This window comes from Cygnus olor, chromosome 17, assembly GCF_009769625.2.
Source record: "Cygnus olor isolate bCygOlo1 chromosome 17, bCygOlo1.pri.v2, whole genome shotgun sequence".
Taxonomy (NCBI): domain Eukaryota; kingdom Metazoa; phylum Chordata; class Aves; order Anseriformes; family Anatidae; genus Cygnus; species Cygnus olor.
Window position 1 is genome coordinate 1 of NC_049185.1, and position 240,638 is coordinate 240,638.

General features: G+C 50.5%; 9 protein-coding genes and 1 long non-coding RNA gene across 16 annotated transcripts; 5 read left to right on the forward strand and 5 right to left on the reverse strand.

Moving 5' to 3' along the window:
* Nucleotides 1-4,824: 4,824 nt before the first annotated feature.
* MAJIN (membrane anchored junction protein) lies at nt 4,825-35,744 on the reverse strand. Its single transcript, XM_040577230.1, has 11 exons — nt 34,906-35,744; nt 34,291-34,413; nt 30,570-30,615; nt 28,798-28,873; nt 25,231-25,356; nt 22,649-22,680; nt 21,722-21,831; nt 17,994-18,048; nt 9,445-9,517; nt 7,396-7,540; nt 4,825-5,163 (listed from the first exon to the last, which is right to left on the reverse strand). Exons 2-11 carry the CDS (start codon nt 34,389-34,391, stop codon nt 5,118-5,120), a joined length of 810 nt encoding a protein of 269 aa, XP_040433164.1. The 5' UTR covers nt 34,392-34,413; nt 34,906-35,744; the 3' UTR covers nt 4,825-5,117.
* Nucleotides 35,745-54,718: 18,974 nt separating this feature from the next.
* LOC121079836 (apelin receptor A-like) lies at nt 54,719-56,390 on the forward strand. Its single transcript, XM_040577586.1, has one exon. It carries the CDS (start codon nt 54,784-54,786, stop codon nt 55,864-55,866), a length of 1,083 nt encoding a protein of 360 aa, XP_040433520.1. The 5' UTR covers nt 54,719-54,783; the 3' UTR covers nt 55,867-56,390.
* A 10,631-nt stretch (nt 56,391-67,021) lies between these two features.
* Nucleotides 67,022-118,457, reverse strand: MORC2 (MORC family CW-type zinc finger 2). 2 transcript variants are annotated; one of them, XM_040577287.1, is made up of 26 exons: nt 118,199-118,457; nt 112,588-112,641; nt 110,485-110,519; nt 109,922-109,990; nt 103,319-103,409; nt 101,471-101,579; nt 100,076-100,235; nt 99,882-99,993; nt 98,427-98,552; nt 91,306-91,385; nt 86,282-86,364; nt 85,264-85,349; nt 80,793-80,933; nt 80,100-80,254; nt 79,821-79,949; nt 78,487-78,592; nt 74,263-74,395; nt 73,848-73,922; nt 73,344-73,724; nt 72,800-72,943; nt 72,644-72,698; nt 71,703-71,844; nt 71,165-71,356; nt 70,972-71,065; nt 67,991-68,179; nt 67,022-67,282 (listed from the first exon to the last, which is right to left on the reverse strand). In XM_040577287.1, exons 1-26 carry the CDS (start codon nt 118,264-118,266, stop codon nt 67,214-67,216), a joined length of 3,078 nt encoding a protein of 1,025 aa, XP_040433221.1. In that variant the 5' UTR covers nt 118,267-118,457; the 3' UTR covers nt 67,022-67,213. The 2 variants fall into 2 exon arrangements, with proteins under 2 accessions (XP_040433221.1, XP_040433222.1); XM_040577288.1 differs by lacking the exon at nt 118,199-118,457 and adding an exon at nt 116,254-118,026.
* A 243-nt stretch (nt 118,458-118,700) lies between these two features.
* Nucleotides 118,701-123,640, forward strand: LOC121079693. Its single transcript, XR_005825137.1, has 2 exons — nt 118,701-119,638; nt 122,369-123,640. It is a non-coding gene; the product is annotated as an uncharacterized LOC121079693 (long non-coding RNA).
* A 14,926-nt stretch (nt 123,641-138,566) lies between these two features.
* On the forward strand, nt 138,567-165,726 carry SMTN (smoothelin). The gene is given in 22 exon segments (XM_040577289.1): nt 138,567-138,740; nt 145,664-145,824; nt 146,139-146,232; nt 146,395-146,473; nt 146,581-146,918; nt 149,101-149,203; nt 149,473-149,786; nt 150,036-150,099; nt 151,547-151,639; nt 151,969-152,087; nt 152,089-152,374; nt 153,458-153,549; nt 155,834-155,950; nt 157,277-157,435; nt 157,572-157,647; nt 157,956-158,120; nt 159,003-159,065; nt 159,231-159,294; nt 159,701-159,871; nt 159,949-160,072; nt 160,150-160,301; nt 164,691-165,726. Coding segments are annotated over 22 exon segments (3,036 nt in total). The 5' UTR covers nt 138,567-138,689; the 3' UTR covers nt 164,842-165,726.
* Nucleotides 165,727-166,434: 708 nt separating this feature from the next.
* SELENOM (selenoprotein M) lies at nt 166,435-168,473 on the reverse strand. 2 transcript variants are annotated; one of them, XR_005825138.1, is made up of 6 exons: nt 168,345-168,473; nt 168,211-168,246; nt 168,100-168,134; nt 167,426-167,504; nt 166,935-167,199; nt 166,435-166,813 (listed from the first exon to the last, which is right to left on the reverse strand). XR_005825138.1 is itself a non-coding variant. In XM_040577296.1 (5 exons), the coding sequence occupies exons 1-5, from the start codon at nt 168,456-168,458 to the stop codon at nt 166,987-166,989; spliced, it is 477 nt and encodes a 158-aa protein (XP_040433230.1). In that variant the 5' UTR covers nt 168,459-168,473; the 3' UTR covers nt 166,435-166,986. The 2 variants fall into 2 exon arrangements, 1 of the variants encoding a protein (XP_040433230.1); XM_040577296.1 differs by having other exon boundaries at nt 166,435-167,199.
* Nucleotides 168,474-170,868: 2,395 nt separating this feature from the next.
* INPP5J (inositol polyphosphate-5-phosphatase J) lies at nt 170,869-179,750 on the forward strand. 5 transcript variants are annotated; one of them, XM_040577290.1, is made up of 12 exons: nt 170,869-171,707; nt 172,732-172,842; nt 174,389-174,497; nt 175,219-175,335; nt 175,405-175,580; nt 176,133-176,244; nt 176,664-176,773; nt 177,071-177,260; nt 177,529-177,666; nt 178,046-178,138; nt 178,409-178,513; nt 178,607-179,750. In XM_040577290.1, exons 1-12 carry the CDS (start codon nt 170,869-170,871, stop codon nt 179,282-179,284), a joined length of 2,778 nt encoding a protein of 925 aa, XP_040433224.1. In that variant the 3' UTR covers nt 179,285-179,750. The 5 variants fall into 5 exon arrangements, with proteins under 5 accessions (XP_040433224.1, XP_040433225.1, XP_040433226.1 ...); XM_040577291.1 differs by having other exon boundaries at nt 178,649-179,750; XM_040577292.1 differs by lacking the exon at nt 178,046-178,138.
* Nucleotides 179,751-179,842: 92 nt separating this feature from the next.
* PLA2G3 (phospholipase A2 group III) lies at nt 179,843-182,791 on the reverse strand. Its single transcript, XM_040576928.1, has 7 exons — nt 182,362-182,791; nt 182,151-182,283; nt 181,941-182,075; nt 181,382-181,848; nt 181,155-181,284; nt 180,810-180,944; nt 179,843-180,572 (listed from the first exon to the last, which is right to left on the reverse strand). Exons 1-7 carry the CDS (start codon nt 182,789-182,791, stop codon nt 180,362-180,364), a joined length of 1,641 nt encoding a protein of 546 aa, XP_040432862.1. The 3' UTR covers nt 179,843-180,361.
* Nucleotides 182,792-189,018: 6,227 nt separating this feature from the next.
* P2RX2 (purinergic receptor P2X 2) lies at nt 189,019-194,754 on the forward strand. The gene is made up of 12 exons (XM_040577297.1): nt 189,019-189,196; nt 189,616-189,751; nt 191,002-191,073; nt 191,401-191,476; nt 191,581-191,674; nt 191,921-192,001; nt 192,468-192,606; nt 193,236-193,366; nt 193,452-193,542; nt 193,930-193,995; nt 194,066-194,143; nt 194,259-194,754. The coding sequence occupies exons 1-12, from the start codon at nt 189,069-189,071 to the stop codon at nt 194,277-194,279; spliced, it is 1,113 nt and encodes a 370-aa protein (XP_040433231.1). The 5' UTR covers nt 189,019-189,068; the 3' UTR covers nt 194,280-194,754.
* Nucleotides 194,755-195,721: 967 nt separating this feature from the next.
* Nucleotides 195,722-229,632, reverse strand: POLE (DNA polymerase epsilon, catalytic subunit). Its single transcript, XM_040577566.1, has 50 exons — nt 229,617-229,632; nt 228,413-228,476; nt 228,188-228,323; nt 227,958-228,038; nt 227,818-227,862; nt 227,164-227,256; nt 226,303-226,457; nt 225,230-225,371; nt 224,821-224,901; nt 224,406-224,513; nt 223,823-223,933; nt 223,458-223,543; nt 222,760-222,879; nt 221,775-221,907; nt 220,898-221,011; nt 219,968-220,180; nt 218,958-219,065; nt 217,688-217,816; nt 217,169-217,271; nt 216,928-217,074; nt 216,090-216,235; nt 215,054-215,202; nt 214,560-214,652; nt 214,099-214,243; nt 212,860-213,017; nt 211,185-211,380; nt 210,171-210,385; nt 209,779-209,881; nt 209,482-209,562; nt 209,267-209,389; nt 208,966-209,184; nt 208,443-208,652; nt 207,659-207,802; nt 207,119-207,259; nt 204,809-204,962; nt 204,617-204,723; nt 204,176-204,352; nt 203,556-203,779; nt 203,152-203,372; nt 201,023-201,227; nt 200,331-200,504; nt 199,853-199,978; nt 199,112-199,244; nt 198,800-198,980; nt 198,284-198,415; nt 197,962-198,155; nt 197,534-197,734; nt 196,460-196,585; nt 196,109-196,198; nt 195,722-195,891 (listed from the first exon to the last, which is right to left on the reverse strand). The coding sequence occupies exons 1-50, from the start codon at nt 229,630-229,632 to the stop codon at nt 195,778-195,780; spliced, it is 6,867 nt and encodes a 2,288-aa protein (XP_040433500.1). The 3' UTR covers nt 195,722-195,777.
* Nucleotides 229,633-240,638: the final 11,006 nt, after the last annotated feature.

Consider the following 240,638-nt stretch of genomic DNA (forward strand, 5'->3'; position numbering starts at 1 on the left):
AATGTTCTCCCTAATGCATCTCAGGATGTAGTTCACCACTTTTGCCTTTACAGGGTGCACTGCTGGCTCATGGCGAGCTTACTGTCAGCTAGCACTCCCAGGTCAGCAGAGCTACTCTCCTGCTGGCTGGCTTCCAGTGTGTATTAGTGCATGGAACTATTCCCCCCCTTATGCCAACTACATTCCCTTGGCTCAACTTCATGAGAGCCCAGCTGTCCACCCTGTTCAGGTTCCTCTAAATGACAGCCCAGCCCTCTGGTGTCTTATCTACTTCTCGTGGTTTTGTTTTAGCTGCAAACATACACAGTGGCCCCAGTATCCACCCCTGGGGTACACAGTAGTCACTGGACTCCATGCCACACCCTCTCACACCCCTTCTGGTCCAAGCCATTCAGCCAGTTTTCAGTCCACCTCACTGTCTACCTTTCTACCTGTACTTCATCAACTTACCTAGCAGGCTATTATGGGACACAGTTACAAAAGCTTTATTAAAAGGATGCTGGCAGTTGGTGGAATCTGCGGTTTCTGGATGACCAAGCTAATATGAACCCTGCTTTTAAACTCCCTAGGAAAATATTCATAGAATCACAGAAACACAGACTGTCTGAGGCTGGAAGGGACCTATGGATGTCATCTGGTCCACCAGCCTCCCCATTTAAGCAGGGCCACCCAGATCCAGATCCAGTTAGCCAAGACCATGCTCAGGTGGCTTATGAATATCTCCAAGGAAGAGACTCCACAACCTTTCTGGGCAACCTGTTCCAGTGCTTGGTCACCGTCACAGTGAAAATGTATTTCCTTATGTTCAGGGGGAACCTCCTATGTTCCAGTTTGTGCCTATTGACTCTTGTCCTGGCACTGGGAACCCCTGTGAAGAAACTGGCTCCATCTTCTTCCCAGTCTCCCTTCAGGTATTTGTACACATTGTTAAGGTCCCCCAATCAGTTCTTTTCTCCAGACTGAACAGTCCCAGGTCTTATAGGGCAAAGGCCCTTTTTTACGCAGCTGCATGCAATAACTTCAGGAAAACTGGGACATCATATTCTTGACTTAACCAATGCTAAAGATCAACTCATTGATGGACATCTTCCCTTCTTTATAAGTTTGTTATTCCTCTGGTCAACTCTATTCATTTTCTGGTCCTCACCATTGTCCATTTCATTGTACAATCCCCTAGTGGTAGGGGTCAAATCCTGTACTGAAGCCTTCACTAGTGTTTGTAGAACACAAGTAAGGAAAACAGGATAAATTGAACAAATTTTCCACACCTGTTCCCATTTTTTCTTGGAAGGAAAGCATTGTTTCACTCCACATGGGAGTCCAGGAATGAATACATAGGTATCTAGGGTAGATAATCAGTGGACCAGGGTGGAAACAAATAAAGCAAATAGTGTGATGTATTATCTGACTCATTTAGAACATACATTACCTCATTCTGTCCAGACAAATTACCACTGAGACAGTTAAATGACAGCATGTTCCTAATGGCAACGTAACAGCCAGTCAGTGCTATTTATTCGACTATCATTGTGCATGTATGTGTTTATGGTGTCTCAGCTCAGGAGATGGTAGAAGAATGACAGTTTATTGTAAATAGACTAGCATGTTGGCAAAAAGCTGCCTCAGTAAGCCCTAGGCTTCTGAATTTTTAACTCCCAGCCTTATCCCACTACATATGGAAAACCATATTTTTTTCATTTAGAAATTTCTGCAGTGAGCTATGGACTAATTGCCAGACGTGACTTGGAAATCAAACTTATATTCACATTTTTAAAGAAAATGTACAGCACTGAAGAAGCTTCCAGGCTGAAGTGTAACTGCATTATATGGAAGTTCCCGAGGCCTCCAACCTTAGATGTTGACCACACCGGGGGAACTTGGTGTGCTGACTCTAAGAGGAACTGTAAGGGGTGTGAAGTGGAGCAGAGACACCATGGCCAGGCTCTGTGATAAGATGGGAACTTGATTGTTCTTGTGCGCACTGGAACCGATAAGCTGCACATTTGCTACCCTGGGCCAACAGCCTGTCATGTTTTTGACAAAATGCTGTACTTTGTTGAACTTTGCCCATTATAATATCATTATAATACCAAAACACACCTCCATCCCAAAGGCTACCTGCCTCCAAGGTGCGACCACACTTCAGCTTGCACTTTAAACTTTTCTAGTCTCTACCTTTAAAAGCAAAGTGAGAAAATTTCACAGCAATTGTAACAAAGGCATGTATAACTAGATGTGTAAGATGTGTAAGAGCATAGTGATCTTATGACTGCGATCATGTTGTTTAGTCTGTTGTGGAACAGCTCATCCTTAAGCACGTGGCGCAGGGGGTATAAGCTGCTGAGCAGAGGAAAAGAAGAAGAAAAATGCAGAACTAACCAAGCCTTGAGACAATGCTGGTGGGACTGTGTCAAGGCTGGTGAAACTTTGCGGCTTGGCTTGTGCCCATGACACTTGCATCTGGAAAAGCTGGCCAAAGGGCAGCAGAGAAAGACAATGATGGATGAAGTAACAACCCTTGTAGAGTCAGTGTATCCCCCAACTCAACCAATGCACATGCACATTTGTAGACATGCTTATACAACACCAAGGTGGAGTCTGGTGGCCCTTGTGACATGTGTTGGCTCCACATGTCAGAACAGTTACTGGGTAGGAGAGGATAAAATTGGGACTTCCCCAGAGGAGAGGTGCAAGATGCACAACCGAGGTCTACGTTGCCTCAACAGGAATGCCCGTTCAAGCAGTGTGCCTAGCAACTCCTTTCTCTTAGGACACCAATGACTGGGAAAAGCACCGCGCTCGTATGTATCATTTTCATCACCCTGGTGTCAGTATTTATGTAAATAGCTCATAAAAAAGCTTGTTTACTTTACATATATATATAGCTCTTGTCTGCTCCTTGCTAAGCTGAACCAATCAGCTTCAGCCCCCGGAATCTAACTATAACACAAGAGTCACTCAACCTCCACCTAAAAGATAAAAAATGGTGTAAATTAGCTTAAGAGAGAGGATGTTAGGGAAGATACCATTGTGTAAGGAAAGATAAAGATACCTTCTGACTTCCGGGATCAGTTGACAGGCTGAACCTCTCTCCCCTAGCCACTGGGATGCATTTGGGTTATATTTGAACACTTGGTTATTCCAAGTGCCTCCCCAGGAAATTTAAAAATCTCTATAGAGTCACTTTATATCTTTTAACACATTTGTAGCCAGGCTGTGTTACTCATATGTTTCGTATTTGCAAGTGCTTAGCAGACAGTGAATTTATTTATCCTGTGTATCTGTTGCTTTAATAAATTGCACTACTCATTAATCTAGCTATGATAGTTCTCATTGAACGCAACCGAACTCTTCAAGTGTGGCCGTGGTAATTCATGGAACGTGACTAGACTGAGGTTGCATTATGTTATTTGTGAATCCATAATTTTGATAGTTCAGTACACTGAACATGACCGGACTTACAAGTTGGGCATCATTAACCTTTAAAGGAACATGAGCTCAGTATATTCCTGAGAGAATATTTTATATATATATATATATGGCCTAATATAAATATATATGGCCTAATTATATATAGATATATGGCCTAATTCTTTATAGCAAATAAATATGATGATAAAGGTAACGATGTCTTAGGCTACTGTTTAGTCATAAATAATTACACAAGTTGTAGTGTAGTGGTAAAAATCTCCTCCAGAGTATTTCCACCATTTTTGACCTCTTCAGTTCTGTGAACCACAGTACAGGAATTCATCTAATACTAGAAACCTCTGCTTCTTGTGTGGTGGGCACACCCTGCTCCTGTGCTTGGTATAAGTCTTGCACAGGCGTGTGAGCCACACTAGGCCTCAGTGTGATCTTTCTTTGAACTGGTCAGCTTCTTAGCAACAGGGTCCCAGGCAGAGCTCATTCTCATGAAATCTCTCATGGGCACTAATGAAGGAAACTGAACTTGACTACAAATCAGTCACTTTATGTGATAAATACGTTGCCTCATCTCTTTCTTCTCCATAATCAAAGGAAGAGTCATCTTCACACCATTCCTCTGTTATCTGTGGAGTCTGGTGAAGTCCGACTTCTTGACTCACTCCCTTTAACACCTGTTTTTTATACAACACAGGCCTTAGATGACTAGGCCTCCCCTCTGATCAAATCTGGGCCATGTGGTGTGACTAACTGACAATGACATGATTAAGTGCTAAGGGGAGGTGGACTGCGAACCTGATTCCTAAACAAATTGGCAAAGACCTGAATTCCAGAAAATTACTGATCAAAAGACAACGGCCTCGCAATCCTATAAATAACGATCCCAAGCAAGAACTCTTGGAACTCTCCGGAAACCACAATGGGCTACATTCTTGATCTCCCCCTGAGGTGGGATGCTTCTGAGGGTACCCCTGAGAGGATGTATATGTCAGAGCTAACCCTTCAAAGAACTAACTTGCCTGTGGACAAACACAGACAAGGGAGTAGGGTGAATAAGTCATTCTAGGGGATATTTTGGAAGCATGCAACTGGACGTCAAACCCCCCACTGGACCCTGCAAGTCTTGGGTGAACCTTGCCATTCAAAAACCTTTAACTAAGTCACTGTTTCTATTGCAGCAAATTTCTTCAGATCATTGTGTTAATTGACTAATACTTAGACACTGATTAAGTGCTATTAAAATAATATAATCTAACTTTGTTATTTGCTATAAAGGTATATAACAAATCCTTAATTGCTGCTACACTAGAGTCATGTAAATCTAATTCTGCTAGCTCTTGGAAAACGTTTTTTTTTTCTGATTGGGCAAGGATGATTAAAATATCACACAGTTCCAAGATGATGTTTGTTTTATTAGAAGATCATATAATGATTTTAAAATGTAAAAACACTTATCACACTTAAAGATCAAAATATTAAAGCTTTTTCCAAAAACTATAGGATGTGAAGACATACTATTTCTAACCCAACATCCTCAGTACACTACTTTTAAAATGTAAACAAAGGATAATTTAATTTAAAGCATTTAATAGCTGAGACAAGCAATGTGAAAAGCTGAATTACAAAAGAAACAGTACAATCTGACATTCACAGTAGAAGTTTACCTTTCCACAACAATTAACACTTCAAGTTCAGTTCTTTCCACCAAAAAGATGCTGTAGTGGAGACAAGAATATGCTAGGGAAACAAAAACAAAAGAGCACATTACACTTACAATACTTCTCTGAGAATAGCAATAACAAGGTTCTTTCTCTGCACTAGAATAACATAACTCCAAGTACAAAACTATTCAGAAGAAGACTGAAAAAAATAAGAGAGGAATAAAAGAATAACTCATGCCATAATGGTCTAGTCTCAATAGTTAAAGGGACTGACATACATTATGATTAATAAAGATTTTTATTTCTTCCAAATCTGTTACCTACCTATTACTGTGGTTGTTGGACTTGCGGTGTGTAGTGAATAGAATACTCTTATGCAGTTTCTACAGCTTGAGAGCACTCTTAGCAATGTCCAGCCACTGTTTGCACAGTTACTTTACATGGTCACTGTTTGCATGATTACTTGATATGGTCACTTTACCTTCTATTTAAAATGATGTATTTTGGAGTCAAAACTACAAAGGCCAAAGTTGCTAAGTGACCAAATAAAGGTCATACTTACCTTAATGGGACTGATCTTCAGTCCCATTCACTCCCAGGGCCTGGAAGGCCCTGTTAGAAGGGGGAATGTGTAAGTCTTAAAAATCTGGTTGTAGATGGCACTCGTTATGTGATACAAGGGCAGTGATTGAAGTCAGTAACTATCCCCTGTGGATTTTTTTCCCACAGACAGATAAGAAAAGGGACATTTATTAGGAACGTGCACCTTTCTACAAGAATAAAGCACATGAGTGGATGTTTCTTTGCCTTGAAGACATTAGTTTAACCACAGAAAAGGTGTATCTACTCTTCAAGATAATGTAGAATCACCTACATGTCCAGAATCAAACAGCCACAGATACAGCAAGGACATAGCCAGCACAAGTGGCTTCTCATGTAAGTGAATTAGCTCACATGATATTTATTCCCTACTATCTGTGTAATGATTTCTGGAGGTGACTTGGAAATTAAACTGTTGTTCACATTTTAAAGAAAAGGTACAGCACTGAAGAAGCTTCCAGGCTGAAGTGTAACTGCATTATATGGAAGTTCCCGAGGCCTCCAACCTTAGATGTTGACCACACCGGGGGAACTTGGTGTGCTGACTCTAAGAGGAACTGTAAGGGGTGTGAAGTGGAGCAGAGACACCATGGCCAGGCTCTGTGATAAGATGGGAACTTGATTGTTCTTGTGCGCACTGGAACCGATAAGCTGCACATTTGCTACCCTGGGCCAACAGCCTGTCATGTTTTTGACAAAATGCTGTACTTTGTTGAACTTTGCCCATTATAATATCATTATAATACCAAAACACACCTCCATCCCAAAGGCTACCCATATCCAAGGTGCGTCCACCCCTCACTGAGCACACACTCTGAGTTTCTCTGAGCCTATAACTTTAAACAAAAGCAAGAAAAAATTGCACCAATCGTAACCAAGATACGCATGACTAGAGTTACTCAAGCTCCACCTAAAAGACAGAAAATAATATAAATTGGCTTAAGAGAGAGAGGATGTCAGGGAAGATACCACAATGAAGGATACCTTCTGACTTCTGGGATCAGTCGACAGTCTGAGCCTCTCCTCTCTCTCCCCCTCTCCACCCCTCCTCCAATGGGATGCCTTTAGGTAAGATTTGAACACTTGGTTATACCAAGTGCCTCCCCAGGAAACTTAGAAGTCTATAGAGTCGCTTTATACCTTTTAACACATTTATAGCCAGGCTGTGTTACTCATACTTTTGGTATTTGTATGTGCTTTGGAGACAGTGAATTTATTTATCCAAAGAACCTGTGTACCTGTTACTTTAATAAATTGCACTACTCATTAATCGAGCTGAGATAGTTCTCACTGAATGTGACTGAACTCTTCAAGTGTGGCCGTGGTAGTTCATGGAACGCAACTAGGTTGACGGTGTTTTACGTTATTTGTGAATCCATAATCATGATAGTTCAGTACCCTGAACGTAACTGGACTTAAAACAGCTAATTGGGCATCACTCCCAATTACTTTAACCTTTAACACAACCCTATCACAGCTGAAGCTTCCTCTCATACATAAGCTAGTTCATTTATTGTTTTCTGTAGTATCTCTGCTCTGCAATGTTTTATGTAAAAAACATCCACCCACCAGAAGAAACAGGTCTCTTTTAAAAATCAGGAAATATGAGAACAGGAGGTTCTCAACCTCAACTAATGGAAAACAAATAATGGACTATGAGGCAGCTTTCAGTAAGAACTACATCTGATCATAGGTGCAGGTTTAGTACCTTCTCCAGAACTTTGAGAGACCTCTTCCTTTTGACTGCACAATTCTGTTGTTCCTGATTTGGTCCATCTGCTGCAGTAGCTGCATTTCACCTTCAGCCTGACTGGTTTCTGTACTTTGTTCCACACTATATTCCACAGGTTCCCCTGTAACAAACAGGATCAAGAACAAAAATATGAACTCACTCTCTCCATACTCACTGCATACTGACTGACAGACCTTGAAATTGATATGTACAAACACTGACTGACATCTACGAAGTTTCACAGAATCACGGAATGTTAGGGATTGGAAGGGACCTTGAAACATCATCTAGTCCAATCCCCCTGCAGTAGCTGGAACACCTAAATCATGTCACACAGGGACATGTCCAGAGGGGTTTTGCAAGTCTCCAGAGAAGGAGACTCCACTACCCCCCTGGGCAGACTGTTCCGGTGTTCTGTCACCCTCACCGCAAAAAACTTCCGTCTAACATTTAAGTGGAACCTCCTATGTTCCAGCTTGCACCCATTTCTCCTTGTCTTATCATTGGATGTCACTGAGAAGAGCCTGGCTCTGTCCTCCTGACACTCACCCTTTACATATTTATAAACATTAATGATGCCAACCCTCAGTCTCCTCCAAACTAAAGAGACCCAGCTCCCCCAGCCTTTTCTCGTAAGGGAGATGCTTCACTCCTTTAATCATCTTCGTGACTCTGCACTGGACTCTCTCCAATGCCAAGGAAAAGTTGTTCCATCCCCTTACCAGGGATGGAGGTGGAGCTGACCAGTCTATAGTTACCCGGGTCCTCCTTCTCGCCCTTTTTGAAGACTGGAGTGACATTTGCTTTCTCCAGTCCTCAGGCACCTCTCCCAATGCCCACGACTTACCAATGATGATGGAGAGTGGCCTAGCAATGACTTCCATCAGCTCCCTCAGCACCCGCGGATGCATCCCATGGATTTATGGATGTCTAGCTTGCTTAATCAGTACTTAACCCAGCCCTAATCAACAAAGGCAAACTCCTCCTTTATTCTGACTTCGTCTGGGGCCTCAGGGATACAGGGCTCCTCAGGAGTGCCTCTGGCATTATAGACAGAGACAAAGAAGGCATTCAGTAACTCCACCTTCTCTTTATCTTCTGTCACCTGGGCACCCACCTCGCTCATTAGTGGGCCTACATTGCCTCTAGTGTTAGTTTTATCTGCAATGTATTTGAAGAAGCCCCTTCTGTTGTTCTTGACCCCTCTCGCAAGGTTTAATTCTAAGGAGGCTTTAGCTTTCCTAGTTGCCTCCCTAAATACTGACAACAGCCTTATATTCCACCCAACTGGCCAGCCCCTCCTTCCATGATCTGTAGACTCTCCTCTTCCACTTGAGTTTGCCCAGCAATTCCCTGTTTAACCATGCAGGTCTCCTGGCTCTCTTTCCTGACTTCCTGCCTGTTGGGATGCTCTGCTCTTGAGCTCAGAAGAAGCAGTCCTTGAATGCTAACCAGCTATCTTGGGCCCCTTTTCCTTCAAGTACCTTGTCCCTTGTCCCACTTCCCCTAGCAAATGCTTGACAAGGCTAAAGTCAGCTCTACAAGTCCAGGGTCGTGTTTCTGCTCAGTACTCTGTTCCTGCCACATGAGATCCTGAACTCCACCATCTCATGGTCACTGCAACCAAAGCTGCCCTCAACCTTCACCACTTCAGACAGCCCCTCTTTGTTAGTGAGGACAAGATCCAGCAGCACTCCTTTCCAGATCCAGCAGCGCTCCTCTTCAAATGACTTCAATAAATACAGATTGTGAGGTAAATTTCCATCTCACAGTCCAGTCCTGAAAGAGCTATGCAGCCTATGTCTGTGAGTGGGAATTTGTTATGTTGGATGGGAGTCTCAACCAAAATAATTTGTGGACTACATGCTAGAAAATACCAAACACGATTCTTAAAGGAAAACCAATACAAATAAGAAAAGAAAACCAATTGGTTTCTTATTATAAGAAAACCAATATCTTGTAGTTTTTGACTTAAGATGAACAACATCAATGCAACATGTAAGAATCTAGGAATTTCTTACTTACATAAACTCTCTTGGTTACAGCCCATGGTAAAGGATGCTGGACTATGCTCACACTGAATTTCTTTGGAATAATTCTGAAAAGAAAAGCAACCCATAAATTGTGTTATACAATACAAAATTCTATTTTAAATGTGACTTTTGTTTATTTGCTTGCTTTAAGAACTTGGCAAGGTCTACTCTTGTTCTGTGTTTATTTTTTACTTTTAGTATGACAACTTTCCTCAGCAATATATTTCTACCCCTCCCTCTCCAGGACATTCACAGACCTAAAGTAAAGCTGTAATTCATTTAGTAGACTTTAAAATATTACATACTAAAAGAGTAACAGCTGGTATGATATAGATAGAGATTTTTTTTTAAATGAGGTGCTGTGAGAAATAACAGCCACTTGACAAAAGAGACCCCTAGACATTAGACCTGCTCATTCACAGTAGTAGTCAATAGAGTGACAGACAGTTAAGGGGCAGAAGTGAAAAGTGTCAGAAGCAGGAACTGAGCCAGAATATCAGAAATAAAAAGGGCCACAAACAACAGAATCTGCACGTATGCTTACTTAAAAGAGAGTGAAATAACTTTGTCATACAGAGAAGATAATATAAGAATAGATTTACTGCCTCTTGCACTAACCTCAGGTTCAAGCAAGATTTAAACTTTAGATGGCTTGAGATCTTTACAGTTTGGTCTCAGAGTAAGGAAGTGTGGTGTTTTTACCCTGCTGGGCAGCTAAACTCCACCACAACAGCTCTCTCACTCCCCCTCCTCAAAGAAAAAGCGGGGAGGGGAGCAAAATATGATGGAAAGGGCTCAAGAATTGAGATAAGGACAGGGAGATCATTCAACAATTACTGTCACAGGCAAAACAGACTCAGCATAACGAGATTAATACAATTTATTGCCTATCCCTAGCAGACTAGAGCAGTGAGAAACTAAAAACAAATTAAAAACACCTCAACCCCCCATCCACCCTCTTCTACATCCTCCCCCTGAATGGTGCAGAGGAATGGGGGAATGGGGAATGAGGGAATGGTCAGTCTATAGCACTTCGTCTCTGCTGCTCCTTCATAGTCACTCTTCCCCTGCTCCAGTGTGGGGACCCGCCCACAGGATGCCATCCTTCCCAAACTGATCCTGTGTGGGATTCCCACAGGCAGCAGCTCTTCAAGAACTGCTCCAGTATGGGTCCATACCACAGGGTCCATCCTTCAGGAGCAAACTGCTCCAAAAGGGGTCTCCCACAGATGACAGCTCCCCCCAGATAAGCTGCTTCTGCATAAGCTACTCTCCATTTGCTGCAGCTCCAGCTTCCTGTGGCATCCTTCAGGCCATATCCACCTGCTCCACCATGGGCTCCTCTACAGGCTACAGTGTGGAGATCTGCTCTGCTGTGGTACACCATGGGCTGCAGGGGGACAGCCTGCTCCACCACCGTCCAGGGGAACTTCTGCTCTGGCACCTGGAGTACCTCCTCCCCCTCCTTCTTCACTGGCCTTGGTTTCTGCAGGGTTGTTTCTCACTCCTCTCTCCCAGCTGCTTTTCCACAGCAGGTTTTTCCGTTTCTTAAATATGCTCTCAGAGGCAAAACCAACATTGCTCACTGGCTTGGCTGTGGTCAGTGTCAGGTCCCTATTTGGGGGACCTTCTCTAACATGGGGCAGCTTCTGGGCTCTGCTCACAGAGGCCACCCCTGCAGCACCCCTGCTACCAAGGCCTTGCCAGATAAACCCAGTACAGGAAGGAAAATTATCTTCAGTGACAGGCTGATGGTCTGTCAGTTCTCCTTCTTTCTTTGTTCAACTTCTACCAGTGCCCTTGGTAAGCAGAAAGGTGCATAGGCTGGACTCCAGTCATCCTGACCAGACAGCTGACTGTCAAAATTGAAGGCCTACAAGGTATTTGGATGAGTGTTGTAAATACAACCTATTTAACAGGTGTGTGACTGTGACACTTCCATACTCCTTCTGAATTGAAAGCCGATGTTGTAAAGTTAATGCTAAATGTACTTAGTAGACATAAGTTCTTCGTATTTAAGAAGATCCTTCACTTTTTGAGATACATCCTAAAACACTGAGTGGGTTTGGATACAAAATCATACACTGCTGATAAACAGAACAAGAACCCTGGAGGAACACTCAGATTCTCCACAGTTCTCTAGCCAGCTGGGAACTTCATGGTACTGAGAAAGTACAACAGCTACAGATACGTGTTTTTTTTTTCCTAAGAATAATCTTTCTTCTTATTCTGAACACCAAAAGAAACCAAATGTAAAGCATGTAACAGATGCATCTCCTAAAAAAAATGCACACAAGGGAGAGATCATCTGCCCACAATTTCATGCAGTACTCATGACATCTGGTCTTTTACTCATAAAACAACAATTTGTGACTGAACATCACTCTTGATATAACAGTGCCCTGACTAGTGCAAATGACAGGCACAAGTCATGGTGACACAAGCATCTTTTCTGGAGAAGGGTTACTCCCACGTTCTTCTCACCTGAATTGGTATTCACTGAACTGATGATTCACCATAATTGAAGTTGAATTGGGAATAGCTCAGGCTATGCCCTTCCACATTAGTTAACCCAGAGTGAGGTTATGGTGATGTCTGCCATCTAACACATGATTTCTAAGGACCCAGTAAGTTAACCTGGAGTTCCAGTGTTCAAGGATTCTAATGTTTAGGAAATTCAGCTACCATCAAGGACTGAAGGCACTCTCAGGACAGTGATTATAGCAAAGTGAGGAACAAAAAAGCACATTTCAGAGGATGACTCTTACCCACCAAAAGAGTGTTTGAAATACCTAAAGAAAGAAAACAGAGAGGGCAGTGAGTAGACACCTGTCACTAGTACTAAAAAGGTAAGCTGAGAAAAAAGTGACACAAGTTTTAGAGATAACAGAATCACTAAACCATATCACTAAGCTCAACATCTAAACGTCTCTTAAAGACCTCCAGGGATGTGACTCAACTACTTCCCTGGTCAGCCCATTCCAATGCCTAACAACCCTTTCGGTAAAGAAGTTTTTCCTAATATCCAACCTAAACCTCCCCTGGCGCAACGTTAGCCCATTCCCCCTCGTCCTGTCACCAGGCACGTGGGAGAATAGACCAACCCCCACCTCGCTACAGCCTCCTTTAAGGTACCTGTAGAGTGCGATAAGGTCGCCCCAGAGCCTCCTCTTCTCCAGGCTGAACAAACCCAGCTCCCTCAGCCGCTCCTCGTAAGACGTGTTCTCCAGACCCCTCACCAGCTTCATTGCCCTTCTCTGGACTCTCTCGAGCACCTCCATGTCCTTCCTGTAGTGAGGGGCCCAAAACTGAACACAGTACTCGAGGTGCGGCCTCACCAGAGCCGAGTACAGGGGGACAATCACTTCCCTAGACCTGCTGGCCACACTGCTTCTTATACAAGCCAGGATGCCGTTGGCCTTCTTGGCCACCTGAGCACACTGCTGGCTCATATTCAGCCGACTACCAACCAATACTCCCAGGTCCTTCTCTGCCAGGCAGCTTTCCAACCACTCATCTCCCAGCCTGTAGCGCTGCTTGGGTCTGTTGTGCCCCAGGTGCAGGACCCGGCACTTGGCCTTGTTGAACCTCATACAGTTGGCCTCAGCCCATCGGTCCAGCCTATCCAGATCCTCCTGCAGAGCCTTCCTGTCCTCGAGCAGATCGACACATGCACCTAACTTGGTGTAATCTGCAAACTCACTGAGGGTGCACTCGATCCCCTCATCCAGATCATCGACAAAGATATTAAAGAGGACTGGCCCCAGTACTGAGCCCTGGGGGATGCCACTAGTGACCGGCCTCCAACTGGATTTGACTCCATTCACCACAACTCCTTGGGCCCGGCTATCCAGCCAGTTTTTAACCCAATGAAGCGTATGCCAGTCCAAGCCATGAGCAGCCAGTTTCTTGAGGAGAATGTTGTGGGAAACGGTGTCAAAAGTCTTATTGAAATCAAGGTAGACCACATCCACAGCCTTTCCCTCATCCACTAAGCGTGTCACTTTGTCATAGGAGATCAGGTTCGTCAGGCAGGACCTGCCTTTCATAAACCCATGCTGACTGGACCCGATCGCCTGGTTGCCCTGTAAGTGCCGCGTGATGACACTCAAGATAATCTGCTCAATGGGCTTCCCTGGCACTGAGGTCAAACTAACAGGCCTATAGTTCCCCGGGTCCACCCTCCGGCCCTTCTTGTAGATGGGCGTCACGTTTGCTAGCCGCCAGTTGACTGGGACCTCCCCCGATAGCCAGGACTGCCGATAAATGATGGAAAGCGGCTTGGCCAGCTCCCCCGCCAGTTCCCTCAGTACCCTCGGGTGGATCCCATCCGGCCCCATCGACTTGCATACATCCTAGTGCTGTAACAGGTCGCCAACCATTTCCTCGTGGATTATGAGGGCCACATTCTGCTCCCCATCCCCTTCCACCAGCTCAGGGTACTGGGTATCCAGAGAACAACTGGTTTTGCCGCTAAAGACTGAGGCAAAGAAGGCATTAAGCACCTCAGCCTTTTCCTCATCTCGTGTAATTAAGTTTCCCCCCGCATCCAGTAAAGGATGGAGATTCTCCTTAGTCGTCCTTTTTGTGTTGATGTATTTGTAAAAACATTTTTTGTTATCTTTAATGGCAGTAGCCAGATTGAGCTCCAGACAAGCTTTGGCCTTTCTAATTTTGTCCCTGCACAGCCTCGCAACATTCTTATAGTCCTCCTGAGTGGCCCGCCCTCTTTTCCAGAGATTATAAACCCTCTTTTTTCTCCTAAACTCAAGCCACAACTCTCTGTTCAGCCAGGCCGGTCTTCTCCCATGCCGGCTTGTCTTTGGGCACGTGGGGACAGACCGCTCCTGAGCCATTCAGATTTCCTTCTTGAAGAGTGCCCAGCCTTCCTGGACTCCTCTGCCCTTCAGAACCACCTCCCAAGGGACTCTGCCAACCAGTGTCCTGAACAGCTCAAAGTCAGCTCTCCGGAAGTCCAAGACAGCGGTTTTACTGATCCCCTTCCTGACTTCGCCAAGAATAAAGAACTCTACCTTTTCGTGGTCACTCTGCCCAAGACAGCTCCTGACCACCACATCTCCCACCAGTCCTTCTCTGTGAACAGAAAGTCTAGCAGGGCACCTCCCCTGGTAGGCTCACTAACCAGCTGCATCAGGAAGCTATCTTCCACGCTCTCCAGAAACCTCCTAAACTGCTTTCTCTGGGCTGTGTTGTGCTTCCAGGATATGTCTGGGAAGTTGAAGTCCCCCACGAGAACAAGCACTGACGATTTCGCAACTTCTGCCAGCTGCCTGTAGAACTCCTCATCTGTCTCCTCATCCTGGTCCGGCGGTCTTTAACAGACCCCCACCAGGACGCTTGCCTTGTTGGCCTTCCCGCTGATCCTAACCCATAGGGACTCAACCTTATCATTCCCAGCCTCAAGTTCCACAACATCAAAACACTCTCTAATACAGAGAGCCACACCACCACCCCTTCTGTGCTGCCTATCCCTTCTGAAGAGCCTATAGCCAGACATTGCAGCACTCCAGTCATGAGAGTGGTCCCACCACGTTTCCGTGATGGCAACCAAGTCATAGCCTGCCTGCTGCACGATGGCTTCCTGTTCCTCTTGTTTGTTACTCATGCTGCGTGCATTAGTGTAGATGCACTTCAGTTGGGCCATTGCCTTCTCCCATGGCCTTGCCATTGTTCCCCCTGGCACACCTCTAACAAGCCTTATTTCAGCCCCATCCCCCTTCTTACCTAGTTTAAAGCCCTCTCAATGAGCCCTGCCAGCTCCTGGGCTAGGATCCGTTTTCCCCTTAGAGACAGGTGGGACCCATCTGCGGCCATCAGGTCGGGTGCCGAGTAAAGCGCCCCATGGTCAAAAAAAAACAAAATTTCTGTGTTGGCACCAGCCTCTGAGCCCCATGTTTATCAGGTGGGCTTTCCGTGTCCTCTCTGTACCCCTCCCTGCCACTGTAGGGATGGACAAAAACACCACCTGTACTCCTGCTCCATCCACTAACCATCTCAGTCCCCTAAAGTTCCCGTTTGATAGCCTTCAGGCTTCTCTCTTCAATATTACCACTGCCAGCCTGGACTATCAAAAGAGGATAGTAATCAGAGGGGCAAACCAGGTTGGGAAGCTTTCTGGCAACATCCCTGACCCTGGCCCCAGGAAGGCAGCAGACTTCCCCACGGGTAGGGTCAGGCCGACAAATAGGGCCCTCTGTTCCCCTGAGAAGGGAGTCGCCTACAACGATTACCCTTCTGTCTTTCTTGGTGGAGGCAGTCTTGAGGCATGGAGTCGACTTCCTCGCCCTAGGCATCCTCCTGAGTAGACTTTCTACCTCATCTTCACCCACTGGTCTCTCAAGCTCCAGGGCCTCAAATCTGTTGTGTAAGGGCACCTGGGAAGGTGGGGACGGTGGGGGGGGGGGGGCGTTGCCTGCGAGGTCGAGCAGGGACCTGTCTCCATTCCTCCTCAACTCCCAGGTCCCCTCCCTCAGCCCGACAGCAACAGGGCAGGGCGTCCACCCCCATTTGGGGTGTCTCACCCCGGTACCTCTCCTTCAGGCCTTGCACCAGTCTATCTCCCGCTCACACTCCCTGATGGCCCTCAACCTCTCCACCTCCTCCCTGAGCTCTGCCACCAGGCAGACCAGGTCATCCACCTGCTCACACCTCACACACACAGTATCTCTGCCTCCCTCTGATGGCAGCAACAGGCTCAGACACTCCCTGCATCCAGAGACCTGAACTGCCGCATTTTTGAGCAGGCAGTCAGTCTGGGTGGTTACAGACTTTCTAGAGAGAGCTCTCTGCCTAGTGTAGACCATTGCAGCCTAGCTAGTGGTAGACAGCCAGTAGATGAGTTGTTCTTATGGGCGGGGCGGAACGCTCTGCCCTGCCTTAGCACGCCCTGCCCGCACACACTGCTGCGCAAACTGCCGCGCCCCGCCCTTCTGACGCACTCCGCCCTGTTTGCCCGCCCTGGTCACCACGCTCCTGGTCGCTCGTGCTCCCTAGGGGCTGCTTTTGAACATCAGGGTAGAGGGGCGTTGCTGGCTCCGCCTACGCCTCGTCAGCCTCCCTTGTGAGGGCTGCCAGGTCCTGGCGGCTCCCTCGGCTGCATCAAGTGGCCTCAATGCCAGAAAAAAAGCCCTGCCCACCTCGATCCACCACTCCGCTGCAGAACGCGTCTGCCCCGGAGCCGATCACCTCGGAGATAAGTAGGTCTGCCTCTTTTAGAGAAGTTCTTCTATACTGACTGCTCCCAAAGAGTAACAGGCATACTCTTTACTATCTTGAAAAAGCTGACAAACTTGTCAAAAGTCCCTCTTCTGAAAGAATATTTGGGGCTTACAAAAAAGGTAAGGGTTGTTTCAATATCAGAGTTTAATCTGTGCAGGCTGAAGATAACCATGCAACCTGGTAACACCTGAAAATGCAAGCTATTGTATATCACTCCAGAAAAATTATGATCGTATTGCACCTTTGTGTGTGGAGAATGGTGTGGTGGAGTTCAGCTACCCATCAGAGTAAATCCACCACAGAGTTCCAAAAGGTTCTGGACATAGGAGCATCATGTTGTTACACAGAAACACATAGAAATCCAGGTATTTGATTCAAGTGTTCACCTCACAAGGAACAGTAGGAGCTGCATCTGTTCCTTTGATACTACCAGGCAAATTCCTTTGTGGACAATCTGATGAGGAAGTAGTTTACCTCCTCTGAAAAGACTCCCCTAAGAGCATGGGATGAAGAAAGGCCAGGAAGGTGATAGTATGGCAGGAATTCGAACTAAATTTAGAATAAGTATCAGTATCCTGGAAATAGATCAAGTGCACTGTGACATTTAGAAGGATGTGGAACACATAACAGAAGGAAAATGGGAGTGTTAGGGAGGAACATGTTCCCTAAAGGGTGTGCCCAAAGGTAGCTCTGTAAAAGCAGCTTTTTTGCAGACTGATTCTTGATGGCTAGGAGAGAGAGAATCTTCCCCTTCTGACAAGGTCTTTTGAGAACCATAGATTTAGGAAGCAACTGCTTCTAATTATTCCTTCTGGAATAATTACCTCATAAACCTGACCGCTGATGACATAGTGAGAAAACTCATGATACTGTTTAAAGAGGAGGTAGATGCCCACAAGGCCATCTACACAGAGTAGTGTGTGGTGAGCAGTAAGTATTGACACTGAAGTCTGTATCAAGGTCAGCACCTACTGCAGGCCCATTATGGGGCCCTATATGAAGAGGCATCTGAGGTAAAAGAACACAACTAGAGTCTTGAAGTCAAGGTAAGGCATTCTTCAGGTTCATATCTGAGAGGCTAAGCTTACCCCTATTGTTCTTAGTTTGAGAATCAGAAAAGCGCATGTGGTCTCTCTGTAAAACTCATCATGTGACTAATTTTCATGAGAAGCAATCAAAAATGTTCTCTATCACAGATGCAAGTGAAAAAAAAATTACCTGAAGGCACTTTTATACTTGCCATTTTAAGAATCAAGGACTAAACAAATGCTGTTGCGTCTTTCTGAGTATTCTGCAGCTTACCATTTCAAATCCATGCTTTGCTTTAATTATATGGTGAACGTTCTCAGCTCCAGGTCTAAAAATAAACCAAATATTACAAAAAAGAAGCAAACATGTAAATAGCCACCTAGGTATGTTATTATAAACCTCTAGCCTATGATATATATACCCTTAATATATATTTGTACTCATATTTCAAATTTTCACTTAAAAAATGAAAATATGGATACATTACAGTAGAGAAGTTTTCCAGTAGAGAAGCTTTCTGCTTCTCTAGAAAAAACAAAAAGCACTTAAAGACAACAGAAGTGTTAAGTGACATAGAAAAGGTGATGAGCAGTGAGTTCAGAAAGCTTGCAAATCATACAAGGTTATTGACATAAAGAAAAGGGCTGACAGCAAAGAACCATAGAAGGGTCCTACAAGACTTGTACATGGAGCAATACAATGGCAGAGAAAATTGTATAGAGAAGTATGAAGTGATGCATGTGGAGAAAAACAATCCGCTTTAAACAGATCAACATAGATAATACAAAATATTATCTATGAAGATAATTAATAATTACATTTCTATCCCTATTAGGGGATAGAAATTCTGACAGCTGAACACTCGGTAGTACCCTCAAAAAAAAATCCAAAGTTAGGAAAATGGAGGAATTACTAGCAAAAGAACAGAAAACAAAATTGAAAAATGGGATTATGGCACTGTACAAAGCCAAGGCTCTCCCACACCTCAAGAATACCATGTGCTGGCTTGGTCCCCCAGCATTAGATGGGGAATCTGGAAAGTTCCTCCTTTTCCGTAAGTTGGAAAGGCTCAGAGAAGAGGAACAAAAGCTATCAAACATACAGAATAGTTTTTCTTTGAGGAACAACTGAGCAGACAAATAAGACTTAACAGACGGGAAAAGAGAAAGTATTAGAGAGGATAAGAATTTTACAAAGTCCAAATAAGGAGAGGGAGAGTGGAAAGGGACTTAGCATTCACTGTCTCTCCAGCACAAGAGACATGCCAATTGAATTAATGGGAACTAGGCTCAAAATGAACAAGTGAAGGAGACTTTTCATTCCAACAGTAGATGACCAGTGGAACTCCTTGACTAACAAGTCCCAAGACCTTTAAAATATGAGTAAAAAATGGACGTGGCTGCAAAGGGAGACTGGAAAATTGCATATAGGAAGAGGGATCCTCTGAGGGTTATTAACTTGACAAACTGCATTAGCTTCAGGAAAGTCTCTAAACTGAAAACACTGGGAGAGTATTTAGAAGGTACCACAGACATTTGCTCTGTTCCTCTTCTTACCTGAATATCCATTTCTGGCACATGCTAAAGACAGGAAATTAGACAGACCCTTGGTCTGAACTACTGGGTGGGTTCCCAGGTTAAGATCTTTTAATTCCATAATCTTTTTCTTAAGGCACATACAGTATCCCCTCCCACAAAACAAAAATATCAAATTGACAAATTGAGAGACGGGTTTGTCAAAATAGTTGACAAATCATAATTTTTTCTTTCTTGTAGTTTAACTACAACCAAACTTGGGGAAGCAGGGGTCTATATATGACTTAAGTACACAATTGTACATTTTATTCAGGTAAGAGGGTCTGCATTGCATTCATTTGCAGATCTGCAGAGTTGTTGTGAGACACTGTGCATAATTTTGGTGTCACCACTTTGAAAGAGATTAAAGTATGGAATGCTGTTCAGAGAAGTGCAGTGTTTTTAGGAAGGGAGAAATAACTTACCACATGAGGTTTAAAACACCTTGTCTAAGAAGTAAAAAAAAATCAAGAGCTGGTATGATTGCAGTGGAAAAACACCTTCCTAGGGTAGGAAATACTCAGAATGAATGAGCAATTCAGTCCAACAAAGTAATCAGAAAAAATGGTAAATGACTTGAAGTCAATGCCTCACCAATTTCATTTTGAAATAATAAATAGACTTTAAAATGATTAATTGTTTTAATGTTCTTCTGCAATAGTGTAACTGTTGGGTCAAGATACAGGATTAAGAGGGAACTGCCAGATAATGAAATAACTACTTCTGAGTATGTATTTTATGGTTAAGGTCAGAAACGGCTATTGAATCCACTTCTGATTCTACAGAAATGAATCTACAACTCACATGTTGGCTAAAAGAGTTTAGAAAGTATTCTAGATCCTGCTCTCATTCTTCACAAATTTGCAACAGTTATTGTCTCTAGAAACACTTGGGAAAAAAAAAAAAAAAGGATTACTTTTGAATGAACAGGAAGAGAACTGGCTTCAGTCTTCACCTGTTCTAATTTCTGCATTAAACAAATTTGGAAATTGGTTAGACTATACAGTAAAAAGGGAAATGATTTGACATGGTCTGTAAGCCACCAAGGAAGGAGAAAGGTGAGCATAAACACTTCAGATTCCAACACTGGATTTGGGATAGTCTGTCATGTATTTGCAAATATTAAGTGCAGGCACTATTTTATTTTTAAAGCTAAACTCTAGATAATAAGGTGATATATTTTAGAGAGTAAAGAAGCTTGCTAGACTATTAATATTGTGCCTGCCTCTGAAAGACAGTAAAGAATTGAGTTTGAGATTAGCCATGGTGAACCAGTGTTGCACCTTGTAGTGAAGGAGGCCAACAACATCCTGAGCTGCATTAGGTGGAATGTTACCAGCAGGTGGACGGAGGTGGTTCTTTATTTCTACTCAGGACTTATGCGGCCACATCTGTGTGCTGTGTTCTGTCTGGGCTCCCCAGGAGAAGACTTGGACTCACTGGGGCAAGTCCAGCGAAGGACCACAAAGATGATTACAGGACTGTAGATCTTTTCATATGATGACAGGCAGACAGAGCTGTGACTGTTTAGCCTGGAGAAGGCCCAGTGTGGAATCTTACCAACATATGCTTGTTGAGAGGGAATGAAGAAGAGGAAGCTGTACTCTCTTCAGTAGTGTACAATGACAGAACAAAAGGCAATGGGCACAAACTGAAAAATGTGAAATTGATATGAATGTAAGAAAAAAAACTTTTTTGTGTGTGCAGTTGTGGTCAAGCACTGGAATCAGTTGCCCAGGGAAGTCGTGGAATCTCCACCCCTGGACTTATTCAAAACCTCACTGGACACGGTCCTGGGCAACCAGCTCTAGCTGACCCTTGGACCATGGACTAGGCAGTCTCAAACATCCCTTCCAACTTTCAATGATTCTGTGAAATCCAGAGATATAGACGCATTTTGGAATAACCATCAGTAGTTCAGTTACCAAGCAATCTGAACTGAAAGACGTGTGCAAACACAACACATGTACATTCTGTGAGACTTTAAAGCACTTTGAAAATAGTAAGCTCAAATGTGTTTTGCCATCAATCTTAGGCTGAGAGGCAGCATTCATTAGCTGACTCACAGAAACAGAATAGAAAATTGTTCCCAGTTTTCCCCTTGTCATTTTTGGCTCAGGTGTGCAAGCCAATACAATGTTTTGTGTAGTTTCTTAATTCTCATCCCTCTGTAATTTTATATACAACATTAAGACAAAGGAGTTAAAGGAGAAGATTTATGTCCCCTATTAAATGGCATTGGAACCTGAAAGCATATGATAAGTCTTCTCCAAATAAGGCCAATACTGCTTAAATTCTTTCATCTAGGAAGAAAACGAAAAAGAACAATGGGATAAAGGGCTACACAGCAATGATGTATGAGGATGGTCAATGGCACATGAAAAATATTTACGTACACCCTGGAAGAATATTTTGTAGTCAACTGACCTGTTGATACATGACTTTGGGTATGAGGTCTCTGCTTGACCTTCAAGTCTTCTCCTCTTCACTGTTTCTTCCATTTCAGTACTTTCTGACATCTCATTTCTTCTCTTGACCTTCAAAACATTGCAAACTTTGCATTGGTAACATTTGATTTTGACTTGTCTATTTTATAACAAAATTCAAAGTAAATATACATTTAAATTTAGCAAAATTGTTCACATATATATAATGAAAACAAACAAACAAAAAGATTCATGAATAAACTACTAGCTTCTTTATTCAAAGGGTTGATAAGCAGAGAGGCCATCCAGAAAATTATGCTCAACAGTTTTAAGCTCAAAATTGTGCTTTCAGGGCATCATATTTTCTCTGTCTTTAGAAGAGTGCCTTGATTTTACTAGGAGTGTAGTTCTAACAGAGATAGTGGGATTTCTTTGGGAGAATTTGGACAGGACATCTTCACTAACTCCATCTTCAGATACATATCCATATTGAAAACAAATCCTGAGCTCTCATTAAACAAAAGCATTCCAAATTAGCTTAACTTTCTTGTTTATGACATATACAGTACTTAGGAAACAATTATTCAGAAATGACCTCATACAGACTTTTACATTGAGGATATTGGACAGGTCAGTTCAGACCTGTAGAAAGTACGCTTAACTAAAGCCAGGAAGGTTCTGAGGTCCTGAGGCAGGACTTCATTTAAAGTCCACTGGAATTAACGTAAGTATTTCACCTGACTTGAATGGTTTTAGCTGAGAATTGAATGCCAATTGAAATTGCCTGACTGGTACCTAGGAATTGGAGAACTGTAGCATTGCCTATGTTTAAATACTTTTGGCTGTAATTTGGAATTTCTCTCTATATATATATTCTGCTTCTACAGACTGTTTAAAATATAATTCAAAACACACACACACAACTTACAAGTTCATAACTGTCATTGTTTACTTCTTTACCTGTAACAGAGGTATTACAAAATTTGGTGAATATTTACACTGGAGTTTCTTTAACCAACTTAAAAGTAAATTTTTGCATTGTACCTCACTTTCTGAGAACAAGGCAGACTATGCTGAACTTGCATATGATATGCTGAAATTGAAAAACTGTAAATACAACTCTAGAACAGCTGTAGAATTAGAATTCCTGACACATGTCACACGTTGATGGCAATGGGGACAATTGTTATTCTTGAAAAAGTGAAAGAAGCCTTCAGAAGAGAAGAATGAACTTTAGAACTGTTAGCGTCACACTGTGATCTGGCATCAGATAGAAGATGCAAGGACATGTGGAGCATAGGCTCCAGAAAATATTGACCATCTAACCTCTTATGCATGAGATCCATACACAGTTTCCTGAAGAAAAATCCCCGTGAACAGAAACCAGAAACATTGGTGCCTGAAATTTATGGCATGTTATGCTGCACATATTTTTATAATAGAAATGTTGTAGAAATATCTGGGGAGGGCAATTAAATACTGGAGTAAGTAAGGTGTACAGGGAAGTGAGTGAGTGAGTTCTCCATGTTTAGAAGTTTTTACATCAAAACATGTTATGTTTGGCGGGGGATGTTACAACACAAGCAAATGAGTGAGACTAAGAGATTACTATTTCATTTTATAAATGAAAGAAGACTATAATATCTAATTAGCAGTTGTAAGACAAAAAAAGGAAGCTTTCGTTGGGGACCAGTAACAAGTTAGAACAAGAAACTGTAAGAATAAACACTATTTTTTCACAACAGAGAAGGATAAATGTTAAGTCCCACACAGACCTTAGTTGGGGCCTGAGCCTGTTCAGTGAATTCATAGAAAATGTGGAAAATGAGACACTCATGAGGTGACAACATTTACTAGTTATACAAAAGACATTACCATTATTACTATCATTATTCAGAGAAACAAATGCATTCTTTCTTTATAAAAACAACAACAAAGAATGTGATGAAATGGCAGGTGGAGTTCAATGTCAGCAAGCATAGTAAAGTACAAGGAATTAAAAAATGCTGTCCACATGCAGTACTGGCTCCAACCCAGCTACTGACATTACGCAGTGAATGTTGGGAGCCACTGGTCATTACTTCATGAAAATACTAGCTGAAAAGTCAGCAGTGGCTGAAAAGGCAAATAGAAATCCAGTAAATTATAGCAAAGTAAAACAAAACAAAAGAGAATACATCGCTATTCCCAATTTCAAATCTATAGTAGTCATACTGAATGCAGTTTTGCTCCCCCTACTTTAAAGATATGGTAGACATGAAGGACAGAGCAGAACAAGGTATTGAAAAGCTTCTGTTCAAGGACGTCTAAGCACACCTGAACTTTTCAGTTTCGAACAGAACATAACTGAAAAGTCGTAGGATATGAATTCATGATGAGAACACAGAAAGGGAAGGTGAATTGTTATTATTGCGCCTACCTTAAATAAGAAGAAAGGGGCATGAAATGCAATGATCTAGCAGCAAGTGTAAAAACAACCAGCAGGACTTTTTCAGGCAGTGCACCCTGAAATTCATTTTATGTGCCAAAATGGAAAAGAAGGTTCCAAAAGCAACTTTGTAAGTTCAGGGAAAAACAGTTCATGAGAACAAATAGAGAGAGAAATTGACTTGTGAAGCCTTTCCAGTGTGAATTGATCGAGACTGGTGAGCTGTCCTGCAAAAAGTATTTTTGTATGCACGGGGATTTATATACTAACCCAAAGCATCTGTTATCAACCACACTCAAAGGCTAAATTCTGGCTAGCTGGATCTTCAGGCTGAGCCAGGAAGGTTATTCATACAGCTTCAGACTTGCTCCTCTGAGCCTTCAATATGTTTTGTACTGTGGTAGTTGATGCTTTCCATGAACCTGTGACAGGGTATGTCATTCCTGCTGTTTTGGAATGGGAGAATATTTGTTCAACAACTCAACAGTTTTAAAAAGACCTTCAGCTTCACCATGATTTTTAAATATGTCCTCAACACTTTTGAGGATAAGAAGGAAATTCACTGGAGAAGTTTCAGGATCTGCTTTATCATCTGGGAGTCCCAGAGTTAGCGAAAAACTATCCCAAGATACTTAGCTTCTTAAAATCAGCCTGAGATAACGCAAAAGAGAAAAGCAGCCTGCAGCAGCGATTCTAGAAGCATTATTGTAGAAAAGTGAAAGCTAGAGGCAGCTTCCTAAGCTTTTTTTGTCTGATGGGAAAAGGTGAAGAGGCATTTATCAGTGAAGACAGAAGTATTTACCTTCTGAGTATGCCATGGGCAAGATCTCCAGAGAATTATTTTTTTTTCTGCAGATGCTGCTAGAAGACTTCCTGTTCAGATGCCTATAACTGAGCTGGCAAACGTCATATGTAGATGTATATATCTGAAAGCTGCAGCAGAATTACTTCACCAGTGTTTCAATGAAAAAGCTAACCTCAGAGTAGAAAAGTATATTTTTATTTAAGAGCAATAATGGCACCATGCTGCAACATACTCATTTGTTTCCCGAAATTATCCAAACATAACCATACAGACTTACCAAAAGATAAATTTTGCTGAAATGAGTTGAGTTCTAGATACATAGTGCAAATGTAGGGATAAGGCAAAAGATGTACATTTTTGTGTTTGAATCTCATTTTTGATACTCTCTCCCACTTATGCAAATCTGAGAATGATGTTAAGACTTATAAACCTAGCACTAACATTTTAAAAGTACAGGAGTCCTGAGAATGCCTTACAAGCTTCAAAAATCATACTATACTGAACACATGTATAAAGCAGCAAATATAATCTGTGGGTACTAACTTTGTGAAAAAACACTAGTAACACATAACAAAAAACACTCATCCAGGTGATACTCTTCCATCAGTAGCTTGTATTAATATGTTGTGTTTCCTTAACTGTATTTGGCTCAAGTCCTGACATTCTCCCTCAAGCAACAACATGCCAGGCTCTTCCAACCCTATGAATAAAACCTAATCAGCATTCCTAACTATAAGGTAATTATTTTAGAAATCAAAAGGGACTAGGATTCATATGAGTAGCATCACTACATCTACTTCATAGTTCAAAATGAGGAAAAAGAAAAGATAACTGACATGACAGCCAGCACCTATGAGCTCATACATGCAAGATTGGGTGGTTCTAGACAGCAATTTCCTTACATGCTTCTGATACAAAGAAGAAACAGATAAAATGAACATTTTTAGCCTATTTGCTAGCTGAAACTAACATCTTGAGGAGTGGAGATGGAGACCAAGATTTGCCTAGATGAAACACTTACACGATCGGTTCCTTTAAGGTATGAAATTGCTCACTTGAGTTTTTCTTCAAGGACTTCCACAGCTGGTGATTAACTACAAGTTATGCTGCAGCTAGGAGTTCTACACATAACTACAGGACTAATCTAACACAGTAGCCCTCTGAGATTGCACTTGTCATCAAGGACAGTGCTAGCTTGTAATGTGGATGGGCTTCCAAGTTCTAGAATATAAATGTGTGAATCAAAGACTCCTCAAGCATGCAAGCAAGGCTAGCTGAGCTTTACTGAAGTAAACCAACAATAAGGCTGGATTTTTTTATCTACAGATCTTAGATGAGGAGAGCTACCCTCTGTGATCCCAGTTATGTTGTTTCAAAAGTCTGGGCAACTTGGGAAAGATTTATATTCCCACTAGTATTACCAAATAATGCTCTTCACGTACCTCAGTCATGCAGCTGGACTTTATCAAAGTGTCAAACATGGCACACAAACAATTCCAGAATGGTATCTGAATGTGCAGGTTTAATTTCACACCAATGCTTGCATAAGTCTCAGGAACACATTACCCTTACAGAATCTTGCACAAATTGACCATACAAATGAGATCTAATCCCACACTCTGCTGTCAAGAAATGACTGTCATAAAATAAAAGCCATTTAATGAAGAGATGAGCTGAAGAACATCTTGGCAAAAGTTAGAAATTGATCCCTACAGACAGAACAAAATGAGTAAGAGACACACACACACACATCCCTCAGAGTGCGCAGAGGCTATTATAAAGCCCCATGAGCAAACACCATCACTTAGACTTTTAGAAGCAGTTCTTAGGAGCAACCATCAAATGATCATGTCTGTCAAAATGGAGATAAAGAGTACATAACCTGCAGCAACTTCTGGGTGATATCCATCAGATTTGACATGGCTATGGAAAGTTGCATGAGAAGTGCTGTTGAAATGGTTGTGTGGTTAACATTTATCAAACAATAATTTGCTAGTTAATCTTCATTTTGTCTCAGCTTTCCAAAACCCTGGGGATTTTCAAGAAACTGGTGGAAGACCTTTTATCAGTTCATATATCCATGAAATAGGAATGTGAATAAACAGAAACTACAGCTAACATCCTCTGTGAAAACCATGTATTCTTCTAGTTCAAATAAAAATGTCTCAAGAATTCTGCATCTCAAGAAAATTCAGAGAACTGAAGGAACGGCAGACAATTTGTATTTCTTTCAATATTTCATGTCTGATGATGCTCTTGGCTGCTTTATCTTCTTGGCAGTAACAGGACTAAGTTGTGATCATGTGTATCAGGTTCTGACAGAGAAAAAGACGATGATCTCACTTTTGCCTGCTCACATGAAGTGTGGCAATACTGCAGTCTTCTAAGACTGAAATGGAATGCCTTGAAGGCAGAAACACATGGGTGTTCATTATTTGTGGGCATCCAGAACTATAGGAGGTGATGCCAAAGGCCATAATGTCATTCAAAAATTGACTCGCCTTAGGATCAAAAAAGACTTTTCATTGAATTGACTTACTTTTATCTTAAACAAGACCAACAAGACTTCTTTTTGTTTTTAAACTAAACCAACTAGAATAGAAACATTAATTAATGCTTGTCATTTAATTATTGTCAATTTAAATGTATATGATGTGGAATACGCAGCAGACATAGCTAAATTATGTCAAGTTGTGCAAGAAAGAAATAAAGGCTAGTGCACTCTGATGAAAAAAAAAATCTAGAAGAAGAAGGAGCCTCTAGTTGAGCTGCTAGCCAGAATAATCCAGTCTCAAGTGCTTCAGAATTTACATACCAAAATCAAAATCCCCAGGAAATAACACTCAACAAAACCAGCACATGTGAATATTCTAATATTACCTTCTTTATGCCTATACTGTGCAATGGCATAGAGCTTTTACATTATTTTCTGATAGCAAATCAGGCTGAGCCACTAAATGCCTCTGTAAACTTCAGGGAAGAAGGAAAAAATCTGCTCACTGGTCACAAAGAAATAAATAGGATGAGCAAAATAAGATGAATTCATTTGTTCTAGTTTTATTTCTATACTTCAAAGCTTATATTGAAGATGTGACCAGAATAACTAGATGACAACCCTATAGGTATAATGTGTTCAAAACCCAATCTAGTCTTCCAGCTATCTCAGATCTACCTCTAACTCATAATTACCTCTCCTTGTAAAACTCACTCCACAGGTATTTTTCACTTCTTTCAGCTCTCAGTGGGTATGCAAGCATATACTCACATTTGCACCCTCCCAAGAAACAGCTTTTGTATTAAACATTCATCTAGGCAAAGTAAGAATTCAGGAGAACACTACCCTATTCTCCTGAGGTCAAGCTCAAACTTCTTCCTGAACAGACTGAAGCCAGCTTTACAGAAGCAATCCTCCCTCAGAATCCCATTACTGTGATTTAATTCTAATGTACCTTACCAGAAAACTACTGTAGTCTTTTCTACCAGTGAGCCAAAGTTTCTGAGTCTGTAAGGAACGTTTTACATTTCATTAACAGCTTTAAACAATGCACTAGCTTTGTTTGCAAGTGCATTTGGTGAGTTTACTATGACTTCATATATATATGCTTTTGTTTTGTCTGACTAGATCTGACTTGGAATGCAAGATCATTAATCTAAAAACAATGCAAAACACCCTTCTGAAATCAATTCTTTGGTGAAGGCAACAACTGAGGTGAGTCCTCGGCTAATGTGAAGTTGTGAAGCTCAAAGTAACTAAAGATCTGCAAAATACTGTATGTGAATGCTGAATTAAGTAATGCCCAACATATTCATTGAATCATTTATTTTTATGAGGCTGAAAGGATACAGGGAAAAACAGTGAAGTGGTCTGTAGAAAATGGATGTAAATCGTCAAGATTTCCAAGGATTACTCGAATTGCTTCCTGGAGATAGAGAAGATGAAAAAAAAAAAAGAGGGAAAAATATTAACAATATAACCACAATTCCATTGTGAAGTACAGTTTCAAGGAGTGGGAAAAATTTAAAATAACCTTACAGTTTGCATGAGTTGTGGAAAGCACATTCTAGATACATACAGCTTTGCTTATCCTTTTCCCCTTCTTCTCCCCACTCCCTCTGTATCACCTTGAGTGCACTGCAGTAAGACTAACAGAAGTTGACGTGAATGAACATCTTCTTAAATTAACATAGAAACACTTGTTTTTCTGAAGAACATGGGCTTTTAAATTTACGAAGTTTCCTTTTTCCAGCAAAACACATTCGGTATTTATTTCAAAAATAAGAATATTCCTCTTTCTCTGAATGCTGAACCAATTCAACTTAGAGAAGAGGAAACTAAGGGATGACCTCACTGCTATTGACAGCTTCCTCATGAAGGGGAGCAGAGGGGCAGGCACTGATCTCTTCTCTCTGATCACACCGACAGGACCTAAGGGAACTGCATGGAGCTGTGACAGGGGAGGTTCAGGTTGGATACTAGATAAAGATTCTTCACTGAGAGTGTGGTCAAGCACTGAACAATGTTCCCCAGGGAAGTGGTCATGGACCCAGGCCTGTCTGTATTCAGGCAGTGTTTGGACAATGCTCTTAGATACATAGTTTAACTATTAGTTTGCACTATGTGGAGTCAGAAGTTAGGCTTGATGATCCTTGTGCATCCCTTCCAACTCAGGATATTCTATGATTCTAGTTGTAACAATTCATTTACAGAGAAACTGTAATTCAGCCCCAACAAATTCCTGTTTTACAAAAAGGAAGCTTTTTTTTTGGTATTATTGTTAATTATTTTTCAAAGACGACAAATAGTAATTTTCCATATCAAAATCAGCAAATTGTCTTCAACAATATTTACAATGCTATTACCATACTCTGAAGATTTTTTAAATTAAGTAATAGGAGTATTTTTTAAGTAAGCAACATATTTGCCTCATTTCCTTGGGAATGAAAGGGTCTTTCTTCTGTCTCAAATAGGGAAAAGATGAGGAGATCTCATCAGCTATGACCAAGCATGGTTGCAAAGTAATGGCATCAATACAAGAACATCCACTGGTTGCACTGGCTCCACAGTTACGACAAAAGCACATGCAATTTAGCATTAGGAAGAAAACACTCTGTCAATCCAGTTTTGCCACATGCAAAAAAAGCACATGCAATTTAGCATTAGAAAGAAAGCACTCTGTCAATCTAGTTTTGCCACAGCTCCTTAAAAAACAGGAGTGTTTCACAGCTAATGAAGCCTAAGAAGTTAAAAGTAGTGGTCAGGTCCTACACCAAGAGTGAAACCATGGGAAAATTCTACTTCAGAATGAATCTGAACAGGAATCAGAACAGAATGGTGTGTAACTAGCTCCACAAACATGAGTTTCCATTTATCCAATTCATTAGATTATTTGAAATATTTCAAATAAAAGCATTATTCTTTTTTTTCCAGGCCAATTGTGCATTTTGATGAAATTATTTGAAGTATTTTTTCACCCTTGTACTTTCCCAAGTTCTCCATTATTCTATTTAGAAATGTTTCATTTAACATGATGTTCACAGCCCCGTAGTGAATAAAAGATTTACACAGCTGAACATTCAGCTAAGGCCCCATGGACCTGCTTTATATCCTAGTCCTACCTCTAACTCCTTGACAGCACTTTCAGTGTTATCTAGTTCAGAAGCACTGGGAAACAAACAGAGAGAATTAGTCCCACCCCAGTCACAAAACAATGGAATTACATTCATTGGCAGAGTTCAAATGACAACAAAACATCATGAACAAGGCATATTCTCACTACATAGAGGAAATACTTAGCAGGAATTTGAATTCTTAAAATATTGTTCTTAAAAATTCTATTATTTCAGAAGGATTGTTTCTTTTGATTTGTGTCCATTTGTATACTGTATGCACATAGACAGAACAAATAAGAGGTCAGATCTTTTCAGTCAATCCCCACTAACTGTTATGATTTCTTTTTGACAAGGTGGCCTCAAACTAACACTTCTGTCTTCCAACCTATCAATTATCCATTCTACATTCTAGTCAAGAGACAAAAAGAAGCCATCAGAACTTGTCCCTTAATTCCATCCACAATGCAGAACCGTTGAAGAAATGGGCTTCGCATCACTGAAGTAGGGCCGTTTGATGCTGGTAATTGTGTACTGCATACATCAGACTTTGCTCTCACAATGTTAAATACATCTTTTGTAAACTATCTTCTCAAACATTGCTTGCTGCTAGGTATCAGCCAACAATAAAATATACAGTGAGAAATAAGGTCTTTAAAAAAATCAGAATCCATTAAAAAGTAAACAAATCACATAATTGTTACTTGGAAATAAGTAAATTAAGTGGAATATAAGTAATCATGGCATGCAAGTATTCTCTGATTTATGGTTTGGTAGTGCAGTCATTTTTATATCTAATACATTCAGGGTCCCTAGTCAGAACTTGGTCAGAGATGAGAACTTTCCTTCCTCTTCAGAAATGCTCTCTCCTTGTTTGACACTAACAAGTTAATGAAAGGAATTGCACAACATGCCACAATAGGAGGAAATGGATATCACCCATCCAAGTCTTACACTGTGGTCATGATGACTTCATTAAGCAGCAGGGAAATGAAAGATTCAGTAAGGTGATGAGGAGAAAAAGGTGGAAAAAGTGGAAGAAACCAAGGAACATTCCAGGGTCTCCTGGCACAGGTGTCAGACTTGCTATCTGATTGCAGGGGATTCATTTGGCTGGATTTGGGGGCACCTGGGAAGGGGTGATTTTCTTTTTAAGCCTGGAATGCAGAGATGCAAAAATGGAGTCATCTTTCTGACTTTAAAGAAAGAAAGAACCTTTATTGTTACCTCATTTTCCCTACGTATTTAGAAGACCTTCAGTGAAGATGACTTCACACTAGCAAAAGCCTGCACATGTCACAATCAGCTCTGTGATCAGCTGGGATCAACTCTTTCAAGTTTCTGTAGGAAATCTATCCTGAGAGTGGTCACAATCTTATTGCGGAGAAAACAAAGTTTCACTTCCCAAATCCCAAGGCTGGCTGATAATGTTTCTCTGAACATAAGACTATATATGCATGTAGGAGTTACAATTTTACATTTTACTCTCTTTTACGAATTAGGAATGAATCAGATGCTTTGCATAAGTACCCCCTATCACTTCATTTCAGTGTGGCAAAGGACACTGTGGCAAGGGCTATATATCTTCCATAGACATCTCTTGTCCCTGTTGCATGAACATGGTGACTTTCACAGCAAAGAGACAGTGAAGAAAAAAGATTTTTGAGTTGTTTCTCATGTTTCTCATCCAGCTTCAGAGCTACATTCAGAATCTCTGCCAGGTATTAAAGATCTTGAAAATAGTCCAAATTTAATTCAAGAAACATCTGCAAAAGGAGTTCTGCCTTCTGAAGAGGAAGATCACAGCTGCTCTGAGCTACTGCTAGATCAGATACACTGATTCTTCTCTCCAGTGCTTAAAGGCAAGATCATCTAATTCATAACACATTATCTTTAAGTCTTCTTCAGCCTAATAACAGTTACTTCCTGAATAAAACCAGGCTCTGGCAATGTCTTTGTGTATGTGATTACCCAAGGAAATTCACTTTTGTTGAGAAAACCACTCTTATAGACAGAAACCCAAGGGAGTCGTTCCATATGGAATTTTAGCCCTGCTGCATAAAAACAGGTTTTTTATGATGGCACAGGGCTTCTCTGTTTCTTTGATGCAAGCATATCTGCTGACCCAAAAGGACCTCAGTCTTAGTTCCTGTATGCTTGCCATCATCTGGAAAGAGAGATAATCTCAACAGTTTTACAAGACTTCCCAAAAGCCTTTGAGGGCATCACCCTTGAACTGCTGTCTGCTGATGATCACAGCCTTGAAGGATGTACACAAAGAGACAGATTATGCTAATAGAGCCACTGGTTTTGCTTATTTTAATTTTATTAATGTTTATGAATACTAACATTTATACTAACATAATAAACTATTAATATAGTTTATCAGAAGTTGACAGTAACAAAGTATAAAGTTTCAGACCAAGTTTCAGATATACAGAACACTCCTGTGGCAGAACACAATCTATAAACACCTGGTTTTGAATGCTATTCTTAAACCTGAGCAGTAGTATCTCCTTTTGCCAGAACAGCTTAAACTTCTACGATGATTAGAGCCCACAGCCTCAAGGATTGAGTCCCCTCTCAAATTAAAACCTCCAAAAACTTCTTGAGTGGGTTGGTCAAGGTTTTGTTCACTCACAAAAGGATCTGTTTATCATATCTGCATGTCTAAATTAGCAAATACAAGCAGATTCCTCCAAGGCAATAGCCTCAGGGAATATTATTTTTTCACCTTTTAAAGATCAACCTCCTTTCTTGTTTTACATCTTCCCCACCTGACCAGACTAACCAGCACACTGCGATTAAGTTACTTTGCTGTCTAGTAACTGTAACTTCCTATTTGAGGCTTACCACACAACCATTACCTCCCACAACTCTTATTCATTCATTATCCTCTGCACACCCAAAGGCTATTTTCCTTTCTCTTCCTTGAACGCCAGCAACACTGACAGACTAAAATACTGTCCTTTCACTATCATTTCTCAGGCTTGTCACTATGATACCTTCTATAAATTGAGAGAAGCAGTTATCAAAGAAGTCCTCCTCAGTTCCTCTACCTGCAGGAGAGGCATGCTGTTGTTTCAAAACAACAAGTTTGTCTTAAACATTTGAAATAAGAGGGGCAGTAGAAAGGGAACCTTCAGAGAAAAAAATCCTGAGAGTAAAAGAAACTACTCCCAGGTGCCAGGGAGAGTTTCTAAAGACTGTGTATATATCCACGAGTGCATTATTGCAAGACCAGCAAAAGGCAATTTGCTAACAACTGACAGCCTAATAAATAAGTACACATTGAGTATGGAGCTCCAAGGTTCTACAGCTTCTAAATTTGATTCTATGATTCTGCAGTGGGTAATATTGGTGGTAGGGGGACAGTTGGACCAGATGACCTTGGAGATCTTTTCCAACCTTAATGATTTTATGATTCTAAATTAAAAACAAAATTTCAAAACACTGGCAGTAAAAATAGACTATTTTTCCAATGAGGCAAGAAATCCATACAGGGAACTGAAATACAATATTTTTTTATGGCTCATGTTACTCTCCCATGCCAATGCTCAGTGTGTACAACAAACTAAAGCAAAACAGCAGCTTTTAAGTGACAACTTTCATAGGGAAAGAAGGCAAGAAATGAGGAGCCCCCAAAATTTGTATTAACATTCTCATATTAACTCAGTTCTACAAATGATTATCAAGCTGCAGGTTGACTTTTCAGCTTTAACTTTCTTACCTTTTGAAGCTACCATAACGGATTTTAAACTTATACACAAGTCTGCCTGCATGAAGAAACCTTGTTTCAGGCAACAGATATGTAAATGGTTTTAATGACATATTTTTCTTCCTCAGTGTACACCTAGGGAAGCAAAAGAATTAAAGGTAAATTATTAAAACCCTTAACCAGATTTCATTCTGTCACAGTATAAGAAAAGATTACATGCAACTAGTGGGGACGGGAGGAAGAGGGAGTCTGGCAAAGGGCAGGAGCATGGAAGGACAGCCCAGCACTGGAGGTGGTTCTGGAGCAGAGCCTTCTAGTGGAAGGAAGGGGCCTGTGGAAGATGCCATGCCCAAAGCCCTCCTGCCTGCTGAGAGGGGAGACACCATCGCCCTCCTCCTCCTCACCCTCTCTGCTGGCCTGCTAGGCCAACAGGGTGCCACAGGCCCCTTGGGCAACCCTGACGCGGGGACACCACCTCCACCTGTCCTGCCAAGAGAGCTTTCTGCAGGGGACAGGGGCTGACAGCCTGCTCCCAGGTGCCAGAGGCCTATCAGGCACCATGCCGGCTCTGGGCCAGCAGCGGAGTGAGGGGGCTGTCTGCCCCGGGAGGGGCTGCGCGGTGCCTACCCGTGCCGTCGCCTCGGAGAGCAGAGTAGAGACCGAAGCACCCGGCCCGGCAGCCCCCCTCAAGTGCCAGCAGGCCTCTTCGCCGCCGCCTGCCCCAGCGCCACCTCGGCCGCAGCGTTCGCTGAACGGGAGGAGCCGTCCGCAGCGGCCCGGACCGGCCCTTCGCAGCGGCGGGTGGAGTCGCTGCCGGCGGCGGGTCGGAACTGCGGCCGGAGAGGAGATGGCGCTGGGGCCGCCGGCCGGCGTGAGGTTCCGCACGAGGAGACGACCAGCGGCGCCCGGCAGGACGGCCCACCCGCGCCGCCCCGCGACACCGGCCCGCTGGCAGCCCGCCCCACGAGATGGCTGTCGCGGGAGTGTCAAGGGGAAGCGGTGAGGCACCCGGCAACGCTGTCCCCGGGGCGCATAGCAGGGAAGCCGCAGGAGACGTCTGAGTTGCCTCGGGGGAGGCTCGGGGTCACTTCCCAGCCGCAGCACCTCCTCTTCCCGTTCTCCCCGTCTCCTCTGCCTTGCCACAGAGTCCGGGCTCTGGGTCACCTGGGCTGCCTCTGGCCTCAGCTCCAGTTCCCTCACAGCCACGTCATGTTCTGCACTAGTTGCAGATGCTGCTGAACTTCAGAGCCAGCGGCATTTTGCTACTGGAAGCAGTTGTTGTAGCAGTTTGTGTTCCAGTGTGAAACAAAAGCACCAGAGGAGTTGTTGCCCCTTTATCTTGTGCCAGGTCTTAAAACCATTTTCAAAGGAGTGTGGGTTCTGCCTCGGTTTCTCAATGCAACATTAACTCTGGTGCCTAATGACAAACCCTTGACAGCAGCTCTGCCCTTTCTCTTCTAAATTTCAATGATGTCAGTTTTGTCTTTTGCTTTAGGAACTCTTCATGCAAAGATTCCCAGGTATTTTTTCATTCCTCCAATAAATAGAGTGTGCTTCCTTGGAGGGTGACAAAAATGCTACAGCAGAAGTCTTGTCTCATCAGGTTTTTTGTTTTGTTTTGTTTTGTTTTAAGGGAAATGACCACTCGAGCCTTTCTGGCAACCATGTTTTACAGACACAACTGAAAAGCTGTAATAACCAATGACCTAACAAAGCAATGATCAAAAAAGGAAACATTTATTACCCCATGAAAGCCTAAAGGTTATATTTATAGGAAAAACAATGACCAGATTAGTTTTCTGTATGTTTCAAGAGAACGCACATGCCAAAAAGGTACAGTAGAAATACAGAGTAATCTCCTTTAAAAATCAGATCCAAAAGTAGTCCTCTGGAGAAGTTTGTGTTTGCTTCCCTCCTGGGGAAACTGCCTAGGCATAGTGAAAGCAGACTGCAAATGTACCAGGGAGTGGCTAGTGTGAATGCAGGAAGGTTTATTCTCCATCCTATGCTCACAAGCTGTGCACCTGCTTTTGCAGCAGAAGGCAATTCTGCAGTATTAGATGCAGTATACCAATTGTGTTCAAACAGAAAATGGCAGACATAATCCTGAGCTGTAACACTCAGGTGTGGCATGACATTTCTTATGAAAATCTCAGGATGCCCAGGATCAGGCCCTCTCTGAATGGAACAGAGCATGAAGCGGTGTCTTTTGCAATGGCAGGAGACACCAGCAGCCATTGCACTAAAGACAATTCAGTGATCTCAAGTACTGTGTGTTTAGAGATGGAAAATGTATTATTCCTGGGGGACAAAGTGACAAAGAAAAACAAAGAGATCTAGTGACAAAAAGAACTTCTGACAGTTACCTATCTGTGGGTTTTCTCTTGTGGAGAAGAACCAGCAACCCAGCATGTTGAACACAGACAAGCTTAGACAAGTGCTTGTACTACTTTGGAGCTTATAGGGAGCATCTGCACTCCTTCTGCCTCTCAAGAAATGTCCATAGAACCCAAAACCTGTTCTCATTAAAAAAAAAAAAAAATAGTGATAGTGTTCATTTCAATCTATACAGGTATACAGAATGAGAAAGAAGGTCTTAAGCTTCTGGAATAACAATTTGCATTTAGTTATCAAAAAGACCTGTACAATCTTAACAGAATCAGTAGACAGTCATAAAAACTTGCTACTCTCCAACCATTTCACAAGGAGACTTTATTAAGGTTAGTAAAGTACTCCAAGATCATCTAGTTCACCTGTCCCCCTACCACCAATCTCACCCACTAAACCATGTCCTTAAGCACCACGTCCAACCTTTCCTTAAACACCCCCAGGGACGGTGACTCCACCACCTCCTTGGGCAACCTGTTCCAATGCCTCACTGCTCTTTCTGAGAAGAAATGTCTCCTAATTTCCAGCCTGAACCTTTCCTGGTGCAACTTGAGGCCATTTCCTCTTGTCCTATAGCTAGTTATCTGCAAGAAGAGGCTGACTTCCAGCTCACCACAGCTTCCTTTCAGGTAGTTGTAGAGAGCAATAAGGTCTCCCCTGAGCCTCCTCTTCTCCAGACTAAACAACCCCAGTTCCCTCAACCACTTATAAGATTTGTGTCCCAGACCCTTCACCAGCTTTGTAGCCCTTCTCTGGACATGCTCCAGGGCCTCAATGTCTGACCCCTGGGGAACACCACTTGTGACCGGTCACCAGCTGGATTTAAGTCCATTCACCACCACTCTCTAGGCCCAGCCATCCAGACAGTTTTTTACCCAGCAAAGAGTGTACCTGTCCAAGCCATGGGCTGCCAGCTTCTACAGGAGAATAGTGTGGGAGACTGTGTCAAAGACTTGGCTGAAGTCTAGGTAGACTACAACAACAGCCTTTCTCTCATCCACCAGATGGGTTACCAGGTCTTAGAAGGAGATGACGTTAGTCAGGCAGGACCTACCTTTCATGAACCCATGCTGGCTGGGTTTGATTCCCCAGTTGTCTTGCACATGCTGTGATTGCACTCAATATGATCTATTCCATAACCTTCCCTGGCATGATTCACTGACAAAGGTTAGTAACCCTTTGGAGTTAAAAAGGCACTTATGCCCTTCTTAACACTGGCTATTGTCCAACTTTTAATTTCCTGGAGTATTTTGTCATATTGTCTTGTTGAGTCCATATTCTGAAAATTGGGCCTTCCTGAGAGGCAGTGGTGCGTTATGATATTCTCTATACTTGCCTGTACAGCCTTACTACTGAGGCACATTCCACTCAAAGACATTTCCAAAACATTTATGAGCAATTATAAAAGAAGGGTTTGGATTCCCAGATTTCAAAAAGGAGTAATGTTTTATTACAGGTTAGCAGCCTTTTGACAGTCATTCCCAGGTGATTTTTTCTCATCCAATTAAACCAAAGTGTTTCCTTGAGCTACTTATGCCCCTCAAACACTAATAGTTTCAGGCAGAATTATTACCCAAAATGCTAAGGAATTTTCCTCAATTTTAACAACCATCTGCAAAGACTGGTCAAGTGAAAGAGCAGTCTGTAATGTACACTAGGGAATGGAGGCCATATGGGAAACTCCTTCACCAGTACCAACTTCAATTTGAAGTGCTGGGCTGTGCTGAGACCATGTTCAATAATAACAAGATTTGCCATGATGGGTAAATAGGATCACAAGAGGTGCCTTCCACTATGTCAGGGATCATGCTATAACTTCAGCTGTAGTCATCTATCAGTAAGGGCAGAAGGAACATCCCTCAGGCGTTGGTTGTTCCATCACTGGTCTTATCAACGTCTACTTTTTCCACTTCCTTTTCCTCAGTGGATTTTAAAGATCTTCCAGTGATCTTGGTGTCAATCCTGGCAACAGGAAAAGAACTAAAATGAAGCCATCAAGAAACAGTTTTTGGCCATTGAGCAAGAAAACATGAATCATTTGAGAAAAAGTGTTAGCATCTTTTAGAATCAACACAGGCACAGCAAAACAACTCATTCATGCAGTTACAAGAGCACAGGTAGAATACTGGCAGAATACTTTTTGTCTTTGTCTTTCTCCAGCATTTTATCAGATAATTTCACTGGAGAAAGCCTCTCTAGGTAAATAGGGTGCAGGAATGAAAAAATTCTTGTAAGTATGAAATGGGAAAGCTCTTCAAAACAGTGTCTCTCTGACCATTCAATCAAGAGCAATGTGCAGATTTGCTTACACATGTAATGAAGTTGTCTGAAGTGTCATTCTGATTCTGTTGGTGCCAGGTATTCTAGGAGGTCTTAGGCCTTTCCTAATATTAAATCTTATCTTACTACTAATTTTGACAACACAGTGTCATTCCCTGGGTTATTTTTATTCCTGCTGCATTTATGAGCTCATATTCTGACAATTACTGCTTGCTCAGAGATACCGGTGACCCCACAGAGCCTGTTTTAGGAGTAATCATTTCACATGAGGGGAATATATCCTTGGTTGTCTATACTGGTCTCTCATAGACTGAGTTGCTTTTTAGGGTGTTGGGCTGCCCTGAGCTTTTTAGGGTGTTGGGCTGCCCTGAGTTCCACAACAAATCTCTTGGGATTTACCATAATGAGTCACAAAAGGTGCATTCAATTAACCCAGGTATCATGTAGCTTTCATGACCTGCTCAGGAAGACAGAAGGAAAATGAACAAACCACTCTCAGGTGTCAGCTGCTACATTACCTGTTGTGTAACTGTCATCATTAATCCCTTCCTTGTGCATGTCTTGTCTTTTTGCTACTACCTTCACCTTGACCCTGGAAACAAACTAGTTTGAAGGGCAGGCACTGCAGCTTGCACTGAAATGTGGTCACAGAGGTATTTGAGAGCTATTGTAAAGCCACATAGGCAACATCCCTGAGGACTCCATTAGGAAACCAAGTGACACAGTCAAGAACTACAGAGTCTTCAGGGACAAAGGCGTCTCCATCACCCTGGTCCATTGCTTCACTATCCTTGCTGCAAGGTTTGTTCTTACAGAAATCTTCCCTGCTGCCACTGAAGCCCATCTTTTATTGTCAGTTAATGTTCACATCCATGAAGAAAGGACTATCTGTTTTTTCTCCAATTTGCCACCATTGTTTTGAATTTTACTCTGACCCTTCTATTTGCTTATGAAAGCACAGGGGAAACAGTTTTCTTAGACTGGGTTTCTGGCTGTTGGTTTCTGTCTTTCTTCTTGTTTGACTGCTTTTATGATGGTTGCAAATGTTTCAAATGTGATATTAGCCTCATAGGCTCTGCAAAGACTCAAATGGGTGCACCTGCTGCCTGGAGGGACAGAAAGACAGAGCCCTTTTTGGTCCTTTGCAGTGTGTAAGAACTAGGAGTGCCAAGCAGCTAAGACGTGTAAAAGCAGCATTGCAGGGTCCTCATGTGGGACCCACTGAAGTAAAGGCTGGGAAAAGGCCTATAGTCCAAGGAACCCAGTGACAAGATTCCATAGTTGAAGACAGAAAGAAGAAACAAAAGCTGGGATAAAAGGCTCTGTTAAAGCCTTCTGGTGTTGCCTGCAGAATTTTTTTTAGTCCTTGGAGGGAACAAAGGGGGCAGCTGATTGCTTTTTACACTGCAGCTTTCTAGAGACTCCTGAAAGCTCACGTTGAAGGACAGAACCATAGTGGACAGCTACGAAAGGGCATCATGCTGATGACATATCTGTGATATATCATGGCCATCAAAGGCAGCAGGATGGGTGCTCACACTGGGACAGGAAAAGCCCTTTCATGTCAGCAGGGCTTCAGACAGCCCAGGAAGGTCTGATATGGACAACTAGCCCACAACAGCATCAAAAGGGTTCTTGTCTCAGCAAGAAACAAGTCTCTTGTCTCGGTGTCTGTGATCCTACGTCCTGTCCAGAGACAGGGGAAAGCAACAACCTCTGCAATCTCTTTGGCCTTTTTGATTTTAAGGCCCCTCCAGGAACACTTCTGATGGTTCCAACATGCAGCAGTCAGCCCACTGGGGCCTGAATTCAGCTAAGGCCTTCAGGTGTCATTGTTGGGATTGTTTCCTATCCATATAATACCAATTGTTTTTGACAAGCTGAACATCTTGTCAGGACTTTTTGGAGGAATTCTAGGCTTTTCTCAGGCCCTTGTAAGCAGCAATTAGTGTACACTCCAGAAATGTTGTAAAGGGAAGCAAATCTTTCTACTTACCAGGAATATCAACATTAGCATGTTGTTGCGAGCCAGAGCAACAAGCTTGGACACAGCAAACATGGGTCTCTGAGCAGTAAAAGCCTCATTGTCTGCAAGATGGTTCTCATGTGGTGAGGCCCAGAGAAGCTCTGGATGCCCCATCCCTGGAAGTGTTCAATGATGAGGCTTTAAGCAACATGGTCTAGAGGAAGGTGTCCCTGCCCTTGGCAAGGGTTTGAAATTAAATGAGCTTTAATGTCCCTTCCAACACAAACCATCTATGTTTCTATGGTTAAGCACATGGAATGGTCCCAGCCTTGTTACTTGGACACTCTGAAATGAGAAGAGGAAAAAAGAAACAAATCAAAGGTTTTTTAGATAGTCAAACTGACTGAGGGTTTGTCAGCATGGGGCTGGTGCTTTGGGCTCTGCCATTTCCTGAGACACAAAAGGGCAAAATGAGATATGTTGGAAAACTTTGGAGAAGACAGAAGAGCCATGCAGGTACTCCAGTGTATTGGACAGCCAGAGGGGCCATGCCAGTACTCAAGAGACCTGTGAACTTTAGACTGGACTAGCTGGTGACCCATGAACTGGGTAAGGGGGCCTGGGATCCATGTGGGGATACAGGGCTTAAAGAGGGGCTGTGCTGGTACTTGAGGATCCATGAATGTGTGTGTGTGTTAGCAAACCTAGAGAGTTCTCTGTGTGCCTGCACGAGTGAACTTCAGTCTCTACTAGCCAGAAAGAAGGAAGGGCTATTAGCAGTCTGTGTCTGTTTTACGTTGAGTCCTATGCGTAAGTTCTGTTTCAGGCAGCCCTTGGCTGGGGCAGCCTGTGTGATCAGTCATGTCAGTATCCTGTCTCTGTTTGCGTCTGTGTGTCTCTGGGTGTGGTGGTTTTTACCTTGCTGGGCAGCTGAGCTCCACCACAACCGATTTCTCACTACCCTTCCTTAGAAGAAGAAGGGAAAAAGAAAGTATACTGAAAATGAAAAAATAAATAAATAAAATACAAAAACAACTCACAGGTTGAGAAAAAGATAATTTATGTAAAGGGAGAAGGAAGAGGGGGAAAGAAATAAAAAACAAAGGCCGCGCAGAAGCACAGAGAGAGAGAGAAAAGAAATTACTCTCTACTTCCCATCAATAAGCGATGTTCAGCCACGTCCCAGGAAGCAGAGCCTCAATATGCATAGCGGTTGTTTGGGAGGATCGACATTTTCATAGTGAGAGCCCTCTCTCTCCTTCCCCTTTTCCCCCTTTTCTTGGTGAGTGTGACACCATATGGTATGGAATGTCCCTTTGGTTGGTTTAGGTCAACTGCCCTGGTGATGTCCCCTCCCCAACTCTTGCCCACTCCCAGCCTGCTGGCTCCTGGGCGGGTTGGAGGGAGTCCTGATGCTGTGCCAGTGTTTCTCAGCAGTAGACACAACACTGGTGTGATACCAGTGCTGTTCTAGCTACGAGTGCAGATCACAGCACTGTATGGGCTGCTGCAGGGAACGTTAACACCATCCCAGCCAGACCCAGCACACTGGGATATGTGCTCAGGTTTGCTACCAGAACCTGCCAAGGGAAAAGCAGCAGCCATGTCCCCAGCCTGGGTAGAGACCACAGTATCCTGGGCACACCGGGCTGGACCCTAGACTGGAGCAGTGCTGGGCTGGAGTGGCTGGAGGAGTCAGCCGCACTCCTCACTATTTACCTCACTTATCAGAATATTCAGGAAGCAATTGGACAAAGGGCCAAGGTCCCTGTAAATAGTCAGCAAGAGAAGAAACAGATAGCTGATACCTTCCAGAGAAAGTGAATCATTAAATTAATAAGGTTGGAAGAGACCTCTGAAGATCATCTGCTCTAACCCCTTTCCTCAAAACAGAGCCTTTTAATTTCTGCACAAAACTACAAGTGAACAGCATTCCCTTACAAACACACACACACACTGATCTATTCATTGCTATTATGCCAACTATGGGCTCCCACACAGGGTCTACACAAATGCAAAATCAAAGGACAATCCCTATCACTATGAGCACACTAATCACACAAGGACAGGTAACTATAGCTCTTTCTCAAATTCCAGTGTCTCTGGTCACAAGGCTGCTCCCTTAATTTGGTATATAACATCAGCAGCATAGCCTGTCAAGGAAAACAACAATTTCAGAAAAAAATATGCATTACTCAAGAAAATCATGCCAACATATTTGTCCAGAAATAGGAATGAATACACTCTTTGAAAGTAATATCCTTACAGTGCTTGATGGAATCTATATTCTCCTTGGATGCTGGCAGGAGTAAGCTAGGAAAATCTGGGAAAAAAAAAAAAAAAGAAAAAAAAAAGTTTTTGTTTTCAGCTCCAGAAAATATTCCTGTTCAATTGCTACAGGAAAGCCAGTGTTATCTTTGCAGGACAGGAAAAAAGCTTATTCAATATAAACTTAAATGCAACTTGAAGTTAGAGCACAAATCTTGACAAAACCAGGACAACAAAATATGTTAATAATTTTTAAATACAATTCTTCAAGAAGTACTGCGAAGGACTTCTTTGTCCTTTGTCAGGACTGCGAAGTCCTGACAAATAAACAGAGGTAAGTTTGAAGATCCCTACAATTCTACCCAACTTTCCCACTACGCTGCAACGGCTTCAAAGACATCTGTAGGCACACAAATCACCGCAGCAGCCTGTCTCATCATGGCATCACACACCCACCGCGAAATCACTGGCAGGGAGGCAACTGAAAACAATGGAAGCAGCTGCAGCCTATGACTGCTTGGTGCCCAGGCTTGTCCCCACTGTCCCACAGCACTCACCCTCAGGTTGAAGCCACACCTTCCACCACAGGTTTTGTCCCAGTGTCTGCTGAAACAGCATTGGGCTGCCTTTCTGGTGAAAATAAAGCACCAGGGACTAGAGACAAGCAGACAGAAACAGCAGCATACAGTGCGAGGACGAGGACTGGGCACCAGCAGCAGGAAAACATTCCAGAACTACTTCACCTTCAGGGCAAAAAGAATCCCCGGCAACATCTCTGCCATAGGATGCACTGTCCCCGAGTGGGCATGTGGGCTGTCTAACAAGCCCAGCTGCAGGGTTGGGCTAGCCAGCAGCGCTGTGTAAAAGGCAAAATACTTCCCGTGTGCAGGAAGCTTACACCAAAGGGGAAGGCAGTCTGGAGCAGTGTTCTTGCTGGAGTTTTATGCCTCTAGAGAGCGCTGAAACAATGAGAATCCTCTCATTCCCTTTGCATCAGTGTCCTAGTCTTCACCTCAGTTGCTTGCCGAGACAAAGGAGGCCCCTGGAACATCCTGCAGCCCCGTACTCCCCTTCCCTCATTAGTGTGCCACCCCATCTGCCCCTCCTGACCTAGGGAGAGACACATCTGCTGGCTGTGGTGGAGAAAGGCACCACAGTGGAGAAAGGCACCACAGAAAGTGTGAAAGTGTCTTCCTTCAGACTTGCATTTGAAACCCCAGTAAAAAATGTGTATGATTTTGATGTGCTTCTGAAAATTGACAGTGTGTGCTGGGGGAACTCCCTTTTTCCCCAGGCCACTGGACAAGTGTATTCACTTGAGTGTGGCTACATGGGCTTGACAGCCATTTCCTCCAGCTCCAGCCCATTCCTCAGTGCTGCTGCTGGACCTTCTGTCCTGCTCTCCAGGATATCCTGCAGCCAAGTGCAGCCCTACTGCAGAGAAGATCAGACAATGCCAATCTGCCCAGCTCACCAGGCTCCTTTCACTGTTACACTGAAGATATCCCCAAAGCTTCTCCATGTGGTTTGCTCCTGCAATGTGCTGCCTTGTCATGTGGGTCCTAACGGTCTGCAAAGCATTATCACCGTCCAGACCCTGCTTGCTCCTGTAGGTCCCACAGCAGCTAGAATTAAAGTCTGCTGCATATTGTTTACATTTGCCATGTTCCCAGGAGGAATCCTAAATATTCTGCTATTGGTTTGCTGCGTAAACAAAGAGGCAGTATAGAAGTTTCATGTAGAAGTTGATCAATCACTGTTTCAGAATCATGGCTTAGCAAATGTGGGAAGGATGGACCAAAGTTTCTGACTGACTGGTCTGAGCATTCTACTGGAGAGAAAAAAAAAAAGAAAAAAAAGCAGTATCACAGAGCCCTGGGTGCCTCCTATTGGAAATCCTCCATGCAGCCAAAACCAAGAAGCTCCTCAGCTCCTGCATCCAGAACAGCAGCTACAAGAGCAGCAGTCACCAGATAGCTGCAATCTCCACTGCAAGCACTGGTGAACCTAGGATTGGTTCTCACCTCAGCAGGGTGAGGGACTCCCACATGAATCTCCAGCAGTAGATTACAATACAGCACAGCCAGCATGGTAATCAAAAGAAAATAAAAAACAAAGTCCCAGGATTGGTCAGTGCTCAGGTAGCTACTGGCAGTATCAGTGTTGTGTTGGGACCCAGCACAGTTCCTATCCAGCTGAGAAACTGCTGCTTGCTTTGCTCAGAGTCTTGCTTTCCAGAGCCACTGATAACAGTTATCTTCCAGCATTTACCTAGCAATGGCCAGGCAGATTTGGAATCCTCTCATGGCCAAGCATGAAAAAGGTGAATTTTGTTCTGTGGGAACTTTGTATGACAAGTAATCTGTTCAGATCAAAACAGAGAACCCCAGCCCTGTCAGATACCTTCAAAAAATTGAGCAATACCAACTTTGGTAGGCAGATAATACAATATCTGATGTCTTTTTTTCCTCAAACCCTGGGGATATTTAAGACTCTCAGTACTCACTTTTCCTTCAGAGAAATTTTCTCTATATGCTTGAAAAAAGCCTTGCACCTGTAGACAATTGCTGGCTTATAAACCAAAAACAAAATTAATACCATTTTGCTTTTGTTCTTATGATTTGTAAACTGTTCTCATGGTATTTGCAGGTAATTGCCCCCAGGTTTTAACTGTACTGCCTGTATATTTGTTTATGAAGCTGACAAACCTGTCTCTGTAACAGAATCTGCGCTGGAGAATCAGAGCAGCCCTGGGAAAGTAATACATCATTTCTTCTGCTTTGCCTATCAGCAGTGAAACAGTACCTTCACTGTTTCTTCTCTGGTATTGCCCTGGCTGGATCTGCAGCACTCAGGCTTGCCCAAGGGCTCCTTCTCCTCCTAGTTTCTAACAGGACTGCTCTCCTTAGTAAATAGGTGGATAAAGCCCACAATGCCCCAGGGCCAAGAGTGTGTGAGACTGAGATATACCATTTTATAGGTAGATTAGGCTGTTTACATCTCACTTCTGGCAAAACAGTCCAGATAAAAATTCAGGGATATTATAAAGGGAAGAAAAACTGCTCATGCATCTTCAGTCTATTGTAAAACAACAATCTCAAGGAAAGAGAAAGACTGGAGAGCCTCTATGAAAAGTACAGCTGCTGCTGAAAAAAACAGCACCAGAAGAAATCTGTGGAGGGAGGAGATGGAAAGTGACACTTCCTGTGGATGCTTTTCCACACACCAGTGACAAAATCCTGCTGCACTGGCTGGTTGTCTAGGTGGCTGGTTGGCAGTTCAAAAAAGGACCAAGAAAATGAAGAATACTTTTGAAAGAGAAATGGAGAAGACAGGCAAACATGATTTAGGCAGAAAGCTCATAGGGAGGTTACAGTATTAGCCTTCTTCCTGAATGAGTCCAACCTGAGACTGAAATGTGGACCACTGGGAGGAAATACGTGCCTCACAGTATATGTGATTTGTCTGCCACTGTTGGAAATCAGCTGGGCTACAGACACTGCACTGGTCAGAATACTGAATTTTAGAACCACTAGGGGGACACCAGAATTATCCACCACTACAAAAATAAATAAATAAATAAATAAAATAAAGAAATAAAAAAATAAATGCCAGCACATCAGGATCAGGACAAACGAGCTCCTGCTGTCCCAGATGGCAGTCTTGTTTGCTGGAGATATTGTGCCAAAGCATGTGAAATAAAATGACGTGGTGTTTTTTTGCTTATTTTTTTCTCTCGCCTCCCAAAGTCCTTTTAGTTGGATTTCCTGGCTTGAAAATCTTTTTTCAACCTGCTGCCATTTCAGTTGCTTAGGAATTAGGTTCCCTTTGGAGCAAGGTAAGAGTAGCACTCACCTGCCCAGCCTTTGACAACTGATATCATCCTGATCAGAAAGCCAGGATGCAGCATGCCAAGTGCCAGCCAGCCCAGTCCTCCCATACTCTAGCCCGATGCCTAAAAAAAAAAAAAAGGAGCAACTCCCAAACTCCTGAACCTCTTGTGTCCTCATATGATGCAGGCAAGGCACCCTCAGCTGTCCCCAGCAGGACATTTGACAAGGATTTTTCCATGTTGGACCTCTATGGGATTTCTTAGGCACATCCAGGAGATCAATGTTTGAGATGAGTGCAGGGCTCAGTGTGCTGCAGTGACCACCCTGAAGGTTCCCCCTACACTTTGCATAGGCAACCTCTGTTTCTCAGCACACACTCTCTGCTGGCCATTTCTACAGCCTATCACCTTAGCCAGGCTGTACTGCAACCAGGTAATTTGAACTCATCTTATTGTAACTGGTGGCCCTGTGGACTTACACAATAACATTTATAAAGCAAAGAAACACCACATCATAATTCTCTGAGGCCACACAAGCAGGTCCATACCCCAGCAGGAACCACTCTCCTTTGGCATCTTTCCCCCACCACAACGGGGCTTGGGACAAGCGTGACTGCTTCCCATGACTGCTTCCTGCCAGGGTCAGGCCTCTGGCTGGGCCAGCTGATCCATGATGAGCTGAGCCTGACATGCCTTGGCACAATGCTTTATATGTAAACAACATCTTCCAGGAACTTGTTTCCTGCCTGACCTTGGCTCCCCATCTGCTCCAGCCCCTGGTCACTCATCCAGCCCCCATTCTTCCTGTATGAAGCATTGTCTTGGCCATGCCTTCAGCACAAGCAGGATGGGGCAAAGGGAAGATGCTTCTATCTCATCTGTCAAGGACATTGTTTTTCTTTGCTCCTCTAAATAGCTGAAGAAGGTGTTGCACCAAGATAATGATCCCTCTCTACAAAGTGGTCTTTTCTTCTTGCTGTCGCCTTCTGAGTTTTGGTTTGTTTTCCCAGGCCATCCATTAGAACACAAACTAGACAGGCTGATTTCAGGTGCAGAGTGGAAGTTAAGTCCTCCTCCAGAGCATTTAGCACTGTGACCTGGCAGCCCTGGGCAAAGGCAGCCTGGGAAACCAGCACTGAGTGCTGAGCAGTGAGGAGATGCAGGGTGCAAAGTGCGAAAAATAACACTGCTCTCCCTTCTCCGCCTTTCATCACCATGGTCCTGCGTGAAGCCCTGCTGTGAAGGAAAAGCGTCAAATGAAATTGCCTGGTGCATTGGGGCATTGCAGACAAGAGATTCCATGGTGAAGGGAAATGCGGTGGTGATATTTAAGGATGTTCTGGGGGAGATGGTGCCAAAGCCCAGGGATCCCGGGAGACCTTGTGGAAAAAAGGACAATGAATGTGGCCAGGGCAAGTAACAGAAGTAGTGTATCAGGACAGACAGCATCACAGAGTCACTGCAGCACAGGGATGTTGTCATTGTCAGGGACACTGTCCTAGAGGACCTCACAGCCTGACAGGCTCCAGAGCATGCAGATGGGGTTTTCTGCTCTGATCATGGTTGATGGCAGCCTGTGGGAGGGGATGTCCCTGCTCCATTAGATGGGGCTTGGCTCCTTCCCAGACTGCCATGCCTGCTGTCACTCCATTGTCCAGAGCAGGTTGGCTGGCCTGAGGCAGGACAGCCTGTGGTTGCAGTGCATCAAGTCATGACCACTAGATGGGCAGCAGGCTGTCCCCGCATACAGATATGGGGGCCAGTCACACAGTATTTAGCCTGGCTGGCATTCCGATCCACCTCTGTGAGTTGTGAAGATGAGAAGGAATTACCTGTGCCCCTCCCTAGAGGATGTTAAGAGATGTTTAGATAAGCAAGGGGTAGTATGGGGCAGAAGGCAACAAAATCTAAGTGCCCAGTTATTGTTAACTTGCCTTTGTAACTGTGGAAGACCCTAGAAAGGGAATGAAAGAAAACCTGCAAATTGCAAGCATAACTGGGAAGTTTGGAAGTTTGCACCCTATCTGGTACAGGACAGACTGTCTTTATGTACAAAGCCTTTCAATGGAAAGCACACAGTACAAACAGGCTTCCCAGGGACTGGACAATCTTAGGACGGTGCTGGGTGCATCACTGTGAATGGAAGATGTCCTGGTTTTGGCTAGTATAGAGTTAATTTTCTTCATAGTAGCTGGTATGATGCTGTGTTCTGGATTTAGGATGAAAACAGTGTTGATAATACACCAGTGTTTTAGCTGTTGCTCAGTAGTGCTTACACTAAGCCAAGGACTGTTCGGCTTCTCATACCACCCTACCAGTGAGGAGGCCGGGGTCGCACAAGAAGCTGGGAGGGAACACAACCAGCACAGCTGACTACAACTGCCCGAAAGGATATTCTATACCATATGATGTCATGATGAACCAGAAAAGCTGGGGTAAAGAAGAAGGAAGGGACGATATTCAGAATGATGTTTGTCTTTCCAAGAAACCATTACACCTGATGAGCCCTGCTTCCCTGGAAGTGGCTGAACAATTGAACAAGCCAATGGGAAGTAGTGAATGAATTCCTTGTTTCACTCTGCCTGTGTGCATAGCTTTTGCTTTACTTATTAAACTGTCCTTATCTCAACCCACAAGTTCTTGCCCTTTTACCTTTCCAATTTTGTCTCCCATCCCACTTGGGAATAGCGAGTAAGCAGCTCTATGGTGCTGAGCTGCCTGCTGGGTTTAAACCACAACAGATGACATCCTGCAGTAGCTGCATGGACAGGCTCATCCACACATGTTCACACCTCAGATTTCTGCAGTCCAGAAATCAGCCAGCAAAGTATCTGTTGAATAGTGTATTTGCTGGCCTGCTGGTTGTGATGGAAAGCCCATAGATCAGACTGGGTTTGCAGCCTGGGAACTGATGGCGCTGGGCTCCCACAATGTCTAAGACAACCTAGGGAGCTAACAACACTTTACAAGTCATGTCTACCTATGGCATACATCTTGCTGAAAGGCAAGTGCTGTTTGGGTAGGAGCTTCATGTACAGGCAGTTGTGAAGAGCTCTGGAAGTACATGTTGCAAGGGGATTGGTATGCAGTGCCTGGCTGTCCTCTTTGATAACATGGGGAGACTGAGGCACAAAGAGGACAGGGTTACTTGTGTGTATGCAGACCCCTGCCAGCCTGCTTGGACATGAGGAGTCTTGCAAGGTCCATCATGATAACCCATCTGTGAAGGAGCTTGGACAAAGGCAGAGGGCAATGCCCAGTGCCTGCACATCTGGACCTGCAGAAGCCCTGAGCCATGCAGCCTCTGCTGCAACTCTCCAGCTCCCATAGGTCCATCTGGCCAGAGAACACCCTGGTCTCTCCCTGAGACTTCAGTGTCATGCTACAGTGTTGGCCTCTGTGATGGTTTTACCCTGTTGGGCAGCTAAACTCCACCACGACCACTCTCTCACTACCTGTTCTTAGAAGAAGAGGGGGAGAAGAAAGTATGCTGCAAAGAAAAAAAAAGGTTCATCAGTTGAGCTAAGGATAAATGATAATTTAATCAAAGGGAAAAGGAAGAGGGGGAAAGAAAAGGAAGAAAAGGAAGAAAAGAAAGAAAAGGAAGAAAAGGAAGAAAGGGAAGAAAGGGAAGAAAGGGAAGAAAGGGAAGAAAGGGAAGAAAGGGAAGAAAGGGAAGAAAGGGAGGGAGGGAGGGAGGAAGGAAGAGAGAAAGAGTGAAAGAGAGAGAAAGAGAAAGAAAGAGAGAGAGAGAGAAAGAAGGAAAGAAGGAAAGAAAGGAAAGAAAGAAGGAAGGAAGGAAAGAAAGAAGGAAGGAAGGAAAGAAAGAAGGAAGGAAGGAAAGAAAGAAAGAGAAAGAAGGAAAGAAGGAAGGAAGGAAAGAAGGAAAGAAGGAAAGAAAGAAAGAAAAAGAAAAAGAAAAAAGAGAGGGGAGGGGAGGGGAGGGGAGGGGAGGGGAGGGGAGGGAAGGGAAGGGAGGGGAGGGAAGGGGATGGGGAGGGTAGGGAAGGGGAGGGGGAAGGGAAGGGAAGGGGGAAGGGAAGGGAAGGGAAGGGAAGGGAAGGGAAGGGAAGGGAAGGGAAGGGAAGGGAAGGGAAGGGAAGGGAAGGGAAGGGAAGGGAAGGGAAGGGAAGGGAAGGGAAGGGAAGGGAAGGGAAGGGAAGGGAAGGGAAGGGAAGGGAAGGGAAGGGAAGGGAAGGGAAGGGAAGGGAAGGGAAGGGAAATAACAAAACCAAAATACAAAACAAGTGACGCACAGCATAATTGCTCACCACCAGCTGACTGATGCCCAGCCTATCACTGAGCAGCAGCCCCCCTCCCCAGTTTTATTGTTCCACATGTCATCACATGGTCTGTGATATCCCTTTGGGCAGTTGGGGGTCAGCTGTTCTGGCTGCATCCCCTCACAGCTTCTTGTGCAACCCCAGCCTCCTCACTGGCTGGGGTTTCCCAATCCAAATCACAGCACCATCCAAGCTACTAGGAGAAAAAATAACTCTACCCCAGCCAAAACCAGGAGAGGGGGCCAGGAAGGGATTGTCCTGGAGGAACCCCAACAGTGTGGAGCTGAAGTTTGAGTGTGGTCCTCTCCACCTGGCTGCCTCTACATCCCATTCAACTGCCTGGGGTCAGAAGGAAAGTCATGAGATGTTGTGGCCCTCACAGACTGGCTGCTCTGAAAGCAGCCTAATAAACTTCCTCACAGTATTTCAGCTATCTCACAGAGTGGACAATGGAAGAGAAAGAAAAGCAGGATATCTGTTTCTGTTCAGAACTCAGCTGAGGTTCAGTCTGGGACCTTTGTAAAAGCTCCCACTACAGGTTTATCCCAAGCATTTCACCACTCTCTGAGAAAAACTGCTCCAAGCTGAGCAGTTCCTGACACCATGTGCAGCACCACACAGCATTGCTGCAGGCAGAGCCCTGCTGCCCCAACAAGCCCTGGCTCCCAGCTGCTGCAGGAGGGATGGGCCCTGCCCCACTCCTCCAAGTGAGGGGAAGCCCCACAGCCCAGCCTGGCCCCATGGTGTGCCTCAGATCCCAGCTCTGGGACCTCACCTGCACCCAGCTGAGGAGGGGGATGGTGTCCAGGGCATTGTTTTGCCACATCTGAGAAGCCAGATGCCCCACACCTCTGAGAGGAGCACAGTGCAGCTCTGCTGGGAGACAGCCTGCTCCTGACCCCACAGCCATGGAAGGAATGGGAACCCAGCACCCGCCTACTTCTCATGGGCAAGAGAGAGCATCGGGGCCTGGACACAAAGCAGCACTGTCCTAGGCAGGGGAGCTGCAGTGGTGTGAAACAACCCCTCCTCAGAGAACAACCTTCCCTGTTCCCAGCACAGATCCAGGTGGTGACCAAAGACATTTCCATCTTCACCTAGGATACATCTCATCACCCCATAGCCAGGTGAGCTCAGGGAGGCTTTCCGGGGTGCACATGCAGCACAGCCCCACGACTTCCTTGCTGGCACCAAGGCATAGAACCATAGAATCAAAGACTCATGGAACATCCCAAGTTGGAAGGGACCCACAGGGGATCATCAAGTCCAACTCCTGGCTCCACACATGACCACCCAACAATCAGACTGTGTGTCTGACAGTGTTGTCCAAATGCTTCTTGAACCCCGGCCAGCTCAGGGCTGTGACCGCTGCCCTGGGGAGTCTGTGCTGTTGCCCAACCATCCTCCCAGTGAAGAAGGTCTTCATCTAACATCTTCATCTCCCTGGCCGTGTCCCAGTGCAGACAACACTGCATTACTACAAGCTGCAGCAGGTGTGGGGAACCCTTCCTGCTTGCCCTGAAGTCCCCTGGGATGCCAGGTTTAGCACAGCAGGGTAGCTGAGGTGGAAGGAAGGCTTTATGGTGTTGGGCAGAGAATGGGAGAGACGGAGAAAGGCCCTGCTGCCCTGAGAGACATGATTCCTGGCTCCCAGGTACTTACTGATCTTGATTCAGAGTTCAGTTTGTTCACTTCCCACTGTGGCCACAGGCCTCGGCCGCTCTGAGGGATGCAGCCCCTACAAGGAGCCCTGTTGCAGTGGAAGAAACAGCGGAGATGTACAGTGGTGACTCAGGAGAAGCTTTGGCTGACCTAGCTGCAGAGTCTCACCCTGTCAAAAACCACTGGCCAGTGAAGCATCAGACCCCGCATGCTGAACTTGCTTTGATATGCTGCAGTAACAAACAGCCAGGGAACAGGAACGTCCTCTATCCCAGTGAGGGGAAAAACCTCTGCTGCAAGCAAACAGCCCACCACAGCCTAGCGCTCCCTCCCTGCTCCTGGCAGAGCTGCAGCTGGCCACATGCCACCCTCAGGACCAACACAGGGGAAGTGTCTTCTGCAAGGCTCTCCTCGAACAAGGACGTTTTTATGGCATGTCTGAGAAAAGGAAAAAAGAAAAAACAGACCCGAAATACAGAGACTGTGATCAGCAGGAAACCAGCCCAGCGGACAGAGAATTTTGCTTCCGGAGACTTTGCAGATGCTGCTGGCTCCAGTGCTCCTGACTACAATCCTGCCTGTTCCCAACCCTGAGCCCAGCTGGGGGGTATGAGGATGCTCCGTGGGTGCAGCAGGCCCAGTCCTACTGGGGAATGTGTAAACACCTGACAAAGGGGCTCTGCTGCCACTGAATGTTGCTGACAGGGACTGATCCAACACATCCAGCTAGCCAAGCCATGAGTTCAAGAATAACAAAGTCCCACTCAGCCATAGTGTCATCCCATCCTTCCCCCTCACCTGAAACAACCCGTGCTAAGAGCTCCTTCACTTGCTCCAGTACAGGCATGCTCTCCTCCTGGACACTATGCATGCAGTCTGTTTTGCAGGAAGTAGCCACTTTCTCCTTATCATCTGGGAATGAGGGCCTGACAACTGTTACACAACACTGGCCAGGACAGATAAAACAAACTCAGTTCTGCCATTGAGAAATGACAGTAAATGTCCAGGTCTCCTGGGACACCCCTCCACCTCTCTCCCACTTTTCTGTGTGAGAAATGCTGTAGGAAGGCATGAGTTACCGATGGGGAGGTGAGGGATGGTGTTTCACAAGGTCAGGATGCTCTTGGGCTTGCTTCATCTTCTTCCCCTAGACCTGCCAGTCCTACTTATCCAAGGCTGTGCTCTGGCTTGGCATCACCAACAAGTGCAATGGAATGGTTTTGTGCAAGGATGGGGTGCCAACACGCTCAGAGCAGGGACCCCCACGGGCTCCCCATGCTGAGCACTGCTCTGTTTTCCTGCTGTGCTCACCATGAAGCTCTTGCAGCATTCACTTTCTGCCCTCCCTGCTCATCCTGCACGTTTCTAGCCTGGCTTACAGGTCCCTGCTGGCACTTGGCTCCGGCACCCGGCTCTGCCACAGCATATGGCACATGCTCACCTTTGAAGGCTGGCAGGGATTTGGGGTGTGCTGGTGACACCCACGTAGGTCATTCCAAGAGGCATCATGGAACTTACAGCAAAATCTTCCCACCCGCGCCTTTCCTCTCCCACCGCCCTCGGCCCCCTCCAGCCAGTGGGGGCTCCGGCCAGCAAACTGCTCCTGCTCCTGCTCCGCTCCGCCCCGCCCTGCGGAGGGGGCTGCGAGCGACGCCCTGCCGGGGCGCGGAGCAGCTCCGGGGCGGGGTTGGGGCGGGGGTCCCGGCGCCTCCGGGGGGCGGGGGTCGCGGCGGGGCCGCCCGGTGCGGGGTCGCGGGGGGAGGTCCGGGGCGGTGCGCGGCGGCCCTTTATAGGAGCGCGGCGGGGCGCGGGGGCAGCGCGGCACCATGGAGTACGCGGGCGCGGAAGCGGACTACTACTACGGGGAGGAGGAGGGCAACGAGACGGGGGAGGCGTGCGAGTGGCAGGCGGACTGGGAGGCGTCCTTCTCGCTGCTGCCCGTGCTCTACATGCTGGTCTTCGTGCTGGGGCTGTCCGGCAACGGGCTGGTGCTGCTGACGGTGTGGCGCGGCCCGCGGGCCAAGCGCCGCTCCGCCGACGCCTACATCGGGAACCTGGCGCTGGCCGACCTGGCCTTCGTGGTGACGCTGCCGCTCTGGGCCGCCTACACGGCGCTGCGCTTCCACTGGCCCTTCGGCGCGGCGCTCTGCAAGCTCAGCAGCTACCTGGTGCTGCTCAACATGTTCGCCTCCGCCTTCTGCCTGGGCGGCCTCAGCGCCGAGCGCTACCGCGCCGTGGCCCGCGCCGCGCCGCCGCCCCGCGCCGCTCCGCGCCGCCCCGCCGCTGCCGCGCTGGGCCCGCTGGCGGCGCTCTGGGCGGCGGCGGCGGCGGCGGCGCTCCCCGCGCTGCTGCTGCGCGAGGCGCGGCGGGGGCCGCGCAACCGCACGCTCTGCGACCTGGAGCTGGGCGGCGCGGCGCGGGCGGCGGCGGCGCTCAGCCTGGGCACCACGGCGCTGGGCTTCGCGGCGCCGCTGCTGCTGATGGCCGTCTGCTACTGCTGCGTGGGCGCCGCCGTTCGCCGCCACCTGCGCCCGCGGCGCGCCGAGGCGGCGGCGCGGCGGCGGCTGCTGCGGCTCATCGCCGCGCTGGTGGCCGTCTTCGCCGGCTGCTGGCTGCCCTTCCACCTGCTCAAGAGCCTCTTCGTGCTGGCCGCCGCCGGGCTGCTGGAGCTGCCGTGCGCGCTGCTCGGCCTCATCTCCCGCCTGCACCCCTACGCTACCTGCCTCGCCTACCTCAACAGCTGCCTCAACCCGCTGCTCTACGCCTTCATCGACGGGCGGTTCCGCGCCCAGTGCCGCCTGCTGCTGGGGCTGCGTGGGGCGCGCCGCCCGCCCGCCGCCGCCGCCTCCTCCACGCTCAGCGGCCAGACTCAGCGCTCCGAGGTGCCTTCGGGGGGCACCAAGGTGTAGCTGCCGCAGCCCCGCCGCTCCCCAATAAACGCCCGTTCCGCGGTCGTAGCCTGCTCCGTTCTTCGTCCGGCTCCGCCCGAAGGGGCGGGTTGGCGGGCGGTGCCCCGGCGCGGCGCGTCCTGCCCGGCAGCCCGCAGCCCCCGGCTGCTTCCCGCTCCGCTCCCCGCAGGCAGCGGCCCCGGAGCTCCCGAGGGAGGGTTGAGACCGGGGCGGTCGGGGCCCCGCGCCGAGGGCCTCGGGTCGCCTTGGGAACTCCGCCAGCCTTTCCCCACCGGCCCCCGTACGGTGCCGGCTGCTGAGGCTGCTCCGCGCGGGGCTCGGGCCATGCGTTCCCGGCCGGGGGCGTCCCCTGCAGCCGGTGTGTCCCAGCGGGGCCGCTGCCGTGCGTGGGAATGCTTCAGGCCGCTCTGCACAGCACGGGCACGGCCGCTGTGTGCGGGCCACCGCGCTGGTCGTGCCGGTGCCGCCTGTTTGTCCCGGGACTGTTTGTCCTGTTTGTCCCTGCAGCTGGCCGCTGCAGCCATCGCCCCCGGGGTTAACAGCGAGGCAGGGACGTGCCTCCTTCCCCAGTGGTTCCCCTCAGCGAGGGGTGTCTGGCATGGCGGCTGTCACCTCTCCAAATGACTGCTCTCACAGCCATCCAGTCACTGTCCCCGCTGTCTTGTTTTCCTTCCAAGCCAGGTCCCGGGCCCATCTGGCCTGGTCTATCCTGGGCTCACGTCATCTGTGCACTGCCATGGCTGGAGGCTCAGCTCTTCTCCCCACCGCAGAAGCTCCTTGAGCTTCAAAGGGCTGTCAAAGATTGTGTCTCGACTGGTGGCTGAGGACATGGGTGTGCTGCTGTCTCCAGGGTATGGTCATCCCAGAGGGGGCTCTGCAGTCTGTTGGGCCCAGCTTGCCATGAGCAGGAGTTCAGTGTGTTTTCCTTGAACCCAGATGAGCCAGCATTTCCCTGGGTGCAATATGTTAGTGGAAGTGTTTTCCTCTAAGAAAACCTTTTCCACATCCAAGGGGTTACACCAGGGCCTCTGGGTGTCTGCATGTTGAATTGATGCCAAGCAGGTGGCACAGAGTCTTTGGGGAGCTTGCACTGGGCAGGAGTTACACTTGCTGCACTACTGTAAGCATGGGCATGTCTTTCTTTGGGCTGTACTGAGGTTTCGCTTTTGGAATGCCACAGACTAGTTGCTCCTTTCCTGCTGGGAAAGGGCAGCCCTTCTGTGGTGCTGCTGGCTGCTGGCTGCCTTTCAGGGATGAGCTTCTCAGAGGGTGCAGCTGCAGATGGTACCTCTTAGGGAGATGGAACAGCGACAGCCAAGACTGCAGTGTAGGGATGCTCTCTCACTGGAGAACTTGCACTAGAGAGAAAGCTGGGTCTGAAGTGAGTGGACAAGACCCCCCTTCATGGCACCATATGCATGGAAGGGTGGATGTCCTCTCCTCCAAGCCCAGGCTCTGCAAAACCTTCTGTGTTTTTGTTCTCGCTCTGTCTCAGCACACACAAACACACCTCTGCAGATGCAGCGTACCAAGCCCAGACTGAAGTGAGACCTGCATAGTCTCTTTGGGTGGTATGCGGTCCCACCTCAGAGCTATGCTCCCAGAGGGAATGGAGGAGCATTGGGAAGAACATGACATGATGTAAGCAGGAGGTCCTCAGACCCACTTATCATGGGACATCAGGGCAGCAAAATGCAGGCTGTAAGCACTGTCTGTCCCCCAGGACCAGGTAAAAGGTTACTTCTCTAGCAGTTTGTGCTGCTGCTTCCCCTGGGACAGCTGCTGGCTCCAGCAGCATGGTCTTCCCACTGCTCTCCATGCCCTGTGCCAGCCTGGGCACCAGCATAGAGTGGATGCAGGTGTGGGGAGCAAGGCCCTAGGCCCCTGCAGCCACATGCCCCTGCTCCATGGGGAGGTGACAGCCTAGGACCTGCCAGGGCAGCCACAGGGCATGGCTCCAGACCATGCAAAGGAGAGCATGAATTCTGTTAATAAGATGTCTTGAGGAAGTGTTGAAGTCACAGAGGGCAGTCCAGGACTCAGTAGGCACCTGATGCAGACTTTTGCAGCCTCCCTCCTCAGCATGAGTGCAGCAGAGAGGAGTTGGTGGCAATGGGGGTGGCAGGGCAGGAGCTGGCCTTGGTATGAGGCACTGCATTCCTTGGGAAGGAAGACTGGAAAAGAGGGAAGGGCTCATAGCACAGTGCCCTACTGTCCCTCAGGGCCTCAGGCATCTCCTGTGTCCTGGCAAAAGCCAAGGCCCCTGGCTGCAGCAAGGTGGCCCCACATGCTCACATCCATGCTGGTCACTCATTCTATCCCAAGGGCCTCCCAAGAAGCCTCGCTGTTTGTACCTCATCCTGGCACAAAAGGTGCTCACCATCCACCAGCCCCTACTCACTGGCACTGTGCCTGCTCCCAAAGCACCAGCTCAATGCCAAACCTGTGGCCGGGGCCCACGTCCTGTGCTGGTACAGTTGAGCAGAGCAGGCTCTGCTCTCACCCTCACCACCCTCCAGGCTAAGGGGTGACCACACCAGTGAGGACACGTGCCTTCCCTGCTGCTCCAGGGTGAAAGCCCCTTGGGGGGAGAAGGAGCAGAGACAGTTTGGTGTCTTTCCAGGATTTCTGCTCCATGCACATCTACTGCTCTGTACTTGGAAGATGAGTACAGAGACTCCTGCTGCTCATGGGGGAAGAGTGGGAGCTAGGGCCAGGGCGAAGAGCTGAGCACTCCATCCAGTCTCTAAACATGCTCCAGCTGCTCAGGCTCACTGGGCAATATCTGGTTTGGAGCTTCAAGATGGATTTGGAGGAAACACAGAGGCAGGGAGCTGGTCCTGCCCATGCTGCTGCACAGAGCAGCTCCCCTCTCCAGCTGCCACTGCACCCAAATGAAGCTGGGTAGCACTGACGAGTGGAGGGCTGCTGTGAGCAGAAGATCACCAGTCCATAGTCCCATGTAAACCAAAGGAACAACAGCAGCTGCTCATGCAGGTGAGAAGGAGGAGGTAAGAGGTGGGAGGACCAGCTTGGAGCTGGGCCCCAACACACAAGGGAGAAGGGGGTGATCCGTAGGAAGAGGGCTCACCCCAGCACCACTCCCTGTGGTGAACGCTCAGTCATACCCTGGGAAAAGTCATTCTGCAGCTGCCTCCCCTGGCACCCCAAAAGAACGTCCCTGTGCCATCATGCTCCAGGGAGGGAGCTGGGCTGGTGGTGGGTGCAAGGGTGTGGTGGTTTTACTCGGGTGGGCAGCCGAGCTCAACCACAGCCACTCTCTCACTCCCCCTCCTCAAAGGGAAAGGGGGAGAAAATATGATGCAAAGGGCTCAAGGGTTGAGGTAAGGACGGGGAGATCACTCAACAATTATTGTGACGGGCAAAACAGACTCAGAGTAGGGAGATAGCAATAGGCAATAAGTCTTACTAACAAGCTACAGAAGTGAGAAAAAAATGAAAGAAACCAAAAATGCCTTTCCCCATCCGCCCTCTTCCACCTCTTCCCCCCAGGTGGCGCAGGGGAACAGGGGGTATGGTCAGTCTATAGCGCTTCGTCTCTGCTGCTTCTTCTCGGTCACTCTTCCCCTGTGCTGTGGGGTCCTTCCCACAGGATGCCAGCCTTCCAGAACTGATCCTGTGGGGGCTGCCCACAAGCAGCAGCTCTTCAAGATCTGCTCCAACATGGCTCTGTACCACGGGGTCCATCCATCAGGAGCAAACTGCTCCAGCACAGGCCCCCAGGGGCAGCAGCTCCCCCCAGGCCCCCTGCTCCTGCGTAGGCTTCTCTCCATGGGCTGCAGCTCCGGCCCGGGGCCTACTCCAGCAGGGGTCCTCCACAGGCCGCAGCCTCCATCAGTGCAGGTCCCACCTGCTCCACTGTGGTCTCCTCCACAGGCTGCAGGATGGAACCCTGCTCCACCATGGTACTCCATGGACTGCAGGGGGACAACCTGCTTCACCATGGTCATCACCACAGGCCACAGGGGACTTCTGCTCCGGCACCTAGAGCACCTCTCCTCCTCCTTCTTCACTGACCTTGGCACCTGGCAAGGCTGTTTCTCACTCCTCTCACTCTCCCAGCTGCTGTGTAGCAGCATTGTTTGTTTGTTTGTTTTTTCCCTGTCTTAAATCTGCTCTCACAGAGGTGCAGACAACATCACTTATTGGCTCAGCAGCAGGACCCTTACCTAACATGGGGCAGCTTCTAGATTCTTCTCACAGAAGCCACCCCTATGGCCCTCTGCTACCAAAACCTTGCCACATAAACCCACTACAATTGCGGATGTGAGAAACCTCCTGTGCTCACACAAGAACTGCGGGGTGGAGGAAGATTAAAAACCAACCCATCCTACTCTGGCTGTCCCCTGGCTCAGGTATGATGGGGCAGTGGCTTGCACAAGGCAGGTAGAGCCAGGGAAAGGACGAGGGGCAGAGGCGATTGAGAGGAAACAAGGGGTGATGTGGCCCTGAAGGATAAGGGCACGTGGAGTCCCAAGGAGGGGGGGCCACAGCCAGAGTGTGCGCCCCGGCAGCCACGGTGCTGCAGTTGGGGTGCACTGGCAGCAGGAACACGCCCCACCACAATAGCTCCTGACCCTCCCAGGGCCAGCCAGAGCAGCTGGGCTGGGCACAGGCTGCCCTGCTCCCTGTGGGGCCAAAGACACTGATCCTGCCAGAAGACCACACAGCAGGTGAGAAGCTGTCAGCCACTCTGGTAGCTGTGACAAGGGCCCTCTGTGTGCTCACCCACAGCAAGCTGGCAGCCCTGGGCCTTGCAGTACCTCGGCCCAGGGCTTGTGGTGATGCTCAGTGGTTCCCTTCTCTCCTCTGGGGCAGCCGCCAAACTGACCCTTTCATGACAAGGAAGCTGATTCCAGGCAGCTGCAGCAGGAGCTGACGGCTGCCAGGAAAAGGAAGACTTCATTCTCTTTTCTCCCAGACAAACGCTGCGGAGCCAACTGAGCCAAGGTCAGGCTAGGGGTGCCCCAGCAGTGGCTGGGGATGCCTCTACCATCATGAGACGTTTCCCTGGAGACAGGGCAGCACCAGGGGCTGGCACATCCACACGTGCCCACGTTCCCAGCCGCTGGCAGCCCCCGCGCAGACAATGTGACACTTCATGAGCTTGTGGCAGTGCCTGCTCAGAGGCTCCCAGCCTGCAGTCCCCACCTGGCAGCTGAGCTGGCAGCTTCCTTTCAGCCCGGCAAACCGAGGCTCAGGGGAAGTGGAAGGGGAACGGCCCCAGTGCTGGAGCCACACTAGGTAGGGAGGGCATGAGAACCCCAGACCTGCAGCACCACACAGAGCTGCCCCTGCTTTCCTTAGCAAGCAAGGCCAAAGCCACAGATTGTGGTCAGCTCTGGCCACAAGCAGCTGGAGCTAGCCTGGCAGTACCGACTCTAAACAAGCTCCCTGCAGCCCCACGCAGCACAGCCAGGCTGGGGCCCAAACTAGGACCTGGATGAGGCCATGGGGCACAGGGTCACACAGAGCTGCTCCTTCCCTCCAGCAGCCTGGATCCCTCCCCCCCCCGCCCTTGCCTTCCACACTCTTAGGAGGGCAAGACAGCAAAAACAAAGGTTGTGGGTTCAACCCACTATGCAAACACTCTGGACACTCTCCCTTCTTCCAGGCTGAGACAGGGCTTCCTATGTATGTTGTTTTGTTTGGTTGTTTGTTTTGAAGTCCCAGTTGCCTGTGACACTGGCAGTCTGGCTACCTCCTTCCCCATGAGAGTGATGGGCTCTGCAGCACCCAGTACTTTACACAGCCTGATACACCAGCTACTTTGCTCATAGGATTCAGTAACAACATCATCCTTAGAAGGGCCTTATTACCCCTAGCCCTGTCCCCCTCACCTTGTTGGGCTACCACAGTGGTAGGACTCAGAGACATAGGGCTCCTGGAAGGATGAGGGCATGGTGATGTCATGATTTGTTCTGCTCAGAAGACTGCCACCTTGGGGAAAGAGGAAACATTTGAGGGCTGGAGCAGCCCAAAGTGCCTGGTTTCCACGCACAATGAAATTGCAGGGAGCCCTGGACACACAACCCGGGCTCCCTGAAATCCCCATGAACCTGACCCCTCATTCTACCAAGGTTGCAGGTACCTAGAGGCCTCCAGGACTCCCACTGGGTGTTGAAGAGTTTCTTGGAACATTTCCCTCAACTACTTTTCTTGAAAGCACAAGGATGGCCCATGGACCAAGTACAGGATTAGAAGGTCTCCCCTGATCCTGCTGTGCAGGTGCAGCTTTGCTGATGGAAGTGGATATAGTAAGATCATCCAAGAGGTGTCTGCCTGTCAGATCTCACCCCACATAGAAAGAACTGGTCAAGTGCAAGTCACATGTGAACAGGACCCTGAGACCACAAACAAATTAAGATCTTGTTGAGATGGATTTTCAAGAAAACTGGCTACTCTGAGTAGATTAAGATAACCTGGTAGAGGCCAGGAAGACTCTTGGCAGACATTTCCTATGCCTTTTCAGTAAGGCAACAGCAGAAAGAGAAGAAGAGACTCAGTATACCTCTGTGAGAGGAATAGTCCTGAAAGGTAGCTGAAAGCAAACTGCATCCCCAAAACCCAGCCCAGCCAGTACTTGCTGCAGGCAGCATGAAGCACTTGCAAAAACAAACAAAAAAAGGGAAGATGGTGATCCTATTACGGTAAATCAAACCCTGTATCTGATGCTGGCGACATGGAGGTTCAAGCCTCTGCTTAAGGAACAGTAGTGATACACAGAACTTCAAAAACAATGAGGGGCTGCATACACAGTACTGCACACACCCACACACAACTCAGAGTTGGCAAGTCCAAGCTGCAAGGACTCTCTGCAAAGCACTGAGTGAGTCTTTATGAGCCTGAGGATGACTGACAGAGACTTCAGATTCCAAGATAAGCCTGACAGTTCAGCAAGGGAAGCAGCAAGGACAATTAAAGTTCTGCTGACAGGAGCTCCCCAGCACTGTGCGCTACAGTAGGTAGGTATGAAGATGGACTGCTGGAAAGCCCTGTATAAATGCTCATTTAAGAGTAGGAAGGGGATTACAATACAACAACACTGCTGAAGAGGAAGAGGCAGCTGACAGTTATTCTGTGCACAGACCCAGCTCTGCTCCACTCATAGGGACCACAGCTCTTAGTGGAACAAGGCTGTGTGCAAAACCCTTACTGGCGCTTGCATGGGCTAGGAGGCTTTGCAGGATGCTGAAGAAACACCACCCAAACAGTGCTGCCCCTGTAAAGGAGCTCCCTTAGATGCTCACTCATGTTTTTCCTTCTGCTGTGGTCTTTTCTTTTGCCTCTTAAGGCAAAACTGACCTGGAGCAATAACTTAAAAAAAAAAACAAACCACACACACCACCAAAATTCATGTTTAAAAAGTTATTTTCCTGCCCCATTATTAAATATATGAATTTGCAACTTTACTGATAGAAATACGTATGCTATGAAGACTCTAGATGACAGCTGTGGGAATAATTTCCCAAATGGTTGACTGCAATTATGGGCACAAAGTTAGTCTTATAAAGAGGGAGGTGGCCTTATAAAGAGGAAGGATGTTGTACAAAATACAACTCATGTACTTCTAAGTATTCCTGCTGTAGAAAAGACTCAGCTGAAAACTGAGAAGACTGAGGGAACTGAACATACATATGATAACAACATGATTAAATGCAGCAAAGTCTAGCAGCTGCCTAGGCTGCAGCAGGTGAGATATTTTCAATAAGCAGCAGTAAGCAAGCCTCCAAAGCTGCAACAGGGACAGACTTGTTAGATGCAAAGGTAGACCACCATCACTGGAAAGGTATGTGATGCAGAAAACTGGTGCAACCTCTACCCTTGAAGATTTTATGAGGACAGACAGAGAAGGCCTTGAACAATTGATACAGCTTTTGAGTACATCCTGCTTGGAGCAGAAGGTTATTTAGACTTTGTTCCTGTTTTCTAAAGGCATTAGTAAAAATCAAATGTTCTATATAGGTCTAGTTACCAAGGTTATTAAAAAATATTCTAAACAGATGCAGAGAAGGATGAGCAGAAAGGTTTTGAGAATGGTTTTAATTAGCACTTAAAAGCTAATGAAAAAAAAGCACTCTTGCCTTCCTTTTCCTAGCAACATTGAAATTGAGAGGGGACAGTTACACATCAGCTGCACTGTTGAAAGTAACTCCAGGGAAGAAATATAACTCAATCAAAAATATTTGGTGTGAGAACAAAAAGATGAAATGTCTTAAGAGAAGTTATAACTGTAAAAGAGATGTTCCCAGAGAACACAGGAATAAAATTGTGTAACACCTTCCTAACAGGAGAGGAGAGGAAGAGTAGGGGATCAAACTGTTTCATGAAGCTTAAGAAACATGTGAGGACTATAGGTTCCACATTGGCATACCCCCTGGTGTTATGAAAAAGATTGCAAGCTGCATCATCTTTGAGCTGTATTTTAATGAAATCTAGTTTGGAATTCCTGCTGGTCACCTGAAAAGGACAAAGATTTCTTTTGACCTTAATATTCACGCTCTACAAAGGGAACATCACCTGATGTACCAGTGTGCAACTGCAATTAACCAATAAACTGCAATTAACCTCCAATATCACAGAGTCACAGAATGTTAGGGATTGGAAGGGGCCTTGAAACATCATCTAGTCCAATCCCCCTGCCCGAGCTGGAACACCTCGATCAGGTCACACAGGAACACGTCCAGGCAGGTTTTGAAAGTCAATAGAGAAGAGAATTCCACAACCCCCCCTGGGCAGCCTGTTCCAGGGTTCTGTCACCCTCACCGTAAAAAAGTTTTGTCTCATATTTAAGCAGAACCTCGTGTGTTCCAGCTTGCACCCATTGCTCCTTGTCCTATCATTGGGTGTCACTGAGAAGAGCCTGGCTCCGTCCTCCTGACACTCACCCTTTTACACATTTATAAACATTAATGATGTCACCCCTCAGTCTCCTCTTCTCCGAGCTAAAGAGACCCAGCTCCCTCAGCCTTTCCTCGTAAGGGAGATGCTCCACTCCCTTAGTCACCTTCATGGCTCTGCGCTGGACTCTCTCAAGCAGTTCCCTGTCCTTGAACTGAGGGGCCCACAGCTGGACGCAATATTCCAGATGTTCTGTCACCAGGGCAGTGTAGAGGAGGAGGAGAACCTCTCTCGACCTACTAACCACACCCCTTCTGGTACACCCCAGGATGCCACCGACCTTCTTGGTCACAAGGGCACAGTGCTGGCTCATGGTCATCCCGCTGTCCACCAGGACCCCCAGGTCCCTCTCCCCTTCACTGCTCTCCAGCAGGGCAGTCCCCAACTTATGCTGGTGTCTGGGGTTGTTCTTGCCCAGATGCAGGACTCTACACTTGCCCTCGTTATATTTCAGTAAGTTTCTCCCCGCCCAGCTCTCCGGCCTGCTGAGGTCCTGCTGGATGGCAGCACGGCCTTCCGGTGTGTCAGCCGCTCCTCCCAGTTTTGTGTCATCAGCAAACTTGCTGACGGCGCACTCCATTCCCTCATCCGAGTCATTGATGAATATATTAAACAACACTGGTCCCAGTACCGACCCTTGAGGGACTCCACTAGATACAGGACTCCCACTCGACTCCATCCCATTGACCACAACTCTCTGGCTTCTTCCCTTCAGCCCGTTTACAGTCCACCTCACTACCCGATCATCCAGACCACACTTCCTCAGTTTAGCTGCGAGGATGCTGTGGAAGACAGTGTCAAAGGCTTTACTGAAATCAAGATACACCACGTCCACTGCTTTACCATGAGCTTGCTCCTGCATTTAAGGAATGCTATCCCTCCACCCAGGAATATGTAGAGTGGTTGGGGGGATGCTTCTTACCTTCATTTATACTAGGAAGTAGGGTCCACACATTCTGAAAGAAACTGATCAGTCTCAAATTGTATGCTATTCTTGTAATATGCTTTCTTGACCTGAAATGCAGGCAAATAAATAAATCTACCTTCTCTTCTGCTTTTTTTTTCCTGTGGTATGTAAAACTTAGGAGTTGTCTAGTACTATATATTAGTACTGCTTGAGATTTTTTGTGCAACAGATGTTTAATTTTTTTTTCTCTACAACATCTGTTACACATTCAGCCATCAGAACAACTCCAAAGGCCCATTTCATTTGGTGTTCCTGAAGGTGAGAACATCTTGGTCACACTGTGTTCGTTAAGCCACTAGGCTGTAGATTTCAGTTTTCTGAGCACTGAGTTCATAGGCATCCTGTCCTAGCAGACCTGAGACGATGGCTAACCAATGAACTCAAACCAAATCATCTGTGCCACAAGTGGTCTACCAGGAGCTGTAGTGCAACCTCTAGCTGGGAGGAAGTTGGAAAAACACTGTCCTTGTTGCTGACCAGGGCCAGATGCAATTCATCAGTGCAGGGCTCCAAATTACAGCACTCTAATTAAAATTACCTGGAACAGCAATTGGAGCAAAGCAACACAAACCTGAGGGAGTGACAACAGAACAGAGGGTCAGTTTATTTTCAGCTGGTCAAGTTGTTCTTCTGCCATTCCAGTTATGTCTCAAAGAAACAGAAGCAAAAATGTGAAAAAAGGTGACTGCTAGAAAGCAATCTGAACTCCAGCTTTCTCTCTCTAATGATCACAATCCATTGAGAGTCACCCAGGAGGCCACACTCTTTTAAAAGTATGTTCATCCTCTGAGCTGTTAGCGTCATGACAACTCCACCTACTTACAGAGACTTATTGAGCAACCTCATTGCACTGGCAAATGCCAATCCCCTACCCCCACACATAGCTTTGCCAGAACCCTCAAGATTTCATCCCTTCTACCCGTGCTCCCACAGAGACTGTCTTGATCTCCTCTGTGTTGCTCAAGTTCCTAGCTTGGATTTCTCTCACCCCAGGTCAGCATCTTGGAATTCAGAGTCCTGACTACTTCTTCCACAACTCAAGACCTAATTTTAATTTGCTGTCAGATTCTTATTAGAGACAATGTGCTAGGCATGATATTCTGGTCTTTCAGGTTTAGCATATGCCCCAGATGCGAAAATGGGTACCCACGTTAACCTCACTAAAAACATACAGCAACCCTCCCATCATACCAGGCACAGTTCCCATTTCTTTTAAAAATAAATATTTATAAACAAAAGTAATAGATTCAAAGAACTACAATGTTAAAAACTTTCCTGCCAAAAGCACGAATGTCTTTTTCATGTAAAGTCACAAGAACGAGTTGTACACCAATACAAAGGAAGTACTGTCTAAAAACCCTCTCCTCTCAGCTGTCATAGTCCTCCACTGCAGGAATCCACATCTCCATAGAAGAAACCAGCTCCTCTGCACTTCCCTAGGACGTATAATGGGGTCATTCAGTCTCCTTTTGTGATCAAGTCCTCGATATATGCATCCAGTTCATCATCTGTATTAATGTCAATGTCCTGAAACAAGAAGCACAAGAAATACTAGTGAAAAAGTAAATCTTGAAGAGCAGTGCAAGAATGAATAAAACAAAATGCCTCCTTGTACGGCAGCACAGCATCCTCTGCAACATTTGTCCTGATCATCCTTTGCATCTTGCCTGCCAGCACTCTCCAGGAGTGCACAGCTGCAGACATCTGCTGTGAAAGCGTTGCCAACTTCCCTTCTCAGAGCCTGGCAGACTTTAAAAGTATTAGTATTTTTAACATTATATTAAATAATGTTTTAATATCTGATAGTATATTTAATATATTTAATCAACGTTTTTTTATTTGAAGTATTGTTTAAAGCCTTGCATTTCTATACAAGAGATTCAGAATCTAACACCAGCTTCCTGCACAAGAATAGGACAGAAAATCCTGCAGTGCCATGTTTAATAGCACAAAGCAGAAACTAATAAAAACTGTGTGCTATGTACACAACACGAAAATTCCAACTACAAAAGTTAACACTCCTCACCGCCAATAGGCCTAGATCCTGAAAGGTGGGCAGCAACAGCAGCACTTAGTAGCTTCTGACAGTCTGGGCCCAAGTTGAACCAAACTGAGTAAGAACTGAAGCACAGCTAAATCGTAGACTAAAACATCTCAGGTGCCTGAACTGGCCTTGGTCTAGTGAAGGTTGCTACTTGTGGTGCTGTTCTGGTTTCACATCCCTTCCTCACCTACCTCCTGCACTTTCTGCAGCAAAGCCACAATGTTAGTCCTCAGCTTCTGCAGTTTCTCCTCAGTCTCCTTCAGCTTTCTCTCCGAGTTGCGCAGGCTTTCTTCACAGGCTTTGGCCCGGGCATCAGCACGTGTCTGATATGAATTGCACAGGTTCTGCAGACCCACTTCATACTGTTTGAAATATTCTTTCTGTAAAAGACAAAAAAAACAACAGATGGTACCTTAAAAAAAAAAACACCAGCTGTAAAGAAAACCACAGCACCTGCAGCTTCTAGAAGAATCCAGCTACGAACATACTGTGACTGAACAACACAAGCTGAACAGCACTCCTCTGTGCTCCCTGGCTGCATTCATTATCATGTTCACATTTATATATGATTTGCCTACTGCATGCAGCAAAAAAAAAAAAAAAAAAAATCACACAAGTCTTCACATTCCTCCAAGACCAGAAACGCAAAAAAAGCAGAATGAATTCAGACTAAGGATGCAAGATTTTAAAAAGCCTAAAAGCAAGTTACACTGTAGATAGATCTGACAGCCTCCGTATGCAGTTAATTTCATCTGTACAGACCACTTGGGCAGCACAGCTTATTACTGTGAGTGTGGGACGTCAACTCTCACAGAACATTCCAGGCAACACCAACTTGTTACATGGAAGCAGCATGACACACATGACTCACATAAAACTGAATTGACAGAAAGAAAAGAGGAAGAGACACTGAAGTACACGCCTTGTGAGTGAGGGAGTAGGATACATTGGAGACTATCGTATAAACAGTGGCTTTTGACATTGTCTTTTTTAGGTGGCTTTTGTCACCTACAGACTCCTCCTGCAAAGCTCTTTGTGGTTTGTCTGTATGTCAGAGAAGAGACAAGTCAGAGAATCCAGTTCTCCACACTTCAGCCCGCATTGCTACATGGACACTGGTGCAGGCTCAGACACCAAAGGGAGGACAGGCTGGGCACCAGAAGACTTCATCCCTGCTAGTTTACTCCCATCACTTCTGAAATTGTTCAGAGATTTTATGCCTTTGGGTCAGGGAAGGAAACCTACATAGTTATTCTGTGAGGGCGTTCTTCCAGTCATTCAAACTAAGGTGAAAGACAAAACCCGCAGAGCTTATGAAGTATTTCTTGAACGTAACGCAGTGCTGCAGCTCAGAGAAGCACTGACTCATAACAAGCACAACAGTTACCAATGTATTATTTCTTCAGCTAGCCTGCTGGTGGGACACTTAGAGCGAATTTTAGCATGTCTTCTCAGCTTTAGTACATAGAATCACAGAACCATAGAATGGTTTAGGTTGGAAGGGACCTCAAAGATCATTTAATTGCAACGTCCCTGCCATGGGCAGGGCCACCTCCCACTAAATCAGGTTGCTCAAAGCCTCATCCAACTTGGCCTTGAACACTTCCAGGGATGGGGCATCCACAACTTCACCAGGCAACCTGTTCCAGTGCCTCACCCCCTTTTAAGTAAAGAATTTCTTCCTTATAGCTAATCTAAATCTACCCTTTTAGTTTATCATCATTACTCCTTGTCAATTCACTAAGCTCCCTAGGAGTCCCTCCCCAGCTTTGCAGTAGTCCCCCTTTAGGTACTGCAATGCCGCTCTAAGGTCTCCCCAGAGCCTCCTCTTCTCCAAGCTGAACAATCCCTACTCTCTCAGCCTGTCTTCGTAGGAGAGGTGCTCCAGCCCTTTCATCATCTTTGTGGCCCTCCTCTGGACTTGTTCTAATACTTCTGTGTCCTTGTGCTGGGGGCCCCAGAGCTGAACACAGGGAGCACATGAGAGCAGAAGAGAGGGGTAGAATCACCTCCCTCACCCTGCTGACCGCGCCGATTTCAGTGCAGCCCAGCATACGGTTGACTTTCTGGGCTGCAAGCACACATTGCTGGCTGACGTGGAGCTTGTCAACCATCCCCCCAGGTCCTTCTCAATCCAATGAGAGCTGCTCCCAATTCATTCTCCGCCCAGCCTGTATCTGTGCTTGAGATTGCCCTGACCCAGATGCAGGACTTTGTACTTGGCCTTGTTGAACTTCATGAAGTTCTTGTGGGCCCACCTCTCAGGCCTGTCCAGGTCCCTATGGATGACATCCCTTCCCTCCAGTGTGTTGACCGCACCACACAGCTTGGTGTCATCAACAAACCTGCTGAGAGCGCACTCAATCTCACTGTCCATGTTACCAACAAAGATGTTAAATAGTGCCAGTACCAATCCTGACCCCTGAGGAACAGCACTCATTACTGATCTCCACCTCAACACTGAGCCATTGACCACAAACTCTTTTAGCACGACCATCCTTACCCACAGGGTGGTCCATCTGTCAAATTCATGTCTCTCCAATTTAAGGACAATGATATCATGGGGGACAATGTCAAATGCTTTGCACAAGTCCAGGTAAACGAATACATACATCAAGAAATACTGACCCCTATGCAGAATTCCATACATTCCTTCCCAGAATTCCTCCATTCTTAAATGGAGGGAACACCAAGAGCCTTAAGACGCATCACAGGCAGTGTGAATCTTTAAACTCTGCTCTATTTTTGTGAGCCTGGTCATCTGGAGAAGTACAAGGAGCGCTGGCATCCACGTTCTTATTTTTCAGATTTTCTCTGCATAAATTGGACTTTTAAGACTGGGGCATAACAAACAGATGCGCCTACATTTCATTTCTATGCATCTCTAACCTGGCCTCTCTTCTTAAAAGCTTAACAGCAATGGACAAGAACTCCAGACTGTAGCAGCCAATAGGGTTCTCACACAGATGTATGGTAATAAAAAATTCCTCATCAAAATCTTCTCTCAGAAAAACTGAGGCACACTTCAAGAACTCATTTTTTTTCTCCACTACATTAATCATGCTAAGGATACAAATAACTTCCATAGGATGCAGGCTTGCCATAAGAATGGAACGTGTAGGGAAATAAAAAACAGAAAACCAAAACTTTTTTCTAGATGTACTGAACTCACCAAGGGAAATGCCAGCAACCCTTCTGAACTCATGGAACTCAGCTCCTTCTTGGAAACAGGAAAATTTGGAGGCAAGAAGTATCGCAAACAATTCCTATACAGGAAAGAAAAAGCAAAGCCAGAGTTTGAGATTGAGATCGAAGGACTAAAGCAATCAGGCTGCAGCAGCTCACAAGAAGCACTGTGAACCCACCGAAGGATTTGAACTAGCAAGTCTACTGTTTCTTGGTTACTGCTAGGTCCAGTGGTGTCTGGCTCAATTCTGACACAGTCTGAGGTAGAAGGTTCAGCCACAACAACCCCCTCTTCCTGCTGTGTATCTGGAGTCTGATACTCTGGAGACGGAGGCTTCATCAGTCTCACATCCTCACTGCCCTTCTCTACCCTGAAGACAAAAAAAGGGGGGGGGGAAGGGGATACATATGTTTTTTTCTTATATCAGCCATATCTGAAATACTGTTAGCTTCATCAGAACCTGTACACATCTGTCACTGAGACTTCTAGATTACACAACAGCTGCCTCCACAGGAAGGTCACACTGAAGTGATGAGCAGACTGTACTGAGTGTGTTGCGTTCATTCTTTAAAAAGCAGATGGACAGTCCTGAGCACACACACTCTCCCTGATATGACAACAACATATTTTTATCTTCAGCATCTGTGTAAGTAAAACAAGGTCTTCCTCCTGAAAGCAAAACAAGCCTCCAAAATCTAGTAGCTGAAGATAGTTACCAGCGATCTCTTGGTGTGGTGTCTGTAGGAACATAATCAAACTTCACCTTCCAGCGTACTGCATGCTTGCCCATTTCCACAGCTGTGACACGACCTGTGAACCACTCCTTGTTTACACGCACTTCCACATGCAGCCCTTTATCTGAAGGGAAGAAGACAGTAAAGATGTTTGCAAACATTCAGATGCTGGAGGGCACCTTCTGTGTGGTCATTAGAGAAGACAGCCACCCTCATCTGTGAGCAAACCTACAGCTGTGACAATTCTTTCAAGTGGTACATGAACCATAAAAACACCACATTCACACAGTTCAACTCCTACTTAGAAACATTAATATGCAAGGAAATGATATAGCATTCTCAGATACTGTTTCTCTTGTACTCTGGGCTGTTTGACGCATGCTGTTCAGGCTTGTATTGGACTAGGACAATTTGCTATGGGTTCCTAGTGGGTTGCTTTCCACAGAGCTCCTTGGGAACAAGCTGCAGAAATTAACTGCTCTGGCAGAGGTACAACACCATCCTGGCTATATTTTTTTCTTTTTTTAAGAGGTCTCTCTGCCCCTCTCCTTTCACAGTAGCGCAGCATGTCTAGATAACACCCTCAGTATTTCTCCGCTGATGTAACTCCATGATCCTTTCAACTAGGAAGGATGAGCATGACATCCATCTATACTATGCAGCCGAACAGCACAACAGTTAAGATGATGCAGCTCTCAGATTATGGGTCTTCCTACACCACAATCGCCTCCTGTTCAATCAAGGGGTCCTGAAATTTTGTTTCACGTAGAGTCATCTCATGGTCTGGTATCCAAATTTAAACGAATTTTTGTTTTAAAAAGCTCATTAACAAAATGACATGTTTAACCAATGAATCTAGTTCTGCAAGAGCTCTTTTTCATTACGTTATATACTGGAAAAGAGTTCATGGGTTCATTTCTCACCTTTCTGAGCTTTCTTCAGTTCTGCTAGTTCTTCTTCTCCTGCACTATCTGTGAGCTGTAAGCAGAGAGCTCAGATTAGCTGTCTACTGACAGAATTATAAACACTTGACAAATATCTTCTGCTGGGGAAACCAGTGCACTCCAGTGCACTCTCACCTCTACCACGACCTCACTGGAATCCTTCTTCTCCTCTTTCACTGCCACAAATTTGCCCCGTTTTGTCTTCTCCTTCTTATACTCCCCTTCCTCCTCAGACACCTCCTCTGTGGTATATAAGGTCCTCTTCCGGGTTGTGGAGGCCTGCAGGAAGCAAAAAAGCACTAGCTATAATTCAAGTATGCTACCAAACAAAATCTTTTTTACGGAAGTATTTAAAAATTTTAAAAAAGCTCAGCACCCAGTATCTTCATTTGATATCTTAATTGGTTTTTCAAGGCAGCTTTAGAGGGTGCCATATGATAACATAAGTCCTCAAGCCTACCATTCCACACTTTTTTTTTTGTCCGGAGAAATAGTCTGGTCTAACAGGAAAAAGATGATACAAGCCTTTATTAGAGGTGTAGAATGGCACTCTAAACCAAGAATAAAATAGGAGTTATCTTGTCCTGTGCAGAGAATGAAGCACAAATCCCACGTGACAGAGAAATATGGGTTATACAGAAAAGTAGGTAAGGATAGTTTTCGTCCCATTGAATCTCACCTGTGGGCATTTGACAGTGGCAGATTTCTTCACTGCTGGCGCCTTGGCAGTTTTTGAGCTGGGTATCTCACGTGGGCTTTTGGGGTTCTGCAGGACAGCAGTGGATGGTTTTGTTGTTGTAGCTGTTTTGGCAAGAGTTTTTGAAGTGCTGTTAGACTTCCCAGCTGTCACAGTATGGTGGTGTGTCCTGGAAGTACTGGCCTCCTCCTTGCAGAGAATGCTTGCCAATTTAGGAGAGCTAACAGTTGGCCAAGCTGGAGAGCTCTTTTTCAGCTGACTGACAGACCTGGGAAGAGGCATAGCTGGTGGTGGTCTGCTGGGAGCATTCTTAATTACATCAGGTAAAGGAGGAGATCGGGGGCGCTGAAGTCGAGTCAGTGACTGGGTATTCCAAAACAAATTAGGGTACAGAGAGAGGAGACAAAAAAAAGTCAGGTTCTGCTTTTCAATAACAGTTAAGGATAGCACAGGAGAGTACAAAGCCTACAGTGGTATCCCATTTACCTCCCCTGCAGGCCGTGTAGTCACTTCCAGAGGCAGTTTTTTCAAGTCAGCTTGAGATCGAATTGGAGTGGTTTTCTATTAAAAAATGAAAAAAAAATCAGAAAATTTATTTTTGAAAGCTGTCAGAACCTGCATGAACCCATACTAGCAAACAGCCTTCCAGTTTAAAAATCAGTAATTGCAAAGCAGGTGTTTTCTGCTGTCTTTCAAGACCTAGAATCTAGCAGTCACCCCCATCCTCCTAACAGGAAATGCAATCTAAGATGCCTGTTTAATAAAACAACCCCTACCCCATGAATGCCACATGGCATATGTGCTGTTACAGGCTGAGACAGACTTCATTCTCAGCATCATCTGCTTGCACTAGGAAGTCCCTGAAAGCCTGCTATGCTTAGCAGGAGACCTTCCAACTTACCTGCAGAGCTTCCAGTTTTTCCTGCTGCTGGCGGATTTTCTCTGTCAGTTGTTTCTGCTTCTCCTCTTGTGATTTCAAGTCTTTCTTCAGAGTTCCTAGTGGTACTTTCTGCTTCTGCTCTGCAGCTTCACATCTAGGACCAAAGAAATATAAGACAACCTCAGCAAAGACAGCAGAACCTGCACCATCTCTCCCACACAGCACCATCCCCGTGTCCCATTCCCAGTGCAGTAGTAAACTCCCCTTTCCTTTCTGCAGTGGCCACAATCCCAAAGAAAGCTGTTTTCTCCTTAGGAAAGGCATATATGATTTAAGGATCAAAACCACAACCAATAAAAAACAAGCCATTTACACCGGGAATTACCAGTTCAGAGCCCTGGAGCCATCGTAAACAAAGTTTAGGAACTGACAGGTCAATACAAAGACAGGTAAGAATTTGACCGCATCACCATACCAAGGACCTCTTTCTAGCTTGCCCTGAGAGAGACTTGTAATATAGGTTCTTGGGGAGTGCAAAGGCTGTAGGAAAGTGATCCAAGTTAGACGCTAGCTACAGGATGATCACCATGATCTACACGAAGGCAGCAATCCTCATGGCACACAAGCTGGAGGCCCCTGAACCATGCTGGCAACAGCAGTGCTTCCCAAATCCTCGGTCATCCCTCAGACCATGCAAATACCTGGAACAGAATAGCTGGGGGACAGAGCCAAAATACAGCAGTGAGGGTGTCCAAATCCATGACACAGGAAAACGGGAAGAAACATCAGACAGTAGAGCACTTGGAAGGCAAGGTCAAAAATACAGGGACTGCAAGCACACCCTGCTTTCTATTGGCACCAACAAAGGCAAAGGAGTTCTCCGACAACTTCTGCAGAATACCTGTCTCATGTAAAAGGACACAATGGCACTCACTGATAGAAAGGGCAAGTGAGCCTACTCAATACAAAAATATTCGAGTTATTTATCCCTCCAGAGTGAGATTTCTTTCAAAGAAGGTGAAATGACCAGAAGTTTGGATCACCTCTCCAAGGAGTCTTGCCTGTTCTTTCCCACCCCCCTGGATACAGGATGTGTGCACCCTGTGGAAAAGTAAAGAATTCCAACTCATGTTCCAACTGAAATTCCAACATGTTTTCATGTAACGTGCAGCCACACCATTCCAAATTTTCAACATATTTCAAATAAGAAGTTTCATTTATTAATTCATATTTCTGTCAGGTTAATTGATAAAAGAGCTTGTCTGCACATAGGCAAAAGAGCACAAAGGCAAGTGTGGGGGAAACCTGAATAACACCCTTGCTTTGGCTACTCTCAGGCCATCACAGGAGTCACCAGCCCTTCCAAGGCCCATGCCCACATGCACAGAGTCCCAAATGCACTTCAAGGAACCCAGATTAAATATTTAGAGGAACAGGCACCCCATTTGGGCTCTGGCAGGGCTGTCCAAGGGCAGCCTCAGCCCCAGTGTCCAGTCAATGGGAATAGCTCTCCAAAGCATCTTTTGGATCAAGGGGAGGAACCAAAGACAGGGTAAGGAGGGGATTCAGATGATTTTGGGAGGAATAAACATGGTAAAACAGAGATAAAAGGATAATAGGGATCATTGTCATGTAAAGAGGAGGCTGGTCAGTACGCGTGTCCGGCCATGCCCTGCACCTGATCAGCACTGTCCCATCTTCACAAACTCCATTTCTGGCTGTTTTCTTGAGTGAGGGGCTCTATTCTGTGTGCATGTGTGTGTATGGGGGTCGGAGTGCCAGCAGCTCAAGTGGGACCACAGCTCAGAGGGGCCCGCGTGCCTGGGGTGTACCAGCTGCAGCAAGTGCAGGTGTGCAAGGGAACGTGTGCTCCACAGCAAACGTTGGGCCAGACATGCCAACGAGGAGGTGAGCTGGCCTGGGAGCAAGACCTCAGAAGGAATGCTCACTGGAGGGACTGGGGAGTCCTGACCAACTGCTGCAGAGGGGTGTGGAATTGTAGGTAGAGGTGTGGGAGTCTCTAGGCAGGAGACACCAGTGAAGAGCAAAGATCCAGGATCTGCTACTGAACAGACAGTATGTCCAAGGTGGAAAACTGTGGGATGTATAGTGTGCAAGTGTGTGTGTGTGTGTGTTTCAGGGGGGTGATTGCTACATATGTCCACACGAGGGGGTCTGTAGGAGTTCAGGCCCCATATATCCCACTGCAAGTAACTATCAAGACAGGCTGCAGAGGGCAGCAGATACGGATGGTCCTCATCCTGATCAGAGGAGAAAGAACAGGATGAGGTTACTGGTGTGCTTTGTGTTTGTCTGAGTGCTGAGAGCGTCTGCCTGTGTTGAGCTGTATAGCCAGCCATGTGCGGTATATCTGTGTCTGTCTACTGGGAATACATTCCCAGCCATGCTACTGCTTTGACCTGGGGTGCTGGAGATGTGGCAGCCTCTTGTTGGTCTTGCAGATTTGGCTCTGCCCCCAGGAGTTTCATCTAAGGACATCCATCCTCAGTGAAACAGCCCCCATTACAACTACATCACAGCATGAACACACAGAGCTACAGGGATGTTATCTCCCATATTTTTCAAATGACAAGTGCCAAAAAGAAGAAGCTAGAAAATCAGTATTTTCCCAATATCAACGTAAACACTTCTTGTAGCTTTTCTGGTTATGGATATATTAAGGTTTTGATTCCAATCAACAGATTCTACCTGGATTCATTTGTATTTAAAACACTAAACCAAGGCACCTGAATTACAGCCTAATGAGCTTCTCTCATTATACAAAAAAGATAAGAATCAAATTCTAGTAGCGTCTTTCTCCACAGACAGAAAGGAGAAGCCTAGAGCAATCATTTTTCTTATTCAAAGAAGTAGTGAACTCTGCTTAATCTTATAATCATGAAACACACCTTTGGTATATGAATCAAAGTGCTGCTCCCTCAAGTGCACAAAATGCCATTCTTGTGCTCACTGCAACTCAGAGGTGTTGCTCCAGCTTGTGCGCCTAATGAGTTGGAGCAACAGTAGCAATAGAGACAACTGAAAAGACTGAGCACTGAACCCATGCTGCTCCCAGCCTCCACTTAGGACTGACTATTCTTCAGTTGCTACCTATATTAAAGCTAACATGCATAAACTATAGCTACAATCATATCTCCAATGGCAGTGCAGAAAAACTACAAAGGAACTAAATTTCACAGAATCACAGAATGGCTGACATTAGAAAGGACTTTCTCAAGACCATCTGGTCCAACACCCCTGCTCAAGCAGGAGCACCTAGAACGGATTGTCCAAGGCCATGTCTAGACAGCTTTTGAATACTTCAAGGAGGCAAACTCTAAAGTCTCTCTGAACAACTTATGCCTATTATCACTGTCATGGTGAGTGACCTTGAATTTCCTGATATTCAAGGGGAAGCTTCTGTTTATGTTTGTGCACATTGCCTCTTGTCCAGGCACCGGGCACCACTGAAAAGAGCCTGGCTCTATCCTTTTTTCACCTCTCCTCAGGTACGTATAAATTATTAGTGAGATCACCTCTGAGCCTCCTCTTCTCCAGGCTGAATAGTCCCAGCCCTCTGCGTTTCCTCACAGCAGGGGTGCTCCAATCCTTTCATTTTGTGGTACGTCACTGGACTCTCTCCAGTATGTGCATGTCTCTTGTACTGGGCAGCCCAGCACCGGACACAGTACTCTAAGACTGACCTCATTAGTACCTCACCTCATCAACCTCCCTGTACTTGCCAGCACTCCTCCAGATGCAGCCTAGGACACCATTTGCCATCTTTACCACAAGGGCACATTGCTGAGCGTAAGCATGCTCAGCTTGGTGCCCACAAGGACCTCAAGGTCTTTTTCTGCAGAGACGTTTCCAGCTGGGCTCTCTCAATATGTCCTGGTGACTCAGGCTGTCCCCTCTCCTGAACCTCCAACCCCCAACCCCCCCCAACAGGAGGGGGGAAACTTTGCCCTTCTTGCAGCATATGATCCACCCTTCCAGTTTTGTGTCATCAGCAAACTGGCTGAGGGTACACAATGCAATTTGCCATGCCCATCCATGTGTTAGCTCCAAATAGGTATGCCATCATTACGCATTCACAGACTCTGAGCGCAGCTTACAGGTGTATCATACAGGTATAGAATTACTGTCTATCCCTCCAATAGTTCTCAAAGAATCCATGACTGGGGAAAAAAAAGTGCAAATAAGGCACACCACAGAAAATTCTTTATATTAACCGATTCTTACCTGTCTTGTTCAGGATCGGGGTTCATAGAGCATACCCAGCTATCAGGGTAATTCTTCTCCACTGAACTCATCTGGAATGGGAGTGTTCGCCACTTCAGACACACATCTGTTAAGGTAAACACTTTGCAAGTCAGAAATATACAGCTTAAGCCATAAAATCAGCTTTTACCCCATAGCACTTCTCAAGCCTATTTAAAGTCCGAGGACCACACCAATTTCCTAAATATATCCAATGGCAATTAAGACCAGTAGCAAAAAAAGAAACAAACAAGATATACTAAGTCAATTTTTGCTCCATGTTCACAAAGTACTTTGAAGACGACCTCAAATCTGGTAAACAAAGTAACCATGACAATAATCCAATAAAGCCTAGCATGAACTACTACTAGAGCATTTCACATTCACTGCTGTAATGATAGCACTTCCAAATGAAACTGAACAGCCTGTCCTGAAATCACCACTCATCTCAGAAGGCAAGCTTTCCCTTACTGGTATCAACACACAACACCCAACACCTCAGAGATGTATCCACTAAAATTAGATAATAATTGAATACATTTTAGATGAGCCAGATGTACTAGATTTGGTTTCCAGAACATTATTGGACTACCAGAAAACATCTTAAAAAACACATTTTGCTAAGAAAAGGCAAGTATTCTTAAATCAGTCTCTGGAAAGGCTTCACAGGCCCTGGCAGATGTCAATAGAAAAGGTCAAGAAGAACAATAGGAAAGCTCCTCCTATACAGGAAGTTTGATGGCCCTCTATCAAAAGAGAAAGTGCTTATATTGAGATCTCCTTTCTTCCAGCTGTAACAAGGGCTTAGCCAGAGCCATTCAGGAGTGCACAAAAGAAAATCTGCATTAAGTTTAAAAGCTGACTGTAAATGGTTCCTTTCTGTGATGACACCTAGAGCCATTTAACAGACCAGTGCATCAGAGTAAAAGTTATTTGACTACTTTCCATTGCCTATTGGAAAGTTTTGGATCTTATCCCATTGTTGGGATGGGTGGCTTTGGTCAGTTCCAGTTCACATGACGTTTTGAAGCCCATTCTCAATTCTGCTACTGACCACACCAGTCCCATTCTGTAAGTGCACCTGAAGAAGAACCTGAAGACTGTGCAGGAAAGAAACCTTACTTTAAGATGTTTAAAATTGTGCCAGCAAGGGCAACTCACAAAAGGAGACAAGCCCCAGAAGGGAGCCGTGATAGAGGAGGTCACCTCAAATCTCCTACCCATTTAGCTGCTCCCCAACTGCAGACAGGATTTCCCTCCCTCTCGCCCTTTCCCAGGAAGGACCAGCCTCCTAATTGCAGCCTGGTCAGACGCACCACACTGAATCGTGGTAGGAATCTCCATGGCTCTTCGGCGTTTGTAGCGCAGTTCACTAGATGGAGGCTGGTTCCAGTTTGCTGACAAATAACCAAATTCATCCCAGAACTTGATGATACCCCTCTGGGCTGGAAAACAAGAAGCCCCCATTCAGTATGGAGCGATTATCACAAAAATCACCACCTTCAGTCTTGGTTGTCCTCCCCCTCAGCTCCTTTCCAGCCACCAAAGCCTCCCCTTCCAGCAGCTGGTAAAAGCAGCTGATGAAGCTTCATTACCTATAGCTACATCTTTCCAATACTGAGCTAAATGCTCTCCCATGGCCTTCAACAAGTGTCGATATTCTTTGGCATCAGCAAAGTCTTGTTTATTATGGGTTGGTTCCAGAACCAAATAGGGCACATCCACTACACCTACTACTCCACCACATGCCCTGGAAGAGGAACATACAGTTATGAACATCATTAAAACTACTAGGTCAGTGTTCAGACAAGCAATATTGAAAATAGTGGATTACAGACACACATGTTCCTGCAGTAGTACTATTCTGAACTTACTAGCTTTCTAAATCAGACTTGATACTCAGAGCTGGTATTTTGAAAAAAGTAAGGTGGGCTCAAATATTTGTATTTGCTTTCAAGACCTATTCTCCCTGTCCCTAGAATGAAGTAGTATTGCTACCAGTATTCATCTGTTAGCCCCAAACATCAACACCAAGCATAAGAGCCTCATACTGCTCTAGGTATGACCAAAATCTGTGGTCATAAAAAAGAACTCTTTTTTTTTTTAATTGGGAAGCTAGGGAAATACTGAGAAATATAAAAATGTTTTATTTGCCAGAATCCAAACTGAAGGTTGATAAAATGAAAAGGTCTCATGCTCATGAAGAATGATTATACCAAGGCCAAAGTTACGTGTGGGAACATGCCAGACTTAAGTAAATTATTGCTGAAAAATCTCCAAAAACTCACATGCCACCCTCCAGCTGTGGGCCCACCTTCTCATACATCTTTATCAGCCGACTGCAGTTATAAATGAACATGCCATCCAATTCACGCTGCTCAATATTCACACCAAAAATAAAATTCAGTTCTTTTGGCTCCTTCAATGCCCTGTAAAAGAATGAAACAGAACCTTTGAAATATTAAAAATAAAGATTTTGGAATCAAAATTATTTGCTAATTATTCATTATTAGACAAAGAGCATGAAAATTCCAGCACCTTTGAACATTAAGGTTTTGCTAAAAACTTGCCCTATATTCAGCTATTTCTAACAAAAAAAAAAAGTTTTTGTTGAAACATTATACTGAATCACATTACAACTGAAGACAAATTAAAAAAATGACTTTGCAATACAGACATCAATTTAGGCTGGACAGTATCTGTTGAGGCAATTTAATTATTCATTTGGATACGTTTTCTCCTATAGGAATGGATTTTGGTTTTTATTTCAGATCCACTTTTTGAAAGAAATTGCAGTTGAGTCTTATGAAAGTACTGTTAGGCACAGACTGGTCCTTTATGTGATTTTGGTTTGTACCTTCTAGATGGAAATAAATGCTAAATCAAGCATGAAAATTAAGATTTTAATACAAAACTACAGTTTTGATATTCAGATTCTTGGAAAGTTCTCGTAATTACGAATTTTATAGTGTTATTCAAATTCAAATAATGTTATTATAATGTTACTCAAAGCTTGAAAGCTGGAGAATACAACACAGCCAAAATGGACCTTTTTTTTTGCCTGGAAATGACAGGATAGCAATTTGCATGATTCGTCTTATTGTGATGACTTCAACAGCAGAAGTTGGCCTCAACTACGTTTGTGAGCACATACAGATTTTCTGAATCTGAATCTTTGATTATCATGAATTGTATTTCCTGTGATGCAGAAAGCCTCAAGAGATTTATCAGTGTTGTAAAATCAAACAAAACCTCTTTATTTAACAGAATTATTGGTCTTCGAAGACTAACTTAAATGGGTTCCACAGCTTTCATGAAAACCACACTGATTGTTTCTCATAATGAGGACACCTGTTTCAGACTGAAGTTATCAAACAAGGCCAAATTTTTTAACAATTAAAAGGCATAGTCTACACCACTGTCCTACCCATTCCTCTGATTTTTGATCTCCCCTATTTTTCCTCCACTCATCAAATTTTTAAGCACTAATGTGCATTGTCCCAGTTAAGTCATTTGGCTTCTCTAAGTGGTTAGTTGAAGATACTTGGAATTCTTTGAAGTTTAAATTCTTAAAGATCTCTTAACTGTCTACTACTACCATCAGATACTAAGAGAACCTGAGCTGTGCATTCATGAGCACTATGCAATAATAATACGCAACTAAAAGACAAAACAGCAGACCCCTCACTCTTATCTCAGGGATTAATTTTCTATCTTCTGAAAAGGATGTAGGGCCTTGAATTTCAAGTGAAAAAGTACGCTCTCCTACAAACTAAGAAGGACATCTCATTTTTATTAGAGAGCACAAGAAATCAAAGTATGATTCGAATCATGGAAAACTGAGTGGTCGTCTAAAGCCCAGCCAATTACCTTTTATTATTAGGGCTCTTGTATCTGTCCTATCTGCTGGATTTATAACTGGACCTTACACAGGCTTTGGGAGTATACACATTTTTCAGGAATTTGTTCTGTTTTCTGGATTAAGTGTAAGGTTATGGAAAAGCCTGACCCTCTAAACTGTCTCTTATTTCCAGTGACGTATGCAGGTATATACAAGATGCTATATGCTAGTCTAGAGCTGACTACACACTTGGTAATTCTTCACAGAATCACAGAATCGTCTAGGTTGGAAGAGACCTCCAAGATCATCTAGTCCAACCTCTGCCCTAACACTAACAAGTCCTCCGCTAAACCATATCACTAAGGGCTACATCTAAACATCTTTTAAAGACCTCCAGGGATGGCGACCCAACCACTTCCCTGGGCAGCCCATTCCAATGCCTAACCCCCCTTTCGGTAAAGAAGTTCTTCCTAATATCCAACCTAAACCTCCCCTGGTGCAACTTTGGCCCATTCCCCCTCGTCCTGTCACCAGGCACATGGGAGAATAGACCAACCCCCACCTCTCTACAGCCTCCTTTAAGGTACCTATAGAGAGCGATGAGGTCTCCCCTGAGCCTCCTCTTCTCCAGGCTAAACAATCCCAGCTCCCTCAGCCGCTCCTCATAAGACTTGTTCTCCAGACCCCTCACCAGCTTCATTGCCCTTCTCTGGACTCTCTCGAGCACCTCCATGTCCTTCTTCCTTCTTGTAGTGAGGGGCCCAAAACTGAACACAGTACTCGAGGTGCGGCCTCACCAGAGCCGAGTACAGGGGGACAATCACCTCCTTAGACCTGCTGGCCACACTGCTTCTTATGCAAGCCAGGATGCTGTTGGCCTTCTTGGCCACCTGAGCACACTGCTGGCTCATATTCAGCCGACTACCAACCAGTACTCCCAGGTCCTTCTCCGCCAGGCAGCTTTCCAGCCACTCATCTCCCAGCCTGTAGCGCTGCTTGGGGTTGTTGCGCCCCAGGTGCAGGACCCGGCACTTGGCCTTGTTGAACTTCATACAGTTGACCTCAGCCCATCGGTCCAGCCTATCCAGATCCTCCTGCAGAGCCTTCTTTCCCTCGAGCAGATCGACACACGCACCTAACTTGGTGTCATCTGCAAACTTACTGAGGGTGCACCCGATGCCCTCATCCAGGTCATCGATAACGATATTAAAGAGGACCGGCCCCAGCACTGAGCCCTGGGGGACTCCACTAGTAACCGGCCTCCAACTGGATTTGGCTCCATTCACCACAACTCTTTGGGCCCGGCCATCCAGCCAGTTTTTAACCCAACAAAGCGTACGCCAGTCCAAGCCACAAGCAGCCAGTTTCTCAAGGAGAATGTTGTGGGAAACGGTGTCAAAAGCCTTACTGAAGTCAAGGTAGACCACATTCACAGCCTTCCCCTCATCCACCAAGCGCGTCACTTGGTCATAGAAGGAGATCAGGTTCGTCAAGCAGGACCTCCCTTTCATAAACCCATGCTGACTGGGCCTGATCGCCTGGTTGCCCTGCAAGTGCCACGTGATGACACTCAAGATAATCTGCTCCATGAGCTTCCCTGGCACCGAGGTCAAACTAACAGGCCTATAGTTCCCCGGGTCTACCCTCCGGCCCTTCTTGTAGATGGGCGTCACGTTTGCTAGCTGCCAGTCAACTGGAACCTCCCCTGATAGCCAGGACTGCCGATAAATAATGGAATTCTTGCTCAGGAAAAGAACAAGCAAGCCTATACTGGCATCAGGAGAAAAGGGGTTTTTGTCTGTTGTTTGCTAACTGTAATATAGTTTTGCTTCATCATCACATATTTGAAACCTGACTACAGCTTTCTTTGACTAAAGAAGAAAGTTACTGAAAAAAATATGGAATTTCTCATTTCCAACTAATCACTACAGAGAAGCTAACATCTATGTTTTAAGTTCTATACTTGCTGCTCAGCTCTTTAAAAGCAAAAATTATTTTGCCCATTGAAAGAAAGGCTTGGCCATTCACAAAATTTTACTTCATACACTGATAGTGTCAAAACCAAGAATTAAGAGACACTGCATAAAGACAAGCTGTACACAGAAAATTACATAGAAGCTGAAGAAAATGGCTTCTCTATAGAGTTTCTGCATTCTTCAGATCACAGCTCTACTACTTCTGAATTAAAAACATTTATTAATTTAAGATCTTCAAATACATTAGATTCATCTCTGGCAACAGGCCTGGGATGGAAAATTAACATGCAAGTCAAACTAGGTCGGAACAGAGACTTGGTAAACACAAACCCCTAACTATGTTCAGAATCAGCATTTATTTTGAGATTTTTCTTGTTATGATTTGTGGAAAATCTTCATTTTTGTCAAATGCGTATGACAAATTTGCAGAAAACTGATATACAAAGAGAAATATTCCTGTGGTTAAATAATAAATTTAATTGTAACCAGAGCTAAGTTGCAACAATATCTTGAGGATTTCATGGCAGAGACTACAACAGAATTCAACAAGCTTTTACAAGACACCCTACAACTCTAAAAGCCATTTCACTGTTACTTGCTAACACTTGTGTATTTCCCTGAATCTTACCTGCAAATGAAAAACAGATAAGCAAAGCAATGAAAAAAGCTTATGTGAAAACCAGGTAAATATCTCCAAAATAACCAACCAACCACAACAAAAAAGCCAAATTCAAATACTTCTTTCAGCAAGATGGGAATAGCAGAAGCAACCAGAAGAGCAAACTTGTGGTTAAACAGCCAGGGCATATAGGATACTCACAGATATTTAAGCTTTGAGCTGAACTGCTCGTTCCACCACATGAAGTAAAGCAGAAGAAACACTCAAAGCATGTGGAGTGAACAGGCTGAGAAAATCAGAGCTTTCAACTGCCTTTTACTCACCGCTGCTTTGCTTCCTTAATCCTTTTCTTTACATCAGCCTCCCGGCGCATGGTTATTGCAGAGTTCTGGACTTGACGTAATGTCACCTGCCAATAGGTATTTCACAGTGAAACTCTGCTGTGAAATTCATGAAGTTAATTCACTTCTACATTTTTTCCCCCTTCAAAAGATCTCAAAGAATTCACCAGCCATGGAGGACAATAATTTGCACACCAAAACATTTAGGGTAGCACCAGTTGCAGCCTTGGTTAAGTAGCTACACAGCTGCTTGGAAGAAAATATCCAAATGCAACTAAATATCTAATGTAACTAACCACAGGGTAAAGGGTTGGACACAAAATGAAAATAGATAGGCTACTCAAATGCTTTTTTTTTTCCCCCCCCACATTAGATGTCATTAGGAAGGAAAGTAATTTTATGCTAATATCACCTGCTGGCACTTCCCACAAATCCTCTTTCCACCTAGGTGCTGGCTAGGCCTAGGCCTTACCCACCTTTCAAAAAGCCCCCAGTCTCAGCACGGGAGCTGTGGCTTCACAAGGTACCATTCAGAAGGAAACAAAAGAACTCTCTAGCAACAGCTTGAGAAAACTTAAGAGCAAACTGCAAGGGCAGTAAGAGAGAATAGCCAAAAAAACAATTTTACTTCTGTTCAAATACTTAACATTCACCCGGACTCTTCAGAGAACATAAAATATAGCACCTGCACAGTAAAACTCAAACAAGGCGTTGCCTTCCCACCTGATACTGTATGCGGTATGCATGGGAATGTCAGCATGCTTCTCGCTCAGATTGGAAAATATACACGTTTAAGCATGTCCTGTGGTGACGACACCACACAATTCCCTGGGACTGAACACTGCTGACAACTTATCTCCAACAGAAGTCACCACCTGCTTCACATACCAAAGTGCTAAAAGGAGATGCTAATCAGCCAGTTCTCTGCTCCAAAAGCACAGTTCTCAACCTTCCCCCTCAATACTTAAAATCCAACTTGTTGGAACAATAGAAGTCTCACCCTAGACTCCCGTGTAAGATCCCCCCCGAGGCGCAGCTCAAGTGCACGAGCTTTACTCTCTGCTTCTCGAGCTTTCTCCTCCGCTAAAACACAAGGAGAAAGAACAGTATTAACCGTTTGGTACAGACATCATATCATCAGGCATTCATCTGAGGTAAGAGATTTCCAAAGACAGGATTAACATATACAACAGAGAGATGACAAAGTAGCATAAAAAGGTACAGAAGAAAATCTTACATATGAGAGGATACCATTGACAAGCCGTCTTAAACTTGATCAGCAGTCACAGCCAATACTGGCATAATGGCAGCACTAAACTCTGTCAAAGCACATTTATGGGAAGGATCTGTATGAAAGTTAGTGAGGAACTGGAAAGAATAAGGATATAAGTGTCCCTGCCTGGTCTGCACAGAAAGTGCGAAAGCTGAGAAACTCACACATTGCCACAAAACAAAAACTGAGTTCAGATTTGAAAAAGAATGACAGAGGTAATTTACTTGTGGAGCCAATGAAAAGGCAATAATGCTGGAAATGTGTACATCTTTGATATTCACTAAGTTTTGCCTGGAGGAAAAAAAATATCTGTGCTATACACGAAATAGGACAAAGAAAACCTACCACTATGTCCGATCTTCTTTACAAGCCCAATGTTCATCACTTAAAAGAAATTTCCCTTCCTGCCTCTCTTCCATATTACCACCAAGACTATCTGGCAATTGGTAAACACGATCCTATATCACTTTACATTCATTCCAAAAATTTCATTTTCAGCAGAGAAATTCCTTCCTAAAATGGAAACACAAGCAGCTTTGTTAAATTAGTGTACTGGGTCTGGCTGGGATGGAGTTAACTTTCCCTGCAGTGGCCCATATACTGCTGCACTCTGCACTTGCAGCTAGAACAGCCCTGATATTTCACCAGTGTTTTGTCTATTACTGAGGAGTGCTGGCACAGCACCATGTTTCTCTCCAAACCTCCAGAAGCCAATATGCTGGTGGTAGGCAAGAAGTGGGGAGGGGACATCACCAGGGCAGCTGACCTAAACCGAGCAAAGGGACATTCCGTACATTTGATGGTACTCAGCAATAAAAGCTAGGAAAGGGGAAGGAGAAAGGAGGGCTCTCGTTATGAAGATATCTGTCCTCCCAAACAACCAATATACATATTGAGGCCCTGCTTCCCAGGATGTGGGCAAACATTGCTTGTTGATGGGAAAAGTAGAGAATAATTATTTTTCCCTCTCTGTGCTTTCGTGCAGCCTTTGCTTGTTGTATTTTTTCCTTCTTCCTCTTCTCTTTAATTAAATCATTCTTATCTCAACACCTGAGGTTTTTTGTTTGTTTTGTTTTCTTTTCTTTTCTTTCCAGCATACTTTCTTCTCCTCCTCTTCTTCTGAGGATGGGTAATGAGAGAGTAGTTGCGGTGGAGTTTAGCTGCCCAGCAAGGTAAAGCCATCACAATTAGCAACCCATATCTTGCATCTGCATGCTCTCCCATCCAAAAGCACATTGGCTACAATCCTCTAATATATAATACACAATTCAACCCTCTAATATATAATATACAATTCTCCACTATATCCTCTCAGGTTAGAAGGCTGTTGTGCTTACAACTGTATTCATGAAGAACTAGTTGTTTTGAGCACAAACTTTCTCCAACCCATACACTATGAGGTCATGGTAAATGGGTACTGACAAGTAATGCCTTACTTGTACAGAGAAAGTTAGAGCCTCCAGCTCCAGCTGCCACCTGTACTGAAAGCACTGCCAATCTCAGTCTGATGTTACAGCTGTTGATGCAAGACTGATATTACTGCAATACTGTGTCAGCTTCCAAGAGCAGAAATTTCCGAGAGCAGACTAAGTGACGCTGCAGCCTTTATGAATTGTAGATACTTCTACCAGAAATAGACAGGTATAGAAAAAAAAGTATGCGTGGAAATATTTATGTGCAAGATCACTAGAAGAAAAAGCAAAGCACATGTTAAGAATGGCACATACTGGCGAGCATAGACATGATTTGGAAATAAAACCAGTACGCACTGAGGAATGGTGCATCTCACAGTAAGACGAGCAGCAGGCCTGTGCCCCAGTAACAGGAGGCTGGCAATAAGGCTTCAGCACACTGTATAAGCCACTTCTCTCCCCGTTTTCCCAACAGGGAGATAGGCTCTGCCTTGTAAGACACTCAAAACAAGAAAACGAAACAGTGGAGTAGCAACTTAGCCTAAGATTTAGATGAGATACATGAGATGAGGCAAGAGATCACACAATTGCAATTGGCTCTTAGAGGCTACCAAGCCATTACACCAGTTCACAAAAAAGCACACTGAGGTTCACAGTAGCTTACCAAGCAAGCAACAGCTTAACTGCACTGTGTGACAGACTTAATCACACAAAGAGACAGCTTGGCTAAGCATAAAAACAGACTTTGGAGACAGTTTGAAACACTTAGATGCATTTATGTATTCTGTTTATATCAAAGCTTGTATCATAGAAGCTGGCAAACTAAATACAACTGGGTCTAAAGGGAAGAACACAACGATGTCTGTAAGGGCACAGGTCAGACCTGTTCTACTAAAGCAGTGACAGCTGAGAAGACACGTTTCACAGGGAATGATTCAATTACGAGTCTGAGCGTTGAGACCCTAACAGGCAAAAACACACGCCCTAAGCATGACAGAAAAGCATGTAGAAGCTAGAATTGGCATTCATGTCCATCAAGGGGACAACAGACATGGAACAGCACACCAATGTTACTGCCAGTCAACTCACTGAGCACTCTAAAATACTCTAGAGTAATATTAAGTGCGGAATACAGCTCAATGACTGTAAGTATTGGGTACCTGCATAACTCTTTACCTTTTCTATTTGATAGCTTTTCAAACTTCGTAAAATGATTTCTTGAAACTAGGCAATGGCAATACCTAGATGTCTCAATGCAGTACTTAATCTCCACTCAGAAATGCAGAGAAAGCAACTGACAGCCTTTTGTAACGATCAGGCATGGTACTTGTGTTCTGGAACAGCTGAAGAGGTCCTTCTGCTCACTAAGAGATCTGGATGCTATAGCTTATCACAAGAAGCAGGAAAAGTTGATTCTCAGGGAATAAGGAGCGTTTTTCCCTCATCTAAAATACAAGCACATCTCACTCCTGGTCTATGATTCTTTTGGGATACCAATTCCTAAAGCCATGTCATTAACAGTCATAGTTGCCTTTATTTATATATTTTTGTTGTTTGGTTAGTTTTGGTAGGTTTTGTGGAAGGGGGCACTAGTTATTTATCATCAAAGTCTTATCAGTCCCTTAGTAGAGATCTACAGTATGATGGATTCCAATGCATCCCTAATAGGCAGCCATGGCATACTGAAATCAGGGGTTAGCTCAGCTGGGACCCACTATTTCTCACAATGCACCTCTAGTTCGGAAAGAGAAAAAAAATCTTTCCCTAGTGAAGATCCCTGTTAAGAGTGGTGCGCATCCTCAGAGAAATCATATGCTGAAAATAAGGAGAAATTAGTCTTCTCTATCAGCAGCAGAAAAAGAGCACTTTATGTATTAAATAGTACGCTATAGATGAAACTGATTTTCCTAAAAGCAAAGAAACAAGATCTGTGCCATTGAAGCTGAGGTTAATGCTACAAGAATGTTTTAGTCCTGAAAGTTTTGTTTTCTCTAAGAACTGATTACATAATCTGATGTCTGCCTTGAGCTTTCACCACCATGTTCAAAGCCCTTTGTTCAGCACCCACCTCACTATTGGAGACAGGGAGCTAGCTCTGGTGATGAAGCTTACATTTACGTGCCAATAGCTGTTTCAGTGACTGTATCCGTTCTTGGCACTGGGACACTGAATGGCAACATTCTTCACTGTCAAGACTCGAAAGATCACTTTTTAAACAACATGAAGGCCTCATGGACTGCTGCAAAAAAGAAACCTTACCAAATCACGATACTTGTACCTTTCTAAACAGAACACAAGTGTATGCTGAACACCTGCATTGTCTATAGGACGCAATCTAAAATCTAATAAATTCGTCTATGAGGATTGAGGCACAGGATCAATTGCTTAAACCCTATAATTGCCAGTCTATCATGTCAGACTGTAGGAGGAAAAAAAGGAAGAAGAGGAAACACAGCAATTTACATAATTTCCTTTTACTGCTTTTGGCATTGTCAAAATTGCACTGCCCTTTATGGCTACACAGGTTGAATGTGGCACTGTCATTTTCTGACAGCAATCCATATCTGATCTGCACACCCATGTAATGTACCTAGAGCAGCTCTTATGAAGGGAGAGGTCACTGCAACATCAAGTTTATTTAAGAAACCAGAAAACGTAGGTTAACATGTCGTACAAGTTCAAGATTCCTCATTCACTATGGGTTTTCCCCAACATGGGTTGGGATGACTGATTTGTATGCTAAATTTATGAAATTTAACAAAGATATACGCTATATATATGTTTATGTTATTTCTATATCCTGAATGTCCAATACTGTCAAACCTGGTTTCTCCTGAGGACAAGACATAATAAGAAGGGCAGACTAAATGCACAAAAGGTAGTCTTGAAGCAAGAAAAAAAAAAATCAACACCCAGATCAATCACCCAGATCAATCAGGTGAGAGAATAAAAATCTGTGTTCGAACAACTGCCTCTAGAGGGAAGAAACAGAGGGAGAAGGGAACTAAAAAGCTAAAGAAATGCAAAAAGGTGAGAGCAGAACAATGGGATAACAAGTAGGCGAGGCTTCAGGTGGAGCAAGCGGAGAGCTGTGCATTTAAAGGGTTATTCTGTACCTGTATTCCCTATAGGAAGTGGTATTAGGGAATTATGTAAATTTCCACCATTGCATGGAAGCAAGTCTCAATTGCCTGTAATCACTGTAATAACTAACTGCCTGAGCAACCACAGTGATCACAGAAACAAGCAATCCAGGTCATATCCAGCAAAATAGCCTCTTTTATTCCTTTCTTTTGCTACAGCAAAATCAGGATGTGCATGCAGAACCCAAAGACTCACCTATCCTTGCCATATGCTCTGCTTTCTTCACCTCTTGCTCTGCACGGGTCTTGAAACGATTTGAAGTATATTTGTACATCCTGTGATGATCAAAACTTAATTAGCAATCTCAGCAGTAAGGTCAAACCAAGATTTCATCACTGTATTCCTGGAGAATAAGATCTTCACATTCTACTCTACTTTTTTCAACAGATTCAATAAATGAAGGAAGTTTACATATCAGTAACTGGGCATTTTTGGGAGTACTTAGGACATACCTTTAAGTCAGAGATGTTTTAGCTGTAGCTGCAACCACAATACCCCCTTCTACATTATCCAGTGGAGGTGCAATCTATCCCATATTCTTGGGAGAAATCCCCAGGTTAAGGGGAACAAGTTCAGAAGTGAAAAAGAGGACAGAACATATTTATAAAACTTCTCCAAAACCTCCCATTCTACATAAACACCCCTTCCTTTCTCCTGCAAATGGCCATCTACACATGCAGTTTCACAGTTCACGTCTCTAAGCAGGGCTAGCTCAAAGCCTCTAAGTAGTATAGGAATTGTATGAATACAGCTTCAAGCTGCAGCTTCAAAATTTCAGGACATTACCATATGCTACACATGTGACTCACAACCTTGTAAAGTGTTTGATTTGCAGTGACTTGTTTTACCTTCCCTGTAGCATAAAATGCCAAATGCAGATTGCAATCTAACTATGACTATTGCAGAGTGAAAGAGACAAAAGCTCATGAGTATGCGTCACTTCTACGTAGAGGTGTATAACCGGGGAAAGAGATGACACCAAGGATGATCAGAGCCTGCAAGAACTCAAGCCACCTTGGACATGAGGTTTTGGAAGTATCCAAAGGAAAATCCTGTCTAAAATACATTTTTATGGAGGGAAAAAAAAAAGAAAAACTCTCCAGCATTTAGCCAAAAGTAAAAGCCACAAAAATGCTGTTTTTACATATGGGAAAATGTAAGGACTTAGAGCTTGATTGACCAGCTCATTAAAGTAGGAAGAAGCACATTTAAGTCCCAATGAGATAAGATTCCCCCAAATGAAATATAGTATATAAAGATCCATGAGAAATCACCTTGCACAGATGAAAAAGATTGGTTATCTATGTTTTTGTGGGTGAGCACCTATGTGCTCAGATGTCAGAAACAGTCTAACAGAAATCCTTTATTCTCAAATCCAGTAAACTCAAAACACAAGCACAGTCCACTTAAATACATTTCTGCATCTAGTAGACTCCTTTGCTGCTACTCATAAGGACCTCCTCATTGCAGATAAAGCAGACGCACACTAACTCTTCCAGAAAATCACCCAATAACCAGGAGATGCAGAGTAAGGTTTTGTGTGGCGCAGTCTCTTCAAATCCACTTAAAAGGTGATTTAAGCTACCTGGAGCCAAGAGCCAGAACATGTTCTGAAAACCAGAACTACCTTCAACATGCTGGCGTAATTACATGACCTCATCCACATCCTGCCTTACTTTCCTGGGTGGGAGGGAACAGGGTGAAGCTGAATTATCTCAACACACGCAACTCTTGAGACAGAAGTACCTGAGCATGACCACAGACAGACTGCTTTAGAAAGTGAGGTACACCTCACCTTTCCAACAGGACACACAGAGCACAGCTGCGGAACAACCCAGAGAGGCAGTGAAGGATGTCATCCCAACTCTATGCCCTCCTCCCTAGTCCTACTGCCCGTACCAGCTTCAGGTGCCTGCAGGAGTGTTCAATATACCAAAAGCAAACCGAGGACCACTGGAACTCAGGTCTGGTTCCAGACAAATTGTCCCAGAGACTAACCATTTCAAGAAAGAAGAAACCAGCCAGCCATTATGTTTCACTTTAGTTTCCAACGTCAAATGACTTTGGCCACAGCCAGGAAAGCCGACATTTAAGTGGTCTGGAACATCTTATCTAGCAAAGACATACGTAAGACCAACAGACAAGAAATCCAGATGATATGATAGCAAAACATATTCATCCATCTTCAAGAGGTTCATTACAATCATCCTAGAGTACCCTCATAAAAGTAAACTCCTTGCACATGGTTCAGTAACACCTGGTTCACAGTAACAGCCAAAGAAAGCAAAACAGCACACACTACTAGCCATTCGAACGGCTTACATATAAACTGACATGCAAAACGGCCTGCCTACTTCTAGCTGTACAGCCTGCACTGCTGAACAAGTTCCAACAGTGACTGTGGGAGGAAACAGATGAAGTAACCCTTTAAGAGATGAAAGCAGCTTCCAGGGAGTCTGGTACTGTGGTATCACACCTACAAATGCTGCTGAATGATTTGCACAAAACCAGCCTGCTCCTGCCTCCTGGACATTACAGGCTCCAGAAAGGTTTTGAGAAGTCGGTCCCAGTTGGTCCCAGCCCACATGGGTTCACGAGGGGTAGGTCCTGCCTAACAAATTTGATTTCGTTTTATGATAAGATCACCCATCTAGACGACCAAGGGAAACCAGCTGATGTGATCTTTTTGGGCTTCAGCAAAGCTTTTGACACGGTTTCCCATAGGATCCCACTGGACAAAATGTCCAGCATACAGCTAAACAAAAACATCATCCAATGGGTGAGCAATTGGCTGACAGGCAGGGCTAAAAGGGTTGTGGTAAATGGGGCCACATCAGGCTGGCGGATGGTCACTAGTGGGGTCCCTCAAGGCTCCATTTTAGGGCCAGTCCTCTTCAATGTTTTTATAAATGATTTGGATGTAGGACTAGAAGGTGTTTTGAGCAAATTTGCTGATGACACCAAACTTGGAGGAGTTGTAGACTCGGCTGAGGGTGGAAAGGCCTTGCAGAGAGATCTGGACAGATTGGAGAGCTGGGCGAACACCAACCACATGAAGTTTAACAAAAGCAAGTGCCGGGTCCTGCACCTGGGACGGGGCAACCTTGGCTATACGTACAGACTGGGCAATGAGACACTGGAGAGCAGCCCCGCAGGGAGGGATCTGGGGGTTGTGGTTGACAGCAAGCTGAATATGAGCCAGCAGTGTGCCCTGGCAGCCAGGAGGGCCAACCGTATCCTGGGGTGCATCAAGCACGGCCTTGCTAGTCGGTCGAGGGAAGTGATTGTCCCGCTCTGCTCTGCGCTGGTGCGGCCTCACCTCGAGTACTATGTGCAGTTCTGGGCACCACAGTACAAGAAGGATGTGAAACTGTTGGGGAGTGTCCAGAGGAGGGCAACGAAGATGGTGAAGGGCCTAGAGGGGAAGACGTATGAGGAGCGGCTGAAATCACTGGGCCTGTTCAGCCTGGAGAAGAGGAGGCTGAGGGGAGACCTCATTGCAGTCTACAACTTCCTCGCGAGGGGGAGTGGAGAGGCAGGTGACCTATTCTCCGTTATCACCAGTGACAGGACCCATGGGAACAGTGTTAAGCCAAGGCAGGGGAAGTTTAGGCTACACATCAGGAAGAGGTTCTTCACTGCGAGGGTGGTCGCACACTGGAACAGGCTCCCCAGGGAAGCAGTCACTGCACCAAGCCTGTCTGAATTTAAGAAGCGTTTGGACTGTGTACTTAGTCACATGGCCTAAACTTTTGGGTAGACCTGTGTGGTGCCAGGAGTTGAACTTAATGATCCTTATGGGTCCTTCCGACTCGGGATATTCTACGATTCTATGATTCTAAGTCTTTCACTGATCTCTAGCAAAAGGTAGAAGATAACTGGAGCTCTTCTGGAAAGAGAAACTACTTCCTCCATGGTCTTGGATATCCTTTACTTTCACCTGAACAGTAAGGTCGTATTAGTAGTTGACTACACAACCCACAGAAACATAGCTTCCAGAAAGAACAGCGACAAAAGGACAATAAGTGTCCTGCTCAAGAGACAAGCTGTTATTCCTGATGAAGAACACTGTAACGGCAGTAAAACCTGGATTTACATAGTAAAGGCATTTAAACACCCTAAATCCTGTGACAAATCTCCATTCTTTGTTCTCTAACACCAAAAAAATTAACCTGCAGACAAGCCACTGTTAAATGCTTTTCCTTCAGAGACGAAGACAAGCTGACTTGCAATCCTACAAACAGGAGTGAACACACCGCCTCCTGAAGACAATCTTCCTAAGCAGATCTTGCAAGCAGAATGCTGTACCTACCAAGACCTGATGTAAAGCATAAAATGATCAAACAGAAGGACACCTAGCCAGAAGTTCACCAAGAGAGATGTAAAAAGACTACAATCAGGAATCACTCCTTAAATCAGCATCAAGTAATGCTCTTTGCATGGCAAGCTGGTTTATAACAGACTTTCTTATAAATCCAGGAATATAAATGGATAGATGTGTGTCTATGCTAATGGATGAATGCCATTGCAACACAGTAGTTCATTAGCCTTTAATCAGGACATAAAATTAACAATCAGGCATCGTGACTCTTCCCCAAAGATGAGCAAATAGCCCTTACATGTAACACACAGCAAACCATCTCTTTGGGCTGTCATCCAGGAGAACCTTCACTACCTGCTACACATTTGTTTGCTGGACCAAAAAAGTACAACAGTAATCTGGCATAGACTGGACAAGCACTACAACAAACAGCTATGCTGAAGCACAGAGCTGCACTGAAGCATTAACTGAACTCTAAAGGAATGCCTTAACATTGGTATGCGCCCCCTTTGTGCACCTATACAAACCAGAGTCATTTTGCAAGTTCAGGAAAGCAGTATTAAACTGCAGAACACTCAAAACCCAGTAAATAAATGGGGATCCATGACCTCTGGCTTCAACTCTAAAGGGAAAATCCAGGGCACAAGCACCTTTTCAGCAGGTTCGTAGAAACAAAAATCCCCAATAGATGTAAAAACAGTAACTTCAATCTAAGAAAAGACTGATCTATTGTTTTTCCTTAAGCAGATCCCTCAAGAGCAAGCCACCTGAGAGAAAATAGGCTCTGCTAAGGTGTCTGAAGGTAAGAGATCAATTTTCACAGTCTGTCCATGGCATAAGGTAGATGCCTACCAGAAGGGCTGTACTGGCTCTCAGAACCCACGATGAAAGTTTTAATGCCTCATCCCAATGGACATGCAGCTTCTGGAATCCATGCCTGGCATTAGGAGCACGAGACAAGAAGAAAGCAGTTTGGACATTTTCTTCAAGAAAGGCTATAATTGCCCCATGTCCACAAAGATCCACACTGTGTTCTATAAGGCAGCCTTGTTTGGAGTCTTTGCTTCTGAACTGCAGAACTGGGCATTTTAAATGTAAATGTCGTTCCAGCTGCCCAATAGCAATATATTATTCCCAAGAAAAAAAAAAGAAAAAAAAAGCAGAGATAGAATTGTACAGAATTGGTGATAGGAATCCAGAATAGCTGATGCCTAAATTGTCTAAACAGTGACTCTTTTCAACAGAAACCAGTCCAGTGGCTTTGGATGGAACTGAAGCAGTCTTATCCCTCCTCAGGAATCGACTACTGACCACTTGCAAAAAGAAGATACTGAAGCAGATCAACATCTGGAGTGAGTTGGTATGCCAGCATTGTCATTACAATGCTGGCAAAAAATATGTAGTGAGGACATCCTGTCTTTGAGTCTTGCAAGAAGCTGGTCTCTGATGAGATAAAAACTTGTGCCCTCTTTTGCTTTCCCTTCCATAATGCTGTTTTGGACTGTGGCAATTGATGAAGTAGCACATGCAAGATACTCTCAACCCAGCAAACCACGACTTACAGTGTCAAGTCATGCTGTACCAAATTGACTGCCTCTAAAAATGAAACGACTGTCTATTTTGACAAGGGGAGAGCAAGGGATGCAATCTCCTGTGACTTCTGTGAAGTTTGATACCACTTTCCAAATTTTAATTTAAGAAGCTGAGTAAGCATGAGCTTGACAGGCAACAGCCAACATTGCTTCACTAAGGGCAAATCACACCTCACAAATCACCATAGATGGGATGATAGCACTGGTGGATAAGAGAAGAGCGATTGCTATCATCTGCCTAGACTTGTGCAAAGCATTTGACACTGTCCTGCATGACATCTTTGTCTCTAAATTGAAGAGACATGGATTTGACGGATGGGCCACTTGGTGGGTAAGGAACTTGGCTGGATGGTCACATTCAGAGAGTTGCGGTCAACAGCATAATGTCCAGCTGGAAACCAGTGACAAGTGGCATTCCTCAGGGGTCAGTATTGGGTCCGGTGTTATTGCGGAGAATGGACTGAGAGCAGCCCTAAGGAGAAGGACCTGGGGGCGCTGGTTGACGGGAAGCTCACCATGAGCCAGCAATGCATGCTTGCAGCCCAGAAAGCCAACTATATCCTGGGCTGCATCAAAGGCAGCGTGGCCAGAGTGAGGGTGGTGATTGTCCCCCTCTGCTCTGCTCTCATGAGACCCCAACCTGGAGTAGGGTGTTCAGCTCTGGGGCCCCCAGCACAAGAAGGACATGGACCTGTTGGAGCAAGTCCAGAGAAAGGCCACAAAGATGATCAGAGGGATGGAGCACCTCTCCTATGAGGACAGGCTGAGGGAGTTGGGGCTGTTCAGCCTGGAGAAGAGAAGGGTCTGGGACAACCTTATGGCAATCTTCCAGTACCTAAAAGGGGCCTACAAGGAAGCTGGTGAGGAACTCTTTGTCAGGGAGTGTAGTGATAGGACAAGGGGTAATGGTTTTAAACAAACAAACAAAAAAAACAAGTAGGTTTAAATTAGATATTTGGAAGAAATTCTTTACTATGAGGATGGTGAGGCAACTGGTACAGGTTGACCAGAGAAGCTGTGGATGCCCCATCCCTGGAGGAGTTTAAGGCCAGGTTGGATGGGGCTTTGAGCAACCTGGTCTAGTAGGAGGTGTCCCTGAACATGGCAGGAGGGTTGGAACTAGGTGGTCTTTGAGGTCCCTTCCAACTCAAACCATTCTATGATTCTGTGTCTGCTTTTAAAGGGAGACAAATTGCACAAGCTACTTTTGATTTACAAAAGCATTAGATTTTCCGTTATCTTCCTGTTTTTCCATGATGTCAATCCCACATCCTATAATCTTGTGATCTGTTTCTGTAGCTTTAACATGGAGTTATGCAGGATACACACAGAGAGCAAAATGCTAAACCTCTTCTGTAAGGAAACTCCTGCACACATATGCAGACTTCCGGTCTAACACTTACCTTGGCTTGTACAAGCAGCAGGAAAGTCGCTTGGTTTGTACTTTGTGTCCGTTTATGAATATCCTCATTCTAGGATCAATATAGAGCACAGCAGCATAGGCACGGAAGGAACGGCGCTCAGGCTTTCTGTAAGAGATGGATGTTTACAGATATTAATCAATTTGTTCGGCATTTTACTGTAGGACTACCTGGAGACATTCTCCCTATTATATCCACGTACCTCAAAGATGACTCCATCAATTTACCACCCGAATAACCAATGTCTTATTTGTCAGAGTGCTCATCCTTGTCCCTCCTCTTTCCTCCACAATTTTTCCCCTTAATTATGCTCTGCTTAAAAAACAGCCATCACATACTACTGTCATAGTCTCATCCTCTACCCAAACCAAATGAACAAGTTTCTCTGTTGAAAACATTTGTAAGATTCTTATTTCCCAAGAAGCTGCTACCCAGGTTCCAAACGACCAACAGAATTACCTCCCCACACTACTTTTCACTATCCTGTGACATATCCTGGCACCTATTCAGCAGGATTCACACCTCATTCAGTTGTGTTACCATGTCATCTCACAGGCATCTTCTCCAAAACATGCCAAAGATATAACCTACCTCTCAACAAAGAGAATGAGGTTCTTTCCATTTTAATCACCATTCAGGTAAATTAAATGAAGTTCTTCTTTTACTTTTTCAGCCTGTCTTCTGCAGCGATTTTCTACCAAGCTGTGTATTTTAAATTCTGTTACAAAACACTTTACCATAAATGCTGTTACTGTACACATTACTGTAGCTTGAAAAGGCTGTTCTGAATACAATTAGATAATAAAAGTCAAATCTATGAACTGGACCACTTAACACTAAGTGCCTCGCTTGCTAGTGCATTCTCTTGCCCTTGAGTTAGTTAGGAGCATGCTCTAACAGAAACTGCACTGATCAAACACAGAAATAGTATCACATGGAAGAAGCAGCTCCTTCCATTCATCAGTGGTAATCATGAAAGCTCAGCAGCATGCGCAGTGCAGGTCAACGAGGCTGACCTGCACAGAATATTTTGTTGCTGTTCGTTTAATCAAATTGAACATCAGTTTGACAGTGGCGCAGAGTCATTACCAGCTGCCATCCTGACAAAAATATCTTTGACTGTAGAAAATTAAACCTATAGCTGAGGGCTTCCTCCCCTTAATACAGATAATTAAAGAAGGGTATTGAGTTTGCTGCTTTGACTAAGCTGAGACGAGTCAAGGCAGAAATTCACAACAAACACACAAGCATAACATCTGTGAGCTATTTACATGCATGAACTCCAAATTGCTGAAGAACTAAAGAACGTCTAAATTCTCCTACTCACCACAGAAAGAGAAGCTTTAAAAAAACCAAACATATGCACACAGCATATAGCTAAACCCCAAAATATAGTTAGATCAGAATCCAAGGGCCTGTAACATCAGTCATACTTACGTTCCCTCTGGGGGTGTTTCTGCCATCTGAATATCTTGGAGGTCAGAAGTCACATCCAGCTCTGGCTCTCCATTATCCATTAGCTTGAGGTTAAATATGATCACCAAGGTGCCTAAGAAAGCAAGAAGTTGATCAGGTGAATCCCACCCAAACCCTCAAATTCCTTGCCCATGACCAGCACCATAGATACATACCTTTCTCACCACGGATCTTATTGAACTGCTCCATCACTTGCTGTTCTGATTTGAAAGGGGAATACTTGTAGATTAGCTCTGTCTCAATAGCAAACTTCTCCATGTTGTCAGTCACAGGCTCTCGGCTCTGTGCATTCCAGGTGGGCAGTGGAACAATGACCTGCAAATAGCATTGTACCAGGAGCAATTCAGACCTACCCACTCCAGTCAGCCATTTACGTGAAACGAGGTTGAGCAGTAGCCCTTCCTAACTTTTCAGCGGTTTGCACAACTGTCAAATGCTCAAGGACCTTTCTTTTCCAGCCTCCAAGTTACTTTTCTAGAACATCTAGTCTTATATGAAACCATTCCAAAATAATCTGTGTGGTATTGGCTGCTCAATGTTAACACAACCAACATCATTTTTACCTCTTGTAATAACTTTCATCTAACAGTAAAAAAAAAAACACAAGTTTTGCTTCTTAAAAAAAAGAAAGCATCAGCCTCTGTGCTCAACTCTTCTCTTGAAGAATTGTTCTTCACTTATTTTTCTGATTTCATTTTTTCTTCTTGGTAGGATTCTAACAAGATTATTGGTTTTGTGTTGTTTAGAACACGAACAAAGATAGAATTACAGACTGCAGCTGTGTATCAAGGACAGTAAGTCCCCTCCTTATTTTAGGAGTAAGCTCAAACCAAAACTTCTAGTTCCAGAGGCACTATGGGAACTACATTGCTGCTAGCTAGCCACTAACAAGCACTTCTCCCTCAACAGCTTTGTTGTACAGCTCCCTCCACTATCAAAATGGAAAATCCTTACATACTATCCCAGTGCGAAAACGTAGCTTCTCATTATTGGCTATGCCTTAAAAATACTTGCGCTTGAGCACAAAAACACTTCCGTGTTAAGAGTTCAGATACAGAACGGTATCTGAACTATCTGTTAAAGATATACAAGTTCTCAATAGTTAGAACCATACTGATTTATGACTTAAAGAGATGCATCTGGAGTTTCTGACCTATGGGGAGCATCTTCAGTCATACCTTTAATTCTCTACAGATAATCAAATATGAACAATAAATTTAAATACATCTCAAAATCAAATTTTGTGGGAAAGGAAAACACAAGAAAGTCTGGACACAGCCTGAGCTCAGCATAAGCAACATCAAGTGATATTAAGCCCTACAAACCCACAGTAGTTTAGAGAGACCTCTTGAACAGATTTAAAACCAAAAGGAAAAATCAGTCATGACTTTGCAGATCCCCTACCAGTGTATCCCCAAGAGAAAACCATACACTGAACAAAATACAGTGGAAATCCATACTGACACAGACCCTCTCCTTCAAGAGCTGGGTGAAGTTCAGATGAGGCAGTATTCACCATATTACTTCGTTACAATATTTTATGTACAAACCTCATCGATGCCTTCTTCCTCATGGAATGTCCGTGACAAGAGAAGGCAAGTCATGGTGTTGTTTTTCTTTGTGAAAAGGATAAAGTCTTTCCCAATCCGCATGGAACCCCTGGAGACAGATTTCAGGCAGCATGTTATACTTGATGATCAATACGTTTCAGCAAATTAGCAGAATTTACGCTAATTCTTTAAAAACAGACCAAGTTATGTTTTCATTCCACTATGTTCGAGTATGAGACACCAAAAACAGATTAAGATGGGTAAAAAGGCTTAAACAGCAGCTACCCTCTCTCTATCATTCCTTCAAAAAAACATCTAAATCTGGACATTTTCACAAGAAGAAATGGAGCTCTCTAAATTCTTTCCCGAAAACATTAATGTTAATCACAATTAAAAAGTGCAAAATGGAGCTTTCCAAACTCATACTATGAAGAAAGTTTAAAACAGGTTTTGTTTTTAAATCTGAAAAAGTCGACTACAGTGAGATGTGATAATAACCTTCAAATATATGAGCAGAAATGTAAGTCAGCGAGAAAATGAATGCAACCTTCATTTCGCTGTACACACAAGTGAATAGCAGTAGACAAGTTTCTGGGAGACAATATATTTTCCAACGTGACAGGAACATTAGCAATTCAACTTATCAGCTAGCTATCACAAAAAGGACAGTCCTCTTCCTCCTAACTCTCATATTCCCATTAAGACCTTCCTTCCCAATATTCTCTTTTATCCTATCAGCCAACTCCTCCAAAAACCCTTAACAGAGAAAAATTAACATTTCGTCAAAAGCTGGATCAGGGGTTCTGTCAGTTCAATTCTCTTTAGATTAGACCAGTGTGATAGCAAACATCTCCTTTGCACGTTTAGGCTTCAGTCTGCAATTCCTAGCTGCAATATAGCATGCCCCTCACTCAAGTTTAAGAACAGGCGAGAGTTCTGCCCCGGAAGAGCAAAGGTAGGATCTGAGATCTGTCCTGCACTGAAGCTGGATTGATGATATCTCAAGACCCCTTTCAACCCTCCCTGATTTCTATTCTCCCCCAGATATCTATTGAATCACACAGATTCCCCCACTAGGATGAACATACATCAACAAACCACATGGAGATCAGAAGCATAAGGCAGAACAGACAATCAGAGTAATCTATAAAAGTCCTCCAACTTTCTCAAACAGGTTTTACAGTTGTGAATGGTTTTTCTCTTTCATATCGAATCTGTTCCAATCAGCAAGATTTAATTCTGTTCATCTGTCACTTAAATCCCACCCCTCCCCTCATTCCTACCATCATTCCCCTTCATCTCTGTGCAATTCATAGAATCATAGAATGGCCTAGGTTGGGAGGGACCTCGAGGATCATCTAGTTCCACCCCCCCGCCATAGGCAGGGACGCCTCCCACTGATCAGGTTGCTCAGGACCTCATCTAACCTGGTCTTGAACACCTCCGGGGATGGGGCATCCACAATCTCTCTGGGCAACCGGTTCCAGTGCCTCACCACCAGACAACCTTCCTAGAGAAAGGCTGCAGCACTATTTTGCTTTGATTTTACTATTTGCCTGATATTGACATATTAAGGTCGTTTTTTTTTCCTGCTCTTTCATTTTTTCCAGCTGATCCATATCCCCTGAATCACTTAAATATAATGGAAAACACTGTCATCAGTTTGAACACGCTTCTCTACTCATTCTGTCCATAGAGTTCCTGCACACCAAAACACAGTATCTTTCTTTAGATTTCATCTCCGAGTGTTTTTCTAGTAAAAAGATACACACCTCCAAGCAAAAAAAATACATTTGCTATCTCATCTCTAACCTCCATAATCTCACGAGGCTAGCTTTTAATACCTACGATTTCAAGCCGTTCCCATACTGCCCAATTTGAGTTGACTCCGGTGATCGCTTGGCTGATTTACCAAATTGAATAACACTGGCAGCTTCATCTGGAATGAGAGACAGGTAGCAAATCCAAAGTTTGTTTTAATATACACAGAGGCACATCTTACAATGACGAATAAGTTTTTATTTAAATAGCACAGAAAGACTGCTGCAAGGAAGAGGCCTGAAGTCCAAGCCAAGGTCTCGCCCTGAAGCTCTGCCATCCAGCCCCATAAGAACTACACTGGTCAATGGCACTGGCATCGGAAGTTTTGTACAGATGCTGTTACGCTGACAAAAGGAGTTTTAAGTTTCAGACTAGACCAGTACCCCATCTGAACTGGGTAAAGATGTTCTCTTTTTACAAAAAAAGAAGTCAACAAGATGATCTGTTGTGTTAACCACAGTTACCAGTGTGCTCATAAATAAACCAAAATCCAACCCTGGGACACTGCAGCTCTGGTTCTACTAACACCACAGACTCAAAGCCCCTGGTACTCGGGCATAAGTCACTAATACAGAAAGGTCTTGAATTCAGGATAAACTGAGTACATTTTCTTTATGGAGTTGAGCTGAACACTACCACCAATTACTGCATAGTAAGACAAAAGCTATTTTTTTGCAGCAGATTCCTGGACAACTGACAGCAAGACAGCTATGAGTATAAAAGCAGTACTAGCAACTACCACAGGAAGTCAGAGCATTTTATTAGCACAGGACAAAACAAAAGGATATGATAGTTTTACAGATGAGAGGGTCTGTCATTTTTAGTTCAAGCCTTTCCATTGTTCAAGGTATAAAGCCTTTTAATATCATCCATAGGACAGAACAATTGTACTCCCTTCTGCCAAGAGATAGCAATCGTTTCACCATAGAATTTACTGGGAAAAATGAAATGCAATTCCAGAGATGAGGGAACACAAAGTGCCTTAACAGGAACAATCATTCAAACAGGAAGGCTAACAACAATTACTGCCCTCAATGCACATACAAGCTGCAAGGGAGGAGGGGACAACTATTTCAAACACAAATTTTGACAGGATTGCAGTACTTCTTCCCTTTCCTCAGCCTACTAGGGTGTTTTCTTGCCAGCCAAAGCAAACATAAGATTATCTCATACTTGGAGATCTGGATTTTTTTATTATTACTATTGTGTTAGTTTTAAAGCCTAGTCAGACAGGGGTATATGGGATATTCTAAGAAGAGAATATTACTGCCCCCCCGCCTTTGCTATACTAGAAGTTGTATCAACAGCTATTTTTAAGAAAAAATTCAGAAGTCTAAAAAAGGAAAGGAGTAATTGCCTGAAGCATTTCCTCACTCAGAAAAGGTGAACATATGGTTTATCATTCAGGGTTGGAGACCTTTTTAGGATGGCTTTAGGTGATTCTTCTTGGGAAGAGAAGGATAAACAATGCCCAGAAGAGGGGACTCCTGAAGGGTTAGGGAGCTTCCCTCTCTGCTACAGTTTGTCTTTGGGAGAGATTTAGTCTTTACCCTCCTCCCAAAAACCAAGGTATAATTTTTTTTTTTCCAAATTTTTAGTTAAGGCTCTAGAGGGAGTTTCACTTACAACTATTTTAGTCACACTGTGTTCATTTTGTTGTGTCTCAGTTACTAGACTTTAAAAACAAACTCCCTGGCAACAAAAAGAGGGTTGACATGATCTATGCCAAACAGACAAGAAAAAAAAAAAAACAATCTGAAGGAATTCAGTGAAGATGGCAGATTGATATTCAAAGCTCAAGAAAAGAAATCAGGTCTTGCACTTGGAGTACAACAACCCCATGCAATGTCACAGGCCGGGGGGAAGAGCAGCTAGAAAGCTGCATGGTAGAAAGTGACCTGGAGGTATTGGTTGATAGCCAGGTGAATATAAGCCAGCAGTGTGCTCAGGTTGCAAAGAAGGCCAACAGCATCCTGGCTTGTATCAGAAATAGTGTTGCCAGCAGGACTATGGAAGTGATTGTCCCTCTGTATTCAGCTCTGGTGAGGCTGCACCTCGAGTACTGTGTTGAGTGTTGGGCCCCTCACTACAAGAAGGACATGGAGGTGCTGGAGTGTGTCCACAGATGGGCAACAGAGCTGGTAAAGGGTCTAGAGAGCAAGTCTTGTGAGGAGTGGTTGAGGGAACTGGGGCTGGAGAGAAAAAGTGGCTCAGGGAGACCTTATCACTCTCTACAATTATCTCAAAGAAGGTTGTAGTAGGGTGGGCGTCGGCCTCTTCTTCCAAGCAAGAAGTGATGCGACAAGAGGAAATGGCCTCAAGTTGCACTAGGGGAGGTCTAGGTTGGATATTAGGAAAAATTTCTTCACTGAAAGTGTTGTGAGGTGTTGGAACAGGCTGCTCAGGGAAGTGGTTGAGTCACCATCCCTGGAGGTATTCAAAGGACAGGTAGATGTGGTGCTTAGGGACATGGTTATTGGAAGACTTGGCAGTGCTAAGTAAAGATTCGTACTTGATCTTGGATGCGTTTTCCAACCTAGGTGATTCTATAATTCTAAATTTAAAAAAAAAAAATCCTAATAAGAAACATCAAACAGCTGGGATATAGAACTGGGGGATAGACCTGTTTAATTCTGGAGTGTTGTTCCTCCAGGACAGCAACAGAAAACCTTTCTGAATGACATACTATTACAGTAGGCATGCTGTCTGGCACAGAGCTCACCAACTATCGCTCACAAACCAGACCTCCCCACTGCTTCTCTGGGACTGCTGTTTGAGATGCATCATGTCAGTGCAAGTAGCAACAAAACAGTACCTGCAAAGTGGCTTGCATCACCTGGGGAGAGACTCTTTTATTAAAGGAGTGTAGTAATAGAACAAGGGGTAATGGTCTTTAAAAAACAAAAAACAACAACAACAAACAGATTAGGTATTCAGAAGAAATTCTTCACGATGAGGTACTAGAACAGGAAGTCCAGAGAAGCTATGGGTGCCCCATCCCTGGAACTGTTTTAAGCCAGGTTGGATGGGGCTTTGAACAACATGATCTACTGGAAGGTTTCCCAGCACATGGCAGGGGTGTTAGAACTAGGTGATCTTTGAGGTCCCTTCCAACCCAAAACATTCTATAATTCTACGAAAAGGCAATCACTGCAGACAGACCTGGCTTCACCCTTTCACAGAATATTAGGGGCCTTGAAACATCATCTAGTCCAATCCCCCTGCCCGAGCTGGAACACCTCGATCAGGTCACACAGGAACACGTCCAGGCAGGTTTTGAAAGTCAATAGAGAAGAGAATTCCACAACCCCCCTGGGCAGCCTGTTCCAGGGTTCTGTCACCCTCACCGTAAAAAAGTTTTGTCTCATATTTAAGCAGAACCTCGTGTGTTCCAGCTTGCACCCATTGCTCCTTGTCCTATCATTGGGTGTCACTGAGAAGAGCCTGGCTCCGTCCTCCTGACACTCACCCTTTTACACATTTATAAACATTAATGATGTCACCCCTCAGTCTCCTCTTCTCCGAGCTAAAGAGACCCAGCTCCCTCAGCCTTTCCTCGTAAGGGAGATGCTCCACTCCCTTAGTCACCTTCATGGCTCTGCGCTGGACTCTCTCAAGCAGTTCCCTGTCCTTGAACTGAGGGGCCCACAGCTGGACGCAATATTCCAGATGTTCTGTCACCAGGGCAGTGTAGAGGAGGAGGAGAACCTCTCTCGACCTACTAACCACACCCCTTCTGGTACACCCCAGGATGCCACCGACCTTCTTGGTCACAAGGGCACAGTGCTGGCTCATGGTCATCCCGCTGTCCACCAGGACCCCCAGGTCCCTCTCCCCTTCACTGCTCTCCAGCAGGGCAGTCCCCAACTTATGCTGGTGTCTGGGGTTGTTCTTGCCCAGATGCAGGACTCTACACTTGCCCTCGTTATATTTCAGTAAGTTTCTCCCCGCCCAGCTCTCCGGCCTGCTGAGGTCCTGCTGGATGGCAGCACGGCCTTCCGGTGTGTCAGCCGCTCCTCCCAGTTTTGTGTCATCAGCAAACTTGCTGACGGCGCACTCCATTCCCTCATCCGAGTCATTGATGAATATATTAAACAACACTGGTCCCAGTACCGACCCTTGAGGGACTCCACTAGATACAGGACTCCCACTCGACTCCATCCCATTGACCACAACTCTCTGGCTTCTTCCCTTCAGCCCGTTTACAGTCCACCTCACTACCCGATCATCCAGACCACACTTCCTCAGTTTAGCTGTGAGGATGCTGTGGAAGACAGTGTCAAAGGCTTTACTGAAATCAAGATACACCACGTCCACTGCCTTTCCATCATCTATCCACCCAGTTATATCCTCACAGAAGGCTATCAGGTTGGCCAGGCACAACTTCCTCTTGGTGAAGCCTTGTTGACTGCCCCTAATGACCCTCTTATCCTTGATATGACTACAGACAATGCCAAGGATAAATTGTTCCATCCCCTTACCAGGGATGGAGGTGGAGCTGACCGGTCTATAGTTACCTGTGTCCTCTTTCTTGCCCTTTTTGAAGACCGGAGTGACATTTGCTTTCTCCAGTCCTCAGGCATCTCTCCCAATGCCCATGACTTACCAAAGATGGAGAGGGGTCTAGCAATGACTTCCATCAGCTCCCTCAGCACCTGCGGATGCATCCCATCAGGATCCACGGACTTATGGAAGTCCAGCTTGCTTAATCGGTCCTTAACCCAGCCCTCATCAACCAAGGCAAACTAGCCCTTTATTCTGACTTCATCTGCAGCCTCAGGGGTACAGGGCTCCTCAGGAAAGCCCCTGGCATTAGGACCTTTGAGAAAGGTCCTCCTGTATTTTTGAGTCCTCCAGTTAAGCATACAACCTGAGTACAGAAAGTCATCCTTCTTGCCTTCTCCATAAAATCACCCTCTGTATTCACATTATTTCTACTACAAGCACTCCATCTAATGACAACATATTCAAACAAACATCTCACATCCAAAGTATCTTTCTTATTGCATGTAGGTAATCAACTTAAAGCAAGATTATTTCCAGTCAACTTTTCCTTGGGACAGTGGAAAAGGTGGAAGAAGCTCTGAGATCTTTCATTACCTTAACAACTACAGATACAAACCATCTAAGTGAAATGACTGAGCACAGCTAGTTATTGAGAAACAAGTTTCATAGAAGTTCCTACAGAGACCCAAGATTTATTTCAAAAATCCATCAACACAAGAGGAAACTTCAGTGTGCTAACACGACTGTAGACACACTTACCCTTAGAAATATGCAGACCACTCTTCTGACACTGGTCCTCTAAGTGTCATTGACTACGCGCAAAAGCATGTATGTGTGCTTTTAAAAAAAGTGCCAGAATCCCAAATACATTTAAACACTGTTTTTCACCAAAGTATGCCTTGAATTCATAATATTTGAAGAAATACAAGATCTAAAAAGTAATCAAGACTTTAGTAGTTAACTGCATCCAGTAAAACGAAAGCACTTTTGAGCTCCCAAACTTCAAAATATAGCTTAAGCTTACTAGAGCTGGGATAAAAAGCAAGTTAAAGACTCATTTGCTTCTATCATTTAGATAATAGAATTACAGATTACTTCCTAAATTAGTTATAATACTTCAATCTACAAACGGTTTTTGAGTCATTAAAATCTTGCAACACCTTGAGAGTCCAAACAGTAGGTTAAATTTCTCAAATTTAAAGTATCCTCAGCAATGTCACCATTGATAATATGAGAAATCTCAACCTGAGATATGCAGCATAAGATCTAGGGTTTGGTTTTCTAATTGACTCATATTTAGTCCCCCATGAAAAAGCTAAACTTTTGAACCAGTGCTATGATCTTCATAGTTCCCTGAGGGATGCACTGCTTTTTAAAAATTATCTGTACTATGATGACACTGAATCCTCAACTATTTTGAAGGATTTTTGACTCTACAGCATAAGATAGGAAGGTTGCAGTTTAAGTACAAACGTTGCCAAGCAGAGAGCTCCTCAAAGTAGGAGCTGCCATCTTCAAGATGCAAAAAAGGTGGCGTGGATTAACAGTACCGTTCAATGATGCTAAAGCATTGCAAGAAGGCTTTACTTCTGCTAGATCCAACAGCGATTTACATCAGTTCTTATGATGAGGCAGACTTGCATTTATTATATTCTTCTCATGCTCCTAAGATATTATATTATCAAATATTGATCTCTACCACAATGATAATGATGAAAGAACAGAAAAATGCTTTCAAAGTCAAGCTTGAAATTTTTGTCATGGCACACTTTCATACTAGAGACAAGATAAACTAATCGCTCAGCGGCCCCTAACATGCTCAGAAACCTTTTCCCTTTTCTGGCTACGTTATTCTCCCTCCAGCCCCAATGCCAACTTTGGTATGCTGGAAAACTACAGACCAGGCTGACTCATCTCTATGATGCAGCACAACAATTTTCTTAAGTTTTCTGCAAACTGAAGAGGTGAAGAGTTTGATAAGTGATACAGCGTGACAGTGAAGAGGCAGGAACACATACCCAGGCACAAAACTTCCCTCTTTCAACAGGACCAAGCTGTTAATTCAGTTTCAGCCATAAAATGAAACCTCATCTTGAAAATATAAGTGTAACTTGTGACACTTACTTGAATCCATTCCAGTTCCATCATCCAAAAAACACAGCATGAATCCACCTCTCAGGTCTTCTCGTTGTTCTATGAGAGAAGAATTATTCAATACTCCCATACAGAAATTTGAGCTTCATAAAATGGAATCAAACTAAACAGTGTTCATGAGAAAAGTAACGCAATAAACTAGACTTCCATAAACTTAGTACAGCTATGCTCTAAAAAAGCACTTTTTTTTTAAAAAAAACAGAATGATTGATTTCTCCTACACTTTAACTTCTATGTAAATATATGCTACAACAGCGTACTGTAAAAGCAGGTTTCCTAAACACCTGGTACAAACTGCTGTTCACTTTGTTATCTAACCTCAGCTGAAAACTAATCTAGCATACTTGCCTGAGTTACTTGTAATGGCACTACTTTTTGAAAGTTAACAGACATCAGGGCACAGGACAAAAACCAACAGGCATAAACACCTTCACTCTTATTCTACCAGGCGCAACACACATTTGCAGTCTAAATCCAAGTTTTAACTTGTGACTTGGTTGATGACATGCAATGAAGCAACAGGAGTGACTTACCAGTATAAATGTCTATTCTTGTGGCATCTGCATCTCTACAAAGCAATAAAAACACAGACAGTATTCAAACGTCAAATAGAAATGAAGCTAGAAGCCAGACACATGCAATAGTTTCCAAGATGAACCAACTGCACAGATCAAAGTCCAGAGGCCTAGCAGGCAGCACTAACGGACATGTAAAAAACACATTGTTCCAGTTTTTGCCTATTTGAACCCAAACTCAAACGAAAAACATTGCTACTATACATAATTAAACCTAGTTACAGTGAATATCACTGACTTTTTAACAAAAGTCATGCTAAGGAAAAAAAAAAGAAAAGCACATTTCTGAGCTCCTTCCTGTATGCAATCAACACCTAAGCTTTTTCTGTCAAGCTGCCTACGAAAAGCTTAGTAACTTCTGCATAAAACTCCATCCAAATACATTCATGTTTGTCATAGGAAACTGTCATTAAAAGATCATTTAATTAAAGGCATTCATATGCTCTATCCTCCTCTATATTGGAAAAAGTAGCACATATAGCACTATTGCCTCCTTCTCACACCAATTTTTTTTTTTATTTTTTGCTAAGTGCAATGTAGACCTTCACATATCTTTGGTTTACTGATCAGAAGAGTGCAGTTGTGCTATTGCAATAAAACCCTACTTCCTAAATGCCAAGTCACTTTGTTTCATCCTTGTATCTTTAGTCAAGTAAAACTACTTTTCCCAGAAGGCTAACAATGTATAAGCACAGTTCCTCCTCTGGGAAAAGACAGATAAGGAGTTTGAAAAGAAAAAAAAGACTCAGTCTAAAATAAGCTACATTATGTTGTAGAAAAAGTGAAAACAGCAGCAGCTGCTGATCTGAGTTAAAACACAGTTCAATACATAGGCGCAGAGTCCTGGCTAGCTTCCTATAAAGACTTTTTCCAACAAATAAATTTTTCAGTTCAGCTCCTTACATTACTAACTGCATAGTGTGACAATTTATGCTTGATAGAAAATATCAAAATATTTCCACAATATCACATCATAATATTTGATGAAGCTGAAAGAATAAATATGCAATGCTTGGTATGCAGCTATAGACTGCAGTATGAGAAATGTGGCCTAAAACCTCTAGTTTCCAAGTACCAACTCTCTCAATTTTCACAATTGCTCTACTTGTTCTTGCTCTATTTTTCAACATCCCACTTCTGATTTCATTTTCATCCTATCACTACCAGGAGCCAAAGATTATTGAAGGATCTTAAAGTCCCAACTCCAGTAATTATTACTTTACCAATTTCTTTGAACAAAAAGGGAGAGTTACTTTTTCCTTAAAAAAAAAAAGGTGTTCTAACAATTTCCCTTCTAATTTTAGTTATTCTATGATTCATTCAAACTTACCTTGTTGGAAATACTACTTTGTTTTTTAGGGGTCGAATGTGGCAGTATAAGAGGACCAACTGAAACACACTGTTCAGTTTTGGGCCCCTCACTACAAAAAAAAAAAAAAGACATCAAGGCCCTGGAACATGTTCAGAGAAGGGCTTCAAAGCTGGTGAAGGACCTAGAAGACAAACCCTATGTGGAGCAGCTGAGGGAACTGGGGTTGTTTGGTCTGGAGAAGAGGAGGCTCAGGGGAGACCTTATTGCTCTCTGCAACTACCTGAAAAGAATCTATAGGGAGCTGGAGGTCAGCCTCTTTTTGCAGGTAACTAGTGATAGGACAAAAGGGAATGGCCTCAAGTTGCGCCAGGGGAGGTTTAGGTTGTAAAATAGGATACATTTCTTCTCAGAAAGAGTGGTCAGGCATAGGAATAGGTTGCCCCGGGAAGTGGTGGCATCACTGTCCCTGGGGGTGTTTAAAGAAAGGTTGGACGTGGTACTCAGGGACACGCTTTAGTGGGTGACAGTAGTAGTAGGGTGATGATTGGACCAGATGATCTTGTCTTTTCCAACCTTAATGGTTTACATAATCTGCTATTGACATTTACACTAAACTATAATGAGGTTTTCAATTTTTGTTTTTCTTAAAGTCTACTAGAAGTGAAAATTGCTCAAGATCTCCTAAACAGACAGACTAATTAAATCTTTACTGAATCTCCCTTGTGAATTAGCCAGTCTCAGAAACATACCTGGCATTATCCACAAGTTCAGCAAGGGCACCAAATAAGAACTCGTGGGTAGTTCTACAACAAAACAGAATCAGCAGGGTTACACTGACATGGAAGAGAGACCTTTAAATAAACACTAATCTCAAACATATTTTAAACAAGTCAAATCATATGTCTACAATACCAATGCCTTCTACTGACACAAGACTAAAAATTAGTGTTTTACTATCTGCTGGGAGCAGATGCTCAGCAGAAATGCTGCCCAATGGAGAGTCTGTTTCAGCAAACCTGATTCTCTTTATGTTCTGAAAAACATCGCGTGGTAAACACAAGCATTCTTAACAGACATAGCAGAGAAAGTTATTGACCTGTGAACAAGTCATTGCCTATGAACGAGAAAACAATTCACATAAATCCTCAATTATTCACCACATTGCCAAGTCTCTCTGTGGCAACTAAACAGTGTCTATATGTAAAATACGGACAGATAATATTACAGATAAGGTCCGTCTCTACCATGCGCATATTCACATAGCAAAAGTTATTTCTAACATGAAGAAATTTCCAGATCCTGGTAGACTTCCAATAGATGCAGCTGCTCCTAGTTCAGAAAAAGACAGTCTTCTGGTACCACTGTACCACACCACCTTCCAAACTCAATGCTAAAGTCATCCAGACAGCTGCCACTAGCACAGTCACGAAAGCTATGTTTAGCTTCTAGCCTTTTAACTACCACATTTTATGAGCAGCACCCATTAAAAAGGCTTTAGTTATGTACCTTAACCTTGGAAAAAAAAAAAAACAAACATGGTGAGGAAACATTAGAGCTAGTAAAATGATTCCAATATGTTGCCCCCAACATTAATGTAGTATCTCCACTGAAAGCCCAACTTCTTGATGCATTTTCAAAATCCAACAATTATTTCACATGTAGATGAGACGTGTCTACCCCAATATTAACTGCAGCTACAATACCTGGAGAAACAGTTGAGCTTGCTGAACCAAATAATTTAATCTACCCAACAAGGATTTATGCAGTTTATTTTTTCTCTAGAATGGCTGATGAAGAGACTGAGCCCTCAGAAGATGTTTTTATCTACATATTTCAGTTTGCATGAAACCTCTTCACATACAACCTGTTTTCACTCCTACACAAAGAGGCCAAACAAATTATACCTAAAATCAGATTTTCAGCTTTAGAAGAACAGGTACAAAGGTACTTCCTGCACATAAAATATATGGCTGTCCAGGATGTCAATAATTACAAAACAAATTTTCATATTCATCTTCAATGTCATGAACTCTAACCCATCAACGTAGCTCCAAGTTGAGATAAAATACATCAGTTTTCAAAGTTATCACTAGAACTACAAGAAGGGAGCTTTCCATCTCTCTAAGCTTCCACTTGTCCATGAAGAAACAGGTGACAGAATGGAAAGAGTGTTCTAAAGACCATCATACCAGTCAGAAAGCTTTATCAGAAGCTCAGACCTGGTACTCCCTCATTTGAGCAGGATTTCCTGTGCACATATTTCAAGTGCTCCCTATCATTTAGTTTAACTCTGCAAATCAACATTCCAGAAACACATTTAAAATTAACCTGTGTCAGGGAAAAAACACAAACAAATGGATACTGTAGCACTAGTAACTATACTTCGTAAACAGCTTTCACTCTACAATTTAAAGAGCACTTAAAATCAAGGAAAAGTGTTAACAGGGATTTCCAAAGAAAGATATTGGAACAAAATAGCTGAAAAATCATCGGAAGATAAGAAAGGCAAGAGAAAAAATTACTTCTAAATAGCATGACACCATACCCAACTTAAACACCTACCAAAAATGGAATCTCTTGTGCTGACCAGGTAAAGTGAAACCTTGCTACAAGCAAGCAAAATCAATTCAAGCTATTTACCACTAACAAAAACGTGTATACACTATAATTACCTTGTATTAAGTATATTAATCTCAACACTAAGACTTCTGAAATGTCCTGAATTATCTTGTCAATATCTAATTAAAGTCACACATAGAGCTTGGCCTAACAAAAACCATGATCTCGCCTTAAAATCAAGTGTGCCTAAAATACCTAACATCCATCATTATCAACTGGTAGCAATCCTCTCCCCACCCTCTGGGGGAAAAAAAAAAAAAAAAGATTATTTTATTGCAACATAAGTTTCAAAAACATACGCTAAGCTGTTGGTAAAATTGAGGCTGTACAAGCTTGTACATAACCTGGACATACTTAAGCGTAAGCCAGATCATCATCATCAGAGACAATATCAACCTCAATCAAAGCACTAGAAATACAACCATTACTGGTCATAAGACTGATTAAATGAAACATGGGGAATCAGGAAGAAAGCATTATTAAAATCTGCAGCCTTAGTGACAACTTGGCGTAAGTGGGTTGACTTTGAACCCTCTTTCAACTTCTACCTTTCATTCAAGACAGCTCCATCCATGCAGGAGGCCAAACTGGGCAAGGAACAACAGAACAGGGACATCTAAGGCTGCCAGTATATTTATTCAAATATGGGTTACAAAAGTCAAGTCAGACAACTCCATAGAACATGACCAATTTCAAGCATGTCTACAAACCAATTAGAGTAGCATACCAAGGGGTGGGAAGGAAAAAAAAAGGCAGCTTATGTTCTGAGTTCAAGAATCATTCCTGTTTGAACCCAGCTGGACTTCCAATCCTATATAGTCAGACAAGTACCTAGTAACTAATGAAAGATGTAAGACTTTGTTTGTTCTGAAGGAGGCCACATCTGGGAAAATATTTAAGTTGGAAGTTTGGCATATGTGTCAGAAACAAGAGCTATCCTCTTGTTACTACATTGTTTCAAGCCAGAATACAGAACATCCACAAGAAGAAACCTGAGGGTGGGGAGATGTTGTTTGTCTATTACTAGTATTCCTCAAGTCCACCATTCAGTTATTTTGAAATCTTCTCATCTGAGTGAACTTCTACTCAAGCTGTATTTAACAGGGGAATTCTGGTTACAGGAAAAAAAAAAACCCTCAATCACAAGTTAACTCTTTCTATACAAGACTGTTTGAAGACGATTTCCGCTCTTCAGATTTTAACAAGCTCCTTCGATCGTGCATTACAAATATTCAAAATACACAAAAAAAAGTTGGCTGAGCTGAGATGCATTTTTGTTATCTCAATGAATAGCCCTGGAAGCATCTTAAAGTGGCAATATCTCATTTTCAAGGAAAAAATCCCAATCATTGTTAAGACGGGTAGATAGCTTTGGGAAGTCACCATAAAGACAATACACTTGTAATTTTCATGTGCTTATGCTCTCAGGCTTTCATTATAGCATATATACAAGAACTTTCACATAGCTCAATTATTCAAGTTCCATAAAAGCACTTGGAATAACATCAGTGTTATTTGATAACTAAAAAAAGCAACTGAAGTGCTTCAGGTACATCCTGTGAAATTTGCCGTAAGGCATGGAAGCATTAAGAAAGCATTCAAAATATCAGCTGTGAGTCCTCAAGTTTGAGGACCAGATAAACTGGCTCCTGAAAAGCACTCCGGAGCATACCCTTAGATATATCACAACTTCTCTCCTTCAAAGAGCCTAAAAAAGGAGCAAATACAAGTCATGGTTTCCTTCTGCTGCTCAACACTGATGGCTGACTTTAAACTACAACTTAAAGAAATTCTACCTCCATGTTATGAAACATCTTTTGACACTGAAGCAAAATTTGAGATGGTATGGTTTTCCTCAGAGAGCAACAATAGTCTGAAAGACAAGCCTCCATTATCAAAAACCCTATGCTGTTCTTGGGTTGTTGTATGTTGGGTTGGTTATTTTTGTTGGTTGGCTTGTTGGATAAAGATAGAAGTTGTTTATTTGCTGTTTGTTTGGTTTTGATTTTAAAAAGTATTTCCATTCTTTTCCACTGCTCTTTTTAGGGAAGCATTGGCTTACGCGCTGATCCCCATGATCTCAGAAGACTCTTCGCTCACAGTGGATGAAAAGCCCTGGCTTTGGCTTATTCATGATCATTAGCCTCCAATTCCTCCTAATTTTATAATGCAGCACACTACAAGTAGACCAGCAGCGTATGCAGGACAAGAAGTACAGTGGCAATACTAAATAACTTTATTACTTTAGGGCAGGAACAACACTGTCGGTCTTTTCTGTGGCACAGACTATCTTCTTATGAAGCACAGCCAGAATCCTGTTGTCCTACTGGCAAATACAAGCCACCACCAGAGCAATGTCAGAGCTTTCTAATACGTACAAATATATGCCTTCCACAACCAGACATGAGAATTTCACAAGGCAGCAACAACACCAGGAACTTGACTCAATATTGTCTTATCTTCAGGCACCAGACTGCTTGCTTCACGTGCAACTGCTACAGGCCAAACCAGAGAGCAAAACCACTGGACATGGAACCATGGGTGACATCAGGCTGTTGCTATCTTACCCTTTTGTGCAGAACCCCTTACTTTCCTGATAGCAAAAAGAATTTGATAACTTTCTTGGCACACGTGAGATTTGTCTGAGTAGTTGCTCTTGTAGCCATATCTTGCATTACCAACAAAAACAGTCAGATCTGCTTCAAAATCAAGCCGACCAGTTTTGTGCATTAGTAGTCCTTAAAATGCTGCAGACCACTGAGGTCCCTCGTTCTACACTTGCCTTCACACATTGAAGAATGCATGCAAGAGATGAGGTGGCACTTGATATCTTCTTCTACTGATGGTAACATTAAGAGTCAACTCTTCCACAAAACATTAGAAGACAACCTGACACTGGTCATCAGCTGATCAAAATGAAGAGATGCCAAACGTGGTTCATGTTTCTTCTCCAAGACACTTTGGCCAAAGCAAGCTCTTTCTTTAAGCTCTTCTGTTTATGACACAACAATATTGTTGTGTTTTGTGTTTTTTTTTTTCCAACAGGCACGTCTCAGGTGGATGCTTAACCATGTTAAGCACCCGTTCCCAGTGGCACTTCTCATTTTCTAGATATGCATTCAGAAGCAATAAATTTTAAAGTCGGTGAAATTTTGTCTCTTCCCGGGAGATTTTGTATCGGGGACCCTACAGTGAAAAAAGTCACAGCTACTTCAAAAAGCCCATCTGAAGATTCTCATAATCCTGCTTGAAATGTATTTCCACAAGACATTCAGGCATGAATGAAATGAGATGCTGTGGAAAGACGACAGCCATGACAGCCAACGGAAACACAAGGTTCCTCCAAATGGAGACAGATGCAGATGCAAAAGTAAGGCAGACCTAGAGGCTATGCCCTCCTTCCCCCCATCGCGTTCCTCTCAAGAGACCTGCGCCGTCCAGTTCCCGTCTAAAACCGCAGACCGTCTACGTTAAAGACGCAGCTCTGCTTCGGGGCGTCCGGACGACTGAGCCGCAGAGCCGCTCACGAAGGCGCCCCGGGCTCCGCGCTCTGCTCCTCCGGGCCTCGGCCGCCCGCAGCCGCACTTACCTGCCCCGGGGCGCCGCAGCGCGGTTGAGGCGCGGCCTCCAACGGGCTGCACCGCGAGCCCGCCCCGCCGCCGCCCTGCCGGCGGCCCCGCGCCTGCCGCCGCGACGGCGAGGCGGCAGCTGAGGCCCATGGCGGCGCAGCCCGGTACTCACGAGTTGGTGTGCAGGTACTCGAAGGTGAGCTGCGCCCGGTTCAGGCTGCTGTAATTGACACACGACATGGCGGCGGCCGTGCCCGGGCCGCGCTCCGCGTGCCCTCGAGGCCTCCCCGCCCGCCACCACCCCCCACCCCCCCCACGCCGGTCACCGCCCTCGCCGGGAGGCCGGCGCCATGCGCACGGACCCCGCAGGGCCGCGGCCACCGGCTGACGGTACCGGGGCACCGCTCCCCGCCCCGCCGCCCCCGCTTTGTCTCCGCCGCGGTCACGACCGCGCCCCTCCGCCGCCGCCGCCGCCGCCGCCCGCAGCCACCCCCCCGCGGGGCGGGGCCGGCGCGCTCCCCGCCCTTTGGGCAGGCCGCGGCGCGTGACGAAGGAGCCATGGCGCGGGCCGCCGCGGCTTCCTCACGGCCGCGTGACGGGCGGCATCGGCCAGTGAGAGGCGCGGGCGCGGGGCGGGCGGCGCGGGGGCGGGCGTGTGCGGCCCCGGCCCCGGCCCCGGCCCCGGCCCCGGCCCCGGCCGTGTTCCCGTGGCGGCCCGGCTGCCGGCCCGGCCTCTGGCCGAGCGCTTCCGCCGCCTCGCGCCGGGAGCAGGGAGCGCCTCGCGGGGATCGGCAGCAGCCGCTGCGGCCTGCCTGAAGGGCGGGCGCGCTTCGGCGGCTGCCCGGTGCCGGGACCCGCGGCTCGCGGCAACCCCGCCGGGACGGTGGGCGAACGACGGCGGCGGGGCCGGCCTCGGCGCCTCTGTCGTCCCCGGGGAAGGCGCTGCGGCCGCCAGCCTCGGGCGTATGGGCGAGGGCACCGGCACGCAGCAGGAGGAGCCTCCCCCGGTGTCACGGGCGCGGCGGCGGGGGGCAGCGGGGCCCCCGGCAGAGCCGCGCGGCGGGACGGAGCCACACCACAGCCGAAACCGGGCCTGGAGACCGCCGGCTTCCGGCTTCCTGCACGGCCGGTGCTTAGACTGACACCGCGACTTGGTTTTCCTGCCGGTGGCTGCTCTCGCTGCTGCTGAAAGCTCTGGAAAGACATGAAGGAGAAGCAGCTAAATTTCTCCGTGCTTCTTAAAATACCTTAATAGAGAGGGTATGTAAACTCATGAGTGTTCTTGTTGCATTCCTGTGCCTTTGGTTCGTCTTGAAACCTAAAGCGACAGAGCAAAGTTGTGCTGCCTTCCTTGTGTCCTACGGACATGTTGTTCCTCTCTAAATCACAGGCAGAAAACAAGAATCCTGAAGGCCTGAATTACATTGCTGAATACTTGGGTTGCCCAATGGAAAAACATATCGAATTCTTCTGAAATGAACTTTGAAATGGGATGTCTGCATCTGTGTCTTGGATAATAGGAATCTGGACAATCCAAAGGTCCAAAACTTGAAGGAATTCAGTCTACAGAAACTGGGGTGGAGCAAACTGCATTGGAGCAAGACACTGAAAAGTTAGATCTAATTATCTATTAAGCTTAAAAGATGAATGGCTAAAATGTTTGAGTTGCTTGTCTCCCATTTTGTTTGCAACACCTTCTGGTCTGTGTGTTTGTGTGCAATGTGTCCCCTGACACATCTCCAGTCCAGAGCTGACGATTCTGCAGCTTTTACTTGAGAACTTTGCTTCCCAGCATAGGATTTAGTTCTGTTCATCCTCAACTCAATCAGTTCAAATCTAAATACTCCTTCAAGTCCACGAGTCCTGTTATTACCGCTGAGGCGGATTGCGCTCTGTATGCATGTGTATAGTGACTTTTTGATGACTGCATACATATGTGCAGTGATTCTTTTAGGCCTTCTATTTGAAAAGCTGTGCGTGGCAGAACATCAGAGCCACATGAATGCATTAGGAAAATTATTGGCAATAACAGTGTTTAGGTGTCCGTAAGTTTATGACAGGAAGTATCTGCTTGGGTCTTCTAAAGATTGTAGCACTATCTGTCGTACTCAGCTTTCATTGCATCATAACGCACTCAATATGAGAAGCAGATAGTCAAAAGCAATGCAAACCCAATCAACATAAGGGCAAAGTAGATATCCAAATACATGTCACTAAGGAGCATGAATCTAAAACTTGTGTGTCCTGTCAGCCTTGCCCTCTTTGGTACTCAGGATATCCCCTCTTTTCCTAACAGGAACTTTGTGGCAGTCTTATCATCTTACGTTTGGGGAAGAACAACATTCCTTTCCTGACAACAGAGAGCTTAGCAGCTTCAAGAGAGTGTTGTGTCAGTCTGCAACAGCGCAGTTGGATGCCTTAATTGATGCTGCTGTGGAATCCCAGGACTGGGTTGGATGCCAGTCCTTTCCACCTGGCCCATGGGAGAAGACCAGCACATTGCAGTTCCATTTTATTTCGTCAATCCTCGGCAGGAAATTACTCTTTTCCATCCCACCAATTGGTGGTGTTGACTTCCAAGTCATTTTCATTTTCTCCGACAAAAAAGAAATCAAAAATTCATTTTTACTTTTTCTGTAGCTGCTCTGAAGTAGATTTCAGATATGTTTCTGTCTTCTACTCTTCGGCTTCTCTTGCCAAAGTCTATAAAGGATTATATTGTTGTTTGCTAGCCCTCTGAGCTGCCAGACATCCAAGGAAGAATGAAATTACCTTTGGCAAAACAACACTGGGTTGCACCACAGCTCTGATTTGGCCACAACGTAGCTATTCTTTGATGGGCAGCCTTTCTGTCAGTGAATGGAGAGATGATGCACTCTTTTTGCCTGTGCGCCACTGCTGCAAACTGTTCAGTTCCTTTGCTTGTGAAATGGAAGTCTTCCCATTGCAAATTCACTTATATCCTTTTCTGGGCGTGACTTTTATCTCAGCAACTGCCTCTCCAAACTTTTAGTAGTTCTAGGTCTCTCTGTTACATTAGTTTTGACAAACAGTTTTCCTTTTTTTTCCATCTGCCATCAGCACCATTTTCTTGAGTTCCTGTTCAGCACATGGGTGTGTCTGCAGACATCTTACACCAATAGGCAGAACGAATCTGGCATCTTCCATCACTTTATTTTCCTCAGATGTGACAAAGTCATACACCCCCTCACTTTTGAGGGGCTATTCAGTTGCAGTAGAAAGCAACAGCTTGCTATGATGCACACGACTATCCTGATAAATGACCTGCAGAATGGTGGTTCAGCCAGCCAGTGCAGGCTGGGGCTTGAGGCAAACTGTCCTGCTCTTCTTTAACCTGTATTTGAGTTTCTCACACAGAGCTGAATTTGGACATCTCAGTCTGTACAGCTTTCCTACTCTGAAGTAATCCCCAAATCCCCTTGGAAAACTAGTCTTTTGAATCCACGCTGGTCAAAATTTGTGTTCCTGGGTTCAGTGAGAGTTCCCATGGAGTCCTGCATAGTGTTTGTTCCGTAGCCTGGTGTAGGATTTGCAAAGCCTCTTCCCGCTAGTCTGGGTCATAGCCAGAGGTACTTGGCTATGTTCAACAACAGGTCAGTTGTGTGGCCCCTGTCCTGAAAAGTGGAGGTAACTGCTTGTAATACCTGCATAGGCCTTGAATCAACAGTTATTCTTTGTCTTCTCTAGTTTTTGAGAAACTTGACTTACAAGCCAGTACCCCAGGAGTGAGTTGCTATAGTGGTGAGCACTATGGCCTGCACCAGACAAGTGTCATGAGTGCAACAAAGTATCTTTTCCACACTTATTTGAAGTTTCCAAAGCTAGTTAATGGCTTTATTCTGTGCATATGGACACAAAGAAACATAAACTTTTGCACTAAATAAATGTGTTTTTCCCTGTTGGAGTAGTACCTGCAGTGATTGTACTGGAAAATAAACCTGGGAACCTCACCAGTGATCCTCAGTGACTTACCGGTCCTTCCTTTATCTTTCCTTTCTCTGGAAAGAAAAAATAGCATCTAACACTGTCTCTGTGTGCAAAGTCTTCTGTATACATTGTGACAAAAGCTGCTGAAGTTCTCATCCATGTTGTTTTTGCACTGAGTGTTCACTTTCAGTGCACTTCTTCTGCCATTACAGGACCCAATAACCTAACTTGCATGGATCCCTTTTCTATTGCCCTGAATTTATAGAAGGAATTTCAAAGTATCTTACCTTAATGGGCTGTGAAACATCTTGTGGACTCGCAGCTTTTTGTTCTTTTGTGTTGTGAGGCACACTGGCTCTGCTCCATGATTCACCCTGATTACCTTCTGTTACAGATGGAAATTCTCCCTGCCATGAAATATGCTACTCTCAAAACAGGATGAGATATTCTTCGTTAAATGGAACATGATTGTTTCACTCAAAGAGAGGAGCTACATTATTCAAACCGTTCTGACTTTTCCTGGACATGAGTTGAATCTCAGGATCAACCTAAGACAATGCAAGAACACAAGCCATGAAGTCAGGAATTTAGATAAAAGCAAGTGTCTTACCTCTAGTGTTTTTTTTTCTTAGCAAGGAGTTCTGCCTTATGGGATCTGGAGTAGACACACTTCTTGTATTCATAATAACATTCGTCCTGTCTCTCTGTTGTTCGAGTCAAGTAGCAGAACAATTGGCTGACTAATTCAAAGTAGACATGGATTGAGACCTCTCTTCATGGATGACTCTTTTTCTCATTTGTGGGGAGACATAGCTCCTGGCTTTCTACTTTCTGGAACAGTCATTTAATGAGCAGTCAGCGAGTCAGTCCTTACAAGACATGCAGACCAAAATGTTCAGATGCATCTACCTAAACGTGTATGGGAGGCGCTGACCTGAAAGTCCAACATCCTTTTCCATAGTGCCAAATGTCAACCTCGTGCTTGCCTGTCTCATGGGAAAGTCACACCATGGATTTAAATTAATTATTTCAATCTAGATACTATTCTCAATAAGACACTGGCTGTCAGAAGTGACTTTGTAAATTAGCTTGCAGAAGACTGGAAAGGGAAGGAATAGATGAGAACAAGGAGACATCCTGAAGGAAGAACCAGGAAATTGTCAGCAGAATGTCTGGATGTTGAGGATCCTCCTTCTGCACCAGTCAGGATTCCCCCATCCTGAGTCTATCTTTCCCTAATGAACTAAGCAAAGGAAGAAATTAACAGACGAGAAAAAAAAATTACAAAATGTCAGTATACCACTTCTTCACCACTTTGGGCTTAAAACAGAAAATGTTCTGTGCCTTTTTGAGAATGATGTACAGAAGAGCCCACAAGAAGCTAGTAGATGTGGAACAGTAGTGGAGTCTTAAAAGAATTTAGCTGACAAACTTGGAAGGGTTATGAATGGCATGAACTGATCAGAGATGTACAGTTTGGCCAAGTTGCATGGTTTCCCCCAGGAATTATGGGAAGGATCCAAGCCTGAAGGCTTCTTTCCTTCTAAACTGATTGCATGACATTTTAGTGGCCTCTACCAAGATGAGAAGGCTTGCAGGCTTCTTAACAACATGACTAATGAGCAGAATTTATTTTGTTCGTGAATAAATATTTTTTTCTATCTCATTATTTGAAAAGTGTGGACTGTGTTATCTGTTCAGTTCAGCGTTTTCTTAAACCATTCCAATGGACTTGTCTAACATGAGCGCAGCTCAAATTATTTCAGTTTGGCAAACTTGCAAGCAACTGAAACCATGATCTTGTAGTGATCACAAAACTACTGGTGATCTTGTAGCTTAGGGAAATCTCAGGTGTAGGTGTCTCTTAGAAGTATCAACCAGGTGGATGGGGCTGTGATACAAATGAAAAGCTGAACAGCCAAATGATCACATCTGGAAGAGAACACAGCTGGGAAATTCTAGCGAGGGAGGAAGGCTCCATAGGCTCTTCCTATAAAAACATCTCTCAGTGACTGTCAATAGAGAACTGCTCCTCTGTCCTATGAATACTACCGTGTGTTAAACGTCTTTTATCGTCTCCAAAGGCATTCATCTACCTTAACTTTAGATGCAGGCAGATACAGTACCCCAGAACTCTAAAATGCCTTTCTGCATCATGTGAAGTTGACATCAAAGAAAACAGGCCCGTCTGCTTTGGTGGCAGAGGATGAGAGGAGCTACACAGATGCATAGCATCTTGCCTGCTGTACAACTGCATGACGCGGCTGCAGGAAGCTGATCAATGTGACAATTACAAGCACGTTGGCAAGAGATGGTATATGAAGCAAAAGCACTGTAGCAGCTAACAGACTTGTAGTGAAAAGCAGACAGTCCTGCTGTCAGTGCACACCTCCAAAGACACTCCCTAACCTGAGCAGGGACTGTTGGGGAAGCTGGAGGTTCTCAAGAGACAAAAGAAAATGGAAGCTGTGTGGTGTGGCATTTTTTTCAGCAACTTCACCATGAAGTTATTTGTTCTTGTCACTCAGATCTGCCATCCAGACATAGTTATTTTAATTAAAAGGAAGCAGCTCAGTAGAGGTTGCACCAGCATAGTGTGATCATCTCATGTGACAACTTGACCAGTCCTCAGTAGTCCTGTAATCCCATCAGTGTCTAATCTGGAGGCTGTGTGGAGATGTTGCCATGCTTGTTCAGTACGTCCTGAGCTCTTGTTCTTCTTGGAGTCTGTCTGTCTTTAGTCTGAGCTAATGATTGAGATAGTACATGTTCTTTTCTGACATGAGCCTAAATATTTCAAAAATCCTGCCTTTGCTCTGTAAAGGCAGCTTTGCCTGTGTGCCTCTCCCAAATGATTTCTCTGTCATATCTCCACCTAACCTGACCTGACTGGGAAGAGCAAAATATCCATGGGCTCACAAGGAGCACGGTAGTGACGTGTTTCCTACAGTCATGAGGGGGCAGTGGGTATGTGAAAAGCCAATGAAAAGACGATGTCTCTGATCTGAACTGAAAGTTAACTCAGATGCTGCAGCAGGCATGTCAGCAGTTGAAACATAGTGTTAATGACAAGTGTGACGTTGTGGGCAGGCAGACAGCCCTGGGCTGAGATTAACTGGAGGGATAGCAGTGAAAGAAACCACCAGGAACTGCAGAAAGTGGAGAGCCTAATGTGGGGCCAGCCCTGACCTGGAGCTAAGATGATGGAGGGAGCAACAACCAGACAGAAGTGTGAGAGGTAGTGTCAGACCTCCCCTGGGTGGAGAGTGAGGGTGGGTGCTGGCTTAGGGATCATTCAGCAAAGCTATTACTAATTAAGGGCTAATTACTAATTAAGGGCTAGGGGGATCAGGTAAGGGGAAGAGGCCTTTTCTCACTCTCTACACATTCATGACCATTGGAGCTGTAGTTAGTGGTGCTGCCATAGGCCCACGAGGATGCCCAGGGCTCCTATCTGCACTGGAGCAGAGTCAGTGGTGTAGCCAAGAGCCAGGAGAAGCTATGGTCAAATACATGCAACCACCTTATTGTGGTGTCGATATGCGGGCTGCACTACACAACTGACACAGGGCTGGTCAGATCCCCGTTGCTTGTCTGCACATGGACAATACGATAACCAGTCTTCCAGGTTTATGGAACTGTGTCTCTGCAGCACATGCAGGTATTTGGCTCAAATGTGGAGGTATGCCTTGCCAGGAGGAGCACCACCATTCCCAGATGCGTGCCACTACACCTCTCAGTGCATCTCCGTGCCACCAGCAGTCATCCCAACTCCAAACCCTACATGGGAAAGCTGCCTGAAAAATGGGAGAAAATTTTTGCATCAGGAATGACTCAGGACTTTGGTATATTGCATTCTTAAATATTTATTTCAGTGATCTTATAAATGTTTTATTTGAAGAAAAATACTGTAATTGGCCAATATTCCACAAAATATAAATATTTTGCTCTAAAACAGTACTTCCTTCCCCTGCTTGCAAAGATTTTGTTCTTTGCTGATTATACAGTTCAAGCTCTGTGCATGACAAGGGCTTTTCCCCATGCTACAGTCTGTTTACATGTGAATGAAGTCTTAATCCAAGCACTGTAATAGCAAGGGGGAGAAAAAAGGATTTATCCTTGGTTAATCTTCAAAAATAGCTTTTCATCTGACAGTCTTTTCCGCTGAGAAAATTTGCGTGTGGGAACAGGCTAGGAAAATTGAGCGGGAAAGACAGACATCCCTGTAACACCTGCAATGGCTGTGCAGAGAAGGGGGGACACTTGTCAGGAACAGGAGCCGTGCAAGAGAGGCCACTCGTGCAACACAAGGGGTGCTGGGGAGCAGGCAGTGTGGAGTGTGCGGCATGTCTTGGGCTTGTCCCTACGAGCTCCTCCTTAACAAAGTTGGTGGAGGGACTTGCCTTCTCTCTGGTGTCACTGTTTTTTTAGCACTTGAAGAGTTGCTAGCATGCTGGATGGTTCCTCCTGTGGATCAATGTCCTACCCTATACTCAGGGCTTCTCTGTGTGCTGATTTCACGGTCCAGAGACCCACCAGGCAGTGCAGGCCAGTGCTGAGGATGCTCAGGGTCCCACCCTTGCAGGACTCCCCTTGGAGCATGAGGAGCTGGCTCTACTCTCACTTCTCCCAAGCCTGTGGCAGAGCTGTGATCAGGCTACAGGGCTGCAGCTATAGGAGCGAGCAGGCAGCAGCCTGGGTGGCTTGCCTTCGGAGTGCCAACAACTGGGAGACAGGAGCTGGGCATCTTTTCAACAAGCATTTCCCTGAAATGAGAAGAAGAAAGATGCAGGAACTGGAGGTCGGATGACTCAGGGTTGGGAGCAGTGGTGCACAGCATGTTGATGTAACCTCTGCCCAGCACAGAGAAGCATGCTCAGCTGAAAGTCCACCACCCCAGTTTGCTATTGAGGTGTAGCTAATGAGTTTAGTGTCAGCTGGACGACCATGCTGCCATCAAGAGGGTATGTCCTTCAGAGGGAGACCAGGCTAGGCATGGTGTGTGGTTGTTAAGGGGACCTGGGCAGATGGTGTCCTTAATTGTATGTGGTAGTTGGTGGGACTTGCTGCCTACATTTTTTGCTTCCAGCAGGACCCAAAGTAGGGCACTACTTGTTCAGTGCTGCTGTCTCCTAAGCAGCTGGTCTGGAAGTATCCACTGTATTTATGTGGGGCAGGTAGAAAAATCCATGGTGTGAGTATCTTAAAAATTGTAAGTTTTTGTTTGTTTGTTTTGTAAAGTCAGCTGGAGGCTTTGATCCATTATATATTCTCAGTGAACACTGCTGTCATCCATCATTCTGCTAGGCTCAGTTTACCATCTGTACCTGGGTCCAGGAAACATTTTAACAGATAGGAGATTAAGAGAAGGAAGCTTGTAACAACAACTTGTTGATTTGCAGAATGGCAAAGGAATGTACATGTGTGAGAATGAAAAGTAAACACTGTAAGTGGATCAGAAACAGCTTCATTTTCTGACAGGTGGTTTCTGTGTCCTGCACCACAGTGTCTAGAGTGGGACAGGAATGAGGCACGTTTTGGGTGGCTGGCAGAACAGCTTCCCTGAGAGACTCAACACGGCACAAGGGGTATGCAAATGTGGGAACAGACTGTGAGAAATGTCCATGTTTTTGTGAAATGTAGCATGGCTGATGTTCAGGGGCTGTCTGTGGGGATGTCAAGATAGGAAAACTCATCAAGAGAGATCAAGCTGCAGCATTCAGAACTGTGAAAACTCTAAAATTTCCAGTGGCTTTCACAAGTAGAACCAGAAGGATGTGGAGAAGTCTTTCAGCTTTGGAGGGTGCTGTGAGTCATCTTGTGCTGGTGTTCCTGCAGAGAGGAACTCAGTGCTCCTTTGCCCAGTGGCCTAAGAAACCCTTTTCACTCCTTCCACTTTGGATGGAAGAAAAAAAAATAAAATTACTTCAAAGTCACCACCAGCAACTTCTTCAAACAAGGTTTATTTCAGCCTATTGCATCCTTTCCCCTCGCAGAGGCTCTCAACACTGTTTTTCTGTAGCGTGGTGGGATGGTGGCAGAGGTGGAAAGCAAGAGAGATGGCAGAGCTACATTAACTGGAAGCAGCTGCTCTCTCCCATCCCCACGGTATGTTGAAAAAGAGCAGAGAACTGGACCCGTCTGGGCACAGCCTTTATCCCGAGTGCTGGGAAAGAGAGTGAAGAGCCGCTGAGATGCAGAAGAGTGGGAAGGAAGGACTGCAGGCAGGGTCTGGCCAGGATGGTGTCTAAGCCCCGCTGCACTGCCAGGCTCAGGGCCACAGATACCCTCTGCAGCCAGCATCTGAGGCTCCAGCGCAGCCGGAGGGCACACAGCCAGCTGCAGTGCCGCAGGGACACTGGCAGCTGCCCACAGCCACGTTCAGCATAGTGGCAGTAGAGACCTCAGGTGCTTGCATGGAGTTTGAGCTGTTTGCAGCCCAAGTAAGCAGAGCAGGAGCTCAGCCGTCACTGACACGTAGGATTTCCATTCAGAGTGGGGTGCAGTGGTCAGAGCAGTAACTGAGTCACAAGGAGTACAGTGCTGTCTTGTGACACCCATGCAGGTGGAAGCCACAGATGACCCAATTCAGTGACTGAAGTGACTTACAAGAACGACCTCTGGACAAAGAAAGGGTAGAAAAGTACCTCACAGGGACCAGGGAGCCAGCAGAGCTGCCTGAGGTGCTGGCTGGAGCACTGCATACATTTGCTGTGTGACAAGGACCTATTCATACCAGCTTTGCTGTAGATAAATTTATCTCCCATCTACAAAGGGAATTTGAGACAACATATGCAATGGAAAACAGAGTGCTAGCAATCTTTTTGTGTGTAGACAGGACATTCAAATGCAATATAGCTCAGCCTGCCTGCAGCAGACTAGACATACCAACAAGGATTAAGAGTCCAGTGCAAGACTTGGCAGAGTCACAGCTGGGCAGGAAGGACTCCTAACCAGGCAGCTGTTTGGTTCTTTCTTATATAAGCTGTCTAGACCAGACAAGAAGAAACGAAGCCAACCCTGGCATAAGACTACTGCTCCTGCACAGACGGTTTCCAACCTCCAGCTTTCATATTTGAGCTTGTGCAAAGCAAGAGGGAAGCAGAAGGATGTTAGTAGTCAAGCCAGCTCTGCATCAGAGAAAAGTCTGTGAGCAACTACAAAAATAACGGAAAAGAACAGTAACCAGTGAGATTTATTACAACTAGAAAAACATTTGATGTTTTGCACACAGAAGGTACTGTGTTGCCAAGAACTGTCTTCTTACAGTGAGCCTGCAAATGCTAGGGGACACTGCTCAAGCTGCAGGAGAGGGGAGGATGCTCCTAGGGAGAAGTGGCCCAGAAGAGAAGGTGCAAACTCAGAAATCGCTAGTCGGTCGAGGGAAGCGACTGTCCCGCTCTACTCTGTGCTGTGCGGCCTCACCTCGAGTACTATGTGCAGTTCTGGGCACCACAGTACAAGAAGGATGTGAAACTGTTGGGGAGTGTCCAGAGGAGGGCAACGAAGATGGTGAAGGGCCTAGAGGGGAAGACGTATGAGGAGCGGCTGAGGTCACTGGGCCTGTTCAGCCTGGAGAAGAGGAGGCTGAGGGGAGACCTCATCGCAGTCTACAGCTTCCTCGCGAGGGGGAGTGGAGGGGCAGGTGACCTATTCTCCGTTATCACCAGTGATAGGACCCGCGGGAACGGTGTCAAGCCGAGGCAGGGGAAGTTTAGGCTACACATCAGGAAGAGGTTCTTCCCGAGAGGGTGGTCACCCACTGGAACAGGCTCCCCGGGGAAGCAGTCACTGCACCAAGCCTGTCTGAATTTAAGGAGCGTTTGGACTGTGCACTTAGTCACACGGTCTGAATTTCTGGGCAGACCTGTGCGGTGCCAGGAGTTGAACTTGATGATCCTTATGGGTCCCTTCCAACTCGGGATATTGTATGATTCTATGATTCTATGAAATGTTTCACCCAAGTTTCCCTGTGACTGTTTCAGTGGAGAATCAAGTTAATTTAAAGAGAAAATGTGATCAGAAAAGAGGCTGGTCTTGAAATATTTCACATGGCAAATGAGACAGAAGGGCCTGTGGCTGGGACAAGTGCAGCCACAAGGGAATAAGAACAACCAGAGCTGTCACCAGGGAGCAGCAGAGGAAGGTTCAGCCTGTTGGTCCATAAGGACAGGACACCCCTGGCTGGAGTGTGGATTAGCCCTTGGCAGCCTGCAGATTGAGGGAAGCCAGAAGTGCGCTGTGTGCCATGGGGCAGGACATGACCGCTGGGTGCAGCACACCCAAGAGCCCTTTGTCACTGCGTAATTTGTCCCATTAAGGAATACCAGAACCAGTCTCTTATAGGTTGTCCACAACACTACAGGCTTCCAGACTTTTTGGAGCAGTGTGTCATGAGTGCCTGTGATGCCGTTTCTTGCTGCCAGGGCCCATGAGAGATCAGCTGCTGGGAAATGGGGTGCATGGGGCCTGCCTCGTTGACTGTAGAGGAAGCAGGTTTGCCCCCCTGCCCAGCCCTGGAGGAGAAATGCATGCAGCCACCCTCCCTGTGGAGAGTGGGGTCTGGGGTAGCCCTGGGCTCGGTAATGCAGCTTCCTCCACTCTGATCCAGGCGGTCTGCCTGCCTTGTCACGAGGCTGCAAGAAGGAAGTCAGGTATCCGGGGGGGGTTAGCCACCTCTGGGACTCTTCAGCTTTGCTTGTGGCACCGTGGTGCCACTCTGTGTTTCTCCTGTAGCCCTCGTGACCCTGAGGACCTTCCCCAAACCCATTTCTGTAAGAAGAGTAGTAGTGCTGAATGAAGCCAATTTTTAAGGCAGTTTGAAAAATGGATTCCTTGTCTCTCCCTTAACATCCTGATGTCCAAAAAGCTCTGTTTGAAAGGCCAGGCCCTTGGAGAGGTTGATGGCTGCTCTGAGCAGGAAGATCTTCTGGGAAGCTCTTAGGAAGGACCATCATGTTTGAGAGTGTCTAAAACCTGGTTATTAAATTACCAGGATTGGTAGCTTCCCTGTACCCCTTGTCCTTATTCCAAACCCTTCCTTTCTTGGCTACAGCAGATCTCAGCATTGTAATTTATGGGCTTTAGAGGTGTCCCAAAAAGGGAAAAAATAGCTATGTTCAGTCAGTGTGACAAAGAAATTTGAGGGGGGGTGGTGCGGTGGCAGTGCTGGGGAAGGACTGGTCACCTCTTAGGAATGTCCTGCCTGTGGAAAGGCTGGAGCAGCCTCCCTCCCTCTCACACATGGCCAGGGCCTTGTGCAAGTTCCTGGAGCTGAGCTGGAACTACAGCACGTGCATGACCTCCCTCTGGTCTGCCAGACAGACCTCTCCAGCTCCAGGTGTGGCTTTTGAGATGGCCAGGAGCTAGGACACAGCCCTGCGTGCGATTCTGCCTGCAAGCCCCACGCAGCCATTTACCAGCTTTAAAACAAGCAGGATTAAGAGTTTCCTGGCTGACAGCTGTGGAGCAGCACCTCTGCTCAGGTCTCCATCGTGGTGGCTGCCTGCGGGCCCACTCATGCACCGAGTCGCACACAGAACTCATCCCAGCCCTCCATATGTAGTGCTGTAGGACTGAGAAGGTGACTGCAGACCTGGCAGAGCTGTGGGCTCCCTGAGCAGCTCTGGGTGCAAAGCACAGCAGGATGAGACACTGTGGTCAGTGCCGCTGTGCTGTGGGAGTGTTATGACCCCTTGGAAGTGACAGACCAAAGCTCTGACCATGCTCAGTCCATCACGCTCCCCAGCCCACTGCCAGGCAATAGGCTGAGCTGTGTCCTGGGCAGATGCCAGCCCTGCTCCTGCCCCCACATCCCATCTCCCTCTTCTCCCAGCAGACGCAGTGCTCTTGCCAGCCTCCTGCCTGCAGCCACACCCTGAATTGCTAGGTGCTGTGTGGCACTGCAGCCTGGCCCTGGGCTGATAAGGAGCTGGTGGTGCTTCTCTCTACGTCCTGGGGTACAGGCGGGGTCTCAGGGCTAGGCAGCCCTCAGGCAGTGCTGGGGAAGCTGCTGTGGGAGAGGCTCCAGGCTTCTATGGTGGCCCAGCAGAGACCCTGGCAGAGGTGTCCACATCATCTTGCTGGGCTCTTGCTCTTGGGGTTGGGCAGCAGGACAGGCTTCACAGCAGCCTCTGGGACTCGGTGCAGGACAGTGGCCAGCAGTAAGCAGAGAGGAGAATCCAGGCGGTGGATTCACTGACCCGTCAGCCTGCTAGCTCCTGCTAGCTGAGGCTGTGGCAGGTAGGACCCCTATGCCTCAGTGCTGCAGGACACAAGCCTGGCCAGGATGGACACGCTGCAGGCAAAGACAGCATGCTGTCTGACCCAGCGGCCCTGCACATGCAGTGCGGGAGCTGGCCTCTGCAAGCAGCTCCTGCTGAGGGGTGCAGGGTGCACCCACGCAGGCTGTGCCCCAGTCACTCATCAGCAGCTGCTCCTTCAGCATGGTACTGGCATGGTCAGGTGCCCAGTGTAGCGAGATATGAGATGCACCAGGAGCATCTCGCTCAGCGGAACAACTCCTCCATGCAACGCTGGACCCTGTGCGATGCTTCATGTGTCACCTGCTGCACGCACCACCTTGGCTGGAGCGCCAGCGCCTCTGTGAGCAGCATGAGCAGGCAGACCAAATCTTGGAGACATACGAAGTTGATGGCTTTCTTGTGTGCAGAGTGACAGACACGAGAGATGTTCAGCCCTGGAGATTCATGCTTGCTGTAAATCACTTTTTACACAAAGAGAAGTGGTGCATGCTTTCTGTTCTCATATTTGCCAGCAGGTCGTGAGAAGTGGAGTCCTCAGTGCTTGTAAGAGCATTGCTCCTCCTCAGGCAGAAGTGTGACCTTCCTTATCATGTGGTTCCTTCACATCTTGGTGATGCAGCATCCCCAGGACTAGTATGAGGCTGCACAGTGCCCGTGCCAGAGCAGGATGTGAGAAATTAATCACACATGATCCTGCTCTGGCCCTAAGCAGGACATGAGTCACACCTGAGAAATGGGCACGTGTGTTTAGGTACAAATGTCCTGTCCTGAGCAAATGGCACCAGTCCTGTCAGGCATATGGTCACTGTGGCTGGTCTTGTCCAGGGACTGTGCCGCTGAAGGGCTTGTGCTGAAGGGGTGGCAGCGTCGCAGTACTGATGTACTTTGCTTAGCTTCTTTTCCCGAGGGGACAGGAGCGGAATTTTGGTTCCCTTAGGAGCTGGCTGTTGCTTGTGCCTTACAGAGAGCCCAGGAAGGGTGCACAGCAGCACCCTTGGGGGAGCTGGAGGGTAATGCAACTGGGAGCAACCCCCCACCAGGCTGCTCTCCACCCTGCAGCAGCCCTCTCAGCCTGGAGTGCTGGGTGACAGGGATAGTGCAGGACAGGGATATCTATATCTGTATTGACATTGATATCGATATAGATATATAGACAGGGATATGCCTGGGCACATGCTGACAGGCTGGGATCGGGGCAGGGGTGGTGGTGGGGGATTGAAAGCTGCACATCAGCAGCTCCAGCTCCTTGCCCAAGGGGAGTATCAGGGAAGGGACAAGTGGAGCAGACACTGCCCCAGTATGGCCCTGGAGGGACGTGACACGCTTCCCAAGGTGCTGTGAGCCAGAGGAGATGCAAGCTGAGAGCCTGAAGCATTCCTCCACAGAGCCCATGACAATCTCCACACTAACTCATGCTCCAGCTATGTGGTGCCCAGGGACCACTGTCTGGGAAGGTCTTGTCACATCCTCATATCTACTCCCCCTTCAGTGATAAACTTCCCCTAGCTGGCACAGATGCATGAGTTGCTTTTCCTTAGGTGACAAAGCCAATGCAGAGAGCTTCTTCCACCAGCACCTAGCCCCACATGCTGCTCTGTGCCCTGCAGAGCCACACGGCACTTCTGCTTGTAGGGCTGCACAAGGCACATGATCAGGGAATAACCTGGGCAGCTGAGGCAGGTCCCTGTGGTGCCCTGAAATAGGGTGGACTAACCCATGTCAGGCATAAGATGTCAGGCAAAGGCAACCCAGGACCTCCCAGACCTCAGAGAGCTCTCTCCCCTTCAGTCCTCAGGAGAGAGAGGGGGAGACACAAAGCCCAGCTGCTCAACTCCCTCCTTCAGCTAGGAAGATGGGTGCAGCCCCCGTGCTCCCCTCAACAGTCACAGGAAGCTGGAGGAGCCTCTCTCTTGCCTGGACACCTTGGGGGCCCTCAGGCATGGGTTGCCCTGGGAGCTGGGTCTGAGAATCCTGAAACTCATCCAGCATGATGTCACTGTAATAGCACTGTGCTCTGTGGGAGCTGCCCTGGATGTTGGCTCACAGTGGAGTGACAACGTCAGGCTACACGTGCCTGCTGTGGGCAAACAGTGCAGTGCCGCAAAGCCAAGAGCTGTCCTTCTCCTCCTCATCCCTGAGCACACGCAGTGGCTTTTGGCAGCATGGGGGCAGGGAATGGGGGGTGCCTGGCCCAGCATCCCACTGGGGTAGCAGGTCCTCCCCCTCTTTGCCTGTGAGATGTGGCTTTGTCTGTGAGATGGGGCCAGCCAGGTCCAGGAGATTTGTGACATTGGCTCTGAAATCTGGGCTCTACTATGAAAAATTGCATGTGGAGTGACACACAGTCTGTGGATGTCAGGTGTTCCCAGAGGAGGAGGGACGGGTCTCTGCAAGCTCCAGTCATCATGTGTCTCTGAAGGAGGGAGGACAGAGGGGTCTCAGCACCCTCCTCTCCCTGCTGCCAGCAGTTCCATCTGAGCCAAGGTGGTGGTACGGGAGCACTGGCCACAGCAGAAGGGAAGGGTGGGATCTGCTTCCAGAGGGGAAGAGGAGATCACCTCTGTCATGCCCTGCCAGGGGGTTAGGAGCTTGGGCTGTGTCCTCCTCATCAACCTGCTATGGGGTCCCGCCTGTGGGTATGCTCAGGGCACCAGCAGCCCTGAAAGCCCTGCAGGTCCATGCTGGCAGGACAGTGCTGGCAGAATATCAGGACCAATGCCTGCTCCTGTACCCCTCTCCTCTGCTGCAACACCCAGGGGAAGGGCCGAGGGCTAGAAAGAGACTGAATTCTCCTTCCCTGATGCTGCAACAGGGTGCCTACACAGTGGCACTGACACCTGGCCTCCATCATCCTGCCCTTGAGTCAGGCAGGCGTCTCCAGACCCAGGCAGAGCCAGAAGAGTCACAGATGCACACCGGCACAATATAATTACATTGCTGTTATTTAACATTTCATCATCTACAGCTGCAAAAGGGATCCAAAGGACTCCTGAACCTCCTCCCCTGCTGTGCTTGTCCCCTGCCTGGGAGAACCCCCAGCGACCAGCCCCTGTGTGCCTGCCCTCCATGACAGGGTTTTGTCCCATCTGCTGGGCAATCTGCCCATGCCAGTACCTGGCACCTGCCCTGGGACTTCTGTGCACAGGTGAGATCATGCCCTCACGTGTCTAGTGCTGATGCGCTCAGTAGCAGCCTCAGCCTTTCCTGTGCTCCCCAGAGCCAGTTCTGCTGCCAAATTCCTTGCACTCACCCAGAGGTTTGTAAATCTCTCCTTGCCTCACTTTTACATGAATAACAAGGTCTTCTTCTACAAGGCTGTGTTCAGCTGGATGCACACGCAGGAGTTCCCTGAGCTTACTGCCATGGGGAGCCTGGGGGGTGCTGTGCAGAGCAGAGCTGTGCTGCCCATTGGCACTGGGCTTGTAAGAATGCAGCAGGGTCATTACCTTGGATAAATGAAATTTGGAGAGGCGTAGACTTGCAGGAACAGAGGCAGGGATGGGATTACAGCAATATTTGGTACATATCTAATGAGAACTGGGGTGAAAAGACTAATTGGATCAGACTGGAGTTGTTCCTGCTCTTTCCAGATGTCAAGCTGGCAGAAGCTGCCCAGCAAAGCAGAGAACAAGGAGCTGAGGGGTACAGGAAAGCAGTCTCTTTTTAAATGCCACTGTACAGTAACAACCGATGGACAGGAAGTGCAAGAGGAGTCCTCTGCATATGCTGAGACTTACATGCCAAAGGCTGCTTTATCAGTATAGCTCAGCATGCTTCTGCATCTGGGTGCTGTGTGCAGGACTGAAGTCCTACCTGCAGGCTTCCCCTTGCAACAGCAATACAACCAACCATGCAGCTGTAGCCAGTGCTGCTGCTGCAGAGGTGCTGGGGAACAAACCAGTACTGATCCCACCAGCCCAACTCCACCAACAGGGCCCCTCGTACACCCCATGTGCAGGAGAACTGCTGTAGGGCAGTTGCAAGGGAAGGGATGGTTGTGCCCCAGCAGGACCCAATGCTGCTCAGAGCCAGGCAGCGGGATCTGCCAGGGAGCTCCAGGGTTCAGGAAGCACAGAGCTCTGGGGTGCCAGGCCAGCTGGAGATCCCCACCATCAAATGGTCCCTGGGGTAGGGATCTTGAACCAAGAGCACTCCCAACCTGAAAATTGCTGTAACAATCACGCACTTCCACTGCATCCCGTTTTTGTGGCCTGCAGTGGTGTCTGCTTTTCCTGTGGTCCCGCTCCACACCCAGAAGCCTTCCCAGAGAGCTGGAAGCTCCCAGAAGATCTGATCTTGGGAAGCCCTTTGGTCTCTGGGCTGCCAGGTAGGGCTGTAGGCCAGCACATCCTCTCCTTCTTCCAGGAGCTGAAAGCAGGAGTCAGCTGCGGAGCTGAGAGCCCACAGCACTTCTGGGCAATGGCAGGCCAGGCTTAATTCCCTCCAGGGAGCCTTGTCCAGAAACAATGGAGACCCAGGGCTGCAGCTTCACAGGTGAGGAGCTTGGGGTCCCCAGGGGGTTCCCCCCACTGTGACACCAGGGTCTGGTCTTCTGTGGTACTGAGGCACTACACATCTAACTGGGGCGGATGCAGGCACTGCAGACAACAAGGGGGTGATACAGAGAAACATGCGGCTCCTTAAGCCCATGCATCTCTGGTTGCTCTCACACCCGTCTGGGAGAAGCAGCATTTAGTGAGCAGCACAGTAATATTTGTATGCTGTACCCAGGAGAGCAGAAGACTGGGCCAGGGGGCAAAACAGACTCCTGCAGGAATGTGGGGGTGGTGTAGGGCCAGGATGCCTTCTTCAAGGGCCAAGGGGACACTGCGAGAATCCTTGAGTGCAATCGAGTGCTGGGACCATCCAGGGCAATGCATCTGCATCCTTGGAGAGCCACTGTTGGGAGGAGGGCAGCAGCAGGGCTGTAAATTAAACTCGGAGAGGTGGCAGGAAGAGGCTAAAATGAGCCCCAGAAAGAAAGCTGGTATGCACCCCTCGTGCTATGGCCTGCCCCCTGAGTGCAGCAGGACAGTGCCCTGTGCAGGCGCCAAGCGGCTGTCCCCCACCTGGGCATGCAGCAGTTTGCTCTGTTTGCTGCAGAAGCAGCTCTCCTGCCCTAGCTGTGGCCTAGATGGGGACGGCACTCCTGGAAGCAGTCCAGCCTGGGCTGGGGGTTTAGCTGTACTCGGAAGGAAGGTGGGGGCCTGGAGAAGTGAATTGCCCTCTCCTACACTCAGCACCTCTACATGAGCTGGCCCAGGCAGACCTCAGGGAAGAAAGAGTTAAGAGCTGCAGCCCAGAGGGGCACTCTCTGGGCAGATTTACACCCAAATTTGGGGTTTTGCTAAAAGCTGTCGCAAAAGGCTGACTGGACAGAAATATTTCCATGATGTACCCTGTTCGCTTCTAATTCCAAATGAAACAGTTTCCTTGTACGCAAACAAACTTTGCCGTGCTGCGGCAGCAGCGGGCAGGCGCTGGGTAGCACTGCTGGGCAGAGCACGCTGACTGTGGCCCCGGCCCCACACGGGGCCCTGCACCACGGCTGCAGGAGGTGGAGGCCCCACCGCGGGGCCGCAGAGGGGCACGCGGGCAGCGCCCAGCCCAGCTCCCTCGGCACCGCGGGACGCTGATCCCCGCAGCAGCCCCCCGAGCCCCTCCTTGCTGACCGCCGGCGAAGATGGTGCCTGATGAGCCCAAGCCGTGCTCCGGGCCGAGCTGGGCTTTCAGCTGCTCCCCCCACGCCGCCCCGGGGTGTGTGTGGGGGGTTCCCACAGCGGGGCTGCCCCGCGCCTGCTGGAGCGGGCCCCGCGGTCCCATCAGGCTCCCTGAGCAGTGCCCGAGGGGGCCCACGTGGGGGCCCCGCTCTTCGGGGGTCGGCACCAAGCCGCACGGGCGCGGGGCCTCCCGTCTCCCGGAGAGGAGGCAGGGCGCAGCGGGGCACGGAGGAGGCACGCTCGGTGTGGGCCCGGGCAGCAAGGCGGGCCCCAGTCCTCCCCCCGGGGGCTCCGACCGCCGCCCCGGCCGGGCACCCGCGCCAGCCGAACCGCCCCGGGCCGGGCCGGAGCCCCGCAGCCACCGGGAAGCCGAAGTCGGGGCGGGCGGGCGGGCGGGAAGAAGCCCGGAGCAGCCTCGGCCCCGCGCGGCTCCGCTGGCCCGGCCCCGGGCCCCACCCTCCGCCGCCCCCGCCCCCGCCCCCGAATTGCGGTGGGACCGGTCCGGGCCGTCCCGCCCGGCGCGGAGAAGCCAATGAAGGCGGCGGACGCGGGCGGGGCCGCGGTGCAGCGCGGGGCCGGGAGCGGGAGCGGGGCCGGAGGAGCGGGGCGGGGCGCGGGGTCGCGCCGCCCTTTGTTGTCTCGGGCGCGGCCGGGCAGCGCCGAGCCTCGGCGGCAGCGCGGACCCCCGAGCTCCGCGGTCGCCCCGGGAGCCGTCGGCGGGTCGGGCAGGATGGCCCAGGAGAGCCTGCTGGGCATGGACGAGGGGGCGCTGAGGAAGCTGGTGAGTCCCCGCCGCGACCGCGCGGCCGGGTCCCGCTGCCCGCTGCCGTCCGAGCGCCTCGAGGGGGCCGGTGCGTGCCCGGGCGCGCCGCGGCCGCGTGTGCCCGAGCCCTGGGGCTCCGGCAAGGGAGGAGAGGGACGGGGGGGGGGCTGGAGGCGCAGGCAGGTCGGGCTGCCTGTAGAGGCCGGGGGGCTCCCGCCTGGCAGGAGCGTGTCTGCGCGTCCGCAGGTGGGAGAGCTCCTGGTGCAGCATCGGTGAGCCGGAGTCCTCGGGCCTCCGCAGCCCGGGAAGTGAGCGGGGCTGCTCGCAAGGAGCTGCTGTACCTCAGAGGGAAGCCTTGGCCCCAGACAGCGAGGGCTGGAAGGATCGGGCCCTACCTGGCGGAGGGGAGGTCTGGGCACGAGTGAGCTCTGGTACCAAGCCCGCTTCTTGCCTTAGTGTTGGCCTTTGAAGACTCCAGCCCTCCTGCTTTGGCCAGAGTTGGCCCTCCGCTCACACCCATGCTCAGGCTGTAACATCTGCCTGTTGTCTCTGTCACTGTGGCTGGCAGCTCCAGACCAAGATGTTTCCTGCTACCTCCTCAATTACCTGCTCAGTGCCAGGTGGGGAAGCTGCTGTCTGCCTTATCTGGCTTAGGTCTCTGCTTCATCTCTGCCCAGAGCTGGCTCAGCCCCAAGAGCTGAACCCTTCCCAGTCCCGGCTACTTGCCTCCTGCTGGCAGTGCTGTGCCTGAGTTGCTGAGCATCCCAGCAGCTGCTGGAGCAACTTCCCGAGAGTCCCTGCGGAATCGCTTCCCTGCTCAGTTCAAGTCCCCCAAGAGAAACAGCTGGAGCTGAGCCCTGGGCTGGGTGTGCTCGTGGGTAATTAACACTGGTGTGACCCAAAGGCAGGAGCGGGGTTCTGACTTGCTCAGAGCTGTGTCGGGAAGCCGTGTGCTTCTGGCAGCAGCATGCTGCCGGCCAGCCACATCCACTTTGGAGCCCAAGCCAGACACCCCAGCAGGATGCTGCACTGCTTGGGACAGGCCAATACCTTCCTGCTGACTCAGCCTCCCCAAAGCTAATCCCCTGCTCTGGCTCTGCGGGCTCAGGGCTGGGGGGCTTACTTTGTGCCTTGGCTGAGCACAGGGTAGCCAGGAGCAAGCGCTGGAGCAGCACTGGGGAATGGTGAACGGCAGGAAGCTGAGTCAGCTTGGAAAAAACGTCTGCAGGGAACAGGAAAAGGTCGGGGTGCTGGGACAGTGCTAGGGAACTGGGAACTGCACCTCGGGGGGCAGGGGATCGGCATGGGGGCTGTACTGCAGGGAGCTTCCCAACCTGCCTTCCTCAGCCTGCTCTGGGTGACAACTTGCAGACCTGTCCCCTATGCTCACCAAGGGGGGAGAGAGAAGGAAAGAGGGGCGTAAGGACTTTGAGGGAGCTGTTGTACAAGGCAGTCGATGCAGGCAGCGCAGGGCCAACAGCGATCCCTGAGTCTTGCTCTGTGCTAAGATCATGCCTGTACTAGCCACTCAGGGTTTTGTGACTCCTACTGCTCACTCCCTGTGCACTGGAGGAGCTGCTGTAGCCAGCAGCATCCTTGAGGACAAAGCTGGCTGGATAGCAATGTTGCTCACGGGCTGAGTTGTGCTTCAGTTAAAGAGCCCACTGCTGTCCTTGAGATGAAGCAGGGGTCAGAGGGTGACCCTAGAGATGTGGGAATGGGTGGTCTGGGTTTCTCCCCATCCTGCCGGTGCCCTGGCTCTGCCGCTTCCCACCTGAGACTTGCTGAACCCTTTGGACTGATGCAAGGCCCCAGGAATGGTGGCAGGGAGGTGGGTTGAGTGTCCAGATGTAGCTGGGTCTCTGGCCTGCCTAGTGAGGCAGATTTTTACCCAAGCAGCAAGCAGTGCTTCTCCCTGGGGCTTTCTTCTTTTGAACCAGATGGGGCTTTGCAGCCCGTGGTGGGGACTGGTGCCTTCCCTCTGCAGTAGACTGTTTGTGCCTGCTGCTTCCTGGCCAGGCAGGCGTCCAAGGTAGAAGCTGCCCCCACTTTACCCTGTGATTCTGCTGCACGCAGGCAGAGCACGGGGCTCCTGGAGCTGTGGGCAGCATTGCTGGGTCAGCTGGACAGGTCCATGAGGAGAGTGCTTTTCTCCATCCTGCTGCAGGCTATGAGGCTACCCCTCTGTCCCTGGTTGCTGTGGCTTGTCCCCTCCTCCCTGTGGCTGTGGGGTACTCTGGAGGATGGCAGTTGCACCTATGCCCTCAGATTGCCTCCTGCCCTGGCTTCACCCAGCTTTGAAGTGGCTGTTGTGAAGGTCTCCCTGTGCCTCTGCAGAGCGGGCTGGGGAAAGCCTGTTCCAAGCTCATGTGAGGCGGGGAAGGATTTTTTTTTTTTGGTTAGGTTTTGGCTCCACTCAGCTGGAAGAGGATTAGCCCATATAAGGGAAAACTGCCTGCCTCTCCCACTGCTTCCTTCACTCTCCCTATCCCTCAGCTTCTGTCTTGTTCTCCTCCTCCTTTCTCCCAGCAAATGAGCTCCCAGCAGCAGCCTGATGTCCCCGGGGGTGCTGCTGCATGGGGGCTGAGCAGGCTGGGCCAGGAGTGACCAGGGGAGCCTCTGCCACCCACCTGGCTCCCATGGGCTCCCACGCACATCGTTTCCGACAGATGCCAGCGGGCCCTGCGGCCAGCGGGCTTGGAGGTGCTGCACTGTAGCCTGTGCAGGCTCTAAGCCCAGCTTGGTCCCGGGGAGGCTGGTGAGGAGGAACCCATCACGCAGCATGGAGGGCGCTGAGGGCTTGGAGGAGCCTGGAGCAGATGCTGGCTGGCAAGGCAGCTGTGAGGGCCAGGGCAGGCTGGCTGTAGGGCTGGTCTTTGGTTGCGTGGCTGGAAGCAGTGGGGATATTGGAGTTGTTGGAGCTGTGCTGAGCACCAGGCTGTGTTCTGCTGGCCCTGGACTAGGGGACACCCCCCTCTCATAGCCTCTCCAGATCTCAGGCTGGTTAACTAGACAGGCAGGATGGAAATCCCTTATCAGGCAGAAGCAGGGGTAGGGCAGGCTTGAGCTAGGAAAGTCACAGGCATGAGGTGCCCTTCTTTTTACATCTGATGGCCTTTAAGAAAAGCTGCTGCTTCAACAGCCCCAAGAAGCTTTTGCATCTCTGCCGTGTCCCGGCCACCCAGCTGTCCTTCCTGCTTCCTCTGTCTGGGAGGCAGTCGCGCTCTCCACATCTCCTTCCAAAAGTGACAACAGGGGGCTAAGGAGACACTTTACAGGCGAGTGGCTCCTTTGAGGACTCGCGGCTGCTCTGAGGATGTGTCTGGCTCCTGTCCCCAGAGCTGAGCTTCCCCGTGGCTGGGCTCCAGCCTGCTCAGCGCCCCTCTGTGCTCAGCCTCTTCCCGGAGGTGGGTGGATGCGGGGCTAATTGCAGCCCTCTGCTGGCGGGCGAGCCCTGGTGCGGCTGGGGCTGAGGCAAGGCTCTGAATGCTGCCGCACTTGGGCATCATCAGGAAAGCAGCCCATGGGTGGCTTGCCAGCACCCTTCTCACAAAGCCACTTTGTGTGTGTGACGAGGAGGGCGTTTGCTTGCAACCGTTAATTTGCTGCTGGCTGGGCAGGGCCCGTGGGGCCCCGGCATGTCCTGAGCTCTGGGCTTGCTACTGCAGGCTGGGCCGGGCCCCTAGGCCCCTTCCCACCCCTGGCTCCAGCTGTGGTTTCCGGCACTTTTCCCCTTGTCACTGGCCACGAAGCCTCCAGAGCCATTTGTTTGCCTTGTCCCGGCTCTGTGCTGACGTGGGCTTGGGATGAGGCTCTTTCTCCTGCTCTGCTGCCATCTCTCCTGCAGAGGAAAGGCTTGCTGAACCCACCGGGACCCAGGTGCAGGTCAGATCCCATCCAGAGCCTCCTGGGCCGGGCAGACCCTGCCTGGTTGTTCTCCTTCCCTCCTTTCTGTCCAGCAGTGAGTTCTCTCTTGACTTCATATTTCTAAGTGGCAGCTGGGGTGCTGGAGGCAGGACACCTCTAGAAGTGCTGCTGCCAGATTTTTCTTTGCTTTTCACCCCTACCTTGCTGTGGGTTTGCCCCCAAGAGAAGCCAAGGTGCTCTGAGGAGAGCGAAGCTGGGTAACAGTGAAAGAACTGGGGGAAGGCTGTCAGGCATGCTTGAGGGTCAGCAGGGCATCCTCTGCTCTGGGATGTGAACCAGATTGGGTGCTCCCGGCTCCTGTAGCCATGCTGCTGCCTCCGCACCACAGCTGGGAGGTTCTGAGCCTCCTGTGCTGGGTGCCAGGGCCGAACAGCGCGCAGCCAGCAGTTTATTTAGCAAATGGTCCGGGCCTCCACCTCTCAGCATGGGGCAGAAGAGAGTTTTTCTGTCCTTACGGCCTTTGCACAGCTGCAGAGAGCCTCGCTTGCCACTGTTCCTCCCCATTCTCCTCCAACCCACTGCCTCAGGTCCGTTAACGTACCTCAGAGAGTCTGTGGGTCCCTGTTTTTTCTTTTGGCTTGTTGCTCCACCTGGCTCCGTGTTTGGGTCTGAGCTGTGCAGGCCCCATTTCTTTCCCTGGACCCTTGGCATCACCTTGTGCACACTGGAGCTGGGGTTCCTGCCTGGCTGGGCAGCACAGGGTGGCCCCAGGGTCTCTCCTGCTGTGGCATCAAGCTATCTTATCTGCTGGGGCAGAGGCTTCTCCCACCCCAGTGCAGGCAGCAGGGAAGCCGTCTGTGACTTGGGGCCTGCCATGGCAAGGGCTGCGTGGCTGTAGGATGGGCTGGGGCTGGCCCTGCTGCCTGGCCTGACGCTGTTACGGCTCTGCGTGGTGCACAGCTCACTTGCACTGGCCGCTCTGTTCCAAGACCCTACTTCTCTGCTGCACGTGGAGCCAGCAGAAAAAGAGGTGTCTCCTTTGCAAGGGACACCGCTCTCCTCCATTCAGGCTTGGGGTAGAGCTGCTGCTGGGGAACGTGCACAGTGCGAGCTGGCTAAAGGGTCTGCAGCTTTTCTGGGCACTTTCTTCTGTGCAGAAAAGTGCCAAGAAGTTGCTTGGAGGAGTCCCCACTAAATCTTTCCTGTCTCTAGGGTGACCTGCCCATTATCCACATGGGGAAAGGCCCCACTGCTGGTGTCTTTGTCCTCGCAGCCCCATCTTGCAGCAGCTTCCCAAGGGTGCTGGCAGCGGCCCGGGCAGGCGAGCACAGTTGCGGAGTACTGATGGGAAGTGGGAGGCCCTCTGGATGGAGGGGCCGACTTCCTCCCCGGGTGTCCTGCCCTGGCGTTCCCTGTGTCCTGGGAGCACGGCAGCTCTGGCTCTTCTCATCTATTTCCCTGCTCTTGCGCCTGCAGAGGTGCAACCTCCAGATGAGAGCCTCCACCCTGTGGAGTGGGGGGGCATGGTGCAGGGCTGCGAGCCCCTGGCTTTGCCCAGGGGGTGGATGCTTGCGCTGTGCAGGATGTGACAACCAGCTGCAGTGTGCCGATCTTGGCCTGCTGCCTGGTGGCCCAGCAGGGGGTGCCGGGAGGGAAGTGGGAGGGAGCGCTCATGCTTTGAGCTGCTGCCTCTGAGGTTACGAGGCAGTGGGGATCCTCATCCCTAATACCACGTGTCCTGTGCTGGCTGGTGGGCGCTGCCTGGCTTTGGAGGGTGGCCCTGCGGGCTAGTGGTCCTGAGGTGCAGCCATCTGGGGTCTTCCCAGCATCGGGCAAGACGCTGCTCCCAGCTCGGCATCCGAGCTGTCAAGGTACCGCATTTCCAGCTGCCGCCGGGGCAGTGCAAGGCAGCTCTGTTCCAGGCTCCCTGAACCTGCTGTCCTCAGCCTGGATGGAAATATTCCCTCCAGCCCTGCCCCAGCCCAGTGCAGGGAGGAGAAGCTGGAGAGCGATGGCTCTGCTAGGAGAGTCTGTGCTGGGAGCCGCAGTGTGTGCAGCAGACCTGCAGTGGCTTGAGGCTCTCCCACGGCTTGCTCCAAGCTTGCTGTGCTGCTCGCAAACCTGGCTTGAGAGTGGATGGGCTCAGCTTAGGGACAAAAGCTGGTCTTCTTGCTCAGCTGTGACCCAAAGCCTCAGCGCTTGGCTTGGTGGTCTGGTGGTGTCCTGTGGGACTGTAAGGAAGGGGACTGATGCTCTTGTTCTGTGATGTGGATGCTGTTACTCCCAGCATGCTGGGGCTTGATGCTGACAGTAGCTGCTGTGGGTCACAGGGTTTATTTTTAACAAGCTCCATGGGAAATCACCCCTCAGTTCCCTCGCTGGGAGCCAGCACCCTGCACTGGTCCTGATGTCCCACAGAGGGAAGGCAGTGAGGCTGTGTCTGCCATGGCTGACCTTTCCCCACATGTCTGGCATCCTGTACATGCATGGACATGGGCTTTGCTTTGGGGTAGATCCTGTTCTTGGATTTGGCTCCAAGAGCCACCTGCCATCCCTCAGTGCTGCTGGATGGGAGTGACGAGCCCGCCTGGCGCTGGCTGTGCTGGGGTGACCCTTTCCCGGGGGGGGTGCTAGGATCCACTGTGCCAGCATCTCCCAGTGAGGTGGGGTGGTTATGCGAGAGGGGCCTGGGCAGTCTCTGCACTGCTGCAGGGGGCAGGAGGGCTCGCCCCTGTGCTGCTGGCATGGGAGGGCAGAGGACTGACCCCTGGCTGCCACACAGGCCACTGATGGGTGTTCGTGCCATGTGCCCCATCTCCTTGCTGTGCGTGGTCCCAGCCATGGTGCCCAGCTCCCTTCCTGCTTTGTCAGCCTCATGTGTCCTGTCCTATGCCAAGGCCAAGCTCTCTCTGTCCCTTGGCAGTGGGGGAGGGGGTGCCCTGCTCCACTCCGTAGGGCAAACAGTGCCAGGCAGCATGTGGCACGTGCGTGGGCAGAGCAGGACAGACAGCCCCATTGTGCGGCGCGTGGGCAGCCCGGAGAGCACAGCACTGAGCCCTGCCCTGTTCTCCCAGCTGGAGGCAACGCTGGACCTTGCTGAGCGGCGCCGCATCCGCTCGGCCATCAGGGAGCTGCAGCGACAGGAGCTGGAGAGGGACGAGGAGGCACTGGCATCCAAGCGCTTCCGCCCCGAGCGTGGCAGCCACCGGCAGGACAACAAGGAGAACTGGCTGCGGTGAGTACAGCCTGGGGCAGGGCACAGCTCCCGCTCTCCCCCGCCTCAGCCCGAGAGGACCACGTCCTCGCTTGGCTGCGCCCCACTCCCCCCGGGTGGGGGCTTTAATAACGCCTGCCCTGCTGTAGCTTGGCCGTACGCTGATGGGTGCGGGGGTGGGAGCAGCCTGGCGCCGGGTAGCTGCGTGCATGGGGACCCCGTTGCCTGAGTTTGCCTGCGCTGCTGGTGGGGTGGCGTTGGCTGTGCAGTGCTTTGCTCCCAAGTGCCCACCGTGGCTGCCGGCTGGCTGCTCTGATGCCCCAGCCCTGGTGCAGGTCCCAGCAGCTGGAGGAAGAGCAGCAGAAGGCTCTGGCTTCCCTGTCCCGGGAACTTGAATCAATCACCGATGTGGAAGAGCTGACAAAGCTGGTGAGTAGCTGCTGCTGGGGCCTGGGCTGGCCCTGCCTGGACCTCAAGGTTGGGGTGGTGTGGGGAGCCATGTGTCATCAAGGCTTCCCTGCTCCCCACCCTGGAGAACCTGTGGTGGGAAGGGCCTCCCTGTGCCTCACTCCTGGGTCTTCCCCTCCGCAGCTGCGGGCAGCCAGTGAATACGAGGAGCGCAAGCTCATCCGGGCTGCCATCCGCAAGCTGCGGGCTGAGGAAATTGAAGGTGAGGTGTTCTCCCTGTGTCTCCGCCAGGGCGGGCTGGTACACCTACCTGAGAGGTGCTGGGACGTGGCCAGCTCCTTCCTAAACACCTTCTTTGCTTTCATCCAGCTGCAGCCCTGGCTGGTAATGTGCAGAGCAACCGGAGGGATGGCACTGAGTCCCCAGCCATGCCTGCAGGTGCAGAAGGCAGCCAGAGGGATGATGCTGAAGCGCCAGCTCTGTCTGGGAATGGGAAGAGCAGCCAGAGAGGAGACTCCGAGCTTCCAGCTGCAGTGAGGAGTGTGGACAGCAGCTGTCAGGGCAGCGCTGAGTCCCTGGCTGTAGCCGGGAGTGTGGAGAGCAGACAGAGGGGTGATGCTGAGCAGCCGGTGCTGGCTGGGACAGAGGAGAGCAGCCACGGTAGTGATGCAGACCAGCTGCCTGCTGAGGAGCCTGAACATCCTGTGGTGAGTGTGCAGGGTGCTGCTAGTGGGGGAACCGCTGGACATCTCCTTGCCCTTTCCTTGGGCTCCGGTGCTAGCCTTCTGGGGGCAAAAACACCTACACATATGTGACTTACTTGCCTTAGGGGGACTGGAGCAGGTGCCACTGGTGGTGAAGCAGGGGTCTGTGGGGGCCTGGGGACACTGGGGATGTGACTGTGCCTGGTCACAGGAGCACCCAGGACACCAGTGCAAGCCGTGACCAGTGTCAGACGTTGCCTTGGACCAGGTTCACCTGGGCCTGTCCAGCAGTCGCTGCTGCAGCTGTCCTGGAGACACAGCCTGGGCGCAAACGCAAGGAGGCTGCAGGGTGCTTCAATGAGTTTGGTGCATCCTTCCCTGCTGCACCACTAGAGGGACGGTGTTCCCTGGGGGGGGAGATGTCCGCTCCATGCCAGGCTTTGATGGCTGCCTGTCCTGCCTGCAGCAGCTGCCAGTAGCAGTTGCCTTACACAGGCAAAAAATCTGAGCCACCCTTTCCCCACACTGGCTGTCCCTGCTCACCTTCAAGGGGCCCAGGCTTGGTCTGGAGCTAGGCTGGAGCCCACCAGTGATGACTCTTCAGGTGGGGAAAGGTTGAGCTGGTGGTGCAGGCAGAGGGCCAGGGCCAGAAGGAATGGGTGCAAACCCAAATTTCCTGTCTGGCAGTGATGACCCTGCAGGGCATGGCAGCTTTCATGTTGATTGCAGGTCCCTGCAGAGACGCAGCGCAGGGATTCCATTTGGCGGAGAGGGTGGGAGAGGGAGAAGCAGTGGTTTTAACCACAGCCAAGTCAGACCTTGCATCTGCTTCTTTTTACCCTAGCTTCATCCTCTGCTTCCCCCAAGACCCTGGAAAGAGGCTGGTGGGAGGGGAAGGTGCCCAGCATCACCTTTCAGGACTTGTAATCCTTCCCTGTCAGGATCTGCTGGCACCATAGCCCCCAGAGCACTGCTGCACGCAGCCCTGTCTGTGCAGGGGCATTTCCTGAGCAGCCAGTGGGGCTGTACCACTTTATCTGTCCAACATCTCCAAAATCTGAGGCATTTCCTTTAAACAGAGTCCACAGTGGGGTACAGGTTTGAGTACTGGTTTCTCCTGTGAAACTTTGGAGTATGGTCCCCTTTCTGCCTCCCCCCATCCCAGAGTTACACCAGGATCTGAGCCCATGTCACTCCAGATTCGTTCTGCTCTACTTCTCCACTGTGATCCTTCATCTCCTCCTGGCTCTATGCTGCTGCTCCAAGCCCTTGCAGCCACCGGGAACCAAGATGGCCCCATTGTTCCCAGCCGTGTCTGTCCAGCCAGGACTCGTGCCCTGACTGATGAGGCAAATACTGCCAGGATGCACTGACTCTGCTCAAGAATGTCAGGGAAGCAGGCCCGTCACCCACATACCCTTGCTGTTGTGCTTAGACATCAGTGTGTGACCCTGACCATCCCCATTTGAGTGGAGGTGCTGGAGATGCTTGCAGAGACAGGCTGACATGACACCGTGAGGCGAGTTGGAGCTGGGTGCTCCCCTGTGCTGTGGGGCTCTCTGGATGCCTGGAGATGAGGAAGCAGGACAGGGGCACAGGGCAGGAACTGTCCTCTCCTCCCACCTCCTGCAATCTATGCTGGACAAGGCTGGTCTGCTTCTCTGTCGTGAACAGGTAGCAGAAGGCACAGAGGTACCCAAGAGGAGCTCCTTCCTCTGCCCTCCGCAGAGGAGTGCTGGGAGCCCCAGGGATGGTAGGAGGGAGGGGTCTGATCACATTTCAGTGGACACAGCATCCCTCCAGCCTGGCCAGTGCTGCCTGACTGCCCTGCCCTCTGACCCCAGGCAGTACTGCAGCAGGTTGCCAGTGGCCAAGGGTAGTCTGGGGAAGGCAGTGGAAGCAGCAAGGTGTAGGGGCACTTGTCCCCGACAAGCCTTCTGCAGTAACCCTAGTGCAGGGTGCAGGATGGTCTGTGTCCACAAGGGTGTGCTGTCCCCTGCCCTGCTGCATCTGGGTGGCACAGGGAGAGGCCACAGTTTGCAGCATGTCCCTGGCCAGGTGGCAGGGAGGGGACAGAGCTGCTGGAGATGGCACTTCTGACCTGCCTCCCCTCCCACCCCTGACCCCCCACCTGGGGTGGGGGCAGCTGCAGGCACGGCTGGGCTCTTACCCTGACTCTCCCCAGGCCCATGAGCAAGACGCATCAGTGGAGCTGGAGCATGCCCAAACTGAGACGCGGGAGCTGAACAGCCAGCAGCTGAGAGGGCCCCAGAAACCCAGTGCCCAGGGTGAGTCCGTGTAAATGCCATTTACCATAGGCCCAGCCCTACCCAGGCTCCTGCCTGGAGTATGGAGCAAAGTTTGGGAGCGTGGGGGAAACTGGGGTGTTAAGGGGAGTAGGAGGATGGAGGGGTATGGGGGGGGAGGTGGTGGAAATCCCCTTAAAAGCCCAGGCTGGGTCAGAAAAGCTAGTTGCCTGCTTGGGTCTTTGGTAGTGGCGATGCTGCACAGGCAGCTTGAGGTTCCCCCTGAATGGAGCCCATTCTCTCTCTTGTAGGCGCAGCCTCGGGAACCCTGGTGATCCTAGACCTGCACCCAGCACTGGAGCCTGCTCCAGCACCGGAGCCTGCTCCAGCCCTAAAACCTGAAGACCACGCCACGGAGCTGGAGCAGGTCCAGCCACGCACCAAGCATGTGGCTGAGAGTGAACTGCAGTACCAGGCCTCCTGGAAAGACAAGAGCCCCAGCAGCCCCTCTGCCGTGCAGGAGCCCCACACTGAGCAGCTAGAGACCACGTGCAGCACAGGGCAAAGCCGCCAGGCAGAGCAGCATCCCCAGCATCAGCCCTGTGCTGTCAGCCAGGGCAACCAGGTAGAGGAATGCTGGCAAAAGCAGGGGCTAGAAACCACTGAGACCATACGCACCCAGGTCCCCTTAGCAGGGGCCGGAGGTGCCACACATGGAGGCAGCTCAGGGACCTGTCACAACACTGGTCCCAGCGCTTGCCCCTGTGGGCTGTGATTTGTCAGGGGTTTTGGGAGCGGTGGGGGGACGGGGTGGGGTGGGCTGTGTGTTGGGTAGTTCCCCAGCTCACTGCACTGCCCCTTTCCCCTCCTGCAGTTTGTCATCTGTGTGCGAAGCCAGGCATCAGGGAAGGCTGTGAAGCTGGAGGAGAAGCGAGTGGGTAAGGGCAGCCCTCAACAGGGCAACACAGAGCAGCTTGGGCTGGAGGTTCACCCAGCCCTGGCAGCACCACCGGGTGCGAGCGCCCTGCACAGCGCCAGGCCTCGCTGCCCCAGCCCTGCCCTTCCAAGCAGCCGCTGGCCAGACGGTGCAGCCCTGTGCTGGGAGGACGCCTGGGAGGATGCACTGCCCTGCCTGGGGGCTGAGCCTCCCCAGAGGCAGCATGGAGTCCACAGGTCATGATCCCTAGGAACATGACTCGGGGTAGGAATGCAGCAGCTGGAACTGGCCAGGTCAAAGGCCATCGTGGCTGGTGACTGTTTGCCACCTGGCTGTGGGCCTGACCCTCTTCCAGCTGCTGTAGGGCCGGCCCAGGCCTCAGCCCTGGCAGTGGGGTGCCAGGCACAGTGTTTACAAGTCCCCCAGCTACTGGCCGGGCTGCTGCAGGGCCATGAAAGGGAATCTGCGCGTGCAGTAAACCCCGGCCTTTTGCATTCTTTGTCCCAATAAGGCTGGGAGCTGAGCACCCGTCTGGCCCCAGCCCCCCCCCCGGGACTGTGCTTGCTGGCCTGTCCGGGAGCTGAGCACCGCTCCAGGACCTCCTTGCCTGGCTGAGTCCTCTTGGCAGCCTTGAGAGATCGCATTGGGCAATAGATGCCCTGTCCTGCTGCTGGGAAAATCCTTCCCTTCTGCTGTGCCAGGAGGAAATAAAGACTGAAAATGAGCTTGCAGCCCCAGGCACCCTGAAGGTCAAGTTCCTGCTTGGAGGTAGCCTGGCAAGTAGGGCCCGGGCCTAGCTGCTGGGTAAAGGCTGAGCCCCACTGCTTGGGTGTGTCAGTGACCCGGGCCAGAGCAGGTGCCTGCTCAGCGCTGCTGGCCCTGGCCAGGAGCTGCCCCCTCTGCACCCAGCCCTGCCCTACCACAGGACAGCTGTTCCTGACGGGGCTCTGGAGCAGGCAGCAGCATGGGTGATTCTCAGCCCCTGCATGAAGGCTAGCAGCTTGGCTCGCCTGCCCTGCAGTAGGGCCAGGCCAAGCTCCCAGCACAGGGCCTTGTGCCTGCACCTCAGGGCTTGCTGGAGGGGAGCTGAGCCACTGTGCTCCCTCCTCTTCCCCGTGAAGCCGATGTTGGGCTGGCCCAGCTCTGACAGGGTCCCACAGGGGCAGGGATGATCCCAGCTTCTCAGCACAGACCCCAGGTCCTTGGTGTCCACCTGGGTGTGGATGCCTCGGTCTTTCCCTTACCTTTCTGTGCTGAAAGTTTGCACTGCAGGGCGGCCTGCAGGTGCCAGCGGGTTTTGGTGCTGCACTGTGGGGAACGTGGGGTGACAGGGGTGCTGTGCCTGTTGGGGGCAGTTGAGAACGCTGCCCCATGCTGCGCTCACCCTCTGCTCCCTTTGCCTTGTTCTTTGCATATCTGGAAACGGCCTCTCTCTTCTCGAATGGCAGCGCCCACCCAGGACGTAGCGAGGACCCCGGCTCGCCTGAACACTCACCGCTGGGAGCAAACACCGTCCTCCCTGTGCCCGGCTGGCCGCGTGGGTAAGGTTCCCGTGGTGGCTCTTTTCTCTCTGTGCTTCCCGGGGGAAGGTCTCCCAGCAGCGGAGCCCGGGGAAGCGAGGAGCTTCGTCGCGGCAGGATGCCGCATGGCAGACGCCGCTGACAGAGCGGGGCCAGCCTCCGGCTGCCTGCGTGTTTCCCTCGGGGGGACAGAACGCGAGGTGGGGGCGGCTCGAGGGCAGCACACGCGGCGGTGTGGGTGTCTCGGGGGTAGCGCGTGGCGGGGTGCCCCAGGGGCCGCGTGCACGGCGGGGCACTCGACGGCGTGCTCGGCTAGCCCCAGGCTGACCCGGCTGCGCTGTCCCTCACAGAGCCGAGCCCCGACGGCCCCGTCCGGCGCTCCTCCTCGGTGCGGGAGCGTGCCCAGCGCTTCGCCCCTGCGGCCCCGGCCCCGGCCCCGGCGGGCGGCCCCGAGGGGGCTGGCGGCGCGGGGGGGGCGGGCCAGGCCCGGCCAATGGCAGCGGGGGCCGCGCTCGGCCCCGCCGGGGCCCGCTCAAAACGCGCGGGGCGGCGGCGGAGGCGCAGAGCAGAGTCCGGCCCAGCTGCCCGCAGGCCCCCGCCCCGCCGGCCCCGGCCCCGGCCCCGGCCCCGGCCCCGGCGCCCACGACGGCATGAAGACCTACTTCACCATCGAGATCAAGGATGGGCGCGTGCAGCCCCTCACGCAGTCCCTCACGCCCCGCGTCGTGGCCGCCCCCGGCAGCCAGCAGCGGGCAGGTGGGCACCGGGCGGGATGGGGGCAGCGGGAATCGACGGGCAGCTGGGTACCCGCCGGGGAGGTGGGCGCTGGGGGGACAGCGGGGAGCGGCCGCAGGGGCCGCAAGCTGTGCCGGGAGGGGTGACACCCGGAGGGGTGACGCGCGCAGTCGGGCAGGTGCCAGGGGCGGGTGGGCACCAGCGAGTGGGTGGAAGCCAGTAAGCAGGAGGGTGGCGACGGGCGTGTGGGCAGCCGCTGGCAGGTCGGTGCTGTCGGGACAGGCAGGCACCGGTAGGATATGTGGGCAGCAGCAGGCAGGTGAGCAGCAGGGGGTGGGATTTAGGTGCTGGCGGCCAGAAGGCTGAGCGTGGGCTCTGCCAAAAGAGCAGACTGTGGGCAGGAATGTGCCTGGCAGCCCTCACCTGCTGGCAGGGAACGCTCAGCCTGCCCAACACATCTCTGTGCTCGTAGGCCGTCTGTCCCTGTCCCTGCTGTTCTGCCACACTCCCTTCTATGCCCATGGTCCTCACCTACCCCCTGCCCTGTCCTCACAGTCTTGTTTCCTCTTGTCCCTACGGGCTGCCCTGACCCATGTGGCCCCAAAACACTGCCCTATCCTTGCATCCTGCCCAGTCCTCTGCCCCATATTCATGCCACATCCCCATAGACCTGCCTTCTCCCACTGGCCTGAGCGTCCATGCAACATCCCATTCCCACCGCTGTGCAATGCCCAGTCCAGCCCTGCCTGCCTGCACAAGGACATTGCTGGCTCAGGATGCTTCCGCGTGTTCTCCCGGGGCTGTCCCTCACACCAGGGAGTCTTGGCCACAGATGGAGAGCTGTGGAAATTGTCCTTCTTAGGGGGGAGGGCGTGCTGGGACGGTGAGGGGGGCCTGCCTCCCCCCTCATGCAAGAGCTCCCACATTTATCAGCTGTCCCCGGAGCCCTTTCTGTGTACCAGAGCTCAGCGCCCTACTGCTGAGGCAGGATGCATACAGCAGGCAGACAGCCTGGCCGGAGCCGGAGCCTCTCCCCAGCCGTGAATGCAGGGCTGAGCCTGCCAGGCTGGAGCAAGCCCCGAGTACCTGTGGCTTCCTTTGCAGAGCTTACCCTGGGGCTTAGGAGCACCCCCATCCGCATCACCACCATCCCCAGCAGCAGCAGCATCTGCAGCATCAGCAGCAATGTCATCAAGGTGAGTGTACCCAGGTGGTGTCTAAAGGGGCTGTGTGCCACAGGGCTGTGCCTAACTTGGGCATGGTGTGCAGGGTCCTGGGCTTGGGGTGGGGAGCAGCCATGCTGTTCTGTGCGTCAGGGCAGGCAGTTGTCTGTGGCAGGATGATCTGGAAGCTCCAGCTGATTTTTCTACAGGTGGGGGAGCTTCTGTGGTCTCTGTGTAGACCTGTGTCCCTGGACTGATGAGCCCTGTGCACTCCAGTCTGTGCCACAGCATATACAGATGCTTGGGGTGGGGGTAGGTGGAAGGCTTTTGTGTGTCTCTCTCTCTGATCTCAGATACCTCTTAGGATGGTGGTAGCTCAGCCATCCACCCCTGTGTTTTCCATCCTGGGAATGGAGCTTGGCCATGAAGGATCAGAGCCTGTTCTGGCAAACACCGCTAGGGGTTCTGCTCCTAGATCTGCCCTGGGGCGGTGGGCTGGGGTCTCACCTATTCCTCTCTCTGTGCTCTCAAGCTGTGCCTACCTGGCACAGAGGGATTCTTGGGTACAACTGGAACCACCACCTCTGCCCCTGCGCTCAGCTCTGGGGGGAGATCTGAACGCAGCCCTGGGTGTTGGGGCAGCAGGGCTTGTGCAGGGTGATGGGTTGGAGGTGCCCACGAGGCAGTCCAGTGTGTACAGCTCTTCAAGTGCTTTTATCTGCTCTTGGCCATCTAGGGCAATGCAAAGCATGCGTGCACACAGTGGCATTGGCAGAAGCTGGGATGTCAAGAGCAGTGCTGCCTAGCTCATGGCCCTTCAAGGCTGAATGCCAGGCCTGCCTGCCTGCCTGCTTCTGTGAGTATGGCAGTGCTGGTGGCCAGAGCGTTGCTTGCTCGTTGTAGGCTCAGCTCAGCCATTGCCTCTGCCAGCAGGAAGCAGGCAGTACCTGCAGCCTGGTGGGGCTGGCTGCAAATGTTGCCTGCACCAGGATGCAGCTCCTGCTGCCCAGGGGCAGCTTACTGCCTGTGGAGGATGACTTCTCCGTGCTAACGCGCTCACGCAGGCTTCACCCCTACGGCCCGTCAGCTCTCATTAAGGTATTAGCGGTGCTGCTGTGCCGGGAGAGGGCTCAGGACACATCAGCTGCCCAGTGGCAGACACAGCTTCCAGGTGTGCTGCAAGCGGGCAGGGAGGTGGAGGAGGAAGAGGCTGTGCTGCCCTCAGCCCTGTCAGGTAGGGGTCAGTCTGAGGGGACCTGTGGCGTGTGTGGAGCTGGGGGGCAGTAGCTACTGTAGTGTGCACCTCTTGCTGGCATGCTGGGGGTGCTGTGCGTGCTTGGTGCATGGGGACCTGGCGTGCCATCCAGCTGTGTGCTGTGAGGGGAGATGGGTCCCCTCGTGTGTTCCCATGGTCACAGCTGGTGGCACAGGACCCTGCACCCTCACTGGCCTGGGGCTAAAGAGGTTTGTGTTTCGTGGGTGACATGGGACGGAGTCCTCAGCGGTGGCAGAAGGGACAAAGGAAGGTGGTCCCAGTCCCTCGAGCTACCAGGGCTGTGTAGGAGGGGCTGTCTGCATGCAGCAGAGCAGCGCAGCTGGGGTGGATCATACAGGGCTGTTGCCTTTGCCTGCCTCCCCTCACAGCCCAGGGCTCATCCCACAGAGCCCCAATGCCACTTGGCCATGATGGCACCTACTGACAGGAAGGGTACCATGGGCTGGCAGAGGCAGGACCCTGTTTCCTGCAGCAGCTGCCAGGCACCCACCCTGCCCCCACAGTGTCGTTTCCACACACCCCCCCCCCCTTACTGGGCCACCTGGTCCCCCAGGGCCTGGAAATCCTTCCAAGTGTCAGCGCCTGCCTAAGCACCCCTGCACAGGACCCCCAGCTGCTGCGACAAGAATAGCCGAGCTGGCGTGGAGCCGGGCTGGTCTCCAGCTGGGGGTGGTGCCCCTGAAGCTCATATAAAGAGCAGGAGACAGCTGAGAGGGGCTCGCTGCAGCGCCCGCAGCCCTGGAGCCCACCGGCACCATGCCGGGGGCCAGCCTGGAGGGCCTGGCGCAGGCTGGGGCGGCTGAGCTGGAGGAGCTGCGGTGGGAGCTGCAGGCTTTCGGGCGGGCAGTGGAGGGGCAGCTGGAGCAGGCGCTGCGGCAGGTGCAGCCCCTGGCCCGTGCCCTGCATGACCTGGAGGAAGAGCACCTGGTGCTACGGGCAGAGCTGGCGCGCCTGGGCCGCCGGCTGGATGTACTGGCCTTGTGGCTGGGGCCGCAGGAGCCCACGGAGAAGGACCTCAGCACCCTCTTTCTGGAAGCACAGGACCCTTGCGCTCACTTTGAGGGCACCGAGGAGCCCGGCAGCCCCGTGGCCCATCCACCCACTTTCTCCAGCACTCGCCAGCAGTCATCTGTGCACCTCTCCCGGAGCAACAGCTTTGTGAGTGTGAGCAGGGCTGGTCCGGGCAGGCTGGCCCCAGGCAGCTCCCACCGGGGGGAGGTATGGGGGAGGAGGGTGGAACTGTCCTGACCTGGATCTCTGTGGACTGTGGGGCTGAGGGTGCTGCTGGCTCCGCTGAGCAGCGCCAGCCAGGCAGCTGAAGCTGGAGCCCCCAGGCCAAGCGGGTGCAGAGCTGGGGCGAAGCAGAAGCCCTCGGCGAGGGATGGCAGAAGGAGGGCCTGTGAGAGTGGGTGTCTGGAACAGGCAGGCAGTGTCACCGGGATTAGCTGTGATTATGGCCCGCTGCTGTGGGAGGCTAGCACTGGGCAGGGCCCTGAGACGGAGCCAATGGTGCCTGCCTGCTTTGCATTGCTGGAGTGCCAGCCACAGGGCGTGCTGGCTGGGGGGCAGCTGTCCCAGCCCCCGTGCGGGCTCGAGTTGCAGGAGTCGTCTCACCCTGCAGTGGCCCTGGGCTCTGTGCTGCTCCTGCCGCGTGGGGCTTTGCTGTGGGGCGCGGGCATTGCTGGCTCCAGCCTGGGTTGAGTGGGGAGCCAGGTGCCAGCAAGTGTGTGTCTGCCTGCCCCACGCCTGGCAGGGGCGTGGGACAGGGCCAGGTGTGCAGTGGGGCTGCCTTGGTCCCCTGCTGACACCTCCTGCCCACTGCCTCCAGGCCCTATTCTGGGCCTGGACAGCTGCCTGCGGCACATTGCTTGGGGGTCGTGCTGAAAGGGACTTGGCATCCTGGCTGTGCTCCTGTGGGGGCTGAGCTGGCCTAGTTCCTGAGCAGAGATGACAGGGAGGCTCTTGATCTGCTCCACAAGCTCTTCTTTACACTAAGTCCCTTAATTCCCTGGAAATCCCTTTGCTGCTAATGGTGTGCACTGGCCTTGCCAGCACCTTGCCAGCTGTGAGGCACCAGGCATGGTGTGGCCCAGCCTGGTCCCTCTGGGTTCCCCCTTGCCTTGTTGGAGGCCCTGGTGGCTCTGGTGGGTCGTGGGCACCCACAGGCTGCAGTGGGAAATGTCTGGGGACATTTCAGCAGCCAGAGTAGAAGCAGATAAGAGAAGGCCTGGAGTCTCCTGGGGCACGGTGAGCTGTGGTGTGCTGAGCTGGGGGTCATTACACTCCCCTGCCTGCCTTGGTCACTGCTGTCATTCACAGAATCCCACCAACTGTGAGTTCTTACACCACGCAGCACGTCTCCTCCACGGTCCCTGCCGCCTGTGGTACTGTGCAAGCAAACAGGCTCTTGGGGAACTTGGGCCCTGAGCAGCACGGTGGGCAGCAGAGCTGGTGAGGCTCAGGCATATGGTACTGTCCTTGCAGATGGAACCAGAGCTGGTGGAGCAGCCCCAGGCACCAAGGCTGGAGCCAGAGCTGCCCAATGGCATGGAGAAGGTCCAAGTGAAGGAGGTGGAAAAGAGGACCAAGCTAAACACTGAGGAGCTGAACAGGATTGAGGATGAGGATGTTCTGGATAAGATGGTACTTCCTTCACCGTGGTGCTCCTGAGGGTGGTGTGGGCTCCTGGGAACAGGACTCAGCCTGGGTGCAAGGGGTCTCAGAACTGGGCTGGAGAGAAGAGCAGACGGGAGATGCTAACCTCCCCTTCCTCCTGCAGCTGGATCAGACAACAGACTTTGAGGAGCGACGACTGATCCGTAATGCCATGCGGGAGCTGCGTCAGCGCAAGCGAGGTAGCTGGCAGCTGCTGGGCTGGTGGATGGTGGCCCATGGTAGACGTGGGGCAGCAGGGAGGGCTGGGGTGTGTGGGGCTGCTGTTAGCTACAGAGGTGTTGCAGTTGGAGCCAGGAGGAGGGTGTCTGAGCAGGGGCATCTGGGTAGTAAAGATGAGGGCATTTTGTCTTCTGCTACACCCCTGGCTTTGCCAGGCTGGTTCTGGACTGGCTGCAGCTGGCAAGACCCTGGGATGGCTGGGACCACGTCCGTCACCCCATGGACCTTGCATCTTGCTGCTGATGCCATCTCACGTGTGCATTTGCAGACCAGCGGGAGAAGGAGCGGGACCAGAGGCTGCAGGAGATGAAGAGCCAGGCTACAGCAGGCAGGGCCGGCCACACCACCGAGACCACTACCACGCAGAGCACCCAGTCAGCCGATGGCTCAGCCCGCAGCACTGTCACCAAAACAGAACGCCTCATCCAGTCTAGTAAGGGCAGGTCTGGCAGAGCAGGAGCCTTGCTTGCTTGGCTCTGCAGGCGTGTTGGCCATTTGGGAAGCTGTGCCGAGAGCTTTCCTGGTGCTCTGCTGCCAAGGCTCACCACTGTTTCTCTCTCTGCCACTCTCTCCACTTGCCCTGGATCTGGCCTGAGCTTACCGTCTTCAAGGACCTCCGGCATTTCCATCTACAGCCCAGCCTGTGGCATGCACTGGGCCTTGCAGAGCCCTGGGCAGGGACCAGCACAGAGACCCAGGCACCTTCTGTTGCTCTCCCTGTGCAGGGAGGTGACACTGTGGGTACATGGGGTCAGCTGCACCCTGGAGAGAGCAGAACCTTGGTTTAGGGTCAGGTTTTGCTGCCTTCCCTCTGGTAGCCTCCTGCTTCAGGAGGATGTGGGTGTCTCCTGGCTCTCCCAGAGCCTGCCTGGGACCTGAGCTTTAAGGGTTCAGTTTTAGTGCCTTCCTACCTGATCTGTACTCCCAATCAGTGTTGGCATAGGCCTTGTCTGCTCTCTGCACCTCAGGACTCTCCTGTCACCTACACCTCTTGCTGATAGCATCCCTGGATGTGCTGGCCAGCTGAAGCTGAGAGTTGTTGTCTGTGGCTGAGGGCTGCTCCAGCCGTCCTGCCTCCCCACTCCTTCACCTGGCCTCTCCGCTCTGCCTGGTCTCTGCTGTCTGGAGGGCACATGCCATCTGTCTTGCCCTTCTTGTCTGTCCTGGACATAGCTGTGCCCCTTCCTCCCACTGGCTGTCCAGGACTTCTCCCTTTCATGTTATGTGGACACAAGGGTGCTTTGCGGCAGTCAGTTTCTGTAGATGTTGCTGTCACCCTGACCCAGCTGATCCCACTTTGCCTTCCCCCTCGCAGATGATGGCTCCAAGACTTCCCGTACAACAACCATGGAGTCGAGTTACGTGAAGAGATCAGACAGTAAGAGCTTTTGCTGCCCCTTTGTGCTGCCCTTTTTCCACAGCATCCTCTGGGCATAACCACGGGGGCATTGCTACTGCAGAGCATGTGGTGGAGAGCCCCTCAGCCTGCCCGGTTCTGTTTCTTTGTGGCTCCTGTCTGAGGCCTCTTTCTCTGTCTTTGCAGATGGCAGCAGCACGTTTGTTCAAACCAAATCATCCTACAGCTCCTCTTCCAAGAAGACAGGCAGGTGAGTGGTGGTGCCTCTGCAGGGCTCTCACCAGCCCAGCAACAGGACAGGTAAAGCAGTCTGTCAGCTGTCTGGTTGCACACTCTTTGTCCAGTTTGTGTTGTCCCCATATGGGGACATCCCCAAAGCCAGCAGTCACCTCCTGTTCCTTGATGCACATTCACTTTCTGCAGTGGTCCTCACAGCAGCAGCCTGGGGGTTCCCTTTGTGGGCAGGAGCCTGGGTGGTGAGCCCCCCCACGAGGAAAACTCACAGCACAGAGTTCTGTCACCTCCACGTTCCTGGGACGGAACCAGTGGGATGGTCTTTGAGCTGCCAGTGATGACAAGGGTCCAGGGACACTGTGTGCACTTCCCAGGGCTGCATGCATCACCTTCTGCACTGATGCTTTGTCTGTTGCTTCCAGCATCTTTGACCGGGAAGATGAGAGTGCCTCAAGGCAGAGCAGTCTGGCGGCGCTGGAGCGGCGCCAGGCTGAGAAGAAGAAGGAGCTGATGAAAGCTCAGAGCCTGCCCAAGACATCCGCCTCACAGGCTCGCAAGGCCATGATTGAGAAGCTGCAGAAGGAGGGTGGAAGGTGAGGACAGGCCAGGCACAGGACAACTGGAGCGGTAAACGTCACGTGTATGTTACCCTCTGTGTTTTCTCCCACAGCTCTCCGAACCCTGCGGTGGCGCGCACAGCTGTGCAGCGCTCCTCCAGCTTTGGTGTTCCCAATGCCAGCAGCATCAAGCAGATGTTGCTGGACTGGTGCAGAGCCAAGACCCGGGGCTATGAGGTCAGTGCTGTCTTGTCCCCATCCAGGGCCAGGCTGGGCCAGTCTCTGTGCCCCTTGCTAACTCTTCCTCCCCACAGCATGTGGACATCCAGAACTTCTCATCCAGCTGGAGCGACGGCATGGCCTTCTGTGCTTTGGTCCACAACTTCTTTCCAGAGGCTTTTGACTACAGCCAGCTCACACCCCAGAATCGCCGTCACAACTTCGAGGTGGCCTTCTCCTCTGCAGAGTACGTAACTCGTGGTGCTGTGTCCCATGCTCAGGACAGCTCTCCTTGCTGACTGGGCAAGGAAGATGCAGACAGGGCAAGAGCAATGGCTCTAAAGGAGCTGGCTTTGCCCCAGGCTCAGCACCCATCAGCATTGCTCTCCTGTTCCATGCAATGAGGTTGGGACACTGGGAACAGCAGTGCCTGGGTATACAGAGAGCCACAAGAGGCTGGTACAGCCCAGTCTGGTGTGGAGTTGGTGGGCATGCGGTCTGGGCTTCCTGGGTATGGGGCAGAGGACCCAAAGCCAGGGCAGGCTCTGCGAGGCATGGCAGCAGCTCTGAGCTTGCCCTGCTGTGCATAGTACATCCTATTCCAGGGTGCTGGGTGAGGGACTACAGCACCTGGGGAGCTGGAACCGGGGAGTTGGGTTTGTACGTGCAGGTGCCTCCTTCACAGTTGTAGGGGCTCAAACACCATCGCAGCTTCTCAAGTCTCTTCCCTCCCCTTTTGCTTCTGGTTTTCCTGGGTGCTGAGAGACGGGAGTGCATCCAGCTGGAGGGCTGGAAGCCAGGCCCTCTCTCCTTCCTTCTGTCTCTCCTCCCATCCACTCCTCTTCCCCTCCAGCACTCTGCTGGCGGCTGCCTCAGGGCAGGATCAGGCAGGTTTCAGAGGGGGTCCTGTCCCCGCCTGCCCTGGCGGGTGGCAGTCGGCTGGTGCTCAGTGCGGCAGCATGAGCTGGGAGCTCCCGGGAGCTCCCATGGTGCTGTGGTGCTGCTTGGTGGAGCAAACAGGAATAGGGGGGCCGTCTATCTGGGTCTCGGCGCTCCTATTAATAGACTTTTTGCCTTAATTGGGGACCGGTACGTGGACTGAGAGAGCCATCGATCTCTCCGGCCTGGAAGCCAGGTGGCCTCTCATCCTTCCTCCTCCTCCAGCTCTTGTGAGCATCTTTTCCTGAGCTTCCTGCACCAGGGCTGTACCGTACAGTTCCAAGCGGAGCTGGGCAGGAGGGCTGGGCTTGCCTGGCCCTCCCGGCCAGTCTATATACGAGCTATATAGAACACTGCTCCGCTCTGGAACCTGCTCCCCGAGCACCAGGCGCGCCAGAACACCTCACTCCCTCCCTCCTCTGTCTTGTTCTGTCGTTCCCTCTGGACCTCACGCCTGTCCACACTGCTCACCTGCCCCTGCCCTCCCATCCCCCGCTTGTGAGACCTGGCCCCCAAATCTCACTGAATGGCCTTGGAGCGTGGTGGTGCCTGGACCTGTCCTGCCCTGCATCGTGCACCCCCAGAGCATGCGAGAGCAGAGCAACATCTGCCCGGGGAACGGGAACTGCATTGATATGTCTCTTGTTTTCTCTCTTTCTCCCCTCCCCGACTGGGCTGCGGTCACTGGCTTGCCCCTCTCTCTCCCTGCCCCCAGGAAGCACGCAGACTGTCCGCAGTTGCTGGACGTGGAGGACATGGTCCGGATGCGCGAGCCGGATTGGAAGTGTGTGTACACATACATTCAGGAATTCTATCGCTGCCTGGTCCAGAAGGGGCTGGTAAAAACCAAAAAGTCGTAGCCCATTTTCACCCCCGGGAGCGATGGTGAGAATCTTCCTGTCAAATTACCACCCCCCACAGCCACCTGCCCGCGTCCTGCAGCTTGGCCATGTGCTCGGCAGGAGGGCCCGGGGAGCTGCGGCTGGGGGAGAGGATGGGGGATGCTGGTGGGCGAGGGTTGAGTTTTGGTGGTGTTGGCCTGTGGGGCAGAGCTGTGGCCCTCTTGCCAGGAGTGGGGTAGAGGCAAATAGCCCTCCTCTCTGCTTTCAGAGTAGCTCTGGGGGGGGAGTGGGCTGAGATGGTGGCCGGGGAGGGGAGTGTGTCAGCTGGGGTGGGGGGTGATGGTTCTCCAGCCACAGGGATGGTCTCAGTGGGAGCAGTGCTGCTGTGGCTCTTCGCTGGCCTCGTGCTCACCAATCCTGGCCCAGGTGCTGAGCCGTTGGCTAACAGGGAACACCACTTAGGTCACTCTGAAGTACTCTGCAGCACAGGCCCGAGCAGTTCTGCCCAGGTGATGGGTGAGCACCCGTTGCCCCCTAGCCTCCCCCCCACCCCACTGCTTGCATTTGCTGCTGCCTCCTCCCCCGAAATCAGGGCTGCCTGCCCTGGGTGGGGGGAGGCTGCCAGCTCCGGCCAGGAGGGCTGCAGCCAGTGCCGTGTTGTGGGGTCAGGCGTGGCAGAGGATGTTCTCTACCCTCCCCCTGCCAAGGTGCTTTCTGCTCATATATGGGAAAGAGAGGGGAGCCTGGAAAGTGTGACTCAAGGCTCCGGTCCTGCCTCTTCTTGCACTGTTTGTGCCTGTTCTCAGGGGCATCCCAGCTGGCGCTGGAGCCTCCTCTCCCCTGGCTCCACACTGCATGAGCACACCAAGGCCCAAACAATGCCTTTATAAGGACAGAGACTGTCTCCCTGTGCTGCCTTAGCTTTTCCATCACCCTTGGGACTGGGCCCACGGTTGGGCTGGCGGTAACAGGGGCCTCCTGTGACCAGGCGGGTGCTTTTCCAAGGCCCTGAGCATGGCCCCCTGGGCTGCTGAATCACGTGGTAGGGTTGGTGCTAGCCAGGGCCTGGGCTCAGGGCCCACTGCTTCCATGGCCTTTTGAGTTCCAGCTCTGCAGTGGCCCTGCAGTGCTAACCAAAGGAGCAAGGCGGAGAAGCAGGTCCCCAACCACAGCTGCTGGGCTGGCCTGAACCCTCCCCCCCCCCCCCCCAGCATGGCTGCAGCACTTGTGAGGAGCCCAGGAGCTGGGGATCTCTCCTTGAGCCCACTGCTCCTTTTACCCATCCCTCCCTGCCCAAGGGCTGGCACCAGCAGTGGTTCTGCTCTGGGCTGTGCCTGGGCCAGACCAGAGTCCCTCACTCCAGGTACTGTGCTGGGGGTACTGAAGCACGCAGCAAATCCAGGTGGGACTCTGCAGCTTGGCACAGGGGGGAAAGGACTGGGGGAAGGGTGTTGCTGCAGAAGGTGTCAGCCAGGGGTGTCCGATCCTCCCAGTATGGTTAGAGCAGCCCCAATGAGCCCCCTTCTTGGCTCACCCTACACAACCAGTCGGACATGAAGCCAGGCCTGTGTAGGCACTGCGGCACCCTGGAAGCATCATACCATCTCCAGCCCTGATCACTGCATGGTGGTCCCAAGTGAGGCTGTGTTCCATGCGCCAGTGCGTGGCCCTAGGCTGAGCTTCAGCCTGCTCCTTCCCAGCTCTCGCCTCAGCATGGGGCTGTTATTTTGGGGCCCATCACAGCCTGTGCCCTGTCAGCCACTATCAGCAGCAGCTGCACCAGCCCTGTGCACCACTCCCTGTGGGTGCTGGTGCCTGCACTGCTGCCCACCTGGGACTGGTGGGAGGGGTGCCGTGACCTGGGCAGGCAGCAGTAGCTCTGATCTGCTCCTGGGCAACCCCCTGCCCGCCCCTAAGCTCTCAACAGCCCGGGGGTGGGGGTGAGGTGGGAGCTGGCCCTACTCTTCCCTCCATACCTGGCTGCGGCAGTGACTGACCCAGCTGTGCCAGCAGCCCCTGAGGCTGAGGATCTGCCTGGGGCCTGGCAGGACGGGAGCCCCAGCTCCGGGCTTGGGGTGGCACTCAGCCCTGGGAGGGCTGTGGGAGGGCAGGGGCTGGCTGGAGTGCTGTTCACGGCAGAGGGGCAGCGTGAGCACTGCAGTTGGGACTAGCAGCATCGCCCAGAGGCCAGCTTTAATCGCAGCGATGACCTTGAGGCTGGCAGCAGCTGGGGAAGGGCCCAGCACAGCCCTTGATGCAGCAGATGCAGCCATGGCCATGGTAGCCAGGGGCGAGGGCCGAGCTGCACAGTTCCAGCAGTGCTGTGGCCTGCAGGCACGCCTGACCCAGCAACCTGGGCTGTGATCCAGCACCTGGGTGAGAACGGGGCTGGCAGAGCTGATGGGAGCTGGGGAACAGGGGCAGGAGCAAAGGGCAGCGTGGGACCGGGACGCTCTAGCGGCTCCACTGCAGCCAGGCAGCCTTTGCCTGGATCCATTGTGAAGGCAGCGGGACACAGTGCAGGCACGTGCAGGTCTCTGCCAAAAAGGCACCAGAATTAGCTGACGGAGGAGGGTAGGCACGCCCAAAGGGGCTGTGAGGTGACTGCAAGCACTGAGAGCAGGGCAGGAACTGGGGCAGGATGCACTCACTTAGGTGGCAGGGGAGCATGGAGACAGTAGGGTGAGCAGTGCCTGCAGGCTGCCTGGCCTTGGAGGCAGCAGGAGCGGTAGGCTAGGGGCACTGAGGGCAGGGTGAGTCCAAGGGCAGAGGTACCCAGCGCTGGCGGACCCCATCCCAGTCTCCTGCAGGAAGGGGCAGCCCGCCCAGCCATGCTGAGGCCTGCGTCTCCACAGGATGCTGGCAGACTGCGTGCCCCTGGTGGAGGTGGAAGACATGATGATCATGGGGAAGAAGCCAGACCCCAAGTGCGTCTTCACCTATGTGCAGTCCCTCTACAACCACCTGCGTCGCCACGAGTTGCGCATGCGGCAGAAAGAGTGCTAGAGCCTGCCCTGGCCTGCAGCTGCCCGACACCTCACTGCCCCCTCCCCGCAGGGACGCTGGTGTGCGGAGGAGCTGCTGCTCCGCGGAGAGGCTGGCGGGAGGGCCTGGAGAGGCTGTGGGGCTGGCACTGGGGAAGGGGGGACTCCGTCACTTGGGTCACCCCCTGCTTTGGCCTTGCTGGAGCTCCTCAGTCAGCCTCAGCCCCGGCTGGCTGCCAGCCAGCTGAATGCATGGGCAGGGCAGGACAGTGCCAAGTGGATGCTGCCCAGGATGCCACCCTCCCTGCAGCCAGCTTGGCTCTCCTCCCCCCCGCCATGCTCTAGCATATTAAGTTATTTGTTTTCAAGGAATTGTTTGTATGTGGGCAGTGCCCCTGTTTCCCAGGGAGGCTGGGGCATGGTCATGCCCTCGGGCCCTGAGCCAGCATGGGTCCACGTAAGTGCAGCTCAGCCCACGGACCCCCGAGAACCAGGGCCCTGGTGGGCACTGCTGGTTTTGGTACATCCATAAGGCAGAGCACCTTGGTCTCCAGGCAGCCCGAGAGCGGTTTTCCTGGCCCCCCTACAGGGAAGCCAGCCTCTCTGCCCACCACAGTCCCTGCTTGGTGCCACCTCTCTGGGATGGCCCCATGCTGACACCCTGCTTCCCACTGCACTCACGTGCCCAGGGCACTTCCACGGCAGGGACCTGCAGCACCCACGTGCTGGGGAGCTGGAGGGGAGCAGGGAGGGTGCGAGGGGCCAGGGCCAGGGTCTAGGCAGCCCCCGTGCTCCTCCCCAGCTCTGGGCACGTTGTGCTCAGTGCCACTCACCCCTTCATCACCGTCTACACCTGCGTTGACACGTGTACCAACACCAGCCAGACAATAAAGGTTTATTCTATAGGGCAATGCCTCTGCCTCCAGTCCTTCTCCCCACCCCCTCCAAGCCACATGGCCGCATGGAGCCCCCGGAGCAACCTGCCTGCAGTGTGCAAGGCCGCCTCCCTCTGCCCGGGGGCGTTTGCAGCCCCACCTGCACGGAGACCCCCTCTGCCTGCATCTGTATGCAGGCCTGCTCGCCTGTCCCCGAGGTGACACGTGCAAGCACAGCTCCTCCTGCACAGGGACAATACGCAGAGCTGAGGGGAACCATTCATGTCCCACCCCAGCTGAGGGCTCACTACCCCCCACAGCCAGGTCTGGCACAGAGAAGCGCCCATGCTCCCAACAGAACGAAACAGAGCCAGGTCTGCAGGCAGCACAGCTGCTCCCTGCTCTGTCAAATCCAGGTATCTCAGCAGGGCCCACGCAGCTGGTGGGCTTCAGATCTACACCACAGGACCCAGACCTGGGCTTACGCACCATCTGCCTGCCCCCCGTGCGAGCAGCTGTGCCCAAAGCTGCATTGACTGATATGTCTGCCCGCAGCGGCACAGGAAGCGCAGAGTTGGTCTGGGGGTTGGTATGTCAGCCTGCCAGTGGCGACGGGGCACCCAGGGTGACCCTGCGGCCCCCTCCACCTCTGCCAGCCGCTCTGTGGCACCCAGCTCCTCCAGGCATTGATGCATGCCCCACTGAGCCCACCCTGGAAAGATGACAAGGTGCAGCTGATTGTAAGCAAAAGTTTTACTGTGTGCTCAATATGAGGCAACCCTGCTGGTGGTGTAAAGCCATACCCTCCTAGGAGGCAGCTTTCCCACCTCCAGGACTCAGCACATCTACTCTCAGCACCTGGGGCTTTCTGCTGAGGGTTTCATCCTGTCCTGTGCAGGTAGGATATCGCTGTCCAGCACCAGGAGTTGACTAAACCTCGGGGCATGGTAAAGGAACAATGAGATTACTGCTCCTTCAGATTGGCCATGTCAGAATGGCTGGGGTGGGGGAAGGCAATAACAGGCAGATACGGCTCACTTGGATGTCCTCAGCGCACAGGCAGCCTCTGCTGAAGTCTAGAGCTGCTCAGGGCATCCTCGGGGAAGAGGCTATGGAACACTGAGCAATAGTGGGGGGAGCTGGAAAGATTTCTCTGCATCGCGGTCAAACCCTTGTCACCCCATGGATCTGTTCCCAGCTGCACAGGAAGAGGCAGCTGTTCTAACACCCTCATCCTCACCCACTAAGGCTGCAGGACCTTCTACCACTTCTACCCTCTCTTGCACCGCTCACTAGAGGTCTGGATGTTCTTTGTTGTCATGTTCAGATGGGGTCTTGCTGTCAGTTGCAGGAGCTTTGGGGGGCTGCAGGGTGGGCAGAGGCTTAGCGGGGGCAAACTGGAACTCCTCGGGAACGGGGGCATCAGGTGTCTCCTTGCGGTAGAAGCCCAGCTCCTGCACCAGCTGGTTGATCTCCTCCCGGGTCATGTCACTCAGGGGGATTCTCTGCACAGAGACAGGGATTGCAGCCTCTTCAGACCCAGCCCAGGTGCCCTGCACTGGGAGGCATGGGCTCTGGTGGTTTCAGGCCCCTGCCACCACTCTCCCACAGCACCCCACTGAGCAGCCAGCACCACAGGGTGCTGCTGTTGGCTCTACCTGCACCAGCACGAGTAGAGCACCATCCACCCCAGACTCTGCAGCAGTGATGAGTGTCTCGTGACCCACTCACCTCCAGCTCCTCGTATCTGTGGCTGAGGAGTACAAGTTCGGGGTCGGCGCCAGGCAGGTGCTTCATCTCCAGGTTATGGCTAGCAAGCGTGTTAAGGAGTGGGCAGCACCAAGCAGGACTATGCAGCCCCCCTGTCCTGTCCCATCGCTCCATCCCGTGCTCTGTCCTATTCCCATCCCATCCCCTGTTCTGACCCGTATCCTGTCCTGCTGCAGCCCCACATCCCGTCCTGTCCCATCCCATTCTGTCCCCTGCCCTGTCACATCTTGTCCACACCCCGTCCACATCCTGTCCTGTCCCATCCCATCCCCATCCCCTCCCGTCCTGTCCCGCCCTGTCCTCATCCCATCCCGTCCCCATCTCATCCCCATACCCTCCCGTCCTGTCCCGCCCTGTCCCCATCCCGTCCCCATCCCCTTTCCATCCTGCCCCACCCCAGTGTACCCCATCCCATCCCGTCCCATCCCCATCCCATCCCATTCCCACCCCGTCCCATCCCCTTTCCATCCTGTCCCACCCCAGCGTACCCCATCCCGTCCCCACGCCGTCCCCACCCCATCCCCCTCCACCCCATCCCATCCCATCCCACCCCCCCAGTCCGTCCCGCCCCCGCCCCGACACAGCTCCCCGGCCAGCCCCGTGCCCCGCAGCGCCCGGCAGCCCCGGGCGGGTACTAGAGGGGGATGTCCTGGGTGACGAAGGCCTTCACCTGGGGGCAGAGCGGGCCCGGCTCAGAGCGGGCCCGGGCCTGCCGCGGGCCGCGCCGCCCGCCCGGCGCCACCTACCTCCCGCAGGCGGTTCAGCCGTCACCCGCCGCAGGTCTGCGGGGAGAGAGAGCACAACACAGCACAGCCCAGCCCAGCCCGTCGCCGCCGCCGCCGCCGCCGGCCCGGCCCCGCCGCGCCCCACGCGCACCCACCTCCACCTTGCCCCGGGCCAGGCCCCGCAGCTCGGCCCCCGGAGGCCGGAGGGGCCGCGGGCCGCCCCCCGCCGCCACCGCCAGCAGCGCCAGCAGCGCCGCCGCCCGCCGCATCGCCACGTCGCGGGTCGCGCGCGGCACCGCTGCGCGTGCGCAGAGCTGCGCGGGCGGGGACGCGCGCCGGCCGCAAGCGCCGCGCGCACGCGCGCTCGTTCGCGGCTCACAGCGGCGAGCACGTGCGCGCGTGCGATAGGCACGCGCCCTGCGTCTGCACGCACGCCGTGCGCAGGCTGCACGCGCGGCTCGCGCGCACCTCCGATGCGCGCGCACGCGCAGCGCGTGTGCACGTGCCACACGCACGCACACAGCTCGCGCACGCCTACTGCGAACACGCGCCATGAACGCCCCGTTGGTGCGCGCTCTGCGTGCACACGTGCACTGCGTGCGGACGTCACGTCCTGTGCGGAAGGGAAGGAGCCGGAGAGTTGTGGTCAATGGGATGGAGTCGAGTGGGAGTCCTGTATCTAGTGGAGTCCCTCAAGGGTCGGTACTGGGACCAGTGTTGTTTAATATATTCATCAATGACTCGGATGAGGGAATGGAGTGCGCCGTCAGCAAGTTTGCTGATGACACAAAACTGGGAGGAGCGGCTGACACACCGGAAGGCCGTGCTGCCATCCAGCAGGACCTCAGCAGGCCGGAGAGCTGGGCGGGGAGAAACTTACTGAAATATAACGAGGGCAAGTGTAGAGTCCTGCATCTGGGCAAGAACAACCCCAGACACCAGCATAAGTTGGGGACTGCCCTGCTGGAGAGCAGTGAAGGGGAGAGGGACCTGGGGGTCCTGGTGGACAGCGGGATGACCATGAGCCAGCACTGTGCCCTTGTGACCAAGAAGGTCGATGGCATCCTGGGGTGTACCAGAAGGGGTGTGGTTAGTAGGTCGAGAGAGGTTCTCCTCCTCCTCTACACTGCCCTGGTGACAGAACATCTGGAATATTGCACCCAGTTGTGGGCCCCTCAGTTCAAGGACAGGGAACTGCTTGAGAGAGTCCAGCGCAGAGCCACGAAGGTGATTAAGGGAATGTGTTAGTGCTGGGGAAAACCAAATGGATGTTTTAATGTTTCTTAGGTGACGGGTCATAAAATATAGATAAGCATTATCAAATGTATTTACATTATCAAATTTATCTATACTAAGATATTTAGGGAGTATACCGAACAGTCAAATAAATCCTTGAAAGGGACCCCTGTGAGAGAACAGGTACAACCCGACCTTTGATAAGAACCTGAAAATGCTGAAATGAGTTGAACCAGAACCAAGGAGCGGAGAGAGCATTCATCGAGTGAGAAAGGTGAAAAGTTTAACAGAGAGGAAGACTCCTTACTTCACCTGGACGACCACCAGAGAGCACCACGCATGTGCAAATGGGAGGAGAGCTAATTGGAATGGAATGCGAGGCTGATGTTGCAACCTGTAATGAATATGTATACCTTACGTAATATTGAATGTATAAATAACGATCGGGATGTAACGGGACTGGAAGCCAGATTTGGGCACCTGCCCCGGCTTCCAGCGCTGAGTAAAGCACCTTCATATAATCACTTGGTGGTTATGTGGTTGCTACGCTAACAAGTGGAGCATCTCCCTTATGAGGAAAGGCTGAGGGAGCTGGGTCTCTTTAGCTCGGAGAAGAGGAGACTGGGAGGTGACATCATTAACGTTTATAAATGTGTAAAGGGTGAGTGTCAGGAGGACGGAGCCAGGCTCTTCTCAGTGACACCCAATGATAGGACAAGGGGCAGTTGGGTGCAAGCTGGAACACACGAGGTTCTGCTTAAATATGAGACGAAACTTTTTTACGGTGAGGGTGACAGAACCCTGGAACAGGCTGCCCAGGGGGGTTGTGGAATTCTCTTCTCTATTGACTTTCAAAACCTGCCTGGACGTGTTCCTGTGTGACCTGATCGAGGCGTTCCAGCTCCGGCAGGGGGATTGGACTAGATGATGTTTCAAGGTCCCTTCCAGCCCCTACCGTTCTGTGATGCCGTGCTTCTGTGTGACTGCGCGCACCTCAGGCACACCGCCCGCACCAGTAGCACACGCGCACCGCAGCGCTGCACACGCACAGGCTGTGAGACGCAGGGCAGGCTGCGCGCACACACACGCGCACGCACACACACGCACACACACACACACACACAGTGCCCACGCAGCGCTGCGCGTGTGTGCAGCCGCGCGCGCGCCCTCCCGCACCTCCCGCCGAGCGCCACGCGCGGAGCCGTGCGCACACGCACGTAGCACACGCGGCCGCACGCGCTGCGCGCACCGGGGGCGCTGCTCCCGGTGGCCGGGGCGCGGGGCGGGGGCGGCGCCGCGCAGGTGCCGGGGGGCGCTGACATCACGGGGCGCGCCGCCGGGCAGCCGGCGGGGGGGGCGGCGGCCGCCAGGTGAGAGCGGCGGCGGCGGCGGCGCGGGGCCTGGCGGCGGCCGGTGCGTGCGGGCGCCCTGGCTCTGCCGCAGATGGAGCCGGCCCGGCGGGGCAGCGCGGAGCTGGGCTCGGCCGCCCTCGGGCCGCGGCCCGTCTCCCCGCGGAGCCCCGCGCCCGCCGCCGCCGCCGCCTCCCCCGCGCTGCTCGTCCCCGAGAGCCCGGCCCGCTTCCAGCCCCCCGGCCCGGCCCCGCCGGCCTCGGTCCCCGGCGGCCGCGTCCCCGGCGCTCGGAGGAGCTCCCGGCCCGACGCCGTCTCCGAGCCTCGCTGCTGCGGGTCGCCGCGCTCGCGGCCCGAGGGGGCTCAGCACGGGTGCGGGCGGCCCGAGGAGAGGGCCCCGGGCCGGGCCGCCCAGCCCCTGTCGCTGGACGTCGGCAGGGCCCCGGCGGACGGGGCCGGCGGCCCGCAGATGTTCCCGCTGCCGACCTTGCTGTCCCCGGTGGAGCGCCGGCCGCTGTCCCCAGGCTCGGGCATCCCCCTGGCCCGTGGCGCTGCGCTGTCCCCGGTGAAGCCGAGCCAGGCGCCAAGCTGGTCGTCCTTCCCAGAACTCAGCCCCGTGGACCGAGCTGCCCCTGGGAAGCCGCCGTCTGCGGAGCGGAGGGAGGCTCTGCCCAAAGCGGAGTCCAGCGACCACATCTCGGCCTGGGTGGGCTCGTCCCCCAGAGCCCTCGGTCTGCCCAAGGCCGTCTCCAGCGAGTTCATCGCTACAGGACACGTCGGCTTGTCCAAGCCTGGGGCCCTCCCCAAGGCAGAACTGGATCAGTTCACCCTGTTCGGGAGGTCTGGGCCATCTCTTGGCCTGCCGAGTGCCAGCAACTCCTCCGATGCTCTCCTGGACTGTGTGGGAAGGGCGACGGCGGACGGCTCGTTCCGGTGAGCGCGTGTTGCTGTGCTGCTGCCTGCGGTGCGTGGGGGAGAGGGGAGCCCCCCTCTCGGGGCGGGAGGGGGGCGGTGATAGGGAGGAACGTCCCTGCTGTGAAGTGGCAGCTGAGGCCTCTCTGTGGGTTGGAGTCGCCTCAGTCTTCCTGCTGTGGATGGTGTTCAGCTGGAAAAAATTTTGGTTGAGGGTCCCGTGGGCACACCGAAGGTGGGAGACATACCCAGCGACTGCTGCTTGTGCAGGCAGCGTCTTGGGGGAAGGAGGTGGGGTGGCGTTCTTAGGTGGAATTAGAGGAACAGGCTCTGGAGCAAGTGCTACTTGCCCCCCCCCGCGATCCCTGAGCTCTCAAAATGGTGCAGCACTTCCCTGCCTCACTGTTGAAATGTGCCTCTTGTGACTGAGGCTTGTCCTAGCGCTGCTGAAAGAGCCTGCGGGCTGCTGGTGTGTGCTGCGTAATGATATTAATGTGTTGTGACTGATGGTGGCTCTGCACTCATGAAGGACACTGCTGCTGGGCTTGCAGCACTCCTGTCGCAAGTGATGTCCAGGCTGTCCAGGCTGGCTGTGCTCTGGGGCAGGACCCGGTGGGTGGAGATCCAGGCCCCTTTCCCCGGGAGCCCAAGAGGCGGGCGGTTCATGGGAAGAGGAGGGGAAGCAGTTTCCGGGGGGTATCCTGTCTCGCAAGCTCCCTGCTGTGCCAGCCTGGCTGTGGCAGTCAGCACTGAGATGAAAATGAGGGCTGTTTGCGCTGGCTGTTGGAAGTACACCGGGGCTTGGGTTACAGCAGGGCTGCCACGCAGAAGCCAGAGGGGCAGACCCCGGAGAAATTTGGGGACTCTAACTTGTCTACCTCAAACGGGGGTTAAGGACACGGTGTGTGCGCCCTGGCTGAGCCTCTGCTGCAACTGCTTCTGTTCCAGGCAGGTTCCTTGGGGGGAGCCGGGGGCTGAACAGTGTGGGAAATGGGGAATGCTTTTGAGCCCAAATGTTAGCCTGTTCTTTCCTATTCCTCCCAAGCATCACAGTGGTCACCTGGAACGTGGGCACAGCCATGCCCCCAAACGATGTGACATCGCTGCTGCATCTCAACACAGGCGAGACAAATGATGTAGATATGATCGCCATTGGGTAAGTGAGTCAAGTGCAGTGCTCCTGCCCCCGGAGTGGTTCCTGTTTGGGGAATTACCCATAGCCTGGGGGCTCGGGCTGGAAGAGCTGCAGCTCCAGCCTGCCCTGGAGCTTAGGGAGGGATGTACATCGCAAGTGCACAGTATCATAAAGGGTGAAGGAAAATCAGCTTCTAATAAAATGGGAGTACTAAGAAGAGCTGAAACCCTCAAGTCCTGAATAGCCTTGAATCCTTGAGTAGTCCATAGCCAGCTAGGCCATGCAGAGCCTGGCCTTGGGAGGTGCCGTTCTTGCTGCCAAGCCCTGGCAGTCCCTTGGTCAGGTCTGTAGAGGCATTTAACTCGCCTGCCAGAGTCCACTGGGAGCATTTTCTCATTTCGGCTTTTGTCCATGGTATGTAGGCCTCAAGGGCACAGATCTGCTGTTTTTTCACAGCTGGATTGGCTCTGTGCCTCTGGCAACACTTAACTGCTGGCAAGGCAGCTCCAAGTCAGTGTGGTAAGGCTTTATTGGTGTGGCCAGCAATGCAAGCTCTGCCATAGTCAAAGGGAAAACCAGACCCTTGGGGATTGCTGTGGAGCATGCAGATTCTTGCCAAGGCCAGGGATATACTGCGTTTTTTACAGCCTCTGCCTTGGCAAGCTCCCTGTGCATGTGAGGTGGAAGAGCTTGCTCTGCCTCCGGCGGCTTCACAGGTGTTCCTGCTGCTCCTCACCCTGGGCAGGGAGCAGCATGAGGCTGCTGGAGCTGCGGTGCCGTGTTGGAGCCTCTCTCCTGGTCAGGGTACCCCCTGAGCCTTGTGGGCCAGCAGGCTGGGGCTGAGCAGGCAAACATGCACGGCCCCTGCCTGCATGGATGTGGGCAGGGGGTCCATGCTTGGTGCGAGGGACTCGCTGGAAGTGTCTTGGCCAGGGCAGGGTGTACTGTACAGGTGAGTCCCTTTGCCTCTAGGGTGTCTATGCCTGGCTGCCACCCTTCCTCCAACCCATGTCTTCATGCCTGGGGCACTTGATATTTTTGGGCAAGGCATTTCCCAATTCTGCTGTTCTCTGGGGATGCTCTCTTTCCTTCTGCTTGCTAATTGCTGAGTGGGTAGGAGCGCTGTTAACCTTCTGTTGCTGCTGCTCTGAGCTTGGAGGCGAGGATGTGTCTGAATGCTCTGTGCTGAAGTAATGGTGTGATGTGGCTTCTGTGGAGACACCAATGCAGCTGGCGGGCCCCGTAAGCCCTTCTTGCACCTAAAGATAGGCTTTGGACTGCTGCCTAGCCCTGTGAAGTTAAACTGCTCCTGATTAAAGGGCTAAGGGCTCTATGCCACTTGTGTACCACACAGCCCAGCATTCCTAGAGCAGGCATATAGCCAGTTTGTGCTCTAAATCACTCCCCTGAAGTGTCCTTCCGACCCTGACCCCGCTCCCCAGTGCTGTGCTTAGGCACCTCGCCCAAGGAGCATTCCCTAGATGGGATGCAGACACTTTCCTGGTGTGGCTGAGGGACCTATCTGGGGTTGGACAAGCTCTGCAGAGGTCCTCATCTTTCTTCCCAGGCTGCAAGAGGTGAACTGCAAGATAAACAAGCGCCTGAAGGATGCCCTATTCACAGATCAGTGGAGCGAGCTATTCATGGATGTTCTGAGCCCCTTCCACTTTGTGCTGGTAAGGCGAACCCCAAGGGGCTGGGCAGCTGGTGCCCCGTCTCTTCCTGTCAGTGAGGCAGGTTGGGCCATGGACAGGGAGAGTCAGACCGCAGAGACAGAGGGAGGATTTGCAGTGGGAGAACTGACCAGAGGGGTGCACTGCAGTCCTCTGAGCAGTGTGTGGAAGATGAACTGAGGGTGAGTGGGGCATCTCACCAGCATGCTGCCCAGCTTTTGCCACCTCCTCACTTTCTGGCTGCCTTTGACTTCCCCTGTGGCATGCTGGGGAAACATCTTATTGCCTGCTGTGTTGCACTGGGGCGAGGGGGTGAATGGGAACAATTCTGCTGCTTCTGGCAGCAGCCTGCAAATCCTAGGGCAGGCTCCTTCCTTTCTGATTCCTGTTCAGACTCATTCTGAAGTAGAATTTTCCCATGGTTTCACTCTTGATATAGGACCTGACCACTGCTTTTAACTTCTTAAGTTTCGTTAGCTGTAAAACGCTCCTATTTTTTTCAGGAGCAGATCCAGGGCACTTGCACAGAGTACGTAAGACCTAGCATCGCTGGGCTTCTCAGTCAATATTCAGGAGGGTGTGCATGGATCTCTGAACTAAATGTGCTGTTGAGCCCCTGTAAGGGGGGGCACGCAGATATCGCGGCTGCTTCTGGTCTGGAGGTAGAGGAAGTTGTGCCTGCCTACGGGCTACAGCTGTCATCCTGCTACATTTCCTGTTCCAGGTCAGCACAGTGCGGATGCAAGGTGTGATCCTACTCGTATTCGCCAAGTACTACCACCTCCCCTTCCTGCAGGACATCCAGACAGACTGCACTCGGACAGGGCTGGGCGGCTACTGGGTGAGTGTGGCCCTGAGGCGGTGGTGAGGGACTGCCTTCCTGAGGATTCACGGGATCTTCTTGGTGCAGGGCAACAAGGGTGGGGTGAGCGTCCGTCTCTCCATCTTTGGCCACATGGTCTGCTTCCTGAACTGCCACCTGCCAGCACACCTGGAGAAGACGGAGCAGCGCAAGGAAGACTTTGCCACCATACTACACATGCAGCAGTTTGAGGGACGTGCAGCCAGCGGCATCTTGGACCATGAGTGCGTACCCCACTGCTTTTCTTGGTGCCTGAGCCAAGGCTGTATTGCATCTGTATTCTAGCCGGGCGTGGAGATTGGGTCTTGCATGCAGAGAGCTGCAAAGTTGTCCCTTGGTCCAGTGAGACCCAGCACAGTGGTACAGGTGTTAAGAGGAGGATGTGCCCCTTGATTGCCCGTGGAGCACATCCAGGACTGGTGCAGCTCCTGCTGTCAGGGTTTGGGACTGATGTGGTGGAAGGCCAGGCTCTGTCCCACTGTGTTGGCTGTGTAGTTGGGCTCTGGCAGGTGCCTTGTAGTGGAAATTTCCACCCTCTGTTTCTGCCTAGGGAGGTCAGGCCCCTTTGTTTAATGGTGCTTGATCCACACCTGAGCTGTTCCGGCAGGGCTGGCAGCTGGCCAGGCTCTCAGCCGAATGCCGTCCTACACGGGTGCTTCTGAGAGTGCCTGCGCTACTGGCTAAGGCTGCCCGCAGGCTGGGCTGGTTTCTACCCTGCTCTGCTGTCTGGTTCTGGTGGCCTTGGCCCTGGTAGCCCACTGCCCTCCCACCCACAGCCTCGTCTTCTGGTTTGGGGACCTCAACTTCCGCATAGAGAGCCTTGACATCCGCTTTGTGAAGTATGCCATTGACAGCAACATTCTGAACCAGCTCTGGGAGAAGGACCAGGTGAGAGGGCTGGGTGTGCTGCTGGGCTCTGAGTGTTCCTTGGCACTTGCCAGAGCTGCCCGTGTGGCTGTGTGGCACCACATCCTCCTGCGGCCACTGGGTACAAAGGGCCCTGTTTCTGCTTGCTGTGTGGGGAATGGTGGGCATCGTAGTCTCAGGATATTTCTCACTGGAGCTGCACGCACATCAGTATTTTCTTTACTGGAGTGTTGGGAAGAAATGGGGGTGTCGAGCCTACAGACTTGCTGCATGGCATGGACAAACCCCGAGAGCTGTGTGATGCTCAGCAGGGTGTTTGGGGGTGGCTGTGTGCTGTTGTCCCATAGGATGTGGGGAGGCCTCTTGGCTGAGTTATCGGAGCTGTGTGTAGGTCTGGCTGGGGGTTCTGGTGTGCTCCCCGCCTGCTCTCTTCCCCTCAGCTGAACATTGCCAAAAGCACTTGGCCTGTCCTGACTGGCTTCCAGGAGGGACCCCTCAACTTCCCACCCACGTTCAAGTTCGATGTGGGCACCAACAAGTATGACAGCAGGTAGGATAGCAGGGCAAGAGCAGGGCTGGGCCCGTGGCCTGGGAGCAGGTGGCATGGCTGAGCGGTGGGAGGTAGGGGAAGCCATGCTGGGGCAGGCGTGGGCTGGGCTGGGGACATCAGGCTGGGACACAGCTGTCGTGCTGGTGCCAGTGCAGGTCTGTCCCTGCAGCTGCACAGAGCTGTGTGCCAAGATGAGCTGCGTCCCCTGCCCCCACGTGCTGTAGTGCCGGGGGAGGCAGTTTGGGGTGGAGCCCACTGTCCCCTGCCAGGCAAGAGATGCCCCTCTGTGCCCTGCAGTGCCAAGAAGCGAAAACCAGCCTGGACTGACCGCATCCTCTGGAAGATCAAATCTCCCAGTGTCGGGCTTGGTGCAGGTGGGTGCCAGCCCAGCCGGGGCATCCTGTCGGTGAGCCAGCTCTGCTACTGCAGCCACATGGAATACACGGTCAGCGACCACAAGCCGGTAGCTGCCATCTTTGCAGTGCAGGTGAGCACCTGCCAGGGCCACTGGGCACGTGGGCAGGAGCTACAGGGGTGAGACCCTGGATGCCCAGTTACTGTGTGCAGTGTGGGGTGGGGTGGGGATTTCTTGCCTTATTTTTGCAAGGCGGTTTCAGTACTGTGGCTGGGGACAGTGTGGTTGCTGCTATTGGTGTGTGTTTGAGGGTCCACTGCCAGACACGTGCCCTGGGCAGCAGGGGCAGCTCTCTGGCACATGGCCACTTGCCCTTGCCCACCATATGCATATTTGTCAGTTTGCTTCCAAGGCAGACAAGCCTCCAGTGGAGATTTACGTGGCTGATGAGTGGAATAGGCCTGAGCAAGCAGTTGTCAAGTACAAGATGGCTGCTGGCTTCCACCGGAGCTCCTGGGACTGGATAGGCCTCTACCGGGTAGGGGATTGTGGCTGGAGGGAGTGGGGGGCACTTCACAGCACAAGAGGGTCCCCGTCAGCAGGCACTGATGCATGGCCTTAGCCTGTCCTCTCTGTTCTCCTGTTCTGGGGAGGCTCTGTGGATACCAGCAGGCTTTGACCCTGCTGCAGGAGACATGGATCCAGAAGTTCCCTCCTCCTCCTCCTCCTGCTCTGTGGGTTCCATACAGCCCAAAGCTATTACTGGGGCCAGGGCACTGGGCTGTGTGTGTGCATGTGCAAGGCAGCTGTTGGTGCCCTTGTGCAAGGACAGCAAATGCTAGGCAAGGGCTGAGGGTGCCGAGTTTGGTGGGTGTCCCCCAGCTCACCTCTGTTCTCCCGTGCATATGCACACGCAGGTTGGTTTTCGGCATCCTAAAGACTATGTGTCCTATGTCTGGGCCAGGAGTGATGATGGAGAGCGCTTCATAGAGAAGCAACTGTGTGCACAGGTGAGCATCTCCAGGAGCCAAGGCCAGCCCTGCAGGATGCTGGGTACATGTGCCCTATGGCAAGGCACTAGCCTCCACATCAGTGGCTTCCCCTATTGCATGGATGGCCCTTTTTGCCCCAAGAGGGCAGGAGGCCACCTCTGTACCACTTTGTGCCAAGTCTAGGTCAGGCCACTGTATGGGCATCAGGGCTCTCAGCTGGGTCTGGGGGTGGTGGGGGGACACCCCTGTGCCCAGCCCTGGTGCCCATCAGCTTTCCTTGGCCTGCAGGTACTGTTCTCAGAGGAGGCACTGCCCAAGGGGAAAGGCGAGTACATCCTTGGATACTACAGCAACACCTCCAGCAGCATCGCAGGTGTGACGGAGCCCTTCCAGGTCAGCATGGATGAGAGGCGAGGGTGAGGGCGGTGGGGGGGGTGTGTGTGTTGTGCTTGGCTGAACAGGGCATGCTGCTGTGGTGTGCCACAGCCCCCTGTGCAGTCGGCCAGCAGCCCTGACACAAGGGTGCAGATCTCCATGCCCAGGTCAGAGGAGGGCAGCAGCCCCACAGACAGCTCAGGCAGCAGCTCAGAAGAGGAGGATGACAGCACTCTTGTCCTGCTGGCCCCCAAATCGCGCAGCCCCAGTCCAGGCAAGATGAAACGGCACCGGAGCCGAAGCCCTAGCCTGGCCAAGTTCCAGGGCCTCATTCTGCGGCCATCAAGCCGGGACAGGGGCACAAGTCGCAGCCCCTCGCCCCAGAGCCGTCGAGGCCTCCCTGGGGACATCCCCACCATCCACCTGCCCCAGGAGGAGCCAGGGCACCGTGGAGCCAAAGCCAAGGAAGTGGGGCAGGCAGCTGAAAGCCAGGAGGGCAGCCTGGGCTCCTTTTGCCAGACTGTGCGGGAGCAGTGTGTCTCCCGGTGCATCTCTGCTGACAACACCCTGGCCAGGGCTGACCCCAGGAACCTGGGCCTGCTGCCCGCACTGCGGCTGGAGATGATCGACCAGGCTATGGGCAAACAGAGGGAGAGTACAGACCAGGGCCCCCCCTGCCGGAGTATAAGCCCCACCAGCCCCCCAGGCGCCCCCTACAGCACCTCTACAAAGGAGGGGAGCAGCCTCTGGGAGCTAGACAGCAGCCATAGATGTGCCACAGGCCACTAATGCAGCAACCCCTTCCCTGTAGCGCGCTTGCTGTGTGCTTTCCTTTACCACTTCCCTGCTGAGACATCCCCCTCCCTTATTTATTGCAGTGACTGACCTCTGCACTCCTGCTGTGTGCCTGCCCCTGCTCCCTGCAGCCTGGGCTGCTGCCCTCACGGGACTGTGAGGGGGCACAGGGGAGGGGAAAGCTGGTCCAGTGTGGGGTTGGCAGGGGAGTATTGGCCAAGGGAAGCCCATCTGAAATTCAAAGATGCAAGTGTTCAGTTGTCAGGCAGGAGAGCCAGCCTGAGGTGGGTCAGGGACAAGCGCTGGAGGTGATTTTGACTCTTGCAATGAGGCCTGCCCCAGGGTGCAGTGCTGCTGTGGGTACCCCAGAGATCGGAGCGTGCTTCTTTCCTGCCACTACCACTGTGCCTCAGGCTTGGGCGTAGCGTGAGCAACAAAATAAACCATCCTGCCTGCCCCAGCTGCTCTGTGCTTACTGCAGTGTAGGAACAGCCCCAGAATAGGGGCCGCAGCAGGCACAAGCCCTGGCCCAGCACCACACACCATGCAGAGACCACCCTTTATTTGTCTTGTGCCGCACACAGGGACTGACCCTCCCCAGGGCAGAGCTCTGTGCCTGGCTGTTGCCTTTCACCTCCAGAGCCCAGCCTGCCCTGCCCCAGCAGCCCCTGTCTGGGGAGGGGGCCAGGCTCACCCCAGATCCCTCAGACCCCCCCCACCCCAGCCCCTGCCTGAGGCTCATATGCCCAGAGCATTCTCCCTGCCCCCGGCACAAAAGGGAAGGATGATGGTGGCTTTCCCCTTACACCCAAGTGCTCCCCTTCCTTTCCCCTTGCTTTGATGCTCACAGTTGGTGCCACAGCTCCTCAGGAGAGGGGTAGCTGAGCCTTCTCAGTCCCTCTGCTTGCCCTCATTCCAGCTGCGCACCCCCCCAATTCCACGTAGTCATGCCAGCAGCCATGCTTGGTGCCATCCTTTCTCTCAAGGACCAGACATTAAGCAGCTCCACTCAGTGCCTGCTGCATAGCACGTCTTCCTTCCCACACGAGGCATGCCCGCACTGTTCAGGCATCATCGGGGTGCTGTATGATGCTGTGCACACAGCTTCTGCTCCAAAGCCAGTTGCCGGCATTGCTCATAGAGGGTGCTACCACTGCCCTGTGTCTTCCAGTCTTGATGCTTGACTTTGGAGGTTACGCGAGGAGCACCCCAGTGCCTCAGGATGTTTTTGAGATGCCGTGCAGGTACTACTAGCACAGCCCGGGTCGCTGAGGTACAGCTGCTGGAGAAGCAGGACAGCGAGTGACAAAGCAGCTCTGGAGGCTGTAGCACTTGACAGCCTCTGCCTTCCACCCCACTCCTGCCCCTTGCGCAGAAAAATGGGACAAATGCTTGTGATGACCGCCTCGCACCAAACAGCCAAGCCTGCATGACAGCATCCAGCCCTGGGGCATCCCACCTTCCCAGGCAAGTTAGGAATCCCCAAGCACACCACATTCCCTTGCCCCTCTGCGCTTACTTGTGCTGTGGCTCCTTGCCCAGGCTGCAGTTGGTGAGTGGCTCCAACACAAAGCAAGCTGCAGCAACGTGGTCAGCCAAGACTGCTGCCTGCACCTCATTGAAACCCTTCGCCCTGCGCAGGGACCGCGCCAGTCTATGGGCACAGATAGGTGGCAGTCAGCAGCTGCTGGCTGGAGTGGGCATCGTGCTGGGTCCCACCTCTTTCAACCCCAAACCATCTGCACGTAGCGCCCCGTGATGGCAGATGAAAGCCCTGCCTTTTCCTCCTGGGGCACGTCCCAGTCCCAGATAGGGCTCGCCCAAGGGGCCGGGGCTTGTCACACACATGAGCTAGGACACAGACCTGCGAGTGCAGTTGCAGTGGAAGAGCGTCCGGGTGTCTGCGTTATGCAGCTGGTACTTCAACTCATGGGGTGCGATCTGGTACTCACACTTATCCAGGCGCTTGTAGCACCTGCACATCCTCCCCAGGCCTGAGGAGAGAGAGCACAGCCAGAGTGACCAAACCAAACCCGCTCAGCCCTCAGGAAAGCCCCGCTCCTACACACGCTGCCCCAAGCCCCCACTCACCCTGCTGCCTGCGCCCATCCCCGGGAGGCGCAGGGACAGCCTCACAGGGCTCTGTAGCCAGGCTGGATCCGATGCTGCTGTCTTCGGGGCTTGCCTCAAGGGCGGGCCGTGCCGAGGCCCCCGGCCCCCGCTGTCCTCCAGCGAGCTCCTGTTCCAACGTGGCCACCGCGGTTGGCAGGCCCAGCTCCAGCTCACCCCAAGGTGCTGCGTGCCTGGCAGCGGGCTCAGCCTCGTCCCTGGCAGACGCAGGGGACGAGGCACCCGGGCCCCGCGGCTGCTGGGCTGTCACAGGCCTCCGCACACGGCGGAGCCCGGGACCTCGTCCCAGCCCCTGCCGCAGGCGCTTCCGACCCACTCCAGAGGGCTTCCTTCCCCGGCCGCCGTCGCTGCCTTCTGCGGGCAGCCCGTGGCCGTACTGCCCCTGCTGCACCATCCTGGCCAGGGGCACCACGCCGTAGCGTTCGCACCTGGGGGGGGGGCACCGGGCAGCGTCAGGCCCCGCCGCCACAGCCCCGGGGCCGCGGACGGGGGGGGGAGCGGGGACGCGCGGGGCACTCACCCGCCCCACCAGTGCCACTGCACGCACTCCTCGCTATCCTCCAGCACGAAGCACGGCACCTCCAGCAGGTTGAAGAAGGTGACGCCGATGATGTTGGAGATGGTGTCGTTGAGGGCCAGCAGGCACCGCCGGAACCTGCGGGCGGGCGGGCGGGGGGTGAGCGGCGCAACCCGGCGGCCCCGGCGCGGCCCCGGCGCGGCCCCGGCGCACCTGGCGTCGCAGTCGCAGTGGGACACGGTGTGCAGGCGGTAGTTGCGGATGCCGTAGTTGAACTGCAGTGCCGTGATCTGCGCCTCGCACTGGTCGTGCTCGCGGCAGCACCGGTCGGGGCCGCGGAAGAGCCCTGCGGGCGGCGGCACCGCTCAGCGCTCGGCGGGCACCGCCCGGCGGCTCGGCCCCGGCCCCGGCCCCGCGCCCGTACCCAGCTCGGTGGCGTTCCCGGCCGAGTCCCCGGCGCCGCACCACAGCGTGCCGGGCACCGTCCAGCCCCTCCGGCGGCGGCGGCGCTCGCCCCGCAGCTCCGGGTCGGTGCAGGCGGCGCGGCGCCGCCAGAGCGCGGCCAGCTCCCGCCGCAGCGCGGCGCCGGGGGCGGCGGGGGGGCGGCGCGCGCAGGCGGCGCGGAAGGCGCGCGCCAGGCGGGGGTCGCGCCGCGCCCAGCAGGCGAGCAGGCGCCCGCGCCCGGCCCAGGCGCTCTCCACCAGCGCGGGCGGCCCCGGCCCGCGGCTCAGGAAGGCCACGTAGCGCGCGCCGCCCGCCGCCGCCGCCGCCCGCCGCGCGCACACCGCGCCGCCGGGCCAGGCGCGCGCGCACGCCAGCACCGCCGCGCACGCCAGCGCCGCGCGCGCCCACATCCCGCGGGCCGCGCGCGCCCCGCGCCGCCTGCTTTAAGCCCGCGCCGCCGCCGGCGCCCGCGGGGGTTGGTCCGCGCCGCACCCGCCCCGCCCCTCCGCGCCCCGGGGAGCCGCGGGGCCGCGCCGCAGCCCCCGGGGACGAGGCGCCCGCTGCGGGCGGGGAGAGCCGCGGGAGCCGCAGCCCGCGCCCGTCGCCCCTCGTCCCGCCCCCGGGCACCGCTGCGCAGCGCCTAGCCCCGTCCCCCTCCCCTCCCCTCCCCTTCCCTCCCTGCAGGTGTTGGCGCGCCCCGGCGAGGTGTCCGCCCCCCGGCCTGCTCCCCTCCGGGCTGAGCGGCCGTGTTACCGTTATCCCCCGCCGGTCCCGGCAGCCTCTCCTGCCGTCAGGGTCGCTCCAGGCCTTGCAGCGTCTCTGCTCGCCCCAGCGACTCCCCGCCTGTCGCGGGGAGCCCAGCCGGGACGCAGCAGCGGGCGGCAGCCCCCGGGCGCTGGCTACGCTCTGCCCGGTGCAGCCGGAGGGCGATGGCCTCGGCCGTGAGTGCACCTCGCCGGCTGCAGCTCAGCCGCTGTCTGCCAGCATCCCGAGGTCCTTCGCAGCGGAGCAGCGCCCCAGCCAGTGTGCTCCCCACCCAGGAACCAGACTCCCCTGGAAGAGCCCCGCAGTGTGGCGAGGCTGCCCCCCCCTCCCCCCCCCCCCCCCCCCACACACCAAGGCCATGCTTTCAAAGCCACTCTCGGGTTTGGTCGTGTCCCCAGATGGCACGCTGCTCTGCTGGGGGCCCAAGGGGTGTTTGCGGAGCCCCCTGCACCTGGGAGCATGGTGAGGCAGCGAGGGCTGGCAGGAAGGGCTTGGCAGCAGAGCCGTAGCTTATCGCATCAGGATTTCCCTAACAGCGTGCACAGAGGCCAATGCCACAGGCGAGTGCAGAGTCCGCTCTGCAGCTGTGACATGGCTGCCTCGCGCTGCCCTTGACATCGCCTGAGGTGTCACAAAGGTCTCCCAGCTGCCATGTCACCTGGCAGAGTCACCTCTGTGGTCCTATGGAGGTACCACAGCTCGCCGAGAAAAACACGCGATGTTTTTGTTAGGGAGAAACTGGCACGGGAAGGGGCTCTGGGAAAGACTCAGCCTCCCCCGGCATCAGCCCTCAGCTGCCCACCTGGCACCACAGAGCCCTCCTGCTGCAGCTCGGCTGTGCCGCACTGTGCCCGTCCCCCTGCACCCCATGCACCCACGCTGCCCCACACCCAGGCTGTGCTTGCAGCCCCGCGGTGCCCAGCAGGAGAGGCCCACGCCGGCAGCATGGTGCAGCAGCCTTGGCTGCGGTGTACGAGCACGTCAGGGACTCCGCCGAGTCAGGCCTCAGTTTGGGTTTGTCTGGAAGATAACGGGGGATAAGAAGGACGCCCAGCGCTCTGGCCTTCACCCCTGCCCCCAGCCAGCGGGGCTGCGGGGTCGGCCCCATGCAGAGTACCACGCTGCCAGAGCAGGCGATCGAGGCCCTGCTGCTGGTGCTGGGCTGAGGCTGGGGCCTGGGTGCAGGCTGAGCCCTGGCCACCCCCCTTGTCTGGCAGCGCCACCCGCACCCAGCTCTGCTGACGTGGCCCAAGGCTGCAGCCAAGGCTGGCACAGGGCCGAGACACCCGAGTGCTTGCTCTGCCTGTGCTGACAGTCCTGCTGCCATGCACCGGCACTGCCAAGCCTGCAAGGGGCATTGCCAGCGCTGCCTGTGAGGGTGGCCAGTCCCGGGCCGGAGTGCAGGGACAGGCTGGGGTGTGATTTGTCCCCCTTGCTAGCATGCCAGGTCCTGTTTTGGGGCTCCCCGTTACAAGAAGGACATTGCCACACTGGAGCCAGGCCAGTGGAGGCCCCTGAGGTGTTTGTCAAGGGAGCAGAGCATGAGGACACACCAGGGGAGCTGGGATTCCTTGGGTGGGGGAAAGGGAGGCTGAGTGGGACCTCACCTGCCCCACCCTCAGGTTGCAGTGGGGCTCAGTCCTCCTCCAAGAGCATGCCAAGGGCATCATGGGCATCAGGGAGATGCATCCCGTGGGATGATGTGCTGGATACCTGGGCTGCATAGGTGGCCGGGTGCCCACAGCCACCAGACCTGGGGCCTCAGCTGTGTCCTGGAGCCAGTGCATCCCCTGGCTGCCCCTGAGTCCAGCCTTGCCCTTTGCCCTGGCGAGCCAGCAGAGCTAGCCTGCAAGCGTGCGTGCTGTGCATGCTGCCTGCCGTGTTCTGCCTGTCCCTGCAGAAGAGGCACCCGTGGCTGCAGTCATGGTTCTCCTCACTCTGGAGCTGGGGCTGTTCTGCTCGGAGCAGGCTGAGAGGAGACTGATCTTTTGTGTCCCCGTCATGTGCCCCCTGTGCTCCAGGGCTTGCTCTCTCTGTTTCTTCTGCCCATTTGCGTGCTCAGCCACCTCCTCTCTCCTGCCCTGCCAGCTCCCCTGGGTGCCCTTGAAATCCCACATGTGGAAGGGCAGGAATGAGCCCTTGGCAGCCCTTGGTACAGAGCATGTGAAGAGCAGACTCTGAAGGAAAGGGACATTCTTCTTGGATACGTGTCCTTTCTGATACAGTTTTATGGGAGAAAGAATTAAAAAGGGGAAATTAGCTCCTCTCTAAAACTTTCCAAACTCTCTGTGCAGAAGCTGGGTTGGGTCCATCAGCTATTTTCAGTACAATTCTTGGCTGTGGGATGGTGTGGCTTTGGATTAGGCTCCACAGTCATCTGCAGGTCCTGCGTCTCAGGGGAACCTGGGGACAGTGATACCTTCTGTCTGTCCTGCAGACCCTCAGCCCCTGGCACAGGGCCACTCTGAGCACAGACCTCCTCCAGGCCTTCCCCAAGGTTCTTGTGCTGCCCTGTAACTCCCTTCCCACACAGCTGAGCATTCTGGACCCTATCCTGGTGTCATGCACTCCAGGCAGAGCCAGCAGCAGAGCTGGGTGCCAGCGCTCAGGACCATCCCTGCATCCCCAGCATGGAGCTGGGCAGGCCAGGCCATGCCAGCCTCTTGTCCTCTATTGCTGTGGACAAGAAGCAGAGGCCCGCCTGGAGGGAGGGTGGGTGTGAGGGGGCAGGTCTCTGTGTGACGCCCTGCTCTAGGTGGGTGAGTGAGGCCTGGCTGACTTGAAACCCGTAGCGAAAGGGCAGGTGAACCAGGATGGGCTTCTCAGCCATCAGCATAGGCAGTGTGTCCCGCCTCCAGGCAGGGTGCTCCCAGTGAGAGGCAGACACGAGGAGCACCCTGGAGGTCCTGTGCAGCCTGTTCTCAGTAACCTTGCTTGGGACAGGGACGAGGCGATCTCCACCCCAGAAAGGCTCGGTGCTGAGCTTCTTGAGCAGCTCCCAGCCATGGCCAGCCTTGGTCCCTGTTAAACTGCTGTGCCTGAGAAGAAATAGAGAAAGCCCCAAGGCGTGGGAAAAATGAAGAGGAAAGCTCCTCAAAAACCTCCCCAAGACCCCTGGGTTCCCTGTAAGAGGTCAGATAATGATGCTGGGAGGAAATTCCCTTCATCTTCTGCTTTCCCTTAACCCCTAGGCAAATCTCAGTGCCATCATGTACTTGGGAGGTGCCTGGTTTTACCACCCTAGTGAGTACCTTCCTTTAATTTATGGGAACTACTTAGCAGGAAGCAGACTTGCAAGCAGGAGCTGGCACCTTCCTGACAGGTATCACCCCACTTCCAGGAGAAAGTGGAGTAAGGGTTGAGTCAGCAGGACTTGGGTTGAACAACAGCGCGAGAAGCTGCGGCTCAGCAACAGGGGCCTGCTTGTCAGCACGGGTCAAAACTCAGCAGAAATTATTTGGGCTGACAAGCCTGAGAGCAGAAAAGACCGTGAGGCTGGGGCATTTCTGCATCTCTGGAAAACACATTGTCCTTACTTTCCATGTGAAGGATGAAGTACATGCTGATATTTTCATTCCTCTGGAAGGTAAAAAAACAGCTTGACAGAGAAAAAAATTCCCACATGCTTAGGGTTTGCTTAATGTTATGTGTGTTGTCTCTGACTTACACAACTGTTGCTGATGTGGATTTTTGGGTGCTTACAGCAGGAAGTGCTGTATCGCACTAGGTGAATCATTAATCTGCAGGGTAAGGCTGACAGGTCACAGTGCGCATGTATGCATCACTCCCAGCTTGGGCAGAGTCCGGGCCATGCAGACAGCTCCATGCAGATCACAGCAGCACTCTGGCTCCTTTTGGCGACAGGGCTGTAGCATGACCACCCTGGACCACAGCCGTCTGTGTCCCATCTGCATTGTTCTACAGCTCAGCAGTAGAGTAGAAGTGCAGAACAAGCCTAAAAGCTTGAGGTTTCCTCCTTGAACCCTGTATAGCTACTGATAAAGCCAGTTCCCACGGTTTTGGCTATGGGAGAAGGCAAATTCAGTCAGCCTTGAGATTTCTCCTTCCTGGCCTGCAAGAGGTTAGCCTGCTGTACCCGGGCCCAGGGTTTTTCCTGCCTCAGTCTGATGGAGGCGGCTGTTGCAGTTCCCATCTGTAGGTGCAGTCTAGAAATGGGGCTGTGTGCCTCAAAGGGACAGATACACAGGCTCACCCTGATCCTCCTCGCCTGCTGTTTGGGTCTGGAGATCAGTGGTGACACCCCCAGCCTGGTCTCACCCCTCTCTGGCACCCAGCCCCAAAGGATGCTTGACCCACAGTGCCCATGCAGACGGGTAGAAGAGCGGTCAGGCAGTACGGACATCTAGGAACAGGATGCAACAAGAAGAGAGGACAGGCTGCATCTGGCAATCCTCTGCCATCAGCCAACACCAGGCTGGTGGCTCAGCCCCACCACAGAGACACAAGAAAAGACACTGCAGATATTTACCAGTGGCAGGATCAGGCTGGCTGAGTCCAAGGGTGTTAAAGGGTGTCAAAAGTAACATAAGGGCAGCAACACAGAGCAGTAAGTCTTGTAGTGAGCCCTGGGGCGAGGTGACTGTGTTGACACAAGGGATTGCATGAAGGGGATTGGGCTTGGGAGCTTCCTTGTCCCCATCGGAAGGCGGTGTTCCATGGCTGTGTCTTCATCAGGGTGGTGACTCTGCAGCAGCACTAAGGTGTCATGAGAGTGAACCTGGCCTAGGAAAGCACTGCATTAACTAGCAAATCCATCCGAACTGTTATTGAAGGAAGAAAGGATCCTGAAGAAAGAATAAATGCTTGTCAGATGATGATTTGTTTATATTTCAGATAGTCACAGCACCTCCAAGAGCCTTTCCAAGCAAGCAGTGTTGTGTACAAGGTAGAAGCCCCCCAGATTACACAATAAATCAAAGTCCCTGAGTGTCTGCTGCAACATTGGCACAGGAAAGGGAGCCAGAGAGACCAGCTGGTGTCTTGGTCCTGCCACAGCAGCAGAATGTAGGGCAGACGGGGCTCTCCTTCCACTGATATTGGTGGAAGAGATGAAGACTTGATGGCCTTCAGAGAACAGGAAAATCCATTCTCAGCATGGGAGACCACCTCAAATCTCCCTGTCCAGAGCCAGCAGCTGTGTCCATAAGAAACAGGACGTGGGGTTGTTCAAGGAGGTAACGTTGTCATTGCCCTCTCCCAGTGCTTTGGAGCACACACTGGTCTCATGCACAGCCTGGGAAGGTTTTTTTGTTTGTTTTTGTTTCGTTTTGTTTTTCCCCACATCTGTCAAGCCTGCTGTTTGTGCCATTCTCAGAAGGCCCTGAGATAGCTTCAGATCAAGGGAGGAAAGGGGTCTAGCAGTCCGGGTGTCCCTTGGTGGTGTCGCAGCCCCCTCCCCTGGGGCCGGCAGATCTTGCTCACAAGCTCACAGTTTTTTCTCTGGGCCCCTTGCCAGGCTCCTCTGGGTCATTTTGGGTGAGCGACACCCAGCTGCTGTCGCAGGACCAAGACTCCAGCTGTGTCCCGATCTCTCTGTCTCTCCCAAAACTGCAAAACGGGCACCCGCGGGCCCGCTTCCAGCCCCTTCCTGACTGCACCTGACGCTCTTCTGCTGCCCTTTCACCAGCAGGAACCATCCTGCTGTGAGCGAGGGGGGAGCGACAACCGGTGCAGGGCGCAGGGGGGCCCTGCTGCCGAGCCCCCCGCGCAGACTTGTCCGGGCCCGCAGGGGTCGCTGCCGAGCCGTGCCGAGCCGAGCCGAGCCGGGCCGTGCGGTGCTGAGCCGTGCGGTGCTGAGCCGAGCCGAGCCGGGCCGTGCGGTGCGAGCCGTGCGGTGCTGAGCCGAGCCGAGCCGGGCCGTGCGGTGCCGAGCCGTGCCGAGCCGAGCCGATCGCAGCGGCCATGGGCGTGCGGGGCTGCCTGCGGGCGGTGAGCAGCTACTCCAGCCCGCAGGTGGTGGTGGTGCGGAACGGGCACCTTGGCACCGCGTACCGGGCGCTGCAGCTCCTGGTCCTGCTCTACTTCACTGGGTGAGTGCGGGCCGGGAGCGGGGCCGGGACCCTCTGCTTCCCGGTACCGACAGCGCTGATGCCCCTGCCCTTTCCCCTGCCCGCCCTTCCCTGCGCGCACATCCCAGCCCCCTCTGCCCTGCTCTTGGGGCCAAGCTCCTGGCTGGGATCCCCCCATCCCCGGGTTGTCCAAGGGGCGGCACAGGCGGGGGGGCTGTGGGAGAGCGGCAGCCTGTGTGCAGGGCAGAGCACGGTGGGTGCAGGCAGGCTGCTGCAGGCTCTGAACTCCTCATGCCCTGTGCTGCCCAGCAAGGCGTGTGGGTGCTGAGCATACCCACTGCACACCTCAGGCCCACAGTTCTCAGCGTGCTCTCTGGGTCCTGGAGCCAAGGAGGAGGGCACCACTGGAAGCTCCTTTTCCCATCTTTCCTTCCCTGCAGGTATGTGTTCATCATTCAGAAGGGCTACCAGGAGAGGGAAATGGGCCCAGAGAGCTCCGTCATCACCAAGGTCAAGGGTGTGACACAGTCACCAAGCAAGGTCTGGGATGTTGGGGAGTATGTGGCCCCCCCTGAGGTGAGGCTCTGACCCCCCAGCAACATTCTGGCCCTCTTATCCCCATCCTGTTCCCTTTGTCACTCTGGGGTGGCTGCAAGGAGCTGTGCCTGGGCAGCAGCCCCACCCCTCAGCGCAGGTGCTCCCCTGGATGGCGCTGCCCTGTGCAGAACTCCCTGTGGCGGGATGAACGCTGGCTGCACAGGCACTCCTCTGTGCCCTGCCACCAGTGCCTGGCCAGCCAAGGACAGCTGTTCCCAGGCCAGTGGGGACTCGCCGTGGGCATCAAGCCCTTTTTGGTGCTGCAGGGCAGGCCCAGCCACGTCTTCAGGATTTGGGCAGCTTGCGTTTGGGAGCTCCCCCAGCTCCCATAGGTTCTCTGATGCCAGCCTACCTGCACAGGCTGCACCTCTGGGCCTTGGCCTCTGGGGTGGAAGCTGCCTCATGCCTCCCACCTTGCCGTGGGGAAGCATCTCGCTGTGGGGAAGGCTCTTCTCAGTGTTTTTGGTGAGTGCCATGAGCCGGCGAATGAGTGTTCAGTCATGCTGAGGTGTTTTAGAAATTGCTTGGTTGAGCTATGGAAGAGCCTGGTTTGGCATTGGGCACTGCTGGTCCAGACAACACTTGGGCCACTCACCCTGTGTCACCAGGCTGGGATGGAAGAGTTGTCCAATTGCCACTTTTTGGGGTCCTTTTGCGGGCACAGAAGGTCTGTCACAGAGATGAGTACACAGATCTGTACACGGGTGAGCACCCGCAGCATGGCAACAGTGAGACCACAAGCTAGCCCACTTTGTCCAGTGCAAGGACCGTGAGAGGTGTAAGTAAGCTCAAGTGAACCTGGCAGAGCTGGGGGGCAGTCAGGGAGGGCTGGTGGCAGGGCCTGATGCTGTGGTTGTTGCTGCCCCAGCTGCTTTTATCAGTGTTTTGCAGTTTCCAAGGGGTGAAGGGTGGCTCAAGCCCATCAGCTGCAGGTCCCAGCAGGACTCCCTGGCACAGCGCCCTGTTCGCACTGCTGGACATGTGGGCTAGGGGGAGGCATTCCCACACCAGTGCTGGGCCAGGGCTTGTGTGTCCCTGTGTGGATGCAGTGTGAGCCCACGTGCCCTTTCCAGCGTGTTCCCTGCATGCACACGTGTGACTGTGTGTGTGTGTGTGACCATGTGTGTGTGTGTGCTCCCACCTGTGTGTAAATACACTTGTACCTCTCCATGTGTGTTCATGGCTGTGCTGTCCTGTGACCGGTATCCTTCCTTCTGGCTGCTTTGCAGGGCGGGAGCACCTTCAGCATCCTCACGCGGGTGGACGTCAGCCCTGCCCAGGCCATGGAGACCTGTCCCGAGGTGAGGACAGGGGCAGGGGACTGGGGAGTAGCAGTCACGGGGCCAGGGGAGAGCAGCAGGAGTTGCCCATGGGGACTCCAGGACAGAGCTGGTCAGGACTTGCAGGTGGCTGCAGTGCTGATCCCCACAGCTCTCCTCTGCCACTGCCCTTCCCAGCAGGAATCCTGTGGCCCCCCCGGCCTGGGGGCAGCACAGAGGCTGTGAGCCAGACACCACAGGGGAGGCGAAAAGGGACTGAGTAGCACTTGTCAAGGGAGGGGGAGCACCAGTGAGCACAGCTGCTCCCTGCAGGAGGAAGCTCCCAACCAACTCCCCGTCCTGCTGCAGGGGCGAGCGGTTGCCAATGCCACGTGCAGCTCTGACCAGGACTGCGTCCCCAGGGACACACACACGTCTGGCCACGGTGAGTCATGAGGGATGTGTGGGCAGAGCGGCCTGCCCAGCCACCCTGCCGCAGGCAGGACCCTGCCTGCCGGGATGTGCAGCGCCGGGCACCTGTCCCCACAGGGGAGAGGACGGGGCGCTGCGTGCCCCAGGCCGGTGGCACCGGGAAGAGCTGTGAGGTCCTGGCTTGGTGCCCAGTCGATGGAGGCAGCATCAGGTACTGGTGCCGGGGTTGGGCCCTGGTGGGGAATGACAGGCTCCCAGCAGGTCAGAGCAGGCTCTGGGGTCCTGGCATCTCCCAGGTCCTGCCGGATGCAAGGGGATGCTCTGGGTGTGGCCTCCTCGGTGCTGCTTGAGGGGGTTGGGGCAGGGTGGGGATGCCCCATCCCAGGGTGCCCAGCGTGGGCCTGCCCAAGGTCTGCACTGCTCTGTGGGCAGCCATGCTCACTCCTCTTCCTCGCAGTGAGTCCCTGGCAGAGATGGCATCACAATTCACCGTCCTCATCAAGAACAACATCCACTTCCCCCGCTTTGGCTTCTCCAAGTGAGTATCTGTGGGTACGGGGGACGCAGCCTGGGTGCCCTGCTGCTGGCTTCAGCTGGCCCTGCTGTGCCTGCATTGCTTGTAGCTGGGTGTGAAGTGTGATGGGGACAAGGTGGACACACTCACACCATACACATATGCACCATGGGGAGCACATGCAGCATGAGGCCAGTTCCCGTCACTGCTGCCTTCCTGAAAAGGGCAGTGGTGGGCGATGGGAACACTTCCCCTGGGAATTGTGCAGTGGGGAGGGGGAGATGCAATGCGAGGACTGCAGAAATGTGGGGTCAGCGCAGGGCAGGTCTAAGGGATGGAGATGCAGGCAGGTGGCCCTGGTGTTATTAGCTGGAGAAATGCTGCTTCTTCACAGGGGATTCCCGTTCCCAGCTTACTGGGTGACGGGGTCCTGTCCAGACCCAGCACGTGTCCCCTCTGACACACAGGTCTCTGGCTTGGTCTCCCTCAGGGGCAACATTCAGGCATCTGAGAGTGGCTACCTGAAGAGCTGCATGTTCAACACCACCTCTGCCCTTTACTGCCCCATCTTCAAGCTGGGCTTCCTTGTGGAGCAGGCGGGCGAGGACTTCGCAGAGCTGGCTGAGAAGGTGTTGTGTGCTGGGTGGCTGGGTGGCTGCAGGGCTCAGGGTCTCATGGGGTCTTGCCAGCAGATCACAGGGCACTCATTTCCTGGGGACCTGCTCGGGCGCTCTGCGTGTCACCACTTGCTCCCTGATGCCGCAATGACATGGAGGTGGCTAGGACTATGTCCTTGGCCCCACTGCCCTGCCCAGACGCTGCTGCAGGTGCCGGCTGGAGCAGGCAGAGGACAGGGGCAGCTCATGCAGTCTCAGAGCCTCAGGGCTCAGCACTTTTGCACTGCCCCCACCTCTAGCCCTAGCCTAGGTTTTGTTCATCGTAGAACAGGGTGGCACTTGAAGGCTTTGGGGTACAACCCTGTTACCTCCTCTTCACTCATGGGAGCAGATAAATGTGACCCAGGGGAGGAACCTGGTGCTGCTCCATCTCCCTTCCAGGATCTGCAGCCCTCATCCAGCCCCAGCATCCCCCAGTCCTGTGGGTTCTGCCACTCCAGCTCTAGAGTGGCTCCCCAGTGCCCAGCCCACGCAGTTGGGAAGCTCTCTGGGGATGCCATGCCCTGGAGAGGCTGTGCCTGCAGGGAGGCCATGCCCATGGCGTGCTGGCACTGTGCAAGGTCTGCTGGTCCCTGCTGCAGGGTGGGGTGATCGGTGTGATCATCAGCTGGAACTGCAACTTGGACCTGCCCGACGCCGAGTGCAACCCCCACTACTCCTTCCGCCGCCTCGACCCCAAAGGGGCTTTGGCTTCCCAAGGCTACAACTACAGGTGATGGCCCTGTCCCCACACTGGCCCTGCATCCTTCTCTGGCCCTGCCTTGCCCTCACTGGCGTGTCCGTCATCTCCCAAGCAGGTTTGCCAAGTACTACAACTGGAATGGGACTCGCTCGCGAGTGTTGATCAAGGCCTATGGGATCCGTGTGGATGTGATTGTGCATGGCCAGGTGAGACAGTTCGTGGGTGTGTGATGCGTGTGTCTGTGTGTCTAGCTCTGGGAGTGGGGGCATGCATGTGCGTGACCTCCGCTTTGTGCTGCTGTGGCTGCTCTAGCAAAGCAGCTCTGCCTGCTGCTGCCACAGGGCTCAGGCCAGCCAGCAGGAGGATGGGGATCCCGGTTGCCCCAAATGGAAGCCTTGGGCTCTGTCTTGGCTTGGTGGAAGGGGCAGCTGCAGTGCCTGTGTGCATGCAGTGTCCATCTGGAAGTGCAAGCCTGGTGGCACCACACAGGCATTAGGGCTGGGGTTGAGGGGGTGGGGAGGGTGGAATCTGCTCAGCTCAGTCCTGCTATGGGGGCACTGGCAGGGACAGCTGACCCCATCCCTCTCTGTCAGGCAGGAAAGTTCAGCCTGATCCCCACCATCATCACCCTAGCCACAGCGCTCACCTCGGTGGGACTGGTGAGTATGGGTGCTGGGGGGTTCAGCCTAGCCACCTGTGCCGGCCCTGACCTCCCCACCTGCCTTGCAGGGCTCCTTCGTCTGTGACTGGATCCTGCTGTGCTGCATGGACAAGGAGCAGCGGTACAGCAGCAGGAAATTTGAGCAGGTATCACCTGGCTGCAGGTGCAGCTGAGGATTTTCCTCTGTAGGGGTCCCGTCCCTGGGGTACCCCGTCGGCGGAACAGCCCATCCTGCAGTCCCAACCACCTGCCCCTCCTCAGGTCCCACCGCAGGTAGGATAACTCGTGCTCAGCACAAGACCATCCAGCCCCCCTCAGCTCTGAGCGACTTGCTTGCCTGTGTGGAGCTGTGCCCATGGATGGGTGGGATGTGCCCTACAGCCACATGCCACCGCTGCCAGCCCCTGTGAGCCACGAGCCCACCTGCGTGTGACAGTTGTGACCACGAGCAGGACCCAGCAGTGCTGCTGCAGCTTGGAGTCACAGCCGGGCTGCTCACTGCAGGCAAATCCTGGCATGGGGGGGGGGGTCCCAGGGCTGGGCACAGCTTAAGCTGGGGCAGCACCATGGTGCACTGGGGGCTCCAGCTGCTGCCCTTCCCAGCCCCTGCCTGCAGGCACTCTCGGGCCCATCCTAGCCACCATCTTCCTCCTGGCAGGGCCTGCTTGTGCTCTGAGCCCCACAAAGCTGCTGCTGCTCCGCCTGCACCACAGAGGGGGTGAGCCTTGCCCTGGGATAGCAGCCAGTGCCCAATAAAACACCGCTGCTCAGCATCTGTGCTTGGGGCTCCATGCTGCGGTGGGCCCTGGGGAGACGTCGGTGTCACAACTTGCGGGAAGAGGCAGACCTGTGCCCGTAGCCCCTGAGCACTGCAGTGCTGACGGGGCATGGATGGGTACGTGCCCAGCTGTGGCAGGCAGCGTGTGGGGCTGCTCGCCCTGCTGCCACCAAGGTGGGAGCAGGACAGGGTCCCCCCAGGCCCTGGAGCAGAAACCCCAAGTGCTGCTGGCCTGAGCCCAAAGACAATCTGCAGCAGGCGCCTGGCGGTAACCAGCTGGGGCATTTCTGAGCATAATTCTGATGTTTTTCTGCTCTCATATTACAGCACATCCTCCCCTAGCAGCTCAGCTGGGCTCAGGAGGGTCAGGGTGGGGGGGGAGGGGGGCGGAGAAGGGCTGCAGTGGGCAGACTTCCAGGGCTGCAGGGCTCAGGGACTCAAGGTCGCTTTGCTTGGCTGTGTGCCCTGCTCTGAGGGGGAGCTGGCATTTTGCACACCCACAGCAGTGCTGCTGCAAGAGGGCACCTGCAATTCCATCTTGCCATTGTCAGAAGCAGGACGAGGCTCCCCTGGGACAGCAGGAGCACAAAGGCTGAGCCCAGGCAGTGCCTGGCCTTGGCTGCAGCCATCCAAGACTCAGTTACCAGAAGCAGAGGCTGAGCCAGACAGTAACTTGATTGCACAACGCAGCAATCACATTAGGGGTCGAGTGTGCTGCCCCTCGAGGCCAGCTCATCTTCTCTGGTTCTAGCACCAAAAGGAAGAGGGGGCACAGCTCTCCCCTTGCAGCCTGGGATGTGCTGCCAGGCTGGAGCATGCAGGGTTCAAAGGGGGACAGGTCCTTGCAAGGAGACATCCCATCTCCCACTGCACAAGAACCAGATGAAGAAGAGAACTATTTATTTATACAAATTCCACATTAAAAAGAGGCACGACCCCTGCCGGCGTAGTGCACAGCTGAACAGGTCCATAACTGACAGCAGAGACAGGACAAGCCCTGCTTCACTGCTGGAGCCGGGGGTTTGTACGCAGCAGCCACTCGATGGTCTCCAGGAGATAGGCCATGCTGTAGTGCCGAGCAATGTTCTGGAAGATGGTGATATGCTCCATGAAGATCTGCAGGAAAAGGAAGGAGGGAGGGAGGGAGGCTGCCCAACACTGCCCACCCACGAGCAGGGACACAGGGCCAGGCGGGGGGTGGGTAGATGGCAGAACCCAGCAGACAAGCAGTTAGAGGAAAGGCAGAAGAGAAAGTAGGTGGCCCCAGAGGGTGGAGCACCACGCAGGAAGCCACAGGCACAGGTCTGGACCAGGCAGCACAGTACAGGCATACCTGGGAGGAGATGGTGAGGACAAACTCTCCTGCACAGCTGCAGTACACAGGCATGTGTGTGTCCTTCACACCATGACACTTGTTGCACACCTAGAGTCAAAGCAGTTTTAGGTGGGACAGGAGACAAGACCAAGCCCATCAGCCCATTATCAGGGGCACACAAGTGGCACAAGGGCAGGGAACTGCTGTGGCTGTGGCACAGCATGGGAGCCAAACCCTCCTCCCTATAGCCCCTCCCAGATGCAAGGCTGATCTGCTCCCCAGGAGTAGCCCCGGCCCTCCTGCAGCACCACAGGGTGGTGTGGCCTGTCCCCGAGACAAGATCCTGCAGCAGGGTGGCCAAGTGCTCACCAGGTCCTGCAGCATGAAGGCCATCAGCTTCTTCTGCAGGGCTTCTACCAATGCCATTTCAATAGAGTCAGAGTCATACTGCGCCTCACAGTTGGAGCACACCCAGCTGGGCAGCACTGATCCATCCTATAGGCAAAGAGAAAGGCAGTGGACATAATGAGGAGACAGCCAAACAAAGTGGCCTTGGAAAGTCCCAAGCAACAGGATGGTGTATAACCAGCTCTCCAGGGTAAGCTTTCCTCCTGGAGTAGATGGAGAATTAGCCAAAGCACTGGGACAACTTGGACTTGTCACAGGTAGCTAGAAGATGAACAGAAAACGGTCTTTAGGGGTGTGCGCTCAGGGGGCCAAGAAGGCCAATGGCATCCTGGCCTGTGTCAGGCATAGTGCAGCCAGTAGGACCAGGGAGGTGATGGTCACCCTGTGCTCTGCGCTGGTGAGGCTGCACCTTGAATACTGCGTTCAGACCCCTCACTACAGGAAGGACATCGAGGCCCTGGAGCGTGTCCAGAGAAGGGCTGTGAACCTGGTGAAGGGCCTGGGACACAAATCCTCTGAGGAGCGGCTGAGGGAACTGGGGTTGTTTGGTCTGGAGGAGGCTCAGGGGAGACCTTATTGCTCTCTGCAACTACCTGAAAGGAAGTTGTGGGGAGCTGGGGATCGGCCTCTTCTTCCAGATAACTAGCGATAGGACTAGAGGGAATGGCCTCAAGTTGTGCCAGGAGAGGTTTAGTTTGGAAATGGAGACGTTTCTTCTCAAAGAATAGTCAGACATGAGAACAGGTTGCCCAGGGAGGTGGTGGAGTCACCGTCCCTGGGGGTGTTCAAGGAAAGGTTGGACGTGGTGCTTAGGGACATGGTTTAGTGGGTGAGATTGGTGGTAGGGGTGTGGTTGGACCACATGAGCTTGAAGGTCTTTTCCAACCTTAATGATTCTATGAATATGATCACCAGCACAGGACCAAGTAATGCTGCAAAGCAAAGGGCTTAAGAGAGGAAGAGGGGTAATATGACTGACAGGCATAGAGCACAGCCATGCTGGGACCTCCAGCGTCCACAGGAAAGAGGCTGAACCTGGGAGAGAGCAGGGTCCTTGCACAGGTCTAGGTCCCTGCAGAAGTTGCAGTTCCTGCAGATGACTTCAGGGAGTACGTAGGAGCGGCAAGGGTCCCGAAACTGGGCTTCATCTGAGAACTCGCCCACCTCGATGAGGCGCAGCAGGTCCCTGCGCAGTTTGTTCACCTGGTTGGTAATGTTGGCATCCAGAGACAGCACCTACAAGGGAAAGAGCCAGGTGAACCTACCAGCAGAGAATAGTCCTCAAAATGACAACTCATACCTCCTATGGATGCAAGAGTGCTGGCAGGGAAAAACAAATTGGTTGTAGATCTGCAGCACACTCCTGAAGCATAACTGTGGCAAATCAGAGCCACACACATGGACTAGAATTTGAGCCCCCGATCATAAACCTTCAGAAAAGAGTCCCAGCCCAACACACTGACCTTGCAAACATATTTGATGAACTCTAGAGCTGGGTTGTTGAGTGGCAAGTAGGAGCCAGGCAGCACTGGGAACAAGTCTGAAGGCTCAGTGGCATTACGAGAACCAGCCATCTTCTTCTTGATCTTCTGGGTGATGGTGAAGAAGCTCTGAGTGAGCTCATTGGCCACGTAATCCTGTGAGAACGTGATCATGCCTAGAGAGACGAGCAGAAAGCACTTGAGCCCAGTGGCATGTGGGGCCAACAAGGCAGGTGGTTTTCTGCCTAGGGCTAGCCCAGGGCTGCAGCACTGCTACCCCTACGGCCCCATGCTGGGCACTCACCAGGCATGGCCCCTGTCTCACGCAGTGCTTCTTGGGACACCTGGCTAGTGCCTCTCCTCTTGATGGGAGTGCTTCCAGGGGCATTGCGCTGCAGCTCCTCCTTCATGCTGTGGTACACAGCCACGATGTAGGCTGCAGAGACATGAACAGGGCTCCTGGTACAGGCCATGCTGGGGCAGCTGCACCAGCAGCCAGCCTGCTGCAGACTCTCCCAGGCACCAAAGAGAAACAAATAACCTTGTCCCCTCCCTGGGACAGCTCACACCGGAACTGGAACACCCCCAAACAGTAACATTCACAACAGCAGCAGAGGCTCCCTCTGTACTGCCCGTGGCACAGCACAGGCTTGGCCATAAGGGGCTCTTGGAATCAACCATCAGGCCCTTCTCAGCAGCCCTGCAGGCATCATGAAGCAGTGAGGAATGTGCATGGTATGGGCAGCAAGAGGGAGTGTAAGGGGTTGTCTCCAGGAGTGCTGTTCAGAGTAGGACCAGGCAAGGAGCTGGGAGCACTTACCTGACACAATCATTAGGAAGTAGCTCTGGCAGGAGGCAGCCTGGGGCAGGAACTGCACAATATTCCAGCTGTTCTCCAGCAGCTCCTCCACGTTTGATTCCCCTTCCTCCTCTTCTTCCCCCACCTCCTCCTCTTCGTCACTGTCTTCCTCCTCCAACACTTGCCTCTTGCTGGTATCCTTCTGGAACAGAGCACAATGAGCTATGAGCCAGTGATGTTACAGCAATTCGTTGTACCCAGCCAACACCTCCCCACTCAGTTCAACCCCTAGCCCCCGACTCCTGGGGGAATTGAGCACTTCGTATTTCTTACCTCCCCGTAGTGGATCCGAGAATGCACTTTTCCCTTGATGCTGCCATAATTTGCTGGATCCATCCATAGCAGGAACTCCCAGCAGCGGGAGAAAGAAATAGTAAGAGAGTGGAAGATCTCCTTTGAGTGGATGCTGGAGGGAGAGATGGTAGTCACCCACAACATTAGCAGCATCTTCCCTAGTTAAGGGCCTTCTCCAGGGGACACACCAGGGAGGAGGTGTTGCTGGCAAGGAGAGAGGAGTCACCTCACTCTTCCAGCCCTGCTTCAAAAAAATGGGCTCTGCACAAAAGGTAGCAGTGTAGTCACCAGCAGGTACACCAAGAGAAGCCATGCCTGAGCCTTGGCTTGTTGTGCTTGCAAAAAGGTGCCTGCTCTAGATGCCTGGACACCATGGCTGGGATGCTGGGAGCCAGACAGGGTATGAGGTCATGGGCAGAATGCAACTACCCAAGTTCTCCTAAAGATCCCTTCTGGATTGAATCCTACAAGCGTTCTTGGAATATTGCCCACAGAACACAGCTAAGGGACAGATCTCCACTCCAGGCATGAGAGCAAGAGAACCAGGTAGCCTTGTCCCTTCAGTAGTTTTGCAAAAAATTCAGTGCTGAGGCCCAGCAAAAGGCAAAAATCATCATTCTCTTTCCATGCCCTGAGCCATGTCTTAGCTCAGTCATCCAGGAGCCTTATCTCCAGGCCTGGCTTGCTAAATACACCCCTGACCAGCCAAGTGCACCCCACCTATTGATAATGTACTCCATGTAGCTGATAGCATCCTCAATACGCCGCTTCTTGGTGCACAGAATGATCCGGTTGAAGTTGGCATAAACCACTGAAGAGCCAAGACGCTTGAACTCAGCCACTAACCTGCAGACAAGGTACAGGAGCTAGATTCAGTGTGCAGGAAGTTCAGTGCTCCTGTTCAGCTCCCTGTTAGACAGGGAACAGCAAGCCAGAGGAGCAGATGGCAACCCACAGAGGACGTGCTGATCGGGCACAGTCAGTAGTCAAATGTGCTGGTGATGCCATGCAAGGGAGCTGCACCACAGCACACCCAGCAGTACGGTAGGCCTGACTTACTGCTCATCTGTGGCCACTCTCTGGAGGCTGCAGCAGAGAGAACTGACTGTGGATGCCAACAGTGTCCTGGTCACTAATGCCATGCCATGCCTGTCCCCTTCTCATTCACAGGGCCTGACAAACTCTAGTTCTCACTTACTGTAGGAAAAGCTTCTTCATCATGTTGTGTAGAGTACGGTGCAACGCTGGGTCATAAAGCAGTGAAGAAGGAGAGCGAAGCCAGCGGTAAAAGTGAATGACCTGGTTGTCTGCGTAGATGTTGTGATACTGCGTGATCTCCTTCACCCAGCTCACCACCATGCTCTTCAGAATCCTACCAGGGAGCAGAGACCAGTATCACCCCCACCAGCCACGAACAGCAGCTTCCTCCTTCCAGGAAGTGAGGCACTTTCAGATACGCTGGATGATTCAGAAAGGGAACTCTGCCAATGCAGAGACCCATGAGCCCTCAACCCAGGAACCACAGGGTAAATATGTGCCTCTATAAACTTGTGGAGCACGAAGAAAGGAGAAACAGGAAAGGGCAAAGTCTTTGCCAACATGCCCTCACACCTGCTGCCTGAGCCACCACGTAGTTCTGAGCCCAAGATCTTCAAAAGTCTGTGAGAAGATGCATACCCAGGGGGCTGAGCACCCTCTTTTGCCAAGCAAAGGACCTGATTGTCCTGCCCTAAAGGCAGGAATTTTTACTTTAGAGTATCCCACAAGTCACACCACTGGTAAGAGTCTGGGAAAGGCTAAAACCAGAAGGCAATACGAGGCATGACACTGACGGGACCTGCCAGGATGGAGAACAGACATTCCACATCTTGTTGGCTCCTACAGCAATACCTGAATGTGTTGGAACAGAGGGCAGTTTCATCATAGCTGGCTGGGATGTTGGCAGCTTGGTTCCCTGTCACCATGTCTTCCAGGGATGCCTGCTGAATCACATCAAAGCTGACGCTCATGCTGGAACCTCCTTCCATGTCATTTACATGATGAGATTGCAACACTGTGTTTACAGCCAGGCTCTGGATGTCCAGCTCCAGACATACTAAGAAGAAACACAACCTCTCAGCAGGCAGGTAGGGCAAAGAACCATCAAGGACACCATCCACACCTCAAGCTCAGCAAGTGCAACCATTTGCCAAATGTGCTTTTCACAAGTTATGAGGATGATCTATAGAAGATGTTGCATCAAACTGTGAGATGCTTTCACATGCAGGTGTAAATATAAAAGCACAGAGCACAAGGTGTGCAACACTCTGATGTCTAGATCAGAAAGCGGTGAAAGCCCACACTGTACTGCAGCAGTGTAGGAACTGTGCTGCTCCTCAAACCTTGTTTAACTGACTTTAAAGGATACTCTTAAAACCTGGCGAGACCTCACTCAGTATGGCAACAATGCCAGATATGACAGCACAGCTCAATCATATAAGGTCTTCCAACAAGACATGGACTTAACAACATCAGTTTTTTTTTCTTTTTTTTTTTTTCCCCTCTCCTGGCAGTCCATATCATAGAATCACATTGTGGCTTGGTTTGGAAGGGACCTTAAAGACCACCTAGTTCCAACCCCCCTACCATGGGCAGGGACACTTTCCACTAGACCAGATTGCTCAAAACCCCATCCAACTTGGCCTTACACACTTCCAGGGATGGGGCATCCACAGCTTCTCTGGGCAACCTGTTCCAGTGCCTCACCACCCTCATAGTAAAGAATTTCTTCCTTAGATCCAATCTAGACCTCCCCTCTTTTAGTTTAAAATCATTTCCTCTTGTCCTATCGCTATCTATGTGTATGAAATGTTGCCCTCCATCTTTTTTATGAGCTCCCTTTAGGTACTGAAAGGCTGCAATGACATCTCCCTGAAGCCTTCTTTTCTCCAGGCTGAACAGCCCCAGCTCTCTCAGCCTTTCTTCATATGAGAGGTGCTCCAGCCCTCTGATCATCTTTGTGGCCCTCCTCTGGACCCACTCTAACAACCCCACGTCCTTCTTGTGCTGGGGGCCCCAGACCTGGATGCAGTACTCCAGGGGGGGCTTCACAAGGGCAGAGCAGAGGGGGACAATCACCTCCCTCCCCTGCTGCCACTCCTCTGTTGATGCAGCCCAGGGTGCACTTGGCCTTCTGGGCTGCAAGTGCACACTGCTGGCTCATGTCGAGCTTTTTGTCCACCAGAACCCCCAAGTCCTTCTGTGCAGGGCTGCTCTCAGTGAGTTCTTCTCCCAGTCTGTGCTCATGCCTGGGATTGCCCTGACCCAGGTGTAGCACCTTGCACTTGGACTTGTTGAATCTCACTAGGTTCATGTGGGCCCAAATCTCAAGCTTGTCCAGGTCCCTTTGGATGGCATCCCTTCCTTCTGTTGCATCAACTGCACCACTCAGCTTGGTGTCATCTGCAAAGTTCCTGAGGGTGCACTGCATCCCCCTGTCTATATCATTGATAAAGATATTACACAGCACCGGTCCCAGGACAGACCCCTGAGGGACACCCCTTGTCACCAGCCTCCATCTGGACATGGAGCCATTGACCAACACTCTCTGGGTGCAGCCATCCAGCCAATAGCTGCAGCACAGAGACTCAGAGAACTGACTACCAAGTCAAGCTGCTTCTGCCTCTGAGAAAAAGCTGCTGTAATGACACCAGGGATGACCATTTAAGCTAGCCTGTCCTTGGGCTGTTTTTTTTTTTTTTTTCCTCTTCACACAACAGTTGCCCTTCCAAGTGCTGCTATTGGTGTCCATGAATTGTGAATGAATCTGTTTTTGGATGCCTGTACACACTGTGATAGTGCACGCAGAATCTCCTTTCCCCTGGACATGCCCATTGCACCTGGCACAGATCACTGCTGTGGGTCACCACCATCCGCACAGAGCTACTCAGAGACTTTGGATACTGCATCCATCTCTGTACGGTGCTCACAGAGCAGTACCTGACTCTGCCCCACTCTGTGCTATCCTGCTCCCTCCTCACCTGTGGAGTAGCAGCCAGGATTGTTTATCTCCACCAAGGCTCTCTCATCAAACTCCATGACGAGACGGTTGTCATCGGCCTCCTTACCCCCCAGGTCTGGGCGAGCCGTGGGCGAGAGCCACAGCAAATGGTTGTGACGACGGAGGTGGCGTGAGAAAAACAGGTCAGAGCCAAAGGTGGAGATATCATCAGGGAGATTCCCAATTGGAATGTGGTAATACCTAGAAGAAAGGGAGAGGCACGTTCACCAGGAATGAGCATAGCTAAAGAGAAGCTGTGCTACCATATCTGGCTGTCCCATTAAGGGACAAAGCACCTGGCCTTGACTTGGCCTTGGCCTCTGCTGCAGTCTCTTCCCCACCCAGCCAGGAGTGCAGCAGGAGAATGTCGCCAACCCCAGGCACCTGCTCATTTCAAAAGCCTGGGACAGGCATGCATCCAGGTTGAGGTAGTGGCGGATCATGCGGCGGGCTGCATGGCGCTGCCAGTCCAGGACTGAGTAGCTGATGTCATCTGTCACTCGGACAGGGACCAACGGGAACTCCTCGATGATGGGAATCCCACTTGCCAGCCGTTTCAGGTCCCAGTTAGACTGCACAGCAATCAATGTGGGGCCCCGGCGCTCATCCTGTGCAAAGGAAACATGTCCTGGCACACCCCTCCAGTGAGCATCTCTGCTCAGCAGGAAACTGTCAGTGTTGTATGCCCCTACAGCAAATACCTACGCTCCCCATGGTGGGGACAGCACACTCCAGCACTCCAGAAGCAGCAATCTTTGAGCAACCAGCTCCATAGACGAGATGTGGGGAGATGCTGAGCTAGCCTACCTGCTGGCACTGCACTAGGCAAGCCACCCCAAGCAAGGCAGAGCCCTCCAGCAACATCCACTTTTACCTTTGAACTTCGTGCCAGCAGCCACATGCAGGTGCTGTTGGAACTGCTGGACCAGTGCCTTCCACAACCCTCCCACATGCCTCTGCAGACAAAGTCCCATGGGGACCTTCCTCATGCCTTCACCTCACACCTTGTAGCCCAGCAGCAGCCGCTGGATGGCTCTGTAGATGGTCTTGGGGTCGGTCTCAGCACGCACTTCAAAGATGTGCTTGTCTGGAGGCAGCAGATCTTCACCCACCTTTTCCAGCAGTGCACTGCGCTCCGCAGAGAACATGTTGGTGAGGTTTGGCATCTGGTTGCTGCGAACCTGCACCCAATGCAGACTCGGTCAGAGAAGAGACAGCCCCCAGGCCGCATGTTCCTGGGAGCTCTTCCCTCTGTATCTCACTGTGCTTCACAAGAGCGAGTTCATCGACAGACCTGCTCAGCACATGCCAAAGCCTCCCAACAATCCCTGCTGAGAAGCAGTAGGGATCCATGTCTGTGCAGAGAAACCCCTTGGATACTGCTGCCTGACCCCCATGGTTCCCCCAGCCCCACAGTTCCCCCAGCCTCTAAAGCCCCCTCTTACCGTGTCCAGCACAAACACTGCGGCTTTGCGCTGCGAGGGGATGAAAAGGCCAAAGAGAGCCTTGGTGCCCTGGGAGCTGTGGTAGAGGTAGATATGGCGAATACTTCCTAGGGACACAGAGCAACCATCAGCAGTACCCGCCGGGTGTCTGCTCCTGGGCATACCACGAGCTCCTCTCCCAAGGTGCCTTACCTGGCTCCAGGTATGTGAACTGGGCCAGTGAGCGCATCTCCAGGTGCTCAATGTCAAAGGTCTCGGCCTCTCGCCCTGTCAGGTGCCTGACGAGCTGCCTGCTGACCATGCACACGCAGCCCAGGTGGACGAGGGCTCGGAACAGCAGTGGCACCTGTACCAACGGAGATACTATGAAACCACATCCCTCTGTGAAGCTCCTCCCAGGGTTTCAGACCTAGAACAACACAGCTTAAAAACACAAGTAGAACATATCTGATGTGCCTCAGGCACGACTTTGGTACTACTACCCTTGCAGGTGTTGGATACACAGATACATATTCTTAATTCATGTTCATTCCTATCTAGCCCATAATCCCATCACCAAGGGCAGCAGCACATATTCAGAGGACATGGAGTGATATCTGGGCAATCTTGCAGCTCTGTAACTCATGGTTTGGCACTCCCTCAAGGCAAAGGTTTCATCCAAGCCACCGGATAATCGTAACAGTGGATGAACTGCCAGAGATTCAATTTCAGTTGTACATGAAGCCTGCTCCTGAATGACTTACTGTGGGATCTAGTCTCAAAACACTGAGAAACAATAAATATTCCACGCTTTCCACATGCCAGTTTTAAGTTTATAGACACCCCCCCTAGTATATCCCATGTTCAGCTACCTCTTTGCAAGCGGAAGTGTTCCTATGTCCATTACAGGATCACAGAATCATCTAGGTTGGAAGAGACCTCCAAGATCACCTAGTCCAACCTCTGACCTAACACTAACAAGTCCTCCACTAAACCATATCACTAAGCTCAACATCTAAACGTCTTTAAAAGACCTCCAGGGATGGTGACTCAACCACTTCCCTGGGCAACCCATTCCAATGCCCAACAACCCTTTCGGTAAAGAAGTTCTTCCTAATATCCAACCTAAACCTCCCCTGGCACAACTTTGGCCCATTCCCCCTCGTCCTGTCACCAGGCACATGGGAGAATAGACCAACCCCCACCTCTCTACAGCCTCCTTTAAGGTACCTATAGAGAGCGATAAGGTCGCCCCTGAGCCTCCTCTTCTCCAGGCTGAACAACCCCAGCTCCCTCAACCGCTCCTCATAAGACTTGTTCTCCAGATCCCTCACCAGCCTCATTGCCCTTCTCTGGACTCTCTCGAGCACCTCCATGTCCTTCTTGTAGTGAGGGGCCCAAAACTGAACACAGTACTCGAGGTGTGGCCTCACCAGAGCCGAGTACAGGGGGACAATCACTTCCCTAGACCTGCTGGCCACACTGCTTCCTATGCAAGCCAGGATGCTGTTGGCTTTCTTGGCCACCTGAGCACACTGCTGGCTCATATTCAGCCGACTACCAACCAGTACTCCCAGGTCCTTCTCTGCCAGGCAGCTTTCTAACCACTCATCTCCCAGCCTGTAGCGCTGCTTGGGGTTGTTGCGCCCCAGGTGCAGGACCCGGCACTTGGCCTTGTTGAACTTCATACAGTTGGCCTCAGCCCATCGGTCCAGCCTATCCAGATCCTCCTGCAGAGCCTTCCTACCCTCGAGCAGATCGACACATGCACCTAACTTGGTGTAATCTGCAAACTTACTGAGGGTGCACTCGATCCCCTCATCCAGATCATCGATAAAGATATTAAAGAGAACTTGCCCTAATACTGAGCCCCAGCTCTACAAAGGATGCTCTTAGCAACCTGATGTTCAGAATTGCAATGCAGTTTTTTGCATATCAAGATTCTTTTTTTCCTTCTTCCCCAGGACCATGTCCAATTGGTTCCTCCATAACTCCAAGGACAGAAACTCTGCAATCCTCTCTGAACAACCAGCTTGACTACCCTCACAGAACACATTTTTTCTCACATTTACATGACATTTCCTGTGTTTTAGTTTGTGCCTATTGCCTCTTGCCATATCACTGGGCACCACTGAGAAGAGCCTGTCTGTCTTCTTTACTTCTCCCTCCTCCCATTGATAAGGTCCTCCTGAGTCTCCTCTCTTGCAGGGTAATTGTTATTAGCTTTCCCTAAAACAGAAATTTATGGTGGCTAAAAATGTTTTCTCTGCATCATGCCCCATGTAATACTTCCCAGTCCCTGACATGCCTTAAACCACATACTGACATTCTGCATCTCTGGTCATACAGAAGCATGTATATTCCAGAGTACTCTGCTGTGGAGGTTCAATTTTTGGTCTGTTAGCATGTTGTTGAATTTTTAACTTCCAGGCATCCTCCTGTGCCACTGGTACTTAGAGTAGGGAACTGCCACTCAACACTCCTTAAAAAGTGGGGAGGAAAACTGAGTGCTGGAGGAGTTACCTGAGTCTCATATACTCCCTCGATGTCTGGAGCAGAGAGGTCAGCATTGATTTCGTTGATATGCTCTTGGTACATATCTTCAGGGACGGAGTACTCATATAGGTTGTAAACCAAATTTGAGCGGGGCAGGATCCTGTTTACCTGCCAAGCAAAGGGACACCCTTAGTGGGCACCTGGCACCAGGTGGTATGTCTCCCATGAGCTGGGACATCCCTAAGCCCTAAGGGCTGTAAGGAGCCGGGCTCTGAGCACCTCCAGGATCATGCTGAGCCACCTTCTGGTGTTCCTCTCCCGAGAAAATCATGAGGATTTATGCTCATGCCCATTACAAATTCCCATAACTGACAATCTGGCTTTTGGGCAGGTTAAGATTAGCAGAGGCACAAGGGACTGGATGAAGAACATCAGCAGGGCAGGACAGTGAAGCCCTGCATAGCAGACACTCCCTAATATCTGCTTGCAGCAGATGTGAAGTGTCTTATCTCAATGCAACTGACTGTTTTCCATTCTAGAAGCAGCAGGTCTGGATCAGGTACCAACCTTCCTGTAGACTGCTCCCTCCTCTGGTTTTGCAATGCGCTGGTTGACGTAGAACACCCTGGGGATGCTCAGCTTGATGCAGTGCAGGTCACTCCCGATCACCGCCCACAGCCTAAACAGGCCTGGCTGGCTGGTCTCAGCGATCTGCAGGACACAGGGGTTCAAGATGGCATTAGTGGGGAGATCCAACACATTACTAGCTCTTATATATGTGCTATGGAGCACTTTTGGGACCTGTATGGCCAGATAGTGGCCACAAAGAACAGTGGGCACATTGCACTAGGACTCTGAAAGGATCCAGACAAACATGTCTCTCCAAGCCGCAGGCTAAGATTGGCCAACAAATTCAGTCTGAGCCCTGATGTTAGCTGAGTCATTCTGATGTCCTGGATCAGCTGTCCCATCTCAACCTCACAGTTATGGTCAGGCAAAGGCTGCCTGCAGCTCTGAACCAGTCGAGGCCTTTCTGGAAGATGAGGTGTGTGACAAGGGCAAGGGCTCAGACAGCTGAGGCCCTGCCTAGACAATACTACCTCACCTCCACATTTGACATTGGCTGCCTCCAGGCACCACAGCCCAGATGTCCCTCGTGGGCTGACCTGGGGCTGCCCCGCTGGAGGGGATCTACATGCAACTTCCAGATTCACCATCAAGAATGACCATTTGCAAATATAAAATAGTAGTTTAAGCAAAGGCAAGTAGTTTAGCAAAGGCAAGTAGTTTAGGGCCCTAAGTTGTTCCCTGGGGCAGACACACGCAGTGGGGGCTTGTGGGCACCTGGTACCTGCACGATCTGCCAGGGTAAGTCCAGGATGCTCCGCGCAGTCCTACGCAGGTAGCTGCTCAGCCCTTTGGAGAGGGCATCACGGACCACTCCTCCACCTGTGGCCACCCTGCCATCCTCCAGACGCCGCCTCTTCCGCCGCTCCTGCCGCTGTCGAGCCTGCAGCTCCCATTTCTTCTTGTGGTAGCGCAGCCACACCAGGTGCTGCTCCTAAGCGGATTGACAGCATGCGTGAACAGGAGCCATAGAAACCAGTCTATGCTTCCTAGCCACGCAACTCCAAGTTGTGCATAGCCAAGACTGGATCGTGTCCTTGCTACAGCTGGGAAGTTGTCACTGCCCCCATTTTCTCTGTTAGTGGGCCTCTCCCAGTTCTATTTCTTTTTGTAGCCCTAAGCCATGGAAGTAGAGAGGATTTCAGAAGACCCACAGATTGCTCCAGGTGGTACCCAAGCTGCTCTGGTAGAAGCATACAACCCCAGGATGTCTTCTGGTCTGCTCCTGCACCCCCTGCTTTGCCTACCTTGCTGGTTCCCATGGGGGGAGGTGGGCCCAGGATCTCTCGCCAGGACTGGGATAGCTCCAGGCTCTGGGACATCTGTTGGCTTTCCTCTGCCATAGGGACTCGCTTCCGTTTATTTGCAATGGGAATTGATGGCTGAAGGGTCTTGGCAACCCCAAAATCCTCTATGTCACTAATCTGTGAGCTGGGTGTTCCCTCCTGGGGCTGATTGGCAAGGACCTGAGAGGAAAAGACAGCAGGAAGACATGGGTGCAGAAACACGTGCTCAGCACAGCCAGCATCCTTCCCTCACCCTCATTACCTGTCTCTTGCCTTCAGAAGTGAAGAGTTCATTGATTTTTTTTTGTTTGTACACATCGTTCTTCTCCAGGAGTTTCTTATGCAGCCAGTCAGGGTGCCGGACTCGTGGCACCGGGTTCTTTACCTGGGGAACATCCCCAAATTACAGAGTTCCCTGACCAATGCCCTCCACACACCCTCCCACCACCCCAGACCTGCAACCCTGTACTCCTGTACCTGCTGCAGAGCTGCAGGAATAGTAATGATTTTCTGGATGGTGCTGCCTAGTCTCTCAATGTAGTAGTCCCAGTCCAGGATCTGCAAACAGGGTGGAGCAGTGGATAGTGAAAAAAGTGCAGCAGAAGGGTGCAAATTTAGGTTTTGCTGGTAAGATGCAGCATCAGACATTTCCCTAGGGACCTTCCACAGCAACCTGTGAGCACAAATAGCTGCTGCCCATGCAGTGCCTCCAAAGGGAGGAGCTGTTGTAACAGAGCCACAGGCCGTGCTGCTCCGCAGAGTTGCTCAACTCACTGCACGAATGTTGAAGTCCTGTAGCGAGGGGCTCTTCAGCCATTTCCGGAGGTAATGTTTCCGTACAGTGGGCTCTGCTTGGAAGATGGCAAGGGGGATGGCCCTGGAAAAGGCAGGGAAGCACTTACTACCCAGCAGGACTAAGGCTCTGGCTGCACAGGATCCCCTCTCCCATACTGCAGAGACCCTCAGGGATTCTCCTCTTCTCCTGCTAGGCCACTGCACAGCAGCTGCACAGTGTTACAAATTGCTAGCCTTGTTCACAGTCCAAGCCAGCAGGCAGGCAAGCATGTGGTCACACAGCACCAACTCGCTTAGGTGCTGCTACCCTGCCCTTCCCTTGTAGTTGCCCACAAGCTATCAAAAGCCTTGTCCCCTCAAGACAGGTTTACCTCTCAGTGACTGGAGACCCTTCTGGTTTCTTGGAAATGATGAACCGGCAGCTCAGCCCTGCATCCTTTACCATCTGGTCTCCCAGGAATTCTGCCAGGCGCTTGGCAGTGCTGATGGAGGTGGATTTCTGCTCCCCATAGTCCTCCAGCTTGCGAGACATGGAACGGTTCTCCGAGATCAGCTCAAACAGCTCTGAATCAGGCATGTTGGCAGCCTGAAAAGGGGAGGTGGGGGACACAAAAACGCTAGCAAGAACCAAATGATCAAACTTTACGGCTGTTAGCTACAGGGAATGCCCATATGCAGCTGATGTGGCTCTCTTCATAACGAGTTTGGAAATTGCCCTCTGTTCCAGTTGTCAATGTGACCCATTAAATATGTCTGGCATGGTTGTTTAAGGCTTTTATCAGAGTTTGTCCTGTGGCTGGGCTGTGGTAGCACCGCTCTGAATTGTTAACCTGGTGCTGCAGAGTTCGGCTCACCAAGAATTTGTGGTACCAGGTCATTGCAAAAATTGAAAGTGGTCCCAAGGAACTCCCCAGCTGAGCTCACAGTCTTTCCTGCACCCCAGTATCTGAGGCTACGTTTTCTTTTCTCTGCTCTCACCATTTTCTTCATAGCTCTCCATGCTTCTCATAAAACACTCCACAGGCAAGTGGCTCTGTCGTTCTCTGCCTCAGCAAATGCCCTTAGATAACATCCTCAGGGGATGAGGGCCGCCAGACCAGTTCCATGAAAGAGATGACTGGAGAAGCACAACACTTACCCCCCCACTAACAGCTAGAAAAGAAGGGCTAGAAGAGCCATTGCACTAAAAGACACTAAGCTGCAGCCCTAGAGAGCCAATGCAGCTGAAATAAGATAGAAATGACCAGAGGCACAACAGTCCACCACCTCCCTGCAAACAAAGTCCACCCTCCCACAGAGCCCAATCAGCTTTTACACCTTTTTTCCGGCCCCATCTTGGGAGCACAGATGCACAAGGGACAGACAACCTGCAGAGGAATGCCTACCTTGCTGTACAGCACATCTAGCCAGTAATCGGCCACCTTGGCCACAGAAGCGTAGACCTCCTCCAGGGTGGTGCCTTTCAGAAAGGCCTCAAATACCGAAGACTGGAATATCTTCACAAGCTGCAGCTCACCTCGTCGCTTCACCTCAAACCCCTTCAGCTCAGCCAGGGACCCATCCTCATTGAACACCGCGTACCTAGGACACACAGCCTGTGCAAAACCTGCCCTTTGGCCTTGGGACGTGTTTCCCAGGACCTTGATTGCTCTCCTCCTGCCAGGGCCCTTCTCCCAGAAGTGCCACACCGGGCAGCCATCAGGCAAGTTAAACTAAGCTGCAGTGCTCTTTTACTAGGATGATCTTGGAGAATTTATGGTAGCTCTACAAATTGTTTCAGCTTGGCCTGCAAAAGCACATCAGCTCATGCCCCAGCTCATTAATACCAACTAAGAAAATGTTGGTAATCGCACACAAGAAAAGGCCATGAGGTGAGAGAAAGGATAAATGGGTGGGAAAGTGGAAGAGAAGAGCTTTAGAGAAAAAGAAAAAGAAGTTTGTAAGCTTAGAAAAAAGAAGAGGGGCTGCTGGCAAAACAATTCAGAGGAAACTGAATATAGCTAGTGATGTGACTATAAGAATACATTACCCTATTTTTGCTTTTCCCCTGCCTATTATTTGTACATAGGTCTCAAGATAAACGTTACAGGAAGCTCAGCTAAGGGAAGAGAGATGATACTCAAGTCTATGCCACTTTGCCAGCCCTCCTCACACCTGAACCAGTTCCTGTAAGTGCACCCTTCACTTCCCCCACTGATGATGGTGCCTGCCAGCCACCTCTACACTATTTCTATTTGAGCATGACCGAGGAATAAGTGCACTTGCCAACATCCTGAAACTACAGGAAATCAACGGTCCCTGAGACAAGATGCGCATTGAGATGCCCATGAGATGTCCTATGCACAGCATCCATTCAGAGCTCCTCCTCAGCTTGACTTCTGTGGCAGGGACTTGCTTCTCATGGGAAGGCACTGACAGGAGATGCTAGATGCAGATGCCAAAACTTGTCTGACAAGGCAAAAAGCACAAACAAATGGGGTGTTTTAAGGACAGAGGGGACTGGAGGATGGCAATGGCAATTTTTGAATTCAGACCTAGGCCTATGGGCACCACTGTAGCTAGTGATTGCTGGTATTATGGTTTAGGATGCTGTGGAAAAAAAAAAAAAAAATCAGTAAAATTTGACCACAACTGTTTACCTATAATGTGATAACAGCAAGACCTATTCCTTTCTCCAAATAGAAAACAATGGGGAAACCTCACGGAAAATAATCAGTGGAACTCCTGAGAGACAGAAAGACCAGAACTAGTGAGTTTAAAAGAGATTAGGTAGAGTATAAGAAATATTAAAAGTCCTCAGAAGGAAAGTCGAAATTCTATGTACACCTTACAGCTAAACAGGGAGACTATGTTGGGTCAGCAAGCTGGAGAAATGTTGTTTCACTATTATTTTCTAAAATTTATTGTCATAGCATGTTAACGGAGGCAAGTACATAACTGGATTCAAAGATGGATCTGACATATAGAGCTTACCATTTCAAGCAAGCAAATGAAACATGCTGGCAGCTCAGAGGCAACAACCATGGGGACATAACAGCATTTCAAGATTTGAAGTCTTACCTTTTCTTCAGCTTCTTGCCCTCCTCCTTGGAAGCTGGGAGGATCATGGCCAAGTATGGTCCATCCACTTCAAAGAAGATGCTGTTCTCTGAGCGTGTGACATAGGTGAGAGAGGTTGGGTCCTCCAGTTCCTGGTACTGATCATTTGTGAAGCCCTCCTGTAGGCACAGCCCCAAGAGAAAACTTCACTCAACAGCTGGGCTGATTATATCAAGAGATGCCCTTCAGGCACATCCTATCTGAAGGTATCACTGAGCATCTCTCTAGAAAGCTACAGTACAAGTTAGCAGGCAGGCCCCAAAAATCAAAGCATCTGACCTGGCTGCTGAGAAGAAAAATTCTTTAGACCCTATAAGTTGTTTCTATTGTCTTACAGACGCAGAAGCTTGAGGATGGGTTTGAACCTTGCACTAGTCTGGACTCCCACTGCTACTGGCAGCCTGCTTCAGAGGGTTGGAACATCTCTGCTATGAAGAAATGCTGAGAGAGTTGGGATTATTTAGCCTGCAGAAGAGAAGGCTCCAGGGAGACCTTATAGAGGCCTTCCAATACCTAAAAGGGGCATATAGGAAAGACAGGGAAGGACTCTTTATCAGGGATTGTAGCGATAAGACAAGGGGTAATGGCGCTAAACTAAAAGAGGGTATATTTAGATTAGATATTAGGAAGAAATCCTTTACTCTGAGGGTAGTGAGGCACTGGAACAGGTTGCCCAGAGCAGCTGTGGATCCCCCATCCCTGGAAGTGTTTAAGGCCAGGTTGAATGAGGCTTTGAGCAGCCTGGTCTAGTGGAAGGTGTCCCTGCCCACGGCAAGGGGGTTGGAACTAGGTGATCTTTAAGGTCCCTTCCAATCCAAACCATTCTACAATTTCATGATAGATGAGTGCACATCAACCCCAGTCTTTTGTACACCACCCTCTCAGCTGCAGGGATATCAGAGCCTCTCCCTCCACTTATATGCTGTCCATATCAGAGAACATCTGTGTAGCAAGCAAAGCTACCAGCCTCAACATTTGCTTGTTACACAGGGAGCAGAGACAAAATAGAGCCCCTTCTCCATGCTGGGCCAAACTCCAGAATACAGAGGCATACTCTACTGCCTCTGTTGCCAACTCTGCTTGCAAGAACAGTCCAGCTGTCTCGCAGGCCCATAGAAAAGCAAAATACTTTCTCCCCTTATCAGTCCCCCATTTTTTTCCCCAGACTGCAGAGCTGGCCTGGATGTATGCAAGACTCACCTTCACCAAGATGTTCAGCATAGCACCTGGGTAGGAGATTGTCACCTTTGGCTTCTTGGCATTGGTTGACTTGATGACAAAGTTTTCTGGGAAGCTGTTAGGAAGGACACACCAAATCCCATCTGTATCCAGTTCCAGAGGTCTCCTAAGGAAGGAAGAAAGATCATCCAGGAGAGTGGATAATAAGCCAAAGAACTGCTCTGCTTCTGCCTGCACAGGGGACACAGCCTGTTGCATCCACTTTCCAGTCCCTTCTGCAAAGGGAGCCCTTGTAATGCAACAAACCACAGCAGTGTCAGCAATCCCAATCTGCAACGCTAAGTACCTGATCTTTCAGCAACTAATGTGCTCCCACATCTGTTCCACTAGTCCTCTACTCCACACAGCCCAATCCTGCTCTTACCCATTTTCTCACATCACATGCAGAAGCACCTTTCTTTCCCAGCTCAGCACATACTCACCCAATCTGCTCAATCAGTTCCCTGGCCTGTGTGATAATATTTGCTCCGGTGAAGCAGACAATCCCAGCCATTTCCATGGAGTACCAGCGAGCTCTGTGAACAAAGGAGTTTAGGTGACGAGCATGCAGTGCTACCTCAAACCCATCTATGGGAAAGGTCAGGAGGATGTGCAGAGAAAGAAGCACAAGAAACACAGCAACACTGGGCCTTGGTAGATTGCTCTCCTTCCCCTCTTCATGACCAGAAAAGCTGAAAAAACACTAATAGACAAGAATGCCGACACTTGTTGCTCAAAGCCACAGGGTCTTGTCTAGGAGAGGTCTCAAAGATTAGAAGTCATTAATAGAAGCAAGAGGAAAAAGTGTTCCAGGGATCACCCATCATCATCTTGTGCTTCAGAAGCAGGTGAAGCAAGTGACAGCCTTCCTAAAATAATCCTGGTTTTCAAGGATCCTCTCTGGAGGACTCCAGCAACAACCACGGGCGAGACTCACCCTTTCCGCATGACATAGCCGTAGAAAGAATTGAGGATGCACTTGTGTGCCAGCTGCAGTGAATCATAGAGGATCTCCATGTTCTTGCAGCGTTTCACTTCAGAGGCATCTCCCATCTCCACAGCTGCAGACAGCTTCTTCTTCCACACCTGGGAGCGACAGGCAGAGTCAGAGCAGTCCCACACGTCACTACTGGCAGTAACAGTATGCAGGCTGGTTCCCCCCAAGTCCCACTATGACATTAGAGCTCTAGACCAGTACCACTGCTAAAGAGCAGTGGGAACACTAGCATTAACTAAATACTCCTTTTCCTTCTGCATCTGACAAGGAGTTGCCCATAGGCAGTATGCCACTTGGTAGGAGGGGCTCACAACAGTAGCCTCAACTGAAAGCTATTATCAGAAGTCAAGCAGCACCAGCAGAGCTGTCTTCCTGCATCAGTTGTGCTGCACCATGTGTTGTGTGGGCAAGACCTGAATACACTGCCTGCAGCAATAGATAGCATCTAGTTTGACAGCAGAACCCCTTGTGTAGAATAAACCTCTCAGCAAGCTCCACGATTCATGGCAAAAGAAGCATCAAAGAGAAACCACAGAGCAAACGGCTCCTTAATGAATTCTTTCATAGGCAGAGTCCCAAGGCCCTGTCATTTCCTTCAACATAATTTAACAATAACATGCCCCAGTCCCCTCTATCACAGGCTCCAAAAAGCTGAGAACTGGAATGTGCTTCTCTCCTTCTTTCTTGACCTGAGGTCTAGATTTTGGTCTCAGTATATCCCATTTTCAGCTTAGGAAGAATGCCTGAAACTGAACACAGGCCAGACAGAACAGCTGAACTAAGCATTTGCTAAATCCAGTAAAACCGGCAACCTAGATTTGTTTCCTGACACAGAGGTTGTGACTACTGTCAGGAAATCCATCGTTTCCCTACTGAATACAAAGACCAAACAATGCCATCCTTTAGGGCTCCAGGTGAGAGATGAAAACTCCCCATCCTCAGGGAGACAAACAAAACCAGAATTCAAGCCCAATACCTTGTGCAGCCCCTTGAACTCATAGCGACGGTCCCTGAAAGCTCGCACAGTGTCCACATAGAAAGAATTCTCTCGCTGGCAGATGGTGGTGACCCGCTCCTCCACCTTGGTGACGTGGATCTTCTTATAGGCCTTCCGGCAATAATCTAGTTAAGGAAATAAACAGAAGGAGCTTCTCAGGGGTCAGTGCCCCACTGTGGACAGAGTGGATGGACAAGGCTGGACAGAACTGCATCAGGGCACTCCCAGCAGATCCACAGTGAAGCGGTCCAGGAAAGGTTCTTTCAGTACAGATAACCATCAGGCATGTGTGAGCAGAGAGACAGTCCTACTACAAAGGGAGGAGAAGGAAGATAGCAGTGTGGAGAGAAGCAGCATCTCTTTACCGAGACACAGGGACAGATGGGGAAATAAAGTCATCCTGATGCTTGCACATCCATATGGCCCATCCACAAATCCAGGCTCTGCTCACAGTCCCCACCTAGCTGGATGCTTCATCACTCTAGGTGCAGGGATAATGTGATGTTTCCGTTTCATTAATTATGAATGTCTTTAATTAGTACCCTTCAAAACTGAGTCATTCATGTTTGAACTCAAATCCATGGCTCTCAGCAGACAAAAAGAGAAAAGCCAACACAGGTATGGGTGCCCGTCCTCTCTTTGGAAAGTGTGAAGGCACCCCAGGCTGGGATCCTGGAGAATTTTCATTGCGTAGTTTGAGATCAGACTTGATCTGATCCAGCATGAGCAAGCTAACCCCAAAGCACCAATTATTGATGCACACCATTTACAGTTTAGGTTGCAAAACACTACTCCAGATCATGACATTGACTTCTACCTGCCAGTCGCTTCTTCTCATACTTGGCCTGTTCTTCACGGGAGAGCTCGTGGAAGGCCCGTGGTGCTCCATCGGGGTACAGGGGAGGGAACTTCTCAGATTCCAGCTGCTGCTGGATGCGGTGATACTCACTGCGGCTTGCAGGCACTGCAAAGAAAAGCAACTATGAGTTTTCCAGGGGAGAAGCAGGAATTAGTCTCAGCCTCACTAAGTTGGATAGCAAGGTCCTTTTTGTACTTACTGAATTCTCCTCTCCACTGCCATGTCATCCGGCGCTGACAGTTGGCACCTGGCTTGTTGAAGTCACAGGCAGCACATGTGGCCTCATCTACTATTGCTGAGGGCTGGAAAACAAGTAAGAGACATGCAGATGTTAGAGGACACAGCTCTGCTTTTAAACCATGATTCATGTCAAAACTGAACAGGTGTTGGGTGGCAAAAGAGCACATGTATGAGCAAAGAGATGATATACTGTAAGTTCTGCTTCTCAGAGAACAGAAACACAAGTTACAGCAAAAACAATAGATGTTTCATTTGTTTGTTTGGAAGAGTCCTACCTGAACCTTTAGCTCTACCTCTGACAGACCTTTCTGCTCTGCAGACCTGACATCCATGGCAGTTTGACTGAATTTTAGACCCACCCTTACTTGATGCCCTGACTTGAGCAGAGATGGGATCTGCTGTTAAGGGGATCAAATCAGAGGGACCAGAGAGATCTTCTGAAAGACAAAATAGGAGAGACTTTCCTGATGTTACCCACCTGCAATCTGTTGGTCAGAATGATGTTGGGGTACATGGCCCCCACGTCTAAATGGTAGATAAGGGGACACTCAATTCTGTTAGGGACATCCTTCAGGGAATTCAGTTTGACTTTGATTTCGTCACAAACCTGTGGGGAGACAAAGAAGTGAAACTGATAGGGAGGTAAGGAGCCAAATACATGTTGAATTCGGTCTTTCTACACATGCCACTGACTCTGGGGGATGGGGAAGTATTTAAAGGACCAAAGGAGAAGCATTAGGAAGAGCAGCAGTAGGACTCCACTATCATGTACGGTTTTGTTTTGGACCTCCATGGTAGGCTTTATCAGCAAAAGGTGTGGAAATGGAGAGCATCTGCTCCTAGAGGTTATCAAGGGCCGATCAAGGACCAAGGACCTTTTCGGTGCACATGGAACAATGGAGACAATGCCAACAACCAGAGTCTCCAGTCAATAACTGAGGGGCCATTAACAAACTCCAGGCACAGCTTTGGAGAGGGCCAACCCTGGAATTTGTACCTAATAAGGGAGGAAACAGGAGAAACATGAGGATTTGTGATATTTAAGGAGCAGCCTGTGGGACTACATGAAACTTATGAATGAATGTTTACAGGATGGGTCTGGGAAGGAACCAAGTCAGGGAATAGACAGAAAAGGGCATAGCAGGGGCTGGTTGTGAGTAAAACAGCCATTCGGTGCCCTTAGCTGAGTTCTGGGCCTGATCACCACAGTCTGTCCTATCTGCTCACTAAATCCTCTCAGATCTCTGCTCAGCTTTGCTGGTGGTTGAACCTGCAAATGGGAAAGTAGCAGTCAAATCGTGCAGCTGGGGCAAGAGACCCTGGATGGCCAGTCTGGGTTCCAGCAGCTGGGGAGGAGAATCTTGGGCTGGAGTGGCTGGAGGAGGTGGCTGCTTAGAACATCCATTATCATCATCTACCTTGCAGGTGGTTGTAGATAAAATTTCTTTGGCTCTCTCCACAGAGTATAAAATGATTTCAAACAGGAACTTTAAATGTGAAACCTCTCACCAGATACTTTCAGGATATGGAAAAGTCACAGCCTTGCCCCCAGCCTATGCCTATGTTCCCTATTGAAACAGGAAATAAGTCATGGACATACGCATAGCAGAGCTTAGAGCTGAAGACACCCATTACACAACACCGACCTATGCGCACAGGACACGGCCACGCTGCAGCTCCAGCCTCACAGCACAGCTTTCCCCAGAAAGCCCAGACATGCCCTGCACGTCAGGGCTTGAACAACTTACCTCCTGGAAGTTGGTGACTTGATCCAATGGCAAACCCTCCTCCTCCTCAATAGCATGCCGGAGTGTCTTCTCCACATGCTGCACCAAGAAGTCAAAGGCAGCAGGATTCTGCAGGGGCACGGAATCAGCACTGAGACTGCTTCCAGGACAGACGGCCACCCCGGCACTGCCTGGAGGAGGCACTGCTGGTGTCCTGGCCCGACTTTGGAGACCAAAGCATAGGACAACATGTCAAGGCACTGTCAAAGGTCTAGGCCACTAACAGTGGAGCAAAAACCCAACACAGGCAAGGGACAAGGTCAGCTCCTCAGGCTCTGGAGCTCTCCTGCACAGGAGGCCTCATGGGACAGCTAACGAGCAGCAGAGTATATTTGTGTTTAACGGTGCAGCACTTGTCATGAGAGAGATGACTGAACAGGAAGGATCCTTTTATACATGTGGCGCATGTTCCCCTGTGATCATTTATTAGCTGAGAGCCACTGAAGCATACAGCAAAGTGTGGTGCACCACACAGCAGAGCAGAGCTGCCTCTAAAAACTTAGTCCATGAGCACAAAGCATGCATCTCAGAGGGGAAGGTGACAGAGATAACATAGCAGCTTTAACCAGGTGAAGGGGGTCCAAGCAAGGGTTCAAAAGAAGCTTGGTTTGGGAAGCAGAAGGACAAGGAAGACAGAATCCCAAGGGCACAGGAAGACAGAGGCATCTCTTCCAAGGACCACTGGCTTAAAACCAAACAAAATCACTTCACTCCTTTCTCTTGCTGCAAACACTGGCTCCCCCCGGGATGGGGCAGACGGTCAGTTTGAGGCCACAAAGAGTTCACATCCCTTTGCAGCTCAGCTCCAAGCACCTTCAGGTGTTCAAGCGGAATATAGGGTCTCCTAGAGTATAGGAGGTATTGCCCATCCCCAGCAAAAGCAGACAGGGAACGTTAATACCAGTGGAGATAATTCCAGACCACCACGCTCAGCACACAAGGAGACAGAAGATTGTTGCAAGGCCCTTTACCATTTTGAAGCGGCAGGGGATGTCACTGCGAAAAACTCCCGATTCCAGTGCTTCCACGTGGCCTCCTACATATGTCTCCGAGTCCAGCACATGTCCATCCTCTGTGAGTTTGTTAAATTCCTGCTCCTGCTTGTTGGGGAAGATGATGTTGGCGTGATAGGCTTGAACCATCAGCAGTGCCTCACACAGTGTCCCAGAACCCTTCCGTAACACCTGCAAGAGAGACATCAAATCTGGACTCAAAAAGAAGTGCTGTACAGAGTGCTGGTGGTAACAGGCCAGCCCTGCTGCCATACCAGTGAACTGAAAGGTTTCAGCTGGTGACAAACTTGTGATTACACCATGCAGCAAGCAGTAATGCTGCGCAAGGCCAGGATGATCAGAGTAGGGAAAAAATCAAAACTCCTTTGCTTCAGCTATGCAGGAATACTTCATAGGAGGACAGCGATGGCTGATGCACTGTCAGAGTTAGAGCTCATAGCAGTCTATGTATAATCACAGCATAAAGACATCCAAATGTCTGCTGTTGTCTGTCTTCTGACCCTGCTCCACCATATGGAGCCTTTATAAAATACACCAGTGTGAGGACAAAGGGACATTTTCTATGTGTTCAGCATAGACAGCTTCCTGTCTATGATCCTCCCTAAAGCCAAGGACAGAATAGTGATCAGGAGATCCAGCTTTTTCATGGCTACAGTCCCAAGTAAAAATCAGCTGAATCTGGGCACCACCAGTTCATGGGCCCTTGAAATGCCCAAGGACTGTGGAGGAAAATGGAGTAGCCTCCAAGTCCACTCTCCCTCCTTTACTGTCATGGATGGGAATGGACCTGGGCAGTAGGAATCTGTCCTTTTGCCAGTGCATCACTGTGTTGTGGGGGATGCAGCTCTTTGCCCAGCAGGCAATTTGTCATTTCAGGAGTGCACTCACCTCATCAGGCTCCATGGGAATGATGGTGCACAATGCAAAAATGAAAGGATGCACATACTTCATATACATGTAATAGGTAGCAACTGCGTCGGACACTGAATAAGTGGCCAGGGTCTGTTGGGGAAGGATGAGAGCCAAATTAGTCCCTATCATATGTGATACAGCAACTCAATGAAAACAATCTTTTACTGTTCCCTGCTGTACATGCCCATATCATCAGGCAGAAGGGAAAGGCATACTTCTACATATCCTAGGAAGTAAATAATTTTCTGTTGGCTTAGAAGGACATCCTGCTATAGCTCTAATTGCATAGCTATGCACCAGTTTTGAATTAAAGAAATAGTGAAGATGAGCTCAATGCATGTATCTGCACAGATGCTGCAGTCAGGAGGCTACTCCAGGCATGCAAAGATGGGCTTGAACCCTTGGGGGCTTCAGCAGAAATCACAGAATTGGAAGTTACAGGTTGGAAAAGACCTTCAAGGTCATCTCGTCCAACTATATACCCCATGCCTTTGTCCATAACCTGCTCTGCTGCAACAACCTTGAGCAGTAAGCCTGTTTTATGTCCCTCCAGAAAGTCATGGTGTTCCTAATTCAGGTGATATCTGACACCTTGCACTGATGTAAATAGTATGCAGTGCAATGCCTCTGTTAGAAACACTTCAAAGAAATCCCCTCCTTTCTCCCCACAAGCTCAAGTGCTACAAAGGTATCTAAAATTTGGAGAAACAGATTGAGTTAATTTCTCAAAAATCACTGCTTTAAGCAAAGACATTCTGTAATACTTTAAGACTCAGTGATATTGCAGGTGCTGTAGACTTCCATGGATTGTTTTCCAATTGCTCAGAGGAGATACAGCACAGGGAGGGAATACCTGAGGCTCCTCTGTAGCCATCCGGCACATCTCTTCAGGGTCCAGCTCCACTGGATCATAGCCCAGCTTTGCTTTAGCTGCTGCTTTCAGGTTGTGACTTCCCACTGGGAGGTAACTGTCTCTCTTCACCCACCTGGACAGAACAATGAAAATGCCAATCTGTGCACAGAAGCCAGCCCTTACCTTCAGAAAGGGCTCAGACATGCAAACAGGACCTTGACTTCAGACAGAACAAGGACAGCTGAGAGCAGAGGATCCAAGAGCAGTGGAATAAGAGGCTGCACATTCTGCATCTCTCCTAATGCACTGAAATCCTGACCAGGACAAGCCCACTATCCAAACATTGCCATTGCTCAGATTTACAGCATGCCCACTTCATACCTCAATGATTTAACTACAGGAAGAGAAGCCATCAGCATTGCAAAGACAGCCAGCCATCCTCCAAAGCTCAGACACCGGTCCAGGGGAGGAAACCCCCACAAAAACCTTAGCTTCTGAGACAGACTGCAGTGTCTTGCACACATGTCCTTTCCTCTTCTCCCTGTGCCAGGCAGGCCGGTGAGCCAGGATATGGTCCCTGCCCAACCACAATGGCCTAATCTCATCCTGCTCTTTATCTGCTGCTCAGGTCAGATCTCAGACACCTAGTGTAAGCCTGCAACAGACTGCATGAACAGAATTAGCCCTTCAGGCTAGCATGGTGAAGACTTCACAGCTTCTGTAGTGAAGAGTGTGCCAAGGGGAGCATCAGGGCAAAGAAACAGACTACTATGCCAATCTAGTGAGGTAGGATAAGTGCAAGCCTCGAAGAGACAGGAGTATAGTGTTCAAATACATTAACTTTAGGTATTTTATGTAAATCTAAGATTTATAAAATCTTAAAATAGAAAGATTTATAATCGATAATTTATTATCTATTTATAAAGTTTTATAATCTATTATTTGATATAAATCTAAGATGCAGTTATGTGGTAGCATTTGATACCTTAGACAGTCCATGTGGATGCACTGTGATGCTTTGTACTCTCCCTGGCTGTCCTTCTGAAATCCAATTTCCTGATACATATTAATTCCATGAGCTGCTGCTCTTGCTTCCACAAAGGGCCTGAGGAAAGAGGCAGTATGGAAGAGAAGAAACAATAGCCATTTTCCTTCATCTCCACCAACCATTTGAGATGAAGCCCATATCTGGACTCAGTGAAAGCTTCCTTTAGCGCAGAATTACAGGATGATCGAAGAGGCAAAGCTAATTGCTTATATCGTTTACCAGAAGGCAGAGCTCTATGACCTATCTTATCTCGCTTCCCAAAGGCTCGCCAGTGCTCCTCCTTGTTATTCCTCTTCTCTTTTGAACCCCCTTTCCAGTTCTCCACTTTCAAACACTAGGCTCATCAATATACAACGACTGCCAAATTGATAGTGATTTAGAATTAGCTCAGCAATCCCCTGATCAAGCGAATGGGACTCTACAGAAGTTCATACTTCAAAGCTACTGAACGCAGGATTCATTGAGTTACTCATACTAGCTGGATAATCAGCATGGATCATATACAGCAAATCACACACAGCCCCTTTGTGAGCTACAGAAGGGGAAAGATATCGAGGCTGGTACCTGACTCTGACCCACAGCTCATGTCATACTCTCCCAGTAGAAACCAGGTTAGTTTTCATTCCTGATCTTACCAGTCAAAGAAGTCTCCATTGTATGTGACAATGATAGTAGGTTTGGTCTCCTGGACATGTTCAAACCACCTCTGGATTAAATGAGCCTAGTATGAAACAGAAGGGGAAAAATATGAAATAACTTCACTTCCTTCACAGACAGCCACTGGGTATAATACAGTTTGCTCCACCCTTCTGCTCTCCTCCCCACCTAGCCAGAACCTGATCTGTCTTACCATTATTACCAAGAAATGAAAGCATGACTGAACCTACAGGGCCTACCATATTTCCCAGTGAAGCAGAATACTGAGCATAAGCTATCTTTGGCCAAAAAGAGAACCAAGCATGTAAGAAGCAGCTGTATCCACCAGGTAAAAACTACTTACTTCATCTGGTTCGTTAAAGACACAAAATGGTCCCTCATACTCTGGCTTGGGAGTAAACTCAAAGTCTTCAATATCCTCGGAGACAATCTCCCTGTTTGTGATCAGGTAGCCCTAGGATGGTGACAAAGAATCAGTTAGGAGGACTCACATTCCTTGTGCACCAGAGACAGGTTAGCAGGCAAACAGAAAATGTTGTCCAAATGATGAAACATTTTTCTCTTGCTGGGGATAAACCCCACATGCTTTGACAGTCAGAGCTTTTGTCAGGTAGAAGCAACTGTTCGGGAATCAGCTCCTGACCAAAGCTGCGCTTCAGCAAAGGAAGCCACAGTCAGACAACACAGGACAGCAGAAATGTCTTCTGTGCTCTCCAAATTCCCTTGGAGGAGAACCGTCAACCTGAGCTGGGGTCCATAAAGCACAAAATGAAGTTCTCATGTATCATTCAGACTTCAATTTCATTTCCAGATCCATTGGCTAAACACCAAGTAGTCTGCAGCAAAGCAAGCCTGGCCAGAGGTGAAACACTGGCCTGCTCCCCAGCTCTGCTGCTGAAACATAAAGGCAACTGTTGTTCCATTACCTGCCCATCAATCATGTAGGAGACCATCATGATCTGGTCTGTCTCTGCATCAGGAAACTTCAAGGGGAGTTTGGTAGTTTCAATGTCAAAGGCAAGAACAACAGGATCCTGAGTAAGGCCAAACACATTAAAACATTTTAAAGCTGATTTGAAGGTAAAAGTGATTCTCATCAGGCTTGCTAGGCCTAGTGGTGGGGCAGCAAGTAAGCCAGACCCCCACCCCCCCCGGTAATCATTTTACTGCTTTATCAACCCAAACTAATATCACTACCCAAGCCCATAGACAAAACTTGCCCCAACAATGCTGTGGCGTTAACACCAGATGCATATTGGAAATTGCTGCTGCAAGTCAGCTTCTAAGAGAAAAACAAGTCATGTACAGGGACAGACTGCAGCCTGCCTGACAAATGCTTACTGGTCGCTCCACGAGGTCATCTCGGCGGGTGATTTCTGGAGGGAGGGTGCTGCCCCGGTATCGCACGTTGTACCAGTGAGCCTAGCAATAGAGAAGGGTCAGCAGTGCGTTACTGCCAGGCTGGCTCCTAGCAATGCTTTTGTTTGTATACTGTGAACAGAACTCCAAAAATTAAGTATACTTCGGAAGAAAGGCACAAACTGTGGGTGTACATCAATCATTTAACTTTTCTGTGTGTCATTAACTGAGAAAAAAGCCCAGCAGTACAGGACCAAACTTTACACTGATTGTCAAGGACACCTTTATAAAGGTCCTGAAGAGAAAGGGAGAAAATTTCTATCATGCCTGCACTTCAGGAGCACAGCAGCAAGAAAACAAAGCTTTTCCAACTTCTCTATTCCTTACTCACCACATGGATCTTCAAGTCAATGGAAAGGCGAACATGGTAGGGTACATCATACTCCCGCATATCCACAATGTTGTCCATTTGGTTGGCAATCTTTTTTGAGGCTCCTTCCTCTTCTGTGGTCAGGCTGCCTCCAGCCAGAGCACTGCAGGGAGCAGAGGACATCAGCCACTGTGTATAAGTAGGTTGATGCACATCTCAGACATAGCAGCATTGTCAATGTAAGTGACAGCAGTATGGCGGCAGCAACATCCCAAGAGCAGCAGATGGTAAATAGAATGAGAAACACTTCCCCTTAGTACAAAAACTGTGGAAAGATGGTTCTCAGGACTGACAGCATGAGGCAGTGCTGCACCACCCCATCAACTCCCCATCTTCAATTCACCTTTGGTCATACTTCTGTGCTACATCTATGTAGAGGTACAGACAAAAATCCACAGATGCCTGTATAATGAATACGTTCTACAGATCTGGATTTACAAAGTAGAGTAACATGCCTAAGGATAATGGGGCAACCCAGGAGTAACTTTGAATAGCAAAAGTACACCTTTCAGGTGAGCAGAAAATGCTCGTTTCCCTTGACTCTTCTTCCTCAGATATGTTTCAATTGAAAGCAGACTTCAGGGACAGGAAACCAAAGAGAAGGCTGAATTTTCCACTTGCATTTTCTGGTAGACTTTAGGAAGTGTGTTTTATACTGTGTTTCTAGTTTTGTAAACAAGTGTCCAGCTTGTCATTCTGATAGAAAAAGGTGTTTTTTTCCCCCTCTATAGTCACAGCCAGTAATAAGTATATTCTCAGTGATCTGGGAGGCACTGGGCAATCTTTTTCAAGGATCAGTGAATTTATTAAGATTACAGGCAGAGGTACTAGTTCAAGACATCACAAAGAGGCTTTGAGGCCCTCTTGAAGTGCAGCATGTCTCTGTCACTGAGCTGCAAGAATCATCTTGGAGAGTGGTGACAGTGGCACACAAGAATTTAGTGCCCAGGCAGGAAAATCCCTGTCTAAACGAGAGCTAAGAAACATCCAAGGGGAACTTAATACCAGGGATCAGCTGTCCTAAGAACTCTCACCTTGACAGCATGGACGTATAGACATCGCTCGCCTGGTCTCGCTCTCTGTTTTTCCTTACAGCAGGAGAAATCTCTTTTCGCACCTTCACCAAGTCATCCACTGTGTTGAAGGACAGCTTGATGTAGTTCCGCTTCAGACCCACCAAGTGATTTGGCTACAAAGTAATGAGATCATAAGGGTGGAAAGAGTACTGAGGGACAGGGGAAGATGGCTGTAAAAAGCAATGGTGGGGAAGGGAAACTATGTTGATACAGGTGGAAGAACTGGCAAAAGAAGAGGTACCGAAGAGTGAGGAAGTCTGTTCGACAGCATTGTAGACAGGGAGCTGTGCTTTGCACGAAGAACCCAGCCAGCCCCTGTGCCTCAAGGCACAAACGGACAGCCAGGAAGAACTGGTCAAAGAGAAGCAGTTCTCCTACCCACCCCCCCAGGACTCTACCACCCTGCAATCATGCTGTAATTCAAGAAATGTCTAGGACATGCTATGAAAAAGATAATGTGCTCATGGAAAAGCATATTAATTACTATCAGTAAGCAACAAACAATAAGCAATCCATTTCTGATATGCAGCGCAAACAGCGCTAGGAAATTGAGGCCAAGCATGCAGTTTCCCTTCAGCACTCAAGAGATGTATGTGGTTGATGCCCCAGGCCTGTCAGTGTTCAAGAAGTATTTGGGCAATGCCCCCAGTAACACGCTTTAGGTTTTGGTTAGCCTTGAAGAGGTCTGGCAGTCGGACTAGATGATCTTTGAAGATTCCTTCCACCAGGACAGTTCTCTATTTTACTTATATTCAGCAGAGTTAGACAGAGTCAGAAAAAAACGTTACTCAACAGTACAGTGGGCAGAGGAATACAGACCAGATCCAAGTCTTCTTTGGGGACAGTTTCCAGCTTTGCAATTTTCCCTTGGAACTTCTTAGAAAGGAAGGAGGACACTTCTCGCTCACAGCCCTGGGAAGGAATTGCAACTGAGCACCGCAGCCAGACACTGCCCTACCAGAGAAGACAGCCTCAGAAGTGGTTCTGGGTGCTGGCACAGCAAGGTGTAAGGACAGGAGCTGGCCCCAAAACTAGTCCCTTCCAACAGGGAGGTTTTGGCTGCCAGCTGACAGAGTGGTCAGACTGGGCCCAGGTTTGCAGCTCACAAGGTGAATGTCTGTATCGCAGATGAAAAGGGGGGTGAGAGCAGATGGTCACCACTGCCCAGGCAGTGGGAAACAATTTGAGAACTAAGAAAAAAGATCAGGGGAGAATACGAAACAGGCAGCGTTGGGGATAGCTCCTCACCACGATGAATGAGCCTGGAAGAGCCCCAGCATGGCCAATGGCCACTTCCCACCCCAGCTCTTCTCCAGCCACCCCAAGGAAACCATGGATAGAAGCATTGTCACCGCGTTTCTCTCATCCCAAACCAGGGTGCCCACGAGCCCCTGCAGCTCTCCAGGGTTCTGCATCCTGGGGACCTGCGCCACCCGAGGGGCTCAGAGAGCACAGCTCCGTGCCCGTTCTCACCTGCTGGGTGGCGATGTAGAAGTAGGGTCTGTAGGGTAAAGCCACCTAGGAGAGAGCACACAGGTGACAGCCATGTTTCCCCGCTGCCAGTGGGCGCCCAGGGGGCAGCGGGCAGGCCAGGCACCTGGGCACGGACCCACCTTGAAGCGGCTCCCATCCTCCTGGACAAAGTAGTAGTCCACAGCGCTCACCGGCCGCCGGTCCTCGTCCAGCACCTCTGTCTGCACACGGGCAACGCAGCCTCAGCGGGGCGGGCCTGGGCCCACGGGCGCCTCTCCGCGGGCAGCCCCCACGGGCCTCCCGGGCCCCGCCACCCCCAACCCAGGGCTGACCGGGTCAACCAGTCAACCAAGGCCCCGCCGGCCCTTACCGGGTGCATGTTGATGAGCCAGCCCGTCCGCTCGCCGGGCTCCGCGGGCCGCTCGAAGCCGAACAGCGCGTCCAGCCGCTCCGTGCGCTGCGACCGCTCCAGGCGCTTGAAGGCGGACAGCGCGGGGCCATCGTCCCTGCGAGAGGCGCCGCCGTCAGCCGCCGCCGCCGTCAGCCGCCGCCCCCGGGGTGCCGCCGCCGCCCCCACTCCCCGCGCCGCCCTCACCTCGCGCCCTCGGGGTCGGGGTCGGGGTCGGGGTCGCCGCCGCCCGGCCCCGAGCGCCCCGCACCGCCCCGCCGCCGCATCCCCGCCGCCGCCGCCGCCGCCGCGGGAGGAATTTGGCGCGCTGCGCCCCGGTTCCCGCGAGAGCCGAGCGGCCCCGCCCCTGCCGCGGCGAGAGCACCAATCAGAGCGCGCCGCCGTCACCGCCCGCCAGTCCCGCCGCGCCCCGCCCCTGGCGCTGCCCCCTGGCCCTGCCCGCGCGCTTCCCCTCGTTCAGCCCCGCGGCTGGGTCCGGGCGCACCCCCGGGGCGCGGCGGGGCGAGGCGGGGCGGAGTTGCGGCGTGGTGCGGCAGCGCTCGGTCTTGGGCTTCTTCACAGAGGCTGAGCCTCGCAGACGCCGCGCCCGTGTTACTGTGCTGCGTGTGGCAAGGAGGGCTGGTGCCGTGCTCGGAATCCTAAGGCAGCGTGCGCTGGGGCTGTTCGCCCTGTCCAGCAGCAACGCGTTCCCGTTCCCGTCTTCTGCACCAGCAGCGCTGCTCGCTGGCCAGGGCGCTGAGCAGGCAGAAGGTACTCCCAGCGCCATCAGTGGGAGCGCCGGAGCCAGGGCAAGGATGGGTGTGGGAACATAAAGGCAGAGCTGGGGGAGGTCAGGTTGAGAGAGGGAGTTAGAAGAATGTTATCAAGTAGAGACAGAGCGCTGACGGCACTAAACTAGGATGCTAGTTAGTGTCTTTGCTAACTATGGCGCATTGTGCAAATTAACTAAAGCAAGAAGCCTTGGACCCCTTACCAAGGTCAGTCTCTTATTAATAAGAGTGTGAGCCTGTCTTAAGAAACTGGCAGAAACTGGTCCTGCAGATGGACAAGAGCCAAGGAGCAACTGAGTCTGCGCAGAGACAAGAGGTCAACTAGCGGTGACGAGGAAGAGTCATCAGTCTTAATCCCCACGACCCCGACGACCACCACCAGAATATACTGCGCAAGCGCAGATGGGAGGAGTTTATGGAAATGACTCCTTGGAACTAATTTTAATACGAAGCGGGGACAGGTTATGAATATGTATAGGCGTATTGTGAAACTTCATGCATATGTAACTCTTTGCTGCATATAACCATGGCAAATTGCCGCGTCAGGTGCGCACGACTTTGGCGGGACTACCCCCCGTGCTGCCCAGCGCTGAATAAACATACCTACTTTACAATCTTACTGATTGTGGAGTCCATTTTCCGCAAGTCAAGGTTGGGGACAGCCCAGGGTGCTTTCCCTCTAGGGCTCCTACAGTTCTTGGACATGAAGTTACTGTCTCTCCCTGCACCCTGCAATACAAGGAGCTTCTAATTCAGAGCACAGCTCACTCAAAAGCTCTGGAATCGCTCATGACTGCAAGCACTTCGTGAAGACACGAAGCCTAGAAAGGCAGCAGTGGGCAGCGGAGGGCTGATGCCGAGGGTCGATGCAGTGGGCAGCGCTTCCCCGTTTCTCCTCCCTGCCCACCCCTCCAGCCACCCCTTGCACCAGAGTCCGGCACGGGCACCCAGATACATCTCCAGGCTGGGCCCTGATGAAGTGCTGTGGCCCTGGAGAAATTAGGCTAGGATACTGCATGAAAACTACCGGACAGCATGTTGATGCTACAGTATTTGAAGCAAGTGGGAAGCAAAAGCCCCCAGTCAGAAATTCCTGAAGCTGCTGTACAGACAACCCTGCTGTCCCCTCTGCTGACAGCTTATCTCAGGCTCACCCCTACCAGCCCAGAGCTGTCACCCATGTGGGAGTGGGAAAGCTCCGCGTCTGTGTCCCTGGGCAGGGTATGCCAGACCTTTAGGCTGGGAGCTGGCTGAGAGCAGAGTGCACCCGATGCCACAGGGACCAACGCGTGCTGGCTGGGCAGTCGGTTGGAGAGGACAGAAAAGGTGGCAAGAGTTTGTCAGAAATTAGAAACAGTGTGGGTATGGGAGAAAGTGGAGAGAGAAGAGACAAAGTCTTAGCTGGGAGAACTGACCAAGGGAGGACAGATGGCTGGGCTTAATTTGAGCTTCATCAGGAATTTATATTCCGCAGAACTTCCAGTTCTGTACTATTTCTGTCATTCTGGAGGGCTAGATTTAAATGATCTCTTACCATCCCCACTGCTTTCCCTTGATCCACATGTGCTTGGTGCTGGTCCCTATCAGGACAACAGGTAGCAGAAAACCAGCACTGGGCTGCAAGCATCAGAGTGCATCTGGCTGCAGAGGCAAACACCTAGCCCTTGTGTTTTCAAGCTCTCTCTCCTATGAACAATGGAATAGAAACAACAGAACATGTAAGAAGCAAATTTCTGTCCCTCATCAAGTGGCCATCTTTAATCCCCACTCTTCCTACACGGAGGAGCATCTCCAGTGTGAAGAGTTTCTTGGCACAGCGTCTGTCCTATCAGCTAAAGTACCTTTGCCTGAAGCTGCTCAGTCAGGATATAGAAACTATCAGAGGATCCTGGCTCTGTTATAATGTATGGGATGCAACAACTGTACCAGTTATTGAAAGTCCAATGAAATATTATTTATGGACGATGAACTGTATTAGCTGTATCTCATTCTCTATAACAAGAGTATGTCTGATGACAAAAAAGGCAAAACAGTTTGGATGGTCCCCTACAATATGCCAGTTTACAGAGTGTGCTGCCAGCAGTGTGGGAATAAAAATTGAGGTTGCAGCTTTAAAGGCTTTTAGTCCAGAAACTATCATAGAGGTAGGGAAAAAAGTTAGGTATCTGCTTTATCTGGAGGATAGTGAGCCCCAAAGAAATAGATTCAGATTCTAGAAATACAGCTCTGAAATACTGTACTGACCTATAGGGATCCTGAAGACACTGCTAGGAGGACTAATAACACCCTAAAGAGAAAGGAAAGATCACTAAATACCTGAATATCTATTTCATCACTGAAACAGAGACCCTTTGTAAGAGTCTTCCTGAGGTGCTTGATCTTCCACAAAACCAATAGTCATTGTTTCCTACTTATATTATTTCTTGCCCATCTGTTGAGAGCTCAGCAATAAAGGGTCCTGGGCTTTGTTTGTCTGTAGGTGTTACTATTAGGGGTTCTGAATTACCTTAACAGGGAAGGGATCCCAAGGCATGCTGACATAGTACCATACCCTGTGCCTGTGAGGTGCTGCTGGCTGCAGCTGTGAGCAGGTAGAGCCAGTGAAGGCAGGCTCTGATCCATCAGCAGTCCACACCAGCTGCTCAGAAATCAACAGCTGGCTCCCAGGGAGAGAACCATCCCACCTCCCCTCCACGGTCTAAAATGTCATCAAAGGTGATCAAAGGATGGTGATGGCCTCCAGAATAAGGCCAACACTGAGGGTTGTTGTGCCCCTTGGGCTCAGCTGCCTGCCTACCTTTATGGGAGATGGGTCTCACCCCCATTCCATACGCTCTGGGTGTTGTTTCACACACTGCTATTGCACCCCACAAATCTGGAAGAGTAGTGCTGACTGGAACGTGCAGCTTTGTAAGATACCAATTTTCACTGAAATTTAAGTATTCTCCTTATCCCCTCTGCATCGCAGACTGGTTACACTAATGTGTTCATTACCATGATGGATTTTTAAAAATAAGTCACACAGATTTCTATGCAAACTGTAGCCATGAGAAGAGAGAGGCACCAGTGGTGCTACCATGCTCTCTTAGTCCCCAGTATCTGAAGCTCCACATTAAACCTGAAGCTCTGGTCTAACGAAATTGGGGTGGCCTTTCAGGTCCCTATTCTCCGTGGCCAATTGCTGCATACATGAGGTTTGCATTCCCCACAGGTGGCAAGGATGACTGCGACCACAGAAGATGTGAAGTCTGCCTGAATGGTGCACCTCTGCTTTTGCTAAGGAGAATGAGCCCCTAGTGAGGGGGACTGTGTGTCTCCTCCCTGTGTGAGTTCCTTCCTGATGTCAACATTAGCACCCAGGATCACTTCCAGAGAGAGGATTCCTGGAGATGTCAATGGATTTGAGACCAGAATATCTGAGTATTGCATCTTCACAAGAAGTGCGGCTCACTGTCCCATCTTCTCAGTTCTTCTTACAGATGGACCTGCTGTTGCTTCCTGATCTCAGTGACAGTGTCACCATGTCTATCTGTTCTAAGGAGCCTAATTTCATCTGTCATATTCCTGATGTAGATCTCAACCAAGAGCTGCTATTTCTTTGGACTCTTGTAGCAAAATGGCAAGTGTGGCTGTAAAGATAAGCTGAGTCTCTCTCAGCCTGTGGAATTGTGAATTCACATACATCATTGCATGTTGTCTGGCCAGAAGAGAAAAAAACAGAGGAAGGGACCTCTGGAGTGTCTGATCTGACATCCCTCACAAAGAGGGAAAATTGTCAATTCTAGATCAGCTCAGCTGTGGCTTTGTCTAGCTGAGTACTGAAAATCTCAAACAGCTGAGATTTCACCATCATTCTAACCTTCTCTGAGGGTTGCACCACTACCTAGTGATATATATATATATATGTATTTTTTTTTCCTAATGTGCAGCCTGAACTTCCCAGGTTGCAGCTTCTGGCGTTTACTGCTTGTTTTATCACCTGGCACTGTTAAGAGCTTGGCTGTGTCATCTTCACAACTGCTCTTCAAGGCAGAGTGCCCAGTTACAACCCAGTTGTTCCAGAAAGTGGGAAAACCAAATCCTATCTAAGGATTCATGTGTTTAAGATTGTCTCTCAAGTAAGCAAAGGTCCTGGCTGCTGGAGGCTGTGGTCAGCTCAGTATCAGGGTTGTAGTTACACTGGGGAGTGATTAATACACTGGAGAGGAAGGATGCCATTCAGAAGAACCTCAAAAGGCTGGAGAAATTAGCTGGCAGGAAGCTCATGCAATTCAGCAAAACCAAATATCAAGTCCTGTTTCTGGGGTGGACTAACGCTATGCAAGACAAGAGCTGGGACACTGTGGACAAAGAAAGCAGCTTTGCAGGAAAGGACTTGGGAGTCCTCATAGTCAGCAAGCGGGACATGAGTTGTCTGTGTGCCTTGGCAGCAAATGCAGCCACATCCTGGGCTGTGTTTGTAAGAGCACAGCCAGTATGGTGAGAGAAAGGATTCCTTCCCTCTCTTCAGCACTGGAGAGACCACATTTGGGCTCTGGGTACAGTTTGGTTCTTTCCAGTTCAAGAAAGACATGGACATCCTGGAGCAAAGCCAGTTTCAGTTTGGAGCACTCAACGTGCAAGCGGAGGCAGAGGGCTTGTTCAAAGTGGAGAAGAGAAGGCCAAGGGGAGAACTAATCACTGTCCTCAACAGTGTAAAAGGGGGCTAAAGAACAGAGAGAGACAGCCTCTTGGAGGTGCACGGTGATGAGAAAAGAGGCAACATGAACAGGCTGCAGCAAGGGAAATTCTGATTAGATAATAGGGTAAATAAAATCACAATGAGGGTGTTACAACACTGGCCTGGAGACCCAGAAAGGCTGCTGTATCTCCGTTCTTCGAGATACTCAGCCTTGGAGATACTCAAGACCAGACATAACCTTGAGTACCCCAATCTAACTTCAAAGCGCACATGCTTTGAGCAAGAGGTTGGACCAGAAGCCTCCTAGGGCTCCATCCAGCCTATTTTTCTCTGATTCTCATGCCATGATTATGTTGCAGTACAGATCCATGAAAGGAGAAGATTTTTATAACCAGCCATTGTGTCATTGGACTGTTGGCGTTTGGTCTGAAGAAGTCACAAATTTTAGTGTAAACAATTAACCACAAGAATGAAATAGCCAAATCTTCCCATATTTTTCCAGCCATTGCAATCTGATAGTTACAGATCCTGGTGCTCAAAATCAGAAACCTTTAAATAGAGTTTCAAAAGTCACATCACATCATGGTAACAGAGGTTACCATGTGAAAAAGTGTCGCTCTGGTCCTGTTCCTACTTTGAAATAAGTTCACTACAGACAAGATGATGAAGGACTTAGGACCACACCTAAGTCAACATCTTTGAAAATCCGTCCTGAACAGCAGCTACAAGTCCAACAGGTCTCACCTCATGATCTCTGCCATAAGGAAAAACAAATGGAACCCCCATAACCTTGCCAGCATGGCTTTGGGGTGGGCTCCGTGCTGTTTCAGGGGATGTGTATCATGAAATACCTTTGTCATTTGTAATCAGAACAGCTTCTTGCACCTCTGGCTCTGAGAACTTGTAAGAGACATTCTGGGGGCAGAATCCGGCTGAACATAGAGACTTCTCATATTTTCTATTTTGCTTAAAAAAAAAAAAAAAAAAAGAACTATCCTGCTTACTTCAGGCATTATCACTACGTGAGATGTATTAGACACCTGGTAACTGCAGCCAAAGAGTAGAGAGCTGAATGAAGAAGGCTTGGGAATAATCTTCGAGTTCATTTCTTGGTTTTCAGTGGCCTGTAAACATCAAGGATCACTTTTGAGAGAGATGAAAAAAGAGCTCTGAGCTGAAGGTAGCTCACCCTGCCCTTGGAAAATCAAGAAGAGAAGAGAACAACCTAGTCAGAACAGACCACCAATGTGCATTACTGGGTGTGCTGTCTTTCAGGGGCCAGGCAGCTCCCCCTCAGTTACGTTACTGCATGTAGGCTGCTGTCAGGACCTGCTGCAGGCAGGCTTTCACCCTGGAACACATGCAAGGTAACGCAGTGTCTCTCTGTGAAAAATGGTAAGGGCCTGCATACAACAGGGGAGAATCTTGTATGCAGCCACCTACTGCTGTGCATGGCAGCAGCCAGCAAGTCCTACACCTGCTCTGCTCCATGTTGCAGAGCATCCCATGCCATGGCTTCGCTCGAGCTGGGACATGCTGTCCCAGCCGTAAGCCCAGAGAGTGATTCCTGGAGGTATCTGTGAAAGAGGAGAGTTGGGGAGGCCAGGAGCAAGGATGCTGTCCTGCAGTGGGAGATGGGTACACAGGACGGTGTGTGAGTCAGAGAGAGGCTGGTGGCAGTGTGAATGATGATGTTGGTATCTTGTCTTAGGGAGGGATGGGGAAGCAGGGACAAAATGTTGGGTTGATCGCAGAAAGGTGATGGAGATAGAAAAACCTGGGAGCCTTGTTAGGTGAGTGACATGAGGGGAGCATGATCTGGGGGAGATGTGGTGGCTTGGAGCTGGAACACCCAAAAGATATCCAGATTGGGGAACATCAAATAATTTAGGCCCCTACTTCTAAATCAAGGTTGGCTTCATGCTGCCTAGTATGGGCCCAGGTCACAGCCTCTCCGCAGCAGATTCCCTCTAAACTATTCCAGCACTGCTCACATGCAATCCAAGGAGCGCCGCGAACAGGACATGCTAACAGGACAGACTTCAGCAGTTAACGCAGGCAGTTTGTGCAGGGCAGTTCAGGCGGGGCAGGGAGGATCCTCTCCTCCCTTTCACACCTCCCTTTCTCTTTCTCTCCTCTCCTCTGGGAACTTTACCTTTTATAACTTATAATTCACCATGGTGGGCACCTGTCGCAGTGGCCGGACTGTGTGAGGGGACACGACCTCTCTGGGCTCATGTGGGCACCCAGGTAGATCCCCTGAGGGGTGACGTGGCAGTCCAGACTGGTGCCTGTGGGGAGCTCCAGAATCTGGAGGCCCCCCTGGGTCCTGAGGGAAGAGAGGGCTGTTGTGGGTGCAGGTGTGCCCTGCTCAAGGAACTGCTTGAGAAGATGGCTGGGCTGCAGTGAGAAATTGGCAGCCTGAGGGGCTCCTGGGAGACTCTGAGGGAGATGGACAGGAAGTGTCAACCTGCCCCTACTGAGGCCCGGCAGCCCCCTCTTAAGTCCCTGCAAGGGGCAGTAGCTGATCCAGCTGCTCACCTGCAGGACAGGGGGCTTGACCGCCCATGAGAGGAAACGGGCTGGACCCTCATCTCAGCTCGAAGCAGAAGGAGGTGTCTGCCCCCAACACCCATGGAGCCACGAACCCCCACGGTGCCCCTGGGTAATAGATTCAAGGCTCTCGGGCAGGAAAAGGAAAAGAATGAGGGTCTGGACAGTAGTCAGAACCCAGACCCCGCGAAGCATGTCAAGAACGAGGGAAGTAGCAAGCATAGGGAGCGGGGCCGGACGGGGCACTGCATCAAAACCAGTGCCACAAAAAAAGGGTGGAGAGTCTTAGTGATCGAGGTGTGCTGTCCTCCTGGAGCGCGTCAGAGATGTTAGGAAGGCTCTGCCGCAGCTCATTAAACTGGAGGACTACTATCCTCTTGTCATTCAGGTTGGATCCCGGGAAGCTGCAACAAGAAAAATGAGAAATATTAAAAAGGACTTTGCATCCCTGGGAAGGATGTTGAAGGGATCGAGGGTATAGGTAGTGTTCTCCTCTGTCCTCCCGATGGGTTACTAGGACCCAGAAAGAAGGAGGAGAACAGGTCAGGTAAATGACTGGCTGAGGGAATGGTGTCTGGACCAAGGCTTTGGGTATTTTGATCTTGGGCAGGCCTTTGAGAAGCCGGGTATGTGGGCTGCTGACCAACTCCAACTCAGCAAGTGGGGCACAAGTGTGTTGGGGAGCAAGCTCTCTGGCCTGTTTACTAGGGCTTTAAACTAGGTTTGATGGGGGAAGGGAGGGGAGTTAGAAGTGACAGAGAAGGGCTGGGGGAAGTTGTCACTGCTGACACTGATGAAGATAGTAGGGAAAAAACTCTGAGTTGTCCCATAGGGTTGTCCAAGGGCTCCTCAGAGAAGGTAATGTTCCCAACATCCCGTCCGGAATCTTCTTCTTGTTTCCCTCTAGGGGTAACTGCACCTGCTGCTTCCCTAAAATGCCTGTATACCATGCGCGGAGCATGGGAAATAAACAGGATAAGCTCGAGATCTGTGTATGGTCACGGGGCCACGATCTCATTGCGATCACGGAGACTTGGTGGGACAGCTCGCATGACTGGAAGGCTGTCATGGAGGGCTACATCCTTTCTAGGAAAGACAGACTGGGGAAGTGAGGGGGAGGTGGTGGTGGACACAAGCACAGCTGTGTCCACCAAATACTTTTGGGTGGACACAGCTGTGCTTGCCAGGCTCTGGACAGGAGATGGAGCCACACAGCAAGAAAATCCTTTTGCTGTGTGCCCTTTGCTCAGGGGAGGACACAGGTTGGGCAGGAAGGAAAACCCCCTGCCAGCACATGCACTGCCTGGGCCAGTACCACTTGGCACTGCTGTATGGACAAGCCCCGGCCTCCGCTGTGGGTGCTTACACTCCTCAGCTCATTAACAATGGCTCATTAAGGGCCTTGCATAATGCATATCTCCATGACTCCTCAAGTCCACTCTTTGTCCAGTTGAAAACTGGTTATTTCATTCCCCTTACTCTTCTGTCCTTGCCAGCTCTGACATACTGCAGCTGTGCAGACCAGCCTGTGGATGGATGAAAACAGTCAGCTCCTGTCCCAGTGGAGAAGGGCAGGGATGACAGTTGTCACCTACAGCTGCAATAGGCGTGATATGCTGAGGTGCTCTCCAGGAGGGACCTGGAGCTTGGCCTGCAGTGGAGCTGGGGCAGAACTCTGTGGCTCATCACAGCACCAAGAGGTGGAGAGCAGAAACCAGAGGTGTGAGTGCAGAGCATGTGCTGGGGAAGAGACCAGTGTGAAGCTTTAATAAAATAATGGAAGGATGGAGGACAGCAAAGCAAAGAGGAAGAATACAAGAAAGCACAGCCAACCTCTGAGGGGAGGACAAATTTATCTTTGTCTGGAAAAAAGTCCCCAGGAGGTGCTTTGCTAAGCTGTTGTGCTGCACTCAGCTTTGTGAGCAGGCACTAGAGGTTACCCTGGGGGACAGGGACTGGGAGCTGAGGGAAGGTGGTTTGAAAGACCCAGGGTGACCGAGGGGCAAGGGGGCTGTGGCAGGGAGTGGGTCCCACAGCTGCTGTACCTGCCAGGCAGATGAAGTGGAGAGATGCACAGCCCACGTAGTGCTCGGCAGTGCCCTGATGTTGGCTGCACCAATGCTTCCTGGTCAGCCTTGCTCAGGTGTGCTGTCCAGGTGGTGTATCTGTATGTGGTGGTGACAGCTGACTCCATGTCGAAGCCAAGGCCCGTCTCGGAGCACTGGAAGATGCCTGGCTGAGCTCTGCCAGTGGGAGAGGGGACAGACTCATGCCATGCACGATGGGGACTTTTGGAAGGTGTTCCCGCTTCACCTTGGAGCTCTCATCAGTATGAGATGTGGTCCTTTGAAGGTTATGGAGGTATAATGGCATCACTTCTTGAAGTTTCTGCAACATGAGTGTGGCCAGTTTGGTACTGAATGGGGCATTGTGCACTCGGTGCCACTTGCTGGAAGTGTTCTGGGAACTGCAGCAAAGCACAGCACAGGTTGGCCCATGATCTCCAAGCCTTGCAAGCAGTGACTAGGGGATCATCAGCAGGGGCACCCAGAGCAGGGGACAGCAGGCAGGCAGCTGGTGGGCTCCTGGGCTCCCGCAGGCTGTGGCCCACAATCCTCCTGCCTCTGTCACTTCCCAAGAAACTAAAAGCACCAAGCAATGTCAGTTCACTGAACTGCTCATCACACCCTGCTCTGGCCTGAGTGCAGCAGGGTGGGGAGGCAGGGGAGGTAGGGAGGCAGGGCTGTGCAGGGCAAGCAGGGCTGTGCAGGGAAGGCAGGGCTTATTCCTGAGGGCATGGCACAGCAGAGGCTTGCACTCAGCCTTTGCAGGGCTCTTTCTGGTCCTTCCCAGGTGCCACGGGGCAGCACCCAGAACAGTATTCTGTGGTGTCCTGGTTTGCTGCAGTGTGCTTGCCACAGGTGGAGGCACAGAGCTCGGCCCAGATCCACCCATGCCCCATGCCGGGGGCTGCAGGTGTGGTAGCGCCACAGGGATGGTCGCCTCGTGCTGCAGACCCCGTGGGTCTGTGGGCAGAGGGCAGCTTGCCTCCAAAAGGGGCTCAGTCAGAGCAAGAAGAGCCCGCTGCCTGGCAGCAGGAGCTGGGCCTCCCCTTCCTGAGCTGGTGGGGGGGGGGAGAGAGGAATTCAGCCAGGGATGGGGGACCCTGTGGCCCACTGCCTCGGGGTGCCAGTGGGAAGAACCATTTTGTCCCCCATCCCTGTCCCTGCCCCCATCCCTGTCCCCATCCCCATCCTGGGTATCCCCACCATGGGTATCATGGGGGGTTAGTTTGGGGGGAGGGAAGGTACAGAGCTGCTCATCTCCATCTTGCTGCCCAGCCCAGCAGGCAGCCACCCTGAGGCCCTGAGCCTCACAGAGACTGCAGGGAGCCAGTGTGGTGGGGGAGCTGCTGGCCCCTGCACTTCTCTGCCCCTGTTGTCTGGCTCAGCCTGGACACCAGCCTGCAGAGCAGCTCAGTGCTGCGCAAAGAGCCTGGCTGCCCCACAGCCCCGTCTGTATCAACAAGCAGCTCTGCAGTATTTCCAAGGAAGGCAGGGCCCAAAGCCATCACATAGGGCTGCCAACACATCCTGCCCTCACAGCTCTTTGCCATCCACCCATCACAGGCAGAGCTGCGTCTCCCACTAATATCCCACCATCCTTCCGGCAGAGCAGTGTGCTTGGCCCAGCAAAATGCAGCAAAATAGTCCCATGTTTTGTACAGTTGTAGTATCAGCTGAGCCTGACTGCCTGTGGCCTGCAGACAATGCTTATAGTTGGGATAATTGCTTTCTTCCATGGCGCAGTCCTCAGTTACTGCTTGGCAGGTGGATGGGAGCAGTCTAGCTCATTTTCCACACCAGAGGCCAAAGATCCCATTTGCTGGGCAGGGGCAGTTCAGCAGGGTGCAACCACCATGGGTCCCTGCTGCCAGCTGTACTGCATCCCATGGGAGTGAGCTGTTGTTAACAACTGTAAAAAATGTATCTGAGCAGCCCAGCTAAGCCTTTCATATCGTTCGGATCAGGGAGCAATAAAACTGTGCATTAGAGGGCAGTCAACATCCTGCACAGCATCAGGGAGTCATATAGTCAGGGTGTAAGACAGCAGTGACCCAAGACAATCTGCGTGTAGGGGAGAAAAAACCTTTCTCTGTATCCAGGGGCACCTCAAAATTCATAGAGGAAAAACAGAATATATATTTGGGGCGTGTGCAAGTAAAAGGCTTATAGAGATGCTGACGTTCCCCCAAACAGAGTCTGATGGATAAGGAAAGTAGTTTGTTGGGGAAAGTAGAAAACATGACAGGCAGGCAGGAGGGGGAATAGCTCCCTATCTCCAAAGTGAGTAGAAAAGTGTAAATCCAGAAGGGCAATGTAAAACAAGTGATCCGGGAAAGGATGAG

Bases quoted from the DNA above. Each gene is read 5' to 3' on its own strand.
- LOC121079836 (XM_040577586.1), top strand. From the start codon at position 54,784: ATGGAGTACGCGGGCGCGGAAGCGGACTACTACTACGGGGAGGAGGAG.
- PLA2G3 (XM_040576928.1), bottom strand. From the start codon at position 182,791: ATGTGGGCGCGCGCGGCGCTGGCGTGCGCGGCGGTGCTGGCGTGCGCG. The intron at 182,284-182,361 runs GTACGGGCGCGG...CGCCGCCCGCAG, and splicing joins CGGGAACGCCACCGAGCTGG to GGCTCTTCCGCGGCCCCGAC. The intron at 181,849-181,940 runs GTGAGTGCCCCG...CCCCCCCCCCAG, and splicing joins CAGTGGCACTGGTGGGGCGG to GTGCGAACGCTACGGCGTGG.
- POLE (XM_040577566.1), bottom strand. The intron at 227,257-227,817 runs GTGAGAACGGGC...ATTCCTTCCCAG, and splicing joins TCTACATCGCCACCCAGCAG to GGCTGTGAGCGAGAAGTGTC. The intron at 216,236-216,927 runs GTAGAAGTCAAT...TTCCTTAACTAG, and splicing joins TGAGAAGAAGCGACTGGCAG to ATTATTGCCGGAAGGCCTAT.
- MAJIN (XM_040577230.1), bottom strand. From the start codon at position 34,391: ATGTCATTAAAACCATTTACATATCTGTTGCCTGAAACAAGGTTTCTT. The intron at 22,681-25,230 runs GTAAGTCTGTAT...CCTCTGTTACAG, and splicing joins TCAGCAAAATTTATCTTTTG to GTAAAGAAGTAAACAATGAC. The intron at 9,518-17,993 runs GTAAGCTGCAGA...TTTTCTTTTCAG, and splicing joins CAAAGCATGGATTTGAAATG to AATTATTCCAAAGAAATTCA.
- P2RX2 (XM_040577297.1), top strand. From the start codon at position 189,069: ATGGGCGTGCGGGGCTGCCTGCGGGCGGTGAGCAGCTACTCCAGCCCG. The intron at 189,752-191,001 runs GTGAGGCTCTGA...GCTGCTTTGCAG, and splicing joins AGTATGTGGCCCCCCCTGAG to GGCGGGAGCACCTTCAGCAT. The intron at 191,477-191,580 runs GTGAGTCATGAG...CTGTCCCCACAG, and splicing joins CACACACACGTCTGGCCACG to GGGAGAGGACGGGGCGCTGC.
- MORC2 (XM_040577287.1), bottom strand. From the start codon at position 118,266: ATGTCGTGTGTCAATTACAGCAGCCTGAACCGGGCGCAGCTCACCTTC. The intron at 100,236-101,470 runs GTTTGTACATAA...TGCTATTTGCAG, and splicing joins AGGAAGAAGGCATCGATGAG to GTCATTGTTCCACTGCCCAC. The intron at 91,386-98,426 runs GTAAGTGTTAGA...TGATCATCACAG, and splicing joins TGCTGCTTGTACAAGCCAAG to GATGTACAAATATACTTCAA.
- INPP5J (XM_040577290.1), top strand. From the start codon at position 170,869: ATGGAGCCGGCCCGGCGGGGCAGCGCGGAGCTGGGCTCGGCCGCCCTC. The intron at 171,708-172,731 runs GTGAGCGCGTGT...ATTCCTCCCAAG, and splicing joins ACGGCGGACGGCTCGTTCCG to CATCACAGTGGTCACCTGGA. The intron at 176,245-176,663 runs GTGAGAGGGCTG...TCTTCCCCTCAG, and splicing joins AGCTCTGGGAGAAGGACCAG to CTGAACATTGCCAAAAGCAC.